Raw genomic sequence first — 288,358 nt, forward strand, 5'->3', positions numbered from 1 at the left:
TTTATATTTATATTATATAAATCTATTTCAAAATATAATTCTAATTATATAAAAATGATATATCATATTTTATAATAGAATTTTTTAAATATATATGTATTAAAAGACATAACTAAAAAAAGTATATTTTATTTTTATAATAATATAAATTAAATTACATATAATAATTATATCTAGAAATGTTTTGTATTATATTTGTTATAGCAGTCATTGTATCATTTTATATATTCTATTTATACAATATAAATTTCTTTTTAAATAAAACTTACTTTTGAAATGTCATATAGTTATGTCTATATATCATTATTACATATTATAGTTGTACAATATATTACCTAATTAATTTTTTAAATGTGATGATAGTTTCATTGAAATTTGAAAGGGTCTTACCCTTAATTTACTAACATGGATCAAGAGGAAAATACAATTATATGATTTTGTTCCACCTTAATAAAGCTCTCATTTCATTTGATTTATGGAAGCCTAAATCATTTTTATATTTCAAAATAGAGAGCCCACATGTGAATTATGTTGTAAGCACCCACTTGTAAGACAAAAAAGTAAAGTGCCAAGCAATTATTATGATATAATTTATTTCATGTTTTATATATTTATCTTTCTATATTTTTCTTCCTATTATATGCACACTATATACCCATTACATACACATGTGATACATGGATTCAAGTTTTGAATTGAGGCTACTTGTTCTCATACAATTTAGGTAAAACATAATTGTAGTGTGTCTACTCAAATCAATACAACACGAGTAATTTTATGGATGTCCTTTCCACTAGAGATAAACAAACAAATTTTGCCAATGACAAAAATTCAAATCTTAAAATGGTCTACATGCATGACAATGTTTTTTGAATTGGAGATGATTTCTCAAAATATTTTTGTTGAGGTGAAGCTTTGACTATATATTGTATTTAACTACAGTATTTGAATTACCTTCTTTTCAGCTTACACAAAAGGTCTTATTTCAAATCTTCATGGGAAATGAAAGTTGCATGTGATTTGATATGTACTTATTCCTACTACCATTCTTTGTGTATTATGATGTAGCAACGACATGTACAACAGATGCAATATGTTTGTTAGCTAAGAATACAAATGAATTTAAAAGAGAGGGATATGAAAAGAAGAAAAAAGTGATAAAGAGAAAGATGTACTGGGGTGTGTGTGTGTGAGAGAGAGAGAGATGGGAGAAGATATATAAAAGATGTAGACATTTAAAAGAGTGCTTGAATAGAGAGAGGGAGATGTGTCTAAATATAAAGAAGATAGAGATAAATATGAATATAGAGTGCGAGGAGAAATAGAGAAATACAGATTAAAAGATAACGATAAAAATAGATCTAAAGAGATCTAGAGGATGGCATTAAAAAAAGATAAAGAGGTATGATATATTGATAAATAATAATTTGATATAAAGAAGATGAGAAGAAAAGACATACCAGTGAATTAATATTTAAATGATGTTTCATACCTCCTAAATGCTCCTATTGCACACTAAGATGCTTAGTGGTATAATTTAAATTAACATGTTTTCTTTAGAAGGATTTCGATGCCTCAATAACATCGTAGAGGACGGCAATGATTTTAATTACTCTAACGTTTGACTTGACTTGCCAACACCCGATATTTCCTTTTGAAAAATGTTCAATCGAGTGAATTATCGGAAAAAGTAAAATCTTGCTTTCGGAAACAGGTCAGAGAGTAACTTGCTCTGGATCTAAATCCACCGATTTGCCTCTCGGGAGCCTCGCGATCGAATCTCGTAGCCTCACTGAAAAAACACACTTCACACACCGGTACACATGTAATAGGCATGTGTCAGCAACACCACAAACAAATTTATTGTTTCCTACTGCAGTAAGGTCAGTAGGAAGAACAAAAGGAAATCAATTAATCCCTATTTGACTGGTTGCTCCGATCACCACTGCGTTCAATCGCAGGGTAATCATCAGATCCGGAGGATACCAGTAGAGGATAATTAAACCCTTCCGAAAGGAGAACGAAGAAAATATAGCGAGGCGATGTCGAGCGAGGAAGATGACTTAGAGGAGGAGGAGCTGCTTCAGATGGCGTTGAAGGAGCAGGCTGAACGGGATTTGAATTACAATCGCCCCATTCCTAAGCAGGCGAAACCCCCGGCGAAATTAGCCCCTCCACCGATGCCTGCCGCCAAGAAACAGCAGCAGAAGCAGCAACAGCAACAGCACGTGCCTAAAGGACGCCCTCCCATGGAAGAGGAAGAGGAGTCTGAAGTGGAGCTAATGAGTATTTCATCGGAGGATGAAGATGCGGCGCTGGGCGGCGGAGGAGGAGGTGCAGGCGGATCCTCACGTTTCATTGGGAGAAGAGGAGGAGGAGGAAGTGGCGGTAGAAGTAATAACAGCGATCATGCAAATTGGGACGCCGATGAGCCCAATAGCTGGAAGCGCGTCGACGAAGCAGAGGTATTTCTCCAAATTTGTAATTATTTTCTTCTGCCTGTTTTTCTAGTTGAATTTCAATGATAGCTTTGTAAATTTCCTCGGGGATGTCCTGCTTCGGTACTATGACTTAGGGATGCAGTAGGGGCATCTTTTTGGTTAATTTCATTCACTCCTGGCCTCCTTTACTGGGGTAAGTTAAGGATTAGATGTGGTAGTTTGCCTGATCAAGCATTCAAACAATTGTACATTAAACATATGAATTGTGTTCCGGGGAATTAATAGAGGCCCCTACTATAAAAGTTTCACGATTTACTGTTTGCGCTTATCCCTTGACCGTGGAAACCTTACATTTTAACTGGCAGGATATTCTTCAATTCTCTTATTCATGTTGTTCCAGTCTATATAATAATCTTCCTCCATCTTTTTTTCTCTGTTAATTCCAGTGCCAGGTTGATCACTTTTTCAGTAAAATATGAGGGGTTGCTCAAATCTTGTAGTATTCTTGTTGGAGTCTTATCTCTGTCCGTTTTAGTGACAAGTTTAAAAAGTGGAAACTTTGTTTTAAACTATAAACTATATTTTTAGTACGTTGAATATTGGTAAATTTCAGTGCTACCTTTATCGTTCATATTTGATAATTTATTTCAGCTTTCGTATTTATGTGAAGAATTTAAATATAAAAGCCAAAGACTCTTAAAATCTCTTAATAATGTTGTTATGGCTTCTTATTCCCCTATACTTAAGCATTATCATCTAAAGTCTAAGGCACTGTACAGTTCTCTGCACAATTAAATTTTGGTTTCTATCCCCTTGAATAGTGCTAATTTTATTGTTTTGTATTAAAAACCTAAACAGTATTGATTGTTTATTTTTTGATAGGCAACAGGCCATAGGCCGAATCAATTTATTAATTTTAAAAACCTCTACAACCTGGCTCACTTGAGGCACTGGTAGGAAAGAACCGGGCTGAGAAAATATTCAGTCTTTCCCCAATTATAAAAAATATACATGTGGTTGCATACAATTACAAGTCATCCTGGAATACTGGGCGAGTAGAGGACTTATGATGTCCACATTACAAATTTTAAAATGCAAAGCTTACAATACAACACAAAGCTGATCCCACTTTTTCATTAGAATAAAAGGCGAATCAGATGCAAGGATTATGTTCTTCTTCAATTTGCTGTTAGGCAGGCCAACTTCCTGTAAGGCAGTACCAATTCTCTCAGTAGCATTCCTTGGTCCTTAGGAGCTATTATTTGATCTGAAATCTGTGATTGTTACAACCAAATATCTTATCCACAGATTCATACTATATATTCATAGTAATCGTAAGGACTTTTTCCTTGTAGAATTTAGAATTTATGTTAATTCTGAGACTACTTCAAATTTAATATTACCTCCATTGCTACCCAGCATTGATTTCAATATTCTTTAAGTAATTAGATAATTAGTACCTTTGATCAAAATCCACTACAAACTGAACTAGACAAACATAAGTTCCCTGATGCTTTATGCCCCACAATAAGCCATAAGCCATAGTCTGTTTCATTATAAATTAAAATAAATAATGTGGCAGTTTAAAAACTAAAATATTGTTCAAATGTTATAATCATATATTTTTTTCCTTCTTGCCTGAAAACTTTTCAGTACAAAAATTGAAATATCTTGAACTCCATTAACAGTATGGTTATGGTTTACTGTGTATATTTTACTACCAAAATAATAAAATATTGATCCAGTCTGTTTATTCTGACTTCTTATCCCTGTTTGATGACAAGTTGCTATTCTGATCTCATTATGTTCTTGTGCTGGTTTCTATCTCAATAAATTTCAGTGGTGGCATCAATGTTTCTAGCAAAAGCGGAACATTGCTCAGATTTTATGAAGTTTTTGTTCAGATCTTACCTCAATAAAATATAGTGCAAAAATATTGTTTAACTTCATATTCTTAATTATGACCTCTTTTAGCAGATTGAAGATGAGATGATGTTCAAATCTCTAAATAATTTTGTACTAATTTCTCATCTGTGTAAGTTTCAGTGGTAGCTTGATCATTTGTCGATAAATGCCAAAATATAAATCTTTTTTAATTATCTAAATTGTTTTGTTGTGATGTCTGGCAGCTGTAAATTCAAGTGCCCAGATATTGTTCACAATTCACATTTATTTGTTTTGGCTTCTTATCACGGATTGAAGATGATTTTTTTTTCAAATGTCTTACATAATTTTGTTCTGGTTTGTTATCTCTGTAAATTCCATAGTCAGATTTTAATTGTTTTTCAAAAAGTCCAGGAGACCATTTACATCTTTTGGTAGCTGTCCATTTTCCTACATCAGTAATTGCAGTGCTAGTTTTTATCATTTATAATCTAAGTTGCCGGTTCGGGTTTGGTTCCAAGTTCGAAGTTCGAGAACCAGTTTGCAAGTTCAACAAAATTTTGGAAAGGGGTTTGGGTTTGTTCATACAAAAACATGTAAAATTTATATATATGTATGTATGTATGTACACACACACATATTTATGAAGCATGAGTTAAAATTAGAATGTAGCATAGTAGCATAAACACATTTAAACAACAAAAACTTTAAAACACCAACCACACTAAGAACCTAAACACACCCTAGAATTCATTGTTTTTATAAAGTTTTAAAGATATCCATGCTTTATTTTGCCATCCAGTTCCCTTTGCCTCTCCTTCTTCTTCGTCTTCACTGATCCCTATCCTGCTGCATCCGGTCCCATATATCATACAGTTATTGGAAATGATATATGTAAAACTATACCTTTACAGCAATAGCATTTACACAACTGAGTGACAAGAAAATCCAAACAGCTTTGTGAATAGGACTAATAGCATCATCAAAAGAATGATATATCGTGTAAATTAAAAACAAAAACAGAAAAAACAATTCTTAAGATTCAAAGCAGCGTTAGGAATAGTTAAGTATAAAATTTTCTACCACAGTTATCCTTGTTCCATAAGCTATTATAAAAATCAAATCTACACTTGCTGCATTACATATAATTATTAATATTGAAGCAAACTGTGTACTATGAAGTATAAAACAGATAGCAGAATGTGAAGAAACCGAAGGGTGTTAACTGTTAATCAATAACTGAGAGTCTTGACATACAAACCTCATAAGTAAACCTTCATCACAATAATAATAGAATCTTATAAAAATGATTCAGCTTAGCTGCGGGTTCGAACTGGGTTTGAAAATTTCAAGGTGGTTCGCCCGGGTTCGAACCCAGTTCAAACCAGGAGTGCAAAAACATACTTCGGTCAAACCAAGTTTGAACTGGACCCGAACTTTGAATTGAACCGGACCCGAACTTCGAACCGGTTCAAACTTTCCTGGGTCTGGAGGGGGGGGGGGGGGGAGGTACCCGCGCAACTTAGTTTGTAATTAATAACTGAAATATTGTTAAAATTTTTAAATAATATTTACTGTATTCTTGTCTTGGTATAAATTTCACTGCTAGCTAGCTTTACTGTTTTTGATTAAAATGCAAAACAGTGTTCAAATAATTAATTATGGCTTTTTAGTTTTTACCCGATTTAAAAAGAATGAGTTGTTAGAATCTCAACGTAGTCTTATTCCGCCCTCTTATCTCAGTAGGTAACTTTGCTGTTCTTTCTTGACTAGGCACATTTCTGTGCCACCTATGCAAAGCCAACTTTTCTTCAATTTTTTTGAATGATTTTGCTCCGCCTTTTTATTTGTATAGGTTGATTTCTAGATTTGTCGTAATTAAAATCCAAAGACTTGTTATAATCTCTTTATAATCTTGTATTGGCCTTCATTTATCAGTAAATTTTGGTATGGGATTTATCTTCTTTTTTTGTTGGAAAGTTAAAATGTTGTTCAGGTCTCTTAATAAGCCTATGGTTGCTCCATTCTCTTAAGTTTTATATCTTAATTGGTCGCTGCAATTGCTCTTGGCTAATAAACTATTTAAATTTTAATAACCTCATTAAATATTACAAGTTTAATATCTTTATTAAATTTTACAATTTAAATATCCATATTCTAGTTTCATTTCTAAATTCTCTCTAAGTTTCATTGCTAGTTTTGTCTTTTTTGTGTGAAATCTGGTGTATTACTCAAGACTTTTAAGCGATATTTTTCTTTTTTGATGGGTAAGAGGCTGATGCCAAGATTAATTATTATTATTTGTTATGCCCGAGTAGATTCGAACTCAATACCTCTTAGATAAGAGGCTCACAATTTACCGTTGTGTTGTAGACTCTTGCCTGGTCTTTTAAGCAATATTGTCCTGCCTTATTGTCTTGATAAATTCCAGTGTTAGATTTTTTCTATTATAATATTTGTTTAATGGTTGCATTTTTTTAAAGCATTTAAGATGCCTTTTCTGGCATCTTTTATCAGTTGATTTAGGCCCCTTTTGATGTTTTTTTATAAAAAACGGAGCTGTTCATAGCTTATAATTATCTTGCTTTTGCTTATTGTCTGCTAAAAATTCAATGCAGCATCTACATTGTTTATTCTTAAAAAGCTAATTAATTTTTTTCCCAAAATCATGATAACCTTGTACTGTTTTCTTATTTTGATAGATTTTCAGTGGTAGTTTCAACTTTTTGTTTAAATTATGCAACAGCTTGCCCGTAGAGTACGAGAAATGCGGGAGGCAAGGGCAGCCCCTGCAGGACAATCACGAACGAGGAAAAGTGTGTCACTTCCTCGGAAGCCGATGGTGGCATCAGATTCTATCACACGTGGAGGAGGAAGTGACCTGGTTGATCCTCTAGGAATTGGGTAATGACGAATCTCTCTTTTTATTTTATGCAAGCATGGATATTTTCATGAGTTTCTTGAAATTATGTTTCACTGCAAGCCTTGACTTCAGTCCTGGTTGACTATGACTGAAAATCTCTGAAAGTTTTACTTATCTCAACTCTAGGAATTGTGCATGAAAATGCAACACTTTTGTTTGTTATTCTGCTTTCTTGATATTTTGAAGGAAAAAGATAACACATTTTGCTCTCTAAATTATGGAATACAAAGTTGAGATTGATCGTGTCAGTTAATTTCAGTGACAAAAACAACAAACAACAGAACAAGTCTATAACAGAATAAAAGAAGAGAGATATTATACTAATGTCATCAGATGACCAAAAGCAGGTCAATGGCACTTAAAATGCTCATTCAATTCTACTAGCATTGTACTAGAATTGATAATATCCTAGTTGATGAAACAAATTAAAGTGACGCACCTTTTTAAACTGATCCGTACATCTGATTTGATAGCTTTGACAGAAATTTTTGCAACATTTTGTGATAGATTGAATGGAATTTGGAATGCAAATTTTGAATTTCTTGTTAATGTTTGAATCCATAAAGGCCATGTGTGTTTCACATCTTTATGGTTTCACTATGTATTATTGAGTTTCAATAGTTATGAAGTGATTACTAACCTAGTTTTTTTCATGTGTTTTAATGCAGGGTTATAGATCTCAAGTCCTTAACATTAGTGAATGGTAGTGCAGAAAGCTCACCAGCTGCTTCTAAAACCAAGAATACTAATGAAAAGATGAGAAAAGACAACATTGCCATTTCACCGTCAGATCAGGAGATTCCTACTCCCCGGGATCCTAGTTTACGAGGTATGTTCGACTTTGTATCTATTTTCTTTTTTCCATTAATAACTAGGGATCCTTCCAATCCTTTGTTGGCCATCTATAATAGTGTTGATTTCCTGGAGTGCTGCAAATGTACTAAGCATTGCCTGATGGTATGTGTTTTCCAAATGACAGTGATCTTTTATTTGTATTGAGAATAAGCCATGAAGAGACATGTCCCTTGATGGGATATGTCTATTCATTAAATAGATAATTAATATAATAACAAATTTAATCATATATATATATATATATATATATATATATATATATATATATATATATCATATTAATTTCTCTCATATAACAATAAACTTATATGTCATATATATCACATCTGATATCACGAGTATTGGTCTCCAGAATACTCAATAAGGTAATGGCCTGCAGAATACTAACATATGATATTCACCAAATACCTATCATATATCTATACAAACAACTCATAGAACTTCAAGTGAATGACATCTAACACTTAGTTGTTGATTTAGAGATATAATCCATCATAATTTGTTTTACATTTACATAAAATGTATATCACAACTTAAGTTATTGTAAGATCATCACCTTCCAATAACTTCTGCAAATACAAGTGATTATCATTTGGAAGTCGTCACTTCCTCATATGTACACAGGGGGTAGGCCCATTAAATCATGCAATTACACATATGATACCAAAAATTTACATGAAGTCAAAACTCCCTCTAATTTTGATATGATCAAGATATTCAAAGATCAATTGAAACATATCCTCTATCCACTCCTTTAGATGGATGTGTTAGACTCCCTTTGAACACCAATCTTTTGAGCTCCTTTATCTTTGAAGAAGTGTCAACCTCCCTCTGAATTTGATATCAATCCTCATTTTCTTGCAAGAACATTCTCGGAGAAAAAGATCAAGGCACATAGTTCTTATAGTACATATAGAAAATAAAAAATAAGAGATTAATTACAAATACAATACTTATCTCACTTAACATCATTTAGAGGTAGATCTCTAGAAATGGCTCGTCTTCAAGAGACACTTGGATTACTCATACTTTATTTCAACTTCTTTATATAAATATCATAACATCATAGGTCCCCCTTTTTACCATAATGATAAGAACATTTATCAAAGTATGTTGAAAACTTAAGAAATTGAACTATTCCTTATTTTGATTCAACTCTTTGTATATTTACTCTTCCTGCGGGTTTCAAACTATTGAGACCCCAAACAATTTTAATTGATAGCGCCAAAGCTCGAGAGCATTTTACATTGTTTCTCTTTAATATTGACAGCTATGTTATCCAAACGGACTCTAGCCTTTTAATGCCCATTTCTTACTTCCATCAGGATATTTGCATTATAACCTATATTACTCTTATGATGTCCCTGAACCGTTAATAATGACAATAATTCTCTATCGATCAATGGGCAACTACTATATATAATATCCATATACACTTTTTTGGTGCTTGTTTCTCCCTTAAATGTGTCACTAACTTCGTTCTTACCTAGTTTCTTCTATATGCGTGGATGAAACACTCTCCAACTCTTCATTACTTGCATAACGATAATTGCTCATTCTCATTCGATGCTTTTAATTTAACTCCTCTTTCGCTGGAGCTCACGTTGTAGTCCACGTCTGCTATCCTTATACGTCGCCTCATTTGTTTTCCACGGTATTGACTATGGTTGGTTCTTACACCAAATACATGTGTTATATTATAATCACCTTTCTCAAATCTTGTTCATCTTTTCCTTGGCATGAATTATCTACTCTATATTGGAGAGGTTACTTGCTGAAGATTACTTAGAATTGTCAAGAGTATGGTTTGTGGATGCTCATTGAACTCTCATTGTTGACATTTACGATTGGGAAAACCAAATTGGTTTTAGGAATTATCATTCAAATTTGTAAGGCTTGAAAAATAATATGGAAAGCCTTTGAACTCATAGTGGTGATGAAAGAGATTATGTGATGCTACCACAATTTATTGATCCTTGGATGCTTGGAACATGTCACAAAAGGAGTATGTGTTTTTTGTAGCCGTTAGAGTGGTGCTCACCATTTGAGACTTAATCGCTGCACAAACTTAAATCCTAATACTCAACGTCAATGCAAGGATATGAACCCTTTGATGGCTTGGTATGGTTTTATTAAAATAATCTTTGACTTATTTGCACACCATATACTAGCTTCAATGGAGATAGTAATAATCTTCAATGCTTGTTACATTTGGAACTTTGGCTCGGATATTGTGTTGATTTCTTGGATCGCTGCAAATGTACTAAGCACTGCCTAATGGTATGAGTTTTCCAAATGACAATGATCTCTTATTTATATTGAGAATAAGCCATGAAGATGAGGGACATGTCTATTCGTTAATTAGATAATTAATACAATAACAAATTTAATCATTGTCATATATATATATATATATATATCGTTATTATATTAATTTCTCTCATATAACAATAAACTTATATCTCATATATAATGCACACACATACATTATATCTCATATATAATTATCTATATTCATAGGTTTATCTAACTAAAGCTACCAAACATAGACAAATAGGTATTCCATGTTTGCTATCCTTATACGTCGCCTCATTTGTTTTCCACGGTATTGACTATGGTTGGTTCTTCGACCAAATATAGATGAGTTTTATTATAATCACCTTTCTCAAATCTTGTTCATTCTTTCCTTGGGATGAATTATCTACTTTGTATTGGAGAGGTTACTTGCTGAAGATTACTTGGAATTGTCAAGAGTATGGTCTGTGAATGCTCATTGAATGCTCATTGTTGACATATACGGCTGGCAATACTTCATTGGTTTAAGGAATTATCATTCAAACTCGTAAGGTTTGAAAAAAAATATGGGAAGCCTTTGAATGCATAATGGTGATGGAAGAGAGTACCTGATGCTACTACAGTTTATTGATCCTTGGACGCTTGGAACATGTCACAGAAAGAGTATGGGTTTGTTGTAGCCATTAGAGTAGTGCTCACCATCTAAGATTTAATCGATGCGCAAACTTAATAACTAATACTCAACGTCAATACAAGTATACGAACCCTTTGATGGCTTGGTATGGTTTTAGTAAAATAATCTTTGATTTTTTTGCACATCATATACTAGCTTCAATGGAGATAGTAATAATCTTCAATGCTTCTTACATTTGCAACTTTTGCTTTGATACCATGTTGATTTCTTGGATTGCTGCAAATGTACTAAGCACTGCTTGACGGTTTGTGTTTTCCAAATGACAGCAATCTCTTATTTAAATTGAGAATAAGCCATGAAGAGACATGTCTATTTGTTAATTAGATAATTAATATTATAACAAATTTAATCATAGTTATCTATATATATCAATATTATATTAATTTCTCTTGTATAGCAATAAACTTATATCTCATATATAATGAACACACACACACACACACACACACACATATATATACATATAAATTATATCTCATATATAGTTATATATATTCATAGGTTTTACTAATTAAAGCTACCAAAAATCAACAATAGAGAAATTGCAAATGTTTTTATGTGGGTGCTATCAATGGAGGACTTGATTTGCACACAAGAAATCAAAATTGGATTAGGTGTAATGTTAATCAAATGAAATGAATGGTTCCAGCAAATCAGGACACTGATTTGTAACCCATTGTTTATAGTGCACATTGCAAAGTTGCGGCCGTTATCAAATGTCTGATTGGGAAGTAAGGATGACGCTATAACAATATTTTCGAATTGCTAGCAAGTGTTGATGGGATTGTGGACCATGTCGTGTATGATGTGATAAGGTGGTGCATGGAGCATCTACAAACTAAATACAGGATTCTAAATCAATAAACTATAGATTGCATGCTCAAACTTGGATAGTAAATGGAAAATCTCAAATTATTCGATTTGGCAAAAACTTGTGAAATCTTGGCAACTTAAAAAGTAGTGAATTTCATCTGTGCTGTACCTGTCTTCAAAAACTGTGTAGGTCAGATCTTAGGGTTTAATTGGTATCCTGCTGTATTGATCCTTTGTATGATCATCCCTTGTTTGTTGTCGTGTTTTTGTGAGTTAAATTCGTGTTTTCACTGTGCATTGTGTTTTGGCAAGTTTTTGGGGATTTTCTTGAGTTTTCAACTTACGTGAGTTAACATGCAAGTTGCTTACAGAAGCTTCAGAAAACCTGTGAGTACTCACACTCGGCGAGTACTTGTTGATATGCAATCTATTCTGTGAACAAAACACATAATTTAGTTTAGTATATCAAAGTGTGATACTGTAGAAAAGTGCTATAGAATAATACATAAATATTTCATCTTTCTTTGTTTGCCACCAGAAGGCATCCAGTGTCCACATATGCATGGTTCTTGATGAAGGGCAAATATCAACCGGTGTCTTTTGCAATATTGGACTACTTTTTAGTAGATCTAATTAAAATGATGTATTGCTATCATCATACATGTATAGCTCCACTTGTAAAAGGTGAAATTGCGAGTGCTGATGGGTATGGCTAAACCTATAGACTGTATGGAAGTATTCTTTGTACTCTTATCAAGAGATTCTTAAACAGTTGAAAATTTGAAATAAACTTGAATCTTGAGATGATAGCAATAGATTGCAGGTATAATGTGAAATGTAGATTTGTTCTTAGAAATAACTTTTGCATAGTTAGCTTCTTAACACTTTTTAAGAAAAGACTCAACATGCATTCTTATTGTTTAACATTTAGTATTATTTTCACCTAATCATGCAAAATGTGATGCCTAGCTTCAGCCAAAATATACAGGCTATAGTCTTTTGATTATTCAATATGAAACACCTGTAATTAGCTGAAACTTCTTTTAGAAGCATTTGAATGAATGCCTATGAAGGTAAGGCAAAACTCTTTAGTTAGCTACATATAGGTGAATGGATGGGCCTTGACCATTTGCACGTGTAAATTGAAATGAGTGCTGGACATGCTTGGTTTCATCTATTACAAACAAAATTAATGTCCAATAGTTTTATGGTAAGTCGCATGGCATAGTCTCATTAGGTAAGAACCATTTATCCATATCTCCTTCAAAGAAGACCGTTTCGGATGAGAAGCCACAAAAGAACTTTGATAATGGCAAGCCATTTATAAAAGCAAATAAAACTTTTAAGGACCTCATGCCAAACAAGCAGGATTAGCTGAAACAAAACCTCCAATATCGACTAGCTAGAAAAAAAATCCAGATCATAAGAGTAGATACTAGTGCTACCGTTTCTGTAACACATGTACCAGCCTCAGATCAAGGAGGAAGATTGACTAATAATATACGTAGATGGGGGTGCATAGTGGGGATCTACAGTTCATTATAGATAGGAGGGGCTTTTGCAGATTTTGTTAACATTTTGAACCTGCTCTTGACAGTCAACCTCTATTGTTGGCAAGGTCATACATCTGAACCAACAATGCTGCTTATTTAATGCTATAAATCCTTTCAAAGAATATGTTTTTATGTAGCATTTTTTGTAGTAGGCAAGGCTTCAAAAGGCCATCATTTCTTTGGGAGATCAAGGCTGCAGAATACAAGGGCCAATCCTTACTACCAAAGTGTCCTAAATGATGCAAACAGTGCAGGTAGTAGAATGGCCAAACTATGAATTTTGTACCATTGACGCTCAACCCCGAAGAAGAAAGAAGATAAGTCACATGGTTATATATCTTTCAGAAATTTATATTTCACAACATGATGTCCAAAATTTGTAGCATAATGAAATGATGTCTGAAAAAATCATAGGGTGTGCTGCACCACTTTAGGTAAATCATTTGAAGTTACTTAACATCTTCTATTTCTTTATAACTTGCCTAATAAACATACCCGGTCCATATGAATCAGCTGTATGTTTTGTGAAAGTGATGGAATTAATTGTAAGATTCAACAATTGACACCAAATAGCACATATGAGAGCACCTTAAGCTTTGGTTGTTCTAGTGTGCTTTTGTTAGGATGTGATGTTTCATTATCCGCTACAAAGCATTGAACGAGGCCCCTCTGAAGAGCATAATATTATTTTATGAATAGATGACCAGCTGGACAAACTTTGGGTTGTTTGGTATTAAAAATGAAGTGAAGTTAGTTTAGCATTGGTTGCACATATAGTTGATTGAAAATTTGAAATATTGGAAGCTGCATTGAAGTCCAAGGAAAGATTGGTTGAACAGTTGGCAATGGCATTTGGTTTGATTAAGGTGTTGGTTCCCAAACCGCAGATTGGAATCCTACGAGCCTTGCCTGCTCGATGCTGGGATATCCAACGGGTTAAGGCCAACTTAACGGAACTAAACAACACAGTTCAATTTCTCTGCACTTCCGGCTCTGCAAAACCGAGGCGGGTGTACCTAATCTTGGACGAAACACTTAAATCCAAGACACTTAAAACAGATCAATTAGAATGCGAACACAATAAACGTTTTCCAAGTGGCAAGAAATATATTAAAACTTTAAACTTGCGATTTATGTACTGAGAACAAGAATAAATGATGGAGATAACGTTTTAAATAAAGTATAGATATAAATTAATGCAACAGACAAATATTTTTATTCCTCAAAGGCAAGAAGTAAGACATTTGCCAGCATATGGATTATAAATTAAGAGCAAAAGACCAGTGCTTATTTAGATGGGCAATAGAGTCAAAATTATTAGTTGAAACGTACAATTTTATAAAGTTCAATATATTAAACTATAAACAATTTTAATAATCAGACGTGATGGATCAATTATTAAATGCAATTTTAAATAAGTCTAAAATGCACTTTAACTCCTACTGAGACAAATTAGACATAAATACAGAAACAATAAATTATTCCACAATATTTATGTTTATCAAATTTAAAATGCGATAATGGTCCAATCACTTGTCTGAATATTATAATATTTATAAAAATAAATGAAAGATATTTATAAAAGACACAGCTCAATAATAAGTTAAACTCCTATGCAAATAGAAATAAATGCGCTTACAGATTATGCCGGAAAAAATTTATAAGTAGAGACACTCCTTAAGGATGAGCTATTCATAGCAAATTTATCCGAACTGAATGAAATTGACTCAAAAATCCACCATCCACATGCTTAGTTCAACAAGTCACTCTTTTGCCGATGAGAAAATATATCATAAGATAGGCTAAGAAAAAGGTTCAAGTCTGCAAATTGAATGTTGTCTCTTGTTTGATTTTGTATCGCATATTTATAAAGGTTGAGAAGATGTCGGTTACTTTTTAAGTGTTGCAACCTTTCAAAACTAATAACTGACTGTTGACAATGATTTTAAATATAATTCAAACTTCGCTAAAAAGAAACTCGCAACGATTTCCCTTCCAAACAGCTTATGATTTTTTCTGTTTAATTTCATGAGGACTTCTTTGTGCCGGCGCTAAAGGCTTGTCATCATCAAACACACTTGGCTCATGAACAGAGAAATGCGATAAAAGTCCATGTCGAGAAAGGCGAGAAATTTGTTTTTCCTGTGACCAGCTTGAAGAATTTAATCGTTGTGTTCTAAGAGGTAACGCTTGCATCGCTGGAGGCCCAGGCAAAGGAAACTCATTCCACTTAGCACAGCAAACTGGGCATATCAGACATTGGAAACAATGCAAGGGAATTGGGATATCAACGCCGCAACCACTTTATCGCTCGAGCAGCCCTCTCATCACATGTACTTAAATTATCATATCCTTGCTCCCATTTAACCTGTGATCTCTGCACACAACGACACAAATTAAAAGCAGGAAAAATATACGTAAAGAAACTCTAAAATATTTTAAACAGAAAGAAATCTGGAAAACGAAAAGGAAAAGGGATTGAGAAAGCCGGTTTCATGATACACCCAACAGGTGTAATTCTTTGAGCCCTGGGTGGTTTCCAACTGCGCATGTGACGGCTTCAGGTGTCTCTTCACACCTTTATAAATCTAATTTTCTGAACATTCCTCTATCTGAGAATACTCAAGATGATCATCGTGAACTTTTACACTATTCCGTTATGCACTTGGCTCATTTCACTGTCCGCAACAGAGACTGAAAATATGATGATTGCATTTTCTAATAAGAAATTTGTTCTTATTACTGGAATTATTGTCATTATTTACTCGGTCAAGCACAGTTATTGTGCTATATTCAGAGCCTCTAGATCTGAAGAAAATGCTTTCAGGCCCAACCAATAGATACAATCCCTTTCCAATTGCCCACTCTGTGTATCAAGAAGCAAGTTTGTTTTCATTTTCAGATGGTAGTCAGGCTGATATAAATTTCACTCTCTTTCAACTCTCAAACCATTACATCGTCCTTACTGCCATTAACAAACTGCTGCTGGATAATAAAATTGTTACTGAGGTGCTTTGTATAACGGAAAATACCCAAGTGTGACATGGCTTTGGTCAAGACTAACTTCTTGACTTGACATCAACTCCTTTTTAAATACACATGCAACTTGGCTTCACTTTTGATTAAATGACTTCATCCATGCTTCAACCCTTTGCATTGAGTGTGGGATTCTTATGAATGTGATCTCTGCCCTTATATTCTGGAAATGATCTCTGTATTTTAACACATCTTGTAAAGTGCAAGGGTTGTATCTGTTTCTGATTTGCAAATAATGCTTCCAACATGGAAAAGTAGAAAGCCAAATAAAATCATACAAACTTCACATAATCAATTCATCTTTCCAAGTGCACGACAAACAAATGCAAACTGTTTACTCCTTTGTCAATCTTGACACTAACTCAATAGTGAGGGCAAGTCTCTCCAAATCAGGGACCCCAGAAGAAGCATCAAATATTCCCCACAAACAGTCAATGCCAACTGCGAATACACCTCAAGAAAATGTCAAAAATTTTAAAGTTCCATCACAAGGTACATTCGATATTCATATATTATTTCAGCTAGTTGCTCAAAAACTCCATTGTACTAATAAATATCACATCACCGTAGCCACATGTTCTGGTACTACACCTATAAATAATATAGTCACACACTTATTCATCTGCTCACCTATTCTAATTTTAATTGCATTTCCCTTCCCATACTGGTACCATAACCCTATACATCTTTAGTCAGCTATCTTATTAGTATTTTATGATGATCTTCTTGGATGCAACATTAACATACAAAAAAATCTTGAGCACATATAAAAAATCCTAGAAACATTATGTTATCACAAATCAAATGCCACTAATTTTGATTCGGTTTGCTGGGATTCAAAATCTGGGCAATATTTTTGATTAAGATAGATTGCATGGATCCAAAAAAGTTATTTGAGTTTAGCATGTCCCAAACTTTCAGTCTTTCAAATTTCTACTGCAAAGTTCATGTTAGGCTTCTCTTTGTAATGTCCTCATTTTTCGCGAGCATTAGAGCTTGTTTGGATTAACCTATCATTGACCCTCGTAAGCTAAGTCAGATGGTTGAGTGTTCCTAGTTGGCAAAACAGGAGGCTGTATCTCTTCCAGAGAACATACGCATTCATGATTGCTCTTCGTTTGGCTCATTTTGGGACACTTACTATTTGTCGTAAGTCATTCATACAGCATTTCTCTATTTGGCAGGGCACCTAGACTGGCCGCAGATGCAGTTATGGCCTTTGGCACCTTGGTTTTTTTTATTCAGGGTTTTACTAGTTATGGTAAATAAAGGGTTGATAGAGATGGACCTTACTATTTTTAGTAAGGCACCTTGGTCAGCATGAATGTTATGGGCTGCCTCCTGGTGAGGAAGTCAGAATTGATTTGCAATGATTAGTGATGGAGTTAATATTACAATTATTATTAAAGTTATACTAAAATAATAATTGATTATTAAGTGCATATCATCGATTGAATTATGAAGTGACTATAATAAAGTTATATTAAGTTACTTAAATTATCCAGCTTGTTCGAGAAGCTACTTCATTTGGAGGAATTAAACTTGAAGAATGTTTTATCCCACATTGCTAAACGTACAAGCATTCACTAACTAAAAAGCTATACAAGCAAGGCCATCCTTTCATTTGACATGAGAATGGGATATTGAGACTATTTCTCCATTGTTGCTGGAAATCAGCGACTAGATATTAAAAGGACAAAAACCCATCCCTTTATTAAGAGTGGATTCATTCAGAGCTCAATCATGAATTTCAATGGTGAGTTTTGATCTTGTGAGAAACATTTCTGGAGTTTACTGGTGAAGGATTATTGTGTTCAATACTTTTGGATATAGTTCTGGGCAAAATATTTCAGAAAGAAGCGTTTCTGTTGGCTATGCTTTGTCACAAACAGAAACCATGGCTGAAGTTTCTGCTGCCATAAATGTTTCCTGCCGTGAATACGAAGAGCCACGTCTGCAGACCATTGTAGACCAACAAATGCCCAGATTTACTTATGAGTCGGAGTGGTTGCTTAGAAGGGACATTGGCACTTCAGGTCTGAGGTGCTGCATGTAACTATTGCTGTTCATTATCAAAATCTCAAGTGCTGCTATATTTTTCTGTGCGTGATTAAATATCTCTGTACCTACAGAGATGGTCACGAGCAACAACTCCAAACAGTGATGGCCTTTTGTAGAGGTCAAACCGACTACATTGGAGTTCTTTATGCTCATCGTGTACGATAATGGCATAAATCTGCATTATTGTCATTTGGAGCAAACTACTAATATGCAAGTCTGAAAGCAATGGAATTTTAAACGCTCGTAGTATATATGATGTCATGGTTTTCTATTCATTCTACAAAAGCAAACTACTTGAATCAAGTTCAGAACAGTGATTTCCTTGTTGACAAAAGATAATGTGCAAGTCTTCAAAAGGCGATGTTTGGGAGATCAAGGCTGCAGAGTACATGGGCCAATCCTTACTACCAAAGTGTCCTAAATGATGCAAACGGTGCAAGTAGGAGAGTGGCAAAGCTATGAATTTTGTACTATTGATGATCAACGCTGAAGAAGAAAGAAGATAAGTCACATGGTTATATATCTTTCAGAAATTCATATTTCACAACATGATGTCCAAAATTGTAGCATAATAAAATGATGTCTGAAAAAATCATAGGGGGTGCTGCACCATTTCAGGTAAATCATTTGAAGTTATTTAACATCTTCTATTTCTTTATAACTTGCCTAATAAACATACCCGGTCCATATGAATCAGCTGTATGTTTTGCGAAAGTGATGGAATTAATTGTAAGATTCAACAATTGACACCAAATAGCACATATGAGAGCACCTTAAGCTTTGGTTGTTCTAGTGTGCTTTTGTCAGGATGTGATGTTTCATTATCCGCTACAAAGCATTGAACAAGGCCCCTTTGAAGAGCATAATATTATTTTATGAACAGATGACCAGCTGGACAAACTTTGGGTTGTTTGGTATTAAAATGATGTGAAGTTAGTTTAGCATTGGTTGATCATATAGTTGATTGAAAATTTGAAATATTGGAAGCTGCATTGAAGTTCAAGGAAAGATTGGTTGAACAGTTGGCAATGGCATTTGCTTCGGTCAAGGTACATTTGATATTCATATATTATTTCACTTAGTTGCAAAACTCCATTTTACTTAGTTGCAAAACTCCATTTTACTAACAAATATCACATCACCGTAGCCACAGGTTTTGTTACTACATTTATAAATAATATAGTCACACCCTTATTCATCTGCTCACCTATTCTAATTTTAATTGCATTTCCCTTCCCATATTGGTACCAATAACCCTATTATGTAAGTAATTGGTAAATGCTTGTTATGAATAGAGAGCGAAAGGTCAATTTATACAAAAGAATAAAATGAAGTTTCCTTAGGAAACAATCGTAAAGAATAGAAACATACTATTCTAATAGAGAAAGTTAAAAAACAAAAGCAAACTAAAGCTAACTAGATATTTACAATAGATAACCATTAACTAATAATAGATGACTATCTATTATTGCAATACCCTCCCTTAATGGTTAATCTATCTAGAAGACCATGCTGTCCTCTGAATTTGACAAGCTTATCAGTATCAAGAGGCTTGGTGAAAATGTCTGCAGTCTGATCTGTGGTAGGAACACTGCAAATCTATAGTCTTGTCTTCAACCAGCTGTGGTATGTAATGACAGTGAACATCCACATGCTTGGTTCGTTCATGGAAGACTAGATTTCGTGCTAACTTAATAACGCCTTCATTATCAACAAATAGAGTAGTCGGTCCTGTTGGTGACAGCTGCATATCCCCAAGCATCCGATGAAGCCAAATAGCTTCACATCCTGCCTTAATAGTCCCTTTGTATTCGACCTTTGTAGAGGAGAGAGAAACTGCTTGCTGCTTCTTACTTGGCCATGTGACTGCTTCGGATCCCAAACTGAACACATATCTAAAGTCGGCTTTTTATCATCAACAGAGCCTACCCAATCTGAATTTGTGAACCCACTGAGTTTAGGATTAGAACTTTGAGAGTACAGAAGTCCATAATTTGAAGTGCCCTTCACATAACGAAGCACACGCTTTGCTGCCATCCAATGATCAGCCTTAGGAGCTGTCATAAAGCGTGAAATATAGCTGATTGCGAAGCTGATATCAGGCCTAGTAGCAGAGAGGTAGATGAGGCTGCCTACTAGTTGCCTGTATGTAGTATCATCAACGAAAGGAGAATTAGACTTGGTGGATAACTTGAGACCTCTCTCCATAGGTGTACATGCAGACTTGCAATCTTGCATACGAAATTTGTCTAACAGGGCCCTGACATATTTGGACTGAGAGATGAATATACCATAAGAGTGTTGCCAAACTTCAACACCTAGGCAATAATGCATGAGCCCAAGGTCAGTCGTATCAAAAGACTGGCATAAATTCTATTTGATTCCTTGAATCAAAGATGCCGAATTGCCAGTAATGATAAGATCATCCACATAAATAACCAGAAGGATGATGTCATTGTCAGTAGTCTTGATGTATAGATTTGAGTTTGAAGAACTCCTCTCGAAGCCTTGATTATTGAGGTACTTATCAATTTTTATGTACCATGCCCGAGGGGCTTGCTTCAAGTCATAGAGAGCTTTTACCAATCTAAGAACCTAATGGTCTTTACCAACAACCTTGAAACCAGGAGGCTGCATCATGTAGACTTCTTCATGGAGATCACCATTCAGGAAAGCACTCTTGACGTCCATCTGATGGACCTTCCAGCCAAACTGTGCTGCCATGGCTAGGACTAATCTGATGGTGCTCTTCTTTGCGGTAGGAGCAAAGGTCTCCTCATAATCAATGCCTTGACGCCGAGAAAAGCCCTTTACCACTAAATGAGCTTTGTAATTGTCCAAAGTACCATCCGATTTGTATTTGATTTTGTAGACTCATTTGCAGCGAATAAGTTTCTTTACGGGTGGAAGATAAAAAAGGATCCAAGTGTTGTTCTTTAGCAGGCACTGGTGTTCAAATAACATGGCCTGTTCCCACTTTGGAATTCCGTTAGCCTCGGAATATGTTTGAGGTTCAAACACTCTATGAATGTTGGCCATGAGAGCAAAGTTAACAAAATCTATAGTTTTGCTCTTTTTCTGAGCAGTTCTCCCATCAATGAGCTCATCATCACGAAGATCAGCAAGCGTTGTAGACCACCACTTAGGCCGGATAGGGGAATGACCAACATGAGTATTAGTAGATGCTTGATCAGCAGGTTCCTCATCATAAGAATTTGGATCAAGCTTAGGTGAAGCATCTACAAAGCGAGGTGATCTTGCAGGAGAAGCTGAAGGTGTTTGTACAGGTATCACTGGTATAACTGGAGCTGTAGGAGCTACTGGAGTCCTCCCATGTAACATCAGGTTCTTTTACAACTACAAAATCAGCTGAATTTTAATATTCTAATTATCTGTTGAAATATATCTAAACTAAAACTGAAGTTAATCTAAATTCTAAATCTATTTTAATTACTGAATTTTCAAATTCATTCTTACGTTTGAAAATACTGAAATTTAACCTTGATCTAGACTATTGTAAGAAAAACTGCAAACTATCATACTAAAAAGATTCAATTTATGATACATCTATTTACAGAGAAAGAATATTTCAGTTATATATACATTGCATAAAAGAAATAAAGAAACTTAAATAAGACAAAGATACGTACTAATTTACTTGAGAGACTTATCCAATTAATTGACCAAGGTCTGACTTTGGTGAGAGAAGAAGCATTAACGTAGGCTTAACCTCCCAACCGTGGACCTTTTTACTTATCCCCACAAGTTCTAAATAAATAGAACGGTCCTCCCTGCCCTGAGGTCAGGCTCGGGATGTTCATCGATTCAGTCATCGGAGTACTCAAGTGGGTTGAGGTCCTAACAGCTATTCGATTGAATAGCTGAAGCATTAGGACAACAACGCGATCATTTTGTTGTGGCATGTTTGCGCTTTTATCGCCCTGGCCAGGGATTTCAGAGGTGGGTTTTTATAACCCGATCTCCACCGCTCAGCTTGACAATTAATTATCAAAGTGGAATTACATGAGCTTTTCAGATTATTTTGTATAATATCAATTATGTCTTTCTCGTTTTTCTTTTTGTCAGAGTCATCTACACCTCACACCATCAACAGATCTTTTGATTGGTGATTCTTTGGTGCCTGAATCTGTTACATCTTATACTTTTTCATAAGATTATGACTCTGCATGCTCAGAATTTCTTTGGTATTCAAAGTTGATCATTATTACTGATTTTGATTGATTGGGACAAAACATTTCATGACATAGTTCAACAGATTTATGACACGGTTGACAATGGTATAGTTTTACAATCAAAAACATGGTTGAATGAAGTGGTAAGAACAAACAAAATAAGATGAGAACAAAAGTCTTACTACTTCCTTTATCGACACCATCATAAGTATCAACTACTTTTATTATTATTCATAGGTACAAGCTCTCTGTTGGTATTTTCTAATATGATGAGCACATAGTAACAACAGGACCCTACTCAGTGCACCCAACTCTTACATTTAATATCAACTCAACCCAGAAATGACTGAGAAAAACATGAATGAAAGAAGTTAAGAAGATTTATCATATTCTTACTTGGCTACGGATTCAATGTGCCCTGTTTTTAAAAACTCTTCAATCTACCCGCAAATTCCATTGCTCAGTGATACGCAAGTAAGATCTCGGTTCTGCTCAGCAATATGATATTGCGCTAGGAAGAAATTAAGGTTGCAGGTGATACGTCTTTCAAAATAGATGATGATTCGTAACTGGATTAAATGTATATGCCGCAAAAGAATCTTAGTCGGATAGAACAAGATTCAAAGCAAAAAAGATAAAGAACAAACTCGGATTGCAGGATATAGAGGCTCTGAGACTATGGCGGAATCATAAACAGACGAAAATTGTTGTTACTGCCCGAAAACGATAGAGACCACATATAAATTGATGTTGCACGGCTTTACAACTTTTGCCGTTACAAGACTACAATGCGATTTGAATTTCCATCGATTGGAATATGAATCGTTGGAACAAAAGGTGGAAAAAGGTTTTATTAATATAATTTAATGTTATATTATTATTTTGGTTAAATTATAATTAAGTATATACAAGGTGACATTATTGTATTATAGATCTAATATAATAGTGCCACTTTGCAAATATTTAATTATGATTTTAATCAAAATAATGATATATTATTAAATGATATTACTATTAAATAAAGGTAAGAATTTTCTTATTTAGTTTTTTTTAATCTTATATTATTTTTAGCTCATGTAACTTCCCACTTTGATATTTGTTGTCAAGCTTTAACAATCCTGCCATGGTGACTTTTGATCAAACCTGATATTCCTGACAACTAGGTCATATGATCATTCCATTTTCGTATGACCTCATTTCGTAATGCTTCCCCTCCTTCTCGAGTCTTTATCCTGCAACCTTCAAAAACAATGATTCTCGCCAAAACATCAATTTCATAATTCATAATTTGTTAAATAATATCGTTAGGAATTTCATCATAAATAATAACTGACTGAACAACGGCTAAAAAAATATTTTCATGATCACAACGGCTAGAAACTATATTCACTTCACATGAACACAACGGCTAAAAACTATATTCACTTCACATGAACACAACGGCTAAAAACTATATATTCATTTAGTTCTTTAAATCGATGCAACACCTTAAGATAACTGCTAATTTCACATGAACATGAATAAATAAAACAACGACTATAACTACCATGATGGAACAATGACTAACTTCACTTGAACTTGAAAATTTATTCTGGTTCAACGGCTAATTTTAACTAAGAGAAATTAGGGCAAAAATTGGGATGTAACATCCCATCAGGTGGACCTAATGGAAGCTAAACTCCCAAATCATGAGCCTTCATAGGCTAGTCTACTGGATCAGGAACATGAGAAACAAGCATGAAAGGTCCTCGCTGCTCATCAAAGACTACATCATGACTGTAGATGAGACGAGATGTCTCAAGTTCTCAACATCGACTAGGCGGTAGGCTTTGTGAGGACTACTATATCCAGCAAGCATGAATTTCTGACTCTTGGCATCCAACTTGGTGTGTGATGCATCAGGGATCCAAACAAAAGCAAGGGAGCCAAAAACCTTCAGGTGACTGATTCTCGGCTTGTGACTTGACCAGGTCTCTTCAGGAGTTTTACCTTTGACCGCCATTGTAGGTGCCCGGTTCAACAGATAAACTACAGTGTTAACTGCTTCTTCCCAAAACTTCTTTGGAACATGTTTGTGTTCGAGCATGGATCGACCCATCTCGGTGATTGTTCTGTTCCGACATTCAACTACATTGTTCTGTTGTGGCGTGTGGGGTGTGGTTAATTGGCTTTTGATCCAAAAGGAATATGTTGTCGTTTTCTGGATCCACTGGTTTGAAAATTGAGGCACCCAAAAAAATTGACAACCCAGTTGAGCTCTCGAAAAACCCATCAAAAATTTGAAATCAAAAAATATTTTTGAGCTCAAAAAACTAGGTTTATGAACAAAAAACCAGGTCGGTGGCCATGGAGGTCAAAAAGAACAGAAAATGGTGTTTGCAGGTCAAAATGCCCGTTTTTCTTCAAAATTGACGCATTTTTGTAGGGATAGTATGGATGAAGAAGAATGGACACTAAACGAGCAGATTCTTCACCCTTAAAATCGCGATTTGACAAACACTCGAAAAAACGTGAATGGATGCCACAATTTGTCAAAAACAAAAGGCCTCAGCAATCGCAGACATGATCTTTCAAACAGAACTCTGGAAACCTGAGATGTCCGAGGACGAAAACCCGTGATTTCTAAGATTGAAGTCGCGATTTTGTAGAGGAGATAAAAAATTACGAGTTGTAGATGTGTCCAGTTCTGAACTAGAAGAAAAAACACAAATTTGCAGACACAAGTTTCTTAAAAACCCTACCCGATGTCAGGTATTTTGAAGCATGTAAAAAACCATGAAAGACTTCAGAAAAAATTTCGAAATTTTTGGAGAAGATAATTTTGAAAGAAATTAAAAAATTTCAAAAAATTTAAAGTCCAGGGTCTGATACCGTATTACGGAAATAATTGGTAAATACTTGCTTGTTATTAATAGAGACCGAAAGGTCAATTTATACAAAAGAATAAAACGACTTTTCCTTAGGAAACAATCATAAAGAATAGAAATATTCTATTCTAACAGAGAAAGCTAAGAAATGAAAGCAAATTAGATATTTACAATAGATAACCATTAACTAATAATAGACGACTATCTATTATTGTAATAAACCCTATACATCTCTAGTCAGCTATGTTATTAGTATTTTATGATGATCTTCTTGGATGCAACATTAACATTCAAAAAAATCTTGAGCACATATAAAAAATCCAATCGTATGCCACTAATTTTGATTTGGTTTGCTGGGATTCAAAATCTGGGCAATATTTTTGATTAAGATAGATTGCATGGATTCAAAAAAGTTATTTGAGTTTAGCATGTCCCAAACTTTCAGTCTTTCCAATTTTTACTGCAAAGTTCATGTTAGGCTTCTCTTTGTAATGTCCTCATTTTTCGCGAGCATTAAAGTTTGTTTGGATTAACCTATCATTGACCCTCGTAAGCTAAGTCAGATGGTTGAGTGTTCCTAGTTGGCAAAACATGAGGCTGTATCTCTTCCAGAGAACATAAGCATTCAGGATTGCTCTTTGTTTGGCTCAGTTTAATACACTTACTATAAATAGTAAGTCATTCATCCAGCATTTCTCTATTTGGCAGGGCACCTATACTGGCCTCAATAGCAGTTATGGCCTTTGGCGCCTTGTTTTGATCAGGTATTGAGGGTTTTACTAGTTATAGTAAATTAAGGGTTGAGAGAGATGGACCCTTGCTATTTTTAGTAAGGCACCTTGGTCAACAGTGAATGTTATGGGCTGCCTCCTGGTGAGGAAGTCAGAATTGATTTGCGATGATTAATGATGGAGTTAATATTACAATTATTATTAAAGTTATACTAAAATAGCAATTGATTATTAAGTGCATATAATCAATTGAATTATGAAGTGACTATAATAAAGTTATACTAAGTTACATTGTTATTGGAAAAAGTACAAGCATTCACCAACTAAAAAGCTATATAAGCAAGGCCATCCTTTCATTTGAGATATGTTATGAGAATGGGATATTGAGACTATTTCTCCATTGTTGTTGGAAATCAGTGACTAGATATTATAAGGACAAAATCCCTTGGAAGTAGTGAAGGTTGGAGGGAAACTCATCCCTTCATTAAGAGTGGATTCATCCAGAGCTCACTCATGAATTTCAATGATGAGCTTTGATTTTGTGAGAAACATTTCTAGCGTTTATCATTGAAGGATTATTGTGTTCAATACTTTTGGATATAGTTGTGGGCAAAATATTTCAGAATGAAGCGTTTCTGTTGGCTATGCTTTGTCACAAACGGAAGCCATAGCTGAAGTTTTTTCTGCCATAAATGCATCCTGCCGTGAATACCAAGAGCTACATCTGCAGACAATTGCAGACCAATAAATGCCCAGATTTACTTATGAGTCGGAGTAGTTGCTTAGAAGGGACATTGGCACTTCAAGTCCGAGGTGCTGCGGGTAGCCATTGCTGTTCATTATCAAAATCTCAAGTGCTGCTATATTTTTCTGTGCATGACTAAATATCTCTCTTAAGAGCAACAACTCCAAACAGTGATTGCCATTTGTAGAGGTCAAACCGACCACATTGGAGTTCTTTATGCTCATCGTGTATGATAATGGCATAAATTTGCATTATTGTCATTTGGAGCAAATTATTAATATGCAAGTCTGAAAGCAATGGAATTTTAAACGCTCGTAGTATATATGATGCCATGGTTTTCTACTCATTCTACAAAAGCAAACTACTTGAATTAAGTTCAGAACAGTGATTTACTTGTTGACAAAAGATAATGTGCAAAGTCTTTGATGTAATGCCTCCGAGAAATAAATGTATATTTCAGAATGATATAACTGTACTCTTGCTTGACAAGTGTTCGACTGAATTCCTATGCTATCTATGTGAGTCTTGTCTGTGTAATTTGAATCAGAACTAGCAGTGGCTTTTATTATTAAGATAATATCTTTAATATCTTTATTAAGATATTATCTCCTTAGTTAAATACTTTCTATAATGGTCAACTACTTGTCTGTAGTTTGTCTTTCAGTCTAGATAGGAATGTTTCTTATCCTATCTCTTTTGTTTTCAGTCTAGATAGGAATGTTTCCTATCTCGTCTCTTTTGTCTTTAGTCCAAATAGGAATGTTTCCTGTCCTGTCTTCAGTTTTGTTTCTAATTTTGTCTTCAGTCTACAATGTTTCTTTTAGAAACAACGTCCTTGTAATTCTTTATAAGGAACACATTTGTTCCTCTGTTAATAAATCAATCATCCGGAAATCCATTAATCTGTCAATTCTTGAATCTTGTGACATAGTATTAGAACCATTATAAGGAATTTTTCGAAAAATTTATAATTTCTTTTGAAATTATCTGCTAAATTTTTTGAAATTATTTCTAAGGATTTCTCTATAGCCCGTCCAGGATTTCTACTTCTTTGAGAAATTTATCTGTGCACATCTGAGTTTTAGCTAGGGTTTATGAATCTACAAATCGTGTCCATACAAAACGAAAGTTGTTTATATCCTTGGTCGTTTTTATCTGCTCAAGACTGGTAAAAATCGTGCCTTGCAAATCATGTCTGATATTATTTTGCTTGCGGCCTGGAGTTTTTGTTTGGTCTGTAAGTTGTGTCCGCAATAGCTAGGGGCTCTTTTTTTCTTGCAAATCACAACACTCAATCTGGTATTTAACTCGTGTTTTTGCTCTGCAACTTACGATCCGGTGTCCGTTTTTCATGGCATTTTGAAAGCCTTGAATGTCGCATTTTTCCTACCAAAAACGTTGCGCCCTTCACCCAGTCTTGACGTCTTTGTAGTTGCAAGACCTTTGGTTCGACTTTCAAACCAAAATCAGCCATTTTCTCTGCTTATTCGACCTCCTTGGCCACCGACTGTTATTTTGCTCAAAACCCTAGTTTTTGACCTCAGAATTTTTGTTTTGTTTTCAGATTCGTGGTGGGTTTTCCAAGACCTCATCTGGGTCTTTGTCAAAATTTTATGAGTACCTTACCTCATTTTTCGTGCCTCGATTTTTAGGCCGGTGGATTTACATTGTGACTGTAGATTCCTCGTGGGTTTTTCGTCTACTCTTTTGGGCACTTGTCATTTTTTTCTGGGTTAGCCTCAACATTGCCTTGAACTTCGTGTAAATGGCATTTTTGACTAATCTGATGTTGGAGGGCAGTCTACGATTCAATGGCCACAATTATAATCATTGGAAGTAACGCATGTTAACCATCTTCGAATATCGTCATTTGGATGAGCTTGTTCTAGGCACAAAGACTCGTTCGACCTCCGACCAAGCAGAGCAAGATAAGTTTGATGATCGCAATCGAGAGGTTGTTATGCTTCTTAAGCTCTCTGTTATCGATGATCAGCTACCGCAAATTCCTTCCAGCAAGTTAGCTGCGGAAATCTGGAAATATCTGAAGGAGCTGCATGAAACATCTGACAAAAGTCGGGCATTCTTTCTGAAGAATTAGTTGTTCTCCATTATGATGGATGAACGTATGTCCTTACAAGAGCATCTGACAAAGATTAAGGACATCCCTAATCAACTCGAAGCTATTGGTTGGAAAATGGAGGAAGAGGATATGGTAGTCATCACTCCGAAAAGTCTACCATCATCCTATGAGCACTTCATAGAAACACTCAACATTACGCCAACTAATGTTGATTTGAAGTTTCTAGAATTATGCACCAAACTTCTACAGCAAGATTGTTGGAAACAACAGTTTGGCAGCAGTGCTTCTACAGCCTCCTCAGAGCAAGCATTTTCTGCAAAAGCCTTTCAACAGAACGTCGACAACCATCAGTCTTCTCAGCCTTCCCAGCATCAACCTTCTGCTCAATCCCTGGATGGCTTTACGAAGCAAAATGTACAGTGTAATTATTGTCACAAGTTTGGCCATATGAAGTTCGAGTGCTGGAAACGTTTGGCTGCCCAAGCAAGGCAAAATGCTTCCCAACCAACAGCACAAGTTGTCGAGCTTCATGATCAAGGCAAAGCTGCATTTTTTGCCTTTTGAATCTGTTTCTATTTTTTTGGGTTTGTTGATTTTCTCCTCAAAAATCATTTCATGTTGTCTGTAATACGCAAGGTTGCGTGAGATTTTGGGTTTTACCGTTTTTCCACAAAAATGAAGTTTTGTAATTGCAATCTGTTTTGAGTCATAGCACTCTTCTGGCAAAACTTCTTGGTTTCAGCGTTATGTAGATCTAGGGAGGATCTCAGTTATCCCAGAATGTTCCGACCGTTAAGGGAGGGTATTAAGATAATATCTTTAATATCTTTATTAAGATATTATCTCCTTAGTTAAATACTTTCTACAATGGTCAACTACTTGTCTATAGTTTGTCTTTCAGTCTAGATAGGAATGTTTCTTATCCTGTCTCTTTTGTTTTCAGTCTAGATAGGAATGTTTCCTATCCCGTCTTTTTTGTCTTCAGTCCAGATAGGAATGTTTCCTATCCTGTCTTCGGTCTTGTTTCTAATTTCGTCTTTTGTCTATGTTGTTTCTTTTAGAAACAACGTCCTTGTAATTCTTTATAAGGAACACATTTGTTCCTCTGTTAATAAATCAATCATCCGAAAATCCGTTAATCTGCCAATTCTTGAATCTTGTAACATTTATGTGATATCAGAGCATTGCATGTATGCTATCTGGTTGAGTAAGGGCACCTTAGGGAAGGGCATGTAAAGGTGCTGCAAGATTTAAAGGGCCAAAAGTTGCTCCCCATGGACTAGTAGCCATACTGATAATAGCTGGGATATGAGTAGCAGGAATAAGAGATTTTAGTGAAAACTGAGAATTCTCATTGGGAATGGATGTCCTCTTTTTTGAAGGAGGAAAACTAGTAGTTCAAGATAGAGAAGGGATTTTGGTAAGCAAATCAAATCTAGCATGCTGAGCCCAAATTGACGATTCAATAGAACTTAAACTTTTTCAAAACTCTCCAGTATGATAACTCGTAATACTCAAACGATATTAGCAAGGATATTAAACTTCAAACGAAAGCATGAGGCTCTTGAATGCATTTGATCCCCTCTAGAGTCACCAAAAACTGTTGGGTGGATATTTTGCAACACAGTTTGTACAACTTTTGCCACAAAACTGGAGTATCGACCACATCCTCTGAGACAAAGTCTCTTGAACATTAACGGGAAGGCTCCCCCTTCTCACCATTACTTGGATCAACTCAAGGTAAGCAAGAAGTTTAGAGATTTTGAAATGTGTGTTACCAATATTCTTTCCTCTTTTTTCAGGAAAGAACCCACTTACTCGTGGAGCAGGTAATGGGGAGATGGATCTCTTAACTACACGTCTATTTTTAAATTGGAACAGTGATACCAATAAACTTAAATCAACTCACAGGATGATTGTAAGCGTACTAACTTAGATTTATGTTTATTTTTCTATACTATAAGGACAGCTAGGGAGCTCACAGACTCCTACGCAATCCTTCAAAGATGTGTCTCTACTATTGGGGTACACAGACTTCTAGATGGAAATGACTTATAAATTTTAAACCTTTAAGTTATATCAGCACACAGACATGAAAGTAACTGATCCTTATAAGATGCGTGAACTAAAAAGTAATACAAATTGCATACATAGCTTCCAATTTATATCACCACAATTGTTTCCACTCACAGCTTTGAAACAACTCCAGATACAAATAAAATTTGCATGAACTAAAGAGTAACACAAATTGCAGTCACAACTTCCAACTTGTATCATCACAATCGATTCCAGACACAGCTTCGAAACTAATTGCTTGTTTTATTCACTTTCTCTTTAGAACTTGCACAACAAATCACAGTTATGCTTGCACAAATTTTGCAGAGCTTTCTTGCATATAAAAAGATGATTATTTACAAAACTCCTATCCACATGCCTCCAAGAAAAACCTACTTGCATTCTTAGCCATTCAAGTCAAAAGACTATATTTTGCCCATATGCAATCCACTAGGAAAACCCAATTTTGGTCAATTTTTCCCAAAATAGAAGCTGTTCGAATAATCTCCAGCCTTTGTAAGTGTTCATAAAGTATCTAAATCATATTTTGAACACTTAACCTCCATAGATCCGTCATTGTTGTTCAAATCCCAAAAGCCCTCATTGATCCAATCCCATTAGAAGATGTTTTCACCCTTTGGAACTTTCATGTTGCAACAAATTCTCAAAGTCACGACATGTCCTATTATGAAGTAATTGGAAAATATTTGCTTGTTATTAACAGTGATCAAGAGATCAATTTATACAAGAGACTAACGATGTTTCCTTAAGAAACAATCGTAAAGAATAGAAACATTCTATTCTAGAAACATAAAACCAAATATTAGAAACATTCTAATATCTACAAAAGATTACAATAGATAACCATTAGATCCTAAATAGAGATAATATAAACTATCTATTATTGTAATACCCTCCCTTAATGGTTAATCTATCTAGAGCACGAAGTTGTCAAAAAGCGTAAAAGGTGGATTCTGTCTGATCAAGGTGCTCTGCGCTGTTCACTGTGGGCTGCAAACCAGATTGCTTAGATAGGGCAACTAAGCGCTTCCAACAATCAACCTTCATGTGCCCAAACTCGTGGCAATAGTTGCATTGAATGTTTTTCTTCCAGGGACCTTCTGAATTTGGAGCATAGGATGTCTGCTGAGAAGACTATTGATGGTGCTTTGGATAATGCACCAAAACTTTGTAGATGAGCATAATGCTCGAAAACAAACCGCAAAAGGCCATGATTTTTAGGAGAAAATCGAACCGAACATGATTTTTGGGGTGAAAAATCAATCAAAACCCAACATGATTTTTGATGTGAAAAACCAATCAAAACCCAACATGATTTTTGAGGTGAAAAATCAATCAAAACCTAACATAATTTTTGAGTTGAAAAATCATTCAAAACCTGACAATACAAAGCTTCGTTTTTTAGGGAAAACGGTAAAACCCAACAGATAATTTTTGAGGATGATGATATGATTTTGGACCTAGAATAGTGTAGCAATCAAATTGCAAAGCTTTCTCTTGCTTATATCCAGTGGCAACGAAAGGAATCCACTTCCATATTTGACATATTTTAAGCCATCCTTATGAATATCAACACATGCCTGAAAAGTGTGGATTGCAGCCATTTTGGTCCAACGTGTAATTGGGTTTTAAAAATCCGACTACATATTTTGGAAATGTGGAGTTATTTGGAAATGGAATGAATATGAAGGCTGAAAATTATTACGATAATAGATAGTTTCTATTGTCTCTGTTTAGTATCTAATGGTTATCTATTCTAATGTTTTTGTATATATTAGAATGTTTCTAATATTTAGTTTTTTGTTTTTAGAATAGAATGTTTCTATTCTTTACGATTGTTACTTAAGGAAACATCGTTCAGTCTCTTGTATAAATTGACCTCTTGGTCTATGTTAATATCAAGCAAATATTTTCCAATTACTTCGTAATAAAAATATGGAAAGATGCTTTCTTTGGCAGAAATTTTAACTCTTTCTTAATAAACAAACGAAAAACACACAAAAGCAATAACTACTTTCATATCCGTGACAATTACATAAAAATTGTCCTTTATTTTATATTCCACCATTTACAATTCCATTTGGGGAACCTACCTTTTCTCCAAACCCTTCCATGGGAGTTGTGTTCAGATTAAGCCTCCTCACTATTTCCTCATTTACATAATTATAGATGGCTCAACTGTCAATGAGGATGATGACTCGCCATCCTTTCAAATCTTCTTTTACACATACCACCTTCAAGCTCCTTGATTGTGTCTGTTTTATCTTCAACATCAGTTTCTTCACTTTTTGTTTCATCCTCAAAATATTACCTCAATATAATGTATTAGCCCGCCCTGGTTGTCATTGGTTCTTTGCATGTAAAGCACAACTTCTTCTGTCTCAATTCATTTCTATTGACTTTTGTTTAGTTGGGCCTTGTTAGAGGCATCCTGGGAGGTATTTGAATTTTATGAAAAGTTTTATTGAACTGTATGGGTGGGACTGTTCTCTTATTGCTGATAGTATCCTTGACCATTTAGTCCTCCACATTGAAGGTTATTTTGATGGCCTGTAGAAATACTGTGAGATTTAAGGCTTTAAGTAACTCCTTGAGTCCTTTAGTGGCTCAACTAATCCTTCTACAAAGAGTACTATTTGCCTCCTATCTGGCATATCAGGCACTATTACAATTTCCTGCAAGTTTCTCAAATTTTGATACATAATCTTCTGCTCTACCTTCTTGCTTTATTAGGCCTAAGTTATGGATATGAACTTCGGAGTTGGTTCTATTGAGTCTTTCAACAAGCCTCTGACTGAAATCTTCTATGGTAGAGATGTTATGTCCTTGAGTTACAAGTCCATGGTACCACCACTCGTGATTGACTCCTTCCAAGTGTAAGGTGGTGAAATTGAGGGCTTCTTCTATCACTGGGTTAAATGAATAATAAATTTCCAACTTTTGTAACCATGATCTCACTGTTGTGCTACTTGTTCCATCAAAATTGGGGAAAGTAATCTTACCTAAGTGATGCTGAATACCTTTTCTTTTGTTATACTCCTTCCTCCTCTGCCCACTTTTGGAATTCAGTCCACAGTACGCAGGGTAAACATTTTAACTGTCTCACTCAACTTATCATATTCCGCTAAAGGTGGCCCATTTCCTCAATCTAGTCTGGTTGTTCCATCTTGACCTCTTCACTTGACAAAAAAATTGTCCTAAATATTTTGGTTGAATTCTTCTCACCATCATGGACAATTCTTACTTCATCGGCATTGCATCCTTCACTCTGATTGTCAGACTTTCCTCTGTTAGCAGTACTTTCTTCTGTGATCTCATTGACAGAGTTTGTGCCATCTTGGTTCTGCTTAAGCCCTCTCGATTTCTTTTAATGTCTTTGTTAGACCTGCAGAGCTTCAGAACGTTTAAAGAAGACCTTTGCTTCTTCATCACCCTCACCCATGGTGGAACTCTTGTTTTTCTTTCTCTGGTGGTACTGCGTCTCTCTTTCACTCATAAAATGAACCCACAGCTGGTAATTTTAAAACTCTGATACCACTTTAAAGACCTTAAGGTCTTTATCATCTGAATCCTTATATTTTAATTGAACTAGTAAATTAAAAAACATACTGCTTACCCAATACAGATTCAAGAAAATAAACTGAACTCCAAATCTCTTTTAGACTATTCAAACATTTAAAGTGCTTACACAGATTTACTAGAAGCTGCAAATTCTGGAATTCTGATTTATTCATAGAAATTGTCACAAACATAATTTAATAGCAGAAATTCGCTTACAAAACATAGAATTCTTAAACACTAGATTTCAAGCTACAAATATTTTAGATCCAAAATAGAGTTCGCACAATACACAGTAGAGCGTGTTAGAAATAGAGGTTTGGTTGGCACTTGGATGTACCGTTTATGTGTTGTATTAATGACAGGTTTTGTCATTGATGACATCATATAGTTACATGATCATGACAAACAAAGATTCTGTATATCGTAGGGTGATTATTGGTACAATGGAGTTGGCATGTAACAGGTTAAGCTATGCAAGATTAGAATTGTGTTTACAGATGAGTATAGATATCATATCTATGTTTGCTGAACTTAAGTTGAAATCTGGATAAGTTACAGTTCATTTTGTGAAGACTGGTAGTAGACCTGTGTACGGGAAATAATGTCAGAGACAATCGGTTGCATATTTTCTATATCTTATCAGCGAGCTTGGATAGTGGTAGTAGACATGTTCGTGCAACTATGTTCATGATAGCAAGGCGTAGAGATTATTCTGGAATGGTCTCTGTTGGGAAATGTGCAATATGTTTTATTGGCAGCCGACTGGGTTGAGGAAATGTGTTGATTATCATTGTAAAATTATAATAATTATATTGTAATGTGTGGGAACCTTATTGTAATTGCTGTGAAGATGCTTATGAAGGTATGCATTCCTTAGTGTGGTCATATGTAATTAATGTACTTTGGGGAAGCTTTAACAAACCGACCTAATTAATTATTTGTAAGGGTATAAAGGAAAGTTATTATCCTTGGTTGGAAGAATCCGTGGATATCATTTATGTTATGTATATGGTCAATGGATGCGAGCTTAAAGGCTGGATGATCAGCGCAGAGCAGAGATTGATTTGGTTGATTGTATTAAGCTTCAGAGGAACTGTTTTGGCAAGTAAGTTGCAGAACAGTTAGTTCACTTGATTTGGGTATTTTATCCTGAAGTTTGATCTTCATAGTTGCTGGAGCATTTAGGCAGTGGGCCTACTTGTTTCTTTATTAACCTTTAACAGGGTTAGAACCTTCTATAGGGGTTCAAGGTACCCTAACAGGGATCTGTTCAATAACAGGGACTGTTGCATTGAATGCACTATAATTAGCTCCTAACAGGGTCACATCCTTTCACAAGGAACCTATATATATGTACATTGTACGCTATCTTGTGGGTGCCATCCTCATTGGGGTTTTCCCTTTGATCAAGGGTTTTCATTTCGTTATGGTGTATGGTTTTCTCTTGTTGTGCATCATTGTTGGAATTGTTGAATTGAGAGTTATAAGTTTGGATTTAAGTTTAATTGGTCACAACGGATTCATTCCCTCCTCTCAGTTGTGTGTGGACTTTATTTCTTAATAGAGCAGAGGTGATTTGTGTAAGTTTCGTCCTTTCATCAGATGTGCATAACATCAAACAAATCATTCAGCGTGACCCCAAAACAAAGCAAAGGCTGCAATTTAAGCTAACTAATGGTGGTTTAGGTAACTGCCTTCACAAGAAATCCTAGGACAGTTTGTTGCTTAAGACAAGCAAGAACTGCCTCCAAAGAGGACCCTAAAGCGGTTTGCTACTAGAGACAAAACAAATCCAATTTTCCTTCTAGGAGACAGTTGTCACTACAAGACAAAATTGGGCTTCTTCAAGAAGTTGGTGGTTCTTACTAGAAGATTCAAGACCAAAATCTGATTCTCTTCTTTATAAAGAAGAGAAGATTGCACAGATGGCCACAATATGATCTTTCTCTGATTTTGTTGGAAGGAGATCAAATTTCATAGTTGGCAGCCAGCACCGCCGTCCAGGCCAGGTGGCCTCAACTTCTCGGGTTCATCACACAACTCATCTTTGTATGCCTCTTGACCTTCCAAAAAACTTAATTAACTTGTAACTACTATTTGTCTTTATTTAATTTATTTTAATATTTTAATTTTATTAACTACTATTTATTATTATATCCTCTTTCAAAAAGAGGACATTATAAAGACTCTGAATAAGGCTATGTGACTTGGGAATCAGGCTTTAGCTGCCAAATTTTATTAGTGATGGTGCAAACATATAGATTAAACTTGAGCAAGAATTATCTGTTATAATCATTGGGGAGGAGTGGAGGATAAAGATATTCTACAAATGGAATTAATTTGAAAAGAATTCATTATTTGGAACACAATTAAGAGAGGGGTCTCTCTTATTAAGAGATAGTGCTTCATACTGGACAAATTCATGGGATAACAACCCTTTGATTCTATCCTCTTTGTCCCCATTTGTAGTCCTTGAGCAAAGCATTTGTAGAGCCAGGTTGGTCAAAAGTAGTTGATATGAGTACTCTATTTCCCTAGGCAGGTCTTTAATCTATTGTTGGAAAGATCTTGTGAACTGGCCAAGGTGAGGCTCTATAGAGGATAGATTTATTCTTTCTACTATTCATATAAATTGCTCATGCTGTTCACTTGAGGGTTCAGATAGTGTATCTTGGGGCCTCGAAAATAAAGGAGTTTATTCTGTTACCCTTGGATATCATTCTTTGTAGTAACAAGGACAAGGGAATTGTGTTTTTCCCTTGGTTAAGAAAATTTGGAATAAAATCAGTTGGCCAAAAATATTACTTGTCATCTCTCGCTAAATTAGAACAATCAGCTAAGTTGGGAGAATATATGGAAAAGATGATTCCAGGGAACTTTCCTTTGTGGCAGCAGTGAAGAAACTACTAATCTCTTATTTTTATTCCTTATTTAAAATAATATGAAGCTCATGGTAGAATACTTGGAATAGATCTAGATAATTAGCTATATCTGTGTCAGGATTTTGGGATAATATTGGCCAATCCTAGCTTCAACGTCCTTCCTTAAGGCATTGCGGGAGATTGGTCCTTTTGTCCTTTTGGCAGATCTGGCTACAGAAATACCAATTCATTTTCCAGATATCAGAGTATAATGTGCAAGTTTGGCTTAAAATTAAGGTTATGCTTAAGGAAACTATTAAGGCCAAGTTTAGTGTCGATGTAAACCTGACTTCCATACATGCTTGTGTTGCTAAAGTCAAGTTTGATCCATTTGGTTTTACCTAGACTAAACTTTGTCATAAAAAGCAACCTTTTTGGAGGGTGAATAGGTTTGGTAAGCGGTCTTCTCCTTCTAGTGGTTTCTTTAAGATTAACATTGATGGTTTGTTCAAATTGATTAAAGTAGTTAAAAGTTTTATCCATTTCCCCCCCTACTTATGTGGGTTTGCATACAAATAATCAAATGGAACCTTGGGAAATTCTTAAAGATTTAGAAAAGGACTGTTAAGTCAGGTGGAAAAAAGATATATATCAAATGGATTCTATGATTGTGGCACTATTTTTGAATAAAAGGAATTCACAAGAATCCCCATGGAGAATTGGTCAGATAGGTAGACAAGTTCTTTGTGTGCCCATAATTTTTGATTCAATTACATTTATCCATATTCCAAGGGAGTGGAATACAGTGGCTGAGTGTCTTGCTAAATGGGCGTCAGAGGAGATGAGAAATTGTAATGCTACCGATTGGTAAGGATTGGCCCAGGATAAATCCCATCTCATTTTTCAACTTATCCAAATAGATCAGCTGGGATAATTTGTACGTGTTGGTTCAGGGAAAGTCTGTTACAGAATGTATATTCAATGTTAATGGTTGGAAGATTGATTGGTGCTTCAGGAATCTTCATTGGGTTATTCTTTTATGGTCTGTTTTTTTAGCTATCTATCTTCATTGTGTACAAACACCACCAGCTTTTGCAAACTTAAAGCAATTTGCATAATTATTTTCACTAGAAATGGTTTATGTATTCACATTTATTCCATCTAAATATCATTTGTCCATATTCCTGGAGAGTGGAATAAGGTGGTCCACTCTGGTCTCAGAGGAGATGGGTAATTGTAATTTACCGATTGGTATGGATTAGCCCAGGATGAATCCCATCAGATTCTTCAACTTGTCCAAAATTATCAGCTGGGATATTTTATTGTGTTGAACAGGAGGAAGGCTGGTGTTTTTTTAGATTTAATGTTGCTTGGAAGATTGAGTGGCGCTGAAGGAATCCTCAGTGGGTTATTCCTATATGGTCTATTTTGAAAACTATCTATCTGGAAATTATCCGATGTACATGTAATAATTTAAATTTCTTTGAATAAAAAATATTTGTAGCCTCGAAAAAAAATTCATTCACATTGACTACAAGCATCACCAGATTTTGCAAACTCAGAGAAGGTGCATAATAGTTTTCACGAGAAGTGGACTATGAATTTATATTAATTCCATCTGAACACCAATTTTGGTCAAGGTGCCAGTAATTGTGTTGCTGGCTACTTGAATTAACCTCTCATTCCAATATTGATTACCATTCTCAGTTGTGGGCTTCCATTTGTCTCTAGTAATTTGAAAAAACTTAATTTTCTAGGCATGTTTCAAGCTCTTGGTATGGACTTATACTTGCAGGTTGAACTTTCTGTCATCATGGACACCTTTGTGGATCATCAAAGTAGCATTTGAAAGCAATTTAATTGGTATTTTGTAGTTGGGTGGGAATGTATTTAATGTGTATGATACCTTGAAAGTGTTTTTGGATATATTACTATTGGCTAATGATTGGGAATGGCTTTTGATTATGAATTGGGTGTAGCATCACACAGCCTGCAAACAAGAAACATGGGATGCATACTCCACTACCAACACCAGCCAACCCTTGGAATTTTTGTTAGGACCGCACCATGGTAATGTTTGAGTAATGTGTTGCTAGTAAGATTTCATCTTTGTCTCAAACGCTCTTGTTTGCCTCTCCATTTTTTTAATGAATATTTATGTTCTAAAGGTGAAGATAGCTGTTAAGGTGATTGCTAGGTGATGCGCCATTTTGGTGCACAAGAAGCCGTTCATACAATTGTCACACAAGGGGATTCTTTCTTCATTTAATTTATATGTTGTTCAACAAGCATACAACCTTAACCCCCCTCTGGATTTGAACATGTGTCCAACACTACATAGTACAAACTCTTTCCTCATTAGGTTGCCTGAAGTCATACATTGATGGCATATGGGGCACTCTTTAGAGGATCAGATTTAGTAATTTAATGCGTTGTCCACAAGTTGGCTTCCCAATTCTGGATCAAAAGTTCTACATGTTAACTTAGGGCTAAAAACTGTAAGTGGCTTTTGGCCCAAGGTTCAAACACATTCACTGCAGACTTGCGTGTAAGATCTCATCAATATACTTGATACCTCCTATCTAAGAGAACAGGCCTTCATTTATAGTCTGTTTTCCTCCTCTCACTTCTACCTTATGCATATGTATTGGATGATTTAAATTTTAAAGTCACTCTTTTGTATGCTTTCAGCCTTTCTATACTTGAATGATTAAATAATTTACTTCTTATCAATACAAATGAAGTTAATGATGGTGTTATTTTGGCACTGTCAAGCTCAGTTTAACTCTCATTTAAGATCCCAACGTGACGAACCTAAAAGCACGGCGTAATTATTTCCCTTGTATTAGTGTTACTGCAGGCACAGCACAGAAATAGTTCTGTAAAGATGTTTAAGTTTGGTCATACTGATCTATAATATGATGAGCCTGGATGTATAACATAATCATGATGCATCTATCAAATAAACCTGTTTATTTTACCCTAAGACAAATTAGCATTATACCACTGTTAATACGAGTGTTGGCATACAACAGAAAGATATAACAGTTTAAACTAATTTGGAAGCCAAATGAGATAAGTAGCCAGCCATGGAGAGTGCTTACTACGTCTAGGATTTATGTGGCTGTAATATCCACGTGTCTAGCTTGCATCTCAAATAAGGGAAATAAAAAATGCTTGTGTTACCTTGCTCTAGTAAAGCAAATTCTACAAGTTTATATTGTTGCTAGTTTTCTGTTATTTCTCAATTAAATATTTGTTCTAATCATTCAGTATGATGGATATATTATCCATTCTAGGATGGTTGTGGATTTACTAAATGCCCTCCTCTTGTTTGTTGTTGAAAGGAATTTGGTAGCCATGCACAATTGAGTTTTCAAAACTATATGCAAACTAACGTGACAAGCAGGTTTAGAGAAAATCATTACAAATATTTTGGGTTTTTATATTTGCATTTTGCTTCTCTTTGCTGACAGAGAAAAAAATAGTCTGTCAGACAAACAATGTTCAGAACAGAATTAAAAGTTGAATTAATGTCTTAAAGTGATTGCCTTAGTTTTGGATAACACTTACTACATTTATTATTCTGATTAGAATAGCCACTGTGCCACTTTCTTTGCAGAGAAGGTTATGTACCATTCAGAAAATTTTGATGCAAGATATTTCTTATCTCGTGTACACCAAAATACCAGTGCAGCAGACTTAGAAGCTGGTGCACTAGCCTTGAAAACAGATTTACGTGACAGGACACAACAACGAAAGCAGCTTGTCAAAGAGAACTTTGACTGCTTTGTCTCTTGCAAGACTACAATTGATGGTATGTTGATATTGGCTATTATAAGGGGGTACTTATATTTCGTTCTTACTTATATATTATGAAAAATAATTTGTTAGCCTTTTGAAATTTTAATGAATCCTTCAAAATGGTTTTTTTGGTTCAAAAAGTAAATAAACAATATTTTTAGCAGTTATTCCTGCTCACTTCTACATTCTAACAGCTATGGGTACCGTCTGCAGATATTCAACTAAAACTAAAGCAGATAGAGTCAGATCCAGAAGGTGCAGGGACAGTTCACCTTAAACATGCGGTTGAGGATGTTGGAAGCGTTGCAAACCGTGCTTTTGGGCCACTTTTTGAACGTCAGGTGAGAACAAAATGCATTTCACTGGCAAGAGCTTTAGTTACTATAACTCATAATCGGTTTGTACTAGCTTTTTTAGTTTTTAATATTAGAATTCTCAATTTTTAACAGGTTCAAGTTGAAAAAATAAGATCTGTGCAAGGGACATTGCAAAGATTTCGTACGTTGTTCAATTTACCCAGCGCAATTCGTGCAAATATTAACAAGGGTGAATATGACTTGGCAGTCAGAGAATATCGGAAAGCAAAGTCAATCGTGCTTCCTTCTCATGTATGTATACTTTTGTTGATTCACTCATCAACAGCATAGGCATGAAAGATTTGAAATTTACATGTAGAAGCTTGCAATGGGTTTGGTTTATCATATGAGCTCATCTAATGGCCCGAACAACATATTTAATTTTTTGTAAAACATTTATTTGGCAAGTCGTCTATCAAGGTAAATTTGGACTCTAATAGCTATGTAACTTATATAGGAGCATCCTTAACCAAACAACAATTTAGCGTCAACCTAAAAAATATAATAGTTTTTTTAAATGTAAAATGATGGAGACATCATCCCAAATATGAATGCTCAGCAGTTACACCCCACTAGGGGTTTGAACCTTTGTGGCAAGAACCATAACACCGTGATTTAATCTTCACACTATGCCATGATTTAATCTTCACACTATGCCATTATGAGCAATCTAAACATTTCTATTTACTTTTCCTCTATTATGTATGTTTCATTCTATGTGTTCCAAGATTGAGTGCTATTGCTTTTCCTTGGCTATCTTGATAGTTCTAGAATATTTCAGCATTGGTTTATAGGGGTCTTGTTGTAGCTTTCCTATGGCACGTATTCATGAATGATTCTTTTAGTTCTCCCTGATTTGACAGTCTATGCTATGTGGAGTCTGTCTGATAATGTTCTATCACCTGTGGACATTAGGGAATCATTTGTTTTGTTTAATACAACCTTATCTTAATTTGTTAATGTTCATATCTTTCAGATACTTTGATTATTTGTGTGGAGGCTTGTTCACTGGGTACATACTCTCTTTGCTCTTAGAAGTTTTATCATGGGAGCTTAACTTTGTGCCATAGTTTTGGGATCATTGAAATTGAAGCCTTGGATCCCAATTAGTTCTACAATACATCTTAGAGAATCCAGGCTTTGATCCTCCTAAGTGGACAATTGTAAATCTAGAATTGAGTGCCAATTTGTGGTCATCCTAATCTCTTGGATACAGTAATGTAGTTTAATGAAGTCCTTGATGTGTATAAATACGCATCCTCCAAAGTTGTGGTAATCATCTCTTGTTTTGGAAAACTTTTATCTTTCACAAACTAGTAAGTCTCAAATATTAATGATATTTGGTGTTGTGACAAGCTGTAGGCTTTTGTACGATGTAAATGTTTTATCATAGGGAATGAAACAGCTTTGAGAAGCTCCATCTCTATGTTTGTGTTTTGTATCAGTTAGACATGTGTGTTGATCGAATCTGCTTGGTTTGAGAGCCCTTAATTGGATTCTCAAACCTTGCCATGCACCAAGTTGTATTAGAGTAGGGTGTACTCCATAAGGTGAAAAAACAGTCTCCTAGGATTTGTGAGAGTTAACAATGTTTTGTGCATAAGAGTTGACAATGTGATTTGCAGCCACCTTTGTAAATATTGCTGACTTGTAGTTGACAATTTTGCTCTTCATAGTAGGTATTGTAGGCCAAATGAGGATCACGATTGTTTGTGGTAGAGATTAGATTAAGTCATCGAGCTTTTTTAAGAATGGAAGTTATGGAGGCAAATTATTTGTGAGACTTTATCCAATAGGATTACCCCATTGAATAAAAGGAGTAGCAAGTAGAGGAAGTAGAGGAGTTTGTGAATGCAACCATTGTTAGCAAGAGAGAAGTGTTTGTTGAGAGTGATATCCAAAATTGTGACAAGTGTATAAGTGAAATTATTGTGCTTTTCTATATACGTCCGTACTAAATACAAAAGAATTGACTAATTAGAGTTCCAAGGTGGAGATATTTGGGTTTGAAGACATCTCAGACACATACAGGGTTATAATTATTCTAACAAAGTTGAAAGGATACATTGTTGGAACACCTCTACCGAGAAGCTAATTCTGTGCAGATTTTACATAATGAGTCCTACATTCCGCACCACTCTGTTTTACCATCATTTTTAGTTTCTTCAATAATGCATTAGCAAGGAGGATGAAGTTGCAACATTAACAAAATAATTGAGGCTCTGACGATGTTTGACTTTTCATGTGAGGAGGATGAAGTTGCATATCAGTTTCCCTAGAATAGTTGAAGGGATCTGCTTTATGTTTGATTGAATAGTTGGCACTTGGATTTGCATGTTTTAATTGTTTAATGTCAAAACTGTATCACAAGACCCAAGGAATCTGATAGCAGGGTATATTTCTTGCCAGTATGTGAAGTCAGTGATTGGATTGAGCACTGAAAGATGTTTCCCGGAGACTGCATAAAATTATCACACTAGTGCTTTTTTGAGATCACTCAATGCACGTTTCTGATCAGATTGGGATATATTGTTAACACCTGTGAGGATTCCGAGTACAAAGCATGTTTAACATTCAAAATAATGTTTTTAGAATGGACGTAATTTGCTTATCCTTTCCCTTTATGCCACAATTGTATTTTTAACAATGATGCATATATATAGCAGAAAACTTTTTAAACAATAAGGGACAGTTTTATCTCACAGTTGCAAAGGCACTTGTTTTAGTCAGGACATGCTTGAAGGGGAGGTGGGAATGGGTTTTAGGGATGAGTGCAGTAGGGGCCTAAATTGGGATGTGGTGGTGGAGCAGTGGTATGGGAGGCGGCACTAATATACAAACTGAGGTGAATTGAAATCTTCAAGGTAAAATCTGTACTTTAACATTTTTGTGAGTGCTTCTTGAAAGGAAAACTAATTTCTGAAGTTAATGGTTGCAATTAGTATGTAATGGTGTGTGCTATATAGCAAGTGACACGGCAGCATCTCTGGCAGAGGTGGTTCTGCAAGGGAATTCCCCCCAAGTCTCCATCTCTTGGAAATGTCCCCCTAAAGGAGACATTGTTTTCTCAAGGGGGGTGGGGGTGTTGGCGCGTCCCCGTTGCCCACTTGTAGCCAAAATATTGTTACACCAATTCACTAGAGATTAATGTAATTCCAGCATGATTGCCACATCTTTCTGGAATTCCTACCTCCTTTGTGCTTCTCAAATGTCACAATCAATTATATATTGAAACAAATGTCTTAAATTTTACTTTAAGAAATGAAAAATATTATCTTAGATGATTAATCTGAGGTGTTATACTGGTCAATGAAAGAGGCAAGCATATTCCCTTGAGGAATTGAAAATACTATATTGGAAAATTAAAATAAGGTCTTATCTGTGGTGTTCAACAGAAACCATGTAATTTAATATCAGTCATTGCAAATTTATTCAATCAACACCATGGTTTTTAATGCAGCTTTTGAAGCATATAAATGCTTTTGCTAAATAGTAGATTTTCATATTCTATTTTCTCAAAGGCATAGATGTTTTTAAAATAAATTAATGCTTAAAAGATGTGCAATCTCTATGTAGAAGCACTTTTTACATACCATTTTTATTATTGTATATATGTGTAGGTAGGCATACTCAAGAGAGTTCTTGAAGAAGTTGAAAAGGTGGTTCAAGAATTCAAGGCGACACTTTATAAGTCTATGGAGGATCCTCAAGTAGAGATGTCTAATGTGAGTTCTGCTTAATATGACGTGGAGTTAATACTTATTTGATTTGAAGTTTCTCTATGGGTTGAGTATAGAATTACAGTGCCTTATTTACTTTGAATTCAAGTTTCACAAGTGTTTGTTTGCTATGCTGCAGATTGCTTTGATATTAAGTTTTGTTTTTGTCATTTTTCAAACATTTTCTGCATGCATGGTTAATAAACTGCAAAAGTATGTTTTAGATCAGAAGTTTACCAGACAGATTATGCCGCATAATGCTTAATAGCGGGTTTTTTGTCATTTATCAGAATTTTCTTAATGTATGATTAAGAAACTGCAAAAGCATGTTTGAAATCAGAAATTTACCAGATATATGTAAAGAAAGAAAAGGGTCTGCAGTCAATTGATTGCTAACGGATTTCTACAAAATAAGGAGCTGTGACATTAAAATAAGGAGTTATGACATTGCATATTTAAGAGGAACAGTGTGGCTGAAACAGCCTCACGAAGCACAATCTGCGCATGACTGACCTTCCCAGAGGCACAAAGCCACCGCGGATACAATAAACGTCTCATGAAGAATCTGTTTCTAAGTCTCCAGGGTTTAGCCAAGAGCTAGATTTTTCCTTCCAACTTGCCTTCTCTTGGTCATCTATATTCCATATGTATTTGCACAAGGGGAGCAAAACTAAATGTATGGTTACCTAATGCTGTTAATGAAAATCAGAAATTTGCAAAAGCTTTCATTTAAGGGGACCCAATGTTTCAACCTGTATCATCCACTGACTCCTAACTTAAGAATAAATATAGGCTCTTGGATTGCCTCTCAGCCAACATTGCAAAAAATGGGTTCCCAAGTAGATTATTACTGACCCAAAACTTTTCATCATCAGCTTTCTGCAGGAACAAAAGTTGTGGCTTCTGCAGCTTTCCTTTTAGATTAGCAAGGGCTTTTTGTGAGTTTTTCGTTCTTGACGTGCTTTTGTAGTGTTGCAGTACCACATGACAATGGTATTTGTGACCCATGGAGGTTTTTTCCATTATTTCTTCTTTTCCAAGAATCATAAATTTTCTGATATAAATTCGGTTTTTTTGCCAAAAGTTGTGGTTTTCTTCGTCGTGGGATTTTGAAGATTTTTAAAAAATTGTGGGGTAAGGTTTTTGTCAAATTTTTCATTGGAAAGCCAAAAAAAGAACTCCTTTCAAATACATTACAAAATGACATATCCCTTCCTTGCTTCATCAACACACGGGGTAACCCTAGATTCTTTTTGAACCCAATGAGCACAAAATTTGCAATTCTATCAAAGAAAAACAACAAGAACCATGGAGACTCTCCTCCCAACCGTAGGCCTAAAAAGAGACCACCCCGAGCTAGAGGAAACAAGGCTCAAACGGGATACAATATACAATCTTTCAAATGCATAAACACCACAATGCAGCACTTGAACAATCCCAAGGTTTCTCACAATGGTTCACAAATGGAACCATGAACATATGGTGAAGGTGGGCTTTTCAAAGAGGAGACTTGCCATATCAAACAATATCTGCAATAAGCAATTTCCATGCCCTTTTGGGGCTTTCACAATCATCCTCCTCTTCACAATAAATTTATAAACAAACTACCATCAACTATAGCTTTCTTGGAGCCCATACTCCATAAACTTCCCCTCTCCACCATACTTCCCTTATCACCCCCAAAGCAAGATATGAGTGATTATGCCTACAATGGAGCCCATACTCCAAGGCTCTCAACTACATTGTCAAGCCCAACTAACTCCTTCACCCTGGACTTCTCTTCCCTTCCCAAAGGGTGAGTGAAGTCCTCACACCCATGAACAACAGTCTGTCACAAAAACAAAGAAAACAAGGGGCAAGAAGCCAATGCAACCAATCTTCATGCACAACACAGCACAACATAATGCAATCTACTTACAATACGAAATCACACTCCATGCTCATGAATGCAACACCATTATGCAAGATTTTCAAGAAAGAATAACTACATGGGCAAGAAGCACCGACCTTGGTCCCTTGCAAATGGCAAATGAAGAGTTGAAGAAGAGCTTCCTTTTCCTTCCCTCCAAGTCTCCAAAATGCTAAGTGTCTCTAAAGTTAGAGGGTGGGTAAACAACCCACTAGTTTCCTCCCAAGTCCTCTAAAAAGGATCCCAAAACCCTCACTATCCAAAAATGGTCATAACGTAAGCGTACTTTCCTTACACCATTGTCTCCTAAAAATATAGCCTTGACCAACTAGGAGAGTGTGGAAGAAGTCACATGACACTCCTAATTTCGAAATGCTTTGGAAGTGACTTGTTTGGAGGTCTCCTAAGCCATATAAACCAACTTATGGTGAGATTTGAACCCCCAAACCATACTATTATCATGTGGGCACTAGTTTTTCAACAAAATGATCGCCTAGGACCACTTTTAGATCCCCAAATGTCACTAGGATGTTGGAATTCGAATTTCAAATGGATGGAGACTTATGCTAATTATTTTTTCCATGCGGGACTATCTTGGGTACTACATTGGGGTTGGGTTTAGGTTAGGTTACTTCTTGCCAAACCCTAAATGACATGTCATCTACACATGGACAATACATGTGTCAAGTGACACATTAAAACACATTACAATTCACAATGACATGCCTCCAATTGCTCCTTAAATTAAATCCATCACACACATACAATTCATATTTACAAAAAGAAAAACACATTACAATGCGGTTTTGAATCTTCCAAAGATTCAACCTTGGTTTAACTGTGTTCACACAAGTTTGAGCCTTGATTCCCTGATTTAATTCCATGGTTAATTCCTTGCACACTAAACTCGAGCATCAGTAGTCCAAGGAAAATTACAACAATTCGTTGTCACATAAACAAATTTCAACATTAGGTTTGCATATCCAAATATTTTAAATTTAACTCTTCCTACTAACAATTCCACATAGAACATTGTAACATTACAACAACATGACCTACAATTCTTCACCTAAACATTACGATTGAACATTTTCAAGCATCTCTGCAAATCAGTTTAAATCAAAATAGTGAAATACTGAAACATGTATCAACATATAAGTTAGGTCCTACAACATCAGTGAGTGTCATCATAAATGCAAGTATTAAAGTAACATATCCATAAAAGTCTGTCTATCTAGATCAAAGTGCGTCAAAACATCAGTCATAAAATGTCAATATGTGAATGTATCATCTATGCTATGATGGATCGGGGTGAGGCCTCACACCTGCAAGCTTTACCCAGACCTGCGTTACCTTTCTAGGGGGCTGCATGCTGTTATGCTACCTGCAGAATCATTGAAAGAGTCTGCGATTTGCATTTAAGGTTGTTAATTAATCTTGAGCAGCCTGCTTTTGATTCCAGAGAGGCCTGATCAGTAAATTACTGGTGCCAACATTCTATGTTGGATCAGGATCAGATGAAATTCTGAGGGTTGCAATTATTGGAAGTTATAGCAAATTTAATATACCAGGTTCTCTTCATTGTGTAAGCATTTGAAATCTTGCAGCATTGTTTGCATTCAATAAATTGCAGAACTTTTCCCGAGTCCTGTAATTGCATGTTAGACAGTTTCGCAAATCATCTGGTTTGTTGATGTTATTAGAGGAAGTTAATTATATCTCTGTGTGTGAAAAATTCATTGAATATCTGTGCTAAGACAGAATTGAAGTGAAATAGTTTGCCTGTTTGAATTATTACTTTAACATTCATCCAGTTGCATCATGGTTATATAAGTGGGAACTTCATTATCTTTGGGAAAAATTATTATTTCATTTCCAGAATTAACTTTGAAGTTTAGAGCTTGTTTGTGAATTGTTTGACAAAATGTCATGCATCAGATTGTTGAATTAAATGGTTGAAGAATTTAGTGTTAATCTAAGCTATAACAAGGCCGGGTTATTACAATTTCAGCTCAGATATTTGTATGTGGCTTCTTCATGTTTGGTTCCAGATATCATGCATTGACAACACAAACAAGAATTATATTTCATCGCACTTGGAACTGAAACTTAAACAAGCATGCCTACAAACTGTTTGATAAAATGTCCATTGTTGAAAAGTTCTGATTGATAGAATTTTTGAGGCACATTGGGCAAGATTTCTTACAGCGATATTACAAATAGGCCAAGATATTTGTTGCAAGAACACATTTTTAATTTTTTACTGAAAATGGTAAAGTGGGCAGAGGGCAATTTGACTTTGCTAAATGAATATAACTTTTTGCAACTTTTTTGTATAGTATGGGTTTAATGTTGTATGGTAGACTACAAAATTCCAAAAAATGTAAAAAAACCATAGTTATCATTTTTGATTAAACAATGTTTCTTAGGTCTTTTAGACACAATGGCAATGTTCATTAGGCTCGATGATGCTTTGATAAAAGGTAAAAGAGTTGGACTCACGTTTATGTGGGAATGTGTTTTCACGACTATAATACCATGTTTGGCAATACCAAGATTTGAAAGCATAAATTGGTAACCTTCCACTAGGGAACAAATTGTGCACGAGTATTTGTATCATATAAATGAACAATCTGCAAGTAGAATGATGAACCTGACATATATAGGCAAGGTAGAGTAGGTGAGAAGATAGGAGTGGAATGTCAACTACTCGCTAAGGTGCAACACTTGTGAGCTTACTTGACAAGTGTGTGAGCAAGTGGCTAATATGCACACAATAGTTGTCTCAAATGACAAGGACAGATGTCTTAATGCTATGAGGTAAGAGAAAGGCTCAAAAAATTCTCAGTAAACGTAAGTTAAGTTTGAATAGGGCAATCTTAGAAAGGTGACATGCTAACTAGATGTAATATCTCTGTCATAAAATAGATTATTAATCAAACTATTGTTAATGGGCCGATCGATTTAATATATCTTGGACCCATTTTTGTTTAATTTCTGTAGTTTATGTTGCCGTCGGCTATCTTTGTACACCCTCGGAAAGTTTTCCTGGACGGGTATTTAAGCACGGCTTGTAGGTAGTCATTATGTATGCATATTTGGATTATTTTCTGTACTGCGAATTCCTATTGGAGTTCTGGATTCATTTGCCATTTCATAAGTGAAAGATCTTCTTGGCTTGTGCGGTTTTGGTGGGATTCAACCCTCACCCTATTCCGTTTTTGCATGTAATACTTTGCTCAGATCTGGCAAATCAGAGCACCATCTTTGGCAAATATATTGAAAGTAATTCGTGTTCAATCTTCATTCTTTGGGTGTATCTACTGAATTTGGATCTATAAGTTTGTTACATGACTGGATATATTTCTTTCCTCCATCCATACATTGTCTGTTTCCTTCCCCTATTGTACGAACAACTCTGCATTCACTCCGTGCCCCACCTCACCACCACATAGTCTCCTTCACTCCACTGTACATCCTCCCCACAATTTAGTACGACCTGCAAGCTTGCCGTATGACCTCCTATATCTACTGTACGACCTCACCCATCCATTGTATGGACCTGCATTAACACCGTACGGCCAGAATTTGAAGATATTGTACTGCATTTTCTCTCCACCATATGGCCATCAATTTGGCCTCCTAGCAGCTACCATACGGCCTCTTTCAGGCCTTCTCCCGTGTGTAATATGACAATTTTGATTCCGGCATTCGTTAGGTTATATTGGTACGAAACTGTTCCAAAGGGGTAGACGAACAACAAAACATTACACTAGATATGTAGAGACACACTTTACATTAACAATTTTAGTGATGAGGAATTTATTAAGTATTTTTGGTAGATAATTACTTTATTGAGGCATTGGCCTAGTGTATTTGAAACTTCATATTGCAATATTACTATCACAAAATTTCATATAATAATGAAATTGAATATGTTGATATTATTAAAATACTTTGTTAATTTTAGTTTGCTGTTTTTATCTAGCTTTTTAGATTTTTCTTTTAATGGTCATTTAGGAGTTTCATTCATTATACTTCTATTTTAAAAGACCATGGCTTTATTCGAAGGCCTTGTAATAGACAATATATCAGATTACATCAAATATTTGAACATGATATCAACATGGCTTGATACTATGATAGAATTTTATAAAATCTTACAAATCTGTTGTGAAAAAATTGAGGCTCTTCTAATTGAATTTTTAAAGATTTGTTTTTGAAACCAGAGCCTTCTTTTGTATTTTCAGGGGTTTTTCTGTGCAAAAATCACAGGGTTTTTTTGTTCATGGTTTCAAGACCTCACTATTTCAAAATCATGTATCTGTTTGCTGGTTTTTGATCTCTCCTAGTTTGCCCATGTGTTTTGTAGGTGTTGGTTTTTGTTTTGAAGGCCTAAATTTCTTGTTTAGGGGCTTGAGTTTTGGAGAGCTATTTGCTCTTTTTGGGTTTTCCCATGTGACATGTTTTCTCAAAGCATGACCTTAATGTCGTGTTTCAGTTCTTTTCAACCATTTTCTCCCAAATTTTCTCCATTCAATGACTAGAGTGCTTATTTATTCCCTAATTTTTGTTTTTAGGTGCTGAAACCCACATTTTCTGTGTCTCCATGTGATTTTCTTCCATGTGATCTGTTTTCTTACAAACTTGTGATGGCTCTGCATAATGGTTTGTGAGCAGTTTTTCTGCTTTTCCCCATTTCTCTACAAGATGACAGCTAGGGTTCTGGTTTGTGCCTTAGTTCAAGGGTTTTCTTCTTTCAATATTTCCATTAAAAAAATAGTGAGTTTGTGAAGATTTTTTCATTAAATAAATTATTCATGGGTTTTCTAATATTTTTTCCTAAAAAGTTATGTGATGGGTTTTTTAAGTTGTCACCATAAAAATTAGTGATGGGTTTTGATCGATTTTTCACATAAAAAAGCATGTGTTTCTTACAATTCTCCTTGTTAAAAACCATTTTTGGCTTTAGTAATTCAGGAAGCTGCTTATTTGTGTGGCATTTTGTTTGCTTGGTTTTACAATTTTTCTCCTTAAAAAATAATTGTAAGTTTCTAAATTTTGTTTTTGTTTGGAATCTGGATGTCTGGGTTTTGCAAGATTTTGTCCTTAATAATAATGAGTTCTTGTTTGGAGGTTTTAGGGTTTTCTAAGCTTTCTTCAAAAACTAATGTCTGGTGTCCTGATTCAGCTTTTGTACTGTTATTTTGCGAAAACGATGCTTTTTAACTTCAGTTTCAGGGGTGGGTTGTTTTTATTTCCACAAAAAAATGTCGCTTTTTGGAGTTTGTTTTTAGTCATAGTCCTAATCTGCAAAAATTCTTGGCGAATGGTGGTATCTTGCAATCTGTTTTGACAAGTTTCCTTGACATCGTGGTTCTAGTTCATCTTGATGTCTTGCCACAAGGAGTGATACCTTTGTTTAGCAAGAGCAGGTTGGCAAGGTTTTGGTTATCTTGGTCTTTTCAAGAAGTTTTGCAAAATCAGAGAGGGTTATAATAGACTCATTTTGCAGAGCTTTCTATGCATTTGTGACTAAAAGATCTGCGAATTTCTCTCTATAGGAATGACCATTAAGTGAGGGTATTAGAATATTTTTTGATTTTAGTTATCTTTTTAGCTCTTTCTATTAATGGTCATTAATGAGTTTTCATTTGTTAGATAATTTTAGACTTCTATTTTAGAAGGGTTTCGCCTCAATTGGAAGCTCTTGTAATGGTCTACAGATTTGTTTGTTGTAATTTATTCAATACATCGGATTACATCGAAATATTTGAACAGATATTCAAAGTTTTAATGCTTTGATGGTTCAATTATTTTTACATAAATGATAAGTTGCAACTTGTTTTACCTTTTTTAATTTTATAATAATAGTTTCAAGGATTATACTATAATTACACCACCTTTACCTTACAATCGCCAAATGTTTCAAAATAGTTTTCCATTTCCAAAAGTGGCCATCTGTTACCCTATTTTAAATCTTTGTAGAACATCAATATTTTATTCATTGACTCAATGATCTAATTTTCACGAGTAGTTGTCATTATGATGACCTTTATGTCATGAACTTTAGTAATAAACAAAAGGAAGGAAACTTCAAAGTATCTAAGCACCTTTAAGAAATGCTAGAACTAGAGAGAAGGAAGCTTCTAATCTATTAATCCTAGGTTTTCCATCCAAAAGCTTGTTTTGGATTCACACAGATTTTATTTATGTTACCTTACAAACTTCCCATCTCCAAATTATCAGAAATATTATATGCAAAATTTTTGTTTTATGTGATATCTTTCAAGTTTCTTTTTGATCTTTTGTAGGTGTTGTAAAAGTAAATCAAATTTCTCTTGTTCAAAGTTGCAAGATTTACATGGCAGATTCATCAAAGGAGTAATTATAGCTTTGTATGCAATTTTTTCCTTTTGATTTGGTTTCTAGTCTCTGCTTTTAGCTAGAGAACACAAATATATTTTAGCTATTGCAGGTTTTGATTTTGCAGAAAAGATATAAAAATGTCATCATATATAGAAGTGTTGACAAGTCGTGTGTCCATACCAAAGAACAAAAAGATGAGCAATTTCCTTAGCTTTCTTTAATGTATGTTCGAAACCCAAAGCTTTAATATGCACACGCTGTAGAAAGCTAGAAGTTTGTTTTCTTATTTTCTAGATTGTACCTTTGTTTTCTATTATAAGTGAGCTTCTGTTTCTAGTTTCAAGAAAGAGCTTATCCTTATCTTGTGTCCTCTTCTGTTTTTGACTAAGATGTTGTGACTTGGTAGTGCTATGCATCTTTAAATGATACCAACTGCATGTGTATTTTCTGTTTTGAGATGGATGCTAGCTTTTGGTATGCTTCTACTTGCCAAGTTGTGGCCCGAATCTGGTTATTATTCCTTATTGAAGATGGCAAGATTAAATCTCTAAACTACACTTCTATCTAATAGCTGGAAACGGTGATATCGATAAACCAACATCAACTCAAAGGCTGATTGAAAGTGTACAAGTTTGGCTCTAAGTCCAATTTGTCTAATTTTTAAGAAAAATCACAACCTTTGGGGCATAAAGACTTCTTGAAGTAGAGGATTTCTATTCTATAACTTATTTCTAGTTTTAATCTATTCTGTAAGAAAAACCTCTACCATTGGGGCACAAAGACTACTAGAAGTACGGAAACTCTTAACTATTTTTCGTGAACTTGAGATGGTAATACAAGCTACAGTCATAGCTTCTAGTCTATGTATCACTACAATCGCTCCCAGTCAAAGCCTCGGCTCCGATTGTTTCTTAACTCACTATGCTTTATTATTTAAACATACAATAACTCACTATGCTTTATTATTTAAACTCCAATTTATGCTATCACAATTGTTTCTAGACAAAGCTTCAAATCCAATAGCTTCTTTGAATTCACTTTTCTTCCAAATTGGTACTACACAATCAAAGTTATGCTTGGACAAGTTTGGCAGAGCTTTTTTGCATACAATAAAAGATGACTTTTACAATGAAGGGGGCATTTTTAATATAGAATAAGAATTGAGAGAAAGGAGGAAAAATGGGAACAACTCAACCATTTTGACCCGGTAAAACTAGGTGAGAAGAATTATTGGATTACATGTCACGTGGACATGCAATTGCATCACATGCAATTCATCTTCTGTAACTACAAAGCTGAAAAACACTTGAAGAAAATGTTGAAGCTGTTGATTCTGAATGGATCAATCTTGTAGATTATTAACAAAGGCCTTGTACTTAACGGTGCAATCATGAATGATCACAGGATCAAGAGTTCCTGTATTTCGCGTCATTGTATTCTCTTTGATGAATTGCCAGTTGCCATTTGAAAACTTGATGTAATCAAGCTTTTCCTCATTTGACAGTTGTTGTGAATTCTTCTTTGTCAAATTCACACATTCTAGAGTTTCTGACACTTTGAAAACCTTCTCAATGATGTCCGAATGTAAACCTTGAACAACTTTCCCATTATCATCTTCAGTTGATCTCTCTCTCTCTTTAAAGTGCTTTGGCACATTCCCACACAAACTCAGGTCCCAAGGCTGCCATTGGGACAGTGGAGACCACATGAATAATTGCTTCTTGGGAATCAAAGCATGTCTTCTTAGTGCAATGTCTCTGTTCTTTGAAGAAGGTCTAACATATCTTGAAGAGCGCACCACAACATGAAGATGAAAACATCGTCCAATGACATACTCATTGAACACATGTGATGGCTGGAAATGAAGAGACAAACATGTATTTGGACAAAAAGGGCCAAAATCAGATTTAGAATGATGTAATGCATGTAGGCAAGGATGAAATTTTGTTTGTAAGACCAAGAATGCCAGTTAGATGCAAATGGATATGTGCCGAATGACAACTATGTTATTTAAAAGTGTGCCCTTTTACAAAAATCGAGTTCTCTAGAGGTAACTTGTAACATCTCGTTTTTCTGGGTCTAAATTAACATCAAACATACTCAAAGAATACAGTTATAACTCATAGGAAGACAGTTATATCAATCATGTTCATGTGAATAAGATTTACTGTTAAAAACAGTTAGACAAAAATTTTCTTAACTAAAAACTTGAAATACCATCAGATGAAATTACTACAAAAATTGAATATCACATACCTCAAAAAATTGAGACCGAAAATCAAACCAAGGATGCTTCTGCAACCACCCAGATTAGTCCACAAATACTTTATAGCAATTTCAAATGACGATTATCATCTAAAACCCACTATCTCAAAATCAAATGATGATTACAATTAAATACCATTATAATTAAAATTAGGGCATCGCAAATCACTGTATCAATTAGGGCATCAATTACCATCGGTTCATTTAGGGTTTCTGATACCGCTCTACCACTTAGGGCTTCCGCTACGACGGATTCAATTTAGGGCTTTTGATACTGCTTTACCACTTAGGGCTTCTACTACCACAAATTCAATTCAGGGCTTCTGATACTGCTTTACCACTTAGGGCTTTTGCTACCACGGATTCAATTTAAGGCTTCCGACGGATTTAAACTAGTGCTTCTGCGACGACGGATTTAAAGTAGGGCTTCCGCGTCGATGGATTCAAATAGGGCTTCAAATTTCTTTCCTTTCGATTGCCTAACTGTGACAGTAACACAATGTTAGAAATATACTTTATTTGATATCCATATAAATGAAAAAAAATCCACGATTCTATATCTTGCATCTAGGTGTAGAATAATAGTAACAATAAACTAACCCAGTTTAATCTTACCTCCTCATAATTAAAAATGATAATACATGTTTTCGATAACAGTTGATTGCATAACTTATCTTTGTTTGACGCATATCTGACATCTTGAGAGAGGTGAAACGTTGTCAGGGGCTTAACCACCCAACCTTGGACCACAACATATCCCCACACAATCTCTAATGAGAAAGACCCTCCCTACCTGAAATTGACAAAGAACATCTTACCATTCACTGGGCATCATGATATATATAACACGCCATACGACTTAGCAGCAGGAGATCACCATAATAGGAATATGCATGAGCTATTAATTGATTGATATTAAATAATAAATATTGAAATGTCATAACTGATACAGATTCAATTATTAAAGATTCCTCTTTTTCACCTCGTCACCCTATTTCATGGCCACACAATCGGTGAGTCCCAGGTATTCCGAATTTCTCAGAGCAGACAACTCTATCAATTTTATTTCAAGAAGATTACATACAACCGTCATTTCACATTCTATGATTTACTCTTTTAAGATCTCAAGTTTGACAACATTCGTGACAATATTCTACATGAATGGAGCATACATGGGCTAAAATAATGTTTTATGTATTATATGACAATCTTGTTTTGTCGGTTCTCTTCACCTCCTCAACTTGTTCAGGCCTCTAAGCCGGTGATTCCCAAGTGTTATCAGATTAAAGATCACATTGATATTTTACACCTTCTTCACCTTATTCTGGCAATTTGCTCGGTGAATTCCTTGGTGTTTACGATTCATTATCTCAATCTCAGTTATTAAATTTATAACAAGATGTATCGATTATACTTGAGAAAATATCATTCTTGAAAGAAAAATCAGAGTATTACACATTCGGACAATAAAGGAAGATGACTGATTTAGCATATGTTAATTATAATGATATCAATGTAAGCAGTCGGCAGATTGGAAACATGACCAGCCTTACCATTTATGACTGGAACATTCATACATCAACCACAAGGAAAACGACATACTGGTACTAATTTTCAGTTATCATATATTCTAAACGGGTTTTACTTTCTTATAGTAATCCGCCGTCTCAAGAATGCAGATGTGATAACAAGGAGAGTATAAAACGATTACAAGGGTTAAATTATCTTACTTGAAAACTCTCTAATTTCAGTCCTGAGAAGAGTCCGTACTTTGGTAACAATCCGCTTACCCTGGTTCGGTGGTTGTGGAAACAGTCGATTGGGTTTCTGGACGAAATACAAACAGGGCTGATCTTTAACCTCTGTAAACAGCTATCAAGGATTCATGGGTTGCTAAGAATAAGGAAGGTTGATAAGATATACAGGTATAGTATGCCGAAAACAAGGATGATTGCCGAGTATGTTTAATGGTTCAAATAATAAGCTTGAGCTTGACCTTATGGCTACCATCAGTTATAAGAAACCATACGAATTCCAATCACAAATCGAATTTGAAGAGGGAAAAGAATAAAGGAAAAAAATAAGAAGTCGAAAAGAGAAATTGGAATTTTTTTTATAATGTTTGAATTATAATAATGCAATTATTATAATTCAAACTTTACTATTATTATGCACAACTAAACATCATTCTAATAAATAATTTAAGTATAAAGATGTCAATTCATTTTAATATTTAAATGCACAAATTTAAATATTTACAATTAAAATCCTTTAAGATACGTTTTATAAATAATTTAATTTATTTATTAAATAACTCAATTATTTTAATTAAACTATTTATTAAAATAATTCATGCGATTCCATAAATGTATTCTGTTCCAAGTCGCTAGGTCCTCCACCTGTCTGCCCAGTGATGGTGACACCCTGCCTAATTCTTTTTTGACAATGCTTCCACCCCTTCGGCATGCTCCCAAGGAATTTCTCTATAATTAAATTATAAATTATATAATCATAAATAATCATAACAGTTAACCTTTCATCTTAATTCCATGAATTCGCGATTAACGATCAACTAACATGCCATCTACACTTGAAATCATAATGACCAACTATCTTACCATTTCGCCAGATTATATCAAATTACACTGCCAACTGACTTCATTTGAACCTCAACAGCTATATTTCAAGCTAGGTCAAAAATTGGGATGTAACATAACTACATGTGGTAAAAATGAATCATCTTTACTTAATATAACATTTAATTGGGTTTGGAGGATGTAATTGCATGTGTTGGAAAATGAATGAAATATGCATTGCCATGGAAGGGGAAAGCATGTATTTGCACTTGCATTCTTGGGTGGGAATCCTCAACTTCCTTCCAAAAAGAAATCAAAACAAGCAACCAACAAGCAAGAAAAACTAAAAACAAAACAAAAACTTACTTCTTGCTATTGACTCAACATTACAAACTTCTAGAAATTCCTTTACATGCAATTTGGTTTTGGAGTTTGGAGGAGTTTTTACATTTGCAAATGAGAAGATTTCACACTTATCTAAAGACAAATTGCAAAAGAAATGGACTGCATTTGAACCAATGGAAAAAAATGAGCCAAAGAAAGCAATAATGTAGCAAAGCAAGCAAGAAATACAAGCAAAGTTGAAATCTTCTACTCGGAGCTCAATGAACCAAAAATGGAGGAAAGAGAAGTTGAAATGAACACGTCTTCTCCAAAATCGGGTTCTCCAAGTGCAAATGCATGCAACAGCGCAATGCCTTTGACAATTTCAAAGTTGCAAATCTCGATCTCCAAGGTCAAATGCATGGACGTTTTTACATGTAAATGCTAAAATGTGGTCTTCAAATCCCTCCAACTGCAAAACATATTTGATGAAATGCATATCTTTGGATGTTTTTGGTTGAAAGAGTAAAAAATGAGCCCTCCAATTGGATCAATATGAGCTGTTTTTGGTTGAAAGAGTAAATAACGTGGATCAATATGAGCCCTCCAAACTCAATCGCATGGGTAAAACTGATGATCTTTGGGCTTTTTGGAGAAAAATGTGGCCTTTGCTGCTATTACATGGGACGTTTTTGCTTGTCTTGGGGAAAATCTTGGGCCGCAAATGCATTTTCATGCATATAAATGCCTAATCACACTCTATAAGTGCCATTGCATGTTTTGTTTTGCCCTTCAAATGCAAACGCTTTTGCTTGGAGAGAAAAATCAGACCCTAGACATGCAATTGCATTTATAAAATAAACATGTATTTGGGCTGGAAGTGCAAATTGCACTCTAGGAGGGTCGTTGCATGTAACATTTGGCTGGAAATGCATGTGGTGGGTGCAAATCAAACTCTCCTAGCCACATTGCATAGTTAAAATGTGCAACAAATGTCTTGCCTTGGGGCGTTTTTGGCTTCTTACTGCAAAATTGAGGTCTTGGAGAGTCATTGCATATGCATGTAGTGGCAAATCACACTCTCCAAGGCACATTACATGTTTTTTACATGTTTGGAGCCTTTTTGATGCAAATATCACTCTATAGGTGCAATTACATGTGACTTTTTGCATGTAGAAGGCGGTTTTCATGTAGGTCGGACTCTTGGAGGCCTATTACATATCTAAAATGACTTGGCATTGACATTTTTTAAGTCTTTTAGTGCAATTACACTCTATGGATGCAAATGCATGTAACATATTTCAAAAAGGACATGTTATTGAGTTGCACAACTTAATCTTCCTATTTAGCAAATGTCTAATTGTTTATTGAGTAAATATGACTGAAAATGGGACAAAATAGAATATTTACACTATATAGTTTACATATTGTGTAAAAATTTATTTAAAAACAACATTTTACTTGGATGTTTTAAATATAACATGAAAGTAATTCTCAATATAAAATTAGACTACTAGTGCACTAAGTGAAAAATTGAAAGCAACTCAACATGAAAATATATCATAAAGTGCATTATAGTCACCTAAATCACTCAAGTAATAGTCAAAAGTGATAAAGTAACTTAAAAACATATCATAAAGTCATTTTAAGTTATATTTTTCACAAACTGAAACTCAACATTAGAATATAACATCTATATTTTAAATATGTGATTGCGTCTGGAGAGTCCACTTTTAGAGCACTTAAATGGTCATATCTTTTCACTAATAAGTCTGATTAAGCCCTTAGATATACCAAATCAAAGGGAAAACTGAAAGCAAGAGATTGAAGGAAACAAAAAGTCTAAAACAATCTAAATAAACACTCAAAAATGCAAAAAGGGACATTGAAGGCCTCAAAAATTGAGCATAGGTTGACAAATTGAAAAAACGAAAAGGACTTGATGGAAGCTTTTAGCAAATTGATTCACTATGTGAAATGGGAATGATTGGTTGATCAATGTTGACCAATTATGTAATGGACACCCTTGGATGTCCCAAAAAACTAAACCAAATTGCTGAAAGGAATTATGTCAAACAGTTTGCATTCAACTTCTTAAAACCCCTTATTACTCCGGAAATCAAACGTTTATTTGTTTGTTGTGTTTCATTCATGGAATTGGTATCATACAACATAAACAAGAAAGAAACTACAATAATATGCAAAGTGGAAATGAACTGCTGCTAATAAAATGTTATTTTCAGAATTCATAAAACCAAATACATGGCAGATTTATCAACTCACTAATTACTTCAGCAATATTGTCATAATACTCCAGCCCATGCTTACGAGCTTGCTGCTACAATACTTTGTCCTCCAATCAGTCCACTACCTTCATAATACCATTCCCTCCAAGCGGCATAAGCGTCGGACAAGTAGTGAAGAAGATATGAGCAAAATATCAAATCTGCCTGTAGCCAGAAATGCAACTAAACTGCCTGATAATGAAGCCAATAAGAAAGAATTCCAAAGGCCAAACCCCAAGGGAATGACGTCTAGAATGTTACAAGAGAGGATAGACGTCCTCAAATGCCAAGAACAAAGCTGCAACTCACACACCAATTTCTTCTCATATTCAACCTGTCTAATGAAGCTACAAATGCTTCCTTTTATTCTATTCCCACGGGTCCGCTCAACTCATATGGGCAATGTGGGATAAAGATGTGTAATATAAAACATATATTAAAATACCCCTTATGTCTCCCTTGGGTACACATCACCATAAAATAAATATTAAAGTAACACTTTAATATTTTACAATTAAATTAGACGTTACTTTAATAAAACTTCAGGCATTAAAATGTATTAGCAATCGGACTCCGAATAATGCGAGTGATAGCTCATCGGAAAGCTCTCACCGAGGAGTATCGAATCCAATCACCAAAATTGGCCTGCACTGTGTCCTGCCGACTTACTAAAAATAGTAAGTATGCCTGAAACTGAGTAAATCAACTTCGTTTTGGCCCAAACTGGAAATGACTAGGCCAAAACACTCCAAGATCCCATTAAACCCTTCGTTAGCCCTCGGGACCATGTAGAACAAGGCTAACGCACACACACTTGGTCAACTGCTAAAATGGGGACATTACAAATTAAATAGGAAATTATTTCAGAAATATGTGAAACTCGATTGAAAAAGCTTCATACTGTTAACTACATTTTGTAGTGACCAAATGCAGGACAATAGTATAGTTTAAGAATGGTATTCCCCTGAACTAGAGCTATTGTGTTTGATTATTGATCTGAGCAATTTAGTAGACACACCTATTCCAAGAATAGTTGGTTTACCTGTTTTGGATGCACGTATCGTATAGAATTATATGCAACCATAAGGTGTTTGGTTTAAATGCTTAAATTTAGTATGACATTTGTGATTTTTTATATAGATTTTACTGGGTTATGTGTGGCGTAATAGTATTAAATACTTGTTTGATTTTATTCCTTGGTGTAGAGTCTATATTTGAGTCTCTCTTAAAGTTTGCAACTTGGCAAAATGCAGCAGATCCAATTTTGGCTCAGACTCGGCGAGTCAGAAAAATGCTGGAAAATAAAAGAAAATAAAAATAAAAATCTTAAATTCATTAACTTGGCAAGCTCAACAAAACTGTAATTTCTGAGTTTTCAGCATGGACTTGGCATGATTTTTGACCTGCAGCTTGCTGAAACATCCCTGCTAGAAAGTGGTCTGGTGAGCAACTCAGTCACAGTTATAGCTCACAAGTTTTTTGCAAGTTTGAAAACTGTACTTGAGAAGAAGACATGCCACATGTTATCTGATTATTCATATGATGTTTACAAAAGTGCTTTGTGCAATTAGGTGTCACTCAAGATTTTTTTTTGTTTGAAGAAGTTTGTTTTATGTCGAGAGTCAGTTCAAGAGACGTTGTAACTAATAAGATGACTGAAGATTCTCATCAACAATCATGGTAATTTTTTCAGATATTGAACATAGTTTTGGTAAGGAGAAATCTGAGTGACATAGTGGGGGGGGGGGAGGACAGGGGCAAGAGGGGAGGGGATTAGCTGTAGTGATATTTAACAATTTAATGGATAAAGGTGAAATATTAGATATACTGATTGTTGTACTTTGCTAGAGCTTTTATATCTTTGAAAGGATCGCTGTTCAGTTTTTTGGCTTGGTAGCCTGATGTGAAATTGTGACATAATTTGTTGGTAGACTAATTTATTGCTCCATTTGGGGGCAATGATAATCTATTGATTCAACGAGCAGATGTTATGGCCTTGGAACTGTCAGTGATAGCTGATTAGACCGAACTTGGAGATTCTCAAGTGAAGCACAGTTTGAGGAGGGTCTATGTGTCATTTTTATTTTTGGGATCCATTCGATAAGGTCAATGCATTTTGTTTTCATATATTCCTTTTTTTTAATAATTAGATTCATATGTTAGCAAAATGTTGTTGTTGCAATAAGTTATCTGAAAAGAAGTCAAATGTATTGTGCATTTTGTTTTCATATATTCCTTTTTAAAAAATATTTAGATTCATATGTTAGCGAAATGTTGTTGTTGCAATAAGTTATCTGAAAAGAAGTTAAATGTATCGTGTTATCTTAGAGTTTTGGTCTATGTGATAAAGACTCTATTGGCATAATTGATGCAAAGACTGTTGAGAGTGTTGTGGTACAAGTCTGATGACAAGAAGATCAGTTATTGTGTTGTCATTGATGTCAACTTAGTGTTGTAATGGTTGACAATGTTATAGTTGAGCTGATAAGCATTTGAGTAGTTGAATCCAGTGTTGCGAAAGGAATTGGTGTGCATAGTTCTAATGGGAGACTTAGAGATGTCTCTAGATGTTGTATGTCTTTTCACAAAGGTTCACAACATGTTTGGAGTGAGTTATGATCAACTAAAGGCTGACAAAGGAATTGAAAGAATGGACAGTTACAAATGACGAATGATTTGATTGGTCTATCAAGTTGATGTGGTTTAGGTGTTGGGTTTTAATTCGAATTATCCTAACTAAGCTTTGAGATTGTTGTTGCAATACCAAGATGATTGGAGTACTAGAAGGCGTTGTTTCAATGACCAAAAGATCGTTCTGTTCTGGATGACACAATACTCGGAAAAGCTGGTGTTAGATCCTCAACCGGTGATGATGCAGATGGTTGTGGTGAATCTTTTTGTGATCTAGGTGTCATGCTGATGTGACAGATCTGATGTGTAACTACAAGACGGTCTCACATTGATTAAGGTGATGGGATTTATTAAGCTTATTGAAGCGTGTTGGAAAGAGTCAAGGAGTTTGACTGTTCTTGATCAAATCGATATTCATATGCATTTGGAGACCGATACGGATTTGTAAATGATTATTATTGTTTTGTAATACGTTTTGGTAGAGAAGCGCAAAGATGAATTTCAAATGTAATACGTTTTGTTTAACTCGATGGTTGCTTGAGTTAGTGAAAATGGATTTATAATTAGTTTGATGAATTATGAAGTTGTAGATCTTGGATGCTGGGATGCAGTTGAGGAAAGGGTGTGGATAATTTGCAAGAGCAAAGATCGAGCTTAATTGGCTTTGTATTGGTAAAGGAGAAGTGTTGTTCTTCGATCATTATCACTTGTTGAATCCTAACAAGTTCTCCAAGAAAATCCTTTAACCGGGTGGATCCTAGTAGGTTTGAAGTTGAAATCTTCTAACCAGGTGACTCTTTAATTAGGATTTGAAATCCCTTAACCGGGTTACTCCTAACAAGGTAAAGCTCCTAACAAGGCTAGAGGCAAATCCCTTAACCGAGTGACTCCTAATAGGGTCTTGCTCATAGCAGGCCATTGTAAAGCTCCTAACAGGGCTAAGCCTTTAATAGGGCGTACTTCAATGGACTGCAAATAATTGTGGGTACTATTTCCCATTGTGGTTTTCCCCTCTAACCAAGGGTTTCCACAAAAAAAAATTGGTTTTCTTGTGTTGCATGTTTGGATGGTTTTATTTGTTTCATTGTTTATTGCTGCACAAGTTATAAGTTAATGATGAATTATGAAGTTGTAGATTGTGGATATTGGAGTGCAGTCAAGGAAAGGGTGTGGATAATCTGCAAGAGAAGCAAAGACTTAGCTTAATTGGATCTTTATAGACAAAAGAGAAGTGTTGTTCTTCGAACCTTATCACTTGTTGAATCCTAACAAATTTTCCAAGAAAATCCCTTAACCGAGTGGATCCTAACAGGTTTGAAGTTGAAATCCTTTAACTAGGTGACTCTTTAATTAGAATTGGAAATCTCTTAAACGGGTTGCTCCTAACAAGGTAAAGCTCCTAACAGGACTAGAGGTAAATCCCTTAATTGAGTGTCTCCTAATAGGATCTTGCTCCAATCAGGGCATTGTAAAGCTCCTAATAGAGCTAAGCCTTTAGTAGGTCATACTTCAGAAGAGTGCAAATAATTGTGGGTACTAGTTCTCACTGTGGTTTTTCCTTCTAACCAAGGGTTTCCACAATAAAAATATTGGTGTTTTTGTGTTTCATGCTTGGATGGTTTTATTTTTTTCATTGTTTATTGCTGCACAAGTTATAAGTTAACGAACATTATTGAATGGATTATGAAAAGTTAGGAGTTGGTAGATTACTGATTTAACTCCCCTCATTAATCTTGGACCTTATAATAAAGACTCAACTATAGTTGAAAAATCATAGACAAGTTGAAAAATTGTATTCATTTATCCATGTTAATATAGAGATTTTGAAGATTGTATATGTTTGGGCAGATTTTTATGAGAATAATTGTTACCTCCAGCACATTACTCTGTTATGTATTTATTTATTTCTGCAATAGTAGAAAAGTACAATGGATATCATCACCAACAGTAACATGGTTACATTATCATCAATATTGGGAATACAAAGTATCTCCTTAAATAGTCATTGTGATTTTAATGCATTTTTATTTGTAGCTGTTTATCTTTTGTTTCTTTGTGAATAAAGGTTCTTTTTAAATATTTATAGATTACCTTTTATGGACAAACTTTTATTATGTATGCTATAATGAAGTACATCAATTGACAAAGAGGACCTTCTACGTATAATGTTACCTTTGTTAGATTTTGTTGAAAGTTCAAAAGTTTCTTTAGGTCCTCTTGCTAACTACTGTAAAATGATTGGCTTTTCTTATTTGGGAATTCCTTTGTTCTGAAGTATCATCCGATTTAATGAATTTTAACATTGTTTTAATTTGGGGTATGTCTGTCTGTATCTTGATTGGAAGCTTTCATTTGTTATTTTCTTGTGATTGGCTCCCTATGATATCTGATCTCTCTTTCCATTTAGCTTGAGAATACCATCAGGCTGTTGCTGGAGTTGGAACCTAAATCAGATCCAATATGGCATTATCTTAATATTCAGGTTAGTAAATTTGAAGTATGCATTGGGTCCTTATTTTTCTTCTTGGGTACTATTATGCAAGTAATTGTGTAACATTCTAACTTTGGAGTTCTTGCAATGAAAAGCTTTGCATTAAATTCTTGTTATCATGTTTTCTTTTCTGGTATTCACACTGAGCTTTTCTTTCCATTGCTCAGAATCGTAGAATTCGTGGTCTTTTAGAGGCCTGCACATTTGACCATGAGGCTCGAATGGATGCTTTTCACTCTCAAATTCGTGAGCGCATGCAATCAGATGCAAGATGGAAGCAGATACAGCAAGAATTAAACAAGAGTGTATGTTGCTTGTTTGCACATTGGAAAATATTCTGTACTCTCCTTTATCGGCTCTCTGATATTTACCTAGGTGGATTTGAAATAATACAAGAACAATATAATTTTTTTTTATGATTATTATGTTTTTTGACTCTTTTTAGTGCACCTTCTGCAGAGCTCTGTAGACTACTCCCTTCTTTTGGGGGATAATGAAATAAGAGGAGAGTCGCATCTTAGAGAATCATCAGGTGAAGAGGCTGATGCTCTTCGAGGAAGGCTCATTCGCAGACTTTCTGCTGTCATTGCCCATCATGTGCCAACATTTTGGAAATTAGCACTCTCAATATTTAATGGGAAGTTTGCTAAGGTAGATATTACTATGTTGTGACACTGATCTTCATTTCCTGTATATGAAGAACAACCATGTAATGTTGATAGACCTAGTTTAGTTATATGAAGTTGTATTCTTGTATGTCATTCCTTGATGGGAAAGTTTATTTATCTATTAGTAAGTATTAAGGGGAAACCCTAAAAGATTTCTTTTTCAATGTCGCATCATGCTTTTTCTTCCGACTCTACGTGGTTCGAGAAATGCTTTTATCATAATTTCCTTTGACCCTATTTGTGGTTCAGAGAAGCTCTTTCATCTTAATTTCTCAGGTGCTTTTATCAGAGGTTCTCACCTGGAAATTGCCAAATTTAGTGAAATACATCTTGAAGGAAATGTTGTATCCTGAATACCGACCATTTGATGTTATCTCTTCTATATATATAACAGTAATGCCATTCATTTAGAGGCTCCTACTCTTGTAAAATGCATTCTTTTGGTTTCAGACAGATGCCGAAGTGGCATTCCCATAAATGCACATACATGCCTTGAGTTTAGGAAATGAGTTTTTGTTTGTGTGATCTAGTTTTTGTGTATATTGTAGTTTGACACTAAAAATTTATGTTTTTGATTATTGTTCCCTTTCTACATATCTGAATCATCATATTATGTTCATTTTTTCTATCATAGCTAACAAATATTGAAAGAGCTCAACAAGAAAACATATTTAGTGCTTTCAAATATGTCAATTGTACGGTACCATAAACACCAGTCCTTAGATTTATTGGCAAGGGAGGTCAACAATTGCCCAGCCTATTTTTTGAGGAAGTTCAACACTTAGATTTATTAATGGAGTCAACAATGACCCAGCCTATATTTTTTTAAGAACGTGAAATACTTCAAGAAAAGCTTTAGGTGCTCATACTTAGGTAATGATTCATAGCACTTGTAGTCACTATTTTCATTAACTGAACTTTTGTTACTCCTAAAGAAATGTGGTTCATTAATTTATAGATTCAGTCATAACAAATTTCACTAATTTCTTTGATGTTAATAACCTGTTTGTATACCTATGTTTTTAATGTCAGGTTTCTCAAGTAGGCTCAACAAATAGTGTTCTTGATTCAAGCAAGTATAAAGGAAGTATGGGAAAACGGAATTCCATTGAAGAGGGACTTGGTGAAATAAAATATTCAAATCATTCCATGGATGAAGTTGTTGTAATGGTAGATGACATTATATCTGTCTATGATACCAAGGTGTGTTCTTGTTTATCTCAATACTGTGGAATCATTTCATTTGCTAATTATCTTTTTGGTAATGACAATGTTTTCAAGAAACACACCCCTCTGATATATGAACTCCCACCCATAAAAGATCTCAATATTTTGAATACAACATGCATCTCAGGCTTTAAATGCATATTCCTTTCAACAATGGTAAATGACTTTGTATCACTTGAGGCGGTGACTTGTTGTTTGGGTCTTGATTAGTAACGAAAATCCATACCCATTTATAATATGTAAGCATAAGATATAACCCCACCTTTGGCCAATTTTTTTCTATAAATTTATCCACTTTACATTTTTGAATAAAGTTAAATCAACCTACACAGTATATAATAGGATGCTGGATGTCCTTAAATGGTGTAAGGATGTTCCTGGAGCTGGCTGAGAAGGTCTACTTGTGGTTATGAGGAATTCTGCAATAAAGAAAATTATGTACTTGGTCGATAGATTGGTATGAATGATCAATGCTTAAAATGCTGTTTTTTTAAACTTCGTTTGGAGCTTTTGCACAAGTTCAATGCAAATAAAGTTGTAATTCTCTTTTGTGATAAAGTAAAATTCTATTATTTAGTTGATTAAGTCTAACAAAGGGCCAATAAGCTTCAATGATTAAGACTTATCTTCTGAGTAATTTCCTGTATGAGATGAGGTTTCTTTCTTTTTGTGAGTTAACATTGCTATTTTTTCTAAATATTGCAAGCTTTTGAGAAAATAATACGTTGCTTGTAAATGGTGAGCATTATTTTAACTCAATTTGGAACTTCTGCACAAGTTGAATGTAAATATGCTAGCAGTTAAGTTAATTTTTACCTTGTAATTCACTTAGGTGATAAATTGAAAATCTTTAATTTTGTTAATGAAGTCTAATTAAGACGCTGATTCAGGTTTGGGTTCAGGTACTTGTGTACTGAAAAATTTGTTCTCCTTTAGGTCCGGGTTTGGGTTTGTACACACACTCAAAGAGACAGACAGTAAGTCACAGATAGATACAGATAAATACACACAGACAGACAGACAGACACATAAACACAGACACAAACACAAACACACACACATACAGATATATATGTGTGTGTGTGTATTGTAAATTTATATACATATATTATTAATTTATTAAAGACGTTTTTTTAACATTAAAAATTAATTAAAGTTCATTTAAAAACATATTTAAATTAAAAAATTTAAAATTTAAAATGCATTTATAATTTTTTATAAATACTAAAAGATGAAACAGAAACGTTAAAGTAAATATTTAATTTTTTTTCGAATACAAAACAAGTCCACGAGGCTGTGTCCGAGGGGCTTGAGTTGCAGAGCAGCATCACAAGGTTGCGTTGGTGATATTTATTTTCTGTGTTTTTCTAAATTTTGTTTGTTTCTGCATTTAACAGAAATGAAAGCTGAGAAATAAAATTGAAAGACTACTAATTCTAATAGATAAATTACTTTCACCAAACTGAAATATTATTTGCATTTACCTAAATTTCTGAAATACCCCAGTCAAATGCCCAGGGTTGCTAGGCAACAGAGCATTCCAAAATATCCAGCCGGAAGATGATTTTCTATGCTGATGACTGTTGAAAGCTGCTGTTAAATTTGGTACGGCCTGATTCAGGGTCTGAAACTAATCTAGAATTGCTTTCCCAAACGTTATATGTTAGCCCTAGGAATGGGTATGACTGATTGGAGGTGGTACAACCAGCAATGATTAATTTCCAGTGCCTCCAATCTGCAAATTAAACCATTCAATCTACTCTCCTTCCATCTCGTGTAATTTCTGATCAGACTTCGTTGAATTGAATCCAATATAGCATAGTTATAACCTGTAGATGAGATTATCAAAATGAATGTTCTTGGGTGATTTTCCACATCTGCAAACACTGCTCTCTTTGAGGGATTTCATCCTCGAAAAGCTGTGGCTTCTACAAACCTGCAAGCCCTTGGTGCAGCTGTACTCCTATAAGTGTAATCCAAAATGAATTAATGGTTTCTCTTTCTTGAAAACCCATGATTTGGAGGAAATGAATTGCACTTCTATTAATTTCATGATAACTCAATAAATCATTTAATGTTGTTGGTGCCTCCATAAAGGCTTAGTAAATGACTATAATCCTTAAAATAACCTATGCGTTTAATAACCCAGAGTCCATATATCCCCTTAACATTAAGTTAATTAATATTATTAATGTGGAAACTCGATAAATTAATATTCTTCATCAACTCCAATAAATGCCAATATCAGAACTTCTAATTAATTCTGCCTACTCTAGTACCCTTAAACCGTATAGATGACTTGCTTAAAATAGTATGGGACCAAATGCTCAAAACTTACTAAAAATGGTAAGTACATACAAGTGGAGCCTAAAAGATCTTTGGAAAACAAAACACAAAAAAAAAAAGAACCTTTGAGATGGAGAGCACTTAAATAAACGACCCAAGGGTCAGCTGAGAAGCCCTAAATCACCCACAAATGGTCCCCTGAACACTCCATTAGCCTACGGGGATCAAAGTCATAAGTTATTGCTTATGAATAACTGATGCTTAGAAAGACACAAAAATGGGAACATTATAGTATGTCCTAAAAAAAATTGCTTGCCCACAAGTAATCATAAGTCTCAATTCTGCAGTAAGTCCAAATAGCCCAATCAATACCTAGATCCCAAATTGATCTTGGATGGGAAAGTGGCTTCTTCTGCATTATTCTGCAAGGAATATCGTTAGTTATCCATCTAGAGCTGAATTTTGTTATATGGAATTGAAAAGTATGTACGTATCATTTGTATGAAGCATGGTATAGTCCGAGTTAGCACCCAAGAAACTGAAAATCAGACTTGTAAGAGAATTGTTGCGGTCATAAAAAGGTAGAATCTTTCAACTGCCAGAAAAAAGTTACAATCTGAGATATGATGAGCAACAGGTAGGGCAGCCATCAACCATCAAGCTATGAACTGAAATTGAATGTATGAAGCCTGAAATATCAACTTCAACTTGCTGCCCCATGTGATACACTTCCTCATTGTATGGTTAAAAACTCACCCATCTTGGATTAAGCAAGTTTTCATTCTCCCATATGCCATCAGAATCTGAAAACAACTTAAACTAAGACATGGTATCACGATATTCATGTGCCATATGTACCCAGGAGAAATCAAGAGGAAGCATTACCAAAAATCCTGCACAAGCATTACGAAATGATGCAATTGTTTCTCCACCCCACATCACAGAAACTTGCATGCCAGCAGAACCATTGTAATCAAATGTGGTTGAGATTTTGTTAATCTTTATTTACAAACCACTTTTTGATACATCACTTCCAATTTCCCTTTCATTGGTGTCACTATCTTTTGATGTCCCAAAGTGTATATTACACTGAAAATCACTCTCCTCAAAACTACTGGCTGACCCCAGTGAACTTAAAATTGTACATAAACAGAAATTCAAAGTTCTTTTGCATGTATTGAAATTGGGGCAGCATCATGCTCAATCATGAAATTATCTTCATAAGGGTGTGTCAGTTGGCCCTATAAACACTTTGATATTCTGATTCCATCATCGAAACCACTTGCACGGAAAGAAGTTTCTGAGCTATCAACTAAGGCATATCCTTCAACATCAGATTGGAAATCACATTCCAACTGTAAAAGAAAATTGTCATGAGCCAAGTTCTTACCCATCTCAAACAATGGGTTATCAGCAAACACTAGAAATCTACTTCTCCAATGGTTATCATACAAGGGAAATGAATTTCTCACTAAGATGATTCCTAGATCAAGGTTTTTTTTTTTTTAAAACATTGCAGCTATAAAAGAAATGAAGAAAAAGATCAGGCTCTAGCCCTGGAGAAAAGATGGGGGTATTTTTGGAAAATCTCATTGTGGTCTTCCCAAGTAGCATTATCCTTTGCATACTGATCCCATTGGACCTTGCACTAAGTCGCGTCTTGATTTTGTAAGCGTAGCTTACGTATCTTGAGTATTCTGAGTGGTTCTATTTCCACCACTCTTGGATCTCGTACCTGCAATAGGTTCCAATCAATTTTATGATGGGTGATGTATTTCTTAATATATGACACATGAAAGATTTCAGGCATCCTGGCAAGAGCTGGAGGTAGTGCAATTCTGTAGGGTACTGGGTTCATGATTTCCAATGCTTCAAAGGGTCCCACATATCTTGGGGCTAACTTGACATTCTTATTGAACTTGATGGTATTCTTTTGGGGTTTTACCTTTAGTAGCACTTTTCTCCTACTGAGAATTCCCTAGGTTCCCTTTTAGTATCTGCAGAACTTTTTTGTCTATCGTTTTCTTCTTTCAATCTTTGACGGATTTGAATTACTTGTTTTTCCATCTCCTTGAGCATTTTAGGTCCGATAATAATTTTGTCCTCAACATGATTCCAACTTACAAGGGTTCTGATCTTGCGACTATATAGGGCCTCAAAGGGAGCCATCTTAATGGTGGATCGATAGAAATTATTATAAGCGAACTTCACCAAGGGTAGATACATTTCCCATTGATATTGCCGATCCATACAATAAACTCTTAAAAGATCCTCCAAAACCTGGTTTACTCTTTTTGTTTGACCATCAGTCTCGGGATGATAACTAGAGCTAATATTTAACTTAGTTCCTAATGTTGTGAATAATGTTTGCCAAAATGTGGAGGTTATTCTAGCATCCCTGTCTAAGATGATTTTCTCTGGAATTCTATGAAGTCTAAAAATCTTTTTCATGAACTTGTGAGCGATTTTTGGAGCTCCATTGGTATGTTTTCCTGGTATGAAGTGAGCAATCTTAGTCAATCTATCCACCACTACTAGGATGGTGTTGTGTTTGTTTCATGTCATAGGTAATCCTTGTACGAAATCCATGGAAATTATTTGCCATTTCCACTCTGGTACTTCTTTTGGGTGTAGGAGGCTAGTTGGGTAACGATGTTCTACTTTTACTCTTTGGCATTCCAGGCATCCTGCCACAAAATCCGTTATCTCTCTTTTCATTCCTTTCCAAAAATATAGTGGTTCTATATTTGACAACATTTTAGTCACTCTAGGATGACCTGAATAAGGAGCCGAGTGGGATTCCTCTAGAATCACTCTTTGAAGTTTGGGTTTGTTGGGTATGTATATCCTGTCATGATACCTTAATAATCCATCTTCTTCTATTCTAAAATCTGAGTACCTGGGATCTTGTGGGTCTTTGATAAGAGCATGGCTGACCTCTGTATAAATTTCATCATGCTTTAGATGTTGTAGTACCTGATCTCTTAATCTGAAATTTATGATGGCCATTGCGGAAATATGTCTTCGTTTTTTTAAGGCATCTGCTACCTTGTTTTCTTTACTCTTAATATAATTAATGCCAAAGTCATAATCTGCCAAAAATTCCAATCATCTCCTCTGCTTGGCGTTAAGGTTGGGTTGAGTAAAGATATACTTTAGGCCATGGTGATCTGATCGAAGTTTGAAAGGTTTCCCAATCAAATAGTACCTCCACATTTGGAGGGCATGTACAATAGCTGCTAGTTCCAGATCATGAGGAGTGTAATTTCGCTCATAGTTCTTTAACTTCCTTGACTCATATGCAACCACTTGCTCTTCCTGCATTATTACACCTCTTACTCCTTTCCTTGATGCATCAGTCATAACTACAAATTTCTTTTGTGGGTCGGGTACTCTTAGTATAGGTGTAGTAGTTAACTTCTCTTTCAAATACTCAAAAGCTGACTAACATTTTTCAGTCCATATAAATTTCTTTCCCTTCCTCTGAAGTGAAGTGATCGGGTAAGCTATTTTGGAGAAATTTCTGACAAACTTCCTATAGAATCTTGCCAACCCCACGAAACTTTTGACTTCTCTCACATTCTTACCCTAATTGCTTTGGATTTTGAAGAATCTACGACTATTACTTTAGCCGAAATAATATGTCCTAAATATTGGATTTATTTCTAATAAAAAGCACACTTAGACAACTTCCCATATAGTTTATGTTCTTTCAGCCTTTGTAGGACTTTTTCTAGATGCTCTTGATGTTCTTTTTCGTTTTTCGAGTAGATTAGGCTATCATCTATGAAGATCAATACAAACTTATCCAAACAACTTTGAAAAATGCTGTTCATCAAATTCATGAAAGCTGTCGGAGCATTGGTTAACCCGAAGGGTAATATTGGGAACTCATAATGCTCGTATCTAGTTCTGAATGCAGTCTTGTGAATGTCTTCATCCTTGATGCGGAGCTGGTGATATCTCGACCTTAAGTCAATCTTTGAAAATATTGTAACGCCTTTCATTTGATCAAAGAGGTTGTCGATTCTATGAAGTGGGTATCAGTTCTTGATGGTGACCTTATTGAGCATCCTATAGTCTATGCATAATCTCATAGTTCTGTCCTCCTTTCTAACGAACAATACTATGGCTCCCTAGGGTGAGACACTGGGTTGAATAAGTTTCTTATCTAACATATGCTGGAACTACAATTGTAATTCCATTAATTCTGTGGTGGTCATCTAATAAGGAGCTCAAGAAATTGGTTCCACTAAAGGTACTAAATCTATGGTAAATTCAAAAACTCTAGATGGAGGTAGTCCGGGAAGTTCTTCTGGAAACACATCCTGGAATTTCTTAAGGTATGGATACTTCTTCTCGAAGGATTCATTCAATTTTTCTCTAATTTCTCCCTCTTCAAAAATGTGGTCTTCTCTATACATGGTGTCCACAAGTTTCTTGGAATCTTCAATCCATAGTGCAAAGATCTCACAACCTTTTCTTCTACATTTCTTGAGTTGCATGGCAGATATCTGTCTCGGTTTAATTTCATGTATTACTTCCTTAATGCTTATGGGTTGCCTTGGTCATCCAAATAGTCTACAGTTTTGGCAAGAAAACCAACCTTGGCCCTATGCTCACTGAGTTTGTTAATGTCTGTAATAATGTTGGAAGACCCAAGAGGTGCTACATACAGGTTCAGTTCGGTGGAGAAGTTTGGAAAATCAACCTATGCCTCAAATAGACATTGCTCTACCTTAGCCCTTGACTGGTTTGCATACTCGATTGTCTATGGTTTTGCCATAAAACTAGAGCTTTTTGGAATGTACTTAATAACTTAGGTGATATAAAGCATTCAGAGGCTCCAGTATCAATTAATATAGAAATAGGGTTTCCATAGATCTTACACGGAGTTTTGATCGGGCTTATCTATTGTTCTGCTTGCCGATTATCAAGTGCCACGTGAATCCTTTGATGGTAAGCATGTTGTTGTGGTGGAAGGGGTGGTCAGGGTAGTTGGTTGGTGTTTGTCTTACTAGGGCATTTGTTAGCATAGTGATCTCCTCCACAATTGTAGCATCTTGAAGGTGGCCCCTTCTTCTCACTTCCCTTGCCATTCTTACTTGTATTGAGGTTACTTTTGAAATCCTTAATACTATTTCCTCTTGGTTCCAGTTTGTTAGATTTGTAGTCCTTAAACTGCTTCTTTTGGGACCCAATATCTGCACCTTCTGTATTCCAATTTGTTTTCCTTTTGTTATCTCAGATATAATCATCTCTCTTGATTTTATATTCCTGACATACAATTTTTTCTAGGGCTTCTTCCATGGTTCGAGGAGTGAGAACATCAACTACCCTACCAATCCTTTTATTTAACCCCATGATAAATTTTCTCACCTTAGATTCTTGTCTTGTTAGTATGGAGGTACATATTTCAGCAGTCGGGTGAATTTCTCTCACTACATATGTACAGTCATATCTCCTTGTTTGAGATTCTGGAAATCCAGTACCTTTTGGTCATAGAAGGTTTGGGTAATCGACGATTTCTAAAGATGGTTACAATTTTCTCCCAGGTAGTTTCAGTTGTTTTTATATTTAGTTCAACCTTGGTGTTTACCCACCATGTGCCAGCTTCTCCTGAAAAATGGTATATTCCCAAAACTGCTTTTGAGGTTTTTGAAAAATTCCTAATCTCAAAATATTGTTCCATTTCTGTTAGCTAGGCCTTTGCATCTTCTTCGGATTCAGAACCAGAGAACTTGGGTGGTTTGATCTTTTTAATGTCTGCAGATAGGTCGCTTACTATTTCAAGTTTCTTCTATTTCTTTGTTTGGGTAAGTGAGGCTTGAGGGTTTTTTTTGTTGTGTTCAGAGATTTCTATTTTTGATAATGTCTGCAGATAGGTCGCTTACTATTTCAAGTTTCTTCTATTTCTTTGTTTGGGTAAGTGAGGCTTGAGGGTTTTTTTTGTTGTGTTCAGAGATTTCTATTTTTCCTCTTGGTTTTGCCCAATCTGGGCTGCCAATTCGTTCATCTTCTTCTCCATATTATCTAACTTCGTTTGCGTGTCTTGCAAAATTGGAAGTAGCAAATCAGTTGGAGGTAGTGAATTGTTCTCAGGGACCATGTCGTGGTCTGCAACATTCTCGTTGCTATTCATGTTTCTTAATTATTTGCCCTGAAAATGTTTGCAAGATCCTTATGTCAAATTTTTTTTTTTTTTTTTAATGTTTACAATAAAATAAAAGAAATTACAAGTAGAAAGAACACATGAATAGACCAATTTATTTATTCAATTTTAAAACTTTTTTGCTACATTTACAACAGCCTTTATTTACAAAAATTTCCTCTTCGGAGGGTGTTACATTATAGATTCAGTTATTTTGAAATTTTATTTTCAGCTTCTCGTTCAGTTTTGGTTTTGGTTTTATACATATCTTGCACCATCCAAGATCTATGAAAGTGCATAAGAGGGTTGGCTTGGCGGGCATTCCAAGATTGAATTTGTTTGTTTCTATAAGCTTCTTTTCTGGTAGGAGTCCACTTGACTCTTTCCTTCCTCATTTGTTGCAAAGCTTGTTTTAAGGTTTTGTTGTCCTAAGGCATGGAACAACAAGTATAATTGTAGTTTGGCATGTTCATAATCAAGTATAGAAAGATGGGATGCTGCACTTTCTTGTGAGGTGTCTTTCGTACTTGCATCCTATTACATTTAATCTAAGAAAATCTCAGGTTTACTAATCTTGTTAGGTGGTGTGCCTAAGGTTCAGTGTTGAACCCAACGCTCTGATATCATAAGTAACAAACGAATTTTCTTAACTAAAAAGATAGTTCTATATTGTGAATTAAGGACAGATATGAAAACAATACTTCAACCAATATACTGAAGTGAACATCTTTAATTCCATTTTATGTGAAATTGACCGAATTAACATCCAACTGAAAACAACAACTACTGAAATAACTGATTTCTATCATAATTATAAAAAGAACTTAAATCATTACCATTAATTCTATGATATTCGATATTTACAAGAGAAAGTAAATGCATAGTAAAGAAGGGTAAAAGAACATAAAAAATCTAACTGGAGAGTTTCATAATGGTTGTGCAAGCCTCGGCTTTCGGATAAGAGGAGAAGCATTAACTTAGACTTAACCTCCCAACTGCGGACCATATCAATCCCCACACAATCTTTTGATAAGAAAGGCCCTCCCTACTCTGGGGCTAGGCTTGGGGCACTATTAGTCTAGCCATCTGAGCAATACCGATGTTTAGAATGTCTGCTTAGTAATAGACAGGCATGTCTAATTAACTGGCGCCACTGACATCATGTGATGTATAGAAGACAAGCATGCCTTTAACGACCTTGGTCAAGGTTTTGGATGGGTTTCTAATACCCAATCACCACCGCTCGACTTGACAACAGGGTAAGTAGATTGGACATGCATGAGCTTGTTGAATAGTTCTTTAAAAGAAATAAAGTTATCATATCAATTCTGATTCCTGTTCTTTGTTTTTGTAGAACTTCCTTTCCACCTCTTCACCCTCTCTCTTGGCCAACCAGCCGAGTGAGTCCTAGGTGTCTATTCATAGAGGATATCAATTCATTTGCTAAAACTTAGCTGATGGAAAATAATATTTTAGTACTGGCATGAAGCCGTCCTTAAGACTCAAGGACTTCTCTTAAGAAATTTTAGAGGATTATAATTCAGATTTAAAAGACAAGCTGATTCGAGAAGGAAATCATAACATGGCATATGTATTCGGTTTCAGACTTAACATGGATAGATAACTTGGTATGCTTGATCGAATGAACTATTCGATAGACTTATTTTACTTCACAATCAAGCATTGATCATTGAAAATTGTTGAAACTATCTTGCATCTAGATTTTCGGATGCAGTAAATGTACCAAAATAAAGAATACAAAACCTATTCACATAACCTGATGAATGAAGGATTGGATCTTGATTAATTCTAAATGGCCGACTCTTAAAAGTCTGAATTGCCAACGCAGATTTCAGAATGTTGAAACCTTTTAATAGCAGAAACAACAGCTTGGTTTCACTCCAATATCAACCGTATGAACAAGGGAAAGAAAATGAGGAGGAATGGGGAAGAACAACAATATCGATGATAGCTACCAGACATATTGTCGAGCTTATATAAAATGAGAACAATATAGAAGGCTCAATAGAAGCCGCAACTCTTGATAACAGTTACAAGAAGATTATCGACTTCTTGGTTCGTCGATTCAAAAGAAGGAAAACACCAAGTGTAGTCATCATCTCTCATAGAGACTTATAATTATAAAAGAAAGAATTGAAGGACTCCTTATTAAAAGAATAATTTATAATTTTATACATATATACATTTGCACACACATATATTTTTTGAATGGTGTCATCATATTATTATTGTGTCCAAGGTTATACCTATTAGGATATGCATATCTACATACGTGCATAATTGGGAGATTATTTTATCTTCATATCCTCTCAATATATATATATATATATATATATATATATATATATATATATATATATATATATATATATATGTATACATATGTTAATAGAGATGCGCTTGAATAATTTAATACTATGGTGGCACCATACTTTATACACACACACATATATATATATATATATATATATATATATATATATATAAATGGTTTATGTTGGGATTCTCATCAGTCATATATATATATATATATTGGAATGATGAGAATCCCAACATAAACCATTTAAAGGTACAAATGTTGATTATGTTTAAATATTTAATGTTCTATTGGTTGTCCACGTAGCTCATGCATGTCCAATGTATGTACCTTGTTATGCAGTCGCTAGGTCCTTACCAAGGTAGTTAGAGGTGATACCTATCAATCGGATAAATGGACTAAGGTAGTGCCCTATTCCGCATATCCCATTAAGAAATGCTTTCCACCTTCGTTTGCTCTTGCAACCACCCGTGCAACATTTCCCACAATAACAAGTTCTCCATGATAAATCCATACCAACATATAATACAGATAGTAGTAAATAAATTAACTAACTACCATCATTCAATAAACTAGCAACTGCTGACTACCTTCATCAACATATGACAAGTAATGACTAACTACCATCATCAATAAACAATTATAAATAATAATTGATAACAACCAAATTCATATGAAACAATGGTTACATATAACTACCCCTTTTCACATGAACGGGGAAGAACAATAGTTTTTAACTAATCATCTCAACGGCAATAATAAATTTTTAAATAGGTCAAAATTTTGGGATGTAACATAAATCTAATCAGAATCGTCTCTTAGACCTGATTAGATACCATGTTAAAATTCACAATTAGATTTTTATTAAATAATTTTGCATATAAATATTCTTTCAATATATACTTTATATTATATGAAGGAACCTTTGAAGCAATATTTAATAACAATATTTCTGCTGCCACCTTTCAAAGAGGACTTTGTGAAGTTTGATATTCAATGATAGAGATGAGCAGCAGGAACTCTAATATATAATAAGAAAGGGGGGCACGAATAAGGGGATGTGACCCTCACGTGCAACCTTTCATACAAACACACCAATTATTACCAATGATTAGAGAGATGGTGTTATTAGTGAAACCATACCCGGTCAACACGAGTCTACCACAAATGTAATATAATTTCCATCTTATGTCACATTGTTACATCCCAAATTTTGGCCCAATTTTAAATGCTCCTTTATAATGTTCGTTAAAATTTCAAGTTCATCAAGGATGATGAAACACAAGGGGAAGGGTATGTTACATCCCAATATTTGGCTCAATTTAAAATTGTTCATAGAGTTGCTAAGGTTTCTTGTGAAGTCAGTTGACAGGTAAAATTAGTTACAATCATGTGAAATGGTAAGATGGTTAATCTTAATAATTTCATATGAAGCTGGTATGCTAGTTAACTGTTATGATGATATTTTAATGTTATTTTGGAATGTTGGTTATTCATCATGAGCTCATGGGAAGTGAAATGACCGTTAGTTGTTATGATAGTTTATGATTAATAACTCGTTATGGAAATTGTTATTAGATTGAGGAATATGATATAATTGTTGAGAATTTCCTTGCAGGAGTGTGTCAAGGGGTGGAAGCATTGTCAGAAAAGGATTGGGAATAGGGGCACCACCATCACTGGGCAAATAGGTACGAGTCTTGAACCACCATGGCTAAGAGTAAATGACTAGGCAAGCAAGAGTGTACATTGGACAATACCATGAGCTCCTTGATCAATTTTTATAACAAGAAAAATATTAAACATTTGATAGCATGATAAGAACTATTACCTCTCTGTTACTTTGAGACCTCGGTAGTGATCAACATTATAAACTTCATATATATATATATATATGATGCCACCATGATACTTTGATGATATCTATGAATTGTACTTATGTATATATATATGCGTTCGTATCTAGAGAGAATATAATGATAGAAATAAATTATATGTACTCTCAAAATTACACATGCGTATAGATATATGTATTTCTAGGTATAATTATAGGTAGAATTAAACAAATGTATATATATATATATATTGTGTACATTTGTTTTGAACCATGGAAATATAATCTTTATAATTCTTGTTCTTAAGAGACGACCATCTACATTGAGCGTTGAGCGCTGAGCGCCACCTTTCAATGTGGTGACCTTTTGAAAAACCGAAGATCTTTTGAAACTGTCGTCTTGATCAAGGTGAGAGCTTAAGGCCGCGACTTGCTTGGCGAAAGAGGAATATATATATATATATATATATATATATATATATATATATATTATTAAATGTGTTGCATCAGGTGATACAAGATTTCCATCTCATAGTAAACCAATTCTTTCTTCCTTTGGGTTTTCCTGGTTACTGTCCTAACTCTCTCAGCCACCATCAAGGATCGACCATCAAGTTGTGCCGCTTAGAAAGCATTGGGTTTGCCTTGGCATTGCTCATTTATGCTCAGGTTATGTTCTAAATTCTTTTCTTTTCATCGCGATCATACTATGGCTTGTTTTGGTTTACATTTCTACAACCTTTCTAATCGGCCATTTGAGGCTCGATATGCAGAGAGCTTGATTTTCTTTCTTCTCTGAATTTTGAGTACTTTCTTAGAAGAATTCTGTAATACAAATCTGATAACCAAAATAGAATACATCATTGCACATGATAGTGCTGGCGGTACATCTGCTGATGGGTAACATTCTAAGATCATTATGAGATACTATATTAGTATGAAGTAATATTCTCCAAGGACTTGCCTTGACTAGTGAAGCCAATGAAAGAGGGTGGAGAGGAGAGGATTCCTACAAGGGAAAAGTAATGACAAATCAGAACTTCCATATATAAACATTTGTAAATTTTATGATGATTTCTAAAAGCATCCAAGTCAGCTCATGATTGTCCTAGTATACTCAGTTGTCAAGTCGAGTGGCAAAATTAAGTATCAGGATGCTCAGTGGCTAGACAAGGTGTTTCCATGTCTATTCCGGGTAGGGAGGGCCTTTCTCAGATGAGACTATGTAGGGATATTTTAAGGGTCCACGGTTGGGAGGTTAAGCCTCTGACAATGTTCCCCGCCTCAACCAGATGCCAAGAGATGCACAAGACAGAGATAAGTTATGCAGTCAACACCTATTGGTAATAGGTATTTTACTTTTATGATATTTGAAATTACAAGTTGAAGATATGTTAGATTGATTTATATCGTTGAATTCAGTTATTCTCTCCAATGAAATCAGCTTTCCTTGTCAATGTAAATGGTGACCAGTTAGATCAGTTGCTCTTCCATTTGAACATGAAATGTATCTGTATGCATGAGATAGGCTTATCTTATGGTCGTTATTCTGTTTTTCATTTATATGAATAATGATTATGAACATATCTTCTAACTATGTCATTGCCATAGTTAGCAACATAGAGAAAAGGGATGATATAATGGTATAACTATTTGTGCCCTAAGTGGTATATGTGGATTAACCTAGGTTTTGTAGATGTTGCCCTAGGCGGATTTTGTTTTTTCAACTATTATATGCTTTCTTTGTAGATGACAAAACTTGACTAAACATTACTCGTCTGCATTGAAAAAATCAGTTGAAAGTTGAAACTATATTTTTTATATCACATGCAACATAGGCTTGTGAGTTGAAATATTGGACCATTGTTAGACTTGCCATGTAGGCTCATTCAGATCTTGGAGCTTACAGTTACATGATTTCCATGAATAATTCACTGCCAGAAAGGAAGCAGGAGATTTTACACTATAAAGAGAAAAAAAATGTTCTTTGCAAAAAATCAAGTTACAAACAACTGGTGGATGGCAATAGAAGACTCAAAGCGATGCAGGGAGTCTTAGATGTTGACATGACACTTTTACATCATTATATCAGCTGAACTATTTTTTTAATAATTCATGCAGCATCAGGTCATGAGTTACACTTTGATCATCATTGGACATGCCATGTAGGATCCCTTACTTTTGGAATTTACAATTACAAATTATTCATGGATTTTGAATATCTAATGCTAATGAATAGCCATTTTTCCCTTAAGGACACAGACATATAGCACTCAAGGACATGCATGAGATTCCAGCAATGTTGTTGTTTAATGAGTGATGGTATTAGCTTTGTGCTTTCATTTAGTTATTGTTATATCTAACATGGGATGGTTATCTTGATTTAAACAGGAAATTTATATATTTTTATCAACTGTCTGTCCTTGTCCCATCTGTTGCTTCCTTAAAATGGTCTAATAGTTTGAGTACAGCTATATGTACATGCTAAATTAGTCTGATGCTTAGTTCTTTTAGTTCTTTAATTTGCTTTAGTTGATTACTTTTTTAATTTTAAGATATAACACACAAGTTGCTACCATTTATAGACCATTTAAACTCAGATAAAATCTTTGCTGTGTTAAAGGTTATATCTCTCACATCTAAATACTAATGAAATATATGTGTGATTTTTTAATATGTATCATTCTATTTTTTTTAATAAATATATTTTTTGATAGGTACAAAATGCATTCCAAGAACTTGAGGAGTCTAATGTTCTTCGCCCTTATACGAGAGAAGCAATTAGAGAAATATCTAAATTATGTACTACTTTTGAAGGGAAGGACTGTGCACCAATGACTGCAGGTGAGTGATTTTGTGGCTTTGAGGTCCGATTTCGATGCAAAGAGATTTAGTTTGTTTGAGTGCCAGTGGATTGAGTTGAAAATGTCTTTTCTTATTACACCGTTCTTTAAATGGCAGTGCAAACAATCTTTTCTTTACGAACAGAAGTCACAAAGTTGTTCATACTGAGGCTTTGCTCATGGATGAAAGCAACAACACTTGATATTGTCAATGATGAATGCTGGGTACCAGTATCAGTTCTTGAACGCAATAGTTCAGCTTTTGCCATATCTGCTTCGCCTCTATCATTTCATGAAATGATGCTGTCTGCAATGGATCAAATTAGCGAGTAAGCATCTATATATTGTAGTGATATGATCTTGGTTGTTCAAATCAATTAGGTATCATTATTTGAAAATCTCCATGAACTTAGATACTGCCTGCCATAGCATGACTCTACAGTACCAAATGAACTGCTCTATTTGCATATCACATGCTAATTTTTAACAAGTGCAACTAGAGATTGAAATGTCCAGCTAAACATAAACGTCAGAGTTTGACAATATATGTATTATTATAGGTATAGCTAGTATATTATGAAATCCTTTCTATGAGAAATCAAACTTTTTCATGGCAGGTATAACATTTTGAATATTCAATCTAATGCTTATAGGACCTCAAATGTTTTTTCTCATATTGATCAGTATCTCTTATATTCAAATTCTTCAGTGAAACCCATGTAATTCAAAATATACTTAGAATGGGGTTTCCGTTTACCAACAAGTATTTGAACTAATGCATATCTGATTGTTTCCATGCCCATCTACAGAAGAGAAAACATCTAGTTTACAGTTATTCACATCGAGTTTTATTGGGGTTCCTTTTTCAGTTGGTCTAGATTTTAATTCTTCCTGCATTTTTTAAAGACGGGTGTGGCCATTTGATATGAGTAGTTTGTCTGGTTGTTCGTTCCTAACTTTCGATAGACTGGGATGAGAAACGGACGTGTTCATATAGCGAGTGAGTGATACATGTTAAGAAAGTCAAATGGAAAAGCTACAACAACTATAGCATTTGACATTAACTATTTCACCCAATATATTTTTGTTGTTTCCTTAAATCCATGATCTAACATATGCATGCAACCTTGCATCCAAAAGGTATGCCTATTTGTTTTCTTCATTGTTTATAATCTGCTGCCCTCTTTTGCCTTTGTTATTTTTGGATTTTGAAATGGTTTTGAGATGATAAACAAAGTGCAGATAATAAAGTAACTTGCAGCAATTTAACAACATAGAAAACTGACAAAATTCAGAAATATATGAAGCTGGAAATTCCAGATTTTATTTCTGATCTGCAAATACACTTTTTGGCAAAAGTAAGGGTAACCCAGATCATTAAATAGCATGATGTATCTATCTCAACATACCCATAAAATGTAGTATTGAAAAATAGCTTACAACACTTGTTTAACTGTTTAAGGCACAAAATAAAAAGCTAAAATTGCAAACAGGGCATCAATGATGGTATGTTCCATCTGAATCTTTTATCTTCTCTTTTTTAATAAGACTTACAAACATAAGCACAGATAGGTGGGTATGAAACACTGATACACCATATATTTGTTGTGGGGGACGGGGGGTTGGATACGTTTTTGGTACATTCATACAAAATATATATACTATTTATGTGTGTGTGTGTGTGTGTGTGTGTGGTTTATAGTATATACCATAGATGAAAATCTCTCACTCGGCAAAAACTCGCGAATCACCCAAAAAACATTTGGAAAAATTCGGCCAGATTTTGAAATAACTTGGGAACATAAAAAACTGCTAAACTTTAATTAGAAATGCATTCATTTTCAAAATTCAATGAGAAGATGCATCCAATGAGTTAATTAATAAGAAGACTAGTCGAGTTTGTAGATATATAAACATAAAGTGAGTACAAGATCGCATTCTGATGCAGAATGCTGATGGCTGGAAGCAAAATAGTAAATAATTTCTATAAAACTAGAAGTAAATACATCATTACAATTACTTCTTCCTCTTCCCAGCTCCACCAACAAATAAGGGAGAGGAATTGCGAAGTCTAGTCCTAGAAGTAGAATGTTGAGCTGGGCATTTTAACACAGGAGCAATAGGTGCAAGAGAGTTTTAAAAAAAATAATCGCAGAGATTTTTTGGAAAACCTCTGCAAGTTTTTCTTTAGAAAACTCGCTCAGCTGAAAAACTCGGGACTTTGGTGATTTGTCCATCTATGGTATATACATATACATATCGAATAAAGTTTAGAATGTCTTATACCAATACATATGCTAAACAAAAGCATTACGAATTCCAAATTTTGAAACATATCATTATAACTTACATTCAGGTCTGTGTGTTTGTTTATATATATATTGAAATTGTAAAATCTGGATGAAAGGAAACACAAAATTCATGGTTGCATTAAGCAGAGGAACAAATCACAAGGCAGATGTTGCTTAAAATAGCGACACTAAGAATAGTGGATTAAAGAACTAAAAATACCTGAATCTAACTATAAAACCTAAGATGATCAATATAGGAAATATAATATTTTTTTACTACCCTCCCTTAATGGTCATCGTACTACCCTACAAAAGACTATACATGTCTTCTTGTCAAAATATGACAGAACATTCTATGATTGCTGAGATCCTTCGTGAATCAGCAAAATGTTAATGACCAAGTGCAGCCAAGAAAAAACAGAGAAGGTGGTCCCCTTCATTAGAATGATTTGCTCATGTAAGAGTAGAGCCTACCAAAACATTTTCCTCTTACCCTCGAAGAATTGGCAAGACTGCTGACCAAAAATCATCACAGAATCATCCAACTTGCTATTGAATAAGAAATTTCTTCTCTAGAAATAGACACATTGAGAACAACTTTAGAGTTCTCCAATCTATTGCAGATGAGCAGAATGCCCCACAATGGACAACAAAACACCATTATTTGAAGAGTACAAAACATCATTATTTCGGAGAAAAATGGTAAAACCCCTGAATGGACGTTCCATGCAAACTTCGTGAACTACCAAAATCATTTCGAGCCCTCCAATCTATTGCAGATGAGCAAAATGCCCCAAAACAGATTACAAAGCAGTAAAAACACCATTAACTGAAGAGTACAAAACATCATTTTTTTGGAGAAAAATGGTAAAAACCTTGAATAAACATCCCATGCAAACTTTGTGAATTACAAAAATTAGTTAACCAAAACCAAACATGATTTTTGAGGTTAAAAATCACTAAAAACCAACAAAAGATGGAAGATTCAGATGACATTATACAAAGCCCCATCTTTGAGGAAAAATGGTAAAACCTAACTGAATTAGTTTTAGGGAAAATTTATGAAAACCGAACACATAATTTTCTAAGATTTTTTTATTAAACCCTTCCATAATGTGAGCTGATTAGAATGCATAGGAGGCAACCTCCTTTGGAATGTCCCCTTCTCTGCTCTAGGCTTTCTGGCACCTTGTTGCTCTATCTTTCCATCCGGATAGGCTAATGGCATTAATCTTGAGGATGCTAGCTAGTCACAAGATTCTATTTGGTTTCGTTGGGGAGATATTTAAGTTGTGGAGCTTTCTATAGTTAAGTCACTTTATTTTTAAAAGTTGATTTATAAATTTACTTTATGACTTAAAGTCATTTTATAACTTAAGTGATTTAAGTGACTAAAAGAGGAAAATGGATTTTATCCCACGTTGCCTAGTTGTTTGTATTTCCCCTCATATCGAGGTTATAAAAGCAAGGAGCTTCATTGGGATGGGCACCATGAAAATATGATATTGATCAAATGTAATATCCCCTTTCGGATATTTTCCAAAAAAAAATCCAAGATATTAAAGTGCAGGTTTAAATCCGAATAGAAAACCAGTATTCTATATAAATTCTAGAACTTGATCCGACTTGAAAACCCCCAGATTTGCATACAAGGAAACTCAGAAAACTTGTTTATTTCACTCATATTCAGAAAGTACATATATAAACCAGGAATTAACACAAATAACCAAAATGTGTTACTGTATTATACAATAACAATACAATAACGTGCTATAATCCAAGTAATCCAATCTTATAAACAAAAATGACAATCAGATTGGCAATGTAGATGAAACCTGTAAGAAGGCTAGGTTTGCGTCCAACCTTCAATTGCTTCTTCAAGGGTTTGCGTCTTAGAAGAAATAACCAACAACTGTTTCCAGCTCCCAGATTAATATTTGTTTTAAATATTCATGTCTCTTATGTGGAGCTTGTTGTACCTTGATTACTTTTCCCAACGTGATGCACGCTCATTCAAGCAATGTGGGATAAAGCACCTTTCTTGTCCTTTAGTCACTTAAGTGAACATAGCACCTTTTTAAATAAAGTGATAAATTAAATGAACTTTAATAGTCACTTAGTCAGTAAACCATATAGTCATCAGGCATTAAAATAATTGACCAAATGAACTCTGATAAGCATGTGCAATAGCTCGTTGGAAAGCTCTTGGCGAGACGCTTCCAACCCAGCACCGAGGTACCGAAAATACTGAGCTCTGATTACTTACTAAAAATAGTAAGCATCTGGATAACCTGCTAAACTTGCTCTGATGGGTTTGGAACTAGAAATGTCTAGGCCAAATCTTCAACTAAACTTGATAAAGAACCTTTCTGTCCCCATACCTAGGCAAAGTGAGCTGGCCACAGAGTTATAATGTCCCAAAAAAAGGGGACATTACATCCAAATACAAACAGGTTGCTTAAATGTCACTGTGCTTTCTTAAGGATGAAATCCCTTAAGAGAATTTGAGAAACTGAACATAGCCCCAATCTCTTGTTGGAGATTGTATCAGGTTCAAGAATGGAGAATGCAAATTAGTACATGGTTCTAGCAGATCCACAGTGAGCAAGAAGTCAATATGCATTGATAGGTATATACGAATTCCTTAAATATATGAGCTGATGAAACATATGTCAGGAGTCCACTGAATTTGCAAAGCTAGGAATCTGTGTGGCAGTAGAGATGTTAGGCAAAGTACGTACAGAACTAGTTGGATTTTGTTTTGAAGGAAGGCAATGTAGTTGCGACAAAATCCAAGGGGGAGATGCGTGGGCAAATTTGAAACACAGGCAACATTACCTTAGTTGGAGACTTTTGCAATCCTTTCAGCAGTCACGACCAGGTCATAGGACTGAACATAGAGGTGGGAGAAGCTAGTACAGGGTCTTTGTGACAGATTGCAGGCCATATATTTATAGTTGTCAAGTGCATGGTGATTAGCCACCAAAGAGGTTAGGGGTCACAGGCCCAACATCTTCACTATTAGGGTCGGCTCCAACAGTAACGCAGGGTAGTAGCGGTATTGGTGGTGTGTTTTAGAATGTCATAGTCATTAAAAAGGCAGACCTAGCCGAAGACATATTGGCAGCCGCACGTTACGATTTAGGTTCCACTTTATTTATGTTTGTAACTTGTCATATAGTCATTGATTAACGTTGAGATCCATAGTCTGGTTGTATGAATTCACTAAGTAATTGTTTCAATTAAATCAATAGTGGATAATTCAAGTTCTTGCATTTTGGGAGAATGATACAATTATTAAAGTTATTCTATATCAATATTCCCTTATATTGAAATTAGTTGTTCCTATTACTATTCCATCAGATCCAGATCCTTATAGTGGTATCAGAGCCACAAGACCTATCGACTTATGGGTATTTATTGAGTTGCAGGCTGGTTTAAATAGGAAAAATGTCAGATAGGCATGAATAGGAAACCATGCAATTTTAGTCACATCCGACTTGAATAGGTAGGATCTTCAGATTGGATTGATATTGAGGACAAATACTTAGATGATGAGGAGGTAACCTCTGAGAGAAGCACATAGGGTGAACAGGTTGAACAGGTATAGGACATTCAAATGGCTCACGATGCGAATGGACAGGAACAAAAAACAGGAACGGGAAGTGAGGGAAACTTTGAGGGCTATTAGAGATGGACAAAATAATATCGTTACTGCACTTCAACAACTTACAGGTGCTATGCAGCAACTAGCTTTGACTCACAGGAGAGCATTGAGTCATCATAGTGGAGGTGGTAGTGTGGCAAGATCACCCCGGGCTATTAGGGCCCGCACACGTAACACTGATAGGCTATTGATGCCCATTTTTGCTGAGAATAATGCCGAGGAAGAGGTAGCACAACCCGTGGCATTAGACTTACTTTCGGATAATGTTATGGCTATGTATGATGAATGGGATCTCTTCCCTGATCAAATTAAACAAAATTTGGCCTTTGTTTAATACATGAATAAAAAAAAGGGAGACAGAGAGACCATAACAAGACAGGAGGCCTAGGGCACATAATAGGGACTTGAAACACACCATGAACAAGTTATCTCTCCCCACTTTTGATGGCAGCAGTTTGACATTCACTAGAGCTTGGATTCACAAGCTAGACACCTACCCAACACTTAAGCCCATGTCGGTGACAAAAGCAATTAGATTTGCCACAATGCATTTAGAGGGAGCAACGCATGATTGGTGGCATCATGGGTTGGTCACCCAGGATCATGGTCTCATTACGTCTTACGAGACTTTCAACTCTAAGCTAGTCCCCTGTTTTGATAGGAAGGACATTGAGGCCTACTAAATGGATTTGGCACAGTTGCAATAGGTTGGATCTCTAGATGACTTCATTGATGAATTTCAGTAGATCTCAGTTATGGTTCTAAATATGACAGAACAACGTAAGGTAATGTTGTTCACTGAGGGCTTATAGGATAGATTTAGAGGTTTGGTCAAGGCCCTTAAACCAAACACATTGGATGATGCTATTAAGATCGCACATGATCTAGACTCACCTTGTTCAATACTACAGCCTCCTAAGAAACCTTATAAGGGGTCTACTTCGTTCCAAAAGAACAAGAATCAGCGTAAGACTTCCCTTCCCAGATTGGACTTTGAGACATGGAATGAACTCAGGAGGAAGAAGCTATGCATCACTTGTAGGGAGCCATGGACATCGGATCACAGATGCCTTGGCAAAGGTAAGATACATTATGTCGAGATTCTTTCAGAAGAGGAGGATGAACAATAGGGGGGCAGTAATGTTGATGGCAGCGATGAGGAAGAAAGTGAGGAGCAACCTCCTAAAGAGAGCAAGAAGGAATCTACTCTGGGATAGTTTCCTATCATAGCTTTCCTTTCTAGTGATCCCACAGGTCACCCCTTTTGCTTGAAGGGTGTAGTTAGAGGGCATCATATTGTGTCTTTTACATACAAGTGCATCACATGACTTCATAAGCATGCGCTGGGTTTCAAAGAGAAAGTTACAGGTTGATGACATACCTGAGTTCGAAGTTAGAGTGGAAAGAGGTGATAGATTGAGGTGCACAGGGAAAGTGCAATGAGTTTCGATCAACTTTGATGACTTTCTTCTAGATGCAGATTTTATTTTGTTGACTTGGATGGATTAGACACTATGTTGGGAAGATAGTGGTTGCAGACTATCGACAGGTACATAGTTGATCATAATAAGATGCAATTAGAATTCTTATAGGACGACTGACAGGTGATTCTCAAGTCCATGCTAGAGGGTGAACCCAGAATGATTTGAGCTCATAGGATGGAGGCTATTATGAGGCATGATGACATTGAGTGGCAACACACTGTTTCATTTCCTCTAAGGCCACATTAGGTTTAGGACAACAATTTCACTGTGACATTCAGCCAGTGCTTGATAAGCACAAGAGGGTTTTCAAAGACACACCACCGGGTATTCCCCCAGATAGAGGGTTTGAGCATATCCTTGAGTTAGAGGAGGGTGCCAAACCCGTCATTACCACTCCTTATCGTCACCCCAGGCACTGCAAAGAGGAAATATAAAGGACGATTAAGGAACTCTTAGACACGGGACACTTTAGACCCAACTCCAACCCTTTTGCTTCTTCGTTAGTTTTGGTGAAGAAGAAGGATGACACTCTTTGCATGTGTCTTGATTACCATGCTCTCAATAAGAGGACCATAAAGAACAGGTACCCTATTCCTCACATTTATGAATTACTAGATGAATTACATGGGGCAGTCTATTTCTCGAAGATAGATCTTAGATTTGGATACCAATAGATACGGGTTCGTGAGGAGGATGTGCATAAGACAACTTTTCGATGCCATTATGGACACTATGAGTTCTTGGTTATGCCATTTGGGCTTACTAATGTGTCGTCCACATTTCAGTCATTTATGAACCATATTTTTAGAAAACAGTTGCTAAAGAGCATGTTGGTATTTTTTGATGATATCCTGGTTTTCAGCAGAACTTGGGAGGAGCATCTGCAACACCTAGATGAGGTACTTAGCACAATGGAGGAGCATTCATTGTTTGCAGAGGTGACCTTTGATAAGCTCAAGTTAGAGTGTGATGCTTTAGGGAGCGGAATTGGAGCAATTTTGATGCAGGATATGCATCTGATAGCTTATGAGAGTCGGAAGCTCAAGGATAGTGATAGATTTTAGTCCACCTACGACAAGGAAATGCTAGCCACTATGCATGCTTTGGCCAAGTTTAGACAATACTTGTTGGGTGGCAAAAATTCACGATTAAGACAGACCACAACAGCTTGCGATAGTTCTTAGAACAAAAGGATCTCAATGAAAGACAACAAAAGTCGGTCAGCAAGATTTAGGCTTATGATTTTGACATCGAGTATGTTAAGGGTAAGAACAATATAGTTGCTGATGCGCTTTCCAAGACACCTTCAGTAGTAGAGTGTTGTGCTATTTTGGAGATATTGGCATATTGGAAGTCCCAGTTACTGGTTGAGTATTCTAAGAATACTCAAGCTTGTCAGATGATAGATGGCCAACTCTAGGACAACAAGTATAAGGTAATCGATGATGTGATTATTTTCAATGATGAGATCTATCTCGTGCCAGAGTCTAAGCTGAAGGAAAAAATTATGGAGACTCTTCATGATGCACCAACAATTGGACACCCATTTCTTCAAAACCTATAGGCAGGTTAGACAAAGATCTTCTTGGAAGGGCCTCAAGGACGATGTCCTTCAGCATGTTAGAGAATGTCAAACTTGTTAGCAGAACAAGTTGGAGCACGAGTTTCTGGCCGAATGATTATAGCCTCTCCCTATTCCAACACAGAAATGGGAGAGTATCTCCATGGACTTCATTACAGGATTGTCGAGAGTGCAGGGCAGAGATTCCATTTTCGTGGTTGTGGACAATTAACTATGTTTGCTCACTTTTATGCTATAGCGACAGATTGGTCGGCCTCTCAAGTAACCAAGTTATTTTTTCAAGAGGTTTTTGGTCTACATGGTCTCCCTCAGACCATTGTGAGTGACAGAGATTGCAAATTTCTTAGCACTTTTTGGCAGGAATTATTCAGATTGGCAAGTACCAAATTGACACCCAGTACGAGTTACCATCTACAAATGGACAGGCAGATTGAGATAGTAAACAAATGGGTGAAGTGTTATCTCTGGAACTATGTAGTCGGGCAATAGAGAGCTTGGGTTAAATGTTTATATCTAGGGGAGTAGTGCTACAACTCTTCCTACCACATGTCCATCCGAATGACACTGTTTCGAGCTCTCTATGGCAGCAAACCACTATCATTAGTAGATCTGGCTTTATAGGACTACAGAGCATCGCTAGTTGGAGATTAGATACAGGATCAACAGGACATTCTTAGATCTCTCCGAGAGAACATTCTACAAGCTTAGAATCAGTAAAAGATGTTTGCTGATTGCCATAGGATAGAGCGGAGTTTTGAGTTAGGTGACATGGTTTACCTTTGCCTCCAACCTTATAGACAAAGCTCCTTGAAGAAGAGTGGGTCCAAAAAATTTCAGCCTAGTTTTATGGTCCCTATCGCATTACTTGGAGGGTTGGAGAGGTTCCTTATGAGCTGGACTTGCCAGATGATAGTAGAATTCACAACGTTTTCTACGTGTCTTGTCTCAAGAAGGCGATTGGTCAGCATGTAGTGCCTTCCATTGGATAGCCCCCACTTGATGCGGAAGGGAAGTTGGTTTTAGTTCCAGTGGAGGTGATTGAGATTAGAGAGAGGAAGCTGCGTAACAGATCAATCAGCGAGTATTTAATTCGCTGAAATTTTTTTCCATATGAAGATGCCACGTGGGAGGGCGAATCGATCCTGCAGCATCTGACACTGAGATTGCTTGAGGGCAAGCAATCCCAGGAAGGGAGGACTGTAATGTCCCCTTCTCCGTGCTAGGTTTTTTGGTACCTTGTTGGTTAGATGCGTGGGCAAATCTAAAACACAGGTGACATTACCCCAGGTGGAGACTCTCGCAATCCTTTCAGCAGTCACGCCCAGGTCATAGGACTAAACGCAGAGGTAGGAGGAGCTAGTATAGGGTCTTTGTGACAAACGGTAGGCTATATATTTACAGTTATCGGGTGCATAGTAATTCGCCACCAAAGAGGTTAGGGGGTCATCGACCTAACACCTTCACTATGAGGGTCGGCTCCAACAATAACGCAGGGTAGCAACAACATTGGTGTGTGTGTTTTAGAATGTAATAGTCATTAAAAAGGCAGACCCAACCGAAGACATATTGGCAGCCGCGTTACCATTTAGGTTCCACTTTATTTATGTTTGTAACTTGTCATATAGTCATTGATTAACCTTCAGATCTGTAGTATGGTTGTATGAATTCACTAAGTAATTGTTTCAATTAATTCAATAGTGGATAATTCAAGTTCTTGCATTTTGGGAGAATGATACGATTGTTAGAGTTATTCTGTACCAACATTCCCTTATATTGAAATTAGTTGTTCCTATTACTATTCCATCGAGTCTGGATCGTTACATCCTTCTCATATGAATATGGAGTAAGTGGAGCCTTCTGGAGAGATTCATCTTGAGAAAACTACACAACTACCAATTGTTTCCTGCAATCTATCTTCATGTGACCAAATTTGTCACAATTATTGCACAGGATACTCTTCTTCTTTGATGATACCTAAAGTTGCCCTAATCCTTTGTGCTGATACAACTGAGAGCCATGTGTGTTCTTGTATGAGGCTTGTGTTGGAATGACCACTTATTTAGAAGAGGAGGAACTGCCATTACTTCCAAACTATTGCTTCCATCTATCCTGTTGCAGAGATTAGAGAATGTCTGGGCAACTCTAGTAGAACTGTAGAAGTGATATTAAGCATTTCTATGAAGTGCTCGTAGAATCGGGGCAGGGTTTTCAGTGTGATCACTACCATATCTTCTTCCTGCATGTTGTAGCCAATAGTGTCTTATTGGTCATATAGTTCCTTGATTTTCAACAGATGTGCCTGGAAAGTTGTCTTGTCATGCATCATGATAAAAATCAACAAATTCTTTAGAAAGAAAGCACAACACTTGTCAGATGTCTCATAAAGATTATGACAACTTACCTATTTCGTTCATCCCTTTCATCCTGATATGTCTGAGGTTGAGTATGATGTGCCTCCCTACTCAAAGCGATCTTTTCAGGATAACGATATTCAAATATTGTCATCATGTGCTGCTTCTAGGTGTTATAATTGTGCCCATTAAATTGCTGACTGTCCTGCAACATAATGTTGGTCAAAGATGCCATCACAAAAACAAAGATTGTTGGTCAGCCCTACGAAGGCACAAAAATTGAGCCAGGTGTTGTAGTAAAGTGCAAAATGGTAACACGTTAGAAAATACTGAAGTAAAAAATTAGACTGTAATTAGCATACAAAAATTTTTAAAAAAATGAGAATGAAAAATCTTTGTTTTTTTGTGTTTTTTAATTTTTAATTTAAATATATATTTTTATTGAATATATAGTAGGAGAACCTAAATGTTTTTCAAGTTGATAAAACCGGAATAAAAAAAAAAAGTTGCAGGAAGCCAAGAACAATGGATTAGGGTTTGACTAGAGGAAAAAATCTCTAAAAAAAATAAAAATTAAAATCAACACAGAAAAATTGAAATATTAAATCCCTAAAAATTTCTGAAAAGGCGGACCAATTCGCTGGGCATCGGTGATTTTGAGTGCAGAGAAAAAAATTGAAAAATTCCACAAAATCCAATTTATAAGTGATGCGAAAACTAGTAGTTAGAAATTGTGTGAGCTTTGGAAGATGCCAAAAAAAGGCGAGAGATGCAGAAAAATGGTGAAAATAGAAAATCGGGAGCCCAGCTAGGTGGTCGCAACTCGAACAAAATAGCAGGGCCATAAAATGTCACAACAAAACAAAACAACTAGCACCCTCACTCTTGGAACTTGCAGATGTGGTTAGGGAAGTTGCGAGGGTTGGAAGCGAATGAAGGGAGAAATGTAAAATGGCAAAAAAAGTGAAGTGGCCCATAGAAAATTTAAAATGCCAAAATCACCATTTGGGCGGGATTGATGATGTGGCAGAATAAAACAGTGAGTGGATACTGCAATTTTGACTAGTGACTGCAATATTTTTTAAATTACTTCAATAGGTTTGCAATAGACCCTAAAATGGTTTTGAACAGATTGCAAATATTCAAAAACTTAATGTTGAATTCTAGAAAATAAATCTGACCCTAAAAATATTTCACTGCTCTGATACCATGAAATTGTAAAAACTGGATAAACAAAAACACAAAATTCATGATTCCCTTAAACTGAGCTCGTTAAATAACAAATTACAAGGCAAAAGTCGCTAAAAATAGCGACACTCTAAGTGGCCGGATTCGGACCCTGGAGCTCGGGTTCGGGTCCGGATTCGAGCGCAGGCAAGTTTGAAGAGAAGGTTGTAGAGATTGTTTGTGGAGTCTCAAATCTTTCAAATAATTAGTGCTGAGTGTTCCAGGTATGCATTTGATCCTTCCTTTTGCTTCTTTCATAGTTTGTTTTTAATTTTTTTTAAATACTTATTGTTCTAAATTTTTATCAAGTTTTTTATAAGTTTTGAAATATTTTTTGAAATTTGTTTTTATAGATTGCAAGAATGCAAGAATGAGTAGTCAGGGTTCAGCGGGTGGGGTGGGATCCCAAAGATTTAAAATTGATAAAGGTTCTCCTTTGTGGAAGTATATAACAAGAATTGAGCAATGTGTTGGTGGGGGAGGGTATATATGGAAATGCAATTTTTGCCAAAACCAATATAGAAGCTCTTATTACCAGGTTAAACATAATTTGATAGGTCCACCAGGTCAAGGGATTTCCATGTGTGAGGCCCCCCCAGAGGGAGGTAAAAAAGGGTTGCCGGTTCCTCAAATAGCAGGCATGTTAAAAGAACAACAAGAGGCTAATAGGTTAGTGTCAAAGGCAAAAAAAGATAAGTCAAAGCAAAAACCACCAACACCACCCTCTCAAACAATCAGTAGACCACATCCCTTCCTACCTACCCCATCTGTGGATGAAGATGAAATAGAAACACCCGCATCCCACAAGAGAGGCCCATTAGATACGGCATTTGAAAATGACAAGAGAGAAATTGCTGACATAAAGATTGGGCGTTGCCTCATTACAAGTGGTGTTTCATTCAATCTAGTGAGATCCCCTTATTGGAGAGAGATGGTGAAAGCAATAAATGATGCACCTCATGGTTACCGATCCCTTGGATATGAAAAGTTGAGAACCACCATATTGCATAAGGAGAGAAAGAATGTAGAAAACCTCCTCAAACCAATAAGAGATTCTTGGATCCAAACGGGTGTGAGCATTGCCTCTAATGGATGGAAAGATTGCAAAAACTATCCATTAATAAATGTGATTGCTGTTTGCCCCAAGGGGGCAATGTTTTTGAAGGCGGTTGATTGTAAAGGGCAAGTAAAAGATGCAAATTTTATTGCCCAACTTCTCATTGAATCCATAGAGTCCGTGGGAGTTGACAATGTTGTCCAAGTAATAACGGACAATGCTAAAGTTTGTAAGGTTGCAGGTGCTTTGGTAGAAGCACGATATGAGCATATCTTTTGGACACCATGCACTGTCCACAGCTTGAACTTGGTGATGAAATCAATGGGCAGCCAAATTGAATGGATGAAAAATGTGTATGAGGAGGGTGAGCAGATTCAAATGTTTGTGACAAACCACCATATGTCACAAGCAATTTTCAGAACTTTCTCCCGCTTGGAATTATTGAAGGTAAATTTTAAACTTTATTTAGCTTCATTTATCATTTTAATTTTTGTGTCATACTTTACAAAATTTAATACATATTCCTAAATTTTTGTCTTATCAACTTATCATATTAACTTACAATTTGAATTAACATGGTAATAGGTTGCTGAAACAAAGTTTGCTTCACACATAATCATCCTTAGACGACTTGTGAGGGTGAAAGAGGCATTGGATCAAATGGTTATTAGCAACAAATGGGGTGGATGGAAGCAAGCTGATACAGAAAAGGCCAAAACTGTAAAGGATTTGATCTTGAGTGATGATTTTTGGAATAGGGTGGAATATGCATTAGAACTCACCGAGCCCATCATGTCTATGCTTCGGTATGCCGACACGGATGAGCCTTGTTTGGGGAACATATATGATGCCATGGACTCTATGCTAGAAAGAATGAAATCAGTAAGTTTAAATTTTTATACAATACTTTATCCTTGTTTATTGAGAGATTTTGATTTTTGATTTTAATTAAGTTATTAACACTACATCAAGATAACTTACATGTACATCATTTGACATCCCAAGTCATTTAGAGGAGAGAGTAGGATCCTGATACCTTGTACACTAAGGTGGAGAAAATTGTTCTACATCGTTGGAACAAGATGACTACACCTTTACACCTCCTGGCATATGCACTTTCTCCTAGATATTATAGCAGTGAGATACTTGCTATTCCTGGTAGAGTGGCACCATATAGAGATCCTGAAGTTGTTGCTGGGTATATGAGGGCACTTAATAGGCTCTCTAGTGATCCTGATGTGGCATCAAATGTTAGGAGAGAGTTTGTCGATTTTGTCTTAGGCAAAAATGTAGAACCTGATGCAATCAATGACCAAAGTAGATTGGATGCCATTGGATGGTGGTACTTACATGGGAAAAGTTACATGTACCTCCAACCTCTTGCCATTAAGATCTTGTCACAAATATGTATTTAAGTTTTTTTCCATTTCTTATGGCCACTTAGCTTGTCGAATTAACACTCTTAAATTCCTATTGTATTGTAAAATTACTTAGTTAATTTGTAAAAAATTGTTGGTTGTCTCTCTAGGTTGCGAGCTCTTCTGCTGCTGAGCGGAATTGGAGTACATACTCCTTTATCCACTCAGTGAAGGATAACCAGTTGGGTTCGAAGAAAGTAGAGGACTTGGTATTTATTCACAACAATTGGCGCCTCCTATCACGCAAGGATCTAGGATATAAGAAGGGACCAGAGAAGTTGTGGGATGTACTACTTGAGACTTCTGACTTGGATATGACTGTCCAAGATATATCTAGAATTCCCTTGCTAGATGTTGAGGAGGACGAGGAGGAGGATGTGGCTTATCTAGGGCTAGTGGAACCGGTTTGGATTCCAATGATGAGGAAAATGTCAATGATATAGATGAGGATGAAGCCATTGATCCCTCATATTTTGATGACCCATTTGACCCTTGAAGGGCATTTGCATCTTTGATAAACTATGTTTAAACATTTGCCATTGACTCATTGAGTCATTTATGATTTATCACCATGTTTCACAGTTTCAAACTTTATTAAGTCATAATTTATTATCTATCAATCTGATGAAGTAGTCTATGTTTTGAAATTCCATTTTGCATTTTAGTAATTCAGTGTATGATTTTATTTACAACATTAGCATAGATTAATGAGTGAGTATTTAATGTTTATCTTTGACATTTGGCATTGATTAATAATCAAGTAACATTGATATATTCATACTATGGAATGACTTAGTTTTACTTTTACAACTATCTGAGTTTTTTTTTTTTAAATATTGTTGGCATATATATATATATATATATATATATATATACTCACGAACCCACCCACGAACCCAAATGGGGATTTTTTTTTTGCCCGAACCCACAAACCCCAACACCGAACCCGAATCTGTCCCCGAACCTGAATCGGCAACTTAGAAAATAATTGATTAAAGAATTAAAAATATTTGAATCTAAATATATAATTTAAGAAGATCATTGTAGTATATATAAGATTATTTTATGATATATATACACACACACAAACACAAAGTCTTATTACTATACTAATCTGAGAAGGGAAGGTAGAGATGTTTCCCAGGAGGTAAAGTTTTTTTCAGCACCAAAAGTGAAAATGTCAGGCTCTTTGCCACCCTATTGGTCCTTTAAGGATAGCTTCTTATGAACCCTTCGCCACCCTTCTCTTACACCTTAGGCCTCTCCCTCGCTTGGTGGATTTCAGACAATATGCATATCTATTATCTATTGCCATCTTGTGAAGTAAAGCAGAGGCTGTAAGGGTTAGTTGATTCTGTAAGTGTCCTTTTTGTCCTAGACTGCAATAGTCCTAAAACAACATTCTTACGAGCCTCTCACCACGCTTCTCTACATCTCAGGTCCTATTTTTCTCTCTCAGCAAGTAATATGATGTGAGTGTCATTTATACCAAGATGTTGAATGTATGGTTGGATTGCAATTCCTCAATTACTATCTGTTGATGGACTATATGCTCTTGTCTGATCTAATATCATCCACTGGTACATGATGGTATACTGGGGCAATGGACTGTTGTATGCGTCTGATTTGCTTTTATTTAGATCGCTGCTTACAACGTTTTTCAATGTTTTGGATACTTTAGACTCCATTCTATTTACTGCTGTAGATGCACGTCCATGTTTTTTAGTGCCTTGCCCCCTCGAGGCCTTATATACCTTATACCTTTATGACTATCAAGTGAGATACCCTTGGGCAGTGGCTGGCCTTCGACAATGGTCTTAAGCTTTCTTGAAGATGCCTCTTCAACCTTGATCTGCCTTGTATTTCTTACTTGATGCTTTTTAGGTGATTTTGAATATTAAATTGCTACTTTACACTTTTGACTTCTTCCTTTAATCGCACCTCATTTTCTATTTACTGCTCTGTTTTATAATCATATTCAGTGCTCCATTTGAGTTTCTTATAAGCTCTTTTTTTAGAAATAACGTTGCGTGTGTCTACTTGCTAGACGCTTGCTCGATATGCTAAGCCATTTCCATATTTTACTCTCATTCCATTTTTTCTCTACCATCAATTCTTTGTTGTTTTTTGGGCTCCATTCCATTCTACTCTCCTTTCCCCTTTCAAATGGACTCTCCCCACTTTTATATCTTATGTTTACAGACTCACAGCTCTTCATTAGTTATCTCTTAAACCTTTATTAAACTTAATCAATGTGTAATTATATTATATTATATATATTTTATTATTTATTTATTTTTAGGTTGTATTTTTTTTATTAATTATTGTTAAATCTTATTTCTGAGAGGGGACATTATAATGAGTAAGAAGTAGTGCTCTGTAGTTAACCAAAACTTGACAGGACATCTTTTGAATATTGAGCATGATAGAGGTGCCTGAATTCTTATGCCATAATAACAAATGAATAAGGAGAGAAAGGGTACCCCTGATGTGTGCCTCTCGAATAGTTAAAAAGACTAGATGGATACCAAGAACCAAACATCTATAACCAAGTTGAGGGCCTAACAAAACCTTTTCTCAACAAAACAAAGGACCTGAGCATTGAGGAAAGAAAGGGCCAATTTACCCTATCATAATCTTGAGCAATGTCCAACTTACTGACCATACCTTCAGATTTGTTCAATCTGATGGATTGAATTTTTTTGATGCAAAATAATAGGTTTAATTTTCTCAGCAATTGTTTTGGAAATATATTTATTAACTGTGTTACAGAAAGCGATTGTCTGCAAATTTTTGAAGGGAGAAGGCTTGTGATTGTTCAGAATAAGATCAAAAAAGATATTCACAAAATCTTTGAAATCCTTAGTAGATTTGTGCAAGGCATTAACAACATCTGTAGCATTCTTGGTCAACAGATCCTAAAAGCCCTGAAGGATGAAAGATACAGCCTTTAAATCATTTAGGTTAAGAGCTCGTTTCCCTTTAAGAGAAAAGGTCACCCCAATCTGTTCTGGAGTAGAGGATCAGAAGACCCAATATTCCCATCAACTGACATGAAAGTGCCAGTATTTATTTTGATGGTTAATAAATTAATGGAATTCTAATGTCCATTGTTGATAATTCTGAAAAAGTAGAATGAAAATTGGTAATGAAATTTTCTTGATAACCTGAATCTTGAGCATGCAGCTGGAGCTTTTCAACAAGGCTTGGTGTGAAGGAAAAGAGGGCCAGCATGGAAAAGTAGCAACACAACACAAAAAGGGATGATGCATGTCCGAGTAATCATATTATTTTAAGGGTGTTCAACACCTCCAAAATTGGAATAGGCTTGAAAGATGGTGGTGGTCAATGTGCTAATACAGTGGTTTGTTTGGCTCAAAAGTGGCAATGGTCAAATGGAAATTCTAAGATGGTGTGATATATTGCATATATTACTGCTGATGGCTCTGTTGAGTTTTCTCCTTATTGAAAGAAGATAAGGAGGGGTTTGTTAAAGAGCATTTGCAAGGAAGATGCTCCAACTCTATTTAGATGAAGGAGGAAACAGGTCTTAGATTACCAACATTACCATTGCCTAAGAATACCAAGTAGGACAACTTTAGTAGGAACTATTACTTATTTTTCTTTTTTGAAAATGTGCCTAGAGCAAGAAATTTCCTCAGCACTGCTAACAACGATTAAATATGTCTTGGTTGTCCACTGCAAGAATCAAATACAAAAAATGATATAATTGGAATTGAAAAAGTATAGACTCTAAAGTAGGTGTGATCATTTGAGGGCTTTTTGGCAGGGTGCATGTTGTCCTTTACAACTGTATTTGTAGGAGTTCCATTTTTTTTACAGTTCTACATACATACATACACTACATATACAGGAGTTCTTTTATTTATTGATGCTAATTTTTGTTAGTTGCATTTTACTTCTGGGTAACCTATGTATGTAATTGACTGGAAGTAGTTTGTCACACAAAACGCTTTTCTAGCAATGGTTTATCATTTCAATGTGAATTTATATATAATGGCACTTGTCCCGTCATACTAGTCTTGCCTGGATTGCATACGATTCTTAATATTGTTTCAGTGTTAAACCTTTGGATAATGAGATTCATCATTATTTCTTAAAATCGAAAGACTCTGCTTTGTAATGGACTAATGGTCCTGGCTCCTAGCATAAGATCTTAAAGCAGAATTACCCAATCTATTTGTTCATCTACCCAATTGATGTATATCAACCCTTTTTTTACTATGCACTTATTAGTTCCGGATGATCAAACTGCGTATTTATTTATTGCTTCTTTTGCTGCATCGTTTAGAATGGTAGAATCTCTGAAGCAAAATTCATCTGAGGCCTATGATATGGACATGCAAGTTCAGCAGATGCAGGACTCTGTGAGGTTTACCTTTTTAAACTGTTTCCTAGAATTCACAGGTATATTTGGATTCTAGCTAAATTAATCTTTTTTTTTTGTTGCAGCATTTGTGGTGCAATTTTTTTTCTGGTTAGAAAAGCATCTTGATTTGTCATATTCTATAATCACTCATCTTTAGATGTAGACTATTTGTCCTCTCTGAAATTGCTTTATGGATATCAGGATCACTGGAGAAAACAGCTGCCGAATTCCCCCAAATTAGAACCAAGATCGATTCTACAGCCTCACAGAATGGGTATTCTCAGGTGTTAAGTGATAAATTCGCTGGCCTTCAGCCAGGCATAGAAATCAGCAATCCACCTCAAAAGTTACTTATGGTTCTGAGCAATATAGGCTTCTGCAAAACTGAGCTCTTGCCAGAATTGTCAAATAAATACAAGATGATTTGGACAGACTCAAGGTTTTACATTTACTGCCACATACATTTTTGCTTTTATGTTCAGTGTTTTGCGGTTTAGTAATTTTTGAAAGAAATACATTTTTTGCTTTCTACAGTTAACTTTAGTGATTGTGCAAGGAAAATTGTTTAAGGTTTGGGCAACTTCAAAGTGCAACCAATAAAAAAGCAAGCATGAAACCAGAAAATTGTCTTACAAGCATGGCTACTGAATTAAAAGCTGAAAAAAATCTTAGTGCACTGTATCATGAGTGTTCATTGTTTACCTGAATCGTACACAGAAAATTGTTTTATGGATGATGGATTTTTAATTAGAATCTGTTAAAACAGATACAAAACCAGAATCAAATTGAATGAGTTAGATCACAATTGGAAATAAAATAAACAGAATACCATTACTTGGAGAAACTTGATGTGAATGCTCAACATCAAGAGAAATCCCCAGTATGAATAATCCAAGTATTCCAATATCTTCAATAAATCTCCAATATGGAAAATACAGTGCTTCAATATGCATCCAATATGCAAAATACATGCAAGCTAACCTATATATATAGGCTAGAGCTGATAGGAGGCATAGACAAGGTTGAGATAAGTGTCTCACCCTAGAGGAAGTAGAGTCCGGGTGGAACTAAACCACCTCCTGTCTATAAGAGTAGAGTCCAAATTGGACTCAGCCATATCATGGGAGGAGGTGGAGTCAAATTAGGACACAACAATATCCTCCTAAAGTATTATTCAAATAAATAAAAGTCTCCTAATAAATAAGTTCACCTAGGTCAACTTAAGACGGGTGAAATGGAAAAAGAACCTTTTACTCTAACACTCCCTTGGAGTGTAATTTAGGGAGTACAATAATGTAGTATGGGTCCTGACATCAAGAACATGTTATGTACCTATGTATAACCATAATGAAACCTCTCATAACTAGAGATAATTTAAGATAAAATTATTAATGTCTAATAAGAGACCATGAGAGTGTAAGGGACTGAAAAGCATACAACAAGGCAACAACCAACAACGGGAGTACCAAACTGTGTCCACAGAAAGAACAAGCAAGAAGCATAAAACAAAGTAAGATTAGATATTCCTCACAGACGAGAAGTAGTTCAAAATTGAAGGATAAGGTCTAGGGCGAGGGTGTGCTCTAGATCATTTGAGGGAGCAGCTGGAGATATGGTGATGCTGTCGAGTCCTCTGCGTGGCCTCATAGATCTGATGTGTCCAGAGGAAGGGCTGAGCGATCTCTTTGTCCCCCAGTCATGGGACACAAACTTTTAGTAAGAGGTGATGAGCTGGTCAAAGGCCTGTCTTGTCAATAATGTGAACTGCAAGGTGTAATGACAAAGCCACATGACCTCCTTGAGGTAAAGTGCAAGGCACCATTGATCAATGTATTTGAAGAAAGAAGAAATGGATGTGCACTCTTTGAACAAGCAATAGAACCTCCCCCTAATTTCATAGTATATGGAGCAACTAAAAATAAAATGGGTCTCTGACTTCTCTTCTCCAAGGGGGCAAAGGCAGCATATCTTGCCCTCTGTGTTGGCGATCAGTCTATATTTGTAACCGATGGGAGACCACTCTAATAGATCCCAAAGAGATGCGAAGGGCATGAGTCTAGTGGCAAGTGAGGTACTAGGGGTGGACAATATTCTTGTCCTCGAAATAAATGTAGTGCTCAACATAGAAGGCCATCCTCAAGCAAAGTCCCCCTAGAGGGTTACTCCATGTCATGACAATATACTACCTGTAGATGTTGAGCCTTACATGCTGATTGAACTCCTACCTGGGAGGGAAGGAGATGAGCGGGTACATCAAGAGTGAACTGAAAGGAGGGAGACGATCCATCAAAATCCCAATCAAACCAAGAAGAGTAGAAGCTTGAGCAAACCATCAACAAGCTCTGCTAGTAGGCTCCGCGCCTGCCACTACCTTAGTAGAAGCCAAGTAAGAATATCTATGATGACCCTTAGTAGAGTTTTCCAAATTCCAAAGGCAATGGAGGAACGAAACCAAATAAGAGATAGTCCCAAGCTTGAACAGATAGGCTCCAAACTTGGAGAAGTTGATATTGTCTGGAGTGGATTGATGACATCTGATAATGCATTGAAGGAGGAGGATTTGGACTTTCTCGATTGAAGCCCAATCAAAATCTAGAAGAGAGGCCGCTCATGGGATAGAGTCGGAGAGGACTATTGGCCAGACCAAAGAGTCCAAGAGGGAGATATTGGTTGTAGTATCCTGGTAGTGATGTCTCAAGTTCTACTTCTCAAGCATAGCGATGGAATTAAGCCCCTTATTAACCAGGGGTTGCATGGTATGTCTCATATTGAAATGCGGCCCAAAGAAGTTTACCCCCATGTAAGTGTTGGAAGGTGTGATCTCAACCTCCTCACCCTGAAGGTATAAATGGAGATGAGACGTCTTCAAGCAGTTGAAGATCATCACTTGGGTCTTGCTAGGTTCACAACTAATTGTCGTGAGTTACAGAAGGAGACCAACCCATCAAGAAGCCGTTGGAATCCCTTTGGGAATGAAGCCAAAAAAACACTGTTAATGAATAGTCAAATAGATACAAAATATTGTGTAAATAATAACCATTATCAAGAAGCGAGAGGTCACAAAGGAAAGACTTGAGATCGTCAATGTAAATACCAAAACGTGTAGGGGAAAGAGGGCAACCCTTCTTCACCCCGATGGTGCTCTAGATAGGATTTGAAAATCCCCGAGGGGTCCTAAAGCTGCACACAATACTCTCATATAATCTCATGATGGCCGTTCCCAATGTCCTTAAGATTTTGGAAGAGAGTCATTCTAGGAATAAAATCAAAGGCTTTGCGAAAGTCTACAAAGCAGCAATAGACTTTCATCAAGCAGTGTTGAGTCTTTTTAATGATAGTCTGCAGAGTCAGAATATAGTCCACGGTTTGAAAATTTGTGCGAAAGCCAACTTGCCACCTAGCTTGACATTGGCACCAATCAAGCTCTTTGAATATGATAGTGTTCAACATGGTGGTGTAAAGTTTGACAATTGTATGCCCAATCATGATGGTCTTGTAGTTGTCAGGGTCTGAGATCAACCTAGTCTTATGGATCACATAAATAATATGCCGTGACCAAGAGTTAGTAAAAATCGTGCAAACCACCCTATTAAAGAGCACTGAGAGAAAGGAGCCCAAGACTGTAATACTAGTTTTCAGCGAGGACGTGTCCCTTGTGGTTTTTGGGTTGTACTCGTCTCGAAAATGAAACGAGGATTGTTGGTCGTCCCCTTTTTGGCAGCCAATGGTCTAAAGGCAAAGTACCCGCCAAAAAATGATTTTAAATTTTTTTGTGTTGTCTGCATGGGCCCCTAGTTGTCTTATTGATATGATATGAATGCCTAAGGTGAATATTTTATTGATGTTATGGTATGCATATTTTAATTTTGTCTCTATATATAAGAAAATCCCCAATGTTCTGAATTACCATCCCCTAAAGTTCTGTCCCCGAAATTTTGACTTCGACCCGTACCTATACCAAAAACATGTCCCCATCCCAGAAACTCCGTAGAGCATAGTGTAATACTTGTGCTTGTATCTAACAACTTTACTGAATTTAGAGATAGTGAAGAGGTGGCAACGAGGTTGGGGGGTGAGGTGGAGAGGAGGCTGGCTGTGGATATAGTAGAGAGTGGAGATATGAGAGACAAGGGATATTTGGTCGAGAGTGGAGGGGGGAGGAGTGTGGTGAGGGAACATGGTGCACTAGAAGAGCTTTAGGGACTACAAGAAAGATGCACAAAAGGATTTATATTGTATCAAGACGAACATTTGCTTCTTGTGGCAGAGAAAGGGACAATAGGCAAGCCTCAACTGGACAAAGAAGGGAGGAGCAGAGTGGATGAGGCCAAATGAATTGAGTGATGGAAGGACTTGTAGTCCTTGTCAAGCCATTGATTCAAGGGGCAAGAACTCCTGCGCAAGGGGCGGGTAGAAAGGGATGAGGTATAATGGGGGATGGAGGAGGGCGGATTCCCACCATGCGACAACAAGGGAGCTATACATGGGGGGAAACATCCTTAAATCAGTGAAGGAATCCTGGGGGAGGAGCCATCTAAGATGGAGGATAAAGAGGTCACAATCATTCTCAACAAAGCAGAGGGAGGTGTAGGTGGGGGGAGTTGTTTCGGGAGGGGAAGAGAGGGGCAAAGGGGGTGGTGGAGGGAGTGGAGGAAAGGTGTGTAGTGGGGGGAGGTAAATCCCTGAGGGTGAGGCTAAGAAGGGCGAGATCAACCATGGGGAGGCGAGAGATAGTGAAGTGACTAATGGAGGGGATGAAAGAGGCACTAGATAGAACATAGTTGACAACACTTGCTCTACCACAGTAAGGCCGATAGATGAAGACACTGGAGCCGGGAAAGCAGGAAAGCACATTTAGGATCATTGAGTGTGAGGAGTCACAAAGTTGTAGTAGGAAACGACCGTATCTAGTGAGGGGTCTGTGACTATGCTAAGAAAAATGTTGCAAGTCCAGGGTGTCAGGATCTGAGTCAGCCGTACAAACCACATTTGACCCATAATTGTGGAGGGGATCTGAAGGTCTCTAGTCTGCACATTAAAGTCCCTAAAATGGTTATGCCCCCTGTAGCTGAAAATCTAGTAATGAACTCATGTAGATCCTCGTAAGGGTCATCATACTCTATGTTGTGGACAACATAGTATGAGGAGGCCGATGAGAAATAACACACCATGATGAAGATATCCCTGCAATGTGATGTCGTCCAACCCACATGGATTCACATGAATCTAGTAAAACTGTCAGGATGGACCACAAAAGTAATGGTGAAAAGACAGTCTCTAACCAAACAGGCAACCCCACTAGACCACCTAACTCTTCGGAACACAAGACCTCAGCTCTGAAAGAGGACAATTGGAACAATTGTTATGTTGTCATTAGTGTCAAACCTCAATGGTAAGACATTTGCTAGTAGTGTAGAGTGTCATATTATTTGATTAATGAAGAGGATTTGGAAAGAGAGATAACAAGATTTAGTAGTAAAGTGGTTGAGTAAAGAGGAGTAAGTATGATGGAACTACAAAGGGCACTTGATCAATTAGTATTCGACAAGATAATGTGTTGTTTGATCATTATATTAATTAAAGAAGAAAGATGAGTTGAAGTGTAGAAGAGATGATTTATAGAAGTCAAGAAGTCGAGTAAAACACTAGTTTGAGCAATAGATGACTAGGTCAATGAAGAAAATAAGCATTACCGAGCTGAATATTAAGGAACTTAAGTGTTAGTCGAGTGATGGTAATGACGAAGCAAGATGAAGGGAAAGTAAAGTAAGGAACGAGCATAGTGATGGCTGAGCAAGGTAGTGCAAGCCGAGTGAGACAGATCAGTGGTGACCGAGCTACCTAGTGATGGCCGAGTGTTAGCAAATGAATAGTTTGTGAAAGAATCAAGTTTTGAGTCCGACACAGTTGAATTTATGGAAAAATCAAAACGTGTTAAAGATGCGGATTGATGCATATTTTTTGTATGAATTTTGTTAAGCAATCTAAGGCGAAGATTCAATGAGAAGTTTCTAGAAGTTTCAAGGAAAGATGTAGAAAGACAAAATGATGGAGAGATTCAACAAATTTGATCAAACCCTAAGATCTAGGGTTATGGTTAAGCGGCAAAAGATTAAACGTGTCTATTTAAGGAGGCATATGAGATGTTTTAGAAGTTGGTTGGCTGGTGAATTTGTGAACAAATGTGGAAGAACAAGAGTTGTAGAGGAAAAGTGAGAAGTTGGTGAAAGAAAGATTGCTTGAAGTGTTGCCAAGCATATTAGAGATGGAGAATGTGATGAAGACCAATCAATGCACTAGGAATGAGCCGAATGGAGATTTGAACATGCAAAGTGAGTTGTCTTTTATCAGATCAACCTAGCTGTTACTTTCTAACCATTGTGGCAATAAAGTCCTTTAATCAAGGTTGACCTAACAATCATATTGTAAATCCTTTAATCAAGGTGACATTCAGCTGGGATTTTTTTAAGGCCTCTAACAAGGCCACTCCTAATAGGATGATTAAATCCTTTAACATGGTCTTATCTAAGAGTTTGTTTGTAACCTTTAACAAGGTTGGCCCTTAATCGAGCACACTTTAGAAGAGTGAAAAAGTGGTAGTATGTTACTTGGTAGTATGTTAATTGGGTTTCCACATTAAATCTTGGTGTCATACTTGTGTAAATGTTGTTTCCATGTATTATGCTATTTACGGTTATATGCTTCTGTAGTTCGGCTAACACTAAAATAGAGAACTAAGTGTTGATATGGATGAGTTGAATTACTGATGAGTTGATATATTGAACGAGTGGATTTATGAGTGTGATTAAGTTGTTAAAAGTTGAATTAGTACATCTGGACCTGGGGATAATTGATTCACCCCCCTCTCAGTTATTCTAATCACAACTCTAAAAGAAGACAACCATTGGTACCAGGAGATGCCAGAAAGAGGATCGATGTGGCTCTCCTGAGTCTTTATAACAAGAAGAATATCAACCAAAGTAACGAGAATCGGAATCGTATCGGAATTGGCACGGCCGAATCGAATCGTGAATCGAGGGTGAATCGCCGGTGAATCGGCGATGAATCGGCAAATTTGAAAAAACCCTTTAAATGTAGAAATTTTAACAATTTAAGACTTATTTCATGCACCCTTTATTGAATATAACTTAAACACACTATAACATCATCAAATAGAAGTTGAAACTTAACATATATAAACATGGAAGTTTGTGTTTACCACATGGGGTAAAGAGTTTTTATAAGACAGCTTCACATCCAACACCTACTCCAAGTGCTTCAAAGCATATCACCCCTCTCGAAAGGCTTGCTCTATTGTTCTCTCCACCATAGACACTCCATGCCTGCAACAGCTTCAGGTCTCATCAACTGGTGAGACTTCCCACGACTGATAACCGCAGCGACTGGGGGTCTAGGGGGCAACGCCCCCAGCGGGGTCGAGGGGCAGCGCCCTAGGCGCGCTCCCTGTCGCGATACAGGGCGGGGTCGAGGGGCAGTGCCCCCGTCGCCAAAACCAAATTTGCACTCTGAAACCCACACAAAACTATATGGAACACAGTGTTTTTGAGATTTTCTTCTGATCCCACACTCTTTCTGGGAACCGCTGATGTTTTACTACCTGATTATGTCTTTCCCTTCCCTTGGGCATCATCCGTTATGCATTCTAAACATTTTTTATTTGTCGTCGTTTTTTTTTTATAACCTATGGTTCTTCTTTTCTCTTCTCCTCTCTTCTAGTCATGCTTAACAATTAGAAGGCCCTTTAGGGTTATAACAAAGAGGAAAGGTAAAAAAGAAAGCAAAAAACATAAGTGATTTTTTTATTATTTCCAACTAAACATGCATGCTGTTGCCAGCCGATTTTTGGCGATTTCTAATGGCGATTCAGGCGATTTTTTGAGTGAATCGCCGATACATGCGATTCACCCGATGAAATCGCTGATCACGATTTCCAACTCCAAAAAAATCGGGGTGCATGAATCTGATCGCTAAATCAGCGATTCACGCGATTTCAGCGCGATTCTCGTTACTCTGATATCAACACATCCAAGAGTATCCTAGAAAATACTTGGTAAGGACTATAAAGTACCATTACCGTTCCAAAAGTTGACATGCGAGGGACAACTGTGAGGCTCTATCATTTTGTATTGTCGCTATGACAATCATTTGGCCTTGGCGGCCGACCTCGATACCCATCTAGGTAGAGGAGAATCCCAAATAACAACCTTGAGGTTCTTGGTAACAACCCACTTCTCGTTGCACCTAGCCTCCACAATAAGATCTCGAGAGTGTTTCAACTCTGTTACTTGTAATTTATTGAGATCTTTGTCAAGATAGATCTAAGTGGAAAGAGGAAAGAGTTTTCTCCTCACCCTAAGGACTCGACGATGATCGACGAAAGAAATAAATTGAAAGAAAAGAGTGTCGTCTTGACCAATCCATGCCTTGTCAAGTGTGTTGTCTGTATGTCAAGTTGATGTCTATATTCCTCGAGGAAAAGAGAAAAGAGGGAAAACCTGACAAGGAAAATCCCTCCCCAAAAAGAGAGATGATAAAGAAATTAAGATGCATGGATAGATGCATACAATAAAGAATCTCAATATAGGAGAGAAGAAGAGGAATAGAGATTAAGTAGCCCCTCCCCCAATGTAGAATGTACTATTGTGGTAGATGTTTCAAGCTTTGTGTAGAAATCGCTCCATGAGTGTAGATCAACATTCCTCCTCTTTGGAAGAAACAAAACCAAAAATGCATCAATGAAGCCTCCCCATTTTGTTGGAAGAAACCTCAAATGAATGGAATCTCTGAAACCTAGTTAAGTGCCCCCATGTCAATTTTGAAAGGTTCCTCCTCCAAATGATGTGTACAATGCTACTCTGCTGAAACGACAAGCCAAGATCAACTAAGGATGTATCTAGAACAAGTGTCAGTGTCTCCTTTGAAGATAAGTGACCTCGACTCCTGCATCAAATTATACACTATCATGACAAGCTAAGTTGGTTTGTGTACATGTCCACTAGTGCAGGTGGGGGGAGGGTGGCGGGGATGGGTATGTTTGAGTGTGTGTGTGTGTGTGTGTATGTATTATAAATACAAAAAAAGTAAAGAAATTTTTTGAATTGCAAAACTAAATCATTTGATAGTAGAAATCATCATCTATTGCATTTTTAGTTGTTGCAAGTTCAAGATCATTTGCACCCAAAATGATGCCCCTCGCATTAGATGCACCATTTGTAGTAGGTATGTTGTCATCGTCATCACCCATTTGATCCTTGGAAAACCCTAAGACAACAATTTATTGTGGGAATGCCCCTCCAACTTGAGGGAAAAAACCTTGCCACCCCAAAAATAGGTTCCTTTAATTAAATAATAGAGGTTTGAGTACAATGCTTAGAATTGAATACAACAATCATCACACAAAGCTATCATATATATATTGAATTGAAAGATTCTTCATATGATAACTAAGAGTCTTTTTTTTTTCCAAATGTGAGTCTCTTCATATTTCCAAACACATATCTCTTTGCATGTTGCATATCTTTTCATATTTTCAAACGCCCAAGTCTCTGCATGTTGGATGTCTTTTCATATTTCCAAACATGTGTCTCTTCGCATGTCGCATGTCTCTTTATATAAAGAACAACAAATGAATCTCAAGAAACCAAAACATATCATCTTAGGTTGATATTCTTTGTGAAAGTTGTGAAGCTTCAACTATTATGCAAGTAATTGGTAAATTATTAGATGTGTATAAACAGTGAGCAAAGACACTCAATAAATAAGTTTATGGTATTTACAAAATAAGCAAGTTTCTAAAAAGAAATTATAGATAAGATCAGAGCTAATAAAGTACATTATTGAGCATAAAATATATAATAAAACATTATTTTAATACCCTCCAATAATGCTCAATCTATCACCAACACCAATAGAGCCCATGAATTTTACAAAGTTATATGAACTGAGGCACATAGTAAGGATATTTGGTGTCTGATTCACTGTTGGAACATACAACAACTGAAGTGGTCTGTCTTTAGCAAGCTACCAAATGAGGTGACAATGAGTTTTCACATGCTTGGTTGTTTCATGAAAGACTGGATTCTTGGCAAGTTTGAGAACTCCTTGATTATCACAAAATAAAGGAGTCAGACTTGCTTGATATAATTGCATATTCACAAGCATTCGTCAAAGCCAAACTACCTCACAAGCTGCTTTCACAGCTCCACGACACTTTTCTTGTGTCGAGTAGAGCCACGATTAGTTGCTTCTTACTAGTCCATATTACTGCACTAGAGCCCAAATTGAACACATACCCAGATTTTGATTATTTGTCATCAAGTGAACCTACCCAATCTAAATTTGTTTAACCAAGAAGTCTAGGATCTTGACTCCGAGTGTGCAAGAGTCCAAAACTAGAAGTGCCCTTCACATAACACAACACATGCATCATTGCTACCCAATGATCAACCTCGATGGCTGTCATGAAGCCTAAAATGTAGCTCATTGCAAAATTGAGGTCAGGTCTAGTGGTAGTGAGATAGATGAGACTACCCACTAGTTGCCTAAACGATCATTCATCTACAACAGGTGAATTCAACTTAGCTGACAACTTAAGCCGTTTTTCCATGGGTGTGGAGGTAGGTTGGCAATCCTGCATTCAAAACTTATCTAGAAGACTGCAACATACTTGGATTAGGAGATGAAGATATAATTCTCTATCTGCCAACCCTCAACACCTAAAAAATAATGAAGAAGTCTCAAATTTGTCATGTCAAATGAGCTGCAAAAACTCTATTTGAGCTCAACAATCAATAGTTTCGAGTTGCCAATAATGATCAGGTCATCAACATAGACAACAACCCCACACAATCTCATTACCAACCTATTTGACATACAAATTAGGATCAGATGGACATCTTTGATAGCCATGATCTATGAGGTACTTATCAATCTTGATGTACCAAGCCTAAGGAGTCTATTTCAAGCCATAACATGCTTTCACCAGTTTGAACACCTTGTGTTCTTGATCGACAGCCTTAAACCTTGGAGGCTAAGTCATACAAACTTCTTCCTTTAATTCACCGTTGAGAAAAACACTCTTACATCCATCTGATGAACTTTCTAACCAAACTAGGCTACTAAGGCAAGGACAAGCCAAAGTATACTCATCTTGGTTGTAGGTGCAAAAGTCTCCTCATAGTCAATGCCTTCCTTTTGTGGGAACCTCCTAGCAATTAGACGAGCCTTATACTTGTCAAGGGTTTCATCAGCTTTGTATTTCACCTTATACACCCATTTGCAGCTAATGGCAGTTGTCTTCCCTAAAGGAAAATCAAAAGGGACCCAAGTGTGATTTTTTTGAAGACTTTGAAATTTGACTTCCATAGCCTTTATCCACTCAGGAATCCATTTAGCCTTTGATTATGTTTGAAGCTCAAACATTGTGAATGTTGGTCATGAGAGCAAAATTAACTATATGTTGTTGTTTGCTCTTGTTTTTGGATGATCTACCCTCAATGAGCCCATCATGGCGAAGATCACCAATTCCTAGCCCACCATTTAGGCCGAAGAGTAGAAGAACCAACATTAGATGTGAGGGCTAGAATTGGTACTGGATCTGGAACAAGTTAAATAGGTTGAAGATTACCATCATCTAGAGGAAACACTGGTTGAGAATCTTCAAACTTAGAAGCTGTGTCATCCCTCCCATGAGGTAGACCTAGTGGAAGATGGACACCCAAATCAAAAGCCTTCAAGGGCTGATCCTCAGAAATCTATATAGATGAGGGTGGCATTTGACTCTTGGAACCCAACTTGGAGCACTTGGCATTTGGAATCCATATATAAGCTAAAGAGCCAAAGATTTTGAGATGAATGATCCTAGGTTTGTGACTAGTCCAAAATTTCTTTAGGAGTCTTTCTCTTAACAACTTATGCAGGGAACCGATTAAGGAGATAGACCGTAGGGAAAATTGCTTTTGTTGAAAACTTATGAGGAACACTCATGTGTAGTAACTTGGAATGAGCCATCATAAAAATAGTATGATTGCGTCGCTCTACAATATTGTTTTGAGTCAAATGCTTTTATTGTATTTCAAAATTTCAAGGCCTTGGTAGAAAAAGAGTTTGGTTGTATAATCACACTTAGGTCAAATAACTGGGGGGGGGGCTATGGCAACTTTGTTCTATTGCATTCTCCACTTTTTTGATACATGTGGTATAAAATGTTAGTTGACCACACCCCACACTCCTCAACAAACTGATGTTATAGAGCGCCACAATTGTGTTATTCAGCAGTTTAACCCTGAGACTCGCACTCCCCTCCCAAACTTTGAAGCACCCATCCCCAAGACGTTCCCGCACTGGGTACTTGAGTACCTAAGCAACCCCACCTCTGCCATTCTGCAACCATGCTGCCACTGGGATGTGTACTTGAATTTCTATTTGATTTTTGATTTTTGAATGTTACTATTGGGTATGTAATATGTCACCATGTTGAATGTCAATGGTTCTAATTCATGTTGCAATTTTGCTATGTTCAAGTATTTTAATTTGGTATGTTCTAGTGAACTACTGAAACATCATTTCATAACTAGCATTTCAAGTTCTATATGTGTACTATACAACACCCCTCTCTGGCCCGTCCTTCCCTGGCCATCTCGAAAATGAGGCCCATTTTACCCGTGTCCCGAAAACTCTTCCTGTCGTCTCGAAGTATCCCTATACTGGTGTGACACTATGTTATTGTTAAGATGGCACGTTCCATGTTACAACATAGGAGCGTTCCTCATAAGTTTTGGATTGAAGTAGTTTTCACTGCTGTCCATCTCCTTCATAGGTCCCTTGCACATGCTGTTAAGGGAAAGACTCTTGAAGAAGTTTGGATTGGTCGCAAACCTAGGACTTTCTTAGATAGAAATCATATGCTTTTTAAGGCCTTGGTAGAAAAAGAGTCTGGTTGTATAATCTCTCTTGGGTTAGATAACCGGGGGGAGGGGATTTATTCTATTACATTCTCCAACTTTTGTGATACACTTGGTATAAAACGTTAGTTAACCACACCCCACACTTCTCAGCAAAACAATGTTGTAGAGTGACGCAATCGTACAATTGTTAAGATGGCTTGTTCCATGTTACAAGGTAGGAGTATTCCTCATAATTTTTGGGCAAAAGCAGTTTTCACTATGGTCTATCTCCTTAGTAGGTCCCCTACACAGACTGTTAAGGGAAAGACTCCTAAAGAAGTTTGGACTAGTCACAAACCTAGGACTTTCTTAGATAGAAATTAGACGCTTTTATTGTAGTTCAGACCTGTAAGGCCTTTGTAGAAAAAGAGTTTGGTTGTATAATCGCTCTTGGGTCAGATAACAAGGTGTTGGGGGGGGGGGGATTTTGTTCAATTGCATTCTCAAACTTTTGTGATACACATGGTATAAAATGTTAGTTCACCACACCCCACACTTCTTAACAAAATAGTGTTGTAGGGCGACACAGTCATACTATTGTTAACATGGCCCGATCCATGTTACAACGCAGGAGTGTTCCTCATAAGTTTTGGACATAAGCAATTTTCATTGCGGTCTATCTCCTTAAGAGGTCCCTTACACAGGATGTTACGAGAGAGACTCCTTAAGAAGTTTGGAGTGGTTGCAAACCTAGGATCAGTCCATATATAAGCTAAAGAGCCACAAATTTCAAGATAACTGATCCTAGGGTTGCGACAAGTCCAAACTTCCTCAGGAGTCTTTCCCTTAACACCCTGTGTAGGGGACCTATTAATGAGATAGATCGTAGTAAACACTACTATTTTGTAATACAACAGCCAAACTCTTCTTCTACCAAGGACTTAAACTTCTGAAATACAATCAAAGCATCTGCTTTCTGTCTAAGAAAGTACACCAACATTTTACAACTGAAATCATTAACAAAAAGCAAGAAATACTTGCAACCAGTAACAAAAGGTGTTTGCATTGGTCCACAAATATTAGCATGAGCGAACTGAAGTCCCTTGCCATCCGTGAACAGTATCCTATGCTGCTTCCCAGCTTGACAAGCTTCGTAAACACCATAATGTTGAGTCTGGATTTTAGGTAAACCAACTACAAGTCCTTCCCAAGCCAATTGAGAGAGAGTGCACATTAAAGTGCCCATACCACTGATGCCAAAGACTGGTGATGGAAGAATCTTTTGGCTGCCATTGCTAACTCTGGAGAATGACCAGTGTCCACAAGTCAGAAAAGACCATGATTCTCAATGCCAACAACTACAAGAGTGTGAGTCTCTTGATCAATAACTGAAATCTTGTGTGAGCTGAATACAACATCTAATCGAGGAGAGTGCCACATTATCTGACTAACTGAGAGAAGATTTAGTTCCATGCCACGAATATAGTACGCATTGAGGAATATGAGATCCCTCCTACCAGGATGTACCTGAACAATGCCATTATCGACAAATGTGTATTCTTCTCCTCTAAAAATAACTGAGTCAGTGAACAGTGAGAAGTCTGTGAACCAATCACGCCAATTAGTAAAGTGACGCTTACTAGCTGAATCAATGTACCATTCATAAGACTTTACATGATCTATAGGTCTTTTAGCCATGAAGGTGTAAAAGGCAGATTCTTTCTACTTGTGTCCTTGGTTACATGCACTTTTTGCTGAGACCCTCCCTGCTTCTTATGTTCCAAAGCCAATCGCTGACAGCAATTCTCTTTCATGTGACTGTATTTATAATAGTAATTACACTATATGGTCATTTTCTTAGAATTATCCTAAGGTTGACCTGAGCCTTTCTGCTGTGAAGGCTGACTTTTGCCTTTGTTTTGTGGCTGAGGGTGTGTTGGTAAAGCTTGTTCTATAGAAGATGAGGAAGAACTAGTACCAAATTGTTGTTTCCAACGGTCCTACTGCAGAAGCTTTAGCAACACACTCTCAGCCAAAAAACAAATAGAAAAGTTTCAACAAAATGCTCATAAGACTTCGGAAGACTCTTCAAGGTAATAACCACCATGTCTTCTTCCTCCATTTTGCTACTAGTCGCCTCCAACTGATCACATATGTCCTTAATCTTCGTTTGATGCTCCTATAGGGATGTTTAATCATCCATCATGATGGATGGAGAAAAACATGATTCTTTAAAAATAATGGAGGACTTTTATTAGAGGTTTAATGCAAAGCCTTCAGTTGCTCCCAAATCTCAACAATTGATTTTTCTAGAGGGAACCTGTGGAAGTTGATCATATGTAACATAAAGTTTAATGAGCATGACAACTTCACGATTGCGTTCATCAAAGTTTTTTTTGATCTTTATCCACTATGGCTTGACGTTGAAGGGTGCCCAAGACAATCTTGTAAAGGCAATGATATTAAAAAATGGTCATCATTCGTTGCTTCCAGGTGTCGTAGTTTCTGCCATTGAAACGCTGACCGCCTTCCAACATGATCTTGGTCAATGAAGTCAACTTCACATTTTTTGAGACACAAAAAAAAAGGTACTATGAAGATGCTCATTGCACAAAATTCTATGCACAAATTTCAATGCACCGAGACGTGTAGATTTCAAAATTGTTGGCACAACAATCAAGGCACAAATTTCTAGATAATTTTTTGAAGACCCAGAAAAATCCAATGAAGACATAGAAGAGATCTCAAAAAACTCGGAAAGAATCTGAAATCACGATGAAAATCCGTTGACACAAAAGTCAAGGCACAAACAGTGAGGTACCCAAAAAATGAGACCAACCCAGTTGAGCTCTCGAAAAACCCATCAAGAATCTATAAATAGTTTTTAAAAAACAAAAAAAAATGGCAAATTTGAATTGGAAAAAAATGGTGGAAACAACAATTTCTGGCTGTAAAACAGTGAAAGGGTTTGTGAAAACCCTGGACGCCTCCAAAAGGGCAAAAAAACAACCATTATTTGGGTTGAAAATCTCCCAAAAAGACAATTACAATTTGGTAAAACGGGCTTAAGAAACAATCAAATGCAAGCAGAAAATGATTAGAAACGAGTGGTTTGTGGCCTGGTGCTGAATCTCTGCAGATCATGGCCCAAAAATGGCATCAACATAGACGTGACTTGCAAAAAATGGCCACACAAATGGAAGAAATCTGGTCACACGGGTAATAGGAAGAACACACTAACTTGAGGATAGATGCTGAAAAATCAAACACAAACGACATCCAGTCACAAAAACCCTATTTGGGTATTAAAAAATCACAGCTAAAAAACAACGTATAGAAAAAGTCACTTTTAAAAAGACAAAAAAATTTCATTAAAATTTTTTCAAACAAACAATTTTTATTTATTTTAAAGGCTCTAATACCATATTACGCAAGTAATTCGTAAATTATTTGATGCATTAACAATGAGCAAAGACACTTAACAAAGAAGTTTGCCTTATTTACAAAATATGTAAACTGCATATAAGATCAGAGACGATCTATCTCCTAAAATAAAATAAAGTAAATTATTGAGCATTAAATAATAAATAAAACATTATTTTAATATCAACTCTCCCTCTTAGCAAGAGAGAATATTCATATTTTCTTGCCATCTCTAACATGACAAACATAAGAGGCTGCAACAAAAAATCAGTAAAAAAATCTAATAACAGATTTTCTCTAGCATAAAATTGTCATCTCTGCATAACATTCACCATGACTACTCCTTGAGGGTGAAATAATAGAAAACTAAGTCATGGATTCACATGTCTTCCAATATGGCATTCCCAGAGGGTGGAGCAAGGTATTTCACCTTGAATTTCTCTCACAGAGAAGAACTCATTAACAAGGGATTTTACTTTGAACTTCTCTCTCATAGAGGAACTCATTAACAAGGGATTTCATCTCAAACTTCTCTCTCAGAGAGAAACTCATTAACAAGGGATTGCACCTCAAATGTTTCCCTCACAAAGAAGAATTCATTAACAAGGGATTGCACGTCAAACCTCTCCCTCGCAAAGAACTCATCAACAAGGGATTGAACCTCAAACTTCTTCCTCTCAGAGAAGAACTCATTAGCAAGGGATTGCACCTTGAACTTCTGTCTCACAGAGAAGAATGCTTTAACAAGGGATTACACCTCGAGCTTCTCTCTCTCTTACGAAGAATAACTCATTATCATACATAAAAAGAACAATTGAATGCTAAAACTCCCTCTCAACAAGGGTGTGCATTCTCACATATAAATTATTTCAATAAATTACAGATACTTCAAATGGTTGACCAAACAAGAGTCTTTTGCAGTCATATTGCTATACGAACTTGTTGATCCTCTGTAAAAGACTTGGTACATTTCATCTGCTAGACAAGCTCCCTCTAAATCTTAATGAACCTAGAGAGGTCCTTCCTCTTTAACTCGTCAAGCTTTCCCTCTATGTGATAATATTTTTTGTCTTAACTTCATTTCCAGTGCATTATCCCTTTGATAGGTTGCCTTGAATTCTCAAAACTTAACTCCCTGTGAATGCAATCTCTCATCATCCTTATGCTTCTCGACCCCTCCTGGAAGCATTTTAAAGAGATTAGTAAATTTCAGAAGGATATATGATTCACTATTCTCTATGTTATGGCATGATTTAACTACATAAAATTCATGATAAATATTCAAAGGTAAAATCATAAAATACATCTCTTTATTGCAGTCAAAATTCAACAACCTCTAGATGATACTTGAACTCCTTGAGCAATGGAGTCTTCAATAGAGTCACCTGAGCCTCTAAGTCTATAGTGAATGCCATGAAATTGACTTGATGAAATCAATACAAAATCTTCATTTCAATAAATCTTTCCACAGACACTGTGTAACTTTGCATACACACAACATTGCAGCAAATCCCACTCATCAAAAAACTAAACCAACCATGCGCCTCCAGTAATCTTGCTAAGTTTTGAAGCAGATTACATATACAAATTAAAACCCAAAATAACAGAATGCAAAGCACAAGAGACAAGAAGAATTTAACGTGGGAAAACCCTCCACCCGAGAATGAAAAACCCTGCCTACTAAAAAATATGAAGCTTTATTGAGCTCTCCAAACTGAATACAAAACAATTGCTTATGATTGAATATTATGTCTGTCAATCAATAAGCATAGGATTACTCTCATCAGACAACTCTCAATTGGTAAGAGTAATTAGAATCACAATGACTAAAGATACCTCTGAAATGTTCAAACAATAAAATATGAATTCTCCTTAAGCTGCTCATAAAACATGCTTAGCAAAATACATCTACAACGACTGAAAGACGACACACTACTTTTGAAGATTAATGTATCAATCATATACAGATTGAGTGTTTCAAATCAACATAGATATATCTCCATATGTCACCTATCGATTTATGTAGATGATCTTTCTAACACAGACGCTCAATAATGGTACGTTGTCTCGCATGTGTATTTAAAGTAGACTTGTTGGGGATTGAAATAGTCTTTTCATCGAATCTCTATAGACAGGGAAATATTGATGCCAAGGCATCCCACACGGATAGAAGGATTGAAATGCCCAAGCAAGCAAAGAGTCACCGATGTGTCATAATAAACCATATGACTGTTAGAAATGTGTCATTCCTTTATTATCTTTCAATAATACTTTAGTCAGACCAATAAATACATATAATAGAGAAGAGAGATCAATTCTTAGTGCCAACAATCACAAATAAATCATATAGCTAAATACTTGATGATGATGCCAGTAATGAACATTTACGGTGACAACATCAACATGGATAAGAGAATAGGAGGCTTGTAACAATAGGAATAGTGATTCCACCAGAATAGACATGATCAATGATGGTTTGAGGAAGAGACCAGTTCATTTGCTCTTTAATTTCTAATGATGATCATAGAAAGAGAAAGCATCAATGATAGGAGAACTGAAAAACAACTTAGCTGATCATATAAGTGAGAATGATCTCTCACACAGCTACAAAGTACTACCAAAGCTCTTGTAATGTCCCCTCTAGTGCCTTTTTATGATTTATGACTAATTTCTTTAAATTCAATTACAATAGACTTCTTTCAATACTTCCTACTCAACCGTTTTGTTGGTAATAAATTAACTGGTGTAAGAATAATATTATCATTGAAAAGAATGACAGAAATTAGCTTGTTTTATACTTGTTTGAGATATGGAAGAAACCTTATTTAATTCTAGTAGCTCCCGAAGATTGCATGGATTATTAATGATGTGATCCAGGATTAATGAATCTCTTGATATTCCTATTATCACAGATCGAATACCTTTAATCTCTTGATCCCTCAATTACTAGAGTCTAGGTTGAGCGTTGGATTGTATTTGTTATACTAAATATTGGTTTTATTTCTGTAAGGAATTGTAGAGAGTTTTTGCAACGTAGATGCTTCCTCTAACCTTAGCATTTTCTGAGCAATTCTCTTAACATATTAATGTATTACCATTGGCTATAAGAAGTTGTTTTGGGATTCAATACATTTGTTGACATGTTTATATGCTAATCAATCATCCAAATGTTCGCAGTGGCCCAAACATTATATCTGCCTTACTATTATCTCATAAAAGTCCCGAATACGAATATGACGCTGACTATCTATTTTCTGGTCACCTCCCTGTGATATATTACCTTCTGCAATATTTGCAATATCTCTGCTATCTTACCCAGCTGTGCATGATCGCTGCTCTCTGTAATACCCTTTGCAGATGTAAATATCTGTGGCTTATGTATTGTTCCCATGACCATGTTGTTCATATCGTTTAATCTTATCTCTATATCTTTCACTATGCTCTCAAATCACTCAAGACAACTTTGCTTCTTGTATTAATATGATATTCTAATCAGTGTTAGGAATTTTGTTTTTTCTCTTTTTCTCGTTCTCTTTGATGGATTCATTGTGCTCAGCGGTTGACGTCAGGGATTTGTATGTGTTTCATACTGCCTTGTTTATTTCGCTTTTTGTCTAATCTCTGCTCTATGTTTGTATTGACTGTTGCACCTTGTTTATTATAATTTAATGGTGATTTTCATTAGAATCCTTATTGTCTGCTTCCTTCTGCATCTGGTCGATATTAGGACATATGCATTGATTTTTATCTACTTCTGAGATTCTGACAGATCAACATTGGTGAGAAAATGAAGGTTTATTGTCTATTTACTGAACTGTAGCCTTCCTGAAACAACATATACCGACTCTCCTTATAGAAGAGGTTTAAGCTTAATATTTTTGTGACTGTATTGCTCTTTTTATCGCTTCATTGAGGAGATTAACGAGAGTATGAAAAGAGATAAAATTGTTCAATCGTAATTCGTAATCATCTCTGATTAAATTCGGTGGATAAGATATTCTGCTATATTCGCTGATTGTCCATCACGTGAATGTCGGGTATGATTCCTTAGCCTCCCTCCTCCCCATGTCTCCTCATCATTATTTTTATATTTGTGTATATGTCGGAATGGTCGTGACCCCAAGGGATTGGGTCACGGCTGTTGTCTTTATTTCATTTATAATTAATGTTTAGATATCTAATACATATATTTTGTAAATTGATTATTTCTCATATGTATATATTTATGATAATTATATATGGCATATGGCGAATATTATTGTGTATGCATGATATATTAATTAATTTATAATAATATACTATATTAGATAAAATATATTTTACTAATCATTATTTATTATTGATTAGTAGAATTATATTAATTAAATATTATTTATCATTAAATTATATAGGAGGAAAATAGGGGACATGACAGCTCTCCATCATACACACAAATATGCTATTCTCTATAGACACACAGACAGGTTGGTCTCCAAATAGTCGCTAACCGATAATCACACACCTCTGTTATGAAAAATTATTTTCTTTTTCAAGCCTTAAACAAAGAAAACTCCTCAACGTGGAAGGAAGAAGCGATCCCATACAAGATGCTCACCATTACAATAATACAAGCAGCCATAGAATGGCAACAATTAATCATGCCTTTTCATATGCGCTCACGATAGGACCAAAGAAACTTCATCGAACAAGGCCGAACAAATAAAGATACAACACTACCGGGATCGACAATGAATGAAAGGCAAATACGGAGATGCCACTGCACAACCATAGCACTCACATAGAGAAAGACACATACAGTTCGGGCACAACAAAATACAACAAGACCATAACAAAGGTTAATGGCAAAATGTCTTTGATAGACAAGGGACGACTGCAGCTGGAATAAAGTACAACTCCAAACAGAACGGTGAAAAGAATATCTTGACTGCTGAAGAAGCAACTCACAAATAGGATGAATCAATAGTAACAAGAAATGATAAACCGGCTTGGTTTTTGAAATCCAACAAAGTAGAAGAATCTCAGAGAATTATCTGCAATTATTGTAGGTAAATATAATCTCTATCGAAGCTACACTTGCAATGCATACAAGCTGCCTACAAAATACTCCTTACAATCTACAACTTGATACACAAATTAGTGAACAAGAGAAACTCCTTTATTTGTTATAATTTAACCTGCTTCGATACCATGTTAATGTTTTGCCCAGAAATAAAGATAAACAACAACCAACAAAATAAAGAACACTTTGACAACAATTAATCTTGGGAAAACTCTCCAACTCGAGGAGAAAACCCCAGCCACACCGAAAAAATATCTCTTATATTAAATAATAGAGGTTTGAGTACAATACTTCTAACTGAATACAACACTCATCCCACAAAGCAATCCTATATGCCTTATACTGAAAGATTCTTCATATCGTAACTGAAAGTCTCTTCATTTTCCAAATAGGAGTCTCCTCATTTTCCAAATGGGAGTCTCTTCATATTTCCAAACACATGTATCTTCGCATGTTGCATATCTTTTTATTTCCAAATGCACGTCTCTTCCTTGTTGCATGCCTTTTCATATTTCCAAACACGAGTCTCTTTGCACATCGCATGTGGCATGTCTCCCGATATAAAGAAGATCTGATGAATCTCTTGAAACCACAACATATCATCTCAGGTAGATATTCTCTCTCACAACTATAAAACTTTCAATTAAGTTGGCGCACTCAGTAGCTACATTCCAAAGCTTTGCTTCCTTATCCTTGTATTGGCAATTCTTATTTGATAGATGACAGACATTTGGAATGAATATAAACCAAGTCTTGAGCAATTTTTGCAGCTAATTGATTATACTTAATTGGGCTGATAAAGGAGCATTTACTCCATTTCTGTTCAACAACAAAAGAACTTACAGCTTGGAGAGAAACCAACAAAATAATAAATGCAAAATAAATTAATGAATTTTAAGTACTAAATTGCATAGTTCAAAAACTTGCACTTTGGAGGTACTTGTGGTGTAGAATTGTGGCCCAAACCTTGACTTTATAGGTACCACACCACTAGTACAACTTAGCCGCTAGAGCCTAATCAATCAGACCAGCACATTAGAGCCTAAGGCCTCTCCTTGCTTGGCCTACAAAAACCTTGACTTTATAGGTACCACACCACTAGTACAACTTAGCCGCTAGAGCCTAATCAATCAGACCAGCACATTAGAGCCTAAGGCCTCTCCTTGCTTTGGCCTACAAATTGATCCCACTTGACCAAGCTCCACTTTGAAGAGATGAAATTACTGGACCATAAATATTGGCAAGAAAGAGCATCAAACTCTTGAACAAACCTAGGAGCAACTTTCACAAAGCATCCATAAATGGGTAAAGCTTTTACCACAAACTTCAAAAGCATCACTCCCCCAACAGAGGGAAGCCATCTATAAGTCAAATTGTTAACTTTTTTACGTAACAAATTTAAAATCCCCTGCCAAAACTCTCTGTGCTGAGATCCCACGAGCAGAGGAATCCTGAGATAAACTGAAGGAAGAGACTCGGTGTGAAATCTTAGAAATCAAGAAATCCTACTCTTAATAAGATGAGGGGTATTAAAAAAGAAGATAGAAGATTTAGCTTTATTAATTTGTTGGCTTGAAGCATTCAAGTAAAATTTTGAAGCTCTCCTAAATTTTCTCCTCATTGATTTTGGCTATGCCCATTAAGCTAGCATTATCCACAAATTGAAGATTAGAATAACGAGGCAACTAGTCTTTCTAGCTCTGACCCTTAATTTTGTCTTACACGAGATTTAATAAATCAACCCCATAATAAATAGATTTAGAGAAAGATGATCTCCTTGCTAGAAACCATGAGAGGCACAATACAACTCCTACAATTCCCTATTGATAAGAAGTTAAGTGCCAAAATTGAGGTAAAGGTAACAAAATTCAGGGTACAATTAACCCACTCCACCCCAAAACCAAAACCCAAGTGAACTCTCTGTAAGAATGACCAAATAACTCTGTCGTAAGCTTTTGCTATGTCACAATGCAATGGGCCTAATTTGTTCTAGACCAACGTTGCATAGGGACGAGGGGGTTTGGGTACTTAGGGTTTGGGTATGGGTACAACTATTTTTATAAAATATGGGACGAAGGTACATCAACTTTTTTATGATATATTTATAGAAAATCTGAAAATATGAGCTGTGGCAACGAAGAACAATGATAAAGTTTGTAGATGATGTAACGTTTTTCAATTTGAGATTTACAATATGTTTTTAATAATAATATATGCTCAATGTTTTACATGCATAACAGAAAATGAAGACTTTAAACATGAACAAGAAGATCATAAATCATATAACAATGACATATTCCAAGTGATAAACTTCTAACTTGAACAATGATTTCTTAATTAATATTGTATTGAAGTTTCAAACTAATTACATATCAATTAAGCTTGATAAAGAACAAGATGATGCGGAAACAAGTTAATCCTTTGCTATTATGCTCTCCACTGAGTACTTGATACTTGGGTGCGTGTACCTGGTACCTATTATGGGCCTTCGGGGTGGGGGTACACATACCATGCAACATAGGTTTAGACTCTTTGCACCGTCTTTATAAGAAATAAGAGCCAAAAAGGTAGAGTTCATAGCCTTTAACATCTATTTTTTTTATGAGACTCTTGAACCACCTCTAAAAGATTAAATTTGATCATTTCCAGAAGTTGTTGGAAGAATTCAATAGGAAAAACCCTCATGGCTCGAGGCTTTACCTTTTATTACATGAAGCACAATCTTCTCTAAATCTTGCAACAAGATGACAAATGAGAACCTCAGTCATCTCAGTAGAGACAATGGGGAATGCAGTCGAAGGTAGCGATTTCCTTCTCAAAAACTCGGGCACCACCCACAGTAGATAAAGGTGAGAAGTGTTGAGAAGCCCCTCTAAATATTTCACTTCTTAAGGAAAATTATGCATCATGTGTGGAGATAAGAATGGTAATATAATTGCCACTCCTTTGGGCCTTAATTGAATAATGGAAAAAAAACAATGTTCTTATTTCCTTCTCAAAGCCAATCAATCCAAGACTTTTCCTCCTAGAAAATCTCCTTTTATAACTCCCATTCTTCCAATTTTTTAAGAGTTAGAGATTCCTTTCTACTTAGATCCAAGGTTAGACCTTGATCTGAATCAAATGAGTGATTCTAACCATATGTGACAATGCTGCAAATTATTGGGGTTGCAAGTTCCATCGAATTGTTTATTCCACCTCTAGAGTATGCACATCATATGTTGAAGCCTCTTAACAAAGGAATACATGGCCGTATCGTAAGCATGTTTCCCTTCATGCCACTAGTTAATTATAAGATCTTGGAGAGAAAGATTTTACAACTAAATAACTTTAAACTTGGAAAAGGGGTTCTTAGGAACCCTGAATGAGTTGCAAGTTTGATTGGTTGATGATTGGAAGCTCAAATTCAAGATTTCAGAGTTTGGATTCCACCTATCACCCGACAATAGCAAGAGACTAGAAATCTATCATGCCTTTCTGATGTAGTCTCTTCAACACTTATATTTTTCCATGTGAAGATGTCATTATTGCATTTAGCATTAATAAAGTTTAGGAGATCAATCTTACCACTAACTAGATTTACAGATGGGTCCAATGTGCCTTAACTTCTTTTTCCTCTGAACAATAAACTGCATTGAAGTCTCCAGGTAGAACCCAAGGAAGAGAAGGGGCATTAGGGATTGAAAAAGTCTAAATTGAGATCGAAGTTGTGATTTATCAAAGAGACCCCTAGGAGCATAAGCACTAGAGAAGAGACAAGTTTCCTTGGATCAAAACTAGAAGCAACCAAAGAAATGGAAGAGCAACTCAAAATCCACTAGAAAAGAGTAATCTTTGGGTTCTGAAAATAAGCAACACCTCCAAAACTACCATTTTCTCCCACACATTCCTAATGACAATGATTTCGTATCTGAGGAGCTTTGTTCAGAACCCATCCATTGTCGACTTAGTTTCCTAAATAAAAATAGTGTCAAGAGAATGAGATTCAGTCATCTCATGAATAACTTTATCTTTAGAGATGTTATTCATACCCCTAACATCTAAGAGATTACAATGATTTATGAGGTTCGAAGAAATGGGAATTAATGGTTTGAACTGATCCGGATTACACAAATTATCTTCACCTTGACCTAGTCCATCTTATGTCTCACCTTTGAAGATATCTCAAGATGATCCTAACCAGTGTAACACGGGGACACGCCCCCCCATCCCCCTTTAGACATAAGATCTTTCCCTTTATTCCTCTTAGGAACAAAACTCAAAGGAGCTTTTAGATGAGTTGTCTAGTAAAACTAGGGCATCTTCTTTGCAAACACCCATACTTAAGGAAGATTCAACATTTGAAAAACTTTAAATTAAATAAGTAGGCATGTAAAACAAGATAAATGTTAGTATTTACCTTGATTGTCCAACCTTCATGGATGGATCTAGGTCCACCGTATCCACAACGATGTTTGAATGCTTGTATGTGTATGTAGAATGTAGATTGTCTTCATAAATGAAATGGATATACAATTTTAAAATCATATACCATGGATATAAGTATTCTTGAAATTCTAGAATGGAAAGGAAGAAGAATGAAGATGGATGTAGTTCTCCTCCCTTGATGGCCAAGTCGTTTATATCTTATCAATAAAGAAGCTATATTTATAGAAGCAAATGCATGAGTTATGGATGATGGATGGATGTCTTCAATGAATACTTTCTTTCTTACTCAAAATCCTTCACTATACCTTAGAATTGATTGGTTTTTTTTGAAATAGCTTGTAGAATTGTATATTTCTTTCTCAGTTGATGGACAAAATGTGTGAATGTGGAATGAAGGGAGAAGGCCTCCTTATATAACTATTTTAGGCTTCAAAATCAAGAGGACCAATAGCACTAAGAAAAGTGAAATAATCCAAAATGGACCTTGAGATCCCACAAATTAAAAACCTTGTGTATAGGCTGACCTCCACCTTTAGCCAAGTATAGGTCACACTTGTGGGACCTATACTTGAGAGGGTCCAATCAATTGGAAAATCTTGGAGTCCTCAGATTTGTAAGTGGTTTAGAGAGGAAATGAAGAGAAATGTGGAAAAGTTAAGCATAGATTCATCCATAGTCAAGGAGATCACTAAAATGGGGCTGAATAAGTCCTCGAGATTCCAAATTAATGGGTGATAATTTTTTAGGATAGTACACATCCATATCATCTATATGGTAAGAAATGGTAATCAATGATGGATCACTACTTACTACACCTAATACATTTGGAAAATAAGGGGGGATCCTAAATGTTAGCTCCTTTTAGGTTAAAATCATATTAGCCCTACCCAAGTAGATGTAGGGATGCTAATGCAATATCCATACTTAATGTAAAGATCTTGATTCTAGAATCGCTTTGTGGTAATTTAGGTTTATCGTGTAACAGTATGGAAAGAAATGTGATAGATGTGCAAGGAAAGTAAATTAAACACTTGTGTAATTATAGAAAACAAGATATCAATTCTAGTGTATCTAAGTGATATGAAAGGAGAAATAAGATGTACTCGCCTTGATGGATATAGAGGAAGAAACTTCAAATCTGTAGAAACTATTGGCATAACTAAATAAGATTGTATTAAAGGAATGTTACAATGTACGTTTGGTGGTTAATTGATCAGTTATTGCATTTATATTTTAGAATGTTGTATTTGCAAGATGGTAGATCATGAATGCTTGATATGGTCAATTAGTTGATTGAATGTCTACAAGAAGAAGTAGAATCTGGGCTTATTTAGGTTTGTACAAACATTAGAGAAGTATTATTTCCATATCACCCTCCTTGTTGAATACTAACATGTTCTCCAAGTTAAGTTCCTTAACCGAGTCACTCCTAACAGGTTGATAAGCATCCTAACAGGTCTGAAGATTAATTCCCTGAACTAAGTGGCTCATTAGATTGAATTAGAAATCCTCAAGCAAGGTTACTACTAATAGATTTAATGTACTAATAGGGCTAGACACAAATCCATTAACTGAGCGACTCCTAATAGAGTCCTCTCTTAACCAAGCATTATTGTAAGCTCCTAACAGGGCTAGGCCTTTAACAAGGTGGATTTCAGAAGTGCGCAAATATCTGTGTGTACTAATTCCTACCATGGTGTTTCCCTTTTACCAAGAGTTTCCATGTCAAAATACTAGTGTTATTGTGTTACTTGCGTGGATTCTTTCATGTGTTGTTTTGCTTCTTACTTCACAAGTTAATATTCGATGAATATGGTGAATATTTGGTAATAAATTAATAACGTTTGAATCTAATAGATTACTGATTCACCCTCACTCTTGATAATACTAATAGAAATCATGTCAAACTATACTGAAACTAGAAATAAACTAGTGTTTAGAAGCTTGCGTGTTGTACAGCTATGTTGTAAAAATCTAGGTGTTATAGGAATAGGTAGAACATTGTTCAAGCTATACTAGTATAGGTTGTATTTGGTTCGACCTATTCCCATGAGGAATGATTCCTAAGGTCTCGAGATTTTGACTATGACTATACTTTCATATCTATAATTTTGAATCTGAAACTCCACGAATTTTCTTTTTTACACAAGAAAAGGGGAAATGATTGGGGGAAAGGGGATTTCCTTGGTCATGCCCCTATATAGGAATTAACCTTTAAATGAGATAATTAAAGCATGTAAAGCAAGATCATATATTACCTTTCTTCTCAAGACCTTATGGATGTATTTGGGTTTTGTTATGGCCTCTGTTGAAAGGCTTTTTTATTGCCACGTTCGATAATGTGGATGATAGGAGAATAATTCTTTGTGACCATTTCTTCACATGGGAAAACTGCTTTCCTCTAATGATCAAACCTTAGCACATGGACTTCAACCCTGCCACTGAATCTTTTTGCAAAATGCCTATCTGGGTATGACTCCTTAACCTCCATCGTCATCTCTGGCATGATTCTGTTTTTGAGGAGATTGGTGAGGCTTTAGGTGATTTCTAAATGGTGGATTCAGATTCCTCTAATATTTTGCATTCGACCTATGCTTAGACGTTGGTTGGTATTGATGCTTTTAAACGCCTTCCAATAGACATTAAATTGTGTACTTCTATTGGTTCTTGGATCTAGTCTATAGATTATGGAGGTTTTCTGTTTAGATGCAGAAAATGCTTCAATACTGGGCATGTTGCAGCAAAGTGTGAGGCTATCAATTTCGAATCCAAGAAACCCTCCTCATGGCGGAAGGGTGCTTTGCAACAATATTATACGGTGGTCAAGATGCATACTGCTGATGGGGTAGCCCACACTGATGCTTCTGCTTCTTTTCAGTGTCAGGAAGGTGATACTGTCCCTTTTCTTGATCATTTGTTGGATGTTGGTCTCGGTCATAAATATGTTGCTGTTGCAGTCCCTCCTGTGGCTGGCCCTGTTCATGGAGCCTTTGTTGTTACTTAAGTGGGTGTTGCTGATCAGAATAATGTCGCTTGCTCAGTCCAACAAGGTGTCGATGAGCCTGTAGTTGCAAGAAGTGTTGATGTCATGGCTTTTGTGGGAATGTCTAATTGTCCTTAATGGCCGTAGGAAAGCCTAATGTTGTTGACCCTGTCCTTAATGGCCGTGTGAAAGTGGGTTTGGTGTTGTTGGCTTTGCTACTGTTGGCCTTGTCCTTAAGGGGGTTGTATCAGCTATTTTTGATATTTTTGCTGGTTTGTTGCCCTAACAATCTGTGGCGGCCAAGATTGAGGAGGGATAAATTACAATTAAAGGAAAACATTCAAAGAGGTTTCCATCTCATTCTTCTCCTAATGCCCACAAGGTGTGGGTTAAGGGGAATTTGTAATTTTGTAATCCTTTTATTTTTGCAGGGTGGTGAGTATATTAAGGGCTTATTCTTTCCTTGACCACCAGTTCGTGTTGGTGGGGGTTGCAAGATGTTTGGCACCTCTTCTTGTGTTTGTTCTGTTATGTCTCTGCCCTGTTTCTCTTTGAAGAGCATATTGTATTCTTTCGGTTTGGTTTGCAGGCTGTTTAGTTTGGCAGTTGCTTTGTTTTTGGCTTTTAGGGTCCCTTCAAAACCTGTTTCACTTAATCAAAAACACATTCTTGAGCTAAGTTTAGCTTATGACCAAATGTTGACATGGGCTATGCAGATTATTTAATCAGCCTTGATTTATATTGAAGAGATTTAGTTCTCATGCAATTTAATCATCATCCTTGATTGAGGTTTTTGAAAATTTGGAGATGAAATATTAATCATGGTATGAATAACGTTTTGCTTATGGGGCATTAAACTATTTCACAAGGCTAAGTTTAAGCAAGGAATCTCAAATGTCTTGCTTAGTTGAGATGTTTAGACCATATTTGTTTATAAAATATTAAAATTATTGTCAATAAAAGAAAACTTGTAATTCAAACCTTAATCATACATATTTGGTAGATGCAACACATTATTATGCTAATTTTGGCCCACGACCAATTGTTAGATTAGGTGAAAAACTAATCTCCCATGTGGTTTTCTCTATTTCCCCTCTTTATAGAGATTTTGTTGTGATTGGGTACCTGATCTGGCCTTGTTGCCGGGACCCAATTCTCTTTCATAGCTGTGCTAGGTTAGCTTCCTCCCAAGCTTCGCTTAAGGGGGGGTGTTAGAGTAATTATTTGTTCTAACTTATTAATTAAATCACTTTGATTTAATTAATTAAGTTGCCTATTACTCTAGTTTTCTTAAGCTATCTTGTAGGTGCATATAATTAATATTTTATTAATTATATTGTGCAACCCTAGCTTTTTTAGGCTTTAGTTTCCCTTTTCGGGTTTCGTGATTCCTTTATAAGGATTCACCTCTTTGTATTTTATTGATTCATTTATTGGATTATATGTGATATTGCTCTTTGCATGTCCATAAGATGGATCTAGCTTTTTGGCCTCCATGATTTTTCCTTGCCTCTGTTCTTTGCTTCATCCATGTGACAGGTTTATGCATGCAGGTGTTCTTGGGAGATTAGTTTTTCACCTAATCTAACATGGAGAGAGAATACTAAGAATCAGTTGTTCATCTTTCTTTTCAATTCCACATTGTTTTAACTGTAGCCTTAGTGATTTCAATTTGGTGAATTAATTAGTTTGAGTCTAGGCAATTTCAACACAATCCAAGATTTCTTCACCAAATTGAAATCACTAAGGCTACAGTTAAAACAATGTGGAATTGAAAAGAAAGATGAACAACTGATTCTTAGTATTCTCTCTCCATGTTAGATTAGGTGAAAAACTAATCTCCCAAGAACACCTGCATGCATAAACCTGTCACATGGATGAAGCAAAGAACAGAGGCAAAGAAAAATCATGGAGGCCAAAAAGCTAGATCCATCTTATGGACATGCAAAGAGAATTATCACATATAATCCAATAAGTGAATCAATAAAATACAAAGAGGTGAATCCTTATAAAGGAATCACGAAACCCGAAAAGGGAAACTAAAGCCTAAAAAAGCTAGGGTTGCACAATATAATTAATAAAATATTAATTATATGTACCTACAAGATAGCTTAAGAAAACTAGAGTAATAGGCAACTTAATTAATTAAATCAAAGAGATTTAATTAATAAGTTAGAACAAATAATTACTCTAACACCAATTGTTGTCATGGGCTCTGCAGTTTGCAGTTTGTTTAATTAGCCTAGATTTATATTAAAGAGATTGTATTCTCATGCAATTTTCGAGATTTCTGACAATTTGGAGATTAAAAAGTAATCATGGTATCAATGATGTTTTCCTTATGGAGCATTGAATAATTTCATAAGATTAATGTAAGTGACAAATCTCAAATATCTTGCTTAGTTGAGAGAATTTGACCATATGTACTCGTAAAATAAGGAAAGTGTTCTCAATATAAGAAAACTTATAATTTGAAATCTTATTTTTAAACATGCGCAACTTAACTAAATGAGTCTAGGTGAGCAGATTTCATCATGGCATGGCAATGATATCTCCATTGCTAGAACCTTAATCTCGATATTCTCTCTCCAATTTTAGACAAAGTCTAAGTTGCACGGGTACCTCCCCCCTCCCTCGGACCCAGAAAAGTTCGAACCGGTTCGAACTTGGTTTGACCAGGGTGCGATTTTTCCACTCTTGGTTCGATCTGGGTTCAAACCCGGGTGAACCACCTTGAAATTTTTGACCCCAGTTGGAACCCACAGCTAAGTTGAATCATGTTTATGAGATTCTATTATTATTGTGATGAAGGTTTACTTATGAGGTTTGTATATCAAGACTCTCAGTTGTTGCTTAAGAGTTAACACCCTTAGGTTTCTTCACGTTCTGCTATTTGTTTTATACTTCATAGTACACAGCTTGCTTCAATATTAATAATTATATGTAATGCAGCAAGTGTAGATTTGATTTTTATAATAGCTCATGGAACAAGGATCACTGTGGTAGAAAATTTTGTACTTAACTATTGCTAATGCTGCTTTGAATCTTAAGAATTGTTTTTTCTATTTTTGTTTTTAATTTACACGATATATCATTCTTTTGATGATGTTATTAGTCCTATTCACAGGACTACTTGGATTTTCTTGTCACTCAGTTGTGTAAATGTTGTTGTTGTAAAGGTAAAAGTTTACATGTATCGTTTCCAATAACTGTATGTTATATGGGACTGGATGCAGCAGGATAGGGATCAGTAAAGATGAAGAATAAGGAGAGGCAAAGGGACTGGATGGCAAAATAAAGCATGGATATCTTTAAAACTTTATAAAAGCAGTGAATTCTAGGGTGTGTTTAGGTTCTTAGTGTGGTTGGTGTTTTAAAGGTTTTATTGTTTAGATGTGTTTATGCTACTATGCTACATTCTAATTTTAACTCATGCTTCATAAAAATGTGTGTGTGTGTATATATATATATATATATATATTATTTTTATAATTTTTACATGTTTTTGTACAAACGAACCCAAACCCCTTTCCAAAATTTTGTCGAACTTGCCAACTGGTTCTCGTACTTCGAATTTGGAACCAAACCCGAACTGGCAACTTAGGACAAAGAGAGTGTTAACAGTCGATGACAAACATATGGAAACAAAACGTGTAATAACTATCATCATAATCCTTTGTTTAACCCAAAAATGATACAATATAATGAAATTGTCTATCTAATTGTTTGCTAATAAACAATTGATACACAAAAGTTTAATAACCGAATTACACTAATTAAATGCAATGTGACACATTCAATGCTAAAAGCTATGTTAATTAGGACATATGTAACAGTCCCTAGTCCTAAGTCAAACAGTAACCCTGCTAAATCATACCATTGTAGGGCAACTGGGAATGGAAGCAAATGTTGATGGTTTTGCTTGGTTTTGGCATGGTTGATGAGATTCTTTGCAAATTGGATGCTAATGTGATCTCAATGCTTTAGGATACTCTTGTTAAAATCCCAATTAATCCGGGACAATACAAATCTTGCTAATTGTTTGGCTTTTACATTGCTGCTTTTCTCTACTTTCAAATGGAAACAACATCAATTGAGTGGTTCTTATTTGGTGAAGCTACAATACTTGGATAATGGTGAAGGATAAAACACAGTGTAAAGTAACAATTCTACAATCTACGTATACAAAAATATGTGCCAAACAAAGTAAAGGTTGTAACATACCAAACATTTAGAACACAAGTTTAGTAAGTTTACATACTCGTTTAAGATAAAAGTGAACTTGTTTACACTATTGAGTTGAGGTGAACAACTGTTTTTTTGATGAAGAACATGGCATAATTATTCGCTACACTAAATCTATACTTGATAAGAATAAATATTTGAAATAGACTAACATTTACCAAATTTACTTCTTCTAAAAGGAACAGAGTTACTTGGTCTACTATGTAAGAACCAACTTTTCAATTAAATGCCTTTTCTCTCAACAATCTAGGAAGTAACTTGCAACAAACTAAATAGAGTACTCACATAATATGCAAAGAGGCTAAGTTTGATAAAGAGGATTTTTTGCATGATCAGTGTACCCAAATTCTCTGGCTTGTGTCTCGTTTTTGGGGAAAAGGTATCACTTGGGTGTTTAACCCATAGTTCTGGGACTCTATGAGTTAGAGCAAGACTCGCGAAGTCCAAGCTAGAGTCCATCAAAACGAGGTAGATTGCCTCTAGCCTCGGACTCAGCAAAGTCCTGGTAAAGTCACCATGGACTCGCCAAGTCCAGGGACTCTCTTGACTCTTAGAGTGCCAAGCTCTGGACTCTCGCCAACAACAGGACTCATTAAGTGCAAAAATAATAAAATAAAAGGGTTAAGTGAATTGTTTGTGTTTTGTATAATATCTATTTGACCTAAAAAGGTCATTGCATCTTTTGCTAATGCTTGTGATAGAGAGAAAAGAGTTAGAGAAGAGTATTGGGGTTTTGAGAGAGAAATTAGCAAACTGGTTGGCTCTCCCATATCAATTGTTGATTGCTTGTGCAACTTTGTAGCTTGCACTTAAGCATTGAGAGGAGCTAAAGAAAGCATTTGAAAGAGGCTTCTACAAACTTGCATTTCCATTATTTGTGCTAAAAATGAATAATCTTTTTTTTTGTTCACTACAACCTTCGCCTTTGCCATAGACAGATCTAGGGCACCGATTGTATTAGAGACTGTTGATCCACATGCAGAGTGGAACACAAAGATTGTTGATCTTGTCTTCAGTGATGAAGATGTGGAGTGGGTTGATCAGGTGGATTGGGAGGCAGAGGTAGTAGCGATGGCAGTCAAAGAGGCTAAAGTGCGAGGAGATCAAGTGTAGGACCCTAAGGCTAGGAGTGATGGATTTGAATCTGATGAGGATGCCCCTGAGGCTCAACCTCAAACGTAGGGAGAGAGGATGCCTCTAGAGTCTTCAATGACTTATCTTAGACGTATTCGTAGGACATAGGCTACTATGAGCCTCAATCTTCTACATTGTAGCTGTTAGTTTGATATATGTTTTGAACTTTTGATTCCATGGATTTCATAATCCATTAATATTGTAGACATTTGACAGTGAGACTATGTTTAACTTTATATTATGTTATTAAGTTTTTTCCTTCAAAAAATCACTTTTATACTTAGTGATCTATGCAAAATTGTGTATGTGTGTTAAGTAGCTTCTTTTTATCTCAATTATTCTGTATTTGATGTTTATTGACTAAAAGTTGCATGAAAAAATCTTTAAATCCTTAAAAATCTTTGATTTTCATGGGTTTTTCAATTTTCAAGTCCTTGTCGAGTCTGAGCCCAATTTTGACTTTCCAAGTTAGAGGCAATTCCTAGTCCCGTAACACTGGTTTAATGACTCAACCATTGATCGTATTTGATTCCCCTAGGTTGCTTCAAGATCCAAAGCAGTCCCAGCTCTCTACGAGGGATGGTGGATGATCAAGTCAAGCCTCCTGTGAATCCGGTGTAGAGTCACCTACTGTGTGATTGGTCGTACTCCATAGCAATCTGCTACTCTGGTTTGACACCCATCATGAATGTATCCGGTGACTCTATCATGACTTCCAATAACTCATATCTTCGCCAAGGATTTTCTTTAATATTCGGGAGTCATCATCTCACCTTCCCACTTGATCTTAGGATTAAAGTGTTACCTCTTGAATTATTCAAATGTGGGTTTCATGGAGAGGTTCAAGATGATCTAATCTCTCACCAGAACATTTAACTTTGACTGGTTACCCTATGTGAAGTGGTTACCTTTCTAAAATCTGGTTGAAAGAATAATAATGTTTTAGAGGTTAATAAGTCAGATTCCTCTAATTTCATGTGTCAATGCCATTTTCTTTTACCAACAGAAACAAAGGTGTAAGGTGGACTTTGGTTTGAATTCATTTGCTTATTTTTATTCCCATTGGCTGTTTTCTCCGAGTCTCACTATTTCAAATCATTGGATCCAAGTGTTGGTGAATGAAGTCCAGATTGTGGCTGAACTAGAGTACGATAACACTGTTATTGTATAGGGCTGCATAAGATAACTGTTTATTTGTTCTAGTTGGGTTCGCTATTGAAGCCATGATTAAAGATTTTCAATAGTGGTTGTATGATCAACAGAATAATCAGATTTCCAGTTGTAAGAAGTCAAGGTGTTCTTTGTTTCATATTAGAGCCTTGGAAACGTCTTATTGCATGCTATAGCTGACATTCAACTCTATGTCTCTGTTTTCTATAGACTAAGAAGAAATCAATTCATGCAACAAGAATCTTAGACACCTGAATTTGATGCATCTTTGGTTCAGATCACACAAGAATGAGTTTATTCATCTTTCTAATAGCAACAAGTTAGTCTATTCTTTCCTAGACAAGAAGAATAGTTCACTCAACAAGAGAATGAATAGCATGAATGAGATTTATTTCTTTGTTCCAATACTGGAAGAAGGAAAGAACTCCATTAAAATCTTGAGACAGTACACTACTGGTTAATGTTTTCTTGCCTGGAGTTAGAATGCAAATCTTCTAAGTGATAGACTGTTTTGCTGCTGTTGTCGCTACTTCTCTGATAGTTTGTATCCTATACAGTTTACGCCATTTCAAGAACCTGTGCAACTGCCTACTTCTATCTACCTGAGGTGGTGACTATGAAATCTTCGTTTTGTTTTATTTTCTTTCCAATATCACCCTCCCCGAACATTAAGAGATCCCTAATAATCTTGGCCGCCCGATTATTTACATGGCTCATTTCTCTGCCAACTTCCATTCGTGCAAGCTTTCCAACCAATTGAGAGTTATTACTTGCCATTTTCTAATGTAGGCGAGATGAAATGTTTTCCTTCCCTTCAATTGGAAACATAGTATATAATTGTATTATATAATTGGTGAAACAATTAGAGGTGAACATGACTGTAGGGAAAGTTAAATCCAACATTAGAGTTGGGATCAAATATTTAAATTATTAAATGGCTCATGGTAAGAGAGGACATATCCATTGAAGGATAATGTGCACGATACAAATAATGATAGTAAAAGAGTCCTAGCCAAATTGGAGTGGAATTAATATAATTTAATATTCTGATATTTTAACTATACTAAGACCTTGTCTAAATTTAATAACAACTTAATTAGTTGCGAAAATCTTCATGATTGAAGGAGTTGAGATGAATAAATTAGGATAGGCTACTTGCCTGTCTCCATGACTCTAAATTGATGAGGATATGTTTTAAGTTAATAATTGTCAAATGGTTAGGAGAAAATGAGATGGTGAGTCCCTCAAGTTTAGTCATCTTGGCCACGTCGATACAATTTTCTCAGATCTTACTACTTCCAGGTTGTCTGGAACTTGATCAGCCCACATCCACTTTCTCAGTGACACCTCCTCTCCCTTCGGGTTTGATTCACATTCTTCCTGCATCCAATCAGAATGAGTGGTTAAACCTTGATAGTAAATTTAAGTAAACAAGATCTTCATCATGTCATTACATTACCATGTCAGTGAACATCTTTCTATTAAGTTAAATCCATATACTGACCAATAGTTTTGACTATGATTAAAGTATAGTCAATTAATCAAAGTTAAGAGTTTTAAGTTAGAAATACCATAAATTCCGAAATCAGAATCCACCTACGGCAAAGTCTGCAAAACTATGGTAGAAAACCATTATAGAAATAGCAAATTTCATCAAGGGCATCAATTAGCAAAGACACAAACATAAAACTATCAAATAAAAAGGGGTGTGACAGAGGTGGGCTCTTCTTTATCTAGTTGATAATGCCCTTGATATCCTTGAAGCAACCAAAACTTTTGGTGTGAGTGAATTAAAGAAAACTGCACAAAATCTTTTCAAATCGGCATTCTTTTACTATGTCCACAGCATGCTTAGGTTGTCAAAAAGAGATACCACTCTCTAACTGGTACTTATATACCCAGAATATGCAACAAGTCTAGCTGCCATTCATATACTTCCTTTGTAACCCCTCCAGTAAACCACTAGAATATTACTCTGACAACAAGTTTGTATTTGATTGTATTGAAAGTTAACAACTGACATGAACAATGTACAAGTCAGGAACCAACAGGCTATTGACTTTGGTAGACTAATAGTAATGCTTCAATGGACAAACATCTACTTGAAATATCTGTCAATTATCCCATTCTTATCTCTAGTAGCTCACCTCAGTCCATACAGTAGACAGATTCAACTAATATAGGTGACACTTCTTGTATATGCCGGAATGCTACATCAACATTAAATATGTATGGCACTCCCTTTGGACTTGAGTTCCTATTTATGATATGGATAACATATCTATGCCATATGATGGGTAGAGTTCATTATGATACGGATAGCATGTTTATACCTTAATTGATACAGTTCACGTATTGTGTAATTGTAGAGTTGTTTGTCTATGAGATTATGGATTCTGAATTATAATGATTTTGTTTTTCTGGTTGTGTCAAGTGGCACTACTATCATTCAATGGGTGATATGTTTAGTTACACCAATCTATTTGACAAATTTACATAGTATTCAATCCACTGTCTGGTGAATACAAGATTCTAACTATCATCCTATTTTATGTGGCAGTTTGCATGGAACTAATGACGGGATAAATGAGGATCTAGATGCCGACACAGTAGATCTGATTGCCTCTTTATCTGGTTTGGAAGAGAAGGTTCTAAGTCAATACAACTATGCAAAGGTACACAGATTCATCTTTTTTTGGTCCATGTATGATTATTAACAGCATTTTTATAATATCAGTCTAAATAGCTCTATGGCTGCAATATTTATATTTCTCAATGTTTTTCCTTTTGTGGTTACCTTCACCTGGATCTTATGCCACTTTTGTGACAAGCCAAATACCTGGAAGGGCCCGTAATAGTGTTTTCACAATTTGAAAATATTCCTATAGATAAGGAATTTTAAAGACTTAAGTAATTATTATCTGGAATCCTAGATGTTCAAGGTTCCAGATTATGGTCTCAATCAGCCTCCTTGTAACAAACTATGAACTTGTTTTATCCACTATACTTAGTAAACCCAATTTTTTAAACTTTGAATGTCTCTTAGTAGGCATGGTTTCAGCAGATCAAGTATACATATAGATTTGTATACATATAGATTTGAATGCAGTCATAGCTGCAGTTAAAAACATAAATGATAAGTGATACATTTTATCTCAGTTTAACATATCATTCAGGTTTTTAGTTATAGGTATGGCCGCATTCACATATTACCTGAGTGAAACTGGGAGATTTGTTTCAGAGACACACACATCGTCGAGTCATTTTGCACACCCAAAGTGTTCAATTTTAGTCAGAGACTTTACCTCTCCATGTCCTGCTATATGTGTCTCCCACAATAGCCTGTTAGTTCCTGACTTGTTCATTCTCTGTTGGAAGCACTGAAGGTGCCTTAGAAGAGTGAAAAGTGTGTGTAAGACTGCAGCTGGGTTTGTATTTACATTTGTTTTCATTTTATTTTTAATGTCTAGACATCCTGCAGGTCTGCAATCACGGCATTTGAAAAGACAGAAAGTTTGAGGCTCAAGTTTTTATTTTTAAATTTCCACATTTTGCATACATGTCTGCCAGTGTAGTTGCATGCAACTGTACTGGCAGAGATGTATGCAAAATGTGGAAGCATTCACACAGTGGTATCAAAGGGTACAGGTTTTATAGGATGCTTAGAGCAATGTACCCTATAAATTCTTAGTCAATGTTCAAAGTTCAAACTTGAACTTTTCCTTTGTTCTTGTTTTCAAAGGTCTATGTTATGATAGTTTTTGGAAATTACTATTTTTTTTTTTAAATGGCATCTCCTACTACCCATATCCTTTTCTGAAAATTAGGCATGCCAATAGGAGTATCGGATTGGTCTCCAAAGTAATAGGTCTCCCCATCTTCTGGTGACTATGGTTTTAATTATAATATGTATTGCCATATTCAAATCTATATGTAGATTTGTGAACATCTTGTAAAATAGCTTGTTTACATTCGGATGGCAATCCTTTTTCCCATCACCGTGTTCGTTTAATATGGTGTTTAGCCATGCCCCTCTGACTCTCATCATATTGGACCATTTTTAAAGGTTTCTATGGTTGTATAAAGTAGTCTGTGAAATTGTTAAAGACTGAATGATTATTGCATTAACAATGAAATCTTAAATAGAGTTTAGAGATGCTAACTATAGCATGAACAAAAAAGCAAGGTTGTCTTAATAAAGATAATGTCTATAAATAGAACTAAAGAGCAAATTGAAAAGAAAGCCTAAGCGACCATTAACTAGAACTAGCTAAATACATTGAGATACTGAAAATAGTAAAAATATTCTAATACCCTCCCTTAATAGTCATTCTAGCAACTACCCTGCAGAAGACAATGCATGTCTTATAGTCACAAACATGACAACATTCTTTGGCTGCTGAAGTTCTCCCTGGATCTGCAGAATGTCAATGACCAAGTATAGCCAGAAAAAACCGAAAAAGTGGTCCCCTTTTTCAGAATGATGTGCAACAAGAGTAGAGCCTTCTACAGACTCTTCCACTGACCCTCGTAGAAACTGCAAAATTGGTGACAAAAAATGATCACAGAAACACCCAACCTGATGTTGGATAGTTGAATTGTCCTTCCTTGAAAACAAAGATACGCATTGAGAACAATTGTGAAACCCTCAAAACTATTGCAAATGAGTAGAATGCCCCAAAACAGACTTCAAAATACCATGATTTGAAAGTACAAAGCATCATTTTTTTGGAATAAAAATAACATCCCACACGAACTTTGGGTATTACAGAAACCAGAACTGATTTTTGAAGAGTAAAATTGACAAGAAGTGAACATGATTTTTGAGTTTAAAAGTCAATCAAAACCAAACAAAAGATAGAAGATATGGATCAAAGATTACTCAACTCTATTTTTAAGGAAAAACAGTTAGACCCAACTGAATTTTTTTAAGAGAAAAAAGAACTAAAACCCAACCAAACTTTTCTTTGAGGAAAAAGATTTTAAGAAAAACCCTCCCATAACATTTTAAGGGGAAATTTGTAAAAAACCCCATCAGATAAGCAGAAAATCCAACGAAATGCAGAAAATTTGGAAAAGGTCCTAAAACTGAAAACGCTGAATAGACCGCTGAAGACAAAAAATAAATTGTTCTGTTTGGTTGAGCTGGAAGGAAAGTGTGCCTGCTGGAGAAGAAAAACTGGAATCACAAGGGTGGAATAAAAATTTGTGTCCACCTAATTTTTTGGAGGAAATTGGATGTTCACGAGGCCCAAAAACAGTCTGTTGACTGTCGAAAGAGTCCAAAAAACATAAAAGGCTGAATGTAGACAATGCCAAAAAAGGACCGCTAATGTAGTGTTTTGTTTGACCTTAGTGGGTATTTCCAGAAAATTACGGGCAGAATAAAACAATTTGCAAAGGATGCCAAATATCTCTGATGTTGACCTGCCTCCCTGCTGCTACTGGCCAATAATAGAGAGCCCCACCATAGAAGAAAATTCTCTAGCAGAACATGCCAAAATCACGGCTTGTATCCACATCAAAAAATACATGTTAAGAGATTTTTATTTTCGAACCTAATTGCAGGGTATTAAAGTGCACTAGATTTGAGACTGGTGGAAAGCATGAAGGCACCGGAAATTGTCCACGGGGTGAAGATTTGCTGACAGCTGATGGGAAACCCTTACCGCTGAATAACCCTAGATGAGTTTGATCCTGATTGCAAAAAATCAGAAATACTGATGTCCACTGATTGGATTTGTAGTGAACCTCTGATCAAAGCGGAAGCTTTAAAAAAAAACTTTGAAACTTCTGAAAATTTTCACTAAAAATATCTTGAAGAACTATAAAAAGCTCAAACATTAAAAGGTTCCAAAATTCTGAGCCCTCCCATAAGGGAATTGGGCTCAGACCTGCTCTGATACCATGAAATTGTTAAAGAATGAATGAATGGAGAAAACAGAATGATTATTACATTAACAATGAACTCTTATATATAGTTATTACAGATGCTAATTTGAGCATGAACAAAAAAGAAAGGTCGTCTTAATAAGAACAACATTTATAAATAGAACTAGAAGAGCAAACAAAAAATATTAAATATATTCTAATTGTTTGTTGATGAAATGAAACTTCTTTTGAGCTTTGTAGGCTACTGCCATTCATAGGCATGAAAAATACTACATTGTTTATGTTGGTTCTTGCTTCTAAAAGAAGTAATTTTTGTGGTTACACAGCTTTGAGTCTCGACTAAATGTTATTTAAAAAATGAGTAACTAACAATTTATATCTCGTGTAATCTTGAGGTTGATTTAGGGATGGTTTAAATATGTGTAGAATTTTGTGGGAAATTGTTTTATTTTCTTTGATGCGGTTGGGTCATTCCAGAGTTTTTTTCCCTTATATTGTTCCTAAAAGTTTGCAATTGCTAGCAAAGAACACACACTCTAATACCCTTTAGTTTGAACTGTGCAGTCAAGTTTAATTGGTACAGCTGCAACAGCATATCTTTTGGAAGATGGAATTCAATGGGGAGGGGCTCCAACAGTTAAAGTAAGATTGATGTGTTTTTTATTAGAATATTCTAGATATTCGAGGGAAAATAGTTAATTTTAAAATGCTATGCTTCTTTTTTCTAATTTCCTTTCCTTGTACACAGGGTTTGCGTGATGCAGCTGTAGAGTTATTGCATCCATTGGTAGCTGTGCATGCAGAGGTATGTTTAATTAATTAAAACTTGGCTTATGAATATGCTGATTACTGTAAATTTCAGTTTTGTGCTTTATGGTGCTTAAAAATTATCACAGAACATGTTTCCTTTGCATTATATGATTTTACTTTTCTTGATTGGCACTTTTTGTAAAGTATTGCCTATGAAAATGTAGAGATCAATTATAGCTATGTAGTTGCAATTATGTTGATTTATCCTTGCTTGCTCTTATCTACACAATATTCATTTAAATATGACGCACCTCTCTTTCATCTTATATCAATTATGAAGTTGGTTGATTGCTCCGACCTGTCCAAGTTTGTATCTATGATTATAGATCAAAAGATATTGTGGGGAAATTCCATTTCAATCCTAGTTACTAGGAGTTTCAGTGATATGGTATCAAGATGGGGATTGGGATGCCAATCGAATTAGGCTACTCAAGCAAATGAATAAGAAGGCAATTATACAGCAGGTTGTATGCAAGGGAAATCACCTAGTATTAACCAAACATATATAATCGGATTATCCCCTTAATATCAGCAATTTCACCTATTAATTGATTCTCAAAGGGACATAACCTGTTCAGGAAACAAATCCAATTTAAGGAAGGGTGTAGGTATGAAAGGGCATCACAAAACAGGCGAAGAGACACCTCTACCTCTAATGATGAGGCCCATAAGGATAGATCATAACCTTCTGCCACCCAAGGGGAGATATAAAGACTAAATAGAGCAGTTGAGGAGAGGCATCAAACAGGATCATATCCGAATCAAGGCAGTCATGCCCACAAATACAGGAATATGATATTATAACTGCAATTTGGTTTGAAGTATTGATTCTTAAGATAGATAGCATGGGGGATCTTAAGAAAATTTGCACACTCATGGATTATGTGTATACAATTTGAGAATATGATATTAGTATGTGATCTTTATATATGGAACATAAAAAGTAGCAGACATTGATGAAGGGTTAATCTGATGTAAAGAACTAAGATCGAATAACACTGTTCTTGTGCATTATATCAAACCAATCAGATCTGACTTACAAGGATCTTACTCAAGATAGAGAATCAGACCTACCAATAAAAGATTAATCTGATAAAAAGAAAAGTTCTATAGTTTGTGTGCATGACATCAGGTATGATTAGTCAATATTTCACGCACCCAATCTGCCTATATTCATTAATAAGTTGGAAGTAGTAAGTTAGGGAGATGCAACTTATTTTCTCCCCGAACTAAGTACACCACTCTTAAAGATGGAACTGATCATAGTTGAACATGCCTGCCTCTAGTGGGCTGAGAGACTAATTGATTGCTTGAAGTGGTTGAACTGGTCATAGTTGGAATCTGGATGTTCTTGCTGCTTCTAGGATACCTCAAGGGATGGAGCTGGTCATATTTGGACCTTCTTGCCGCTTGTGGGATAAGGGACAAGTTGTCATGATGTGAATCTTTCGTGCTCTGGGGCTTAGTTGGGCTTGGCAGTTTACTAATGCCCTTTTGATTTTCCTATTAGACTAATTTATGATTGCTAATGAAATAGTTAGCCAGATATAATGCCTATCTTATTCTCATTATTCATTAAGTGACGTATGTGTTCGTTATTTCTCAATATTGTTAGTGGCTAACAAAAATCACTTTATTGTGTTATTGTTGGCATTGTATTTATGTGTCAAAACAAGTAAACTCCAATTTGGGGACATCGCAAATGGAATCAGAGTCATGATCCTGCCATCCTGCAGGGTATAGATGAATCAATAAATATCTTCTAGACAATAAGAAAGGTCTAACAATGTGTGCATTCACATGTGTGCATTATGTTTGCATATATTCATGTGTATACTTTGTGTATGCTACATGTCTTCATACATTCATTTGTATACTTATTTTCAAGTGTATTTTCTTTTCTTGTTTCTATATGTTTAGTTGATTTAGAATATGAAAATAATTAGAGTGAACCAAAAGATTTGAATTTATTATATTCGAGGTATAGATGTGGTCCACTCTATGGTGCAAAGTTTGGGCTAATCCAAATCAGTTTTGATGATATTACAAGATGACATTGTTCCTCTTCTCAAATTGATGAGAAAAAACTTGTCTGAAAATTGCAAACTTTCCAATTCTCAATACAATCAGAGTTGCACAACAAAAGCTAAATATATAAGGAGATCTAGGGATTAGGTTAAACCAATCATTGCTTGAGGATAGGAAATCTTGAGAAGGGCAGACTGTCATGTCTTTGATTTGACAAACATCAAACCTATAATATGAAATTGTCTTATGAATGTAAGACTCCACAATTTTAGTACTCACTTCACCTTACAAAAATTGCTTTATACAGCAGGGAGTACACAAGGGAAATTACCAAGTATCAAGTGAACATATATTTTTGGATCATTCCCTCAAAAGCAGTGATTCCACCTATTTATCATTTGGCAAAGGAGAATAACTTCTTAAGGACGTAAACTACAATTTGGGGACATTGCATAGAGCTGCTTATGTTTTTTGTACTGGAGCTATAGTTAACAGCATTGCTATGTTTGACAACAAACTACAAAGAAATAAATGTAGTCATTAGAAATTGTGGTTATGGGGATGAATGAAGCCTAAATTCCTATTGTGGGGTTTTCTGGTAATTTTGGTTTTTAATTGACCAGGGTGTATTGTAAGTAGATAAAGTTTTGATTTGACTGTTTTGAAACTTTTCTATTTTTAAAAAATTTGAACACCTCTTATTGCGCATATATCTGTTTGAAATGTTAAATCTATATACTGTAAAACAGCCATCAATAGTGTATATTCTTGCATGCCGTGATTTTATACTTTGGACCATGCTCTTTTTGTAACTTACTGATAATTAAGAAAAACATTGAACATCTCACCTCTCCTTTTGATTTTATATGCTCCGGAAGATTATTTTCTTCATAACTTCTTAATGTTTAAAATTATTGTAGCAGTTATCAACCAACTCTTTTCTAAGGATCTAGAGTTGATTAAATAGTCTTTAGTCCCAATTTAGTCTCCTATATGTTTAATGGAAACGTGGAAACCCAATGCGGGAGAAAACCATGACAAATATTTGCTTAATACTAGAGGCTGCAACCTCAATGTTTATGAGCACCGACTTGCGGGAAGCTCTAATTCCCCCACTTCGCAGGCATTGACCTACTGGAAGCACCAACTCCCTCTGCTGTCTTCATGAGCATCAGTTCACTGTACACAAACTGTTTTTCCATCTTATTAACGTTGCTTACTTGACTGATGATGGACACTTCCTTAGCCTCTTAAAACAATTCTTCCACAACTCTACTTGTGCATACTTCTTTTGATCAGCAATATTCTTCTCTTGAAATCTGTATGCATTGCCCTTTTATTTCTTGCTTCTTATTTTGTCACACACGCACACACACACATATATGTATGTAGGTACATACATATACATACATATACATACATACACACAAACACACACATTTAATTTCTTTTTTCAAGTTAATATATATCAACTATAAATCTGCACACACACACACACACACACACACACACACATATATTTATATATTCTATACCTTCTTCAAAGTTTCTTCATTTTGGTTCTTCCCCCCTCATACTTCACTGTACTTCTCCTTTTCTTCTCACAGACACTTTACTGGCTTATTTAAACAGTGAATTTGATGTCTCTTATATATTTTCATATCTTCCTAGAAAAGCTTCTATTAGTCACAACTTTTCAAAACAATCGTGTCTCTATATAATCAAACTTTTCTTAGTATAAGTGCACCTTTTGGAAAAACAAACAAAACTTTGTTTAATAACTATGATTCATTTCTAACTAATTTAACCACTGCTTTCCACTCTTATAATCTTTGTTTTAAAACTCCCAAGTAAATTGCACTTCCTATAATTTATTTATTTTAACTTTGCATATATTTTCTTTTTCTCCTTGATGTTTCAATGCAGATAGTTCTTGTGCTCTTCCTTATTAATTTTGTAGTCCTTCTGACTGGTTGATATTTTGAACCTGATGCTGCTCTAATATTTGTCATTGAAAAGATGAGGTGTTATATATATATATATATATATATATATATATATATATATATATATATATATATATATATATATATATATATATTATTGCAGATGTATTTATTTCCATTGCTCTTCGTTTCCTTTTATCATTGGCTCTAATGCATATTTTGAACACTTTAACTGTCTTCACTTAGCTGTTCACTTGCAGTATTGGAATCGACTTCTTATCTCCAGCACTTGGCAGTTTAATCCCTCTATGTTAATCACTATGTAATCAGTGTATGATATGGACACTATTAGCTGACCTGTTTTCTAACTCTTGATGGTACCTCTATAGCTGTACATGCCTAGAAACTATTCGCACTGCTATGATAATAACCTTCAGTTTTATCCTTGGAGAGGAACGACTATATACAGTCCTTGATAATTCTGATATTCCTTGCTGACACGTGAATATCCTTCCGTTCTAAGTAGCTGATTTGAGTATGGGAACAGGTATGGTACATGGGTACTAAACACTGGTACGGCAGAATTGTTTTTAGGGTGTAGGGTATAGGTACCGGTACATCCACACACACACACACACACACACATATATATATAAATTATAATATATATGTATATGTGCTGCTAAAAAACATACCAATATCAAAAACAAATTAAATTTAGAATTCACATACCAATACATATGCTAGCATTTAAACAAAACCATTACAAATTTCAGATTTTGAAACATAAGTAATTTAATTTAAAATTCAGTTTTCGATATCAAAAAGATTGAACTAGTGTCATGAAATATAGTCATTGTTTGAAATAGAAATAATACTAGAAATCACTGATCAGCTCACTAGTCAGAAGCATATGGTTCATCATTAGTATCAAGATTGTCATCAACATTGACATAAGATGATTGAATCCCACTGGTCCTTGCACTAAAAATATGCTGGCTACTTAAATCCTTCATTGGTAAAGTTGGTGCACCAATAGGAAGATCCATGTCAGGAGACTCCGGTTCTACATCCCATAACTTTGCTGCCCCTTCTTTGTACTCATCATTTTTGTGAGTAAGAAGGCGCAAGTTTGAATGCACATAGACTAAATCCTCAGCTTTGCTTGATGCCAACTGATTACACTTCACTAAATGGATGAAGGAGTATGTACTCCAATTTTGTTCAGCTGAAGATGAACTAGCAACCTAATGAAGCAAAGGAAGATCTCATTGGAGTCTCTAAAACTTAAGTAAATCAAATGAGTTTGTTAATTTCAAAATGACAAACAGATTTAGAGTGTATAAAAATTCATAAACTTACTTGTGATAAAACTTTGATTGCTAGAGTTTCAAGGTTTGGCGATTTGTGGCCATTGAGGTACCACCAAGAGTGAGCATCCTTCCTATACTTGTAACGAACAGCAGCAAGACTATGATCGGTGGATGATACAAAATCAGAAAATTCACTTGTAATTGCATCCTCCATTTCAATATCAGGGAAGAGGTTAGCCATAGCTTTCCTAAACCCTTCACTTACTTCTGCATCATGATATGGTGGCACCCTTGTTGGCAAAGCAAGAATCTCTTCAGTATAATATTTGGGACTCAATGAGAAGGCAAGAAGATGGAGTGGGGTGGTAATTTCGTTCCATCGCTCAACACACATTGATTGCACCTCTTTGACAGTTCAAATTGAAATAAGATCCCCCCAAAAAAATTCACACATCTGTGCATCGGCACCCCAGACCCGCATCAGCATCAGAACCAGCATTGGTAACTTAGTCTATTCTAATAACTGTTTTCTTCAAATTGCTTCTTACTGAACAGTTATCATCTTGTGATGTATATATATGTAAATCACTGCTGTCTTTTAATCTCAGTAAAGCATCTGTTACGTCAATGACAATATTTTCATCAATCTCCCTGACTGGCTTTGACATCAATGACAATACAATAATCAGTTGTGGTGTCTTATATAGTTCTGAATCCTGATTCAAGGTTTAATAACACAATTTCATTTCTCATTTTCTCATAGTAAGACATCTCAGGAAGGATAAATGTCCAGAAATTACATGTAAAAGCTTAATTCAAGTCTTAAAGTCAAATTTAATAATATTTTTGAATGCACTGTATGCTATTTCCTTGATAACCTCTTAGTGTTTTGATATATTTCAGTAATTAGTATTATCAATCTACAGCTATTTGGATAGGTTTTACTTTCAAATTTAGCTTCATATCTGTATGGAAGCCGTCCCTACTATGAATAAAATATCTTGTGCTCCTTATTCTCGTTTATAATTTCATATTAGAAATACAAGACAACAGGATAATACAACCTTTATAATGTGTTTGGTTCTTGTAATTTAATTTTTGAGAACACAATTCCATTTACCATATCAAAACCATCTCAGGAAGTACAGATGTCCTGAATTTGCACACACAAAGCTTAATCAAGTTTCAAACTCAAATTACTATTATTGTTAGACTAGCTTTGAATTACGTTACTAGTGAGAAGTTGAGAACTATAAATCTAGTCTAGATAGCTTTTGTTCCTTAATTTAGCTTCATATGTGCATTAAGGAAACATCTTGTGCTCTTGATTTTCATTCATTATTTCAGATAGAATTACAAAGGAACAGGATAAGACAATCATTTGCAGTGTGTTGTGCTGTTTTAATTAAAGTTTGAGAACACAATTTCATTTCTTGTACTAAAATCCATAGTAGAAAGGATAATTTTCTAGAGGCTGCATGTAAAAGTTTTATTCAAGTTACAAAATTAAAACTGATAATATTTAATTAAGGAAACACATTACAACAATATCATTATATTATAGTGGGATAATTAAGGGGCATTTTTAATGTTTTATCTCTGTGGAATGTCCCTTGTCCAGACCTTACATATTTTATCTAAATTCCTCATTTAGGGTTTGAATAGTAATGTTGCCTAATAGGATTACTTGTTCATCTTATTAAGTTTGAGTTAACTTTAACCCTCATTTCCAACCTTATCAGTAATTCCACTTAAGACCGATGGAGAAGATATTATCCATGTTGCCTAGGGACCAACTTTCAATGGATTTTCTCAAAGTTTATAGATCCAAGACCTTGAGCCTTTCTTGGGACAATGCACACAAGGTGCTCAAGGTTGTCGATCCCCACCCTAACTTGGGACAAAAATCCATTTCTTGGAATTTATACAAGCCGCTTATTGGTAACATCACACACATCCCTTCCATAAGTCAAATAGTAATAGGTTTGAGCATATAAATATACATATATACTAATTATGTGTTTATAATTATAATTTATGAATTTATATTATAATTATAAGCCTATCATTATACATGTATATATATCATAGTAACGAGAATCGTCGCGATTTGGGCAATTTAGTGATCTGAGGAAGCATGGGCGATTTTTACTGACTCATTAAACCAAATCGCCGATTTTCGAGGTAAAAATCACCTGAATCGCCTAACTCATTGATTTTTGTCAAAAATTGCCAGAATCGGCCCCAAAAATCATTACATTGGTAAAAAATCACCAAAATCACCAATTTATTTTACGTATGTGATGGATTTATTGTTTATGTTCCTTGTTTATGTATGCTAGGCTTTAGCTTCTATTTGATGATTTTATAGCATGTTTAAGTTATATTCAATAAAGGGTGCATGAAATGAGTCTTAAATCATTAAAATCTTTAAATTTCAAGGGTTTTTTCACTTTGCCAATTTGTAGCCGATTCATAGGGGATTCATGTTTCGAGTAGACCTTGTCAATTCCAATCCGATTCCAAGTTTTGGTTCTTTGATATATATATATGTATGTATGTATGTATGTATGTATGTATATGACCATTTGATGCCCTGTTATCCTTGATATCACATATACAAATAAAATTCTACAACTTAATATTTAATTCAGACTCTTTACCATCTTATTTCTATCATATTGTACTTAAGAGAAAAGTAAATAACTTTATATCTTTGCTGAAGAGTATTCTCCATATTTTATAGTATTATTATCTCTTCTTTCCTATCCATTATTATTATACCCTTATCTTATTCTTCTTATCTCTTCCTTGTAAAGAATAACATTTATCATTTTATAATCTTCATTCGTATGTTTCTTTCATATTCTGTGATTGTATTGGATGTTATGTTATCAGCAACAGAACCTCTTTATTGTTGTCCTAGGTTTGTCCTTACTTTTACGGCATACACAACCATTTGACCTTTATTGGCTTGGCATCAAGGCTTCTCATGGACTAACATGAACTTTACATACGGTAGGTTATTTTTTTATTTCATTAGTTGATAATATTCCTTCTTACTAGTTGTAACTACCTAAATTACCTATATTTGTGAAACTTTAGAACACTTTAATGTGGACTAATTAGTAATTCCCTTCCGTTTAAAAGAGAAAAACAGATTTTTAATTGTCTACCAAGGCATGTTTTTTAAATCTCTCTGGAACAATTGTGGAAGTAGAGATTGCACATGATATTTGTCCTGATTAACCTCTTTTTGAAACTGGACGGTTCAATCCTTCTTGATTTTAATGGTTTTCTTCATTCATGGTTGGTGAAATAAATGTATTTGAATTGAATTTTCTGGATTAGCAGTGCGTGAATTCTATTTGTTTCTGAAGAAATGCTTGCCCTTGGTAATACAATTTGTTTGCTTTGCATTCCAGGTACATTCTGGTGCTAAGCCATTCCTTGAAAATACAATAAATACTCTTGTTGAGGGATTAATGGATACATTACTTGGCGTTTTTGGCGAGAACAAGACGAAGGCATTGAAATTTCTTGATGTAAATGGTTATTGCCAGCTCATGCTCGAGGTGAATCCTGCTGTCACCTCATCATTGTTTTCAAAAAAATTCATTCCTAGTACCTATACTGAAATTTTCTCTCGTTTTAAAGTTATCAAACAGTATTTGGTAATATTTTGTGGTGTTCTAAAATGATAGCATGCTTTCTGCATTGCACTTTCAGAAAGTCTATTTATTATTCAAACCATAGCAGAAACACTCTCAAACATTGGCAAATTTATCTGATCTCATCCCTAGTTGAGTATTTCCTTGAAAAGTTATAAAAAAAATTTATTTTTAAAAAAGAACAGTCAAATGAGATATTTACTACTAAGATCATGATTAAATTCTGATAAAATTGCAATTCAATTTTCCATGATGTTTTACCCATTTTCCAATTTGTTGATAAAAAACTTAAGAGGTTCTGGGTTTTTTCTGGTTTCTGGGGCAATTTTGTTTTCTTATTTTTTCCAAAACCTAACCTTTCCCCCTTTTTTATGTCATTTAATCCTGATAAAATTCACATGTGGTTTGCCAAATCATTCTCGCGAAATGTTTCTACTCATGATTTAAAGCTTTAAAAAGAAGTAATTGCAAAAAATTGGCAATTATTGAGGAATCACTTCTGCTGGTAATATTTCCTTGACAGTAGCAATTTTCCAAAATATTACACCTAACTACTGTTGAACAGCTTTTTTGTCCGAGTCAGATTGAAATGAGATTACATTTTCCACAACATGAGTTTTAGATTTTTGTGTAGTTTAATAACCCTTTGTAATTGATGTAACCAACCAAGTAGAGCAATAAATAGGGTTTTCATTTCATCTTTAGGCAAATAAAAAATACTCCTGCAATTAAGGCTCAGTTCAAAATCCCATATATCATGTAGATCTTTTGTACATCTCATTGAAAGAACCTCGCTATATAAAACCCTTTTGCAAGGGTCAGCCCAAGTTTGTTCTATTTTTTTTTTGTATGGTTTTTGTAGTCATAAGTAAATATCAAATCAATCCAAACAAGTGAATACTATATTCCATCTACTAAACCAAGAACAGTGATAATAATCAAATATAAATGATGCTAATGCATGATCATGCTCTCAACAACAAGATTCAGATCCAACTTATAATATCCATGATTGTTCAGTCAGTAATATATAATTACTGTTTATCTATGTTACTGGTTCGAGTTTGGTTCTAAGTTTGGGTTTGGAGAACCAGTTGGCTGGTACAGCAAAATTTTGGAAAGGGGTTTGAGTTTGCTTGTACAAAAACATGTAAAAATTATATATATACATTTGTAAAGCCTAGAAGCATGAGTTAAAATTGGAATGTCACATAGTATCATAAAAGCATATGATTTGAACAATAAAAACACCATAAGCTTTAAAACTTGTAACCGTAGTATCTTGAATTGCGATCATATATTTCAAGTTCAACATCAAAGATTAAAAACATTAAATTAAATCATAACAGCAAGTATCATTGTTTCAAGTTCAACTAATGGATTAAAAATGAGAATTAGAAGCCAACATAAGTCTTTCATTTTCATCTTCTGGGGTGAAGGATGTCAAAAATTAATAAAATTTGCCAAAAAAGTCACTCAATTGACATCCATGGTACCCAGTTTGTCACAGGTTGCACCAATCCCAGCACTAGTCCCGCCCCTTTTCTCCATTCGTGACCGTGTTCAATTCAATAGGGCGCTGCTGTAGCTGCTACTGAGGAACATACGAACAGGTCGCCAGCCACTCCTCCCCAGGTGGAATCATTGATGCCCCCACTCATCTGTTTGTCAAAAAGCTATTCATCCGTGCCAAGTTTGGCTGTATTATCTTTTCCAGCCTGCCAGTTCGAACTGGATCCCTGGCTTTCGAAGCCTGCCTGGACCAGCGGGCGAACTGTACCAGGACCAGGTACCAGTTCGTACCCAGGCTGATACTGCAGGGTCTAGGAGCGAACCAGGGTATCTTAGCTATTTATTAATGCGCAAACAGTGATAGGAAAGAAGTCACCTACAACTAATGTTCCTTAAATCTCAGTTTCACATCTGGGACAGCCTCCAATGGCCATTGACAACTCACTTGTACAGCTACAGACCTCTACAGCACCACCTGCTGCTCTTCGTAACCTGTACGGCCCTGTCTCAGATGATTTCAGACTGGTACAAATTAGTGCTGATGTGTGTATAGTATATACTGAAACAATACTGTTTTGGGAGTCTCAGACTTGTACAGCCCCATACAAACTTCTTCTCAGCTGATGCAGTTCACTCCTGGACTATATCCGTCATGTACAGTATTTATTATCCCTAACAAAATGATGTAAAATGTCTCAAACAGTTTGTTCACAGTAGAGTAGACACAAGCACAAAACCAATTTCTCCTATCGACCCTTCTGACAACTGAATATTGACAAATGGAAGTAATAACTATCTCAAATTTGAGTATTACGTAATAAGCCCTTACCAATCCTCCTCACTGTGTCTTTCAACAGTGAAGAGAATGTCATTCATGAGAGATTTCATCCTCACAAACCCTTGAAGAAGATTTCTCCAATATTTCATAAATTTGTATTCAATACAACCCTCCCGAAAGAGAGCTCTTGAATCTCTTTAATAGCGCTCTCATAAGAGCTTATTCAGCCCCCTTGCCAATGTGAGATAAATAACATTACTCCTTTTTAACAATTTATGTCTCCAATGTGTTATAAAATAAAGGAACCTCTTATGTTTAAACGTTTTCCACTTAACTATAGTCTCGCATTAATAAAATAAAAAAATTATGTTTAACTTTATAAACCAAATTTATTAATGCTTAAAGTTCTTCAATGTTTAATATTAAACTTTATAAACCAACTTATTTAATGTGATGTCCCTTGTCCGGTCCTATAAGATTTGTGAAATGTTTCTTCAAGTACATGCAATATTTTGCCAATTAGTTATTTTATATAAACCCTGATAATTCTATAATACCTTATGTCACCCAAAGTCACCTTTAGATTCCCATTTATGATCCTTATTATTGTCTATGCGGGGATTGTCTATTGCTATCAGGTTGAAGAAGGCCTTTAACTGATTGCTTGTCTTAGGATGTGTCTGATGAGTTCCAATGTTCCCTTGTTTTGTTTTAGTCCTATTTCCCTTACTTGTATATTAATTAGTTGTTCAAAAGCTGCTCCAACTATGTAAACTTGAATATTCACTTGTTCTTTTATCTGATATTATACCTTTGTACGTGATATTACTCTTGTTTTAGATGTGTTATCTTCTATTGAAGTGGTCTGTGGAACTGCTATATTGATTTGACCATGTGCGTATAATTCTGCTGCAACCACTGGTTATTATCTTTCACTATGCATATGTACTCTGAATGATGTGTGTTATATTCTTGCATTTGTTACCGACGATCTATTCTTTCCGGTTACTTTTATTTGCTAATGATATTAATGTTTAACTCTTCCCAAAGTGTTCGCAGATTATGATTTATACATGTCCCTGCTATGCTTGTTGTTTGGATTTTCATCTTTTGACTGGCTGGAAGTAGTCCTCTTTTTATCGGCAATGCTGGAGCGTAGACTGTTAAGAGGGATCTCCATGCAGATATATATAAACATTGTCAGGACTACCTGTGCAACTTCAGATTGATACCTGTGAATGCTGGATATTTTGTCGCTATTTTTTACTAGACTTTCAATCCTGCAATCACGTGTTATCCCTTATCTTTTATATATATACTGTGGCACATTCATTTTATCTTCCTTTTTGATTAACGTGAATGTCTTCTCCCCTACTACTGGTTATGCAATATCAATTTCCTGCGTGCAGTCCTTGTCTGCCTGTGCACACATCACTATAATCTACCAACTGTCACTAGTGTAATTCTCATCCTGTATCATATTTTGTTGTTCCATCCATTACATCTATTTTGTCATCTGTGTATGACTCTCCACAAAATCCGCTTTGAATGATTATCTCCATTCTTTTCCTTGACGTGTCTGGAATACTTATACACCTGTGTTAGGGCAATGTATTCTCCTCTGCAACTAACGTTAGGCTTGATGCTTCCTGATTATTTGATAGTTTTTTCCCTTTTTTTTTCCCTATCCGACTCCTTCTGCCGTCCTTAATACACCTGTGTTAGCGCAATGTATTCTTCTCTGCAACTAACGTTAGGCTTGATGCTTCCTGATTATTTGATAGTTTTTTCCCTTTTTTTTCCGTATCCGACTCCTTCTGCCGTCCTAATACCATTGATTCGGCTGTGAGCAGACGTGTACTTTGATACGCCTAGCAATATTTGTTTAATTTAAATGTATCAATTTAGGTATTTATATTTAGGTGTTTATTGACCTTAGTGTAATCAGTGTTTATAATAATTATTATTATAAATAATATAAATAATTAAGTAGGATAAATATTTATCTATATTGTTGTCAATAATATTTCTTTTGTGAATACTCGATGATAGTATATATATTTTAATTACATAATGAACTATAATTTTATTCAGTTATAATATATTTATTCAGTCATTATTATATATTTAATTATTATTATTATTTCTTTCTTTCTTTATTCAATGTTTTATCAAATAATATTATATCCATTTGATATAGGATAGCAATAAATGATATCTATTTAATATTTGTTTATTTATTATTCTAATATTGTTTATTAAATTCAATCGGGTATCATTGTTTATTTAATTTATCAAATGCGATCATAATTATAAATTATATTTATTGATTGATTTAAATTTATTATTATTATTATAAAGAAATGATCTTGGAAATGGGGACATTACATTTAATGCTTCAAGTTCTTAAAAAATCTTCTATCAATATTAAACATTTACTAGACATGACATTATCATTGAAGGTCTCGACCATGCCCAAATGACTTACTATAAATAATAAGTATGCTCAAAATTGCACCTGAACACCTATGAATGATCCATGACTAAAACTGCCTAGATTACATGACCTAAAAGTCCCTTAAATGCCCTAATTAGCCTGAAAGGCTGTGGGGAAACAGGCTAACAACATTAATGTTTTTGTAGCTGCTAGAGATATCATTCAACAACCAATGCATATGGAGATGCTTTGTATTCTTGTGAGCTGACTTCTTGTCTCTACTGTCACTGCCCAGACTTAAATATGCAAGCATTATCATTCAGCTTGCTTGGCTGGAGTCGTTTTCCACATGGTGACATGACACCGCAAACTTGTTGACTTGGCATCGTCAGTTATGCTATTGATTGTTGTCGTTTTAAGAGTGTCATGGCATCATGGCTCTTTTTCTGAGATGGCTCGTGATTATGTGCCAAATGTATATGACAATTTTATGTTGATTCATTTTTGTATCACCGTAAATACATTGATGGTTGTCGTTTTTGTTGATTATGATTGTCTCTTCTGGATACAACTAGCATCTTTACTGCCATCAGTTCCTGAACGGATGTCACTTTGTCTTTTGTAAAGAAGCCTACTAAAAACTTGGTTGGGTTTTGCTAGTAAGTATTGTAGAGGATTTTGAAGATTTTCACATAATTTTTCAGACTGTATTACAAAAGGGATGTGTGTATTTTTCAGAAACAAGGAATGAGATATTTTCTAGTATAGAACTGTATGTGTTTTTATCATTTTTTTTATTGATACAGATCAATTGAGATATTGGATATAATCAGAAGTATCTGTGAGATACATGTAATATTTTGTATATTTTGCATTTGATTTCAAGTGTGATCAATCTGAGTATGAGACTTAAAGACTTGCTGATTGATTAATACATGTCAACAATCATAGGCCTGAAAAGATTGTAATTGTTGTGAACATACAATAAAGGGATCAATTTTTCAGGTGAGGCTGGGTTTTTCCCTCGGGTAGGAGGATTTTCAATGGTAAATAATCGTGTCATCTGTTCATATGCTTGTCTAGGCTTTTTATAATTGCATTTATATTATTCTGGTTCATAAACATCAACATGATATTAGAGTGGGTCTAAGGGAATGATCTGTGATGGAACTCTAAATTTAGAGTTGCAAGCACCATGGAAAAGTTGAAATGTTTAGACCTTACCCACTACTTATATTCAAACACTATACTAAAAGGTCATGATCAGAAGAAATGATAATCAGAGAATTTGATCCAGTCATGAAATAATGAAGTACTCTGACTCTTTGTAAACAAATGTTAATAGAAAGAAATAAGAAGAAACTAATTTTCTGAAAAGGAAATGAAGTAAGCATCTGATTGTTTCACTGGCCGGATAGAGATGTCTGTTATCACACATGACACCTTGTGTTTGATACTAGACGGAATGGAGGATACTGGACCAAAGGCAGTGAGATGTACAAATACTTTTAAGGCATTCATTTTACCAGTGTGATTACAGATTTTGAGAAGACTTATATGGATAATGTGAGTAGCCTTACACAGCAAATTTGAGCATAATAATGATGAAATGATGAACAGATTCATCAGGGGTTTCAAGGCAGAGTTATGGAGATTGTTTGAGCAGACAAGAGAGCCTGCGATCATATCTGATGATGGAAGAGAGGTATCCTGGGGGAGACCACGGGAATATGACAAGCACTTAGTTCATGGCATTTCCTCAAAGAAAATTTCAAAGATACATTGATTTCACACCGCCTATGTGTTTCCAGCCTTAAAGAATTTCGCGCCATCTTCTCCCAATCATTAACACAGATTGTATTCATCAAACTTATGTCTTATAAGACTATTTGCTTGCAGGTCTGGAGATAATACATGGGAGGGTGGAGATGACAAAAGGTTACCAGGAGTGTCCCTGTTTGTGATTCGAGGATGAGACATGTATAAATTCTGGAGATTATTATTATTGTGACTAGGTTCATGTTCTGTCTGTGCCGAATTTCGAAGACGTGAAGCATTCCTATGCGCACTCAAGCCCAGTGATCACATTTTAGTTTCTGTGGCAGAATACCATTCCAAGATGCAGTGAACACCATAATGACTCCTACAGGCCATTCCCAATCGTGTGTTCCAAACAGGAAATATTGTTTCCTTCCAATAGTGCCAAACATAATGGAGTATTGTTTAATTTGCTTTCAAAGAGGACAACAGTGATTTGCGGATATCCATCAGCGATTATGCACAGAAAAGGTAAAATGTCTGTTCAAAATCTAAACACGTGATGGAGCCCACAAATCAAAATAATGAAAGCCTAAGCGTGAGTTTATGCTCTGTTTGTAACTGCACTTTCACGGGAGATGGATTATTGATCTTCAGAAATTGACCATATGGCCGTACTCCATGTCACGGGAAGAACATATATGGAAAATGAAACACGATAACATGAGCCATACTTCCCATATACAATTACAACAGTCTTAATAGATGATTAGTTTGAACAAAAGCAGCAATCTTCTAGATGTCAACTATGAGCATCTCGCCTTTTTATTAGCATCAATCTATGCGGAAATTGCAAAGTCCACATACCACATATATGAAGAAAACATTTGAAGATAAATAGTTCCCGAAGCTATTAGAAATCATGCTCACGTCTATGCTTGGTTTCGATTCCTTCAAGTAACAACAAGTTATATTACAAATTAAATTAAGGATCACAACTATTCGGTTATTTGTTTTGTAGAGGTGTGTTGTTTTGAAGAGACTCACATCTCTCCGTTTATTATAAATATAGATGTAAAATCAAACAACAAATACATATTCATATATACTTTCTAAAAAATTGCATACCATATGCGCTATGATATATTAAATTATTTTATTGGTGAAGAAATGAATTTTTGAACTTAGCTCATGAATTCGGATTATTGAATAAGTTCTTATGTGATTGTGGAGTCAAATTATATTAGATAGATCATCTGTAAGGAGTGTCTCCAGTGCAATTTTATTTACACATGATCAGTAAGAAATATATATTTTATTTGCATGAAGCTTTAGAGTTAAAATATTATATAGTTTCGTCCTCTATAATTATTATTTTAGTTTTATAAATAATTTATATGATAGATAAGTAGATAGGATCAATTATAGCATTTTAAAGTCGAACATCATAGATATTGAGAAATATTTAATTGTTTCTAAATCTATGTTTGGTTTGTCTCCGAACCATAGAGTTAAAATACATTCCAGACTGTTTTAAAATTGCGTCCATATATTTGATATGTCGCATCTTGATTACTTAATTGTTTATAATTAATGTGCGTAGAATTTTATAAAGTTGTATGTTTTAAACTTATAATACTGACTCTATCGCCCTTCGGCACTGGTCTTTATATTTTCCATAATTTGTAATCCATATGCTAGCAATTATTTCATATCTTCCCTTTGAAGAGTTAATATATTCATTTGTTGCATTAATCTATAATTATTCTTTATTTAAAACAATATCACATTTATACAATCATTTACTTTTGTTCTCAATTCATAATTTCAAGTTTAAAGTTTTTCTATAATTCTTGCCATTAGGAAGACTTTCATCACATTCACATTCTAATTGATCCGCTATAAGGATCTTGGATTTAAGTGTTTTGTCCAAGATTAGGCGCACTAGAGCGAGGAGTGCAGGGGATTTGGATCGCTCGATCAATGCCGTCAAGTTGGCCATAACCAGTTGGATATCCCAGCATCGAGTTGGCAAGACTCGTAGGATTGCAATCTGCGGTTTTGGGAACCAACAATCTGAACTAGAATAGAACATTTGGAGTCTAGAAGAATTATGGTGTCTAATGGGGGTTGTATATGCTGTTCAAATTGAGGGATTTATATGAGAACATGCAGATGAAGAGCCTTGGAGGGTAGAATCTCTTATGAAGCTTCTTACTTGATTGAGGAGGATGTTGTCATGTTTGTCTATACTTACATGTTTGACATCCATGCCTATAAGGATAACAAATGTTCTGCTCAAAATTTTCATTCTTTTGCTACACTATAACCGTGTGATGGCAAACGATCTATTGGTGGATTGTGATGAAATTTAGGTAATGAAGAGATAAGTATTTGAATATTGATCATGAATCTTATGTAGTTAATTCATGCTATAATATTGAGAATAGTGAATCTTGTATGCTTTTGGCTTTGATTTGTATATTTTCTCTTCATGGATGGTTTGATTCTATCAACTATTGCTAATCTCTGTAACAAATGCTTCTTGGACGGATTGAGAAGCAACGGGATGATGGGAGAGTACATGCAGGCTATAGAAATGAAAATGGATATGCTGCTTGTAGCCATGGGACTAAATTGGTGGCACATAACTTCATTAAAGAGAAAGAACCTATTCAGATTGTCATTGCAACTACTTTCTATGAAGAGAAGAAATGACATTTAGAGGGAGATTATTCAGCTGCATTATTCAGATTCAGAGGGAGCTTGGGTGGCAGATGTAGAATGCCAGGTCCTTCGCTGAGGATCAACAAGCTTGTATAGCAGTGTGACTGTAAAAGCTCATTGTTGGATAAACATTGCAGCCAATTTCCTGATATTGTGATAATCAAAGTGATGGGAATGATGCTGTTGTTGTGAGGGAATCTCAACATTCAGATGATATTTTATGTGTGGTTTAATGAGTTCTTTTGAGAGGGAGAAGTTTGAGGTGCAATCCCTTGTTAATGATCTCTTCTTTGTGAGAGAAGTTTGAGGTACAATCCCTGTTGTTAATGAGCTCTTGTTAATGAGAGAAGTTCCAAGTGAAATCCCTTGTTAATAAGTTATTTTCTGTTAGAGAAGTTTGAGGTGAAATCTCTTTTTAATAAGTTCTTCTCTGTGAGAGAAGTTCCAAGTGAAATCCCTTGTTAATGAGTTCTCTGCAAAAAAAGATCAAGGTGAAATCCCATGTTAATGAGTTTTTTTTCTGTGAGAAAAGTTTGAAGTGAAATCCCTTGCTAATGCATTCTTCTCTGTGAGAGAAGTTTGAGGTGAAAGCCCTTGGTCCACCCTTTGGGAGTAGCTATGGTGGATCCACCCATTGGTGATAGCCATGGTGGAAGTCGTGTGAGACTTCATGACTTAGTTTTATGTTTTTCTATTTCACCCTCTAGGAGTAGCTATGGTGAATGTTGTTTTACATTGAGAAAATCTGTAATGAGATTTTATTATTGACTTTTTCTGTTACAGCTTCTGATGTTTGTCATGTTAGGAGATGACAAGACATGCTAAAAGGGAGAGTTAAAAGTTTTTGTAGCTGCGAGAGATATGATTTAGCAACCAATGCAGACAGATGCTTCATATTCTTGTGTACCAACTGGTTGTCCCTACTGTCACCGCCCAGACTTAATATGCAAGCATTATCATTCAGCTGCTTTCAGTATACTCGACTGGAGTATTATTATACAAATATACAAATTAACCTTATATAAAAGTAGTATAGATATCTTTAGATTTCATAAAAAAAAATGATAGAGGTTAATTGTTGGCTACATGGAGTTTGTGCTCTTTGCTATTGAATCTTATCTGTTTCTAATCGTGTGGTTGAAAATTTGAAAGCCATTATGATATTGTAATATTAATTGATTTAGAGAAGGAATAAAAACTTGACAACAGTCAATTCTAAGTGTTTAAGTCAAGCATGTTTTGAAAGGTTTGGAGTCTCCAAGCGTTGGTTGTCATAAAATTATGAAAAATAGCTTGCCACATGAAGGTTTGTATAGCTTCAAAGGCTTTCAATTTGGGCTTACTGGCAGTGTTTTCCTTGGAATCCAACAATTTCTTTTAATTGTATTTCTGACTGGGGCTTTAATTTCTCGTTGTGGCAGGGGAAAAGATTTAGTATATTTGTGGTTGTGAATCAAGTTCGACAATCTTTTTCTTGGTTTGTACACGAGTTGCTTTTGAGTTGTAACGTCAATCTTATATCATTTGTTGCTTGCTTTCTCAAATTTGAACGGTAAAATTCAGTAGTGGTCATTGTCAACATTCAGTTCAAATTTGTCATATTCAAGGCATTGTTTTGAAGTTTGATTCAATCTAGCACTACTAACAATTCTTGGTAAATTATGTAGATTTTATTTTTTGGCATTGTCCAATCTACTACTTTCATATGCAGTCACTTTGCTATGTTGAAATTTTAGACAGTATGGTTATAGAGTGCTCCAGCCAGTGTCAATGTAAGTCAATGCATCTGATCAGTCAGGTTATTCATTCCCGAGTAGATAAATATTCAAACACTCTACAGTATTAATGGAAATAGTTTGAAAGGTGCACGTTGTATGGCATTTTAATTTTTCACCAGCAGCGAAAGTTCAGCATTTGGCAAAGCTCAGGATACTATTCTTCAACTCTACTGGTTTCTCTAATGCTTCAGGACCTCTTTCTAGATTGATCCACATCTGTCATGCTCTATATAACAACTCCTAGATCTTGAAGCTCCACTTTAGTGAACTTGTAGTAGATTTGAACAAAGTTTCATAGATTAAAGCTGATTATTTTAGACGTCTGTTGTTTGCAGTTAGACTACTTTGAAACCATACTGCACACTTACCTGACACCAGCTGCTATTGAATCTTTGAAATCACTGCGTGATCTCTTATTGGAAAAGGCTTCCGAAACTGTAATTGAATCTTCAGATAATGCTGGTCATAATAGGCGATCAACACGTGGTGGTGGAAGTGAAGATGGCCATATAGGAGATGAAAGACAACAAGTGTCACCAGATGATTTGATTGTAAGATATTATTTACATGTGCTAAATCTGATTAATTTATTAAATAAATGTGTTGGGAGAATCAATGATGTATTTCTGATGGATAATGTCACATTTTAAGACGCTTATTGTTTTTGGATTGACTGCAGACAATGGCACACCAAGTTTGTGCAGACTACCTTCAACTGGAACTGAGGAGGACTCAAATGAATACTGCCTGTTTCAGAGAGGTGTCTGTTGAGTTGGAACTCTACTCAAATAAAGGGAGGAATGCAAATCAAGCAGTCCAAAATTTGGCAGCACCTGGTGCACATAGCAAAGGTACAGAGTCTATGGGAGTTTCTGGCTATTCTCGTCATAGACGGAAGTTATCTGGATCTAGTTTATCAGATTCAGAGTCAAATAAGCCTTTGGCAGCAATTCCTCCCACTTCCATCTTTAATCAACCTGGATATTCTAGTTCAGATGTTGGAAGTGAAACTGGAAGCTTAGATGTGAAAGGACGCGGTGCCTTAAATGACAGGTACTCGAGAAATAAGTCAGATATGAAATGGAATTCAAGACGAACTGCGAGAGTAATTGACGACGATTTGAGATGAGATATGTATATTTTTTTAGGATTTGTATCATTTAAAAGTTTGTTTCCCTTATCTTAATGTGTCCGTATACCATGGTTTGTAAAGTTCTGTTGGTAATCCTTCCCATTTTAGTTAGCTTAGTGATCCCAACAAGATTGTTAACTCTCATTTTTTTAAAAATGATTTTCAACCTTATATATCATTTGATGTAAATGTGTTGACAATTGATTAATATTTTGATTCCTGATAACGACTCCCAAAGGGGTCTTTCCCCACAATAAAGCATATAAATGCCAAGACTCTGTATTCTTTGAAGAAAATTCCAACGCCTAGTAGTTCCTAAATGTTGATCAGCCCAAGAATGTATGGCTTCAAATTGTGTGTAATGTAATGCACATTTTGTTGGAGGGAGACTAATCTTTTATCTCTATTGTTGAGATCTCCTTTTGGCTGCGCAGCATGATTTGGGTATTAAAATTGATACACTTTTGTGAGCATGTGTATCGATATTTTTTCAAACCATTTGGAACAAAACAAAGTTACCGATTATGGTTCTGGTTCTGATGCTGGTGCGGGGTTCTGATGCACGGATGAACAATTCTTTTTTAAGAGATTTCGGATGTGTTTGGATGCATCTATATATATATTTATTATAATTCTGTGTGATTAAAACATTATTTGTAGAAATCAGCCGCACTTGCAATGCTTATTCGGATAACCAGCTCAGTTGTCACTCTCAGAATTTTTTTAAAACTTGCTCGCTGGTGTTTATCTGCAGGCTCTAGCGTAGCAATACATGTGTCTTCCCCAATGACTTGTTAAAATTTCTGAAATTGGAACCGAGCTGTTGGATTTGTGAGTCTGAGCACTGCAGAGTTATCTAGGAACTCAGACATTTACAAGCAATGCAGTTTCCAATGTTAAATTTCAATTTGGGCTCATGGCATTAGCACCTAGAAACACTCAGTAAATAGTATGAAAGAAATGACTTGTATTCTGAAATGAGGGGTGAGCATTTGGATCCTGAGAGAGCATCAATGCAGAATCCAGGCGTGCACCCCAGCATCCCGGGCAAACCTGAGCGCATGGGTATCTAAGGAACAAAATGATGATCAAATTCTGAATTTTTAGGAATCACAATAGGTAAAAGTTGCAACATTCAATGAGGCCACTTTGACTCGTAAAAGATTGTTTCAGCATAGGGCATTTGAAACTCAATGTGACACTAAGGAATTAGTGTGATGCAAGAAGGCAAATGCTTTACATATCTAGAGGAATTCAAATTTATCTTTAGAATCTGTATTGGAATGTTGTACACTTGTTGCACCCGTTTACAAATTATGAGGTACAAGTGAGATTTCAAAAATAAAGTTTTATCTTTGTAGGAAGTTATGTCCACCACTAACAACTTTCACATTACATTTAAACAATGTACTATAAAAAGGTGTGATGAGCTGTTCAAGTAGGGAGAAGCTGTGATTTTATCCCCTAAATTCTTGGAAACAAATAAAATAAGGTAGAAAGGATATTTATTTACTAATTTTTTATTTCTGGCATGGCAAGTGTCTAACATCCAGGCAACGTGTCTTTGTTCAATCGCTTGGCTATGCTATTGTAAATCATACAATTTATAAATATCTTTACAATTCCGCTTTTTCTAATAACCAAAAGGGAAGCTGAAATCCAGGGATGGTTCATGAAAGATATTGTGTTTTCAATAGAGTGTTTAACGCCCACTCCTAGCGGTATCAACTAAAATAAGTCTACTCTTTGGCATAGGAGAATTTTCTGAGGATCCCTTCTGTTACACACTTCTTTGTTCCCTTTGCTACAATCGCATATGGCCTTTCGGACAATTAGCTATGTTGCCTGGTAAAAAAATAATGTTTTAGTTTACATAGCTTAACATATAGAAGGATTATTTATTTTTAGGTGAAACTCGGTTTGTAGGGTTCTACAGCATAGTAGGAATTAGTGTTTAATGACTCTGTTTCCCATCTCAAATAAGGGAGGCTTTTGACCTGCTTTAGGTCTGTGGCTTTTTTGAGGTGTAAAGAGCTCCCGTGTAAAATGCTTGGGGAGACCATATATGCATATGAAGGTTGAGAATTTGACCATGAAATTTAAGTCACCGTAAGATAACACTCTATATTGGGTTTTATCAATTTATTAATGTTTACAGTCGTCACTCTATATTGGGTTTTATCAATTTATTTTAAGGTGAGTGAGGTTAAAATTTTACAATTTGCGTGTTTAAGTAGAAAGAGTTAAGGCGTTAGGTTAGTGAATGATGCAGAGTATGAAGGAAATGCAAATCAAAAGAACTATTTTTAAAATTTTTTTTCGAGAATAATGGTCATTTGACACTGTTTGGAAGAAATTAAAATTCTCTAGTCTTATCCCAAATTTGATTAGGTTGGGTGGTGGTTTTCAATTCATCATTTCTCTTGTTTCTTATTAATGATAATAGTAGCGGTTGCACAAAAAAGAGGTGCAAGGCTTAATTCTATATAAAATTATATATAAGTTAATTTTATTTGAAGGAAAAATTTAATAATAAAAGAGGGGTTTAAATTTATGCAAACCATCAGAAAGAATAGAATAAGGATTAAACAATCCTATGAAGATGTATCAAGTGGCTAACATGATGTTGCTACCTTGTTCCACTTCCACTTCCCACTTCCACTCCCTACTAACACTCTTTAGAGATATGAATAAAAATAATAGATTCAAAAGAAGCACACAACTTGAGTTGTTGATTAACAACCCAAGCTAATATAATTTGATATACATTAGTTTAAATAGTGATATTTATGTATAAAATAATTTTATTAATATAATATTAATAAACAAAATTAATTGTTTATGTAAATCTAACAACCATAAAATAAAAAAGGTTTTTATGTTCTTGCAGACTTAGTTTTTCCAGTATATATTAACATGTTTTATATTCACATGTTTTAGTTGTAGTTTACCTTCAGAACTACAACTAAAACATGTCTACTTAACTCAAACTTCAATGAATATAAGAAGTCATCTCTTAAGATGCTTTTATGGCTTTATGGTTGCTTGGTGTTTGTAGAAATTTTTGACTGAAATTTAATCCTACCAACGGGCCGCACATAGCATCAACTTGAGTTTATGATTTACTTGAAATTTATTTTACATGCATGAAAAAAATTAATAAGTAAAAATAAATAAAATTTGAAATTGAATAATTCAACTAAATGACAAGGCAAGAATATTAGAAGAAATATTTAGAAATCCATTTTCTTTATGTAATACATTATTTTCAATCAAATAAAAAAATTTATTCCACCCCTTTCTTATATTGAAACAATACTTTTGTAGGCAAGAGCCTACAACACATAATGAATCTTGACTTTTGGCCTCTTACCGATCAAAAATAAATTAAAAATTACTTTAGTAATATTTAGAAATAGTGGTTTGAGGAAAGAGTTTCAAATACAATAGTAATTTGTAACCTTTCATCTTGTAGGGAGGTCTTAGATTCAAGGCTACTCAAGCTTAACACATAATAATAATTAATCTCAATAAATATATTATAAATAATCTATTTGAAATGATGATTTGTTTTTAATCTTATAACAATAATGTATAAAAAATAAATTAAATAATGTAATAACCCTAAGTTGGCACTTAACAAAATTGGCTAAATATTGATAATCTTCTTTATGCGTTTTTTTTTCTTTTCAAATTGAGATATGTATAATTTCGAACTTTTCTCCAACAAATTATACAATGCCAAAGGATAAAATAACATTCAAACTTATCTATCTTGAAATTGTACTTGCACAATTCAAGGCCATTATATCTAATTCAAATCATATTGCAAGAAAGCTTATGCCAAGGTAATAGATTTGAATTTTGGAATAGAACAATTAGTACCTTTAATGTAATTAATGGAGTTATCGCACTGAGAAATATATATATATATATACACATGTACACATGTACATATATATACATGTACACATGTACATATATATATATATATATATATTGCTGCAATATTATTGTGGCATTTGAAAGTAGATATGAACTTGTACTCCCAGCTATTAACAACAGTCTCAATCTTCCTTGTCTTACATGCCAAATTAGATAATGCTAGACCCCCAAAAATGGTAATATCGGGATAGGGTAGATCATTCTTGTTCTAGGAAAATTATCGCCCAACAACAAGAACAACAACAAACTATATTATATTGTCTTAAGGAAAAAAGTCTAGATTGCAACACTAAACCAGAATTGGGTGGTCTTGCCAATTTTAAATGCCAAGATGAATTAATCGATTCAATTCAACAAAAAATGGACAATCCTTTAATCACAATGAACATAGGAAGGGACTATAGCAATTATCAACAAATAAATTCTAAGATGAGCATTCAAGATCAAATATAACCCAATCACAACAATGGCTTCCAAGCAACAGTGAAAACTAGTAATGGAAGACAACACAATAAAAGAAATTTAGATACCAAGTCCACTATACCTTAGCAGTGGAAATGGAGTAATCACAACCTTCAATTGTAGACTTCTCCTTAGCCATAGGAAAATATAGTAGAGAGATGACCAATTGTATACCCCAACACAATTACCAATGCAACTTAGAACAAAATCTCATATTTGAATCTACAATACTTCAACTCTAGATCCAATGGAATAACTCATAATTCATATCGTTATACTTTAGCAAGGGCATCAAAATTTAGAAATATTTGATCCTTCTTTTTCTAAAGAAATGAGATCATATTTAAATGTTTTGTGGATAAAAAGTTTTCTATAGAGCTCAACTTCAGAAACTAGGAAAGTTCCCCAAAAGAACTCAACTCTTGAAATTTTTCAACAGAACATCAGTAACAGATACTAATAACTAAATTGAAAATTTGAAATGGTGAGAGATCTCGTAGGCAAGAATCTAGTAGGCAAGAATTTAGCAGTAGGAACCGATCCAAGGAATCCAAAAGCGAGGAACTCTGCAGGGATTGTAGGGTATTTAAGAATGGGTTTTAATGGTTTGGAGCAGGAAGAAGACAAAGTGATGCTTGGTTTCTATTTTAGAAGATGTGGGGATGCTGCTAATACTTATTCTGATTCTCTGACTGAGTGTCCTGTCTAGATTAGGGACCCACTATAGGAAGGGAATATTTCGGTGGATATGGGCAAGGATGAAAGGGATCACGTTTGGAGGAGCAAAAGAAGGATGATTTGGAAACGAGTCAACGCAAATGGTCTTCATTATTTGGAAGAAAGCCAGGAGGAAAGTCATCTTTTCCTATTGTTACTTCAAAATCCTGCTGGGGAAAAGGTGAGTTTCAAATTTTCATCTTGGATTTGATTGCTCATTATTCTATTTTGAGTATGGAGTTTATCCTAGTTGGAAAGTTTCTGGGGGCACGCCCAGAAATTGATGTTCTTAGAAACATGAGTAAAAGCAAATGGGCTCTATGTGGTCAAGTGGATATTGTGCTAATGATGAGTGGGTTTTTTTTTCCTTTGTCTTTACGTGTAAGGAAGATGTAAATATGGTTCTATATGGTGGTCTTTGGCCGTTTGGCAACAATACTCTAATGATCAAAAAGTGGGAACCTAATATGGATTTGCCTAATGCCTTTTTTCTTACTACTCCGGTATGAGTCAGATTACCAGGACTCTCGCTTGAGTTTGGGCATGAAGACATATTTAAGGGATAGCTAGTTCATTTGGTGAGCTTATAGCTATTGATAATGGGATGACTACAAGGTCTAAACTTCATTGTGCTCAGATCTATGTGAAAGTTGCTCAGTTGAAGAACCTTCCCTAGAAGGTGGATTTAAATTCAAAACTTGGAAAAAGGATGCAAGAGATAGTCTTCGAAGACCTTCCTAATGCCTGTTTTGTTTGTAAAAAAATAGGGCCAAAAACATGGTGAATGTGGAAAAAAAGGTGGAACCCAAGCAAAACAAGGTGTGGAAACCTAAAGCCATCCCTAAAAAGGCGGTTGAAATAAAAGTAGTCCAAGATAATCAAAATAAGGAGAAGTTGTTGGAAGAAAAGGAGAAATCCTAGAATAATTAAGACTCTAGGATCAAGGAAAAAGAGAAGTGTGAAGATCCTATGAACCAGATGGTAATCTATCAACATAAAGATCTTGAATTGGAAGGTTTTGAAGATTTAAAGGAGACAAAGGAAGGAGAAATCCTCGAGGAAAGAAGTGGTGAACTTGATGAGTTTGAAATTTTGGAAGAGTCAAATAATGAAGATTTTCAGACCCTTTCAAGACCCTCAAGTCAAGATTTTTTTATTCTTGAAAATTGTTCCAGAGCCAAATTATATGAATCTGATTACTTATAAGAAATAATCTAAACATAAACAGGGTCAAAGGAAGAAAATAGATCAAAAAATGTAACCCTACCCCTATATCTATAAGAGTTGAAACCCGAAGAAGTAAAATGGAAATTGGTTATGTCAAATTGAAACCGAATGTTAGAACTCCAAAGAAACCTGGTAGAAAAAGTACTAGGAAGACAAAAGAAAGTGAAAGCTTATAGAATATTGCTGATGGGAAATAGGCAACTATTCTAGATTTTACTCTCAAAAAGTTATAATGAAAGTGATCACCTAGAATATTAGAGGGATGAACAATATTCATAAACTTGATAATGTTTGAAATTTTGTCAGAGAGCACAAACCTGATATTTTAGTGCTTCAGGAAACTAAAATGGAAAAAAATAAAGCTGAAAAGCTAATATCTTTTAATAATGATTGTATTATGACAAGTAGTTCTGAAGGTGCTTTTGGGGGAACGATGATTTTGTGAAAACAATCTTTGTTCTTTGGTACTTTGTTGGATGCTAATAAACATTTAATGGTTGTCAAGTTAAAGAGTTATGCCCAGAATAACTATTGGTATATAGTTAATGTGTATGTGTCAAATAACAAGAATTCTAGGAAAAAGTTTCAGGACTCTCTATCTAAGATAGAGTGTTGATTATTATGGCAAATGGTTATTCTTGGAGAATTTTAATGTTCCTCTTTATGAGCATGAAAAAAAGGTGGAAATGCTAGTCAACTGGAAGGAAGACTGGATTTAATGGACTTTATAAACAAGGAGGGATTAATGGACTTAGATCTTCAAGGGGTTGAGTTTACATGGAGCAATAAAAGAGTGGGAAAGGATAGCATCCAAGCTCGCTTGGATAGAGTTCTAATATCTTTAGACTGGACTAAATATTTTGTGTGTCAGCTTAAGGCCATCGAAAAGATTGCTTCTGACCATTTTCCTCTCTTATTTATGGCAGAGGCTATTCAAGCCAAGAAAAATTTCCCGTTTAGATTTGACAAAATGTGGATGCAACATCCACAATTTGAGGATCAATTTGCAGAATGGTGGAACATTAACATTGAAAGAATGACTTTATTCCATATGGCTTCTAAACTCGAAAATGTTAAAAAGAAAGCTAGAGAATGGAATAAAAGACATTTTGGGGATATCTTTGAAAGTAGATCTATTATCAAAGATGATCTAAAACTTATCCAAGACAAAATCCAATAGGAGGGATACTCGATGGATTTGGTGAAGGAAGAAAATGAGAAATTGGCAGAGTACCATGACATAATTTCTAAAGAAGGGACCTATTGGAGACAGAGGTTTAGATCTATTTGGCTCGAAGAAGGAGATAGGAATACAAAAAAATTCCATCTATCTACTCTGAAACACTAAGCCAAAAATTGTATTTCCAATCTCACTAAAGGAAGACATCAAATCATTGATGAGAAGAAAATCTCTAATGAAATGGTATCCTTTTTTTTTTACTTTGCTTTCTTCAGACCCTGATATTGATCAAACTAAATAGGTTGAGTTGTTAGATGCTATTCCTTCTCTGGTCACCGAGGAGCAGAATAAATTGTTGGGTGTTATCCTTAAGGGAGAGGAAATCTGTAAAGTTGTTTGCTCGCTTGAAGGAGACAAATCCCTAGGGCTGGATGGTTTCCCTATGGTTTTCTTTTAGAGAGAGTGGGAACTAGTTGGTAAAGATGTATGTGATGCTATCAAAGAATTCTTTGGGGCAAAAAGAATGTTGAAGGAAATTAATTCTACCTTCCTTTGTCTGATTCCAAAGAAGATTGGAGCCAATTCTTTGGACTAGTTCAAACCTATTAGTCTTTGCAATTCGATTTATAAAATCATCTCAAAAGTCCTTACTTTGAGATTGTTGAACATTCTTCCTATCTTGATTTCTAAGCAACAGAATGGTTTTATTCCTAGTAGACAAATCCTTAACTCTCTAATTTTTATGCATGAAAATATCCATTCCTTATCTCTTTCTCACAATCAGGATTTTATTATGAAAGTTGATCTAGCCAAAGTTTATGATAGAGTTGAATGGTCTTTTCTCCACAAGATCCTAATGTCTTTTGGCTTTAATGTTAATGTGATTAAGCTTATTATGAAGATGGTTTCTACTACTTTAGTTGTTGTGCTAGTTAATGGGAGTTCTACTAAAAAATTTAAACCCTCTAGGGGGCTGAGACAGAGTGATCCCTTATCTCTGATTATTTTTGCTATTATGGCTGAATGTTTAGGGAGATATATTGGGAAGTTGGTTTCAAAAGGGGAAATTCAAGGTTTGAGACCTTTGTTTCATCCTTTTATTTGTTCTCACAAACAACTTGTGGATGATAACATCTTCCTTGGAAAAGATGATGTTAGAGAGGTGAGGAATCTAAAAAAGGCACTTAATCTTTACTCCTCTACAACTAGATAGTTGATTAATTGGAACAAGAGCTCTTTATTTTTTATTAACATTCCTGTTTTCAAATAGGGAAAGATTGCTAATATTCTTGGGTGCTCTATAGGATATTTTATGTGTACTTATCTTGGTTTACCCTTAGGGTTGAGTCCTTGAGAAAGTTTTTGGGAGGATCTTGTTAAGAAATTCAATAAGAAATTGGTTAGGTGGAAAGGTAATATGTTGAGTAAAGCTGGTAAAGGTACTCTCCTCAAAGCCTATCTTCAAAGTATTCATATATATGCTTTAAGCCTCTTTAGGATTCCAGCTAAATTTGCTGATGCAACTGATAAAATTCAAATGAATTTCCTTTGGTCTAGAACAAAGGAAAAGAAGAGAATGGCTTTAATTACATGGGAAGATATTTGTAAACCTAAGCTGGAAGGTGGATTAGGTATGAATAAAGCATTATGAGCTAAACAAGGTTGGAGAGTCTATCATGATGACAAGGAATGGAGTTCTATCTAGAAACATAAGTACCTTTATGAGGCTCCTTCCTTTTCTGATTTTATTTCCTACCCTATTGTTTCATCTTCTTCTACTATTTAGAATGCGGTACAGGGAGCTAAAAACATTTTAAATAAAGGATGTAAATGGAAAGTAGGTAATGGGAGCAAGATTAGGTTTTGGGATGATGAATGGCTTTTGGATCACCCTTTGATTGAGGATTTTGAGGATAGGACTTTTTTTGATAGATGTAAACATGTTTATGGTGATCTTGTGGAGAATTACTAGGTTAACAATAGATGGGTTAATATTGACGCGATTAATCATGATTTTTGTAGCATCCAGTTGGCCTTGAATGTTGTTAGCCTTTATCCTAAAAAAGAAGATATTTTGGTTTGGGGATCGAACTAAGAGGATGTTTCAAGGTCTCTTATGTTTTCAGATCAAAGGACAAAGGAAATACTCCTATGTAGGCTAAATCATGGATTAAAGGGCTTATTCCTAAAATCAATATCATTTTTTGGACTTTGCTTCCAAACAAAATTTTAACTCTAGGTAATTTGCAAAAGAGAGGGGTCTACCTAGTCAACAAATGTTGTCTCTGTAAGATGGACTTTGAAGATTGGAAGCACCTTTTTTTTAACTGTAATTTTAGCCAGAATGTATGTAGTTGTCTCCTTAACTACTGGAATTTAGCTTGGGTTCAACATAATAACATTGATCAATTTTTTTAGAGCTAGACATGTCCAACTAAGGATGCTAATATTGATTTTCTTTGTAAGATTTCTCTCCCTCATCTCTAGTAGGATATCTAGAAGGAGAGGAATAATAGAATTTTCAAAAATAAGGAGACTCCTAATTGGGTTTTGGGTCAAAATATTATCAAAACTATAAAAGAGAACTTCAAATCTCAAAGAAAAATGTTTGATGAGATTCAAATAAGTAATCTTATGAATGCTAAAGGAACTTTAACAAAACACGAGGATCAGAGACAAAATGTAATGTGGAGATATCCACCTCTGGGATGCATCAAAGGTAATTTTGATGGTTCAACTAAAGGGAATCTGGGAAAAGCTGAATGTGGAGGTGTTTTGAGAGACCATTATAGTAGGGTTGTGGATTCTATTGCAATACCTATAGGTAAGTCTACTAGTCATAAAGCAGAGGCAACAACAAACTTTTTCACAACGAGGATGGTAGTGAAATCTGGTTTTCAGAATCTATGGTTGGAAGGAGACTCTTAATATTATTAACATGTCAAATAACAAGAGTCTGATAACTTGGAGTATTGAGGAAAGTATAATGGAAATAAAAGACCTTATGAATAAATTTGATAATATTTTTATTTCTCATATTTTTTAGGTGGGCAACAAAGTTGTTGACTGGATTATGAATCAAGTGGTCTATAGGGAAACAAAGTTGAGTTGGCAAGATGACCTAAGCAAGGAAGTGAAGCTTATGAAAATTGTTAATTATGATATGTCACGCAAGATCGAGGAATTTATTAAGGGAAGTGATGGGTTTATGGAGGATTTTCAGAGTATCCCTAGGTGGCACCTTTGTATAATTATGGATTGTACTTGGCACACATGCAAAGGTAAAGGCTTCTTGAAGATCAATAACACTTTACTTTCCTTTTCGGTTACCGTTTATCAGACTAGTTGTAAGTGTAGAGCCAAATACGAGATGGGAGGGGAACCAAGAAAGCAAGAGCCGAATAATTGCAAAGAATGGAAGGTGAATTTGAATGTATGAGATATCCTTAAAAAAGGGGAAAGTCATGGCTTATATCAAGAAAATTCAAGGGTGTAAGCCCCACATTACTAAGTCTTTCTTCAAAAATTGGATTAAAGATTGGGTTACACTACTTGGGGTCATTGTGAAGCTGTCGGAGGAATTCATCACTGAGATTACAGGTCTTCCAATAGAGGGTCTTAAATTCAGCAAGGAGACCAGTATTTTGAATTCGGCCTTCAAGAAATTCCATAAAACTGATGAAGAGGAGAAAAAGCTAGAGAAGAATGTCAATTTCTATGACCTAAGCCAGATTAAGGTTATTCGGAGGGATGTATTATCATGCATTGGTGAGTATTTTATCCTTGATGGTAGAGCCAAGAAAGTTTACAAGTTTCATTTTTGTTCCTAAATCATTTTAGGTATAAAGATAGAATCTCTTTCCCATTTTATTTAAAGTACTCTTTGATACAAAATCTCCAAGCCCATAGGAAGAAGGAGTCATGTCCTATGCTCCATAAGGGATTAGTCTTACTTATTGAAAAGTTTTGTAAAGGAAAGGTTGTTAAACCCTCTCTGATTGTGGAGAAGAAGCTGAAAGTGACTAGTAATGAACCTCACTCAAAGAAAAAGGTTAAAAGTGAGGAAGGCACTAGTGATAGTAAGAGCACCAAAAAGGGTAACAAATGGGAGATTAAAGAGAAAATTGAAGAGGAAGTGACGAATTCTGAGAATTCTATCAAGGATGATAATAAAATGGAAATCGGGGAGCTTAGCTTGAACTTGGAAGGTTATTATTGATGCAGAGCCACACCTTGGAAAACTCAGGAGGAATCAGTCACTCAACTGAGTTGCTTCAAGGGGCATCTACAACCTTCAGGATCACACACTAAAATCAGATTCAATAAACAAAACTTTGAAAATAAAATCTCCCAAAATATCTTCTTGCTGCCTTCGGATAGACCTGCACTCAGACATGAATAACTTTCGAACCAAAAAATATTTACTCAATCTAACCATTGATATTTGGCGCAACTAGGTTTTAAACAACATATAAAAATTTGAGAGAAATCCAACGGTTCAAACCCGAGATATTGACCCCGCATCAGAGTACATTTTTTTTGAAAATAAATCCCCCAAAATATCTTCTTGCTACCTTCGGATAGACCCGCACTCAGACATGAATAACTTTCGAACCAGAAAAGATTTACTCAATCCAACTGTTGATATTTGGCGTAACTAGGTTTCAAACAGCATATAAAAATTTGAGAAAAATCCAACAGTTCAAACCTGAGATATTGACCCCGCATCAGAGTACATTTTTCTGCAATTGTTATTCCCTAAACTGATTGCCATGAGAAATATATGAAGCATAACAGTAGAACCATAAACTTGAAAAAAAATGCAGGAAACCAAAGGAGACATAAAACTTCCCATTCCTTCCCAAGTTCGAATCATTTTTTACATAAAATATTGGCTTTTTAATAACCAAAGTCTGACTGGCCTTGCTATCCAGTAGTAATAAAAACGTTTTCTTTTCCATCTAAGAAATAGGAATCTGAAAGATGCTTTACCATCAATACCATGCAGCAATCATGGATATTCTTGTAACTGCTAAGAATAGGAATCTGAAAGATGCTTTACCATCAATACCATGCAGGAATCATGGATATTCTTGTAACTGCTAAGAATAGGATTGGCTTTTTAAAGAAAACCGACTTTCCTCCAAATAGAAGGAATATGAAACGGTTTCTTTTATTCCATAGCCATTTTTTCGTCATTATGAACACTCTTAAAATTGCCACCAACTTTCTGATGAGATTCTTTTAATTATTGACCACATGGCATTTCTATTACTAATTTTATCCTTTCTAAAACCGACACTAACATCATTAACCCTTTCCTCTAACTCTCTAACATATCCAACTAAAAACTATAACATTTATTTAATAAAACACCTAATTCTATCCACTAAGACATAATCCTAAATTATTAAAATTGACCATTTAAAATATATGGAGAATCTTGGACCTTTGAAATGATTTAGTCATGAGATGCGCCTGCATCAATTATGGTAGCAAGGGCATGTCAACTGGTAAGGATCATGTGGAGGGTAGTAAAGATAGGAAAACTAAATCTAATGTAGGGTCTGAAGCTTTAGGGGATGATGAGGGAAAACAAAGTGTTCACCTTTCCCCTCTTAAAAGGAATTCTAGCAAGGAGAAAATAGACATGGACACATAAAAGAATAATGAGGGTAAAGTCTTTATCATGAAAGAGCACAACTTGAGTAAGGAGAACAAATTAATGAGAAGCACGATGCAAACACCAACATCTAGGTCAATATAGAAAATAAGGATACTACCATTGACAATGCAATTAGGACTAAAAAAGGGTGCAAGGATGAGTCTCACCAATCGAAGTTATCTTTCCTTCTTACTGCTAAGCTAAAAGGAGAGGCATCCCTTCTAGGTGACTCATGGCTCTACAATGAGATCATAATGCTCAAGAAAAAAGTTGGGGTTATGCATAAAGAGTTGGACCATGAACATGCTATGAGAGCCCATCTGGAAAGACAAGTTGGAAACATCCCTAACAAACTTAAGGAGTATGAGATGGAATTCCATCAATTAATAAAGGATAGTAGGCTAAGAATGGAGCAGGTTACTTCCAGTTTGTGTGTTACGGTGGCCAATCTGGGCAATAAAAGAAATGAAGAGATTATGTGTCCAGATACAGTTGGGGTGAGGAGTCCAGGAGGGCCAAGTAAGAGAGCTAGGCAAAGTATGAGGAAAAAGATCACTAAAGCTCCTGAGGTTCCCGATTCTACCATAGTTGATATTATCCAGAGTACTATAGAAGCAAGCAAGGAGGTGGAGAAGATCATTAAAGAGCTATTGTAGGTGTTGGTCGTGGTTACTAGAGTATTGGTTGTTGGTCCGTGTGGTATTGTTGGTTCTATTTTTTATTTTCCAGCTTTTGTTTAAACTTTAGATTTCAAGTCCTTGTAAAACCTAGGTGTGTTTGGTTTAAACTTGTGGTTTTAGGTCCTTGTAAAACCTAGATTTTTGTGTTTTTTGATATACTCTAAGTTTCAAGTCCTTATAAAACCTGGTAGTACTTAATGCTGATATTTTTCTTTTATTAAAGGGTTTTAGGTCCCTTCAAAACCTATTTTTACCTTAATCTAAAACATCACTTTGAATATTTAATACTTGGTTGCATATAATAAATGACCCCTTCCAATGATGACTTAACCCTTAAGTGAAATTATAAAGTTAAATTATAAATTTATAATAAGTCATTTAATAATTTAATAATAATTTGGCCACCAAAATGATAATAACTCCCAAAATACTTATCCTTTAAATATGTCATCTAAACTAGGAGTCACTCCTATTATTTCCTCATGTGACCAAATGCACTTTCCAATAGTAGAAAAGGTTCATCTCAATCAAAACTCGACTTACTACAAATAGTAAGTACACAAAACTAAGCCCAATCTAAGCGGAATGAAGACTAACCAGTAACTTACTAAATTGTGGAGAAGACAAGACCCTTTCAAGCCAAGCCTCTACCTCAGAAGATCCTCTATCCACAATAATTAGCCTATGAGGGTCACAATAATAGGTTAATCCCTGAAATTTTGATGTTGGAAAAAATGGGGACATTACAGTCCTCCTTCCTTGAGATTGCTTGCCCTCAAGAAATCCTGCAACATAGTGCACTCGAACCTCAACCTAGATCCCAAATAAAGAAGTGTGTGACATCCCTATCAACACTTAACGAATTGCAAACCAACAACATCAAGACCAACAACATGTCTTGCAACATAGCACCCAAAACTTGTGTTGATGTTGTAGAAGTTAGAATGTCACCAGAAGGAAACTCCATAGAAGATCTATGCATCCTCTTCTTCCTTGTATCCACCCACATAATATATAATGGATTGGAATCCTAATTATCACCAAAAATCGCTAAAAAATACGTAGCTATAGGAGAACCCTATGCACTCATGCCAATTCTATCAACAATAGGTGTAGCCACGTCAAAGTATGTGGATGTAGGAACATCACCAACTGCCCCAACAAAAAACTAAACCAAATCTATAGATGATGAAAATTGAGTCCAACTCCAATCAAGTGAGTGATCAACATCAACCTCAAACAACAAATTGTCATAAGACAATGTTACATCCATGTTGAACATGGTATTGTCTGCAAAGTGAACATCAACACTGTGTTTATTAGTAGTATAACATATTATTTTCTCTACATCACTCACCTCATCATCAATAACATGTGTATTGTTATCATAGAACACATCTACAACCTCATGCATACCTCTAAACTCCTTGATAGATGGCTCGAACAACACATAAGTGGCTACTGATATGATAGTATCCTCGCATACTCCTCCCTTCACTATCATTGGATTGCCATCAAACACATAATTCTAGGTGCTTGTATCAACAACCGTATCATCTAACTCAACCTAGCATGACAACCCATTATACTCTACATCCATCCAATTCATGTAGTGTCTCAAAAGAAATGTCTCGCACATCTGTAGCCACCACTGTATCATCACATTTCACTCTTTGAAAAAGTGATATCATGCTTTGCTCAAATCTCAGATTTGAAATCACTTGGGTCATCTATTTGTGATTTTGATTCAACTCATTTACCAACATTTAATTGTTTCAGAATACCAAATTGTAACACATGTCCTTTATTCCTAGGTGGAGAAGTACACCCTTTGCGAGTATAATATCTACCCAGAATGAATCTCCTATCACCATCCATGTCACTAAATACCAATCACAAAGTCTATCTAACAATCTCAGAAGTAAGCACTAAAAATAATAATAACATAGCTCAATTCTTGTAGGCTAGCAAGAAACTACTCTAATACCACTGTAATAACCCTGAGCTATCACTTAACATAATTGGAAAAAAATTGCTAATCTTATTTTTGTGTTTTTTTTTTGTTTTAAATTGAGATATGTATAATTTTGAACTTTTCTTCAAAAAAATATACAATGCCAAAACTGATAAATTTCACAATTCAACGCCATTATATCTAATCAAATTAGATTGCAAGAAAACTTATGCCAAGGTAATAGATTATAATTTTAGAGCAGAACAATCGGTACTTTGAATGTAACTAATGGACTTATCATATTGAGAACCTTACTATATATATATATATATATATATATATATTCAATTATTTCATCTACTATTGTTACAATATTATTGTGGCATTTGAAAGTAGATATGAACCTATAATCTTAGCGATTAGTAGTAATCCCAATCTTCTTTGTCTTACACACCAAATAAAAAAATGCTAGACCCCAAAAAATGGTAATAAAAGGATAGGGCAGATCACAGTTATTCTATGAAGAATATCATACAACAGCAACAAACTATATTATACTGCCTTAAGGGAAAATGCCCAGATTGTAGTGCTAAACTAGAATTGGGTGGGGTTGCCAATATTAAATGCCAGGATGAATTAATTGATTCAATTCTACAATAAATATAGAATCCTCTAATCACAAAAAAAAGTAATGGATTGTAGCAATTATCACCAAATAAACTCCAAGACTGGTGTCCAAGATCAAATACAACCCAATCACAACAGTGTCTTCCAAGTAATAGTGAAAAAATAGTAATGGAAGACGCCCCATTAACATCAAAAATTTAGATACCAAGTCCAGTATAGCTCAGCAATGGAAATGGAGTGATCACAACCTTTAGTAGTAGACTTCTCCTTAGCCATAGGAAAATATAGGAGGAGATGACCAATTGTATACCTTAGCAAAATTAGCAATGCAACTTAGAACAAAATCTCGGATTTGAATCAATAATACTTTAATTGTAGATCCAATGGACAACTAAGAATTCAATCCCCTATACTTCAACAAGGGCATCAAAATTCATAACCTCAAGAAAATTCACAAAGGAAACAGAAGAAAATAAATATCCAAGTGTACTTTTTCCAATGAAATGAGATCATATTTATAACACTTTGTTGGTAAAAGTTTATAAAAGAACTCAACTTCAGAAACTAGGAAAGTTTCCCAAAAGAACCCAACTCTTGAAACTTTCCAACACAACATCACTTTAAATATTTAATACTTGGCTACATATAATAAATGACCCCTTCCAATGATGACTCAATCCTCAACTTAAGTGAAATTATAACTTTATAATAAACCATTTAATGATTTAATAATAATTTGGCCACCAAAATGATAATAGCTCCCAAAATACTTATCCTTTAATTATGACGTCTGAACTAGGACTCACTCATATTATTTCCCCATGTGACCAAATGTACTTTCCAAAAATAGAAAGGGCAATCAATACTTGACTTACCACAAATCGTAAGTATACAAAACTAAGCCCGAACAAAGTCTAGTCTAAGCCAAACAGAGACCAATCAATAACTTACTGAATTGTGGAGAAGACAAGACCCTCCCAAGCCAATCCTTTACCTTAGAAGATCCTCTATCCACAATAATTAGCCTATAGGGATCACAATAATAGGCTAATAAAGAAGTCCTTTCTTACCTCAATCCAAATAAATATCTGGATCTAAATGGCTTTCATGTATTTTTCTTTCAAAGATGCTAGGATATTTTATGCTATGACCTATGGGGGGCTATTATGGTGACCAAAAATTCAAGGTCTCTCTTAGCTGAGATTAATAATACCTATTTAGTGTTAATCTTAAAGAAATCAGAATGTGAGGAACAAGGGGTATTTAGGCCCATAGCATTATGCAACACCATCTATAAATACTTTCTATTGCATTAGAAAATACGATGGAAATAGTATTACCTAAACTAATTTCTAAAGAACAAATTGGTTTCATTCTAAGTAGGTCAATCTGTGGTGGTATAATTATTATCCAAGAACTAATACATTCAACTCAAATGCACAAGGAACCCTGTATGCTAATCAAGTTAGAAATTCACAAGGCTTACGATAAAGTAGATTGGAGATTTTAATGTAAAACTTTGGAGCCTTGTTGGAATAAGTATATGGGAAACAAGATACTGAGAGGGGGGGTGAATCAGCATCTTAAAATTTTGACTTGAAATCAATTCCATTCATTCATACCTAATTCATCTCATAGATTTATCATTAAAATTGAAATGCTGAAACATAAATGAAATATATCACATCACAAATAGTTCAACACATAACACAATGATTTGGTAACCCAGAAAAACTTCAAGATGAAGGTAAAACTGGGGTGGGGATGAAACCCACAAATCTTCATTGTTGCAATATTAAAGTTAACCTATTAGGGTTACAATGTTTGATCATAAGATATGATCTAACATGTGAGGGGTCTTCCCTATTAAAAGCTTTAAGAGACTATTAGGTCTCACCTTGTTAAAGGATTTTACACTCACAATGAAGTAAGTAATTTGTTAAGAGATTTATCCTATTTCAATTAACTATAGTTGATTCAATACTTGACCCTTGGTTTCCTCTGCAAGCTAATCTTGGGTCTCCTCTTTGTTGTATCTCTGATTTGATCTTCTGATCTGATAAATCTATTTAGTCCATCAATACTTTGATTTCTCTCTATCTGCTACACTCTTACACATCTTGTCAACCTCTCTAATTCTAGGGTTAGAATCCTCCTTAAATAGATGCCATGTGAAGGTTCTAGATCTTGATGGACGACTTACACTTCATCATCTTTTGTCATTTCTATCCCTTTTTTTGATTGGTTGAACCGCATGCCTTGGGATCATTACCTTTTGCAATGACATGTGATCTACATCTTAGCTAGCTCTTCAAATATAGAATGTCATAGAAAAGTTGGCCAAAATGGTTTACATATGAGTTTGTGCCATTACAAAGTTATATATCAAAACTAAACTACTTGGCACTTGGGTGTTCTAATGCTTGCTCATGTAAACATCTTCATGTTGTTACTTGGCTTCTATATAATTGTTTACTCATCTCTTGATAGCTTGACAACATGCTTGGTCTCTATGATATTTCTCAGCTCATTCACCTGCTTGGTCTATTCATCTTCTTAGTGTGTTCATCTGCTCTATCCATTCATCTACTCAGTCTGTTCATCTGCTTGGTCCATTCATCTGCTCAATCCATTCATCTACTCGGTCGGTACTAAATACTCAACAATCACTATCCTACTTGGTATAAGCTTTGTATGCTCATCCTTTACTAGATAACTCAGTTGCAGTAATGACCTTGTAATCTTGTCTAGTAAATGACTAAGTGTTTTGACAGTAATTGACAACATAAGCTTAGAGATCAACAATCTCCCCCTTTGACATTAGTGGAAAAAACACTTAGTCATGAAATCATATATTGCTCAAAAATGAGTACTCCCCTTGATACCATAATGTGATCCTATAAAATCTAATAGCTAATCTTTGATTTGCGTATTGACTCTCTGTGTCTTATTCTTTCATATCCTCATATATCATCTTCATTTTCATTCCCCTTATTTTCATTCTCAATCCCCCTTGTTTTCATGCTCATTCCCCCTTGTTTTTGTCACTAATGGAACTTGGGGTTGTTGGGGTAAGTTGATAGTTATCAAAGAATTGTTGATGACTTTCCACAATATTGGCATAGCCTTTATTCCATCTCTCCCATACATTTTCCAAACTTTGAAATTGAATTTCTTGCTTGACAAATAGATCAATGAATCTTGCAATGTGTGAAAATTTTATCTCTTTCTTCAAAATATCTCTAGCAACAGAGATTACCTTATGAATTATCTCTATATGTGGCAAAAACTGAAGTTGAATCAATTTCAACTTATACCTTATCTCTATATCTCTAGTCGTAAGCTCGGCTAACCTATTCTAACTAAATGTTAGTTCACTATAAGAGGATGAGCTTAAACTTGCGTTCTTGCCCAATGTGATAACATTCACTCTTATATCTGCATGCAATATCTCTAATGAACATGTAGTGTCTTTTGTAAAGAAATCTATATCACATAATTTTAAGTATAAAGAATTGATGGTCTTCAAAATAATTTCCAACTATGTAATAGATGTAGAAAGCTCGGCTTGTCTTTGTACAAGTTCATGTGAGACATTCTATAAAACCTTATGTTCCATTCTTCTCTCAGACCATTTTAATAACTTCTCATTGGTTTTTATGTCATCTATTTGGATTTTATCAACTAAATACACTATTTGATCTACAATTGTATGTTTATTGTTCACGTCTATGATTCCAAACACATCTATACAAATATCTTTGACACTATGAAGTCATGTCTTCTTTTCTACTCTCTCTTTAGCTACTCTTGTTTTTCCTTACGACTCAACAAGATTTGCAATTATTGCATTTGTTCTAAGGTAATATCATTCAATTCATACTTAGGTAATGTAATTACCTCATCAAGGCTCACTAACTCATCATCTTCTCCACCTGCATGAGTTACATCCTAAGATCTTGAGGGTGTATCACTAGGTAGTGACAATTTCAATTGTTTCCCCTTCTCACTTGTTCTCAACTTTGGTTGTTGCACTGGTGTAGAAATCACCTATTTCATAGGTGTCACATTTGTAGGTTTTGTAGCCTTTACACTCAAAAATTGAATAAGAGCTTGAGTAGCCTCTTTCTCTTTTTGTGTGTCTTCATCTTCGACCAATTTAGTGCAAGAATCTTTCTCAAAATTTGCTTCCTTTTTCAAAATATGCATAAAAGTTGGTGGTTTATATCCAATTAATGTCTTACCAAGTTTCTCGGCACTTGTATCCTCTATAGCTGATGTGACATTTACATCATCAATCTTTTTGACTTCAAGCTTTGGATATTCAACTCTCTGTAACAAGATTGGATTAGTACATAGTTTTCTTGAGTCTTTCATTAAACCTTGAATTTCTTGTTTTGTCAGTATATTTGGATTTGATGGAGGGGTGTCAATGTCATCTTCAATTGTGACTGGCTCTTTCTGTTCACACCTTTTGAAAAGTTGTTGAATATCCTTTGTCAATTTGGTCATTTCTTGCTTATATTCATCTTTGAATTCAATAGTATCTCGACCTTCCCTCACCTCCACAAATGAAGTAAGAAATCCAAATGCTTCTTTCTGTACTCTAATGTTGTCTTGCTCAACTTCATGAGCTTTACTTTTCAAAACTTTATATGCCCTATCATTCAACATAAAATTCTTAACAAAATCTTTAAGGGCTATAGACATGTGATTCTTCCCTAAATCTGGAATAACTTGTGCCAATTTTGTCATTCTTATTTTTTTTTTAGTGGACAATGCCCATTTCCACTTAGCATCCACTCTTTTGCATAAGCCCTCTAGAAAATTAGTTCCAATTCTAGGGGTGTGCACCTGAACTTGATCATCATGTCTATCATTGCGCTTTCAAGCTTAACTTGATCATCATTATTCAAAGAATCATATTGAATGTCTTTGAATCCCATTATGCTTTCTAATTCTACCAGTTTTGCACAAACCTTATGCATAGTCATTGGAAGGAGTCTATTTATAATTTGTAATTTTCTAGGTTCATCCACTAATAGAATTGGCCTCTTATTTTGACAAAAATTGGTTAAATTCTCTACTCATGTTGGTCAAATGATCTACAAATTGTCTTATCACTATTTTCCTCGTCGAAACTTTGACCAATCCTTGTCAACGTCAAAATATTGATGCCAAATTTGGTCAAAAATGGTCTCCCTTGTTTGTGAGAAGGTACATCAAAATTTTGACCAAACTTGGTCAAAATGGCTCCCTCAATTGACCAGAATACCAAACCCATGACAATATCTTGGTTGATGCTTTGGTCAAAATTTTGACCAAAGTTTGGTCGAAATATTAACCAATGTTGATTAGCATTGGTTGAACTCTCGATCAATATTATCTATTTTTTAAAAAACTTAATGATAAATATCTAAAATATTTATCTTCAAGTTTTACTATTTGTTTGTCGGGTTGTTTGAAGAGTTTCAAAATGAAAGTCCAAAAAATTGAACAATGGACCTAATTGGATAATTATAAAATGAAGAAGAATACTCATCTGGTGGTGATATCGCATGAGATATAAGAGATTTTTCATGACTAACTGGGAACAATCAACTATGTGGGCAACATCCATAGATGGGATTGAGGAAATGTTATTGATTTGAAAATCATTTGAACGCACCTTGAAAGCTTGCACTAGGAATTTGTCAAGTATCATATGTAATTACAAAACCACCTTTCTATTTTTCCCTACCACCCAAAAACTTATGCCCTTGGTCCCCATCCCAAAATCTTGTTCCCTTGTTCCCTAATCAAGTAACTCCAAGGATCTACGATATAAATTTAAAACACTTCAGTGAGAACCAATAGAAATCTGATACCACTTGTTCCATTCCTAAATGAATGTGTAAGAAAGTAAATAAATTTAGAAATGTGTCAAATGACAAAAAGAAAATGTGAAAGAATAAGAGCACCACCTCAACCATGAAGGAATGCACCTGCAAACTTAGCTCTAATGCTAGAGTACTCACACAATAGCATTTCCTTGCATTTCATTGACAAATCAAATTTGTCAAGATACATCAAAAAGGATTTTCCTTCAATATGTACTCAATGGGGAATGAAAACTCTAAGTAAACCTATGAAAAATTATTTAAAATGTAACCTAACTCTGAATAGCATAATGAGAGGAGGGAGGGGTAAATCAATAATTTAGAACTTTTACACTTGTAAAAGTTCTCTAAACTGGTAATTTAAAATAATATGTTGAGAAACTACTTGAAAACAAACATTCTTTCCTACCTTGTGCCTACACGTTAAGTATACACATTCATTATTTTCTACATTGTGTCTGTGCATTGAGTATACTACAGGAATGAGATAAGAAAAGTCATATCAATTAAAATAAAGAGCAGTAAAAGGGATGTAGTTTACAAAAGATAAACTTGAACTCCAATCAGATTTAATCCAACCTTCAAAATACTTTTACTTTATGCAAATCAACCAAAGAGTAAAATAAAGCATGCCTGTGTCACTGTTCTCTACATAGATTTATTATTTTTGCTCTAGTCTTTCCTAATTCAAATCCATTATAATATAAAATAATCACCTCTTCAAAGCTGTTGGCATGGCTATCATACTTCAGTTGATAGGTTCAAAATTTACTGTCAAAACATTAATAGTAGTAGTAGTTGTAAAGATTGTTTAGCCATGACCATCAAGCAATTCATGAACCAACTACAATGCAAGAGAAAATAATATATTAAGATTTAATCAACTATCATCAATGAAAAAAAAAATGTCATCAATATGTGAAGTTAGTAAGGATTGGATAATCTACTTCTACAGCTTCAAAATAAGTTATATTCAACTAGCCTTCCACCTTGTCAATGTTGCTATCTCTGCACCAATGAGAACACTTTTTTAGTAGGAAAAAAATTAAATATTTAAAAATATTTTTACCAAAAAATATAATTTTACTTGCAGAGTTTGAAAGGTTCTTGGATCAATATTCTGTCACTTGGAGTTAATGACATTTCCTTCAATATCTTCCATGACTTCTTAATCACATTTAAGCATTGTTTGCTTTCACTCTATCAAAACTCAAAAAAAAATCCTAAATTCATTATATAGTGTATATAGCATTTTCAAACTATAAAAATAATGATGAGTAGGAGATATTTTTCACAACTCAAGTTGTAATGTTATTATCAAAATTCAACTATAAAGTAAAAAGTTTTAAGTTAAATTATTTTTGTTTATGTGACTAAGTCACTTATAGTATCAAGGAAATATGAAAATGGAAAGGAAAAAAAATAATGATTTGTTGCTTTCAAGATGTAATTTAAATTTTTGATCAAATGAATAAACACATTATAACCCAAAATTTGCATTCTAATGTTATGAACTATGGAAGAAAGAATTGATAACACCCTAAAATCATTTGAGACAATATTTTTGAAACTAGCTAGAACTACAATGACATCAAAAGTCAAAATTGGAGCAAATGATGCAAATGCCACAATTGTAATGTTAGAATTCTTTTAGAATAACTGGGGGGGTGAATCAGTTATCCAAAGTCCAATAATGTCCAATACAAAAAAAAAATTCTGTCAAATCCTTAATGGCATATAATTGAAATTATCATGCATGCAGTTAAACATTAAACAATCATGAAAAGTAAACATGCATCACATCATAACACAAAGGATTTTGGTGAGCCAAAAACCCTCCAGGAATAAGGTAAAACTAGGGTGGGGATGACACCCACAAAATAACTGCGCAATTGATTTCAACCACTTCTGATGGTTTTCCCTGTTAAAGGCTTTACACACTGTCAGATGTGACCCTGTTAAAGGATTTCTACACCTTGTTAGGAGTGTGCCCTATTAGAGGACTTAAGAACATTCAACTTAGAATGTCACCCTATTAAAGGATTTACATAGAGCTGTTAGGCCCACCCAAGTCCATGGGATTTATAGTCACCTTCTCAAAAGAATCTTTTACCCCTCTCTAAGGATCTCCTATCCTCCTCCTAAGGATCTCTTATCCTTCTCCTGGGGATCTTCTATCATTTTCCTGAGGCTTATCGACCTAGCTATTAAGATAACCTAGCAATGTAGGATTTCAATGTCTAATACAATGGTAACAAAGTATTAGAAAGGTTTTGACCTGATAAAGATTGCAACTCTAACCTTGCAGATTTCATATCTCTCTTCAATTATTTTCTTTGCTTGGATTTTCTTCCTTGAAGTGCTAACAGCTTGTCCACCCTTCAAGATCTGTCTCCTTGAGTTCTTCCACTCGTTATGCCAATGCACTCTATAGTCACTTAATCAACTCAGAGTCTCGATGCGCTGTGCTTACTCCTCACTGTGTCCTCTTCTTGACACTTCACACTAGCCTTCTATTGGCTTCTTCACATGACCACGACCACTACTAGACTTTGATCTTTTGACCTATAACTCCTTATAAAGAAGTTTTGTTCTACGTTTCCCACTCAAATCTTCCTGCTCATTAATTTGATTTGATCTAAGAGAACGATATTGTTTTCCCTCCAAATTGTTTCTTCCAAAAACTTCATGATAAGTCCATCAACATTCGCCTTGAATTGGTTTGCATGGTTTACATTAAATTTTGTGACATCTACTCATCATCCTTTTCATCCAACTAATTCACAAAATTCAATGTAACAAACTTATCGTTACTGATTTGGTGAATCTTTTGACTTAACAAATAATGCAGCAACTCGGCATCATTGGTTTACTGATGCTCAGCTCCTTCTGTGTTACTCAGCTTCCACTGCATTTACTGATGCTCGACACCTGAAGAAATTTTCTCCACATCCATTACCTTTTTTTGATGCTCGGCACCTAAAGTATTTTCCTGTATTGCTCGACTTCTATTATTTTCTTGAATCACTCGGCTTCTATTTACTCCGTAGTGCTTGGCTCCTGTTGTATCCTGAGTTACTCGGTACTTGAATAGTCGTGTGTTACTGGGCACTTGAAGGATTGCTCGGCACACACTGAAGTTGAACTTGCTCAACTTCAACTAAGAATTTGCTTAGCTCTAACTAGCTTGCTCAGCTCTCTCAAATGAACTTAGTTGAACCTTATATCTTTGATGTGTCTTAGTGTGTCCATTCTCTTAGAGTATGTCATCAATACACTATTTCATCAATGGCTTAAGTGATCCTTATACTTTGTTACAACATCATAACTTCAACCTTTCTTTAGGTGCTCTAGTTACATCTTATTGATTGCCTCCTCCTTGTCAATCAACCAATTGATAGTATTTGGATCATTTAAGCAATTGTCATTCCTGCAAGTAGCAAGTTTGACATCAATGAAAAAATAATGATTGAAAACATTCTTTTCCAGTTCCATTATTCTTCAGTCATGATCTTTTCAATCATTTCCAACATGTAATATGTGGATACTTGAGCCTAAACTAGGTGGCTAACATTGCAAACCCATTATATATTTTTTAAACATAAAAACATGGTTTCATCACTAGAATTTGAAGTTATGAGACAAAATTATTGAAAAAAACTTACTTCCACCATAAGATCCTCCAAACACAACTACCAGTGAATCCTATGTTGTTAAATTATTTTTCAGATTTGTAATCAATACAGCAAAATCAGCCAAAGCTTGAGAGGCACTGGGAAAGCCCATTCTAGTGACAATGTTGTAAGCTATTTCTTGACTCCCATATGGCATTGATTCTCCATAGTATAGGTGCTAAAAGAAAATAAATATAAACCTATAGTCAGATCATCTTTTCCTAATCAAAGAAAAATAGTAACAAATAGACTTCCATAGTTTATTCTAAAACAAAATTATGATACTATTTTTTTTGCAATTGTCATGCCTATGAAAAACATTCTCTGGATTTTTTATGATCACATCATACTATTGTTCTATTGGACCTAAAATTTTGATTTGATTGAGTGGTTCATCAAAACCATTCTTATTAATCAGTACTAGTAAAGAAGAGGACCTTATATTTGGTTTTATTTGAGTGATTCATCAAATCCATTCTAATTAATGACTACCACTAAAGGAAATAATGTGATTCCAGATAAATCATCTTAACAATTTCTTAGATTTTCATGACCTTGAGATAAATTTTTCTTCATATTTGAACTACAAACTTTAAACTTTGATTTGTTCCATTGACTCATCAAAACCATTCTAATTAATAGGTTATATAGTGTGATCTCAGATGAGTCATGATCTTTATGAGAAAAACATTTCTTAGATTTTATGACCTCGAGATATCATTGTTCTGTCAAATTTAAACAACTTTGAAGTTTTGTTTTGTTTAATTAATTCATGAAAAACTATATTGATAGATGAATCTTATTGAGGAAGATAGCTTGATCTCAGATGAATCACCCTAATCAATCAAAACTTTAAACAATAAATATACAAGATCATTTTTTCTCATAATGGATAATAAGATTTAGATCTAAGATGTTTTGAAGAAGCATTAATAAGATTTAGATCAGAGATATTTTAAAGAAGCATTATAATGTACACTTTTGAGATCTTTATATAGTAGTTACCTTTGTTTTGTATTTATATATATTTAATGACTATTCTATTCTTTCCAGCTAGATTTTATCAATAATGGAGTAGAAATGTAGATCAGAGCAAAGAAGAACATACCTCAATGAAGACAAGAAGGGCCTTGAATTGAGGAGCAATTTCAAACATAAACCCAGTGTTTTGAGTAAACCATTCAATATATCCCTCATTCCCCATATACACAAAGATGGGAAATTTAGAACACGCACCACCCCTATATTTTGAATTGATGAGATGTTTTTATTGACATGTGTCATAGTTGTGTGGAGTGAAGGTGAAATGATCCAAAGTTTGTGTGAAGTATTTGACATCATATTTTGCAAAGGGAGAAGAAGAACAAGGATGAGGAAGAGAAAACTTATTCTTTATTAGGATTCCATGAGCATGAGGAAGGGAAGAAGTAGGTACAACATGAATAGAGAAGCCAAACAACTTGGGTAATATTGGTAACTCATTGTTGTTTGCTATCACACAATTTCCCACAATCATTCACAAACCATCTAGTGGAGTGAAAAAATCATAATCAAACAAATTTTAGAGATTTATACAATATTAACAAATGATTTCTTGATTATGGCAATTCTTTCAAAGACTATTAGGTGCCTTTCTAGGCTAAAGCCTAGTTTAAAGGCTTGACCCCTAAAGTTAACATATTTTTTTGGATTCTTTTGCAGGATAAAATTCTTACTATTGATAATTTAATGAAGAAAGGTATGTGTCTTACCAGTAGGTGCTATCTTTGCAAGGAAGAGGAACATTCAATTAATCATTTGACTATTCACTGCTCTTATAGTAGAAGGTTATGGGAAAGGATCCGTGGAAGGTTGGTTACAGGCTGGGTTTTCCCCTTTAGTATTCAAGAGTTATTCTTAGCATGGAAGTCTCCTTCTTGTAATACCTTGATTATGAAGTTATGGGAGTTCATCCTCTTATTTCTTTCCAGGGGCATGTGGAAGGAAAGAAATGATAGGGTGTTCAAAGGAAAGGAGACTAATTATGTTTAGTTATTTCATAAGATTAAGCACATGGTGATTGAGAATATTTTAATTTTTGGGAAAGGTCGTGAACCTCAAAATGAATGGGAAGGTGAAGTGATTCAGAATTGGAATTTGGAAGGGTTAAGCATCTCTCAGAATGATAATAATCTTAGGAATTTGGCTAGGTGGGATTGTCCACCACAGCGCTAGTGTAAGATTAATTTTTATGGGGCCTCGAAGGACAACCCAAGGATTGCAGGTTGCAGTGTCATTATCAGAAATATGAATGGGGATGGTTTGGGTATTATTCTATTCCTATCGGGGAACAAACTAACCTTGTTGTAGAAGCTAGTGCAACTCGTTGTGGTCTTAGTTTTGCCAAGAGTATGAATTTGAAGAAAATTTGGCTTGAGGGGGATTCTCTTAATATTATTAATTGTCTTAATAAAAATAATAATAGAGTGAACCCACAATAGTGGGTTACACTTTTTTGCCTAAACTGACACTGAACTGTGAATTTTCAAGAAAACTTTCACTTTCGAATGCAAATTTCCATTTAATGGTTAGGAATTTGAAGATGAAGTAAATTAGAGTCTTTTAGGATTTTTTGTGTAGAATCCAAATATATTTTTTTACAAAAAAATTGACTTGATTTGATTGAATTATTTTTCTCCCATGAAAACTGGTATGTTATTAGAAACCTGATTTTTTTAAAGTGACATTATTTTTGACACAACTTTTTTTCTACAATAGATATCAATGTGATTATTTTGAATTTAGTTTGTTAACATCCATACCAAAACAATGCAAGCGATCTGATGTCTTTATCCTTAGTATTTTATATTTTATCAAAGTTTAAAGTTAACCTAACATGAATTTGGACATACATGGCTTTTGACACATGTAACTTATTATATATTTACCCAATTTCAAATTTTCTTTTTTTGATTGAAAGAGGACTCAAATATGGAGACCGTAGTTATTTTTCAAAAAATTTGTTCTCTTTGTTACTATTTTTCCATGGGTGTCCAATATAGAGGTTTTTTTATAACAAACCTTTGTTCAATTCACATGCAAAAACGTATACCTAAAAGATTCAAAATGTAGCAAATTCATATTCATTAGAAAGCTCATTCAAAGTACTTCTACCATGCAAAATGACATGACTTAAGTGCTTATTTTGAACCTGGTAATTGATCCTGAAAGCCATGAAAAAAACTAAAAATATTATAGAATTTGCAAAAGATATCTAGTTTTCTAGTTTTGATAGAAATTAACTTTATATCGAAAGTTTTTAGATAGTTTCAATAGAAACTATTTGTATTTAGTTTTGAATGAAACTAAATAGTTTCTCCAATTTTTTGTCCTAAATAATTTTGATCGAAACTATTTAGGACCCATTTTTTTGTTTACTTTGTTTTGATCGAAACTAAATCCCTCTTGGACTATCCATAATATTATATGCAAGGCTATTAATCTTATCAATTCTTTCAAAGATTGCATTATCACTCACAACTACAGAGAAACAAACCAAGTTGTTGACTGGGTTGTGAATGTGGCATTGAATAGTCATGTAAAGATGATTTGAAATCGTGGTGACAACATCCCTATTGATGGGCTATCCTTGATAGAGTACGACAAGGTTAGAAATTTGCAAAAAAAAATGATGAACACAAAATTTAGGAATAATTATGAATTAGGTGGGAATGGGGAGTTGTGGGCTATGATCAGTTTTGAAGGGACTACTCATTAATTGCCATGCAAATTTTGTGTCTTTATGCATAACAAAAATCTTTGTTGTGATATCGACATTGAGTTTTCCTTATTGTTTATTTCTATTATGACTGGGAGAATTTTTTGTAGTTTGAGGGAAATGGGAGGCAAGAGAAAGAGGATTGAGCTAGCAAGCTACAAGGAATGGAAGAAGAAGATAGATATTTGGGATATTTTGGAACAAGGTCATTTCACGGGCTTCATGGAGAAGTTAAAGGGTAGTGATCCTTCCATTACTTGCCAATTTATTAAGACCTAGAAGGATGGTAGTATTATGATGGGAAACCAAAGAATGGATGTCACAGAGGACATTATAGTGGAAGTTACTAGTCTTGATACTGAGGGTATCAACTTTTATAGGGATAGGAAGCTATCAGATCGTGTTGTTGAAAAGTTCATGGAGATGACTAAGGAGCGTAATAGGTTGGTTAAAATTGCCAATGTCTATTTTAGCCCTAGCTCCATTTCTCATCCTTGGAGGTTTATAATGTTTGTGGTGCTTATATTCCTAACCTTGGATGGTCATTTTACTAAGATTTTTGGGCATCATTTTATGTTAGTTAACCATTTTATGCATAGGGTTAGACTTAATATCCCCTTCTACCTCAAGTAGTCATTAGGTAACACCATTCTAGCTATATAGAACAATCTTGAGGGTGATGATTCTTGCCATGAAGGCTCGATGGTTCTAATTATGAATCTTCTTAAAGAAAAGAAAGTGGAAAAACCCCATTTTAGTATGAAAATTTTGGAATGTGAAACTTAGGGAAGTGAATAGGATGAGGACACAAATGAGGGAATGGAGGAGGATGATGAGATGGAGGTTAAGAAGAGGAAAAAGCTTGCTCCTGGGATCTCATCTATGAAGAAAAGGATGACTAAGTAGGTGGATTCTAAGATGGGCATGGAATTTGAATAGGAGCCAGAGGAGGGTATAGAGAAGAAAACCACTGGTAATTTTGGTATTGCTACTAGGAATAATGGGAAGAAAAGTGATAGGGTTTCAAACATTCCCTCTGATGATGAACCTCTGGTCAAGAGGATGGAGCAGAAAGGTGAGAATTAGCCTTCTCAAGGGAGGGCTTATGAAAAAGGTATTACGGAGGAGGATCCTGAAAGAGACAATATGTAAAGGAATGAGGATTACCTGGCTCATAACCAGAGATTACTTTAGCAATGAATCTTCGCCATTTGGAAATCCCATCTCATGGGTTGATTGTCATTTGGCGAATAGTGCATGCAACATAGGTCAACCATGTCGCTGGATATTTATCAAATTTGGGTCCAACACCTGTGTTAGTAGCCCATTAGTTATCACATGATTGGTCAAAAATATCGGTCCAATCATCAATGCAATATACATTTTCGATACATTTATTTTGAAAATTCTGCCATCTTTTACATGTTGTTTCTTATTGGCCCACATTCTATCGCCATTACCACAACCAAATAATTTTTTCTTAGGTTGGGCATCACCTACCATTTTCCCAATGTGTGTCAACCACTAGCTCCATTTAGCCAACTATTTCCTATTGTGAGCTTGCATAGGAAGGTGCATTTCACCTACATTTGACATTCCTACTTGTTAATCCCATGTAATTCGCCAACCTAGATTGGACTATAAGATATTATTATTCTACACGATTCACTCTTTTCTAGTTTGGAGACTAGCATTTCTTATTATTACTAAAGTTTCAGAGTGTTGAGTGCATTGCCCATTGGCTCGTGGACCATGGTTTTAGTAAAAGGAAAGTGATTTTTAATTTATTTTTTATGTCCACAGTGGTACTTGTTATTTTTTTAGTTTTATTGTCCAGTGTCTAGTGTTGACATTGTGACTAGACATCTCAAATGCTAAGGTAGCCTATAGGTTTGTGAATTATATTGGGTAGTACCGTAGACTATAGTACCATAGTAGCAATACCCTTTTTTTGAGAATGAATAATATTATTCTTATTATATGTAGTCTAAGTAGTTTATTATCACTATTCACAGTCTTTGACTTGTCACTATTTGAGTCTTTTGTTCAACAACTAAGTTGATTTATTTTTTGCAGCCTATATCATCTTGCAATGTCAAACAAGAGTGGTAACAGGGGTTCTAGTAGGATCCCTGAAAAGAGAGGCCACCATTAGCAAAATGCAGAACCATATCGACATATTTTGGTGGTGAAAATGTTGGCAACCTATAAGATTCACAAGTTAGATCTCTAGTGCTTATTGAAAAATGAGATTCATCACAAGCTGAAGACTCAGACCATATTGAAGAAGTTCAAGTTTGTAAACTTGATATATCATTCAAGGATGAACTTGTACATGATTTGGAAGGACTTCCCCTTAGTAGGGAGTCACAAACTGATATTATAGATTTGGAGTCAGTTTTGGACTAGTCAGGTGAGAAAACCAAAAGTGATTCCATAAACCATGTTCATGCACAAAAGGGGAAAAGAAAATTGAAATCAAGGAAAGATTGATCTTGATGGGATCTGTCCAAATGTTCAATTAGAATGGGTGGAAAAGTACTTTTTTATTGAACCAGTGGCCAATCCAATTGATGGTGAGCCTCTTGTAGAATGTAGATGTAAGATTTGCACAGAGATAATAAAGAAGGAGAAGAGGTTGCAGCTTAAACTTGATACCATAGAAAAGTATGTTGGTAAAGTTTATAAAAAGGAAACTACATCTGATGTTGAAAATTTTATTCTAACTTGGAAAACAAAGGACAACTGTCTGCATATTAGGAATGCCAAAATATATGAGTTACACCAGCAATTATGGGAGAAGCATTCTACAGTAAAAGGTTTCATTGAAGATTTCATTGGGAAAGCAATGAAAGTGAAAATATGGGAAGTAGTTCAATTAAGTGTGGTCTTTTATATTTTGAGTAGAGGACGTCCTATGATGGACTACCCTTCAATTATTGCCTTATTGCACTTTTTCAAAATTTTAAACTATCTGAACAATCATTGATTAGTAAACAACAATTGGGAATGGGCTAGATGTCTTTCATAGGTTGAAAAAGAAGATATGAAGGAAAAAATAAAACACTCAAATTTTATTACATTGTCTCTAGATGAAGTTACAACAATTGATAATACTTTTTGGGTGTGCATGCATGTTTATACTATAAACAATTTTTGTCATCAATCCTTTCTACTATCTATTGCTAAATTGGATTGTAGTGTGACAGCTAAAAATTTATATGATTTATTAAAGAGTACTCTAATTAAATGTGGAGGTTTGGATAACATGGAGATTGCCAAAAAGTCAGTGTGTGCTGGAGCAGATGGAGCTTCGATTATGCAAGGTCATAAAGGTAGTCTTTGCAAAAAGATCAAGAATGATTTGGCACCCTACACTATTCTCATTCATTGCATGGCCCATCAAATGAATCTAGATTTTGGAATTGTCAACGATTTTGGTTGTATGAGTAAAGTGGAATCTCTAATCAATGAGATTTACAAATACTTTTTTTGAAGTCCAAAACGAGTCCAAGAATTTCAACACTTTTCTCAAGGACTTACTGATGAGAAGAAGCTTCTTAAAGACAATGATACCAGATGGATCTCTTTAGATGGACCAGTACATCGAGTATTCTCTGAATATTCGTCATTTCTTGGACTAATCCACTATGTGTGAGACAGATTCCCTCAGCTATATTCAAGTCTAACTAATGTTAAGATTTTCTTAACTTTAGCAGATATTCTCCCCATGCTACAAGATATGAGAAATATTATAAAAAAAGGTTCAACAAAGAGCTATGTACATTGAAAAATATAATAAGCTGCATAAAATGACATGTAATAGCCTGGATACTCTATATCGATTACTACCATTAGATGAATCAAAGTTTGCAAAGTGGATAGAAATCACAAATTTACACAATCCCAGGAACTTTTTACATATTGGTGCAAATGATGAGGTATTTACCATGGTATGTGGAGTCAACATACCAATGTAGTACTATGCCTGCATCAACCCTGACTCCAACCCCAACAAACTAGGAAGTGAAGTAGAATTAGAACCAAAGAAGGTACTTTGATGTGTTACAAGTGAAGACTTCAAGAAGATCAAAGACTCTGTGCTTGACTCTGTCAAGAAAGTTTGCTACAATCTTTCCTCGTAAATTAGATTTAGATTCCCTCTAGAGGAACTAATCAAAGCAATGTCAATTGTTTTTCCTCAATATTGGTCTCTAAACTGTTCAACTGATTTTCAAAGAAGGATGATGACTTTGATTCAACATTTTTGCAAACCTAAAGTAATAAATGAAGTAACTATAAATCAAATTTTAGATGGATCTTAACTAAGAGATCAATCATATTCTTTTGCAAACATAATGAGGGCACAATATGTTCTTATGGAGAATCCAAATGAAGAGGGAGTTGTAACAAAGCTTTGGAAAAACCTTGGTGAGTGCATTCAGTTGAGAGAGTCAATACCATAATATTTCAAGCTTACTGATTTATGTTTGACAATGATATTGGGTTCAGTGGAGGATGAGAGAGTTTTCAGTACTTTGGGCTTCCTGAAGTTAAAGGTTAAAAACAATTTAGACAAAAATCTAGATAATTGTTTGAGGCTCTATAATTCTAGGTATGAGGTAGATAGTTTCCCTTATGATAGGGCTCTCAGCATTTGAAGAAACCAATGTCAAAGAAGAGGGATGGCCAACATTTCAAACCCAAGTGGTAGTGGCAGTGGTGGTGGCAGCGGGGTGGTAATGGCAATTTCATGTCCTGATATTAGAAGCAATGAAGATGATGTTGACTTTGGCATGCATACTGACACTGACAATGAATCTGAAGAAAACACAACAAACAACAAAATGTTATATGCAATAAATGAGGAGGATTTTAATGATAGTGATGTTGAGCCGGTCCAGGCGGAGTGGTAACTATAGTAGCTTCTCAACTTCAAGTTTTAACTTCTGTGTGAGTCAAGTAGTAGGCTAGTAGCTCTGATGTAAGACTCTATCTACTAATTAATTATGTTTATAGAAGTTAATTTATAGCCTTCATTCACTTTCTTTTTATAGATGCTTAATTTATTTTTTAAACATGTTGATGTTACAAACTTACATGTTGAGATTTTCATTGAAACTAGTTTTTACTTTTAGAGTCTACACATGTTGAGATTTTCATTGATTGTATTTTTTAAAAATTTTGAGATTTTCATTGATTCTAGTTTTAATACAATAGTACATGTTGAACTTGAGATTTTTATTTATTCTAGTTTTTTAGACATTTTTACTTTTAGATTTTCATTGATTCTAGTTTCTTTAAGAAATTGTAACATAATGCATTTAACATAATAAGCTATATTTTAAAAAAAATTGTATTATAATTTATAATTATAAATGAGCCTATAACATAATACATTTAACAATTACAAATAATTATAACCCTTTGCAAATGACTCAATGTCAAATTGAAATGTCCCTGAATTCTCTTTTGCAGATACAAGGGAGCAACAATAGTTGTAGTCGGTTTGCAATTGTATATAAAATCAAATTATTACTACATAATACATTATGTGTGTACAATCACATTGTCAATTTTCCACATTGCCAATTGTACAATTTTTTCAAGTAGGAGTAGGGAAATTTTTTCCATCTACTCTGTGTAGTAATAGTATGCCAGTGCCTGGCTATCCAACTATCCTAATATGTTGGTTCTTTATTCCTATAACAATTAACATTAAACAAAGTTGAAATTAAATTTGAAATTTGAAATTAAAGAGCAACAAGTAAAAAAATGATTACAGTACTATCACTTACTAAGTTGTTACTTCTTAGTGCTATCAGCGATGACTACCACTAATAGCAACAGTAACAGTTTGAGAAGATGACCCAGCTCCAATGAAGTTCTTTAGGGTGCTCCATCCTGCATCATTTGGAAGTTCTAGTTGTTTGAGGTTGTAGCTAAATAGTTGTAACCTCGTCAATAATGAATACTTCATATAGATAGTTTTATATGAATTGAAGAATTTATCTATAACTACATTCATTGTTGATAGTGGTTTGATGCAACTTGCAATTCTTTCTGGAGTGGTTTCCTCAGGAAAATTGCTTAAATCAAAATTTATGGTGTTCTACAAATGTTTTATGTAATCTTCTTTTCCAATGAATTTGTCGTCTAAGTAAGCTATATTTGGTAATCCAACATTTAGCAATTTCAGTATGTTGTGATTCATCTTCATCAAGTCTTTGGAAGCAAATTTGAGAGCTTCATCTATTTCCACTACTTGTTCACATATGTGACAAATAGCAAAGGCCATTACAAAGGCATCCAAGCGATTGTTTATTCTATGGTTTGCCAAATCCCTATCATTGGATCTCTGTACTTTATTCAAAATTTGTTTAGCAAATTTTTTTAAGGAAATAGTGAAGATTTGTCTTTTACCCACAACATCTTTTTTTACATTTTCAAAGACAAGTTTGAGATTGCTATTTAAGTCAAGTCATTCAAACAAACTATCATTGTTCTTCATTATTTTGTCCCAATTTTTTTGTTTGATAAGCTTAACCTTGTTTATTATTGTATCCTTAACATGATGGTCTTTGGAAGATGTTGTTCTATTTTGTGAAATTACATTCTCCATCTTTTTCTTCATTTCAGATATCTCTATTTCACTCTTTCTTTGTATTTCCTCTAGTTGCCCTTGCCAATTAGTTGCTCTCTTCCTCTCATCCTCCAATTTCTTCTTCAAATCTTGGATTGTCTTTGCAGTAGTTACCTCTTTTTTCTTCTCATTCTCGAGTTTCCTTTTCAAATCATGGATTGTCTTTGTAGTGCACTCCTCTTTTTTCTTCGCATTGTCCAATTCCTTCTTCAAATCATGGAGTGTTTGAGTAGACTCCTCTTTCTTCACATTCTCCAACTCCTTCTTCAAATCTAGGATTTTCTTTGCAGTTGACTCCTCTTTTTTCTTTGCATTCTCGAGTTCCTTCTTCATATGGTGGATTGTGTTACTATTTGCAGTAGCACTAGACTCCATTTTCTTTACATTCTCCAATTCCTTCTTCAAATCAAGGATTGTTTTTGCAGTTGACTCCTCTTTTTTCTTCATATTCTCCAATTTCTTTTTCAAATTGTGGATTGTGTTAGCACTAGACTCCTCTTTTTTCTTCTCATTCCCCAATTCCTTTTGCAAATTATCAATTATCCTCACCTTAGACTCCTCTTTTTTCTTTTTATTCTCCAATTCAATCTTCAAATTATTATTTTCCTTGACAGTAGAGTCCAAGTCAGTTTTCAATTTATTGTTGACCTACGCACTACTCTCTACAGACTTGAACAACTCTGTAGTAGATGCTTTTTCATGCTAAATTTTTTCTTTGCACTCATCCAATTCTTTAGTCAAATTTTGCACTTGTTCATTCAGCTTTTCTTGCTAGACAATTGCCTCTATAGGAGATGAATTTTTTATCCTGTTTTGCAATTCTTTGAACCTATTGTTTGCTACTTTCTCCTTGGCCTTCACATTATCAAAGTCTGCCTGTAACTTTTCTATTGTCTTTGTAAGCTTTTTTTTTTTCCCTCTCCACGTTCAAAAGTGTAGAGTAGACCATTTTGTTGCTCTCTTTTAATATATTGATTTTGTCAATATTTTTCACTTTTGACAAATCTATTTGAAGACTGGTAACTTGTACATCATTACAATTTATTACATTTTTTGGTGAATTATTATCTCTAGCCAAGGGCATAATAGAAATGAAGTTCATCATTTCATTGTTTGGATCATATGTTGAAAATATTTTGTTAGTAGATCCCTAATATTCAACAACTGCATCACTTTTCAAAGTCTTCATAGTTTACCTCTTTCTTTCACTTGTCTGATCAAACTTTGATGCAAACTTGTTCAAACTAAAATCTGGGTTTGCTGACACAATTGAGTGTTTGAAAGTTGAATTATTAGTTGTATTGTTGTATGCTCCTCCAACTCCAGTTAAACTTACTCCACCTACAATTGTATTTTGAGGATTGCCAACATATTGAAGATGGTCCATTCCAAATCCTGGCATTTTAGGACAATTTTTAGGGTTTTGTAAAGAAGCTATTGGTGCATACATTGGTGAAGTAACCGCTGACATTGCTTGTGGTGTAATTGTCATAACTTTTTTTCTTTTTTGCACAAGGTTCATCCATGCTAGTGCCAGTGCCAGTGCTAGTGGGATCAACTACAACTAGATTTGAAGATTTAACAAATAATGTGTTGGGATGACCTTCAAAAGAAAAATTATAATATTGTTTGCCCTTTCTAGATGAATTATCTTCAATCTCATCAGAGAATCCAATGATTGGTTTCCTTCCTCTCTTGGGTGGGTCTGGTACTGGACCTAGATTCCAAATCCATTAACCACTTGCATCAATGGGCCCTATACTTGCATAACCCTTTTTTTTGTATCATAGTTGTCCCTTTACTATACATTTGTTTAGTAGAGTCACTCATTTGAAGATTAACAATATGTCTACCCCTGATTGACCTGGAATCCTAAATACCTTGAATGTCAACATCAGACTCGAGTTTCTTCTGTCTTTGAATATCACTGTCACTACAACTGCCAAAATCATATAGTATAGTTGGATGCTCTTTATTCCAATAATCATTGAAAATTTCATCCTCAATTTCTTCAAAACCTACTGATGGCATTGGTCCACCCAAATTTTGCCTCATTTTCCAAAAATCAATCATCTTGGTTTGACACCACAATTCAGCTACACATGCCTCTTTAATTGCTTTTGGCATAGACCTCTTAGAAGGTTGAGATGCTTTATTATAAAAATTTAAGTATGTCAGAGGCTCTAATTTGTGTGACTTTGATGTGTGCAATTTCATAATTTGGGATGACAATTCTTGCATTGAAATATTATTCTTTGTTGCATGTTTCTCCATCTCTTTCTTAACCTCATCCCATGAATCCTTGTTTTTTAACTTTTCTATCAATGACATCTCTTGATGTTGATATTTGTTCGTAGATTTCCCATTGGAAACAAGTCTTGTTTTTATTATGTTCAGTGGATCATAATTCTAGTGACTAAAAAAATCAAAGCCAAAAAAAGTTACTAGTTCATTTGCGACTTTGAAAGCTTTTCTCTCATATGTGAAGCCTCCAATTGTGAAAGGCAAGGAATGAAATATCATTTTCTTTTGATGTCCACTAAAAAGTTCATCTGCGCTCTCCATCTATCATACATATTCCAGTGCAAAAACCCCTTCTGTAACATGCATTGGAAGCTTGCATGGTTCAACCACTGAATTCTAAAACCTTAAGACAATGTACTCTTCCATGAAGAACCAGTCAACCAATTGAATTTGACTTCTTAGTTGAATGCAATCTTTACAAGACATAGGAAATCTAAGCATTGAAGTGCCTATGATTTTTTGGTAAATAGGTGCTAAAAAGAAGTCTACAAAATGGTTGTAGTTATTACTGTTAGCAATCATCCTCATCTTATGTGTCCACTCATATACTAGACTTAGAGTCTCTAATTTCTTTTGGGTTTTCTCATCAAACTTATAGACCTCAATATCAAGTTTGTTGATCTCTATCTCAAATATTGGGCGATGCTTTGCTAAAAGAAGGTAGCACAAGTAACTTGTGAACCTAAATGTCTTCGTCTTGCCTGTAGTTGTACTTTGTTTAATCATTAGTAATTGTTATTGCATAGATTCAACAATGTGCTAAATAAAATTATATCTTACCTCTAGCTTCTCAACTAATTAACCTTGACAATGGATATCATAAATCACTTCAAGAACACTGGCCCCCACTTTCTTGTTATTGTCCAATCCTAGACAAAATGATAACAATAAAATATTATTTTGAACCCATGGCACAAAAATATCATACTAATAAGGAAGCTTATGGTCTATGTCCAATATAACACTAGTAGACGACTTTGAGTTTATTAAACCCTTAATATATGAATCTTGAAAAACTCTTTCCAATTTGTCATAAGCTTGTGCTAGTTTATCCAAGTCAATGCACTCGTTAAAGCTTTCTGCTTTAAACCCTAGCCCTAGGTCTAACAAAGTGAAAAATTCACTCTCAATTATGGATAAAATTTCCTCCTGAGTGTTTTGGTTTACAATTGCCTTTCTATTTTCATCATAATTCTGAGCAAATAGTATTACAATTTCAGGGCAAGGGAATACTTTAAGTACAATGAGGTTTGCTAATCTAGTAACCAAAGCAACTAGTTTGTGTATGAATATTGCTGTTATATTTGTAATAATTTCTCCCTTTTGTGTATCTTTCAACTCATTAAACAATGAATGTCTAATTTCCATGATTCCAAAATCTCCATGGGTAACAAGATCAAAAATATCATGACATTCATCGGTGAAACCTGGGGTTTGTAGCACTTGCCTGAATTCTATAATATCTTTCTTTTCCTTTATGTTTGCACTCATACTAGAGGTTTTTTACTTTGTTTTGTCCATGTGTGCTACTAGTTATGACACAAAAATCTTCTTCAAGCCCTATTTAAAAAAATTGTAAAGTGTAAACCTCAGACAATAAAAATCAAGATTTCTATTGCTGCAAATTGCAACGAATTTTTTTTAAAAAAAATTAAATACCCGAAATCAAGACTCGATAATTGGTGTTGTCCTGTGATACTCAAGTTTCACACTTTCAGTCTTTAGAACACAAAATGGAATTCAGTCAGTCTTTGAAAAGTTGAAATTTGAAAACCCATTCATATAAGACTCTTGACTTGAAGAAATTTCAACTTCATACTCTAAAAACATAGAAGGTAAATAGCTAAAAGTTAAAATGAAAGTATTAAGTAATTAATGGTTTTAGGTACTTTACTAATAGTATGTACAATGTACATGTAAATGACATAAAGACTCAATAATGTAGTCATGTACATAACTATGTACTCGAAGATTATACCCGAAATCCTAACCATTGACTAAAAGAAAGATTGATGACCTGAGATGAATTTCGGGCCAATTTAGGGAATAGTTTCCCATGTGCCTAGATTCATCTGGAATCATGACATATGTGTAGCTCAATTAAGTGTCAGGACTTGGTTAATATTATTAATAATTATGTTTAGCCTTTTAAAAAAATTATTACTTAATCTTGCCTAGGCAATGTCGTGATTGTTAAGTAAAAGACATATCAACACCAACACCAATGGCCCAAGATAGATTTCAGGTAAATTTTGGGTTCACTATTGTTGTTGTCAAGAAATATCCGGAATCGTGATACATGTCCTTGACAAGTGTCACAATTCCGGATGACTCTTGACAACAGCAATAACATTCCACAAATTGACCTGAAAATCATATTGATAATTAAGTTTAATTTTTCTTAATTAATTTATTTAGAATGAACATTTTGGGTAGAAACAGAATTTAACTTCAATCTTTTAAAATTTGGCTCGAAATAGAGTCGCGATCGTTGGTCTATATTATTGAATGGTTCAGATCAAATCGTGAATCATTGAAACTTAAACCTTTCGAATAACTAATATTAATTATTTAAACAAGGTTCCATAGCAACTAAGTTCATGGCAAAAAAATTGATAGAATTAGTAAAAATTTGATTTAAAAAAATATTAGCATGAAAAGAATTTAAATAGCATATTAATTAGTATAGAGAAAAATATTGAAATAAATATTGTTAAAGAAATTGTTATTAATTATTATTATTTTATTTTTAAGTTTGAGCATGTCAAAATCATTATGTTAATTTAATTATTTATATAAAATATTTTATATATATAATATAATTTATGATAATTATTATTATAATAGTTATAGTATAATATACATAAAAGATTTTCTTTTCTATTATAGAAATGACTTCATTTTCTATCATAAACTTTTTATTGTAAAGATGATATGAAAAATTCAATGAAGATATATTAAATTTTATAAAACAAAATTGGTGCAAGCTATGAAATAATAATGACAATAGTTTAATTTAAATAAAATAACTAAAATTTAAAAATATAATTACAAATGCTATATTTTGATTCATATTTATTATTTAGTTTCAAAATTAAAATGTAATATAGTTTAATTGTCTATAAATTATTAACATATATTGAAAAATATGGTAATTGTTTATAAACATAATTATTATTAATATTAACCAAGTCCTAACACTTAATTGAGCTTTACAATGATCGGATACATGTCACAATTCTAGATGAATCTAAGCACATGGGAAACCATTCTCCAAATCGGCCTGAAATTCAACTTGGGTCGTTGATCTTTCTTTTAGTCAACGGTCGGGATTTCGGGTAGAATCTTTGAGTACACTTGTCCCGATTTTGGGTAAAAATAGAATCTAACTTCAATCTTTTAAAATTTGGTCCAAATAGAGTTGTGATTATTAAAACTTAAACCTTTCGAATAACTAATATTAATTATTTAAACAAGGTTCCATAGCAACTAAGTTTGTGGCAACAAATTTGATAGAATTAGTGAAAATTTGATTTTAAAAAATATTAGCAAGAAAAGAATTTAAATAGCATATTAATTAATATAGAGAAAAATATTGAAATAAATATTTTTAAAGAAATTGTTATTAATTATTATTGTTTTATTTTTAAGTTTGAGCATGTCAAAATCATGATATTAATTTAATTATTTCTATAAAATATTATATATAATTTATATAATTTATAATTATTATTATAATAGTTATAATATAATATAAATAGATAATTTTCTTTTCTATCATAAACTTTTTATTGTAAAGATGATATGAAAATTTTGATGAAGATATATTAAATTTTATAAAATAAAATTCGTGCAAGATATGAAACAAGTGTCACATAGTGGCTTAGTACTTGCCTTTAGTTTTAATATAAATATAATTTTAATTTAATAAATTTATTATAGTTTATTAAATATTTTAGTTAATAAAAATATTATATATTTATATTTTTCAATAATGATATTAATTATAATTTAAATTTAAGTTTTATTTATTAATATAATTATTGATATATATATTTTATTGCATATATATCATATGATACTATTATATTATAAATAAATTATAATATTTTTATAATAATATTTATTTTTAAATGATTATATATAATATAAGAAATATATGTTTTAGTAATTTTAATTGAATGAAAAATTATATTATAAAAAATGTAATATTAAAATATAAAAATATAAACCAACCCACTTACATTAAAAATATATATTAAAAATCAATTCACATTCATCTTAGTAAAAATCAACTATACAATCCATCAAAATTAACTTAGCCAATATAAGAGCTAAATGAATTCACCCAATCAAATCTCAAAAAAATATTTTCTGAAAATTGTAAAGTTAAAAATCTTGCATCTATGTTATGCAACATATTAGTTTGATAATAAAAGTTAAAATCAATTAATTTTGAGTGTACAAACTCAAAAATTAATCACTAGTTAAAGCCTAAAATTTAAAATGTGTCACAATAGTACTTAGCCTACTGGCAAGTACTAATAATAATGACAATAGTTTAATAAAAATTTAAAAATATAATTACAAATGCTATATTTTTATTCATATTTATTATTTAGTTTCAAAATTAAAATGTAATATAGTTTAATTACCTATAATTTATTTACATGTATTGAAAATTGTGACAATTGTTTATAAATTATTCTTCATCATTTAAAATATTTCATAATGAAAAAAGGTTAGGTGACAAGATAGGTATGAAATAAAAAATTGACATATAATTTATCAAAATTTTATTTAACTTTGTTAAAGTTATAATATTTAGTTTTCCTTGAAATCTGCTTTTATCGCTCCATTTGTTTTAACCAATCAGATTAAATAAAAATAGTTTTAGAAATTACAAAACTTTTAATTGGATAATTTTTAATTGAATATTTTTTTACTATAAATCGTTAATCAAATATATTATATGAAACCATAAAGGGATTTTTGAAACCCATTTTTTTGTTTCTAAGTTCTAACTTTATAACTATTAACAGTTAATTATTTTTAACAAAGTCGCAAACTAACATTTTAATAGTGTATTGAGAATCAAGATGCCAAAAACAAAGTTGTAAACTAAGAGGAACAATGATTTGAGAAGTCAAAAACTATTGTTTTCATTGATACTATTTTAGAGTGTATAATGTACATAATATTGATTCATAGCAGAGATATTCAAAATAGTTGATTAAATTAGCCTGATTTTACTATTTCGTAATTTACATTAAAGGGAAAGGCCCAATCCAAAGAAAAAATAGATATCTTAAAAACATTTTTTCCCAAAGGGCAACGATTAAAGAAACAAGATTCAGGAAAGAAGGAACATGGAACCAGGGAACAGGGAGGCTAGAAGCATCAGCGGGTTGAGGGGCCAAGGGCTTGAAGCCTTCAATCAAAAAGGTCTTCAAGTCCCTCCATGAGGAATCTATTGGAGAAGATGATGTTGTTGAACTCATCTAGCCATGTGAAGTCAGTCTCATTGATGTAGTCCAACAACAACCACTTTTGTAGAAAATCCCTTCCAAGCCGCACCCACTTTTGATGGCCAGTCAATTGTCGTTCATTCATTCTGAGCAGGAAAGGATGTTTATGTACAATGCTCCCTATTTCTTGCTCCCAGTAATCGTCTGCAAAAGGGATGTCAATGCCCAGCCCTAGCACCTGCTCAACCAATACATGAATTTTGACATCATCTTCTAAAAGTGTTTCCTTAAAAATGTTATATAGAAGCATTAGAATGTCTATTTGACTGCCTCCAAGGTAGAGAAGAGACGCAAGGAAGTGGGAGGTAATATCCATGGACACACGATACTTATTTTCATTTCTTAAGAATTCATGGTCGAGGACCATGAATATAGCATGCTAGATAAAAGGGCTTTGGGCATCTGGCTTGCAAACCATGACAAGGACATCGTCAAGAATCTTGCCCAAAAAGGGCTTTTACAAAGCCATTGTAGTGCATTTCAGGTGAATTGGCGTATCCATGACTAAGATTCAAGAAACTTTGCAAACTGAATTCAGATTGAAGAATTTGAGAAATGATTATGAAAGAGGAATTGAAGAGGCTATTTAATGGCAGTTGCATTAAATTGTTTGGTATTCACAATCTTTCATATCTTTTTTTTTGTATTCCTATTAATTTTCAAGTGTGCAAAATATCAAAATGTATTGACATTAATGTCAGACAACTGAAAGTTTCTAACATTGAGTACATTCCAGTTAATGCCTTAATGGTTTACGTGCTCACGTGTCTCCATTCTGGATAATTTCATACGAGTCCAGGTCTTTTCAAGAGAGTGGCCCTGAAATGCATCTTTTGTCATTGATCTCTAATTAATCAACGGTATATAAAACTATTGTATTAATAATATGAAACTTGAAAGTGACGGTAGCCAACTTGGTAATAGTGAAACTGACGTAATGACATTACAACATTATTAATAATAATAGACCTAAGACAGTACACAAGTTGAAACTTGAAGTGACTACTAATTTGCTTTCAAATTAAGCAATTTTTTTAGTTTACAACTAAAGATTAGCCAAGACCATTATTATTCATTTTCCTACAAAATAAGTAATTCACCTCTGACATTATTAATTCATTTTTGGCAAGCGAAAAAATAGTCATCATTTATTTATATGTTATCAAGAAAAAACATTAATTCACCACATTTAAAATGTTTTTTGTTGGGGCAAGAAAAAAATCACCAACATATAATATTTTATTTCCCTATATGGAATTAAAAAATTGCCCTCGACATTAAAATTTTCCTACCCACAAAATGTTGGATTCGCCAGCATTTTAGGCATTTTTTCAAGAGGGGTTTCTTAAAGTTATCACTGCTCATAACAAGGACTATGAGGAATAGGGGTATTGGAAGGGTGTGATTGGTAATCTGGGATTGATGAAAAGGGATATCAATAGAATACAAGAGAAAATGTAGGACATTACGAGAGAGTTTGATCGATTAAGTAGGACTTTACCAAAGGTGAGAGAACTCTCAGTCAGTATCTGGATAGACTTTTTGAAGTGATTGGTAATGCAGAAGAGGTTAAGAATCTTATGAAGATAATCCCACCCTTGGAATCCAATAAAAAAACTATGGAGCAGAAGATGAAAGACTTGCATAAAAGGTTGGATGGAACAGATAATAGAGTGGTCAACACTAAGAAGGCAGTTGTTGCTCCATCCTGAAGACTGTGGCGGACAAAATTAACACTCTGCTAGATAAACTGGAATAGGGGAGAGCTCAAGGCTTGAAGGACTTGAAAGAGGAACATGGCCCCAACAAATGAGCCAAGGCTAACTCTAAGAAGATTGAAGCCATGGAAGCCAAAGAAATGGATGATCTAAAGGCCTCTATGGTTAACATGAATATCCTAGTAGATCGGGCTATTGATGTACTAAAGACCCTATAGTTTTATTTTTGCTAACTTTTTTCTTTCTTTTTGTTGTCTTTTTTCTATTGTTTGTATTAAGACTTATGGTCTTAGTTAGTTCTATTTTTTGGTGTTGATGCACAATACTTATGGGCTTCTTTGCTCTTGTTGTTAGTTGCTTTGTTAAAGGTTTTAGGTCCTTTAAAACCTGATTTTAATTAATCAAAACAAATGATTTCTTGACATGAGAGTAATTTTTTGCATTAATGTTTAAGAAAAGTATCCTTGTATTTAATTTATTTATTTTTCATATTTATTGTAGTACTTCATTTGCTCTAATTTTTTATGATTTGTTTCAAATTCTTGTCTATGCAGAATCTAGATTTTGATGATTGGATGACGAAAAAGAGTGGATATAAACCCTTGATTGTGCCTTATTGTTATATATTTTAATCATTTATTATCATAGGTTTTTTTCATTATAATCACGCAATCATGTCTTACTAATTTCGAGGTCTTCCTATGTATTATTCCATTTGAACACCTCATATTTGATAATTCAATGCCTTCTTGTCCTAGGGAGGGAAATGCATCTTCTCTAAGGGGTCATTTCATCATATTTATAATCTATCCTCTTTTATATATCTTTATATTTCTTATTGTTTGATTTTGGATAACATCCTAAATTCTAGATTATTTTTATTATTCATTTATGAGCTCTAATCTCTTATAACCCAAATTTAGATTCTTGTCAAGTGTTAATCACACCTTTTTAAAGAAAGTTAGGTCAATCTATGTGTGTGTTTGGTGCATACAAGAACATTCATTCCAACATTGAAAAAACATTTTTGGGACCACTACTTGAACTATTAATATTTAATCAAAGAGCATCAATAGAAAAACAAAAAGCATTCTAGTAACACTTGTCAAGTTATCCGTAGAACACGTCATCTTGTACTTGTTGGTTCCATTCCTAATATTTTTGAAACTTTTTCTTAGTTACAAAAGTAGTTCACAAAAGTATGAATATGTTCTTTAGCATCTAAATAGACTTAGTCCTTTAAACTATGTCATCAGGACTACCTCAAGAACATGTCCTCCACTATGCATCATCTGAAACTTCCTCAGCTTCTGCACATCTTAGGATTACTAACTGTTATTCTTCTAGTCTTAATAGAATTATTGTTATGTTGACATCAATGAAAAATACAATCATGAATGCAACATATAATACTCTCCAATGCTTAGGATACTCCCCCAATGTAGTATCATCAACATTCATGCTAACAATCTCCTCCTTTGGCATTTATGGCAACATAGATGAAAAACATCTAAGTTTCAAGAATAAAAAATTGTACTCCATTGCTATCATCTTCTCAAATCCTCTTCATTAATAAAATATTTTGGAACATTGTACTGTTCTTCTTCTTCTTTTAGGATCGGCAACAATTGTTCATAGTAAACAACTTCTAATACTTTCTAGCTGCATCTACGTACTTACACATCCTTTTGCACACTTACATATTGTTCTGTGCACTTACATGAATCTTTATAAATTTTCCTAAAAAGATAGTTCTCCCCCATTGCCATATCAACCGGTGCTTCTCTTCCCATTGCTTATGTACATTCTCTCAATATGTTTTTCATGTACATTATCTCTCCCATTAACATCAATGTCAAAGGTGTTAATCATAATACCAATTGTTACATACCAATTGCTAGTTAGCTTCTCAAATCATCAACTAACTCAAGTATCCAAAGACACTATTCAATACCAAATACCAATTACCAAGAGTCCTTCATGACTCAATACATATTAGATACTCCCCCATATAGGAAGCACCAGCATTCAGTCCAGTCAAACCATAGTGTTATGTACCACTAAACTAATGCACTCCTTGCATTAACTACTATGAAGAAGGTAGGGGCATAACCCCTAGCATACCTCTTAGGTACTCAAAAGTATCTTTAGGAAAAGGCTTCGTAAAGATATTTGCAATCTTATCTTTAGTGCTTACATACTCCAACCTTATTTATTTCTATGTCCCCTTCTCTCTCAAAAAATGATACTTTATGGATATGTGTTTTATCTTAGAATGTAATACTAGATTCTTAGATATACTTATTGTACTTGTGTTATTACAGTAAATAATAACAGGTTTTGTAAACTCAATTCTAATATCCTTCATTATTTGTTTCATCCACATAACTTGATTACAGTTATTTGCTACTACAACATACTCTACCTCAACTGTACTCTAAGACATGCAGTCTTATTTCTTGCTCAACCAAGAAACCAGTCTTCCTCCAAGAAAGAATGCTCCACCACCGATGTTCTTTCTGTCATCTATACTTCTTGTCCAATCTGCATCAGTATATATGCACAAGGTGAAATCACTTGATCTATCATACCAAATTGCATAATCAAGTGTACCCTTGAAATATCTGAATATCCTTTTTACTGTTGCATAATGATACTCCTTTGGATTAGCTTGAAATCTTGCTACAATTCCAACTGCATTTGTTATATCTGGTCTGGTGTGAGTTGGATATTGCAATCCTCCAATCATAGATTTAAACTTTTTCTTCTCAACTATAGGTGTCTCATCTTTACTGGATAACTTTTGGCTAGTTATCTTGGGTGTATCAACAGGTTTGCAACTTTCCAAACCAAATATTTTAGATACTTAGTTTGTGAAATAAATATTTCATCTTTGTTCTGCACAATCTGCAATCCTAGGAAAAACTTCATTTCTCCTATCATGCTCATTTCAAATTCATTTTTCATCTCTTCGGCAAACTTGTCACTTTCTTCATCATTTCCTCCAAATATTATGCCATCCACGAATATTACAATGATAAATAAACCATCAACAATTTTCCTCAAATACAAATTACCATCTATTGTAGGTTTGACAAATACCAATCCAACCTTGCATACTAGGTTCTAGGTGCTTGCTTTAGACCATGTAGTGCTTTCTTTAGTCTGCATATAGAATCTTTATCTTTTATTAGAGGGAATCCATTAGGTTGCTCAATGTAGATTTCTTCTTCAAGTTCTCCATTTAGAAAAGTTGATTTGACATCCATCTAATAAATCTTGAAATTCTTGCTTGTTCCATAAGCCAAGAATATCCTTACTGCTTCCATTATTTCCATGAGTGCATAGGTTTCTTCATAATATATGCCTTCTTTCTATGATTAACTTTTGCAAAAAAAGTTTGGCCTTGTTGCTCACAACTTCTCCTTTCTCATTCATCTTATTTCTAAATACTCATTTGGTTCCTATCACATTCTTGTCTTTAGCTCTAGGAACTAATTCCCATGTCTCATTCTTCATAACTTGATCTAGTTCTTCTTTCATAGCTTGCATCTCGTGATCATCCTTGCATGCCTCATATGTGCCCTTAGGTTCCTCTTGAGAAATTAGACACAATTCCTCATTCACTCTATTCCTTGTCATCACAACTTTACCCTTGCTTTCAATTATCTGCTCTGGAGGGTTATTCTTTATCATGTTTCTGTTGGAAGTAGGAGTTGACATCTCAACTTTGATCTCTTCTCTAGGTTCAGATCTCTGATCTTCTCTATGCTCAATAGATACATCATTCTGCAAATCATTATTAGTCTCAAAAATAACTTTAGCATTCTATCTAACAAGTCCAGAATTATCATCATCTTCATCAGAATTATAATCTACCATCTTCTCTTTAGTACCAAACTTTTTGTTAACCCTTACATTTGTGCACTCAACTATTGTCTTAGTTCTATATTTGAAACATCTATGTGCTTTTCTTTTCAATGAGTAACCAAGAAACATACCTTCATCACTTCTAGGATCAAACTTACCAATATCATCATCTCTCTTTATGTAACACTTACTTCCAAATATTTTAAAATATTTGACTGATGATGAATGACCAAACCATAACTCATAGGGTGTCTTGCTCATACCTTTTCTGATATGTACTCTGTTCAAAGTATATACTATAGTATTAACTACTTGTCTCCAAAATTTCTTTAAGACATCATTCTCAAATAACATCTCTCTTGCTACTGACTTGTTCCTTCTTTCAGAAGTCCCATTCCATTCAGGTGTTCTAGGTGAAAATAACTATCTTTTGATTCCATTCTCTTCACATAATATGTTGAACTCACTCGAAGTGAACTCTTCTCCTCTATATGATCTTAAACATTTAATCTTGACACCAAATTCATTTTCAACTCTATTTTTATATATCTTAAATTTCTCAAATGCTTCAGACTTCTCTTTAAGAAATGTTACCAACATCATCCTAGTGAAATCATCAAGAAAAATCATAAAGTACTTTTCACCATAGAATCCTTTGGTTCTTGTAGGACCACTTAGATCTATATGAACAATATCCAATTTGCCTATAGTAGAGAACTTCTTGCTAGGAAAAGACACTTTCCTCTGCTTAGCCAAAAAACATTCCTTGTAGATAACATTAGTGGGCTTAATAATTTTAGGCAAATCTCTCGCTGCAAATGTACTGCTAACCTTCACAATATTATCAAATTTTATATTATAGAACCTTCTATTCCATAACCAACTCTTGTCAACCTTTGCAAGCAAACATGTTATTTTAGTAGGATTCAGCTAAAATACATTACCTCTAGATCAGTTTCTAGTAACAATTAGTTTACCATCTTTGTCTTTGATAATGCAAGTCTTATATGTGAATTACAACAGATATCCCTTGTCTACCAATTGTCCAACACTTAAAAAATTATGTTTCAAACCATCAACAAAGTAAACATCGCCAATGTTAGTTTTACCATCAAGAGTAATAGATCTAATCCCTATAATATGATAGGTTGAATTGTTACCAACTCTAACAATACCTCCATCATGATTTTTGAACTTAACAAATTTGTTCATATCACCAGTCATGTGATGTTGCTACACCCTTAATATTATTGTATATAGGGTTATGAATAGTCAACTTGTGGCTATCTTAATCATTAATTAAGTCATGTTATCATTATTATATTATAATTTAGGTAGGTAGGTCAGCCTAGGTGTTATGAAGGGTTGTGTCTATTCAACCTAAGCATTATTAGGTATATATAGAAGGTTGTGAGTCTTATTTCATCATTGTATTGTGAAGTGTGTTCTTATTGAAGATATTTGGAGGTTGCCCCCTCGAAGTGGCCTATTGCTCTCAGCTATTATCAAGTATTTATATAATATTTCATATTACTTCTTCTATTGTGCAAGTTATTTCATTATAAACGGTATCATAGCATGATCTTGGCACCATAGAGGCAAGATTTTTTTCTCAACATTGGGGCAATTTTGGGAAGAGCATAACTTTCAGATTTTAGTAAATTTTTCAAAGATTTTTGAAGGGTTTTTGAAGAATAGATTACAGAAGCTATAGTCCAAAATTTAGAGGAATTGGACCAAATTTGAGGAAATTATTGCAGAATTGCTATTTCTACATAATTTTTTGAGATCTTCATATCTCTCACATCCTATTGAATTGGAGTATAACTTGTATTGGGTTTTTCAATACATAGTAGAGGAGCCTAAATTCAAAGCTTCTAGAAATTGAAAAAAAAAAAAAAATCAAGATATTGTAAAATTAGGAAAATTCTCTCTCAAGGTAGCAAATTTGCTAATTTTTTTAGGGATTTTTTCCGAGTAAGGATTTCTTGGCCCAAGTAAGTTACAATAAAAAATAAATAAATCCAAGAATGTACATTTCATTTGTGTGATTTATTTCAAAAAAATTGGTTTCCATCATGATGGGGCCTCCAACAAGAGGCAAAAAGAATTCTACCACACCAGGGAAATCCTCTGATCAAGATTGGGAAGAAACAGAGGATAGCAATCCCAATGAGGAACTTAGTAAGTTTGAGAAATAGGTTAAGAAGGATATGTGTGACCTACAAGGAGATATATTAGATATACAAAGCATGTTAAGCACATATATAAATGAAACAAGGAAGGAGCTCTCAAGCAGTCAAGGTGAAACTTTCAAGTCGACTAATAATGACACAAATTTCATTAATCCTACGGGATCTAGGAATTTTTTTCCAAAAGTGGATATGCACAAATTTGATGGCAAGGATCCTCTAACATGGATAAATCAAATGGAGATTTTTTTTGAAATACATCAAATCCAATATGGACAAAAGGTTACGCTAGCTTCCTTATATCTAGAACCAGATCAATTCATTTGGTATCATTGGCTTTTTACTCATAGGAGGAAAAAGTGTCTCACTGTATCATGGTCAATTTTTGTAGAACTCCAAGCACAATATAGCAATACTAATCTTTAGCCAACTTGCTAAGCTTCAAAAAATAGGATTAGTTAAGGATTATATTCAACAATTCCAAAATCTATCCTTAAGAGTGGATACAATTATAGAGGAGAACTTGAATGATTTATTCTTGGGTGGTCTCAAGGATCACATTCAACATGAGGTACGCATGTTTTGTCTTAGTTCAATAAATGAGTCTTTTATGTTGGTACACAGGGTAGAGGAGAAGTTCTTGATTCCTAGAAAGCAAGGGGCTAATTTGATAAGAGATAAAGGATATTCAACACCTTATCTTCCTCAACCTACTAGGTTAACTCTACAACAAATTGAGGAGAAAAGAGAAAAAGGGTTGTGTTTCAATTTTGATAGAAAATATAGTCAAGGACATAAATGTAGTGAAAAGAAATTGTTCAATATTGAAGGTCCAAGTGAGGAAGAAGAGGATGAGCCCATATTAGAGGAGGATAGGGAGTCAAGTGAGGAATCACATGATTCTCAACCAATCATTTCTTTTCATGCACTTTTAGGCTTCAATGCACCATAAACTCTCAAGGTAGTGGGTTTCTTAAAGAAGCAGAAAGTAACAGTGTTGATCGACTCAAGCAGCACTCATAATTTAATCAACAAAAATTTGGCAACTCTTCTAAATTGCTTTATATATCTAGCCCTAGAGTTTTAGGTTTTGATTGTAGATGGGGGCATAGTTAGTTGTTCAGGGAAGTTTCATAGCATCAAATTATCCATTGGAGATTATCAACTTGATACCCCAATGTATGCAATATCCATGGGTGCAATAGGCATTATTTTGGGAGTACAATGGCTTACTACACTGGAAAAAATTGAGATGAACTTCCAAGAACTATTCATGTGATTTCAATTATGAGGAAAGGTAGTGGAGCTAAGGGGATTGAAAGCAAAATCGCCACAAATGGTAAGCTCTCATCAAATGCAAAAACTTCTTAAGAAAGGTTCAGATGGATTTGTGGCCCAACTATGTTCATTAGAAGTCTCTCAATCTAATGCTCTTACTCATCCAGATTTATAAGCAATAATTGATCGTCACTCAATTATTCTTGGAGATATGCCTAAAGGACTTCCTCCTAAGAGGGATCATGACCATGCCATGCAACTAGTTCTAAGGAGTTAGCCTTATAGGTACCCACACATACAAAAAAGTGAGATAGAAAAAATTGTTGAGGAAATGCTAGAGGCAGGAATTATCAGGCATAGTCAAAGTGCTTACTCCTCACCTATTGTGTTGTGCATAAGAAGGATAAAAGTTGGTGCATGTGTCCAGATTATAAAGTGCTCAACAAGTACACCATTAAAGATAAGTTTCCTATTCCAGTTATTGATGATCTTTTAGATGAATTAAATGGAGCTGTTTATTTTACCGAGTTAGATCTTAGATTAGGTTATCACCAAAGTTGGATTAAGGAGGAAGATATTTTTAAGACAACATTTTGAACACACAAAGGTCATTATGAATTTTTGGTGATGTCATTCGATCTTACAAAATGCACCATCTACATTCCAAATTTTGATGAATTCCATTTTTAAGAAGTTCTTGAGAAAGTTTTTGTTAGAGTTTTTTGATGAAATATTAATTTATAGAAAGACTTGGGAAAAATGTTTGTAGCATGTAGATCATGCATTACAATTACTCGAAGATCATCAACTCTATGCTAAGCCATCCAAGTGTTCTTTTGGTCTTAAGGAGGTGGAGTATTTGGGACACATAGTTTCACATGAAGGAGTAAAGGTGGACCATAACAAAATTAAGGCTATCATGGAATGGCCTATTCCAAAAACTATTAAGAATTTGAGGGGTTTCTTGGGGTTGACAGAATACTATAGAAGATTTGTGAAGAATTATGGTTGTATAGCAGCACCCCTTACAACTCTATTGAAGAAGGATTCTTTTCATTGGAATGAATCTGCTAATGCATCATTTGAGCAATTGAAGAGGGCTATGTGTACAACTCCAGTGCTTGCCACTCCAAACTTCACCAAGGAATTCATTGTGGAATAAGATGCTTTTGGAAATGGGATAGGAGCAATTCTCATGCAAGAAGGTTGACCAATTACTTTTTAGAGTCGTCAATTAAAAGGTAAAAATCAACTCAAACCTATTTACGAGAAGGAAATTTTAGTGATCCTTCATGCAGTTAAAAAATGGAGGCCTTATTTAATGGGTCAACACTTCAAGGTTAAGATAGATCATGATAGCCTAAAATATTTTTTGGAACAAAGACTATCATCAGAAGAGCAACAAAAATGGGTCACTAAGATGTTGGGATATGACTTTGAAATTGTATACAAGAAAGGGAAGGACAACATTGTGGCCGATGCACTTTCCAAGAAGGATGAAAAAAGATGAATCCTTATTGTGTGCCCTTTCAATATTACAAGAAAATTGGGTGGTAGAAGCCAAAGAAGAGTGGAAAAATGATGTTGCAACAAGTAATCTCATCCAGCGAATAAAAAGTGACCCTAGTAGTTCATATAAGTTTTGTTTAAAGGGGGATATTCTTTGGTATAAAGAGTGCTTGTATCTCTGTAAGAATTCCACTCTTAAATGCAAGATTCTCAAAGAGCTACATGAATCCCCAATTGGTGGTCATTTGGGATTTTTGAAGACATGTCATAGGGTCAAGAAAGATTTTTTTTGGGAAGGGCTAAAAGGTGATGTTCAAAAGTTTGTGGTTGAATGTTTGGTTTGTCAAAGAAATAAGGAGGAAACAATTAAGATACCAAGTCTCTTGCAGCCTTTATCTATTCCTAGCCAATGCTGGGAAGAAGTATCCATGGACTTCATCACAAGGCTCCCCAAAGCTAAAGGTCATAATGTTTTCATGGTAGTAGTTGATCGCCTCACTAAATATGCACATTTTATTACATTATCACATCCTTTTACAAAAAGTATAGTGGCAAAAGTTTTCTTGGAAAATATCCAAAAGCACATGGTATTGTTAGTGATTGTGATTCTATCTTTACTAGTCACTTTTGGAAAGATTTATTCTCATGTTTGGGTACTCAATTGGTTCACAGTTCTTCATACCATCCGCAATTAGATGGGCAAACTGAGGTGGTTAATAAATGTTTGGAAGAATATCTATGTTGTTTCACTTCAGAAAAACAATCTCAATGGGTAGATTAGCTACCTCTTGCTGAATGGTGGTACAATACTTCTTTTCATAGCTCATCAAAAATGTCTCCATTTTTGGCACTTTATGGATATCATCCTCCTTCCATCACATCATCATTAAAGGTGTCACCAAGAGTTCAAGTAGTAGAGGATCACTTGCTTCATCAACAATAGGTACTTTCCAGACTCAAGGAGAATTTAGTTATGGCACAAAATTGAATGAAACAACAAGTGGACCAACATTGTAGTGAAAGAAATTTTGAGGTTGGGGACTGGGTCTTCTTGAGATTGTAGCCTTATAAACAAATCTCAATGAAGCAACAAAAAAACAATAATAAGTTGTCTCCAAGATATTACGGACCATACCAAATCATGCAAAATATTGATAGTGTTGCCTACAAGCTTGAGTTGCCACCAACAACAAAGATACATCCAATTTTTCATGTTTCTTGTTTGAAGAAGGTAATTAGGTAGAATATTCCTACTCAAATAGTACTACCAAAACTTGATGAAGAAGGAAGAATAATTTTGGAATCAAAGTGCATTCTTCAAACATACATGAAGAAGCTAATGAAAAAAACCATAACTCAATATCGCATCCAATGGAAGAATTTGCTAGTTGAAGAGACAACATGGGAGGATGAGGAGTTCATTCAAAAGAATCCACACTTGGTTTGCATTGAGGACAATGCTTCTTTCAAGAGAGGTGGAATGCTACACCCTTAATATTATTGTATATAGGGTTGTGAATAGTCAACTTGTGGCTATCTTAATCCTTAATTATGTCATGTTATCATTATTATATTATAATTTAAGTAGGTAGGTCAGCCTAGGTGTTATGAAAGGTTGTGTCTATTCAACCTAAGCATAATTAGGTATATATAAGAGGTTGTGATTCTTATTTCATCATCGTATTGTGACGTATGTTCTCATTGGAGATATTTGGAGGTTACCCCCTTGAAGTCACCTATTACTCTCAGCTATTATCAAGTATTTATATAATATTTCATATTACTTCTTCTATTGTGCAAGTTATTTCATTATAGATGTGAACATCCACTATTAATTACCCAATATGATTTCTTCTCAACTTGGGTAACTAGAGCTCTCTCTTCTCTAATTTCTCTATCAAGATCATCTTGCTTGATAGTCACAAATCCTAATTCATCATCACTTTCACTTTGATTTTTTTCATGAGATTCTTCATCCTCATTAGCATATAAATAATTTTTATCTTTATCTCTTCCAGGATTAAAATTTAGTCCAAAAAATTTCTCTATTTTAGGACATTTAGATGCATAATGGCCATATTCATCACAACTCCAATACTTAAAATTTTTCTTACCATCTTTCTCTCTTCTTACTAGAAGGGATATTCCTTCTTCAATCTTCTTATTTCTTTAGATCTTCTACTACTAGCAAAGTCTCCTCTTGTGCTAGTGCTTCTTGATAGATTAGGTTGAATGTTCATAGCACTAAAATTTGTCTAAACTCTAGCTAATTCTCTAGACTACTTCATTTCTATTTCTACAGCTCTTTTATTGATTCTAATCTTCCAAGCAATGTTTCCTTTGTGAAACATTTGGTGCAAGGCATTACTAGCTAAATCATCTGACTTGTTTTCTTGAATGGTGGTGATAAAATTTTCAAGATCTTCCATATAACCTCATCATCTTGTTTAGTTCCACCAAGAGATTGAATACCTACAACAATTGCGGATATTCTACTAACATAACTTCTTACAGATTCATCTTCCATCATCTTAGCATATTGAAATGTGCAAATCTAATTTTGCAATTTTATTCTTTTTGCATCATCACCTTCAAAAGTAACTTCTAGTGCTTTCCAAATTTCATGAGAAGGTTGAAATGTCTTTACTTGATTGTATTCATTCTCTAGAAGAGCTGATAGTAGGACTTATCTGGCTCTCATGTTACACATGAACAGATCTCTCTCTACTTCACTGTATTCTTCAAGCTTTCCTTCTTCTACAATTGTCTTCTCACTCTTTTTCAAGATCCAATAACCAGACCCATGTACAATAGATGAGTCTTCATCTTTTTCTTCCAATCATCATAGTTGGTCCCATTGAATCTTGGACTATCCTTCCTAAGCATATTTTCTATCGATCTCTCAAAGTTGTTAAGCCTTATCTTCAAGGACCTGATGCTCTGATACCAATTGTTAGAATATATAGTCCGCTGATATAACTAAGAGGGGTCGGGGGTGCGGGGAGTTGGGGGGGGGGGCTAGTGAATCATTTATCCAACTAACATCACAAACATTAACCTTAAAGAAAATTAACCATGTGAGTAATTTAAACTGAAACCACAACAAAATACTCATACACAATTAACACTAGATATGTTAAGTAGGGAAAGCCTTGATTTTAGGGAAAACCCCAGTGGGGATGGTACCCACAAGATGATGTACTAATATAAATATTTCTTGTTAAAGGATAGACCCTATTAGGAGTCTGTTACAACATTTAGTACATATGAGTCCCTATTAGGAAACTTTGCATCATGTATTGTCCATACAAGCATTGCATAGAATTAAAATTGTCTTTATCCTATTGATCTAGAGATTTCATACATAGTAACCCCATTCCATAACTTCCACAACTCATCAATAAGAGGCTCAATATACACATTCATATCTTTAACTCGGTACTTACCTAGTAATTGAATGAACAGAAAGATTGCATAATTATTATGACCATTTTGATGCACTGTTTATAAATTAATTTAGATGACTATTAAATGAAAAAATACATGGTACAATCATTGGAAATATTATGTGCTCCCTCTTTATGGACATCTAAGGAGGAATATTATTGTTAATAAAAAAATAGGCCACATTGAGCAAACAGATCTCATATCTCTAAATGGATTGACACCGTCCGCTACTATTGAAAGCTTGAGATTATGAGGTTCCTATTTAAAATGTGGCCATATTTTTTCTATGTCTTTAAATTAAAAACCATCTATAGGCATTCATATAATGTCATCTTGACTTCTATTGTGTGCATGGTAATCTATAAATTGTGCCAAGCTAGTGCACCTAAATAATCGTTCAAGATGTGGAATAATGGGAATGTACCAAAGAACCTTGTGAGGCACCTTTTTTGTTATTTGATTTGATTGATATCTACCAATATGAAAATGAGGGCATTCTATTGAAAATTTATGTTGTTTATGATATAGAATGTGATCATTAGGACATACATGTATTGTCTAATACTTCATTCCAATTTGATTCATAATCATAGATAATTCTTGGTATGAATGAGGCAGCATGTTTGATGGTGGTAACAAAAACTCACCTATTAACCTACAACAAAAAATATGAATTGTTAATATAATGAATAGTAATAGTGTGCTATCATTGAAGATGACAAAAATGGCATACCTTAGCAAACGTGGCATTGCTACATTGGATAAACCACTCATAACCTTCAAGTTCACCAAAAACACTATAGTAGAGAGAAGAGTTGTTTGGGGTCCTTGGTATAGGGGCTCGTATGCCTTCTCAAGTATAGTTATATCAATGTTAGAATATATATAGTCCACTAATATAACTAAGAGGGGGGTTGAATCAGTTTTCCAACTAACTGCACAAACATTAACCTTAAACAAACTTGACCATGTGATTAATATAAACTGAAACCACAATAAGAGACTCATACATAATTAACACTAGATATTTTAACTAGGGAAACCCTTGATCAAAAGGAAATCCCTATTGGGATGGTACCCACAAGATGATGTACTAATATAAATATTACTTGTTAGAGGATAGACACTATTAGGAATCTGTTACAACATTCTGTATATATGAGCCCCTATTAGGAAACTTTGAATCCCTGTTAGGAGTTGTACCAACCCTATTAAGAGTTGTGGAAGACAGTTGGACCCACTGCCCAAACAAATTCAAGGTTAAGATCAAAGAACCCATTGTCCAAATGATCTTTTTTTTATTCTTTGCAGAATAATAGAACTGAAATGTACTTCTTCCTCTATCTTTTTCCTGTCAACCAAACTTTTTCTCCTTCAAATCTTGTAACTAGATATCATACTACACATCCAATGATCCCTTGGATTGCTTACACATATTTAGCAAGCATTCTACTCCTTCTTGCACTGCGCACTAATACTTCACATTCCACTTGATCCTCTTAATCGAGACTCTTTAAAATAAGGAAAATGACTTTCCTTTACACTATATCTTTATAATAATTCCTTGAGTCAGCCTTGAGGCTTTCCCATTTAATTAAAATAAGATAATTAATTAATTCACAATTGTAATAACATTGTTAGCTCGCAGTCTATACAAAACTTCACACGTGTAAAACCATGTCTTGTGCACATGTTGACATCACCATATGACTATCCTCTATTATTGTGTGACTATTCATCTCTTCATTGCATCTCGGATGAAAGATAATGATAGATTATCAGAACTATGTTTTCCAATGCTTTGTTTCTACACTACTTATAGTAAAACAAGTGTAACTTTCGTACAACATCAAATCAAACTTAGTCCTTCAAACCACACCATCAAGACAACCTTAGGAACATGTCCTCTATTGTGTATCATCTGAAACTTCCTCAACATCTATGCATCTTAAGATTACCAATTGTTATTCTTCCAGTCTTAGCAAAATTACTACTATGTTGACATCAATGAAAAATATAGTCATGAATGCAACATATGAATACTCTCCAATGCTCAAGATACTCCCCTAATATAGTATCATCAACATTCATGCTAAAAATCAAGACCATCTTCATCATCATTATCAAATTCACGAGTACCATCATCGTGATCATCTTGATCAGCTATGACAATATCGTCTTCTTCAATCATGTCCTCTAGCACATTATCAACTGCACCAATACCATTTTATTCAATTGTGTTCTCTTCCATAGGATCATCTTCTTCCATGGGAGAGTTATCCTAAACTTGGATATTCACACCTCCATGTTCCTCTAGTTGGAAATCCATATTCACAAATTGATGAAAATTGTGCCCCCTTCAATGTGATCATGTTGCCTACAATGACTCTGGGCTATTGTGGTTATAATTCTTCAATTCTTTAAGCCCTTACACTCTTTTCAAGGATAATTACATTTATTAACTTTTCTTCAGAACTGAGACCACAATCTAGCAATTGTCTTATTATTTTGTTCTGGGTTCATATTATCAGGCATGGTCTTTCTTCATGAGAAAATATTCAGGCTATAAATATACAAAATGTAAACATACAAGCATTATTAGTATCTTGTATTTAATCAAAAATAATAAAATAGTACAACAGTATACAATATTTACAAATACACACACAAATCATGCTCACAAGATTGGGCCAACCAATTTGCACATTCCTTCCCAAATCATCTTTCCTAATATCTTTCCTCCACCATAATTTGGACTTAGTATTTTCATGTGATTAAGGATTTTGTCATTCTACAATACCACATAGATGCATATGAAATCACACACACACACTCATGTAATCACACAACACATGCTTGTGCAATCACACACATACACATATAAAGTATAATCATGTGAAAATTTATGGAACCAAATGTGATGGAACTTAGATTAAATGGTATATGAAGGTTTTTGTTCTTCCTAACCAAGTTTTGAAACATATGATGAGGTGGACTATGACACTTTTACAATGGAATTCTCAATATATGTGGGTGGTGGTAAAAGGTGTTACATTGTAGGGGGTGGCGGTAAAAGGTGTTACATTGTTAGCATCCTTAGCATTTTCATTTCATAGTTCATGGTTATGTAATGAAAAACTTCTATTCAATAGTTCATGGTTCATTTATCAATAGTTCATAGTTCATGAAAAAAAAAATTCATGGTTATGTAATGAAAAACTATTCACTTTGGAGGGTCATTTGATTATTTCATTTTTTATAATACTTTTAAGTTTCTCTAAAATAAAATTGTTCCCAAGCTCAAGCTCCTATTAACTTTTTAAGGACTATTGTGGACTAATTTCTAGATATACATTTCATATATAGATATGATGAAGACCACTTTTTTATTGAAATTAGATACTTTATGGTTCTTAATAGAAATTGAAGAAGGAAATTTAAAAGTAGTTTAGAGGTTTCTTGGGATGTTCTCAATCAAGTCTTGGGTTTGATGTTCCCACCTCCACACCAACTAGATAAATAGATAACCAATGGTATATAAACAAATTAATAGAGTTATTTGGTGTTTGTAGAGGTTTTCATGGTCGTTCTTTGCCTTTGTGTGTTGTTTTACTTTGGCGTAATTATTTTTGCAGAGCATCAGAGGGTATTTAATTACCCATTTTATTATGAGCCTTGACTTGGTTATACACACATCTAACATTTAAGGACTTTGTTCAAGAAAGTGGATGAGACGCGTATGTACAAGAGGACAGAACGGTTTGTTCTATATAACCATGTTTCTTGATAAGCTTCTTAAGTATATGTTTTAATCCCTAGTACTTCCAATAGATTTTATGATTCAATAAGATTTTATCAGATAGAGTGAAGAATGTGTGAAAATCGGCTTTCCTTATCTATAATTGTATGTAAAGATATTTTGTAATCTTTGCTCAAAAATAATGAAAAAAACATCCAAACAATGTGTGAAAAAGGGATTTCCTCATCTATTATTGTATGTAAAGATATTTTGTAATCTCTACTTAAAAATAATGAAACAAACATCCATTTTTTCCATGGTGATTAGTGAGTTATCCCAATTCAGAACCTTATTCTAAGGAGGAAAAGAGAATATTTAAATGAAAGTGCAGGATATTGAGCTGGTGAAATTGCTTATGAAGAAGTCTTCTCTAATCCAATAAGACTTGGTGTTTAGCTAGGAGAGATATGGAAGATTCCCCACATTTTATTTGTGGCCAAGGATGATAAACTCATTTGGGAAGAGTTGAAATGATTTATCATAACTAATTTAAGATTAAACTACTTTATTTTTCCTTATCTTTGGCAATGTTATCTCAATAATATATGAGAAAGAGTTAAAATGATTTATCCTAACTAGTTTTATTTAATTTAATTTAATCTTTAACAAAAAATTGTATATATTGGAATAACGACATTTATACCACTAGATCATGAAAATGTATATCAAAATATGTGAAAAGGAATAGCAAAAGAAATGAAGGAATATATGAACATGTTATTTGGAAAGGGTATTCATAGCTATTAAATAGCTAATTTCATGTACTCTAAGTTCTTAATAATATAGAGCTATTGTTTTGGCTTATAGAGAGTTTGAGGATTTTCAAAATCAATGAAGATGAATTTGAAGTTTCCATCAACATATTGGTTTATAACATAATCTTTGAATATGGGTTATGTTCATGAAAATATCATATTAGAATAATCCCTTATCAATTTGATTGTGGTCTTCAAAAGAAAATAGATAATTCTAGTTAAAAATTGTTAGTTTCCATGTTTATATAAAGAATCAATAAAATTGTTGGTATTGACTGCAATTTCTATGGTCAACAAAGATTAATGAAATGTGAGATTGTGTGATATAGCCACGATGGTTTTGGAATCAAATTGTAACACTGGTAATCTTTGACTTTTTTGATTCACTTGATCATGTCATGTCATATAGATATGTTTCATCATTCAAGTTTTCTTTTCCTTTAATTCATACCATATGATATGATATATCTATTATATGTGTTCATCTTTTCTTATAATCAACTATTGATGACACAAACAACATCGAAGTTGTTAGTTTTGAATGTAATTTCTATGTTCAATATAAAGAAATGTGATATGATGTGATGTATCCATAATAATTCATGTTGGTAGTCAATATTTTTAATGCAAATGATCTTTGATTTCTTGATTTACTTGATCATGTAATCTAGATATATCTCATCATTCAAGATTTTTTCTTCAATTCATGTGAAATGTTGTAATATATTCATTGTATTTGTTCCCTTTCCCTTGAATAGTCTTTATTTTCAAAAATGATGACACATGTTAGTGGTCATTATTTTCAATCATTTTGTGATTTAAAAAACCTTTAGTTTCTACTTTCTTTGACTTACTTGTGAAATGGATGTGTTTCATCTTTTTCTTCTATTGACATGATATGGCATGATGTCATATATCTATTGTATTTGTTGTCCCTTTTCTTATAATCAACTCTTGTGAAAGATTCAATTCATTAAACAAAATTGGTGATAGAGGCAAAGACAGTGATAGGGGAAAAGACACACGTTGTGTTGGTTCATGGAGGATGTCATGGAGCTTGGTGTTGGTACAAACTTCTCCCTCTCCTAAGAAAGGCAGGCCATGATGCCACTGCAATAGATCTTGCCTTTTGTGAAATTCACCCAATGGATGCTCATCAAATTCAAACATGGTCTAACATAAATCAGCCACTTATTGAGTTGTTCAACTCTCTTCCTCCCCACCAAAAAGTGTCATCTCTACACCACTTCCCATTTTTTCCTCTCAATAACTGATATGTTTTACCTCTATCTGGTTTTAATTTGTTGGGTGTAGGTAATATTGGTGGGTCACAGTGTTGAAGGCATGACTTTGAGCTCAATAATGGAGAAATTCCTAGAGAAGATCAAAGTCATTGTATTTGTGACAACATTTATGGCTCTCACTGGGAGTTCTACCATTGATATTATAAATGACAGCCTATAATTAGGATTATTCAACTATTGATAGATAGCCATGAAGACACATGTGAATAGAATTATACAATTTGTGTAGAGAATCAATACAAAGGTACATACAAACTCAAGCATCGACAATGTGCATTAAGGAAAACCCCATGATGCTTAGCAATTAAGACTCCAAGGACATGAATGTCATAGTCATGCATTAAAACAATGCCCCTCTATAGTTATACATATTATAATAAATAATATTGATAGAAGGATTTGAAAAATGCCTTGTGTAGCCTCTTTGGGAGTTTATAATCCCAAACCTACATTTATCCAAAATGTATTCCACCTTTCCTAGGCCACTTGCCCTAGCTAGATTTCTTCGAACTAAAATTAAACAATTTGAGACAAGAAAAAAAAATTGAAGTATTGATGAGTGGATCTAAAAACAAAAGATAAATGAAAAAAAATGGCTCTTACCAAAATATCCTAACCTCAAATATCTCTCGTGCACGTAGACTGCATCCAAACCTCCTCATTCAAATGTCACATTTTTTCCTTTTTTAATTTATGAATCTAACTTTGTTGAAATTTTGACCAAATTGGGAAAAACTAATTTGGTCAAAATTTTGACCAACACGGGCATAAAAACAAAAAAAAATGTATTGAACAAGCCAATTAAGGGCTTGATTGAAATAAAAGATCAAAAATTGACCTATAATGTATTAGTGATTAGAGTCTATCTTTTCATCATATTTCTCCTCCTCTTGTGCAACGATCAACTTTCTCTTTGGCTTTGTTTGATCTTCTTCTAGTTTCCTCTTCTTTGATGAACTTCCTATTAATAGCTCAGTGAGAGGTTGTGCTGACCTTTTTCTAGTGATGATAACCTTTCCCTTTAGCCTTTGTGGTATCACCATTTCTTACATGTCTTTCTTTAAGTCGGCCTGCACCTTGGGTTCTATCGCAACAACATTTTTCTATTTGGGAGTTGTTGGATTGACAACTACAAGCTCTTTACCTTTGCCTTCCTTAGCCTCGGTGGGTTATCCTAACCCTTCTCCTTGTTCTTTAATACTAGCCTCAACAACATTTCTTTTCCTTTTCTTTCCTTCCTTAGGTGTGCTAGACTCTACAGTCAGCTCAACAATAATAGTCTCATATGTGCCAAACTTCTTAGCACTAGCATCAATATCTTCTACTAGTATTGTAGTAAATACTATTGTTACATCATCAACATTTACTTCACAAGGCATTGGCCTTAGCCATGCTACCCTCGGTAATATTTCCTGTGCATACACAAAATCTATGTCCACAATAAAAACATATTTCATCATAATATCTATCCATAACTGATTTTGGGATTCTCATTATGTTTTTCATTTTAACTTTGAATTCTTTAAATTAATTGTCCATTACTACCTCAAAAATATCTCCCAACTTATTTATCAAATCACTTAACTACTCTATAGTAGTTATGTTCTTGTCCCATGTAATTGTACCAATGGTGGGGAAATAGTTTTGTACATTAAAATATATACAAAATAGTAGGGAACCAAACTTACAAGAGGTTTTCTTTGCTTTTCTCACTGCCTCTAGGTTCTTTGTAAGTTGGTACAATTACAGCTTGACAAGATCATATGGATGATCCTTCTTCACAATTTTGTAGCCTAAATCAACTGCAACATAGGGCACATTGTTCAATATTCTTGATTGATAGAATTTGTGTGCAATCACATAGACAAGAAATTCAATTAATGGATCCTCGATGCCATCAATTGACATACCACGACCATTCCACTTTGCCCTAGTCAATTTTTTAATCTCATTCTTTTTTCTACTTCTTATGCTCTCTGGTCAATCCAAACTAGGGTACCTAGTTACCCTGTGAAGGATTTCCTTGTTGATATTGATTAGCCCACTTTCCAACCAAATTTTCATGTCTTGAACTTGGTTGAGCATGATCTTGATCCATTCGACCTTGAAAACTTTGGATATCCTAGGGCACAAGTAAGCCCTTTGCCAATAATGATCTTGTATTCATCATTTAGGTTTCCATCAACCCATAGCTTCTCATATGCTACCCTAATCTTGAAATATCTGATTTCTCCAACTTTACATGAATAACATGATCTTATGTCTTGTACAGTCAACTATGGGAAAAATTGATGACAACACTCCAATATCATCAATAATGTTGTCAATGTTAACTAGATTTTTGAAGTTCGGTGGAGGACTTTGATCATTCCTAATGATTTGAGAATTGCTATCCTTCACCGTTTCACTTCTAGATGCCATTTCATACTAGAGTTTTAAACCAAGATTTTTAAAAATATCTTCACTGAATATTTTACTTGGCACTGAGAGTGGTACTTCATTTCACAAATTTTTTGATAATCTATTGAGATTCTTTTCTCTGGTCACTTCGACTGCCTTGAAATCTTCTCATGAGCTCTTTGATCACTTGGTGAGTGCGAATGAATCACCAAATTTGATAAATACCTTGAATCTTTCATTTTAGGTCTACAATTAATGACTTCATACTTATTTAGTGTATGATAGCTAGTTCGGTCTTCATTTCAGCTTGGTCAAGGTTATTCACTCGGTCATAATCAATTCACTCAGTCAGTATGTTATCTTTCCTTGAAAACTTAGTCTATGTTGCAAGGCTTGGTCAATATAGACTATACCATTGATGCTCAATACTTTATGATTTTCTATTTCTAATAGCTCTTAATGCATCTTTATTTATACAAATATGTCTTTTCATCTCTTTTATGCTAGGAACTAATGTAAAATATAACATTGACTATATAGTTCCTACATACCTTCTTTACTTTAGTGAGATGTAGTGTGATCACCTAATCCATTAGATTGGGCGATCATTGTTTCCTCTTCTCTACTACTTCCAACTCTTACTATCTCTATCCAAGTTTACTTTCCTTTAGGTTTGTCATTTCCATTACTTGGTGTTGGTTTTGGTGTTCTAGTTTTGCAATTCCTACTAATGTGTCCAACTTTGAGTCAACTAAAACATACTATCTCTCCATTTAACCATTTCTTGTGATTTCCTCTAAAATGTGTTTTGATACAATTCTTTGGAATGTGTCCATACTCTCCACAATAGTGACAACTATACCATGTATTGTAATCCCAATTATAGGAATTTCCTTTCCTTGCTGCATGAGTTTTTTTTTTCTCTAGGTGGCTAGTTTGACTTTTTCTTAAGTCTGAACTCATGAGCTTTATGTCCATACTTTTGAAAATTATAGAAGTGACCTTGGAATTTATATACCTTTCTAGTTGAGTCATTGTTCTTTGATTTGTATTCATGTGCTTGATGTCCTTCTTTCTTGTAATTAAAATAATTACCACTTGGTTTGGGTTTAGGAATTTGTTTATGACTTTTGCTCCTGTAAATGTTAGTTGTGTGTCCAATTTTCCCACAATGATAACATATAGGTTTGCCTTTGGATTTTGCATTCCTTTGATCTCCTCTTTTGGATGATTCTCCTTCTTTAGTAGATCAAGATTTCTTTTTGTATCGAAGTCTAGAGGTGTCTTTTATTCGAGGTGACTTCATCATTTCACTACTATATTTACCCTCCAATTGCGACTGTTGGCTATTGCAATTGCGACAGTCACCATTGGATGAGTGACACCAACTGAAATTGGCCCCTGTCGGATGGGCATTAGACTTTTGATGTCATAGATTATGATGGCATGGGCTTCTATCATAATCGCAATAGACAAAGCAGTAACAATTTCAAAAAAAACAAGGTGAAGAGTTTCTCTTCACATCGTCAGATGTTTGACGGTATACCATCACAACTATGACAACCTATAATTTTAGTTGATCGTCGTAGGCCCAACAATATTGTTGCAAGCCCAACTAGCATCTAGCCGAAGGGGCATCATAATAGCAATGGGCATGTAATGACAACATATTTGGAATGATGCCCAATCATCAATGGTTGTTGTCACAGTGGCAACAACAAGTGATGATAATGTTGTCACAGCAATGGCTACCCATTGGATAAGTTGTCACAATTATGATGGATTACTGGATTATCTAAATTATATATAATTATTTGCAAAGATTTGCATGGATTATGTAATCACACTCTGAATGGATGGCTACAATACCAGCTTCTGTACAAATGTTATGAAGATCTGCTCCATTGAATCCCTGATAAAAGTTGAAATAATCTCAGCTATACATTAATTAATCAAACAAAAATTATGAACTTCATACACTACAACTAAATTTCATAAATCAATGAGTTTGACTATGGCATCCTTCTGTATTTTCTAAAACCAAGAGATTCACATAGTTAGTTGTCATGCAATCATAGGTTAATATTGATCTTCACTTGGTTGCAAGAATAGTTTAATATTCTCTACTAATCAAGGCCAACCACATGAAGGTGGAAGCTCATTTAGCCTCACACCCCTCCCCCCCCCCCCCCCCCAACATCTAAATTCCCCATTAACATCTAAAATCTTTAAGAAATGGTCAATCTTTAAAGTACAAAAAAAGGTTCCAAACCTACAAAAGTGACATCATTTACCCATCTTCTAGTGCATGTCATTTTTCTATCATATTCAAAATAAGATTTTTCCACTCTAAATCAAGAATGCACATACAGCTACATTTTGTATGCATGGACAATAGAAGGAGCTGAAAAATCTCAACACATTTACATTTATTAAATAGGTCTATGAAAACCTCTAACAAAAATGCAAACTTGTTGGGTTTATTCAGCTCCACCTCATGTCATATGCATATGAATTGAGATTGCATATGGAACTATGGTGTCTTTTGCATTGCTTGAAACCAATAGATTCATAGAGTTAGTTGTTATACAATCATAGGTTAATGTTGACCTTCACTTGCTTTTGAGAATAGTTTAATATTCTCTACTAAGCAGGGCCAACCATGTGAAGGTGAAAGCTCATTTGTCCCCCCCCCCCCCCCCCCCACATCTAAAATCTTTAAGAAATGATCAATCTTCAAAGTACAAAAAAGGGTTCTAGACCTACAAAAGGGACACCATTTTCCCATCTTCTGGTGCATGTCATTTTTCCATCACATCCAAAATAAGAATCTTCTACTCTAAATCGAGAATGCACACATGTAAAGCATGGACAATAGGTGCAACTAAAAAAATGCAACATGATTACATTTATTTAATAGGTCTAGTACGTTTTTAAAATTATAGACCATCATGAACATTAGAACTCTAGTTGTTATGGCCAAGAGAATGTTTGTGATGGTCTATAACTTAAAATACCTAATTAAAGACCTCTAAGATTAAAAAATGCAAATTTGTTACATTTTTCAAATGCACCTAATGTTTTATGCACGTGAATTGAGATTGCATATTGAACTATGGCCTCCTTCTGCATTTCCTAAAACCAAGATATTCACATAATTAGTTTTCATGCAATCATATAAGGTTAATGTTGAGCTTCACTTGGTTTTGAGAATGATTTAATATTCTCTAGTAAGCAGGGCCAACCATGTGAAGGTGGAAGCTCATTTGGGCCCACACCCCCTACTAAACTAACATCTCAATTCCTCATTAACATCTAAAATCTTTAAGAAAGGATCAATCTTTAATGTACCTAGAATGCCCTCATTGCCTCCTACTACTCTCAAGGGAAGTCCATCTTCATTGCTCACAAGAAATTCATCACAATTCTTTATTGATTCTCGTACATTTAACACAATTACATCCAAGAATGTCCTCATCGCCTCCTACATAAAATGAATTCAATATTACAAAATGCCCCCTCAAAAATAATTCAAGTGAAATAAACACATAAAAAATGAGAGAGAAAAAGAGGAATATACTTACCAGTAGGTGTTGCCATCGCGTCTGTGGCCATGCCACGTGTTGAGTGATTTTTTTGTTTTTTGTTGTGCCAAGATCTCTTTGTTTATAAACATATATACATACATAGACACACACACACATGTGTGTGTGTATGTATATATATGTATATACATACATACATACATATACAGAGATCACAAGGATACGACAACAAGATGCAAAGATCACAAGTTCACAAAAATGAAATGCAATGATCACAAGGGCACATACATATATACATACATACAATACATGTATGTATGTATGTATGTATGTACATATGTATAGAGAGAGGTCTTTTTTAAGATGTTAAGTGACTTAAGATCCTCCGCAAAAATAAAGTAGGCTAGGAAAAATGGGCAGAGTTCACAAGAAATTTTACAAAAACATATCATATTCGATATTTTTAGAAAGAAACAAGCCATAATCCAGTTAAATGGGTCTAGTTTTTTATTAGTTGGGTTGATTAAAAATTCATATAGAATTGTCATCATACCAAGTACAAGAAAATGAATGAGATGCAGAGATCAAAAGGGCAGGACAACGAGATGTAAAGATCACAAGGGCATGGCAACGAAATGTAGTGATCACAAGGGCACGACAATGAAATCCTGGATCTCCACTGATATATACATACATACATATATGTATATGTATGTATGTATATATCAGTGGAGATCCAAGATTTCATTGTTGTGCCCTTGTGATCACTACATTTCGTTGCCATGCCCTTGTCATCTCTACATCTCGTTGTCCTGCTCGTACATACATGTATGTATATATCAGTGGAGATCTAGGATTTCATTGTCGTGCCCTTGTGATCACTACATTTCATTGCCATGCCCTTGTGATCTCTACATCTTGTTGTCCTGCCCTTTTGATCTCTGCATCTCATTCATTTTGTTGTACCTGGTATGATGACAATTCTATATGAATGTGTAAATTAACCCAACTAATAAAAAACTAGTATGTATGAATGTATGTATATAGAGAGATCTTTTTTAAGGTGCTTATTACATTTTAGCACAATAGAAAATTTGATCCAACTGCATACATATTCCAAAATCCAAATAATAAAACAATAAACTCACTCAACCTATGCTAAGTGACTTACCTCAAAATCTTGCACACAAATAATGTAGAGTTAATGGGAAATGTGTGTCTGTGTGTGTGTGTGTGTGTGTGTGTGTGTGTGTGTGTGTGTGTGTGTGTGTGTGTGTGTGTGTGTGTGTCATATTTATATAGGGCAAATATAATGCCCATTAACAATGACATTAACTGTGCCCATTTTTCCTGGTCTATATGTGTGTGTGTGTGTGTGTGTATACCTACATACATACATATATACATACATATATACATACATACATACATACATATATACATGCATACATACATATACACATACATGCATACATACATCTACATCCTTTGCATGGTTTAGAGTTGATGTCATTGTGGCAGAGGCTTCTGCAAGGGAATGAGCCTCATGATTATGCCATTTACACAAAACAAATGGGGAATGATTAATGTCGTGTTTTCTTTTCTTTTTTGTTTATTTTACCTAGTCCTCCATATGGCCTATAGTAATATATTTATTGCATCTTCATTTTATTTTCCATTGCAGTAGCAGCTATAGATACTTGGGATCCTCACAGGAAGAGTGTGCCAATACATGCATGGCTACATCCTTGGCTTCCATTGTTGGGCTAATGTATGGAGCCTTTATATCAAACCATTCATTATAAATTGGAGAATGCACTTCATGCCTAGCATTCAAGTGATAGATCTGCATATGCAATTTTATCACCTTCAAAAACTATATTTGATCCTACTAGCTAGGAATAGGTGATTGTTCATTTTATTGTACCAAATATGATGATAGTTCTATAGGAATTTGTAATCAACCTAGCTAATCAGCAACTAGACCCATTTAACCGGGTTATGGCTTGTATAAATATGTATATACATACATTCATACATACATATACATAAATTTTGTGTGTGTGTGTGTGTATTGCATCTACATTTTCTTTGTCATTGATTATAAGAGTGTTTCAAGGTTGGGAACCACTTCAACATCCTTTGCATGCTTTAGAGGTAATGTCATTGTGGTTAATGCTTCTGCAAGGAATTGAGCCTCATGATCATGGCATTTATATAGAAGTAGAACTTGCTTCTTCAACTCCTTACACTCAACTCTTCACTGAAGTTATTCTCCTACCAGTGAGAATAGCTACTACAAATTCATGGGAGCCAAGGGACCCCAAACCTATGCTACATTTTTTGGAGACATGGGAGAAGTTACTACTAGCTTTAGTGCTTTATAACATTTTGGATCATATAGTGATGCCCAAATTAATAGCAGTAGCAGATACTTGGTATCCTCATAGGGAAAGCATGCCAATACATGTATGGTTACAACCTTGGCTTCCATTTTTGGGCTAGTGTATGGAGCCTTTTATATCTAACCATTCATTATAAGTTGTGGAGTGTGCTTTCATGTGTGGCATTCAAGTGATGCATCTGCATATGCAATTTTATCACCTTGGAAAATTGTATTTGATCCTGGTAGCTAGGAATAGTTAATTGTTTGTTTTATTGTATCTAATCTAATGACATTTGTACAAGAATTTGTAATCAACCCATCTAATCAAAAAGTAGACCAATTTAATTGGGTTATGGCTTTGGCATCTATTATTCCCATTTATTATATGGTTTCAATGTTGGAGGTAGAGTTTTTTCCAAAGTGGCAGTAGATTTTATAAAATAACAAGTGTTTGCACAATCTAGAGATAGATGGGTGATTTCATCATTGAAGCAACTAGTTCAGATAAACCATAATCAAACTAGAGGAAATAAATGATAAACCAAACATATAATGAAGAGAAAACTTGAAAACTTGAATGTTGAGATGTTGAAATGAAAGCTATTGAGGATCAAACACCTATACTAGAGTTACAACACAATATGAAGTTGATTTTGGTATGGTAGTGGAAAGTATTCATATGTTCGATCAAAATTCAAGGCACGAGAGAGAGTTTGTGGAAATATATCTAGGAAAGTGTTGTGGTAGGTACTCTTACATTGGAGTCACTTGCAAGTGTCCTTGAGAATTTATAGTCCAAATATCGGAAGGACTAAAAGTTGTGCAATTTGTCATGTATTGCATGTACAATTAGAGGAATAAAAAATTGTTTCTCATCTTTGTCTCATTGTTGGACACAAAGTGTGCTTGAAATAAAAAAAAATTAATCATCTGCCACTAGTGGACAGATATAATAAATATGCCAAAATTGATTTCTCACTTGTTACAAATGTTTAAAGGCAAACACCATCTTACAGAGAAGATTAGATTTTCACATTCACAATTATCTAATGACTAGGGTATTCACCTAATTTGATGAGAGTTCATATTATTGTACCTAATCTAATGATAGTTCTACAAGAATTTGCAATCAACCTAGCTAATTAGAAACTAGACCAATTTAACTAGGTTATGGCTTGGGCATCTATTATTCCCATTTATCATATGGTTTCAATGTTGGAGGCATATTTTTTTCCAAAGTGGCAGCAAGTGATTGTTCTGGGAGTAGGGAACAAGTTATTCCCATTTATCTCAATATAGCATTAGAGGCATACTCTCTAGTAAGACTCGTAGTCCCAACCCTTAATGCACAGACCATGTTTCTCTCCAATTTTGATCTTGATTGGTTACACATCAACAATGTACTGTAATGCATTTTCTTCTATGCACACCTTTGTCTCACTAAATACTCTTCATTCATAGAGCGCATGAAGAAAAACCTCTCATTAATTTTAGTGCATTTATATCCACCTTTTGGTTGGTTTAAGAAGAGAGAATCTCATGGCAAAACACAAGTTGATTGCAATGATGGATGGTTATGTATATGGAACTAATGTAGTAAGCTCTCCAAGCTTTCCATTATACGAGGTTGTTTTGGATGGAGAAAGTCATCGGATGTGCAAATCACAACAATGAATGAAATTGGATTAAAGTTTTTGTCATGTGGAAAGGACAAAGGAAAAAGCATTTTGGTTTCCACTTGCCTTCCTCAACACTAGATGCAAGTCTTACATAATCTTCTCTCTATTTAACTACAATGACTTGCAATATTCCCTTGTAGTATGCAAATTGTGGGTGATGACTTGTAATAATTAAGGTTACTACTAGAGGTAGTCTATAGAAATAATACCAAAAGATCTATATTTAAGTCTATAGATCATTCCCAATAGCAATCCAACATATATGAAAGTTAGACCCATAATGAGACCACAAAAACAAAATCTACAAGAATTTACAACATATACATCAAATCATAAAATTAAATGTCTATCTACTTCACCGTACCAAAAGATTTATAAACATTTGAACCATTTCAACTTGTATGAAACTCATCCCCATTGTTAGATCATCAAGAACTTCTGATCCTTTCATAAGTCGCACACATGTGTACCAATTAAAGGTGCAATTAAGAAACTCATCTCCATTAGTAGATCATAAACATGAAATCCCTTTACAACCCACACTACCAAAATCTCTATTGAATCTGCAAATAAAATATAATATACCCACCAATTCAAAATCAGTTCCACAGTTAGACAATAAAGATATTTTTGTTTATAATGCACAACACCAAATGATAATCCTTTTGAGGCTATAGGAAACTTATAGAAAACCCTAGTTGAGTTAAATGTGGGATGTGTTTTAGTGTAAACATACTCCCATTTTCTAAACATATAACCATGCCCATAAGTTTCATCACCTTAGACAAATGAATGATAACAAGCAAAATGTATATGAAAATTTAATAATGGAAGTCACCTTGAGGAACTTGTGTATGCTCTTGGAAAACATATCATCAAAAATGTTCATGACCTTTTTTGCTTCTACATATTTTTGCATGGAGCCTTCACACACCTAGTGCTCACAAATGTCTACTTAAGAATGTTTTATTATTTGGATTATGGAATATGTATGCAGCTGGATCAATTTTTATGTTGTGCCAAGATCTCTCTTTGTATATAAATACATAAATAATAGTAATATATGTATTTTATTTGCATTTTCTTTGCCATTTCTTATAAGAGTGTTTCAAGGTTGGGAACCACTTTAACATCATTGCATGGTTTAGAGGTAATGTCATCATGGTAGAGGCTTCTACAAGGGAATGAGCCTCATGAGTTAACATATAATGTCTTAAAATAGTTAAGTGCTACCTAACTATTTCCAAGGCATCTACACAGTGGAGGTATACTCCAGTACCAGGCTACCTACATACCTGTATCCACAGGATCAAGACCCTTGAACTACTCACTCTAATGGATATGTAGTTCTGGTTTATAATTGTTTTGATGTATGTCATTTGATTTCCACAATCCATAAGCAATATCAGAGTTTTTTTGGAATTTGATTGTGTATGAAATTTTTAGCATCAACTTTTCGGATCACACACAGTGATCCATCATCAGGATGAAGAGCAAGAGAATATTTCTATTCTCTTGCTCTTCATCCTGATGATGGATCACTGTGTGTGATCCAAAAAGTTGATGCTAAAAATTTCATACACAATCAAATTCCAAAAAAACTCTGATATTGTTTTGATGTAGTTGTATTCCTATAACCACTAGTGACCTTTACTCACCTAAAATAGCTCTTCGCCAGCATACACCCACTTGGGTGAATCAAGCAGTTTTCTATAATTACAATACTATAATACCCTAGTGAAACCTTTGTGTTGTAGTTTACAGTTAATGTAAGGTTAACCAATATATGTCCTAACTCACCCCTTATATAGTTATGTTTAAAATATGGTTTTGAAGCACATATTCATTTTATTAAATGTAAGGTTGATTACTTGAACATCCATACATGTATAAGCATGGTAAATTACTTGGAATATCATGAGATCAATCTTTAAAATACCTAGAATATCCTCATCTCTTCCTACTACTCTCAAAAGAAGTCCATCTTCATTACTCATGAGCAATTCATCATAGGGGTACATCCAGGAATGTCCTCATTGTCTCCTGCATAAAATGAATCCAATATTATGAAATGCCCCCTAAGAAATAATAGTTCAAGTGAAATAAACACTTGAAAAATGAGAGAGAAAAGGAGGAATCTACTTACCAATAGACGTTGACATTACATCTATGGCCATGCTACCTATTGAGTGATTTTTATTGTTTTTCTTTTGTGCCAAGATCTCTCTATTTATATGCATACATGCATACATACATACATATACAGAGATCACAAGGGCATAGCAATGAGATATAGAGATCACAAGGGCATGACAATGAGATGTAGAGGTCACAAGGACATGACAACAAAATGCAACGATCACAAGGGCACAACAACAAAATCGTAGATCTTCGTTGATCTCCACAATCCACAAGATACACACACACACACACACACACACACATATATATACATACATACATACATAGACACACATATATGTGTGTGTATATGTATGTATATATACATATACATATGTATATATACACATATGTATATACAAATATACATATATACATACATACATATACATACATACATACATACATATACACATACATACATACATCTGCATATGCATATGTAATTTTATCACCTTGGAAAATTGTATTTGATCCTGTTAGCTAGGAACAGCTAATTGCTCATTTTATTGTACCTAATCTAATGACAGTTCTATAGGAATTTATAATCAACATAGCTAATCAAGAACTAGACCAATTTAACTAGGTTATGGCTTGCTTCTTTCTAAAAATATCTACAATGATACATTTTTCTAAAATTTCTTGCAAACTCTGCCCATTTTTCCTAGTGTGAATTATTTTTGTGCAAGATCTTGAGTTAAGTCACTTGGCACAAGTTGAGTGAGTTTTATTGTTTAATTATTTGGACTTTGGAATATGTATGTAGTTGGATCAATTTTTCTGTTGTGGCTAATATGTAATAAGTACCTTAAAAAAAAATTCTTTGTATATATAAAGACTACAAGTTGTGTAATTTGTCATGTATTGCATCTACATTTTCTTTGTCATTGCTTATAAGAGTGTTTCAAGGTTGGGAATGTGCTTCATGCGTGGCATTCAAGTGATGCATCTACATATGCAATTTTATCACCTTGGAAAACTATATTTGATCCTACTAGTTGGGAATAGTTGATTGTTTGTTTTATCATACCTAATGTGATGACAGTTCTACAGGAATTTGTAATCAACCCAGCTAATCAACAACTAGACCAATTTAACTCGGTTATGGCTCTGGCATGTGTTATTCCCATTTATCATATGGTTGCAATGTTGGAGGTAGCATTATTTTCAAAGTGGCAGCAAGTTTCATATCCTTGGCTTTGTTCAAGTCCGAATTTTAATGAAGTAACAAAGTGGTTTTTAGGGTGGAAATGAATATAATGAAGAGGAAACTTGAAAACTTGAATGTTCAAATGCTAAAATGAAAGCTATCAAGGATAAAACACATATGCCAAAGTTACAACACAATGTGAAGTTGATTGTAGATATAAACAAAAAAAAAAACACAACACAAATAATTCCCCATTTGTTTTGATTATGAAGAGTTGCACGCAAAAGAGGGTGGAGAGCTCCAAATGAGGGTGGAGAGCTCTAAATGTTGGTGGAGATTTCATTTTTTTGCCCTTGTGATTACTAAATTTTGTTTATGTACCCTTATGATCTTCATATTTCATTCTCATGCCCTTGTTGGAGATCAGTAGAGATCTATGATTTTGTTGTCATGCCCTTGTGATCACTACATTTCATTATTGTGTCCTTGTGATGTCTACATTTCATTTTCATGTCCTTCTGATCTTTGTGCCCTTGCTCTATGATTTCATTTCTATGTCATGACCTTGTGATCTCTATGCCCTTTGTACTACAACATTTGAGGTCAAATTGCAATGGCAATTTGTGATGACAGTGTAATTTGTGGTGTATTCAAACCCAAATGTAGTAGTGCTCTGCAATTTTCTTCAAAGGGAGAAGAGGTACCTATTTAAATGTTCTTTTATTTACCTTCTAAACATGTATCTCTTTATATTTCCCCCTATAGGTGATTAGAAAATCTTCTCTTTATGTATATGTATGTGTGTATATACAGACATACACACACATGTATGTGTCTATGTATGTATGTATAAAGAAGCTTTTCTTTATATATGTATATATGTATATATGCACACATAAACACACATATTTGTGTGTCCATGTATGTATGTATTTATATATACAAAGATCTCTCTATTTATATACATACATACATATATAGACACACACATATATGTGTATGTATGTATATATACAAATATATACATATATAGAGATCACAAGGGCACAACAACAAGATGCAAAGATACATATATACATATATACATACATACATACATACATACATACATATACACATACATACATCTACATATGTAATTTTATCACCTTGGAAAACTGTATTTGATCTTTACTCAATCACCAAGAGATAATATCATTTGTAAGTACAAATTTTTGCATACTTAGTTTGGTATGAATGGTTTCAATTGAATTTGTCTAAGGAGAGTGAGTCTACTCATGATGATAATGGCTCCATCTATTGGGTCTTTAGAGAAGAGAGACTTAAAAAATATTAGATGTTCTTTATGAATATGGGATGATTCTTTTGTGATGCCAATATATCCTCCTCTATATTGAATTTCTATATCATCAAATTGCTAGATAAAAATCACTAAACTCAGTCTTTTGAAATGGTATGAGCGACTTGAAATTGTCAAACTTGAACCATTGAACTATACATTCAAATTGATGAACAAACACTTTGAATCACTAGTTTCATGTTCAAAACCTTTGGCCTTTGAAATGTGAACTTTGATTTTGATTTGTGATCCATGGACTATTATGAACCAAAATACACCTAAATGTTCTTGGAACATCTGAAAGCATCTGCACAAATTGATATGAACCATTCAATCTAAATTACAGAGTCTTTTAATCTCAGTACTCTGATCCAAGCGAAGAGCCTTCTGAACATTGAAACCACTAAGTTGCCTTGGACACTGAACTTATCAAATATATGAACATCCTTGAACCAATGGAATCATTTTGAAATAGGTTCAATGAGGTTCAAAACCCAAGAGGGACTAAGATATAAACCTTAAACAAGGGTTGTGTGCTATGGTGTGGTAGGAGCAAGATGGTTGTGTGAATGGCTAATATGGCAAGTTGTAGAAAATAAGGGTGTGAGTTGCAAGTAGTTTCATTAATTTGATAAGGGAATCATCTTTGAAAGTGGGATGACCAAAATTGCCATGTCCATCCTTATGAAAGATGTCTCCATCTCATAGTAGAAAATTACCTCAAATGAGAAATGAAAATTTATTAAATCTATGGAAAATTAGAAGAAAATTCACCTACAATATTTTTGAAGAAAAAAAATATAATAAAAATATAATTTCGTGGAAAAAACCATGAGTTGTATGGCTCCACATTGTAGCTATTCCATTGTCTTGTAGTGGAAACTCTTCACATTAAATATGAAGATCTTGAAATTAAAAAGATAACTATTAGAGATCTATATTTGTGTTTTAGTGATAACAACTATATAGTCTAATTTTAAGAAAAATAATTGTCTTAAATGTATATGATTAAATAAAATAAACAAGAGTACTAGTTGTAGCTGTATAATTCTAATATTACTGATTATGTTAAACAAAATGTTCAATAAAACAAGTATGAAGTAACATAAATGGATCATTTGCTTGATCCTATTATGACTTAATGTGAATGCATTTGATCATTACTTGGATGATATTATGCTCAAGATCTTTACTCAATCACCAAGAGATAATATAATATGTAAGTATAAATTTTTGCATAATTAATTTGGTATGAATAATTTCAATTGAATGCAAGGATAATTGCTTGTGTGAATTCAAGGCATGAATTATTAATTTAATTTAGCACAAGTACTATGCAAGTGTGTATGTATGCATGTAAAGTAGTTCAGGTAGTGAACTAGTATACATACATACATGCACATATGCATATAATCATCATAATCAGTTATCCTTGGATCTTACCAAAGCTATTATATATAAACAAGAGATACATGTTTAGAAGGAAAAAAAAACATTTACATAGGTACCTCTTCTCCCCTTGAAGAAAATTGTAGAGAAAGGACATAAAGATCACAAGGGCATAGCACAGCAATGAAATGTAGCAATCAAAAGGGAATGAGAACAAAAACCTATATCTCCACTGATCTCCACCCTCGTTCAGAGCTCTCCACCCTCTTTCGCATGCAACTCTCCACAATCAATAAAAATAAATGGGGAATGATTAATGTCGTGTTTTCTTTTCCTTTTTGTTTATAATCCATAATTCACAATCCACAAGATCTCTCTATATATATACACACATACATACATACATACATACATACATACATACATACATACATACATACATATATATATATATATATATATATATATACACATACATACATACATATATACATAGATACATGAAAATAACAATGCACTTTCTAAGAGTTTACAATTGTTCAACAAAAGTAATGTTTTACAAGAAAATTCACCAGAAGAATTGGGAGCTCAGAAGCAAGAACATGGTGTTGAAATAGAATAAAAAGTGCTTGACTTGAGAGGTCTGCAAATGAGGATGTTGACCTAATCTGATGGCAATTCTACATGAATTTGTAATCAACCCATCTTATCACCAACTAGACCCATTGAACTAGGTTACAACTAGTTTCTTTCTAAAAATATCTCCTATTTTATGTTTTTGTATAAAAAATTGCGAACTCTATCCATTTTTCTTGGTCTGCATTATTTTTTTTGGAGGATCTTGAGGTAAGTCACTTAGCACGGGTTGAGTGAGTTTTTTTGTTTTATTATTTGGATTCTGGAATATGTATGCATTTGGATGAATTTTTTTGTTGTGCTAAGATATAATAAGCACCTTAAAAAAGATCTCTAAATATACATGTTTAGAAGGAAATACAAAGATATACATGTTTAGAAGGAAAAGAAACCAACATTTATATAGCTTCCTTGAAGAAAATCATAGAGCTAGGGTATGTCAATGAAATCACAGAGCAAGGGCACGACATAGTAATGAAATCATAGAGTAAGGGCATGACATGGCAACAAAAATGCAGAGCAAGGGCATGGCAATGAAATCACAGAGCAAGGGCATAACAACGAAATGCAGAGATCACAAGGGTATGACAACCAAATCATAGAGCAAGGGCATAGCAATGAAATGCAAAGATGCACAACAACAAAATCATAGAGAAAGGGCATACCACAATTAAAACAAATGGAGAATTATTTATGTCGTATTTTCTTCTTTTTTGTTTATACTCATGCAAGCGTCACAATTATGACGCAAATGTTGATATTGTGATGGCATCTAGAATAATTGCAACAATAAAAAATGAAAATCACCACAAATTACACTGCCATCGCAATTTGACCCCAAATATTGTAGTGTTTATTCAAAGTGCTTGATTATTTCATTGGGATTGTTTAATCTCTTCATGAGTTTCTTTTCATGCCTTAACTCACCTTTCAATTTCTCATTTTGTAGGCTTAGATTTATGATCTCCACATCTTTTCTATTTTCTTCCTAATTAGCAATTACTAACTAATTTTTCATGTCCAACTAATTATTTGTAATCTTTTGTACTTCATATGATCTCTCTTCAAGTCATCTAGCCATCTATCATTTTTCTTCTTCATCCATGAGCTTGTCTTCCATTTCTTGCTTCTTTTGTTCAATTTTTGCACAAAGTGTAACTAGTTTAATTTCTTGTTCAGTCTTGAGATTTTTTGCTTCTTTTACTATGGCACTATTCTTCTCTAGCAATTTTGTCATTGCTACATCATTGTTACCTATCTTTCCAATGTCTAGCAATCCTTTTGTATCAACTTCTTTGTAATTAGTGTAATTTAGCTGAATAGATTAAAAAAATCTTCTTTTTAGGGTTTTCCTTAACTCCTCTTTTCTAGTTCTAATTGTTGCAATACGATCTGGATTGCAATAATCTGATTCTCAATGATTTTTCCCATCTTGTATACTTCTATCTCCATGATCTTATCCTCTCAAGTTACGCTTTTTAACAAGAGAACTATGCTTTGATACCAATTTTTTGAATAAGTATATGGGAAACAAGATACTGGAAGGGTGAGGTAAATCAGGATCTTAAAATTTTGACTTCAAATCAATTTCATTCATTCATACCTAATTCATTCACAAATTTATCATTAAAACTAAAATGTTGAAACATAAATGAAATACATCACATCATAAATAGTTCAACGCATAACACAATGATTTGGTAACCTAGAAACACTTCAAGATGAAGGTAAAATAGTGGTGAAGATGAAACCCACAAATCTTCATTGTTGCAACAATAAAGTTAACATGTTAGGGTTACAATGTTTGATCATAAGATATGATCTTCCCTATGAGGGGTATTCCCTACTAAAATATTTAAGAAACTATTAGGTCTCACCTTGTTAAAGGATTTTACACTCACAATGATGTAAGGACTTTTTTAGGAGGTTTACATAGATCTATTAAGACCACTTTGTTAAGAGATTTACCCTATCTCAATTAAAAGTAATTGATTTAGTACCTAACCCTCATTTTTCTCTACAAGATGATCCTAGGTCTCCTCTTTTTTGTATCTCTGATTTGATCTTCTGATTTAATAACTCTGTTTGGTCCTTCACTACTCTAATTTCTCTCTATCTACTTTATTTTCAGACTTTTCCTTCACTCCTTCACATTTGCATAAGGATACTCTTACACATCTTGTCAACCCCCTCTAATTCTAGGGTTAGAATCCTCCCTAAATAGATGTCATGTGAAGGTTCTAGATCTTGATTGATGGCTTGCACTTCATCATCTTTTATCCTTTCTATCCATTTTTTTGATTGGTTGAATTTCACGCCTTGGGGTCATTACCTTTGGCAATGATGTGTGATCAACATCTTAGTTGGCTCTTCAAATATAGAATGTGATAGAAAAGTCTGCCAAAATGGTTTACATATGATTTTGTACCATTACAAACTTATATATCAAAACTAAACTACTTGGCACTTGAGTGTTCTGACGCTTGGTCATCTAAACATCTTCATGTTGTTACTCAACTTCTATATAACTATTTATTCAGCTCTTGATAACTTGAAAAAATGCTTGGTCTCTACTATATTGCTTGGCTCGTTCATCTGCTTGGTCTATTCATCTGCTCAATCGCTACTAATACTCAACACTCATTATCCTACTTGGTATAAGCTTTGTATGCTTGGCCTTTACTAGATAACTTTGTCATAGTAATGACCTTATAATCTTACCTAGTAAATGACTAAGTGTTTTGACACTAATTGACAATATAGGCTTAGAGATCAACAAGCCTTTGGCTTCTCACACTAGTGGATCAATTTAATATATAATTGTATCTCAACTCCCAAAATTTCCCTCCTCATTAAGTGGATGCCTAAAGGTTTATTTAGCATTCCTACAAGTATTAGGCAAGGAGACCCAAGTTCTCATTCCATGTTCATCATAATGGCTAAAGCATTTGGAAAATACATAAAAAAAGGCTCAATCAAATGGAAAAATTAAAGTAATCATAGTAACAGAGGATGGTGTAATCAAAGATTTGCTTTCTCAATACTCCTCTCGAAAAAGAAAGAAATACATGTAATAAATTAAGGTACAAAAAATGAACTTTTTCTTGTAAATATCTTTGCATTCAATTAGAAAAAGGTACCAAAGAAAGTAAAACATGGAACCTATATTTGGAAAACTAGAGGAAAAATATGAAAAGTTGGAAAGGGAAATGACTAACTAAAGCTAGAAGAACATCCATGATTAAAATAGTTTTATCTGCCATTCCAAAATAATAGATGTCATGTCTTCCACTTCCCAAGGGAGTGAAAAGAAACTTAGACAACAAGTTAAGAAAGTTCTTCTAGCAAGGAACTAAAAAGAAGAAGAAACAAGCATTGATCAAATGGGAAAGTGTATGCAAACCTAAAGAATGTGGAGGTCTACATATAGAACTAGAGCTGGAAAAATGAATCTCTAGGATAATTTGGAGGATATATCAAGAACGTGATAGAAAATGGGCAAAAAAATTATTTCACAAATATTTGAATAGTTCAGATGTTTTATCTTTGTTCTGAACTAGAAACCTACCTAAATAATTGAAAACCTAAAATTTCATGTTGCACTATTGTCCCCTTATATCCAATGATATTATTTGGGACATTGACAAAGGTGAGGATGCTCTATTTTGGAAAGATTCATGGGATGGGTTTCCTCCACCCAATAACCTTAACTTGCCAACTAATATTAAAAATACTCTAATAAATCTATGGGGATATCATGTAAACAACTACAAACAAATTATAAAGGATGACCAACATGAAGGTTGGAAGTGGAAATCAGTTGAAGAAACAAATTTGTCAACTCAAGAAAAGCAAGTTTATGAATAATTTCTTGAAAATAGACAAGCTACTCACAAAGATAAGAGGGATAAATTAATATGGAGTGCCTCAAAGAGAGGGAAATATAATGTCAAAAGAGGATATGAAATGATAATTAACTCTCATCAATTGGAATATGTATATATTACCCTCAATCTTTGTCATGATGCATGGTGTCTTCCCAAGGAAGGAATCTTTCTTTGGGAAACTTTGTAAAAGGGAATCTTACGATTGATAGGTTTACTAAGATGAACTTTGAGGGGGCCTCACGATGTTCTTTATGTGAAAATGAATCTAAGATAGCTGATTATTTACTCTTCCTATTCCCCTTTGCTATAAAATATTAGAAATGGATATGTCAAAAGTTTAACTAGTCTTCAGCCTTTCCTATCAACTTTATCAATTTTCTTAATAGTTGGCACAAACATGGGAATTCCAGGGTCTATAGAAATTTATGGAAAATTTATCCATCCATACTTCTATTAGAAATATGGAAGGAGAGAAATAGAAGATTTTTTTCTAACAAAAGTTTGGAATTAACCTCCTTTCTTAGTAAAGTAGAAACATGTATTATAGAGGTAGAAAATAATAACCTCAGAAATTCTCATAAGGAAGAAGGTTTTTTGTCTAAGTCGGATGCATAAATGTGCAAAAGTTAGTTTAAATTTATTAACCCACCTTTGATCTATTCAAAAGAAAATAATCAAGCCAGGGTGGATTGCAAATGGAAAACCCTTCCAATAGGTTGGGAAAAACTTTATTCTAATGGGGCCTCAAGAGGCAATCTAGGGCTTGCTATATTAGGATGCATCATACATTCTAACAAAGGTTCCTAGATTATTAAACGTGACAAATCCTTAGGGCTACTTTCCAATAATTTGGTAGAATTAGAGGCCTTGACTAAAGGTCTAAAATTAGCTTGTAAATGGACATTACAAAGTTAGTTATTGAAGGGAATTCACAAATTATTCTAAATGCATTAAGGAAAATAAATACTCCTTACTGGATATTAAACTCTAATTGATCAATTTGAAGAAATTAGTACTAAACATATATATTGAGAAGGAAATAAAGAAGTTGGTATATTGGCCAACAAAGGAGCAGATGGTGAGGATACTTTCCTAAAAAATAATTAAGTCATCCTAAAATTATAATCTTAAAATAATAATCAAAGATAACTTTACTAATTAGTTAAAAAATCTACTACCTAGCTACAAGAATGCATTGACAATAACTTTCCTCAAATCAATCACCAAATTAAGACATTAATCAGGGATACCAAGGTCTAATTAAGGACAACAAAAATGTTTTAATAAGAACACAATGAAGATTATATTTATAGTATTTTTTATTCTTAAATATTATATGGTCTTGATTTCTTCTGTAAATACTTTCTTTGAGAATTCAAGGGTGACCTTATACAATTAAATCTTTCAATTGGTTAATCTAACAATGATCTTCGTCAAGGAGTAGTGTTTGCAGGCCATTTTATGAAGACATGTGAGGAAATATGCAACAATAAAGAAAATCCATAACCATAGAAAGCATAGACCAAAGTTACAAAGACCATTATCAAATAAGGAATACAATCTGGGAACTCTTAATGAAGCAAATAGGGGAATGCCCCTAAATTATTCATGAACTATGTAAATAGATTAAGAGCTCCCCGATTAATTGGAGGAACCATGTAATTATTTAATTAATTGATTTTTTTGGCTTAGGCCTTTTACTAATTGAAAACAAATTATTAAAATGAAGAAAAATAAAAAAATCTACCAAATAATAACAATTTGTAGAACTATGACATAAGCTGACTAATACTACTTTTAGTTTTTTTGGAGTGTTGAAAACCCTCATTTTGTGAATTTTGGAATATAAAGATTTTGATTTTCTCTTTTTGTTATATAATCTTTTCATATTTTAAAATGTTTTGGTAAAAACTGATACAAGGTGAGAGAACAAGTGAAAAATAAAAGAGTGAGGAACAAGAAACACATTATTATGGCATTAAAGGGAGTGTGGTTGAATCAAACACCTTGTTAAAAAATGATTCTTAAATAAATGAAATTTGGTATGCCTATTCTAGATTGGGTTTTATAATTTCTTATAGAGATGACAATCAATGAATTAGTAAAACTTTTAACAAATATTTATTCCCCATTCAAAGTGCAAGCATTGGGGGGAAAAGAACAAGGAAGAAAAACCCACATTGTTGCCCAGGACACTTAATGTTTTGTATATATGTAGATACGTTCGCCTTTGATGTAGGTCAAAGGTCTTTGAGAAGGCGTAGCCTCCCTTATATATTCTTTCCATACATATTGGATGGATTAGGAAGACATACCTTCCTTTACATAGTGATTTTTTCCTCATTAAGAAACATATTTTGAAATTTAAGTGATATATAAAATTTCTTCCACATATTAACAAATCTTTTCTTTGATATGATGCTTTATCTTTTCAATTTTTCTTCATTGCTTTTGAATTCTAGCTTCTTATTCCCTCTCTGAATCCTATGTACTTCTGTGAGAATCCTTCAGCTCCCTTATTTTATAATCACCAAAAATGATTCATCCTAACCAAGATCATTATTGGATAAAATCATATCCTTTGATCAATATATAAAATCCAAATCTTATAAGTAAACTGAGAAAATGCTACTTAGTTTTCTATTAGTTCGTTAATTAATTATTTGGATGATATAACAAGAAATTGTTTCCTCTACATTTTATACTATTTAAAGCACATTTTTAGATAGTGTTTAGATTTCAATGCATTTAAAGTTAAGCATTGGATTTTATAATGAATGATTATTTAAATTAAACCTATTGACTTGGAATTACTAATTTTAAGAAGATTCTAGTTTAGATTACTTCTTAGTTGATTGGTTGCTATTTTTAATCTTAGGTGTTCTCCATCGACGCCTAAATTTATCCAATAATATAATGGCATCTTTCAATTTAGAATCCAATTTGGAGTGCTCTTTTCCCTTAAAGCCTTAAGGATAGTTTGAGAATCCACTTCAATTATTAACTTAGAAATACCTTCCTCCAAACTTAGCTTTAAACCTTCTATGAGGGCTTCTAATTTTGTCATGTTGCTGGAAATGTTCCTTAGGTGTTTAGCTCATTTGACAATCTAGGATCCCAAATTGTTTCAGATGATACATCCAAATCTAGCAGCCCCAAGGTTGCCCCTCAAAGCACCATTGAAGTTTAATTTCTCCCATCTAGTTGGCGGTGGTTCCCATTTGCAATTGATCATATCTTTCTTATTGGCCTTAGTATAAGTTAATGGAGGGTTAATTAAATTATGCCAATTTTTTCTGCATATCTCCATCCCAGTCAAAGAAAGAGCCCTCCTATTTTTAAATATTTCTTAGGCAATTATTTTCAACTACCAATATACTTGCCTCCACTTTTTTTAGAACTATTTGGATGTTCATCTTTGCTTTAGTGAAGATTCTTTTGTTTCTTTATGTTAGAGTAATTAGATATTTTCCAATTAACTCTATTCTACTTAAGCTAAAATTTAGGCATATAATAATTAATTCTTTTATTAATTATTATCATGTAGCCTAGGTTTTACCTTTTAGGGTTTTCATCTCCATTATAAGGATGATCTCTCTTTGTAATCTCATTCACTCAATATAGTTTTTGTCTAATTCAATTGCAATGTCTCCTTTGTGGATATGGGAATTCTAGCCTCTATAGCTTTTGCTCCTCTCTTTCTATGAAAGGTGATTACATGCAAGTGATTCTTGAGAGTTGTGAGGTTGATCTTTCATCAACTTCAACATGGTATTAGAGCTTCAAATCATCATGCCCATATTATATTTATGAAAGGTTGGGCTTGGTTTTCAAATCAATATTTTTTCTTTCAGAGGGTTTTAGTTTCTAAAGGTTTTTTGTATTGGATCTGGGGGGTCACTTTTCTTTGGTGCACTTTCAGCCCAAGTAGACATCACCATTTAGTTCAAAGTGTCCAAAAACACCTATTTTCATATAAAATACGTCTAATTTGAATGTTGTTGAGACCTGAGGCAAAAAAAATTGTTCTAAAGTTGTATGAACTTGGGCACAAATCTCGAGATAATGAATATTTAGATTTTTATCAAAAAATAAATTCCATTTTTTGAAAATTGGGTTCCTAGCTTTAAAAAGTGCTCATGTTTTTATAGAAAACATGCATGGTGGAGCGGTGTATTTAGAAAAATTTCTCAAAGTTTTTTTTAAGTACTTTATGTACTTTTTTCTCACATGAAGCATGAAGGTACAATAGGCCATGTAGGTACATAAGGTCTACACGTAGGCCCATACGCATGCCATGTTGGCACATGCACTTTTTATAATTACCCAAAATTTTCTAGGCAAGTTGTTATGTTTTTTTGGCACATTCTTTTTCTTTGACAAAACAAGGATTTTACCAATAATTTTTAATGGTGAGAGCTTCTTTATTTCTGGAAACCAGGATTAACTTTACTGGCAAATATTCACCAATTGGTAATTATTTTCCAATTGGCAAATTTTGCTCATCGATCAATGTCAGTTTGGTGAATTTTTTCCACATATCTAGTATAATGCATTGCTCTGAGTTTACAAAAAATGAGTCATACCCTCAGGCCCATTGCCATAGGATTTATACTCCTTTCAACATGAAATAGCCAATCAAAAATATTTTTTACATAGTGCAAATTAAATGTATTTTCTTATGATTTATGAAGCGAAACTTTTTGGATGGCCTCAATTTGTCCTTGGTTTTCAAAAATGTTTTAGGAGAGGGACGATACTCACCCCACAAATATGCAGATGTGTGTCATACACTAATTCAATTTTTCCAAGTATATTATGCATGGCCATATAATGGAAGAACCATATTCACCTTGGAAATTCCATAAGGATGTGTTTTTATTACGCAGGTTTCACCAAATATTTTGTATGTGTTATAATATTCCTATGGAATTCACCAAAAATAAGTGGTATAAATACATTCATAGATTAGCAGGTTGCCTCAATTCTAATCAATGGTGAAGTCTTAATTTCTCAAACTATTGAGATCATTTCCAAGTGAGTCACAAGTGCAATAATTACAATTTAGGCAAAGGTGAGTAACTCATACCCCTATCTGTTTGCTCTTTGTAATTTTAGTTCATTCGTATTTAGCAAATAAAAATTATACTATTAGTGGTCAATTATCACTTAGGACCAATGACCAGTGCCCTTGAGTCATGGAGTAACTAGGGAGACCTAGGACATATATTGTATAGTTTAGGTTGCACAACCAATGAATACTATTTAGATAAATATATGTAATAGACTATAGTTGATTGTCACTTATTGAACAACTTGAATTCTTTGGTAGCCTATATTTCTTGGGAGATTTTGAACATGAACAAGGGTAAGAGTCCTACATATGATGGAAGCCAAGAAAGGCGAACCAAATGCACTCGCAAAACCTTATTATCATATTTTAGTGGCCAAAATTAGGAAGCTACAACATCACAAGTACATTTACAAGATTGGGGGACACATATTGAAGAAGTTGATGAATCTGATATATATAATCATGATGAACTTGAAGAATATATTCAGGTAAATATCTAGCATAATATAATAGACTTGGATGATAATTCCAAAGATGGTAATGGTGCACGACTAGGAAAGGGAAAAAGGAAATACAATGTAAAATCCAAAAAAATATTGGAATTGAGATTTATCGATCAAGAACTTTCAAATAAAATGAGCCTCGCAGTATCCATTCATTGAAGTTGTACTTAATTCAAATGAAGGCAAGCCTCTAGTAGAATGCAGATGTACGATATGCACAAGGATAAATAAAAAGGAAAAGAAGTTGCATCTAACAATTGGTACCATAGAAAAGCATATGGGTAAAGTTTATGAGAAGAAAATCATAGATGTAGTGAAAAAAATGGTGACAAGATGGAAAACCAATGAGGAATGTCAACATGTTAAGAATATAAACATCTTAGAATTCTTGTAAAAACAATGGAAGTTGAAGAAATGGATGAAGTTCTTCAGATAAGTTTTGTCTTCTATATTTTGAGCAAAGGGTGTGCAATGACAAACTACCCATCATTGAGTGGTTTATTACACTTTTTGAAAGTTTATTATTATCCGAGGAGTCACTGGTCAGTAAATAATGGATGGGAATGGGGAAGTTGTCTTGCTAAGGTTGAAAAGGAAAATATCAAAGAAAAAATTAGAGAATAAAATTTCATTGCATTATCTTTAGATGGGGTGACAACAATAGACGATACTTCCTGGGTATGCATGCATGTCTATATTGTACACAATTTTGTATGCCAACCAAATCTACTAATTGTTGTTAAATTGAAGGATAATTTAATAATGGAAAACATATTTGAACTAGTAAAGAGTTCTCTAATTGAATATGGAGGTATAGATTAAATGATGATTGGCCAAAATTTGGTGTGTGTTGGAGCAGATGGAGCTTCAGTAATGCAAGGCCACAAAAATGGTCTTGTCACTAAAGTTAAAATATTTTTTTGCACCTTACATTGTTGGCATTCACTACATGGCCCATAGGATGAATCTAGATTTTGGAATTGTTAGCAACTCTTCAAAAAATACAGAGTTGAAGTTTTAATTAAAGAGATCTATACGCACTTTTGTCGAAGTCCTAAATGATTCAAATAATTTCAACAGTTTACCAAGGGACTAACTAATGGGAGAAATCTTCTTAAGGATAATGATACCATATGGATCTCTTTGGATGGACCATCTCATCGAGTTTTTTTAAATATCCATTGTTGCTTGGTACAATGGAGTCAACTCACAACGATCAAGGTGGTTAATGGAAATATGGTGATTTACTTGGAAGGTTAAGTAATGTAGAGACACTCTTAACATTAGTAGCCATTCTCCCCATGCTAGAGGAAATAAGAAATATAATGAAGAAGATCCAAAAAACATTTATGTATATTACAAAATATAATATGCTACGTAAAATGACATGTGCAATCCTCGATAATCTCTATAGAAATCCATATTCATTTTCTGTAGATGAAAAAATTGCAGGGTGGACGAGAATCACAAATTTGGATAATCCTGATAACTTTTTTAAAGATTGATGCAAAGGGGAGTTATGTGCCAATATACGGGGTGTTGAGATACCAATGCACTATTATGGAAGACCTATGTCCATGAGAAAGCAAAGAAACCCACACAACCAAAAATAATTGTTACAAAGGAAGTGCTTGAATAGATTAATAAATCTGTAATGGATAATGTGATGGAAATTTCTTATAATTTTTCCCCGTGTCCACAAGAAAAGGAAAGAAACCCACACAAAAAAAATAACTATTTTTTATTAAGTAAAATAGGTTTTTTACAGGGGTTCATAAAACCCACCAATTAACTACAAAATACTACTAAAAGTCCAGGTCTAGCAACCAAGCAACAGAAAAAAAAAAAAATAGGCCATACCTAGCCATTAGATGTAAACAAAAAACATATAGCCAAAATCTAGGGTACAGACAAAAAACTAGGAGTAATTATCAGGGCACCAATTCTTTAGCCAGCTTTGCTTTCTTAAGCTCAAGCTCTCCCATGGCCTTAGCCTCATTGGTCTTTGATTGGCTATATAACTGTTACAAAGGAAGTGTTTCAACAAATTGTTGAGTTTGTAATGCATTTTGTAAAGGAAATTTCTTATAATCTTTCCTCAGAAATTAGAGAAAGATTTCCTCGACATGAATTACTTGAATCAATGTATGTTGTGTTTCCCCATTATTGGAGTTTAAGAAGTTCTAAAGATTTTAGAGATAAGTTATTATCTTTGATAGATCAATTTTGCAAAAGAAAATAAATCAATAGGGTAATTTTAAATGGAGTTTTAGATGAATCTCCTTTGAGAGAGAAATCCCATCATTTTTCTATTACAATGAAGGAACAATATGATCTTATGCAGAACCCCAATGAAGAAGAATCATTAACCAAACTTTGGAGAAATCTAGCTTAGAGTGAAGTGTTGTAGGATTCAATATCAAAAAAATTCAAGCTTATTGAATTATGTTTGACCATGTTATTGGGATTTGTGGAAGATGAGAGAGTTTTCAATGCTTTGGATTTCCTAAAGTCAAAGATAAGAAATAAACTAGACAAGAATTTGGAAATTTGTTTGAGGGTGTATGCATCCAAATACGAAGTTGATAATTTTCCTTACAAAAGGGCACTAAAATTTTGGAGGAAGAAATGTCAAAGAAGAGGTTTGAGAAACATCTCAAACAATGACATCACTAAATCAAGCAATAGTACCGGTATTGGTAGCATTGATGTTGAAGCTGAGGATTAGGGAAGAAATGGTATGAAGACCTGAGAATACATGGAGTATAATATAGGACTTTTTGAACTTGATGGCAAGGAATCCAATGATTCAAATGATGAAATGTTGTGGCAATTTTAATAGTTATAATATGATGTGTCAACTCTAAATTTATTACTTATTATTAATTACTACAGTCTACATTCTAGATTGTGGACAGTATTCTTTGAATGTCATCATGATTCATCTATCATGCATAATAAGTTATATCATTTTCTAAATGTCTAATGTCAAACAAAAATGTGCATCTTATGTTATATGATACCATCAATCAAGACTCATTCAAACTTTACCATTACTATTGTTTTTTATTTTCTTTATTATGGTCATATGATACATCGTTATGGTACAACCCTTGATAATTGCAATTCAAATGATAAATTTCATATTCATTCTCATTACTTTTTTTACACATGATAATTGATACAATTCAATGAGTTCATGTTGCAAAAGTTAAATTTTCATACCCAATTTTATAATCATGAGAACTTTATAAGTACTAAGTTTATAACCATTACATTTAGCAAATAACCCTGAATTCCCTTCTATAGAAATATAGAAATAAGGGAGAAACAATAACTTCAAGTCATTTTGCCTCACAGGAAGAGTCTTAGAGTGGCATCAAATTGAGTATCAAAAAACATCTTTTGTCTTTGCATTTGATAGGTCTATTTAGCAAAATAGCATTTCGATTCTGCTACGTTTATCATGTTCAAGAAGCAAAGTTCAAACTTTAAACTCATATTGAACCACTAGAATAGAAATAAAGTAAACACTACAAATATTATTAAAATAAATTCCCAAGTTTCAAATACTCTAATTGATGTCTTATGAGTTTATTGAAGTTTTGGTCATCTTTTTTGGGATGTTGAATTATTCTTTATTTGGAGTTTGAACATTTGTTATGTTATAATAGATGACCTGCAACTTCGTTAGACATCTATATTTGGAAGATTTATGTAAAATCAATGCTACATCCAATAGTGCATTCAAATTTTCTAATGGTTTGATGCAATTCAAAATTCCTTTAGGATTTACATCCTGAGGAAATTTGACTACTTTAGACATCATTTTGTCCTCAAACTCTTTTTGCTAAGCTTCCCTTACAACGAAATTCATTGATGAGTTACTAAGGAAAGGATTAGGCAAACCAAGACCTATAATTATTTTTTCTTTGTCATCTATCTTGGTGAAATTTCTCCCAAATGAGTTCAAATATCCTCTCCTTCCCTTATATTCTAGCATTTTTGAATGATAGATGATGACTTTATTGATGCACTAACATGGTCATGAATTCCATTACTGGCCAAATACATGTCACTATTTGTGTTGATTATGTGTATAATCTATCTTGCAATCTTCTTGAGCTTATAAAGGTCTTTGTTCTTCTCAATTTTCTCTTTGATACTCCCACAAAAAACTCAAATAGTGTGATGCAATTCAAATCAATCACAAAACCTATCAGTATTCTCCATAATCTCCCCCCACATTTTTTTTTTAATTTGCTTGACTGAACTTTTAATTTTCTCATTTGATGTAGTCAAGTTGTTTTCATAGGTTGTGGTTGTTTTATTTGCCTTTTGTATCTCTTACACCATTTTTAACAACTTATTTTCACTTTATTTCTTTGTTTCCTCTACTTTCTCTTCCCACTATTTTATTTTTTCCCTTTCATTGTCCAATGCCTATTTAAGTTACTAATTGTATGTCCACTAGACTCTAACTTTTTGAAAATATCTACTATAGATGCTCTTTCATCCTCAAGTACTTTATTGGTTTCCAACAATTTTTCCTTGAGTTCTTTGAATTTTACATATGCATCCATATTAACATGATTTAGATAATCCCTAAGTTTTTTATTGCTCTCTTTCAATTGTTCCTTCAAAATTTTCACTTCTGCCTCCATATTTCCTAGCTTTGCAGTTGCTTCTTAAGTGGAAGCATTTTTTTATCATTTTCTCTATTTATTTACACCTATTATCTATTACTTTCTACTTCGCCTTTTCATTTTTTAGTTCTTCTTTTAACTTTTCAATTGCCTTCACCAACCCTTTTTTCTCTCTCTCCATCTTGAACAATGAACTTTAGACCACAAAGTTGGTCTGTTTTGCTACATTGACTTTGTCCACGCTTTTTACTTTGGAGAAATCCATTGATGTGGTGCTAACATGAAAATCTAGTGGATTTATCTCACTCTCTACTAGAATATTGTGTAGCTGTGGGGGCAAAACAATCATGAACTCCATCATTTCTTCATTTGGGTTATATGTTGAAAATGTCCTGTTTGATGCAAGTTCTTTAGAACAAGGCACATCAAGTACATCCTTCTTGAATGCTTTATTATTTTTTCTATTCATTTTTTTGGTTTCTTCAAAAGTTGTTATAAAATTATTGAATTCAAAATCTAGGTCCACTAACACAATACAATGTTTGAAAGGAGAAAGAGCACTTGCAATATTTTACTTGTCTCCACCAATGCCCAAGGTTGTACTATTTGTATTTTGAGGATTACCAATGACATCACCCCTTCCTAATCTTGCCCTACTACCACTAACAAGTGGAATCTTTGGACTATTCTAAGGATTCTGTCCTGGGGGAATTGTGACTAGCATTGTATCAGTGTGATTATACATAAACTTTTTCCTCTTTGCCCATTCAGCTACAATATTCTGGTCATGGTGCACTCGTAATGTCCTTTTTGAAGATGTAACACCAATGGGAGTTGGAATTTCAGCTAGCATGAACAATTTCATGGGTTCACCTTTTTTTGATGAACCTGATGGGTCATGTGACTCATCTCCAATGACTAGTTTGGTGGCTTTACTAGAGGGAGTGGATATTAAGGTCCTTGACCTATTGGGCCTAGTGCACCATCACCTAGATAACCCATTTTTTCTATCATATTTTCCCCTATGCCATACTTTTCCCTTGTCTGGTGAGGGAGTACAATATATTGTGTAATTGAATCAAATGTACTGGTAGTAGTAATTTGAGGAGTGGATTCAATGGAACCAATTGCAATGCATGTGGTGGTGGATGTAGGATCCTAAGAAACCTCATTCTCATTATCTTCATCCTCAGCATCATGTTGTTCTGTTGTTGCATCTAGATGCTTGGTATCCCATAATTTTTTAAATGTTTCATCCTTAGGAAAGTCTTCAAAATCTATAGAGGTCTTGAGGTCCCCTAGATTCTTCCTCATTTCCCAAAAAGCATTATTTTTTATCAATGCCAATGTGCAACTACACAGACTTTATTTATGGCATCTAGAAGAGATTTATTACTTGGATTATCCACTTTCTAGTAGTAATTACAAGATGTCATAGGCTACAAGTTTTCTTTCTAACCACCCAATTCTTTAATTTGTGCTTACAATTCTTCTATTGAAATATTATTTTCACTGACACATTTATCCATCTCTATTTCAAACCCTTCCTAGGAGTCCATGTTTTTAAAATTTTCAATCAATGGAATACTCTCATGTTGACATTTTCTTGAGGAGTGCCTAGCAACATCAAATTTAAAAGCTGTAAAATTTTCATGTGCCACTTTGGATGCTCTTCTCCCAAATGTGAATCCTCTGCATGCAATGGGCAAGGAAGGAAATATGGTTTTCTTTTCTTGACCATGAAAAAATACATCTATAATTTTAATCTAACATGCATATTCCAATGCAAATACCCTCTCTGTCACATTTATTAGAAGTTTGTGAGGTTCTACCACTAAATTGTAAAACCTTAAGATAGTGTAGTCTTCCATAAAGTATTAGTCAGCCAATTGAATTTGACTTCCCATTTGAATTAATTATTTACAAGATAGAGGCAATCTAGGCATTGAATTTCCTATAATTTTATGATAAAGGGGTGCCAAAAATAAGTTCACAAAGTGTTTCTAGTCCCCTTGGGGATCACTCATCCTAATCACTAGTGTCTATTCAAATATGTATTTACCAAAATTAAGTTGAAGCTCATTTGCTTCAAATATTTGATGATGCTTTGATAAAAAAAGACAACACAAGTAGGTCATGTATTTAAATATCTTCTATGACTGTGACTGTGAACTTGTTTTAATCACTAACAATTGTTTTTGCATGCCATGAATGATGTGCTCAATATAATTATATCTTACTGGATCTCGTAGATAAGGAATATTAAAAAAAAATTATAGAATGATAGCACCCCTTTCTAGTTACTTTCCAAACCCAAAAGCATTGATATCAAGGATATAATATCCTAAAACCATTGCACAAAAATATCCAATTCATAAGGCAGTTTATGATCATGAGATAGATAGAATCTGTCTACTAATCCTTTCATATATAAATATTTTCTATCTAGTTGTAAGTTTTCATATGATTCTGTCAATTTTTTGAAGTCAATGTGGGTAGGGATTTGTGCTTCATACCACAAGTCCAATAAACAAGAAAATTTACTCTGTATTATCGACATAATTATCTCCTGTGTATTTTGATTAATAATTACCTTTCTTTTTTCACCATAGTTTTTGGCATAAACCATTACAAATTATGGACAAATGAATACTATAGGAAACCCCAAGCAAGTTGTTCCCGTAGTCCATGTTGCAAATTTGTTTACAATGGACCCTATCATTTTGTTTTCTTTAATATATTTTAACTCCTTTTGTGGATCATTCCACTTATTTTGAATTACATGTCAGATTGACTTCATACTCCTTCCATAGATAACAGGATCACAAATATCATAGAATTCATTAGTAAAACCCAGCATTTCAACTAGTTTGTGCAAGTCAAAAAATGGTTTCCTGGTCTCGTGTATTTCATTTTGGATTGCACTTCCACTTCCAGTGTCAGTGCCACTCCTCTTGTATGTTTTCATCATCATTGAAAATTTATAGAACTATACACAGTCACAAACTATAGGCACAATCAACATTTAAATCCTAAATTATTATCCTAATATTTTACTTTGCAAGTTACCTAGCTATTAGAATGTAAAAAATTTAGGCTTACAATGCATGGTAAATTCAAAATTAAACCCTAAATTCTATGACTTGTACTACACTTACAATAAAAAATTTAAAAATATGGTAAGAAAAATGTGTTCAAGATCTTACTCAGAAAGTTGAAACTCAAATTTATAATTGTAGTCTGTGAGTTGTCTTATAAGATTGGGACTACGTTGCAACTTGCAAATCACAAGTTTGTAACACCTTTCTAATTAATGATGCTCTAATGCTTTTCCAAAAATCTTGATAGTTTGTGTAGAGATTGAAGATTGAACAATGAAAACAAAACCTTACGATCTAGACTCAACACAAAAGAAAATTCTACAAATTGTAGAAGTAGGATAGTCGAGACTATGTTTGATATTAACTTTAATGTACATTGTATAGTGTGAAGCTGCTATAATAATTTATTATAATTGATTATAAAATGTGTGACATTATAGTATAGATTGGGATTAACTTTACTGATTATTGCTAATTTTAGTCTCTAAAGAGTTTGATACTTCTTTCAAAAGACTTCTTTTCTAGGGAAATTTTGAAAAAAATGATTGGTGTAGCCAAAATTGACCTTAAATACATCACCAACCGTTGATCTTTAATGACCCATCAGTGGTTGGCACACCAACCATTGCCTCTTTAGAGTTTGCGTCAGTGCATAATGTCATACTCATTTCTCACTTGAAATGTGTATGACACTTGTCTTCTTTTTTAGGGCATTTGATAAAATGAGTTGACTATTGTTGAAATTGGCTTGAAATAATTTAGGGGTCATTGATCTTTGTTGATCGAACAGTGGTCAGCATGTCTCCTTTAGGCCCTTTTTGGTACAATGTAAATGATGTCAACATTGTGTCATCACGTGTCACTATGTTATTTACCACATCTAAATGAATAAAGATTAGTCACATGTGATACATGTATGCTACATGTCTTCTCGTTGGGGTCATTTGGGAAAACAAGTTGAGTGTTGCCCAAATCGGCCCAAAATACATCTTGAGCCATTGATCTTTGTTCATCCAATGGTAGTCGGGGCATCCCTTTATTATATTAACACTTGTGACATTATATTAAATTATAATTATAATATTAATTATTGTTGTATTATAATAATAACAAAATTGTATTAACACTTGTCCAAAGCGATCTAAAGTACATCCAAGATTTAAATAAGATCTCTTATGATAATAAAAAAGTGCCACGTAGTGGTTTTTATCTGTTATAACTTGTAATAATTTAATTAAGGAGAGTAAAATATATTTCTATTAAAGACAAAAAATTACTAATTAAAAATAAATTGAATAAAGATGTTTTATGTTTTATTTTAAGGAAAATTTTGACTTATTTGTGTTATGTTTTTTTAAATTATATTGTGATTGAATAAGACGGTGTTCATAACAAATTAAATAGAAATAGGAATCTATGTATTTGTGAATTGAATTTCAAATGAAACTTTTGATGATGATTAAAAATTAAAAATTTGGTATGTTATAATCAAAGTGTTTCTATGAAAATAGAGTACTTTATAAATATTTAATAAATTGACTATTATGTTAGAAAACTACAAATTAGGCTATAATCAAGGACCTAATACAACATAGTCAAATAATTCTAATTTATATAGCATACTTAAAATTTTAATTAAAATATAAAATTTATTACAATATTTATAATTCAATGATGATACATCATTATTAGTTTGTTAGTTAATACGATTGACATGTGTCTTCTTTCCAGGTGCATTTATAAAAATGGTTGAGTGTTCCCCGGATTTGTCCAAACATCATCTATGGTCATTGATCTAAGTTGATTGAACGGTGCTACTATCAGCATAATGATTTACACTAGATACATGTTTATCATGTGTCTACTTTTCGAGGCATTTGGAAAAACTAGTCGATTATTGTCGAATTCAGCCTGAAAAACATCTAGAGCCATTGATCTTTGTTCATCCAACAGTAATCACAACATCACCTTTATAATATTACTAACATAGTTCATAAATATTATAGAATATTTCTAATTTTTTAAATAAAATAGTTTTCCAATGATACTTTAAATTTGATTGTAAAAGTAAACATCGATTCTGTTTCACATATTCTATTATTTTGTACTAGTGAAATTGAACACTGAAGTAAGTGATTTATTAATTAAATTAATTTTTAAATGTTAAATATTAAATGTTAAACCTCAATATGTTAATTTTAATTCAATGTTAAATGTTATATTCTATTTTTAACAATTTAATGAAAATTTTTGAAAATATCAAAATATCGCATAAGCATAACAATAAAACACAATTTTATATAGAACTCCAAAAATTTCATTAATATTCCTTAAAAAATATAATATGAGGAAGATATGTGTACAACAATTGTAATTTGATCAAACAAAATAGAAAGTGAAACCAAACTATAGGGGAAAACCCTAGTATTGTACTAGTCTATGTAGAAAGCATTAGACCCAACTAAGGTTGTGAATTCTTGAAGCCACGGGTCAACTATCATGTGCCACTTCATCCAGATTATACCATTTTTGGAGAAAATCCAAGACAATTTGTGCCCATTTTTTATAGTGTTGCAATTACCTAGTAGTCAGGCCCAACAGAAATGGCTACAAGGCCACATTTTGGCCAAGTTTCAAAAGCTTGTGGATTTCACCCGTCCAAGGGATCCTCACCCCTAATTTTGCATGATAAAAAATGTCAATGTCATTGCCCAAGTATTCTTCTTTAAAAGTCTTCCTCTGGAGTAGTGAAATGTTAACCCTTTCTTCTCCAAGGTTGAGCAAAGAGGCTAAAAAATGAGACAATATGTCCATGTTGACATGGTACCTATTCTCATTCTCCAAAAACTCACACCCCTGAACCATTTTCACATCATGAATAGTGAAATTCATAGCGTGCACATCCTCATTGCAAATTGACAAGAGGTTTTCATTAGGGACGTCGCCTAAAAAGGCATTTTGTTCCTCTTCTAATTTGCATGTCAAGTGAATTTAAGTGTCCATCTTGATTCAAAATTTGCAAAATAATTAACTATAAAAAAGTGACTATAGACTAGTAACTACACAGAAATGACTACCAGTCTACCACACCAAGTAAACTAGACCAGAATTTAATGAGCACCACAAGTACAACTACTAGACTAGTGATTACCAACAATAAGATGAGCAATGATGAAACAAGAAGATCTATTGCCTATAAATAAGCGGAGTGGTTGAGTGATGGTCCCTAAAAATTTATCTATCTAACTTCCAATTCAATTGTTATAAATGATTAAATCTTTGCAAATAATATTCCACATAAATGCAAGTTTGTGCCAAAAAAATTGTACAGTGTGTGGATCTGATGGAAGAGGGAAAGTCATTAACAATGACAACATCTATTTAATGTCCACTACAAGTATTACAGGGTGGAAGGAGATGTGTCACCATTTTAGAGACTTAAACAAGGTTGAGGCTTCATTTGAGATGTTTTCCTAAAATAAACCTTCAATTTTTGATATATTATCATCATATAGTAGTTTTTAGATGGATATTATCAGTTACACATGTATGTTGGAGATATGACACGTTATTTGAAACATTTCCCAAAAAGCCATCACTTCATACATCAATTTTTTGCTCGCATGTGTACTATGTATTACTACTAATCAATAAATACATACTAGAAAACGAAATTAGATTCAAACAAATTTGGAAAGTAATAACTAAATACATCATCTGATTATTGTAAAATTACTAGAGCTTGAAAGAAAACACCATGCCACTGAAATATCAAAAATATCAAATATCAACAAAAAGGGGTTTACACTGCATTATATTATTTGTATCTACTTTACATTTCAGCTTCATAAATATATATATATGTATATATATATAGACACACACACACACACACACACTATACCATACCATACCAAAAATGGTTGTGATTTCCTTCAAAAAGGGAAGCAACAAGCTTCGAACTGTTACATTTCAAATTCATACACTTTTTATAATATGTTTTACAAAATAAACCCTAACTAAACTGAAGATTCTTCATGCAATTCTTCTCTTATCTTTCAAAACATCCCAAAAGCATTGAAGTTCCAATTTTTTTATTCCACTACATTTGCAATTTGTTCTTCAAAATTAGTAGGGTCGAGAGCCATTTCAACAAACATTGCTCAAAGGTCTCTCTTTTCTTGCTCCTTTTCTAGCTCTTTGATGGCATCCTTGGTATCAGTAAAGAGATCTTGCAAAGCTACAATAAGCCCAGTAGTAAGATCACTTTGTTCCTCATTCTCCTCCACAATCAAATATGGGTTGATAATAGGGATTGGATTTTCATTTGATGATCCCTCTTCCACAAGTGGACCCATTTTTGGAAATCAACTATGTTGTTGATAATGGCAACCACTGACCAGGATATCTACAATTTAAAGAATGTTTTTTAGACCAAATTCTACTCTTCCATAAATGTAATAGAACATTCCACATGTGTATCACCCTATAGATACGTCACTTTTAGAATCACTTTTTGATTTAATCCTAAGCGTAATATTTTGATAATTTGACAACTAATTTGAAAAACATACGATTAATTTCTAGTCATTGATTCATTGAGTGATCATGTCATTTTCTAGCACATTCACCAATACATTATATATGTTTTTCACTAGATAGGAAAATGTGTCTAATTCAATATATTTTTATTCCAATAAATGGGAAAATTTGCCTAATACAATATATATATTTTTCCAATAAACGGGAAAAATTGCTTATACAATATATATATTTTTCCAATAAATAGGAAAAATTACCTTATACAATATATGGTTTTTATCACAAGGGATAAAATCGCCTCAATTTTATGAAAATTTTTAATGGTCAAAGAAAAACTGTATCTAAAATTATACTTTTCCTAACGTCAAAAAAAAATCACCAATAGAAATTAATTCCCCCCCCCCCCCCAAAAAACTATTGTTGGATTTACCACGAATTTATATTTTTTATGAGGAGGGGGTTTCTTAAAGTTATCCCTATCAAAAAATTATTATTTTTTGTGATGATGGTCATTTGGTTGTCAAATTTAGGCCACTAAAAAGATGTTGTCATCACTACATCATACTTTCATGCACTCCTGGCCCTTTGGACGTACCTTTAGTTTTCTGCCCATATCTTGGGCATATGGATTCCATTTTCCGCAAACAAGATATTGTCGAAAAGATGGTTCTGAGCTCATCACAATGGTATAGGTATTTTTTAGTTTTAATGTCTTTTTTTATGGCTTTTTTTTTTGTCAAACTTAGGATTTATTTTTTGCACTTTGGGAGACATATCTTGAGCATCTAATATGGTATTTTGATAGTTCTTAGGCTCTCAAAATAACATCATAACATTAGCGTAAAAGATGGATATATGGATCTCTCTCTGTATATATGGATCTCTTTGGGCTTATTATGAAGGATGAAGGGTTCTTGATTTATAAGACAAAGGAGGGTATGATGGATGGTTGAGATGCAAAGATGAGGGATGGCTAGGATGCAAGGAGAAGGAAGCACATGGATTGAGGGGGGACATGTCATAGTGGAGGAATAAACAAATGAGGTGAGTGGGGGACATGTAAGAGTGGAGGAATAAACAATGAGGTGAGTGAGGGACATGTTGTAGTGGGAGAATAAACAATGAGGTGAGTGAGGGACATGTCATAGTGGAGGAATAAAGAATGAGGTGAGTGGGGGACATGTCAGGGATAAATGAATTAAAAATTTATTTAAAGGCTATGTGGATAAAGGGGTCCTAACCTATCCTCCACCAAATTTAATAAATAATTTTAATAAATCATTTCTTAAATTTGGTGGAGGATAGGCTAGGATTAAGATTAAATTAGATTAATCTTAATTGAGGTTTAGGAAAGTCTAAATATGTGGAGAATTTTTAAATAAATGAGATTTATTTAAAAGGGGATGTGAATCATGTCCATTTAAAGGCGTAATTCCTTTCCAAGAGACACCTTCCTTCATAATGAGTGTGATAAGCATATAAATTCAAGATGAGTAAGTTAAATAAGATACATAGAAAAAAGGATATATCATTCTGATTTACTAAGTAGGGTAGAAAAATATATGAAGGGTATTGCAAACTTCAAGATCATCTACTTCGATGAAAAAATGTATTGGAATAGCATAAAAAGATATGAGTGTGCAATGGGAAGACTAAGAGAGTTTAATGAAATTAGATTCAAACAAATTTGGAAAGTAATAACTAAATACATCATCTGATTACTGTAAAATTACTAGAGCTTGAAAAAAAACACCATGCCATTGAAATATCAAAAATATCAAATATCAACAAAAAGGGGTTTACTTTGCAATATATTCTTTGTATCTGCTTTACATTTCAACTTCATATATATACACTATACCATACCAAAAATGGTTATGGTTTCCTTCAAAAAGGGAAGCAACAAGCTTCGAACTATGACATTTCAAATTCATACACTTTTTTATAATATGTTTTACAAAATAAACCCTAACTAAACTGATGATTCTTCATGCAATGCTTCTTTTATCCTTCAAAACATCCCAAAAGTGTTAAAGTTCCAATTTTTTGTCCCACCGCATTTGCAATTTGTTCTTCAAAATTAGTAGGGTCGAGACCCATTTCAACAAACATTGCTTAGAGGTCTCTCTTTTCCTGCTCCTTTTCCAGCTCTTTGATGGCATCCCTAGGATCAGTAAAGAGATCTTGCAAAGCTGCAATAAGCCTAGTAGTAAGATCACTTTGTTCCTTATCCTCCTCCACAATCAAATATGGGTTGAAAATAGGGCTTGGATTTTCATTTGATGATCCCTCTTCCACAAGTGGACTCATTTTTGGAAATCAACTATGTTGTTGATAATGGCAACCACTAACCAAGATATCTACAATTTAAAGAATGTTTTTTTGACCAAATTCTACTCTTCCATGAATGTAATAGAACATTCTACATATGTGTCATCCTATAGATACCTCACTTTTTTAATCACTCTTTGAAAAGCATACAATTAATTTCTAGTCGTTGATTCATTGAGTGATCATGTCATTTTCTAGCACATTCACCAATACATTATATATGTTTCTTCACTAGACAAGAAAATATGTCTAATCCAATATATTTGTATTCCAATAAATGGGAAAAATTGCCTAATACTATATATATATATAAATATATACGAGAAAAATCTCTTATACAATATATTTATCCAATAAATAGGAAAAAAATTCTTATATAATATATGTTTTCTATCACAAGGGATAAAATCACCTCGATTAAATGATTTTTTTTAATGGTCAAAGAAAAATTGTATCTAAAATTATACTTTTCCTAACATCAAAAAAAAATCACCAATAGAAATTATTTTTTCCCCCCTGAAACTAATGATGGATTTGCCATGAATTTATATATTTTATGAGGGGACTTCTTAAAGTTATCCCTATCAAAAACTCTCTTTTTTTGTGATGATGGTCATTTGGCCATCAAATTCAAGCCACCAAAAAGATGATGTCATCACTATATCATACTTTCATGCACTCCTAGCCCTTTGGATGTACCTTTAGTTTTTTCCCATATCTTGGGCATATGGATTCCATTTTCCACAAACAAGATATTGTCGGAGAGATGGTTCTGAGCTCATCACAATGGTATAGGTAATTTTTAGTTTTGATGTCTTTTTTTATGGCTTTTTTTGGTCAAACTTAGGATTTATTTTTTGCACTCTGGGAGACATATCTTGAGCATCTAATATCTTATTTGGGAATTATTTATATCATTTGAAAGGTCTTGCAAAGCTCTTTCCAATGATATCAATTATTTTTCCAAGTTCTATGCTAGGAACATTCTATTCAATTTTTTGCATTGCTTACATTCTAATGGATATCTTGGTTTTTTCAAGTCCAAGGATCAATTTTGTTGCTTCATATGATTTTTCATGGATTTTACTATATTTTGTATCAGTCTTATGTCTCTTCTAGTCTATTCGGGCATCTATTACATGCATTTTTGCAAACATGTTGAGATAAAGTGCCATATTCCATCTATATTTTTATTTCAGTCATTTTTCCTTATTTTGTCTTCTAATTTGAACAATTTCATCTGAGGACACTCATATAAAATATTATATTCTTGGGATTTACCATCTCTTGTGCCTTATTATACATGCACTACTCTAATTAAGTTCCATGGGGGTTGATGTTTATCATTTGCTTTACATCTTCCTTTTTCCTATAAGTTTTCCTTCCATTTTTTCAATTGCCTATTTTGGCCCATTTTTTCAATTGCCTTTCACCTCACCCTTGTCTATATTAGGGGGGTTCTTCCATTGGTTCGTATTCTTCATTGGTTTGATGGAGTGAGCTATGTATTTAGTATTTGTTCCTATGTACTAGGTGGATGTAGTGGATGGGTACCTATGCATTTTGGTGAAATGGATCATTTACCATATATACTCTCTTCTTTTCATGACTACTTTGGATGCAGCCTTCCATATTTGATTTATCAACTCTTCAAACTTTAGTGTTTATGTCATTTGTATCTTTGAGTTCTATCTTTTTCCTTGTTTTCCTCCTTATTCAAGTAGTGTCTTCTAAGAGCACTCATAAAACTATAGTATTCTCTATGTGATTAGGTTATATTTCAATGGAGATTATTCATATTAGTAGTTACTTTTGATAAAGTTTTGCAACTTCTACATGCTTCAGTGGTATTCTACATTATCATCCTTTTATTCCTATCTTCTGGGACATTCCCTAGTTTGGAGGCTTCTTCATTCCTTCACTAGTTCTTTCAGTGTTCTTTCCATCTCTTATTAGAATAGGGTTTTTCTCATGCAGTTTTCTCTATTTCTCCTCTTTATAGAGATTTTTTGTGCTTGGGTACCTCATCAGGCTTTGTTGTTAGGATCCAAATCTACTTTTATTAGTATTTTCTAAGTTTTTAGCTACTCTCTAAGTTTATCTTAAGGGGGGGGTGGGGGGGTGTTGGTGTTAGATTAATTAGATATTTTCTAATTAACTCTATTCTACTTAAGCTAAACTTTAGGCATATAATAATTAATTCTTTTATTAATTATTATCATACAACCTAAGTTTTACCTTTTAGGGTTTTGATCTCCTTTATAAGGGTGATCTCTCATTGTAATCTCATTCACTCAATATAGTTTTTGTTTGATTCAATTGCAATGTCCCCTATATGGATATAGGAATTATAGGCTCCATATCTTTGGATCCTCTCTTTTTGTGACAAGTGTTTGCATGCAAGTGATTCTTAGGAGCTGTGGGGTTGATCTTTCATTAACTTCAATATTTTATTCCGTATTTTGCATATGAGAATGGACAGTGATATTTTCCATAAATCATTTATACCTTTAATGAATCTTTTTGAGGCCAAATTTTAAAGAAATTTTATAGATTGTCTGTTAGAGTTGTTTTCCAATTAGGCTTATTACATAACCATTCTTAGCATTGGTTAGAGAATGGGCATTGGTATAGTAAATGCTCCATTTTTTCAAATTATTTTTCACATAACACACATTTTAATGGCCCCTCAAACCCTAATTTTGTAAATCTGTCTACAATTAGGATTCTTCTTTGTAATCTAGCCCAAAGGAAAATACTCACCTTTGGGAGACATGTTGTGTCCCAACATAAGTTGAGGGAGGTTTCCATATTTTCCCATCCTTGGGAATTCACTATTATTTCATTATTTTCCCATCCCCAAATTATTTGATTATTCCTTTCTTTATGATTTACTTGTCTGCTATTCAAAAATTGTTCAAAGATTACTTTTTCTTCCTCTAACAAATTTGTTTTTGAAACAAATTTCCAACGTCATCTTCCATATCTATCTTCTCTTGTTTCTTCTTTATAATCTTTAACATTTGGGCCCCATCAAGTAATTAGAGTATATTTAATGTTGATGGGTAAATTATATCTATCTAGAGGTTGTAAACCATCCTAGGAGTCTTCCCAAAAGAGTGCTTCATGTTCGTTGCCTATATCCCAGGTGAGATTGTTGATTATTAAATACTAAATTTTTTTGTAATTTTGCTAGGTTATAGGATGTGATTTTTTCATTTATGGAAACATATAGTAAAGATTAAGTTAGCATATTTTGGAGATGAAGTTTTGAGTTAAAGACTTAGAAAATTTTCTAAGTATAACAAAGCTTATCTGTTAGCATAGGAACCTTTTTTATCAGCACAGTTCACATAGGCATTTATGGAATGTGTAGACTTATGTCGAAAAAGTATAGTATGCCAGGATGATGTGTGCATGAGCACAAGATAGTCTAGTTAGTATGGACAAATATTCTTGTTTTACAATGACGGTGTTGAGCAAGACAAGATAGGGTATACTTAAGGAAATGAATATTTTGGGGTAAGGAATTATTTTTTTCATCAAGATAATTACTTAAATAATTAGGTATGGCATCCTATATGTTAATCCTAAGTTAGTAAGAATTAATTTTGTGCTTTGGAAAGCTTGTGAAGTAATGAAGGCAGACAGCTTAAAGAAATAAGGTATAAAAGAAAAGTGTTGAATACAAAGTCAAGTGTGGTTTTTGTGATATGTATGTGATATTTATATGATGTGAATTCTGATATAAGATCAGAGTAGTGCAAATTTGTGATCAATTTTTGTGAAGATTAGTGAAAGGAAAAATCAAATATTAAATATATCAGTAATAGTGAAGAGGTTTATATATATATCTATATATTGTATTGAAGAATATTATTGTATATTGCATGTTTTGACAATGGGCTCATCTTGCATACTTTGCATATTTGTAATAAAAACTCCTAATAGAATCAAGGCTTGTAAGAGGGCCTAGTCCTGTAGCAAGGACTGAGACACTACATGGATGTAATAGACTCCTAACATGGTCAATATCTTTCACAGGATACTTTTGATTAGTGGATCATTTTGTGGGTACCATCCCCACCAGGGTTTTCCATTAGTCAGGGTTTCTCTAGTTAACAAAATATAGTGTTATGAGTTACTTTATTGTATGTTTGTGTTTAACATTTGGCATAATTAGTTTACTTCCATATGCAAGTTATAAGTCTATTAAAGATATCCAGTTCTAGGAAAAAAATTGTGAAATAGTGATTCCTCCCTACCGACCCGCCGCCCACCCCCACCACTTCTCATTATTTCTCATTTCTAACAATTGGTATCAGAGAACAGTTAATCAAAGAATGCCTAACATCTTGAGGAAGATCCCAATGTATATGGAACAATTATAGAAGAACCTAGATGAATCTCTTAAGCATATTGATATTCTTACTGAAGAAAGAGATACTTTGAAAGATGAGCATGAAGATGCAAATGATTACATTGGGAAGTTGAAAGATAAGGTAGATTATCTTAATTCTAAGAAAGAGCCTACAGATTAGATCAAGGACAGTGGTGAAGTTTCAAGACTAAAGAAAGAAAATAAGATCCTTAAGCATGAACTGAGGATTATGAATCTAAAGTTGAGCTTGAAGGATGATAACAGTAAAGTTGAGTCAGACTTGAAATCTAGAAAATGCAGATATGAGATCCAACCAAATTACCAAAGTGACATTTGAGCTTCAGTCTACAAATTTGTAGTATGTAGAACTTGAGAAGTACAATACAATTGTGAAAGGAGAATTAACTCAGTCTAAGCTATATCTTGAGTTGTTTTATTCCATTAGTGAAAAGCTTGATGAATATATCTTTATACAGAGACCTTCTTATGATAAGACTAGTCTTGGATATCTTGGAGAAAAATCAACTAAGAAGTTTGAACCTAGAAAAGAACCAGATCCTATGATTCAACAGCCTGAACATAAGGAAAATAATCAAAACAAGAGTGAGTCAAGTCAATTTGAAGATGTACCTAAGAAAGTTGAGAAATTTAATCAGCCTGAGCAAGTTGATGTACCTAAGAAGCCTGAGCAAGTTGAATCACCTAAAGAAGTGAGGAATGAATTCAAAAGTAGATCTTATGCATGCAATGAATTTGGTCACATGAAAAGGGTCTGTATAGGTAATTCATTTAACCTATTTATGGTTATTGTTATAATTTTTATGGTTTTGGTCATAGAGAAGTTAATTGTAAAAAGCATGAATTTGATAATAGTAATAATAATAGTAGAATGTTTAGAGGTACTAACCCTACAAAAATATGTTGTAGTCTATAGATTGTAACAACATGGGACACACAAAAAGATATTGTAGGATGAACAATATGAGGAACAACATCAGAAAACTAAATCCAAGAAGGAATATGAAAAACAATAGAAGTTATGAGAATAACAGTAACAATCAAAGAGAAACATGAAAGGTCATGTAGGAAACCTTGATGAATCATTTTTAAAAGCTAAGGAACCAAAAAGCTCATATTTTGTGTTGGAAATTTAGTCAAGTAAAGCATCTAATAACAAGTTGAAGTTGGTGATAGTTGGTAAACAATTATTATTTGATTGAGAAACTTATTCTATAAGAAAAATATTATAATTTAGGATCAAAAACCTTGTTAAAACCTTAGGAGAAGTTTGGAGACTTGCATAGTTAGTATGAGGTAGAGGAAGGTGCAATTAAGCCATGGTTAAGTATGCATACTATTTGCAGTTCACATGTGAGTGCACGAAGAAAAAGAAGTTCACTGGTAAACTAAAATAGCTTTTTGTTGGTTGTGTACTTTACAATTGATGCAAAATTGAATTAGATGTGATTTAAAGGGTGAAATCAATTTTTTGAGTACCATTTGATTGTCAAGAACTAAAGGAGTTCTTGGAGCAAATTACAAGGAAAATTTGATGTGTTTTAAGCAATGAATTCAGCAAGCCCTAGTTTTACGAATTTGAGGTATTTATCACTTGTGCAATTGAACCCCAACTGTATGTGATGTTAGTGAAAGGCCTTGGTATAAATTCAAGAAGAATCCCTACATTCCATTAAAAGATACCCTATCAGGATCATTCTCTCAAGTACCTAACAATTTTTTACACGTAGAGGACATTTGAGCATACATTCATTGTAAGTTTAAGAGTATAGGCGATAATGCCATCCATAATGACATGGACTTGGTTTGCAACAATGACCTATAATTTAAAAAAGGATTTGAGCATTTGAAATACCTAAAAATTACTAGGAACGTGTTTTATATGAGAGTTTGAAAACCACAAGTGGACAAAGGTTATTATGAGTTGCATTCATGAGGATATGTTATGGGTTGGTGACATACATGTCATGATAGACAATGATATTATCATAGAATCATTGGACTAAGTAATGAAGGTATTAATCCTATTTTGGTGGAAACTAATTTGAAAATAGTATCTGATGGTAGTAATAGTAGACATGATCAAGGAACCTAATGTAAGACTCATAAGTAAAGTAACTGGCTAAAAAATGAACTACAATTCAAGGTTGAACTTTTTACCTGATGGATTTATCCATGCATCTTATATGATGATTGTTGAGAAAGGAAAAGTCAATATGTGTGAAATATTAAAGCAACAGATACTTTATAATATAGAAAGAATCAAGAAGACAAAGAATTTTGTATTCAAATTTGAGCCAATTACACACTTATTCTTTCAAGTGATAAGGAGATTCCCTAGAATGCCTGACCATGAGTGGAATTCAAAGAGATGTACCATGGATTTGTTAACTCATTACTACAAAAAGAACTTAGAGGATAGAATGACTAAAGATTAACCAGAATGATGAAAAAAAATTACGCTGAAATGAAATAGAGATACATGATTCCTCCATCATTAATTGAGAAATACAAAGATGGAATTTGTTTCATGGTTGAAACTAATGTAACTTGTATGCAAGCAGTTGAACCAAGGGTTAAGTTCATTGACCCTATTGGGTATGAAATGAAAAAAGAGATAATATAAGGTTATGCAAAGATAATCCTAGAATTAAAGAGAGACAAGGAGTGTTGTAGATGGGCACATATGAAGAAAATGTTAGAGAAGTGGACATTCAATTACACAACAAAGAAATCAAGAAGAGAGTTGATAAAAAGATAGAAATTATATTGAAGGAATTAGGTATGAGTAGAGAAGAATTCAAAGACAAAATAGCAATAGCAATAAAAATGAAAGCTAATGGATAATCAATAGTTCTTGTAGCTAAGACTTTAGCTATTGACATTGGGTTAGCACAAGGAGTAACAGTAGTTGGACCATCAACACAAATACCAAGTGCACCATATGCAAATGTATCACAAGTGCAACCTTAGTCCATCCCTCTAGATCAAAGAATGGAGGAAGAAGATGTCATCATTGTTAAAGTTCGGCTAGCTACCCCTTCTAGTACCAGAAAGTCTATCAAGTGGTTGAAGTTAAACAAGAGCCAACTCAACCTCCTAAACATAAAAGAAGTAAACAAATGGCCAGTGGACTTGGAAAGAAGAGGAAGAAACTTCTATCCTACCAAGGTACGCAAAGAAGAAGAACTCAAATAGTTGAGTCTAAATCAAAAGAATCTAAAGATGAAGAAGAAGAACCAAAAGCTCCCACTGGAAGGAAACTATGGAAACCAAAGATGGAGAGAATAATTTTTTCAAAAATTAATGATGGAAGTTTTGTTCAATTAAATAAATATTATCATTTATACACGGGTATTTATAGAATTCGATTAGAAAATTAAGTCATTAGGCATATGATTTTGTCTAACAAAAGATTTGAGGATATACAAGGATAGATCCTAGAAGATATCTATGAAAGGTTAATAAACAAAAAAGAAAAGAATAGTTGAAGAGGACAAGAAAATAAGGGAAAACTTGATAAGAAAATTGTGCAAAATTGAAAATGATGAGAATCTTGGAAGAATAATGAAAAGCATTGAGACCTTACTAAGAAATAAGAGAAGAGAAATACAAATAATGAGAGGGAATTATGAGGAAGTCAATGAGGAGACTAAGGAAACTATTGTAAAATTTATGACTTTATTGGAACCCAACAAAGAGAAGGTAAGAAAGGAGATAGGGGAAGAAATCCCTACAACAAAGAAATAGGATACATTAACAACAACAACAAAGACTAGAAAAGATTTAGAGATGACAAAGGAAACCACCATTCCACAAGTAATAATCTCTATTGATACCATGCAAATAGATAGTACAAGCATCACCTTGCAGGCTGTAAAAGATTCTTTCAAGGATTCTGTCCCATCTATTGTTGACAATTTGGTGAGTTATACTAGATGATGAAGAGGAAGAGAAAAGGAAAGAAAAAGAGGAGTAAGAGAAGAGAAGAGAGATAGAAGAAGAGAAGAAGGAAGAAGCAAAAAGGAAGAAGGAAGAGGAAGAAAAGAAGAGAATAGAGGAAGAAGAGATGAAAATGAAGAAGGAAGAGAAAGAAAAGAAGAGAAGAGAGCAAGAAGAGTAGAAAAAGAAGAAGGAAGAGGCAGATAAGAAGAGAAGAGAGGAAGAAGAGAATAATAAGAAGAAGAAGAAGGAAGAGGAAGAGGAGGAGGAGGAGGAGGAGAAGAAGAAGAAGAAGAAGAAGAAGAAGAAGAAGAAAACTAAAATAAGCAAGCAAAATCAAGTGAACCTAGTTCTTCAAGGTCACCACTTGAATCTGTATTAGCAAGCTTATCAGGGAAAAATCTAATGATGATGATCAAATAGGACTGATCTCCTCTCTAAGAATTTTTTTTTACAAGAATAAAAGGGTAAAGAATTTGAATGACACATTAGAAGAAGTTTTAGAAAAATTGCATAACATTTTATCTGACAGAGATATAAAGGCATATCCACAAATATGAGCCAAGGATCTAATTAAAGCTTTTGATAATAAGTTTACTGGTTTATTAAAAGTAGAAACCACATAGGCATGGATCAAGCATGATGCACAACTATTTGATATAGTGTGCATAAATATAAAAAATAATTTAGTGACACTTGACTCTTGCATTAAAGAGTTAACGATATATTTGATGGAAGGCAAAATATTGTATGGGCAATATATCTTGTCATATAATTTCATCAAAGACATTAATGAGGATCTGAAAGAAAATTAAAATGAGCTACATAACTTTGTTAATGAGATATGATAGCCTAGTATGGAGATGGAAGACTTGGAAACCAAAATTGCAAATGCATATGATGATATAAATTAGATTGAGCTAAAAAGAGAGAGAGTCATCAAAAGATTCTCATTGTTAAGAGAACACTTGACATTAAAAATCAATAATGTACAAAAGTAGTTAGAGGAATGTCTTAAGGCTAAGATATTATATGAGAAATTTTTATATTCATATTTGAATGTCGTAGAAGTTGCATCACATATATTGTGCACCCTTATCAGTGTATCAAAAGCAGTTAGGGATATATGGGAGAAGGAATTTAAGAATTTGAAAGAAAAATTTATAGATTAAATATCCAGAATATTAGATTAAATGAAAAGGTAACAAAATTTTGACTTGTATATAAGTTTTGTCACCACCTTTGTCATTGATGTCAAAGGGGGAGAGATATAAAGAAAATTGTAATGCATATGACATGTAAAGGGAAGTAATGTAGAGAATAGAGTATAGTCAAAGGGGGAGTATCCCTATGTATGTAAGATGGTATAAATATGTGATCCATAATTTTTGAATTTTTTTATAAGGCTACAAGTTTTGAAGGTTTTGAAGTTTTGGGACTTAGCCAATTTTCACATATGTTGCCATCAATGCCAAAGGAGGATATTGTTGGAAATTTGGCTAGGTTATAGGATATTATGTTTTTATTTATGGCAACATATAGTCAAGATTAATTCATCATATTTTGGAGATGAAGTTTTGAGTTCAAGACTTAGAAAATGGTCTAAGTATCACAAATGTTATTTGTCAGCACATGAACCTTTTTGGTTAGTGCAGTTCACAAAGACATTTTTGGCACATGCACACTTACTTGGAGGAAGTATAGTATGTCAAGATGATGTGTGCATGAGTGCAGGATAGTATGATCAGTATGGACATAGATATTCCAGTTTTATAATGACAATGCTAAGCAAGACAAAAAAAGGAAGACTTAAGGAAATGAATATCTTATGTTAAGAAATTATTTTGTTCATCAAAATAATTACTTAACTAATTAAGGATGACATCCTAGATGTTAAACCTAACTTAACAAGATTTTTTTTTTGGAAAGTGTGTTAAGTAATGAAGGTCGACAACTTAGAGAAATAAGGTATAAAAGAAAAGTGTTGAATGTGAAGTTAAGTGTGGTTTTTGTGATATGTATATGATGTGAATTCTAATGTAAGATTAGAGAAGTGTGAACTTGTGATCAAATTTTGTGAAGAGCAATGAAAGGCAAAATTAGATATTGAAGATATCGATAATGGTGAAGAGGTTTTTGTATCTTTCTCTTGTATTGAGGAATATTATTACATATTGCATGTTCGGGCTGTGGGATCATCTTACATACTATATATATTTGTAATAACAACTTCTAGTAGGGTTGAGGCTTCTAACAAGTGGACCAAGACATTACACGGATGTAACAGACTCCTAACAGGGTCAATATCTTTCACAAGATACTTTTGATTAGTGGATCATTTTGTGGGTACCATCCCACTGGAGTTTTCCTTTGGCCAGGTTTTCCCTAGTTAATAAAATATAGTGTTATGAGTTACTTTATTTTATGGTTGTGTTTACTATTTGGCATAATTACTTTACTTTCACATACAAGTTATAAGTTTGTTGAAGGTTCAAGATTATTCAGGTATTTACAATAAAGGATTTTCACCCATTTTCTTTCAGTTTCGTGATACATTCTCTAAACTAATTTAGCTCCTAGAGCTTTGTTTTGCAAGCTTAAATTTTTAATGTCTAAACTACCATATTCTCGTGGCTTTCATATTTGATCTCATTTTATCAAAGCTTGTTTATTTTTATCATCTTTACCTTGCTAGAAAATATTTCTTAATTTATTGTCAAGTTGCCTTTTAATGCCTTTTGGTAACAAAAGACATGACAATTGATAAGTATGTATGGCTGATAAAACTGCTTTCATCATTGTTGATTCACTAGCCTTTGTTAGTCACTCTCTTGTCCAAGTTTCTAGTTTTTTCTCTAACTTTTTTGGTTTTTGGTTCCATGTCCTACTCTCTTTGGATCCTTTTTCCATTTGAATCCCAAGGTACTTGAAAGGAAATGTTCCTTTATTGAAACTCATAATGTTACATATATTCCTTTCTAGTTCTGGATTGGTATTAAGGAAAAAGATTTTGATTTATCTGCATTTACTTTTTCACCTGATGCTTTAATATTTTTTTTAATGATATCCTTATATTGGTTGGATTCCTCCATTATACTTTCACCTAGTAAAAGTGTATCGTTTGTGAATTGTTGGTGTTTTATCCTATCTGTATCCTCTATTACTTTGACTCCTTTAGTTTTTCCTTCTACTTGAGCCATCTTTATAGCTCTTCCAAAGGCTTCTATCGTGATGATGATCAAAGAGGAAAGATGATATTGGATCACCTTGCCTTATACCTCTTGTAATGTTAAAAAAGCCTTGAAGTGTGTTGTTGATTAGCAGAGATATCTTTGGATTTGGTATAGAATTGAAGATTAAGTTAATCCATTGCTTCGAGAAACCAAATGCTTCTATCATTTTGCATAGAAATCTCCAATCCATTTTTTCCTAAGCTATTTGGATATCTAATTTCATTAACATGTAGGGTTCTTTGTTAACTTGTGATGAGTGAATTAGTTCTTGAATAATAATTATCCCATAATAAATAGATCTATTAGGTGCAAAGCCAATTCGATCTTCTAAGATTAGCTTTTTTAGGACTCTTTTAAGCCTATTTTCTAAGGCTTTTAATAGTATTTTATATATCATGTTTCTCAGTGCTATTAGTCTAAAGTCCCTTGGTGTTTCATGATCAGGTTTATTAGGAATAAGTGCAACAAATGTATTATTAATCTCTGATAGTAATGAACCTAAATTCACGGTTTCTTCTATAGCCTCCCACAGATCCTTACCTAGGATGCCCCAACAATTCTGAAAAAAGAAGGCCTCAAACCCATCCAGCCTTGGAGATTTTTCAGAATTAAGGGAAAATAGTGGCTCTTTAATTACTTCTAATGTAAATTTCTTATTTAATTCTTTGTTGTCTTCAGCCGATATTAGTTTAGGAATACTTTTTAACATTTTATTTTGTGCTTCATAATTAGAGTATTCATAATTGTTTAGGATATTTGAGTAGTATTTGACACAAAATTATGTGATTTGATTAGGGTTTTCCATTTCTTGACCCATGTTACCTTTTTTTTTGGTGATTATCTTAATATTTTTTCTATTAAGGTTGTGTGCAGGATCATGGTATACCAAACTAGTGCCTTAAGTGGCAATGAAAAATAAACAAATAAGGATTAGTCATTTTGATGTGAAATTTTGTAGTTATGAATACTATATTGAAAAGTTGTAAGAATAATATCTATAGGAAATTTAATGTGGTTTCTAAACTACTAATTTTCTGAAGAAAAAAATTAATTTGATTGGTCAACTTTTGGATTTCAATGCAGTAGTATGAAATTTTCAAGAGAAAAATAAGAAGTGGGTGTATGTCTAACCACCTTAATCACAATCAAATAATTATATTTTTTATAAGATTCTAGATATAACAAGTAGACTCATGTCAAGATGCATCACATATTTTTGAGTAATTTTATTCCAAATAAATATTTAATTGTGATTTTTCTCCTACATTATTTTTAGAATTAAAAAAATCTTGTGTTCAACCACCTTAACTCATTCAAAACTTAACAAAATTCAATTGTTTTTCCTTGTAGTAGGTGAAGCATAGAATGCAACTTATCTTTACAATTTTAAAAAGGTTGTACTATTTTAAATTTATAGATGTTTTTCAATGACTATGTGAGGCAACATTTTATAGGTAACTCCATTACAAAATAAGTAATAATTTCTTAATGAAATCATATATTGATAGCAATTATATCGATGGAAAGTTGACAACGTTCTTAAGAAACCCTCTACATTTCATCAAAATTGGGTGGGAAAAAGTCATCAATTACACCCTTGAAGTATGAAACTCGACGAAAGGCAAAAACATGTTTTGTTATTTTTCTAGTTGTTGACCATCTCTAGGCTTGGTTTTTACCAAGGCTAATCGGATACCCAAAATTTTGGGTACCTAAAAAACCCCCCACACCAACTCTCATTTAAAATTCAGAATACATTTAATGTTTCAAACTAAATAACTTGTATGTTATTTCATGGGTTATACATAGTATACTATAATACAATATATAATAAAACATAATATTTTATGATAATATATGTGACATATTAAATATGGTATATTATTATATATTATAATATAATAGCATATGTTATAATATAATATATTATTATATATAATAATATATGATATATTTTATTATATATTATAATATAATATCATGAGGAAGTGGTATCTCTTTAAGGTATTAATAGGTAAAGAATATATTATTATATAATATAATATGTTATAATATGATATATATTATTAAATTATAATATAATATATGTGATATTATTATATATTACAGTAAAATATATTATATTATTATATATTAAAATATAACGCATTATATAATAATATATTATATTATTATATATTATAAAAAATGTATTATATTAATTTTTAATATTTTAGTCCCTAGGGGTCCTAGGACCCCTAGGGACATATGTTATCATTAAATGTGTCAAAAGGGGTCATAGATTATCCTATGACCTCTTTTGACCCATATGAACAATTGAAATAGGACCATAACATATGTTGTGATGAAATGTGTCGAAAGGGGTTATAGGTCATCCTATGATCCCTTTTGACCCATATGAACAATTGAAATATGTCCTTAGGGAACCTAGGACCATTAGGGACATATCTTATCATGAACAATTGAAAAAGGACCTTAGGGGTCCTATGACCCCTAGGGACATATACTATCATTAAATGTGTCAAAAGGAGTCATATGTTATCCTATGAGCCCTTTCAACCCATATGAATAATTGAAAAAGGTCCCTATAGGTCCTAGGGCCCCTAGGGACATATGTTATCATTAAATATGTCGGAAGGGGTCATAGATTATCATATAACCCCTTTCGACCTATATGAACAATTATAATTTATCCTAAGGGGTCTTAGGACCCCTTGGGACATGGGTAAGTGCACCAAGTTGTGGTGCCAAAAGGGGGGTATAAGTGCCCACTTTTTTCCAAAATCAACAATTTCTGAACTTCGACAAGAATTTGAAGATAGGTACACTCAAAATTTTAAGATATGGCAAAAAAAAAGTAGTAGTCCTTTGAATCTAGTTTCTAAACTACTATTTTTTTTTCAAAATGGTTTATTTTTAGGTCCTCAAAAAAGGGGGCCACTGAAAGTGGTATTATTTTTTCAAAAAAAACATAACATAGTGCAAAGTGTGGCCCCCCTAAAATTTTAACTATTTTTTTTAATTCTTTAATCTTTCTAGTCAAAAGTTGCCTGACACCATGTAGTTTATCCCATATTTTTTGAGTAATTTTATAATGTGTATTTTTTTTTAATGAATTTTGTAACTAGACACATCCTAAAAATGTGAATATCTATCTGTTCCCCCTAGAAATGATTGTAAAATAATCTAAAATCAAAACTTCTTTTCTCAAAGTGTGTAGAATGGAGTCTAGTTTCTAAAAAACTAAGTTGTTGTGAAATTCAATGAATGGGCTAAAATATACACCACAATTAGTACATGTTCATTTTTGAGAGAAAATGGACATACATTCAAAAGAAATTATAGTTGAAAGGCTTGAAATAATATGAATTCAAAATAAATTATATGGTTGTATAGCTAACATAGAGATCTACAATGTCATGTAACCTGATTTTATCAATGCTCAACCATAAGGAAACTTGAAGGAGAGCACACAAGAAAAATCAATCATTTTTTGTATGCTTGCTACAAAACACATCTCAGACCAGTTTAGAGACTCTAAACCTTTGGGTTGGATCCCCAAGAAAAATCCAAGCCTTAGGCTTGGTAGAATCCAAAGCTTTAAATAGCATATGCATGTCATAATGTGTGCGCTCTATAGAGTGCACATGTTATTTAAAGCATTTCTAAATTTAAGGCTTACATTGTGTGTGTGTGTGCACTATAGCACACATGCACCTTAATAAGCCTTGTATTTCAATAGAGAGGGAAGGAGAGAGGGAGAGAGGGTAGAGAGAGAGAGAGAGAGAGGGAGAGAGTAGGGGATGGGAGAGGGAGAGAGTTAGGGAGGGAGAGTAGCAGATGGGAGAGGGTGGGATAGAGAGAAGGGGTGAGAGAGAGAGATGTGTGTGTGAGAAATATATAGTAAAAGAGAGGAGTGGGAGAGAGATTTAGTTGGAGAAATATGGAGATGAAGATCAAGATAGTTACATAAATATATATATATATATAGAGAGAGAGAGAGAGAGAGGGAGAGAGAGAGAGGGAGGGAGAGATAGAGATAGAGAGAGGGAGGGATAGAGATAGAGAGATTAGGGGATGGAAGAGGGTGGGATAGAGAGAGAGAGGGGAGTGGGATAGGGTGTGTGTGTGAGAGAGAGAGAGAGAGAGAGATTTCACATAGTGCATGTACACTTTATAGTGCGTGCACACTTTATGAAAACACCAAAAAATGGTTACAAGGAAAGTTTGGGTTCCTATTGACCCATATTCTCTTTTTTTCTATTGTTTGTTCTGTTGTTTTGATAGAAAATGTGGGTTTCATAGTATTGGAAGCTAGGAAACACCAAATTCAATCATTGGATACACTATTTGAAGGTTTTTTTAACATTTTTTTCTATAGAAAAGGTTAGTGCAGTTCTTTTTAAATATTCTTTGTTACTATAGAGATAAATTTCATTATAATTTGATAAGTTGTTTAATATATAGTGAATTAATTGAAATTTGTATGTTTGAATGAATTGTTATTTGGAAATGGTTAGAAATTTTAATGTATGAATAATTCATTATAATTTTACAAGTTGTTTAATATATATTGTGTATTCATTGAAATAATTGTAATTTTTATATGTATTTGAATGATTTGTTATTTATAAATTGTAAGTAATTCAGATGTTTGAATAATTTGACATATAAAAATCATCATCATGCCAAAGAAGAAACCAAAAAGTCAAACAACAAAAGAGAGGGAGAGAAATTTGAAAATCAAAATAGATAAAATAAAACTACTAGATGAACAAAGAAAATTGCAATGCAATAATGAAGAATTGTCTTTCAAAGAGGAACATGAACCACTAATACAAAGAAACAAAAAGGAAGAATTGGAAAGATAAAGAGAACAAATGAGACTATTACACTCAAGAAGATAATTGAATTGTGAAGCTACACCATCTTCCAATGTTGGATTCATATCATCATCTCATGTTGAAGAGACACTAATTTCTACATCCAACGACGTACACACTCCATCATGTCATGTTGAAGGCACAACAACAGCATATCAAGTAGGTGATATTCCATCTTTTGCATCTTATTGCCAAGGCACATCATCTTTGGTTCAAGGTATGCAAAACACTCAACCTTATCTTGATGTTCAAAATATTGAGGGAATGGAAGAGATTATAACACCTTCTAGAATTTGTTTTAGAAGACCAAAATATTTGATTGATATTGATACTAACGTATTGAAATCAATGTCTGACAAGATTAGCAAGCATACTTGTCAAAGAGAAATTAATCATATGTGGAGATTATTCTTTGAAGAATTAAATATGATAGTTCAATGCCAATTATTTGTTGAAATGGTGATAAATTTGAAATCTAGGCCCATCATGAAGATTCTTGGGCTAAGAATGATGGATGATTCAAATGAAAAAAACATTGTATAGAATCTAATGAGTACATATGACAAAGTGGATTCTAAACCATGTACCAGAGATAATAATATTACAAGACACATACTTAAATGGACAATAGTAAGTACCCAAATGAATAAATCTTGA

General features: G+C 34.2%; 1 protein-coding gene and 1 pseudogene across 1 annotated transcript; one reads left to right on the forward strand and one right to left on the reverse strand.

Annotated features, from left to right (window-relative positions):
* Nucleotides 1–1,680: 1,680 nt before the first annotated feature.
* On the forward strand, nt 1,681–166,734 carry LOC149531000 (exocyst complex component SEC5B-like). Its single transcript, XM_089808482.1, has 21 exons — nt 1,681–2,465; nt 7,072–7,229; nt 7,917–8,077; nt 41,292–41,486; nt 41,687–41,814; nt 41,923–42,081; nt 45,450–45,554; nt 66,315–66,389; nt 66,566–66,703; nt 66,858–67,049; nt 68,099–68,269; nt 83,620–83,746; nt 83,864–84,074; nt 103,135–103,250; nt 103,414–103,651; nt 141,120–141,234; nt 145,016–145,093; nt 145,200–145,256; nt 153,974–154,123; nt 165,545–165,760; nt 165,889–166,734. Exons 1-21 carry the CDS (start codon nt 2,043–2,045, stop codon nt 166,336–166,338), a joined length of 3,663 nt encoding a protein of 1,220 aa, XP_089664608.1. The 5' UTR covers nt 1,681–2,042; the 3' UTR covers nt 166,339–166,734.
* Nucleotides 166,735–189,588: 22,854 nt separating this feature from the next.
* Nucleotides 189,589–193,867, reverse strand: LOC149531001 (uncharacterized; annotated as a pseudogene).
* Between the last annotated feature and the right edge of the window lie 94,491 nt (nt 193,868–288,358).

The sequence above is a fragment of the Cupressus sempervirens genome, chromosome 11 (genome assembly GCF_028749045.1).
Source record: "Cupressus sempervirens isolate cs-2001-9-10 chromosome 11, ASM2874904v1, whole genome shotgun sequence".
Taxonomy (NCBI): domain Eukaryota; kingdom Viridiplantae; phylum Streptophyta; class Pinopsida; order Cupressales; family Cupressaceae; genus Cupressus; species Cupressus sempervirens.

Coding starts and splice junctions, on each gene's coding strand:
- LOC149531000 (XM_089808482.1), top strand. CDS start 2,043: ATGTCGAGCGAGGAAGATGACTTAGAGGAGGAGGAGCTGCTTCAGATG. Junction 41,487..41,686: donor TTGCAAGACTACAATTGATG/GTATGTTGATAT, acceptor TACCGTCTGCAG/ATATTCAACTAAAACTAAAG. Junction 45,555..66,314: donor CTCAAGTAGAGATGTCTAAT/GTGAGTTCTGCT, acceptor CTTTCCATTTAG/CTTGAGAATACCATCAGGCT.